Source organism: Phaenicophaeus curvirostris, chromosome 2, assembly GCF_032191515.1.
Source record: "Phaenicophaeus curvirostris isolate KB17595 chromosome 2, BPBGC_Pcur_1.0, whole genome shotgun sequence".
NCBI classification, from domain to species: domain Eukaryota; kingdom Metazoa; phylum Chordata; class Aves; order Cuculiformes; family Cuculidae; genus Phaenicophaeus; species Phaenicophaeus curvirostris.
In genome coordinates, this window is record NC_091393.1 from 66873243 (window position 1) to 67103558 (window position 230316).

The 230316-nt window shown below is 40.7% G+C and overlaps 6 protein-coding genes and 1 non-coding gene across 15 annotated transcripts; 2 read left to right on the forward strand and 5 right to left on the reverse strand.

Moving 5' to 3' along the window:
• Positions 1–20032: 20032 nt before the first annotated feature.
• On the reverse strand, positions 20033–27814 carry TOMM20 (translocase of outer mitochondrial membrane 20). Its single transcript, XM_069852400.1, has 5 exons — positions 27572–27814; positions 22771–22817; positions 21969–22050; positions 21540–21682; positions 20033–20537 (listed from the first exon to the last, which is right to left on the reverse strand). The coding sequence occupies exons 1-5, from the start codon at positions 27693–27695 to the stop codon at positions 20493–20495; spliced, it is 441 nt and encodes a 146-aa protein (XP_069708501.1). The 5' UTR covers positions 27696–27814; the 3' UTR covers positions 20033–20492.
• Positions 26818–26952, reverse strand: LOC138718451 (small nucleolar RNA SNORA14). Its single transcript, XR_011337090.1, has one exon. It is a non-coding gene; the product is annotated as a small nucleolar RNA SNORA14 (small nucleolar RNA).
• A 1315-nt stretch (positions 27815–29129) lies between the features above and the next one.
• On the reverse strand, positions 29130–39052 carry RBM34 (RNA binding motif protein 34). The gene is made up of 10 exons (XM_069852383.1): positions 38917–39052; positions 38374–38516; positions 34518–34734; positions 33914–33973; positions 33294–33337; positions 32737–32820; positions 32467–32530; positions 32322–32364; positions 30767–30885; positions 29130–30080 (listed from the first exon to the last, which is right to left on the reverse strand). Exons 1-10 carry the CDS (start codon positions 39037–39039, stop codon positions 29802–29804), a joined length of 1176 nt encoding a protein of 391 aa, XP_069708484.1. The 5' UTR covers positions 39040–39052; the 3' UTR covers positions 29130–29801.
• A 3368-nt stretch (positions 39053–42420) lies between these two features.
• Positions 42421–133968, reverse strand: ARID4B (AT-rich interaction domain 4B). 5 transcript variants are annotated; one of them, XM_069852339.1, is made up of 24 exons: positions 133708–133968; positions 131824–131885; positions 99179–99289; positions 95421–95486; positions 94710–94800; positions 90363–90442; positions 88956–89047; positions 86584–86722; positions 82789–82868; positions 81402–81475; positions 80422–80571; positions 76057–76125; positions 74875–74969; positions 73700–73797; positions 73222–73489; positions 72174–72346; positions 63455–63703; positions 57443–57527; positions 56409–56601; positions 52421–53632; positions 50408–50518; positions 47495–47710; positions 45153–45299; positions 42421–44203 (listed from the first exon to the last, which is right to left on the reverse strand). In XM_069852339.1, the coding sequence occupies exons 2-24, from the start codon at positions 131827–131829 to the stop codon at positions 44073–44075; spliced, it is 3936 nt and encodes a 1311-aa protein (XP_069708440.1). In that variant the 5' UTR covers positions 131830–131885; positions 133708–133968; the 3' UTR covers positions 42421–44072. The 5 variants fall into 5 exon arrangements, with proteins under 5 accessions (XP_069708440.1, XP_069708437.1, XP_069708436.1 ...); XM_069852336.1 differs by having other exon boundaries at positions 86584–86692; positions 133708–133765; XM_069852335.1 differs by having other exon boundaries at positions 76057–76129; positions 80426–80571; positions 133708–133765.
• Positions 133969–134368: 400 nt separating this feature from the next.
• Positions 134369–158840, forward strand: GGPS1 (geranylgeranyl diphosphate synthase 1). 4 transcript variants are annotated; one of them, XR_011337013.1, is made up of 5 exons: positions 134369–134510; positions 139082–139174; positions 148098–148168; positions 151320–157048; positions 158077–158840. XR_011337013.1 is itself a non-coding variant. In XM_069852393.1 (4 exons), the coding sequence occupies exons 2-4, from the start codon at positions 139108–139110 to the stop codon at positions 152079–152081; spliced, it is 900 nt and encodes a 299-aa protein (XP_069708494.1). In that variant the 5' UTR covers positions 134369–134510; positions 139082–139107; the 3' UTR covers positions 152082–158840. The 4 variants fall into 4 exon arrangements, 3 of the variants coding, with proteins under 3 accessions (XP_069708494.1, XP_069708496.1, XP_069708495.1); XM_069852393.1 differs by having other exon boundaries at positions 151320–158840; XM_069852394.1 differs by lacking the exons at positions 134369–134510; positions 139082–139174 and adding an exon at positions 150765–150932 and having other exon boundaries at positions 148122–148168; positions 151320–158840.
• TBCE (tubulin folding cofactor E) lies at positions 147099–183931 on the forward strand. The gene is made up of 17 exons (XM_069852367.1): positions 147099–147104; positions 161388–161515; positions 163405–163489; positions 171971–172156; positions 173130–173218; positions 173913–174012; positions 175216–175318; positions 176583–176659; positions 176912–177007; positions 178393–178457; positions 178548–178612; positions 179090–179242; positions 179911–180064; positions 180641–180709; positions 181802–181861; positions 183124–183215; positions 183464–183931. The coding sequence occupies exons 2-17, from the start codon at positions 161413–161415 to the stop codon at positions 183554–183556; spliced, it is 1590 nt and encodes a 529-aa protein (XP_069708468.1). The 5' UTR covers positions 147099–147104; positions 161388–161412; the 3' UTR covers positions 183557–183931.
• B3GALNT2 (beta-1,3-N-acetylgalactosaminyltransferase 2) lies at positions 183110–217423 on the reverse strand. Of its 2 annotated transcripts, none has more exons than XM_069852381.1 (12): positions 217277–217423; positions 204125–204272; positions 202699–202799; positions 201421–201614; positions 199996–200091; positions 194091–194201; positions 193353–193431; positions 191913–192093; positions 189721–189846; positions 185813–185972; positions 185331–185387; positions 183110–184959 (listed from the first exon to the last, which is right to left on the reverse strand). In XM_069852381.1, the coding sequence occupies exons 1-12, from the start codon at positions 217368–217370 to the stop codon at positions 184825–184827; spliced, it is 1482 nt and encodes a 493-aa protein (XP_069708482.1). In that variant the 5' UTR covers positions 217371–217423; the 3' UTR covers positions 183110–184824. The 2 variants fall into 2 exon arrangements, with proteins under 2 accessions (XP_069708482.1, XP_069708481.1); XM_069852380.1 differs by having other exon boundaries at positions 191913–192096.
• Positions 217424–230316: the final 12893 nt, after the last annotated feature.

The following is a 230316-nucleotide window of genomic DNA, read 5'->3' on the forward strand; positions in this document are numbered from 1 at the left end:
GTCCCCTGACCAGGAGAAGACAAGCACCACACCAGAGGCAGCAGCTGAAAGGTTCAGTGAGAAGGTGGCAGCTAAAGGTGCAAATATCACTTCCTCATTGCAGTCTCTGCGAATGGACCTGCCTGTGCAATACAGAGGATGTTTTGAATGGCAGAGCAACAGGCGGTGAATCACCTTATAATCACTGCTGGTGTGTCCCAGCCTTAGTGCACCATCAAGCCTTCCTTTGGGTCAAGTAACCATTTGAGTGTGAATCACTGCCGCGCAGGTTTCTCCTAGTACAGGCTGGCATGGTCGGTGAGCAGAGCTAATTGAATGTGCTCTCACCATTTCACTCATGATCTGGAAGGGCCTGAAAGGCTGGTGCTTGCACCTTTGCCACACAGACCCTGCCAGCACAGAGCGTTGCCACAGATCATGGGGTCTGTTGGACCCTACACAAAAGTCAGGCAGCAAATTGTTAACCACGTTAAGTTACTACTGTTTCCTTAAAAACTCCTCATGGCTCAAAGGGTTAGCACTTTTCTGGGCTAGAACAATGTCAGAAGTGAGCCAGGGCCTCCAGATCACAGAACAATTGAGTCTGGAAGGGACCTCAGGAGCTTATCTGGTCTGAGACTCTTCTCAAAGCCAGGTTGGAATGTGCCCCCTCTTTGTCCTCAGAGTCTGAGCTGCCAGCACAGCAGAAATGGAAATTCCATGGAAACCAAAGGAGTGCTTGTGCTGGTGGGGCCAAGCTGAGGTCAAACAGGTAAGGGGAAAGCATGAAGGGAAAAAGCAGCAATATCGGGTAGCACCAGAAGGCCACAGCAGAGACAGAATAAACTGAGGAAAAGACCATAAAAACCAGAGGGGAACAGAGAGAGAAACAGTGTGCTTGCTTCCTCTGCAGCCAAGATGGAGGCAGAAAGGGTAGAAAGGGGGTGTTTCTCCTTTCTCCCAATTTGCTGCACATGCACCAAAGTTCCTGCTGTGCAAAGGAGCCACCTCCTGACATCGCTGAGGCAAATTAAGAGCCAAGGTTGCCGCATCCAGAAGAGGGAGAGGAGCCCTAGGTCCACCCTGCCTGCACAACCCTTCCTTCCGAGGCCTTGAGAGGGGTGGAGGGAAGGGGGCAACCCTCATTCCTCTCTTGGCCAGATGGGAGGAAGGACACAACCAGGTCTCGCCCCCACCCTGTCACTAATATCAAATAATAATAGTATTTAGCACTTCTATAATTACCTTTGCACACTGGTATCACAGACACAGCTGAATTGGAAGTCATTAAGATCATTATAATGAGCTTCAGTGGATCCTTTCTGTCAGAGGCATTATTTAGGCAGCCCTTATTTTTGTGGTTGCTTCTGAGTAAGCGCTCTGCATTGAGGTGAGATTCATCAATGAGACACTTTGGCACAAAGGCAGTCTACTGCTTGCAAAGGCAGAGTAAATGTCATTATGCCTCATGTTTCACCAGGCTTCAAAATGCCAAGGAAGGTAAGTCACGTTACAGCTGACTCCACCTTCAACTTGTAAGAGCTGCAAAACTCTTCCCATGGACTGGCACTTGGGGAAGGTCAGCCAAGACTTCCTACATACAAGAGCCATTTCTCGACAGCTGCCATTCTGGAGGCCTTCAACAGTCAATACAAGCAGCTACCACAAGTCCTCATTGCAGACGTCAGTTCAGCAATAGTTCTTATTAAAGCAGAGGGGCAGAAAGCCAGCAGCTCTGGGAGCACCTTGCACTGGGAACAGGAGAACCACGCTGACCTAGTGAAGGTGCTGGCAAAGACCTGGGCCGCTGGCCTGAGCTCAGGTGCGGGTCACATGGATGTCTGGCTGTGCTGGAAGGGGCACTGTGGGGCTGGTTGGCAGAACTATGTTCAGAGCCATCTGCAGAACAGAAACCTGCCAGTCCTGAATCTATTTTTAGCCTTACTGAAGACTTCTTTGTTTGGCCTCTCAATGAGAAAGAATTAGGAGCCCTTTTAAGTGTGGTTACCTCGGTTCCCTGTTCATAAATGCAAATAAAGGCACCTAATTTCTCCCATTTTTGTTTTTCCTTTATGTTTGGGCTGTGAATCCCTTGGGAAAACATCAAGGGCTTCTAGGTGTACCTGTCTTATTAATAATAAAAGTAATGTGCTGATTTGTCATTGAAGTAGGAGGAAATGTAGGCACACGAAAAAAAACACTCATATTGTAATTTCTTCTATTTAAAAAAAGAACAAAAAGATAATAGAGTGTAATACTTTGACCAAGAGCAAAGGTAAAATCACAGCAGCTAACTCAGCGGAACAGAAAGGACTTAATAGAGTTGGCAACGTTTCAGCCAACCTTCTCAGGAACTTGAACATAGGAATATGTTAAAGAGTAGCACAACGTATCTAAAACACTGCCAGAATAAAAAAAAAAATAATAAAATAAAGAGTTATTGTTGGACAGAAGCATTATTTTCAAGAGCAAGGAAGTTCTTCTAGCAAAGCAGGAGAACAAACTTGTGTTTATTTCTCAGAGTTCAGCTACTATCAATATTACAAATAAACCAAATCGAGGCAAATAATCTAACCCTGCACTGCTGGCCTCACACACAGCTGAAACACTCTTTGCATGTGTTTGTGACCTTAATCATTCAGTCCAACCTCTAGAAACAGGTAAACACAAGACTTGGATGAGACCCAAACAAGCTTCAGTTCAGTTTAGAAATACAGTAAAACCACTGCTTCTCTACTTCAAGACAAACTGGCTGTCATAAAAAATATTGATGAGCAATGATATTTCCTGAGCTCTGGCTGTATCTGCAGTGGAAAGGAGTTTCTCATGCTGTTTCCTTAATTAGCACAAATATGCTGACAACTTTCTCCATGCTGAAATCAAGCCATAGGCCACTAAAAAGTTGATCTATCTATGCATCCAAATCTACCATGTGCTGAGACAATGTGTTCCGATGCCATAATCAGTACCTAGATAATAACATGGCTTTGTCATGCATCCAGTTGCTGAAACAGTCTTCGATGTCCCAATATGAAACCTATTTGTCCTGCAGTCAGCAAACAGGAAAAGTGCCAATATATCTATTTGATGTTTTGCAAGTGCTAGTCTTGCGTGTTGGCATTTATGAGATGGTATTGACCACTACATGAATTTATTAATATGATCCAGTTGAATTAGAGAAATAACATGATCTGAAGGCCAGCTTCTGAAGCTGAAGGCCAGCTTCCAAACTTGTTTAATCTGAAATAAACAGAGAATAACTCATTTGGCATCCAGTAATTTACTCTGGTTTCACCATGGAGCAATCAAGGCCACAGTTATCTCTTTACGCAGTTCGATCTGAGTTCAGCCCTTGTCAACAGGACGTGTTATAATATGACCATGCAGCAGTCAAACAGAAAAGACAGCATGCCGATATAGTAAATATTGTAGTACCAGCCCTAGGGAGAACTTTAGCAACCTTGTGACAAGGTAGGTTTTAAGTGTGTGAACCCAAGCCTTGTTCCCGGGACAATTTTTGCTTTGTTGGTAATGCAGCTGGCAGGACAAACTCTAAAAGCAATTTGTGCCTGGCCAGCTCGTAGCTAATTCTGAGTGAAAGCTGTGACAGCTAAGCTGTTTCCTCCCAGCCAAAGCAGCCAATTTTCTGTGACTGGTCCAGTAAGGTTGCTGCCTGCTGTGCAGACAGGACACTGCAGCGCGCCAGTGGGACCAGTGGCCAGTCTGACCCCTCCTCCCATGTTTCAGTTGTCCCTACAGTAGCGCATCCCCCAGTATGTCACACCATGGGCTGCTGCTCTTGGTAGGCGTCTTCCAGGAATTCACCTCTGTCGTTACTGGCCTGTGGCGTCACTGCTCGCATTTTCCCAGAATTGCTTGGCACCGACATGGCCGGACAGCACGGCCGGTAGCCCTGCCAGCATAGCTGCTGCTTGGAAAATCTGCCCTGTGGACGTAAGTTGAGCACCTCACTGGTTACCCTCCATAAATCTTTTAGCTGGATACAAGGTCACAGTTGTGAGAGTAACAAGAATGTGTCTTTGATGACATTGACATAAATTACCCACAGTTTCTTGCCAGGAAAAAAAAAAATGGCAGAAAGTGACGCCCCATGAAGAACAAATTAGATCCCTTCTTGTGCCCCTTCACCTGCACAGAAAGGTTTGAATGTCACTGAGTTCTGCGCCTACAACTGTCACCCGGCCCAAAATGAACAAAACCAGGCTGACAACTACATTCATAACTTTCCCATTGAGTTGTTTTCTTGTCCGAATTTTATTTCAGTTCATTTATTTATTCATTTCAATAGTTGTTCATGAGTACCACAGAGCAGCTTTAAGACACAAACAGGCTGTCATCAGACACCTCAAATTTTCCCAAGGCACTGTCAGTAAAATCATGGCCACCAAATCTATCACAACTGCATTCAGCTCCTCCTGAGCTAGAGGGGCCAGAGGGAAAACTAAGCCAAGGGCTGATCCTGGGAGGTCCCAAGCACTTGCAATTGGCCTTGGCCCCGATTCAAGGTGCAGGCAGCCAAATCCTTGTAGGGGCAGTTGGACACTTCAGTGGTTACATGGGGAAAGCAGACAGCTGTCCCAGCCAGCTTGCAGGAGGACAAGAAACAGCAAAGGTACTTCCTCCTGCTCAGATTGCACCCTGAACCCTTGTTGCTGTTAAACAGTGTTACTCTGCCAGGGAGAAGGGGAGGGATGGAGTGAAAGTAAGTCTGACCTTCTTGGAAGAATGGACTTATTGATGCTGGGCTGGGCTGAAACCTGAAACCACTGAAAATCTGGGCCTAGAGAGAGGGAATTACCAAACCAAGCCCAGCATGATTCAGTAATGCAAACTTAAGCCTCACATAACTTCCTCTTCCTAAGCCTATTCTTCCATTCTGAAAGACACTTTGCACATTTTAAACAAATGGAAGCATCAACCTAGACATCAAGAAAGCTCGCTGACGCCAGGCTATGCATCAGCACAAGCCAGAGTGACGTAAATCAGACAAGGAGCAGATAGTTAACTTGTTCAGGAAGGCTTCCGAGAGGTTCCCCATTGAGCTCAAGCACCATCAAAAATAAACACCCATCCAAAGACCGACACACCTTTGTCTCTCACAGACCTCAGTATAAAACTCATATGGTGGAGAACACAAACACAAGTGCCTGGCCTCATTCACAGCCATTTTACACAGTTGCCTCTGTGGAGAATACCCCATCTTTAGACAGGGTAAAAACCAAAACCAAAGCTGGCTCAGCCAGCGCCTCTGAGCACCACTAACATCTAGATCATTCTCCACCAACAAAAAGCCAGCCTCAAAACAGTTAGAAGGCTGCTTTTCCTTCCCCACCAATATTTTCCATTGAAGATAAAGCTTAAGAAGCTTACAACAGCTAGGCACAGGCAGCTTGGAGCAAGCATCATGTAAACTTGCCCTGAAGTCCCACAGCTGCCGGACCCTGACCAGGAGGTGCAACCAACACAAGGGAGAGTTTCCACAATCACCTTTCTCTGGAGGGTTTCTGCTGCACTGCCGTGACTGAGCTGCTGGTTTAGAGTGTCAAAGTCCTCCCTGCTGGAAATGAGAGCACCACTCTCAACATACACTGCACCTGAGCTGGCACTGGTTTCTTTCCAACTTTCTAGCCCTTGCCATGACAGCTTCAAAGAAGTGTTGGTCTGTGCCTTGTTTACAAACTCGGCTCAGAAAAAATCCACAGGTTTTAGTTTGCTGACCAAAGGACAACAGGCCTGACCGCAGCCTTTAGCTGTCCAGGCCATTCACTGAAGAATCAGAGTGCTAAAACCTAAAATGCCCAGGACTGATGCCTTGAGAGAAGCCTTCCCAGTTCCTCACCCCACACACAACATTGTGACCAGTGAACATACCACAGCACATTACACAGAAGAAATCTTCTGCATCCCAGACGCAGTATTGTAAAACACCGTACTGTGGTACAAGCTGGAGCAAGGTTGTGGTGCAGAAGTCTCAGACAGCCTTGGAGGCGGGATTACTCATTTATTTATCACAAAACTCAAGTGAAATTATACTACTTAGGTTGCTATAAGGCAAGGAGGGGAAAGAGACAGACTTTTTATGTTTCCAGGAGACTTGTTTTATCAGCTGAAGACATATGGGGAGAGGATTCTGCAAATTTTCTTTAGCTCAAGAATAGAAATTCTATTTCCCCATATATCGTTAGTTTGCTAGCCACCTAATCAGGTGCTATTTAAAGCCCTAGGCTTTAAACTCTTCTTGGCTGGTTCTCCACATTGTCTTCTGCCCTGACATGGGGAACAAGATCCTCACTTTGGGAAATCATTTTCAATCACAGTTGGCTGATCTGGCTCTGCCCTTCCCCAGAGATTAGGTGTGTCTACAGCCAGGGTCTTGAATTGACAAGATCCCAAAGAAATAAGTGGCTTACACAAATGGAATTAGGTAGAGATAATGGAAATAAACACTAGCTCGATATCTGAGGAATTTCTGTGCACTGTTTCACTTGTGTCTACTATCCCACAGGTGCCCTACAAGCTAAAGTACTTCATCTGACTCATTTCTTCATGCCACCCTCATGCGTTTCTAAAAGCATCTCTCCTTTTGATCACGTGGCAGCAGATACTGACGTGCTTACACACACGTTAGTAGTGACTGTGCTAAGCACATGCAGCACAGGTGAGCTCTGCAATGCCTATAGAACTGTCACCTCACCCACGCCATTACTTTGCTCTTCATGTAACCCCAGGTACAGCCCTACACAATGCCTGGCCGCTTTCAGATGCAAGCTTGCTCTTCCTCTCCTCCACCCCTCTGAGCTCAGCAACTGGGAATACCAAGGAAAATTGGCCATTTGTGCTTGGGATGAGCAAACATACAGCCCACACTCTGTCCGTCAGGTTACATGAGGACGTGCCAGCAGAGCCCACATTCCACTGCTGGGTTCTGAGCACTTCAGATCCAAGTGACTCTGCCCAGGAGACTGAAATACAAACAGCGCTCTTCTGGGAGGAGTGGCTCCCATTCAAATACTCCCCCATCTTAGTCACAGGTTAAAATAAATAAATAAACAAAGTTGTATTAATCTCCCCGTTGCCCTGCTCGCAGCCATGTGACTGGCATCAGCCTTCGCCCTGAGGTGAAATATGGACCTAAAGGCTGTGTCCCGTCTTCACGCTGCTCCAATGGCACACATGGGACAGGCAGCAGCCCCTAACCGGGATGGCACAGATTTAGGCTTGCAGGCTAAGGGAACACCCACCTGGCAGACAGCAGAGCCCAGCTGCACAGCACCTGCTCCTGACTACATCACTCTTACATAAGGGAAATACTGAGGGGGCCAGGACACATTTAAACCAGAAATCCTCACGTGACCACGTCAATCCAAAGCAAAGCAGAGCAGATCTGGGTCTGCTTTCCACCCCATGCAGAGCCACATCTGGGATGCAAAGCAAACAGAGGCCCCTGCACAGCAGGGGCTCAAGAAGGCTGGGGAACAGAAGGCCTAAGGCAGTAGTTGCCTGTTCCCCATACTTTGGTGAGCGAGAATAGCTGTGCTAGGAGCCAAGAGAGCACACTGGTGCAGAAGCAGTCTAAACTTGCTCTGTTTCTTGCCCTCCTTCCCACAGCATCCTGTCAGAGGTGGGATAAAGAGCTAAGTGGACCTTGCATCTGGTGCAGCACAGCCATTTGTACTCTCCTGCCTTGCCCAGACTGGGTAAAGCTCCTGTGTATACATGAAAGAAAATCCCAGTACCAAACATATTTCTCCCCTTTATCCAGACTGAAAACGGCTCCTTAGCCTACAACATCACCAGGCTATGTTAAAACATCCAAGTATAATCAGGAATGCAGCTGGAGGTCTAAGCATGGGGTGAGCAACCACAAGCATACGTTTTAACAGGAACTATCCCAATGGGCTCCAAGAGCTGCATACAGTATATCTGCCTGTTGCTAATTATATTTACTGGTGGTGGTTGGTTTTTTTTTCAAGCTGAAGATGAGTCAGAAAAAGAAAAAAGTCCTTTATTGTTGTGGAAGCAGAAGGATGTCTCCTGAGGGTGTATGTAATGCACTACTGTCACGGCATGACAATGGAAAAACTGACTGCTGAGCCAACCAAACCCCCATAAATACCTAATGATATCTCTCCTGGCCCAGATTTTCTACAAGTCGGTGCCTGAACTGCATACAAAATGACAACTGACATGAAAGGACCTCTCTTCTCCACAGAGCCAGAATTCAAGAGCCCAGCTGAGCGTTATGTTCCAGTTCATACAAAGAGATCCTTTTAAAGGTCTGTCACAATAACTTAAAGGTGGTGATCCAGCAAAAACCTACTAGGCCTCTCCTCGCCCTTTCCCCCACGCCTTCCACACAAAGAACAGCTGGCTTCAGCAAGCATGCATCGTTAGTAATTACAATATGGTGACACAAACAATGCTTGCTTAGGGACATTATCAGGTCTGAATTTGCGTGGGACAAGACCAAAGTTTTCTTCCTATTCTTCTCCTCCTCCTCCTGGCTTGGGTTGGCTCCACCACCTCATGTACTCAGCTGGGGAGGTGGCCGCGCCAAGCACCTGGCTCAGTTACAGGTATGCACAGAGGGACAGGGAGCCCGTTGTGAGAAAACCCGGCCTTGGCAAATTTCTCTGGCCGCCAGCCAGGCTCCGTGCGTTGGGCAAGCGCCTCTCCCCGGCCGCGGTTACATCAGTCACCACCACCTCCCTCAGTGCCATGGCACGGGAAGCGGCTGCCAGGGGAGAAAGAAAGAGAAGGAGGCAGTCCCTGGTTTTTTAAACTGGCTGTCCAAAAAAACATTACAACATCCTCACGGGTTTCCAGTGGGTTTGCTCAGTTCCTCCCTTCCAATGGAGACCACACAGGCTTCACGAGGGCGTTTCGCCCTGCCGCAGAAAGGCGGTCTCTGGGGCCCGCTGCTCCTGGCAGCAGCTCTGCTGCTGTGTGATTCCCCCAGCTTCCTCCGGACGCTTTCCCAGTTTACGCCGAAGGTCAGAACCAAATTCAAAAGCTGATATTTAGGGGGAAAAAACCATACATATTTTATTATTTTTATATTTTTTTTCCAGAGGGAGATTCTCACAGGGCAGAGCGCAAGGGACCCGAGCAGGCGAAAGAGAGGAGGGGAGGAGTGGATCTGTGAGGGGCTCCTCTGTACGCTCACCCTTCCAGCCCTGCTGTTCTGGGGACAGAGCAGATCCTGGACAAGGGATGGCACTCGAAACAACCATCTGGAGCCCAATGTAAGCACAATCACCTTGTAAAAGAGAGCAAAACTGGCAAACAAAAATATTGCTCCTGGCACACAAGTACTTCCATATTGATTCAAAGCTTAAAAATGCACTGAAGAGAGGATGCCCTTTCTTCAAACTCTTCAGCAAACTCACTCACGCTCTTGGCAACCTGCTGTCTCCTTACCCCTCAGCTCCTTCACACTGACAGCAGCAGCACCTTCCTACAATGGCATCTCAGCCCTTCATTGCCAGACCCCACTAGCCTTTGCTTCGCCTGCTGCTTGAAGTCCTTCTGGAGGAGGAGCTGACAATTCTGCAATGACCATCCTGCAACATAACCCACCACGGGCCTGACTACCCCAGCAAAAGCAGGGAGAAATGCTTGCTGAAGTCCACGGGGAAGCCTTCTCCAGGGAGGGTGGCACAGCTGCAAAGCTGCCCCTCAGCTCTGCCTCTCCTGGGACAGGAGCCCACGGTGGTTCACAGGCTGGCCAGATCAGGGTAGCTTTTCTCCAGTCAGAGGCTCTGGAAGGATTATTTGGCTGCAACATATCATATGACTTTGTTCTTAGAGTTACATTTTAACTGAGAAAGTACAAGTATGACTTATGGGCTTCTAAAATTGGCAGCAGAAAAATGAGCCGAGGAAGTCATGGAAAAAAACCACAAGCGAGGCCATTCCATGTTATGCACAATTTCTGGGCTCTTTTTCCAATCTTCTGTTTTTTTGGATGGTGGAAAATATTTTCCAGCTACATAGGCCTGGCCTCACTGAGTACATATTTATGCCAAGTTTATAAAAAGCAGCTGCAGACAGGGTTGAATGAAAGGATTACACTGCTGTCTGTCTTCCAGAAGGTGCTTCGGTTCACACCCTGTCCCACAGAGCAAGGCTCGTTGATCAGATCTCCATGAATTCATGTAAAGATGGACAAAATTTGAACCGCACAATACAAACAGGTATGGTTGTGCTTGTGAATGGGCATGCACACGTGTACATCCAACTAGCTGGCCAGCTAGCTGTGGCTCCTACACACTGCTAATGCTGGTTTCTAGAGCCTGAAGTTTACCATCATTCTTCCAACCTCTCCCCACCCAACAGCCCAGTCTGTCTTCTATGAATACAGCAATGGGGAGAGGGCTTACAGGGTCAAGACCCTGGTTTCAGAGTAGCCTGCCTCACGTATACGGCTCCCCTTGAAATTCAGGCTTCACCAACCTCACGTTCTCTCAGGTTTTAAGGCTAGAAGAGATCACTGCAAGCTTGCAGCCTGACCTCCTCCGCAGCACACTGCCACTGAATTTCAATCAGAAACCTGGGCAGCAGAGGCATAACCTTAATTTTCAGCCATGTCTTGTCACAGCCTTGGCCTGATACACTAGAGGAGAGTCACAAATAATTCTTCACTCTCCTAAACAGTATAGCTACAGCAGGTGCAGAGAGGACACATACTGAAAGTAAATGGATATAAAAAGGTAAGGTAGGTGGTAAGCTACAGATCGTACATTACAGATCTGCACCCTGCTGTTTTTGCAGTCGAGTATCTTAGAATAACAGTACTGAGAATGACAGTGTTACATCAGAAATATCGGTCAAGACAATATTTCCTGGCAATTGTTTGAGAAATGCTTTTCTCACAGCTAATTGCTCCCAAGAGGCTGTGTTTTCTCTGTTTTTAGAAGAAGAGCGATTAAGAAAGGTTTTTAAACCTCTGCACCCTGCTGTGGGACAAAGAACTCGGGGGGGGGGGGGGGGGGGGGGAGAGAAGGGAGAAGGGAAAAAGAAAGAAAAGAAAAAGGCACAACAGCTGTAATGTTCTATGAAATGATTTTGTTCTGTTCGCTTGCAGGGTGGTGGGTGCAATCATCAGTTTGGCAGAGATAAATACAGAAAAAGGAAGAAATTTTACAGGAAAGCCAAGAGGAGCCCCAGCTGCAGGAGTGCCACATTGCCATCTAGTGGCACCGGCTCTGAGAAGCCAAAACACAAGGAGGGGGCTCTGCAGGCTCCCCGTGCCTCCCCTGGCCCCCGCCTCCGGGCAGCAGGCACGCCACTGGAACATGGGGCTCTGTTTCCTTTTGCTGCTTTACAACTGTAAAATTGCATAGTTTATAACAGACAGGTGCAGGAAGGCAAGAGGAAAAGGGAAAAAATACACCAAAAGGAAGTTTAAGACAAACTTGGCTTTACTGGGAAAAGCTGGTGTTTACACTGAGACCTGCAGATTCCCATCTTTCACTGCTGCTACGCACAAAGCTACAGCAGCCTCGGCACGTTCTGCGGTTGTCATATGGACATTTACAGCAAAACGATGGGCTGGCAGGAACAGCGAGGGCTACCTTATCCCAGGGAGACAGGCCTGAATCTAGAGCTGATGCCCTTTTCCCAGTCATGTCAGTACAGCCCAAATGCCTCAGCGTCTGGGCTCACAGGTACTATCTGCAGTGCAACCCCTGAAAATTTAACTCCACTATGTGCCTGCCTCTGCAATGACACATTCTCTTTGTACTCTGAGAAGGTTATAAATGGTAACCTTTCAACACTGCAAAAAAAAAAGAAAAGCCAAAATGCTAAGCCCCTTAGATAGCAAAAGGCAGGCATTCGACCTTGGAAGACACCCAGCAAAGGGCAGCAAATGAATTATTCCATATGACCTTCACACAGCAAGTTAAAAAGAAAAAAAAAGAGCTTTGGTGTATGTGAATCCCAACGTTCACTTAAAAATGTTAAATTGGAAGGTCCTGGCTGCAGCAGACTTCTGTTTAGCCAGAAAATAAAAATACTCCCTGTGCATGAACTCTGACAGCAAAGACCATAATTTTGGGAAGCAATGGAAGCAGCTTTGCATCAAGTATCCAAGATTGCCCACAAAGCTCTGCCTCGTGGCAAAGTACTTTCTGTTCTTGCACTTCCCACTGGAAATAAATGACCACCCTCACCACCTTATGGGCAATGAAAGGTGATTAGCAGCAGACTGCATTTGGCCCTGGTGCAAAGGACAGTATGTCTAGCTAATCATTAGCTCTGTGTCTTTGGTCTTGGAGTCCTGTGCAGATTCACGAGAGCACAGCTATACTGCATGTGCCCTAAACAGCCATGTCAACAAGGGTGATATTCTTTGATATTAGCCAAAATAATGTGGTCTTCCAAGAAGAAAGGAAAATGCAATAAATTTCCTAAAAATGAAGGTAATATACGCTGCTCCAGAGAATCAGTCCTATGGCAGCATTTCTTCAAAAGGCCAGAGTGATGACCTCTACAAATAACTTTGGTGACTACTAATACCATGGTGACCTACAAACGCTTGGAATTTGCAAAATCCTTGCTGCATCAATCAACAGCAATGCTTGTGTTGTCACCCTCTGAGACCAAGCACACAACACCTGCAACACTGGGGAGTTGAGGAGGCAGAATTTGAACAGTATGATTTAAAAAAAGGAAGGGCCATGAAGGATCCAGAGTCTGAGCCATTGCTAGTTCTGTCAGACTGCCATCTGTTTCTTAATTTTTTTCTTTAGAATCAGGTCGAGATCACTGTTTTTATGGAAAATGTGTTGTTCAAGGTAGAAGACATCCATCTGTGAAAAGATCTACAGTCTAATGATAAATATTTATCAGGCCTGTTGAAAAATTTTGAGGGCAACCCAGCATAGAAAACACTGCTCCCTACCTTGGCAGTCTCCTAATAAGCATCATCCTAGAAACAACCAAAATAAAGGGAGGGATTTCTACACAGGAGACTGTTGTTTCCTCTGCTTGACATTTTATGACAAAAAGCACAGGTGAACACACCAGCTTGATCATCTGACCTTCTGGATATATGGCTACCCCCTATAGCCATCTCCTTCCAGGTATATCCTCCTCTACTTTCCAGATACCAGCTCCAAAGCAGGAAAAGGAGACTACAGCCATCCTGGTCAACAGGTAACATCTGCTGTAACCATGAGGACTTTTGAGTGTCAGAAGCAAGCTTTAGTAGCCTGCATTGTTTTTAAGGATGGGTCAGCTGTCTGAAACTGGGCTACAACTTTCTGTCAGTAAAATACCTCTCCAGTTTCCAACCATTTTATCAGATTGTCAAGTATTCACAGTTCGCAATCCAACATCTAGGATGGACGCTGACTCACTGCATTGTGTTCTAAGCTGTTTGCCTTACTTATGCCTGCTTAATGCCTATGTCCCAGCTTTCCTATTTGCATGATGGTGTCACTGAATTTCAGACACTATGGCGCAGGATGATTACTCAGTGTTGACAGAACAGTCAGAGTTCCTTTTAAAGTTGCTGTTAAACAGCAAGCCAGATTTCTGAAAGATTTGCTTACATTTACAATGCAGAAGCCACTTATGAACTGCTGGACTGCCAGCAGAGTAATTAACCCAGTGCTCAACAGTTTGTGTTATTTGATTTCAGTCTGGGGGGAGTTGTGCTTCAAACCTTTTCAATTAGAGAGAGCGTCTTTAATACTTCTTTTTCTTTTGGTGAGTTTCATGATTTATATGCAGGTGTATGGTATTTTGAGATCTGATTTTTCCTGATGATACTAGTATCTAGTACTGATTAGCTAGCCAATCTAAAAATAATGTGAAGCAGAAAAAGAGTGAGCTTTTGAGTTTCATACGTAACTCAGATAAACAAAACACCCACCCAATAACTTCCAAAAAAAATCACACTATCCTAAACCTTACCTTCTCCCTTCCTGCGTCACTGTCCCAATGTCCTGCTCTTGACTGCTTAGGTTTCCATGAGGGAAGGACCATGCAGAGTAAATTACAGGATCAGGACCACAGGCTGTGAGTTTGCAGAAGCAGAGGCTTCATCTTGACAGATTCTTCAGAGTGCCACACACATCTCTGCTGATACAGAAGTAATAATAATAATTTCATGCTAAGAATTCTTCCAGTGCCATTGGCCAGTAGATAACATTGTTACAGAGAAGTAAAAAAGGGCCCATAATTCTGTCAGACAACTTCTAACAAAAGCCATGGGTGGGGGAGGAGGAGGGCAGGCTAATGTTAAAGCTCAAAACTTCAGATGGAGAAATAAAAGCAAATGAAATGTAAATCAAACAGCAACTCCTCATGGTTATGCAAATTCAGCTGAGCGTCATTACAGCAAACACCTGAACTAGAACTCCTCAATAAAGATGGAGGCTGCAACCTGGGGTCAGATGGGGCGGGGCTTCTCTTCTTTATATAGGCAAGAACTTCCACCTCCATCACTCTAGGATTTGGTAGTCTTCATTGCAACTTACATGACCAAGCAATTACATTACATCACGTCAATGTGTGGTGAAAGTAGATTTCCATCAAAACCAGACTGATCCCACCAATAATGAGATACTGCTATGAATTGATTAGGCTCGTACTAGCAATTAAAAACACCAGAGGAGAGTTTCTCAAAGAACATGCTTGCTCAATAATCCCTTTTCTCCGTTTAATTAGTCATTTCATAATTAACAAATTCATGCAATAATCGTCATTTTAATCATTAAAGCTGAATGTACATTCCTTCTCATCAAATAATATTAAATACAACAAAAGATGTTAACCGGGTTGTTTCAGAGCTCCAGGAAATGCTCGTTTACATACAAGCCAAAACAGGCAAAGATTGGTTTGTTACAGCAAATTTCTGTATCTTCTAGGCTATATTACAGGTTGCAACAAAGATTGACCTATAGAAGAAGGAGTAGCATGGGTTGCAGAGACAGTATCTTTTATTAAACAGCTCTCTTTCTCTAGACACTTGCCTTGTTTTCAGTAGAATTTCAATTATTTCTTACTAACAAGTTGAATATGGAAAAAGGCTGATCAATAAAAGGGCTGAAAACTTCCATTTACTTGTATGGTGTAAACATGCACTTTGCCCTGCAAACACGGCATATGAAGCAGAGAAGAACCATTCCTGAGGTGCAGTAGTTAAGATTTGGTTTCAAGCCACGGTGCCGCTGTGATACAAACAGCTGCTTCCAGGGCACGAGACAGACCCCATCAGCTCACTTCATGACAGCTACAGGATCGTGGCAAGGTGAGCAGATTTTGCCACCTTAAGCTGAAATTCAGACAGCAACAGACTTGCATCCTGTCACCAACCTGTAACATCTTGCCCTTTTGGTTTTTTTCGGCTGGCCCTCCTCACCAGGGCCATCACAGCCAGAGCCCAGCTCCAGGCAGAGTCTCAAGACACAGATTCCTCTTCTACCCCTACTGCAGTTAACAGGTGCTCCCCTTTCACTCCATCTGAGTTCATCAAGAAAAATCACAGCTGGGCAAGGGAAAATTCTTCTCTTGCATGCCTGGGAATGAGATTCTGTTGCATTTTCTTGCAGAGTTTAAGTTGTACAATGCAGCTGGCTTATCTACATACCTGGTTTGTGTTGAGAGGGAATTCCTCCTAATCACATCATCACAACAAACCAAACACACAGGACTTAAGAAGCCCAAATTAGGTGCCAGTAGAAACATGTGCTACTGCTGCCCCACTGATCCCGTCTTATACACCGTACCAAGTTTGTCTGCATAAAATGCTGCATTGCATCAACCCAGGCAAGAAGATTCTAAAACTCAGGATTTTGCAGGATGAGCTCGCACAGAACGTGTGGGCAAAACTGCCCTCTGCTGTTTAGATTAAGACATGCTCAAATAAACGACTGACCAAATCAGTTTTTAGTCATAAGGGTCCAAGTTGTGTTGTGAAGAGGCAGAATTACCTGACTTCAGCTGTTTTCTGCCTCCGTGCAGTGTAGAAATTTCATACTTGAAAGCCACTCAAAGCTGTCTTGCAACATAGACCATCCAGACACATCTGTGGGCTGCAGCAACATTGTGCCAGCTGCAACACTCTGTCCAGTAACTATCACACAGTGGGTGAGCACCAACAGACATCGTCTCATCCCAAAGACCAGTCAAGAACATCCTCAGGGTGTAAGGGGAATGCTGGTAAATGAAAGCGAGCACTGCAGGAGGACATGTATCTGTCAACCCATTACATCAAGGCCTGACCTTTACAAAACAGGAACTGGGACTGTATTTCTGGAGTCAAAAGCCTAAAGCAGAGGCCTTTAAGAGTTCGTCATTGTTAGGCTGCACCAGTGATGGGAAAGCAGGGTAGTGATCTCATCAAAGGATGCCCAGTAATATTCTGAAAAACTAGCACCTGCAAGGCCCTACTGCAGGGAAAGAAATAAGAACCTGGATTTTCTTTTCAACATACAGAAACCACTGTACTTTGAAAATGCTGCCTATTATCCAGCACACTGGACTGTTCGGTACAGAAACACCACAGAAGAGCCAGCTCTTTTCTATGGTTTCACTCACACATTCATACATGGAACGTGGCAAATTCTGCCCTCCAAGAACAGCATCAGATGTCCACATCTTCTTCTTCGGGAAGCTCTGTTTTGGTACAAATACAGATGAGAAGTACCGTTACCCACATCAGAAGCTCAGTTTCTGGAGTGCCTCTGATGAAACATAGCTCAGTCCTCACAAATGAGGCACAAGTACCTTAGCAATACACTTTTGGACAGATTTAAATGCTGTGCCAGCAAACTTTTTTTGGTCACTACATAAAGAGGACCATGAACTATACTGGTCAGTGTAAACACACAAATAAAAAAACAAACCAAGAATTGAGTGCAACACAAACCTTGAAGAATTTTTTTTTTCAGATCAGTCCTTTTCATATCCATATGCTTAAAAATACAGAAGCATGGGTGTACAGTACATGCCTTTGAAATGCTCACTAAAAGCACTTAGTGACCACTTCAAAGATTCCCTTGAAGTTTAACTCATGTTAATTTTAACACAACGGCCATGTAGGGCCACTGTTCAGCCTAAGGGACTTTAAACATACCATCCACAGATGTACAAATGAAACTTTAGAAGGAGTCTTCTGGGTGCATAAATAGCTGGAGCTTTACTTTGATGATGGCTGGCTGGCCTCCTACACAGCAGGGCTGGGACTTTTCCATTTTTCAAGTTAAGGGCAACAATAATATTCCATCATCCCCCAGGGAAAGGAAATTAGTGCCAGATGATTCAGTGTGTGCTTGATCACTTCGGGTTTGGATTCGATTCCACTATCTAGAAAGCTTTATGGTGAGACATCAAAGGTAGTCCTGCATGATCAGGAAACTAGCTGGGTTTTTTCTATAAAAGCTGCCTGAAAAGCTCATAACTGATGATAAGAGACTTCCCAACATAAAACTAACAGACCTCTTATTTCCTTTATGAGAAATCCTTAGTGCTGAAAACAAGTGTCTTGTTCTTGGAGCGCCACAGAAATGAAGATGGCCCTTTTGGGGGGAAAGATTAGTAGTTTTTACCAGCAGTAAAATAAGATTTCAGGTCTTATTCACCAACAGCTGTTAGCTCAGCAGCAACAAATCCACAACTGGAATGCCTGACTTCCACTTTTTTTTTCAAATTTGCATGGGGGAAAAGAAATATGGTACCATGTACAGAGCTAATGCAATGACATTACTGCTACTGATGCAATAGCATCCACCGTTACCCCTGCACTTCCGGTGATCTCCACTTTGCTATGTCTGAAACTAGTTCTAAATTGCAGCCTCCTACATCTGTGGGCTCTGCATGCTTGCTACGCCAGTGCCAGCCTGCCATTGCTGGAGTAACAGCAAATTCCCAACCTAGACAATATCTTCAAGTCTTTACAGTTTGTAAGCTATTAGCTTCATCAGGAGAATTGGAGAAAAAAAAATAATCTTAAACCTTGTTGAAAGGATTCATCATTTCCATCCTATTAGCCAAGGCACTCAAAATAGGCATCAGAGCTTATTCTAGCATACTAACTAGGTACTTCTGGGGTTATCAAATATAACATATTTGTACTTAAGGCTTCATTTAAACCTATACCATCTAAAATTTTGTTTGCATCTAACTTTGCAGGATCAAGAAAATTAAAAAGGGCTAGAGTAATATGTGTCTAGGGCATTTATTAAAGTAATGACCATTTGTAGACATAATCTGACTAGCATCAAGTCTTCCATTAAAGTCAGAAAAACTGACACCCAGGTTTGCCAAGACATACTTAATTCAGGAGAGCTTTCCTGTAAGCTGAGCTGTGAATTCAAATTCTCATCATTATACCTCAGAGCACAGAAAATTGGAAGGAAGGGTGTCACCTTTGTCTTATGCCTTTTGGTTCTGTTTTTCAAGACAAGGTGGAAGAATTTAATTTACCTTAAGATGGCGTTAAAAGCAGAAAAAAAAAGATACTACACTTAAGTAACTACAGCAGCAATAAATATGCTAATAGTTCCATCAGCATAACCTATGAATTCTTACTTCTTTGTTTTAAGGGCTAGAAAGGAAAAGAAAAACTCTTCCAAAAGACTCACTGCACTCATTAAAACTAGCACCTTCTGCAATTTCACAGTATTTTTATCAACTATTCTAGGTGCATAACAACTTTGTCCCTCTATAATAAATTAAAAGGAAAAGAGCAAACCAGCCACAGCTACCCAAAGATTATGGCTACTAAGTTTTACCTCATGCTACCTGAGCAATTCAAGCACAACAAGAAGAACAAACTTCAGCCATCTGGTCAAGAAAGTTTTTGTTCATACTAGCCATTAAATTCAGAATTTGTCATGTTACAGAAAGGCTCGATAGCACCTCAAATCTCAGGAAACTGTTTTCAAAGTGTTAAGGGAAAAACACCTCTTCTATGGCAAATCATCTGAGCAGACTGACTCAGTAAGAGCCACTTCTATTCCCAAACTCAGATAATTTGACTGCTAGGTGACCATGAACTATCCATTAAACCTCTCAAAAATTCTGTGCAAGGCAATTTCTGAAATGTTGAGACTAATACTTTGGAATAATCTACCTTTACAGAAACTCAAACCAGGCTGAAATGAGATAGAGACAGATGGGAACGCTGACTAAAGTTCTCTCAGAGCATCTCACTTCTACTCAGACTAGGCCACCTAGTACATTATTATATTAATGTATCGGCATCATTAGCACAAACTATCAGCTGGTCTGAAAGACAGACACCTTGAAGCATTCTCCTCCTTTCTTCTCCTTAAGTTAAAACAAGTCACCATGCCAAAAATATAAAGCTATATTTTAAATTGTTTCTCTTGCCATCCAAGTAGTGATAATATAAAACCAGAGAATAGTAGACGCCAATCTATTTTGATATTTACAACATACTATCTGCGGAAAACTTGCTTTCAGAAGTATGCTTCTGCTACTCAATTGAGTCTGTGTATCGTTTGCCTCCTTTTCACTGGCAAAGGAAAGCTTACCCAAATTCAAGTTTACAGCACCACACCATGCTGAAATTTTACATCATTCTAATTCAACTAGCTTTATCTAGCTTAGCCTCAGGATATCCTCACCTTACGGTAATTAGTGCTATTTTTTCAAGGCAAATACCAAAGACTCTTAACAACCATCTTCTATGGTCTTGAAGACTAGCAACTGAAATGTCAACTGCCTATCTTGCAAAAACGTTTCAAGCTTTCCAAACCAACAACCTTTGTACTCTTACAAACAGCTCCAGGTTCTATTCTAAACAGCTTTATTTCAGACACCTGCATTAAGAGAGCTTTCATGTTTGCCAGATAGTTTTGACTTGCATCAATCTAGATGTTATTGTTCCTGACTGAAATGGATTTGTCATTCTTTCTGCAGCCAGTCATCTATTACCATTCTGATTTGCATCTCCTTCTAAGGTGATCAGTTACTGTTTCAATGATCACGTCTCTGTCCTCAGGAAATGACACAAGGTTTTAAACATAATTAAAAATCAGTGGAAGACCAGCCATAACATTAAAAATAAGTTTTAATGTTAAGTCATTTTTAGATCATTTGTTCTGACATCCAGATCTTCTGAAATTTAAAGTAGTACTTTAGGGACACACAAGTGCAGATAAATCTTTATTGCCATAACTTTGCTTTTTCAAAAATGAGCATTGGGTTTTTAATATGTCGTAATTTTATGTCTTTATATGTACAACATTACAACTGCGTAGTTCAATAATAATGAAGTCAGTGATACTTTGATAACACAGTGTATTTATAAAATGAATCCTTATCAAAATACACTTTTCACTGGGATAATAAATAAAATCCTGTGAAACCCACCTACACAAAGTTAAAATTAACTCTGGTAGAACCCGATGTGGTACACAGTCCATTAACTACTATGTTTGCCCGTTTATACCCCTACTGATGCTCATCTTCTGGGGTAAGAAAACAATTTTTCCCCCTGTTGTGGTGTGACCTCATTCAACATCATCTTCAGCCAAGCACTGTGCACTTACAATTCTCTGTAAGAAGGAGAAAAACTCATTCACAATTGCATAAAATTGACAACAGTAGGCAACTGATTATCAAGCAATGTAACTTTACACTGAACACTAAGCAGTGCAGTTATTGAGCAAACTAATGTTAAAACTGGTAATTTTTTGACATAAGGTTTTGAAGTCAGTTCCACAGAAATTATGTACTGTGCAACGCCTAACAAAGCCTAAGTCAGATAAACAATATCCCATCTGCCTCAAAGGATGTGCCTCTGTGTGGTTTTCGGCACTGTTCTCCAAGGAAACTCTTTTGCACAGGACTGAGTCTCTGCTTTATATGAGGTAACACCATTAGGGAGTACTCTTGCATTTCCAAGAACGTAAAACATGTTTTACAACAGACTCACCTGCTAGCATATTACCAATGTTACCTGCACAGTACTCAGGCTAAAAAAAGGAGGGTATTTTACACACAGATCTACGAAGACATTTTTCATCAGGGAAACCCCCAAGCTTCCAAAACTATCATGTGTTCTGGTGTTAGTTAACATTCTGTGTTTATAGCCAGCCCAGAGCCAACAGGCTAGGAAAAGCAAGAAATTAATTCTGATGGACTTCCTGACAGCACCTACCAACATTTGTAAAAGTATAGCTTTTAGAAAAAAAAAAATTAAACTCAAGACCCAGTGCAAGAAAGTTACCACTTATCTCCTCCAACTTGTATTTGCAAAACAGTGGATCTGCTTACAGTATCAGAGCTGTCAGATGTCTCTACTTTAGAGAAGCTTACTTAGCATACCCTATGCATGAGAGGTATTCCTATTTTATCCTGTTTGCCAGTAATGCTAAATGATATTTTTCATAAACACTTTTTAATGCTTCAGCTGGAAAAAAAAAAAACAACAACCTTCTTTTAATCTAACTGAACATATACAAAAAATATATTAGAAAACACTCTAGACTCATGTAGGGGATGACAGAAGTACTTTAATTAGTTTCAAACCAAAACAAGATGAACACTTCACATACCTGGCTTATTGTGGGGAGCTTAGTTAGAAGCATTTGAAACACTGGTGGTGGAAGAGTCTGCTGTAGGACTTGTAGTAGCTGCTGCGGCTGTCCACAGACAGCAATGGCATTGGTCAAGTGATCAACACCTTTCTCATATTCACCTGTATGACAAATCATAATATTTTGAAATCAACCTGTTCTCACACTGTAAAGTATTTACATAAAACATGCATCAACAGTGGATTAAATCACTGAGAACCAATCCACACCTTTCCTTTCTCCTCCCTCGCTGGATCTTCCGAGCACAGGAGGTTGGAAACAAGCATACAGATTTTCCTAGATGAATTTCACTCCCCCAAAAATCTTAGTACATAAAAATCATCTTCTAGCAAAGGTAAAGAAAAACTATTTTACAACCTGACCCTTCAAGAACAATTATGCTATTACCTTGAGCTAGTAGTTCCTCACCAAGCTGGATCTCCTCAAGGAAAAACTTCTGAACCGCTTCAGCATCTTTCAGATCGGGCAACTGTAACACACAGAGTAAAACTAAAGTTGGCCCTTAGACATCAGTTAATAAACAAGTTAGCAAAAATCATTCTCAACTGAAATCAAAACACATACACACAACCCTACGGTTACACTGAAACTGGCAAAAGAAAATTACAAGTGTCACCACTAAGTTAAAGTGCCACCACTAAGTTACGTGTACTGTACTGCTTCTGAAAACCAGACTTGGGTCTCATATAATTGTGTCACAAATCTATGGAGAGACAGAGCCTGAAATGCCTCTACTCAGTTTATTAAGTACACAGTTTTGTAGCAAATACACACTCTAAGATGTGTTACATTTATCACAACTATATCTCTCACAACTGGTCAAGATAAATCTATCTTTTCATCCAGAATCTATCGGCAATAAAGAATGAGAAATCAAATACTTATAGTGAAAAACTATCAAGTTCAGTTACAGGTGCATCTCATCGATGATTTTTAAGTTTGAAAAGTCCTTGCACATACTACAAAGAGGAAAACACCATCACACACTTACACTTTCTAGTGCAAGGCCTCTATCTGACATGAAAAAGGAACAACCATTTGGTTATTTGTGAGTATTAAAAAACTAAAGAGAGCATATCATCAGAAGTGTTTGCAATGCTGGAGTCAAACCAAACTTTAAACAAATCTTACAAATCATACAAATGAAAGAAGTTTCAAAACAGCACTGCATTACTGAACACAGCATTACCTTGGAAAGCCCTGCTCTCTCTTTGGCAAGCTTCTGTTTCCTCCTTCCTGTAAAAATAAAAACATCTTACATTTTAATTTGCTATTAAAAAAAAGCCTTTAGATTACAGTTCAAAACCATTATTTTCAAAATAAGAAACTAGTAATATATTCCAAATATTGAAGACTGAACACAAGACTGCAACCCACTCTCTGCAACAGAATAACATTTAGAGGACTAATGAGGGCTGGCTCACCAACCCAAAATTGCAATTCTTCTCCTGCTGGCTACAGTAAACACCAGCTGCGCAGGGCCTCATGCACCACAGGCACGAAGAAGGAAAGAGAATTAGAGTAACACAAGAGTTCTCTAAATGATTTCTAACAATAATAAGACACAGAAGAACTGCCTACAGGTCAAGGCTATCTAATCCTGAACTATATGGTGCACAACCAAGACAAACTAAGGCAGGTCACAGTATATGTGATTGTACCTTCCCAGTTACTTTATAGCAAAGACTTGGGAGCTAGTTAAATAGGTGGCAGTATCTCATCATCCCACAGAAAGAGTGATAGTAAAGCACTCATTTCTGACATCTCAAGAAAGTGAACAGTTACAGATGGAACAAACATTTACAGATTTAACTGCCCAACCTAAATGTATAGAGTTGGTCTGCAACATAAAGCTGTACCTCTCCAGCAAAACTAGTGTGATAAAAATTATACATAGATTGCTTTTAATGCAATTAGACAGGTATAAAGATATTTTATAGTATCAGCTACTCCTACAAGAAAGAATAATTATAGTAATATTGGTGATTTCCTTGGAACAATCATTTTTCTAAGTCATCAGTTCATCAACTGAAATAGTTAGACCAGTATAACTTTTAAATACAACCTACGGTTAAACAACTGTACCCTTACGATTTGTCCTCACTGTCTGCTCAGTGAACATCTATGTTGACAAAGACCAAGCGTCACACAGCCCTGATTTTTATTTTGAGACAATTTTAGAACTGGAAATACTTCCAGATATGACTAGTGGTTTTAATGGTAATGAGTTAGAACTTTGGAATTGTCCACATGATGAAGATATGCAGAAATACTAACTTCTAGCAGTGATAATGTAACATGTGAAGTTTACAGACAAGATCAAGTGTTCTTTATATACAGGGAGTTCAAATTCTATCTACAGGGCTAACCTTTTAACCTTTTACAAAATCTTAATAACCAGTTTTGCTAATACACAAAAATCTTAAATATGAAATAAAAATTAAATTCAAAAAAGGTAGTATCTGACATGTTTCACTATCAAAACAAGCCACGTTGCAACTGTAATGCATTCAGTGAAAACATCAATGAAAAGTATAACGAGTAACAGCCTAATATTTTTATATATTTTTCTCCTGAAAGTTATGTTTTCTTGTCATGACTATGACATTTTCTAAAATACTACAACAGGCATCACTCACCAGGCTAAGTACTCAGAGATAAAGAAAAAAAAGACAAGCTGGTAACTAGCTATTTCACAAAAGCTTTTGACCACTGATCACGCACATATGGAATCATACACTTTAACCTGAAACTGGTAAAGGAATGTGAAGAATCATGAAGATTACAAAACTGAACACTGATCTACAGAATCTATCAAGTCTGACCACTATGCAATTTTTCTTCCTCTTCTTAGTAAATTTTTATGGCTCTTTTTAGAAGTCCACTAGCTAAAACAACTGCAAAAACCAAATAGCTCTAAAGGATATTTAGGAATTCTTCTCATACCAGTTGGTAACACTAGTTTTAAATATCTTTGCAACAACAGCCAAAAGTTACATACATTTACAATAAGACAAGAAAAAAAGGAATGTCTTTGGGAGAAAAAAAAAAAACAACAAACCACAAACCAATACCTAAATAAACCCCAAAATTCTTTGTTTTCCCTCAGGGGGAGAACAAACATTTCCCTCCAAGAAAATGAAAAAATTCCCTCTTTTCTGAAGTCATTATCACGTTTAAAAAAGAGGAAGGGCAATCTTTCTTTCATAGAAGGAATCTCAGTTAACACAGAAATGCACATGCATCCATCCAAAACAGAAAGCTAAACTGCAGCTCTCAAACTGCACGCAAACTGTGACTAACTGTGACTCGTGTCCCTCAGGCACAGCTCCTGTACGCGGGCACTAGGTTTCAGATGTGAACCAAAGGACAACCAGCCGTGCTAGTGCAGGCTTCAAAGATCCCCGAGTTGCCCCAGCAGCTTCACAACCAGTCTCGCAAAGGTGAACAACCAAAAAGCTATTTGCACCTTGAGCTCCCGCCCCAACCTGTGAGGTGTGCCTGCTGCTCTCCCCTCACCCAGCAGTTCAGGCAGGAAATGCTCTGAGGCAAAGTTCAGCATGGTCAGAAACTCTGTCTGCCTCTGAACAAAGAGACCAGCGTCTGTATTTAAATATGGAACAGTTCTGGTTTATACATTCAAGAACACAAATAGCACAGTTAAAATGTTTTAATCTTAAAATATAGTTGCAGAAGTTAAGCAGCTCCAGATGTTTATAGCTTTGCCATCTTTCAGTCCCAAGATTACATATGGAGATGCTCCCAGACTAGCAACACCAAAACCCAAAAAACCCCATAAAACATGCTAAATAAATAAGATTAAGACACCTGGAAAACTCAAGTCTGGCAGTTCTTCAAGCCTCCCAAGAAATAACTTTCTTGTGTCACAAAACCTAAATCTGGCCACCTCATTTTTACAATGGGCCCTTTGTAATGCAAACTTGGGTCCTAATACAGCCCAAAGAGATGTACAATGTGACCTGGACAGCAAACAAAATATGGGTTCTTCATTTGTCGGCATGTTCTTTGCTAAATACGACAGGCAACCCACTGACATGTCAGATGTCCTGTCCTTTCCAAATTTTGGTGACATTGAATCATAAAGGCTGTAAAACAATCTTATCCTACGAACATTAGCAGAAAATATCTGCTGAAAGGTGGTTTCTACCAGTTTTTCATCAAATTCCCTGACTATCGCCTAAGAAACAGAGTATCTTCATCTAAAGAACTGCAACTGGCTGCTGCATTGGACCTTTTTTGGTCAAATACTTCACAGCTCAAGTCTTACCAGTAAAAATGTTGTAATAAAAATTAAAAATAAAACCATATTCCTTATCTAAATCTTTACAACTAAAAGCAGCCCAGCGTATCATGTCCAAGGATCATTAGTCATACAGTGATGACCTTCAAATGACAACAGCCATCCCCTATCAAACCACAATGGATTTTGTCCACTTCAAAGAAAGTATCGATTCTTAATCATGACAAGTCTAAGGGTTATTCTGAGCATCATTACACAGAAGCTCAGATAACAAAAATAATGGCAGTTAAAAATCAGTTGTAGGGCTTCTGCAAAAATCTAACATAATGCAGTATTTTCTCTACTACATATTAAACACCATAAAAACCCGTAGTTGGTTACACTGCCAAAAATCACGTTTGCTTGTGCAAGATAAGCACATAATCAGTTTACTACACTAAAAACTCCCAATGTATAACTTGCACTGCAAGGCAAGAAGAAAGTACTTGTTAGACACACAAAAAGTATGTGTCTAGGTTCCTACGTACATGAGCAAGGGCACAGAGATGGAACACTCCTAAGACAATGGGCTGTGGGAGAGCTTACAGAAAGAGGAATTAACATGCAGTTCATCATCAACACTGGTGAATCAACAAATCCAATCCATTAAGACAAGAGTCAAAGCATTTATGTTATGTTTAAACATCACTGTCTAAGCATTCATTTTTAATCCACCTAATTATTGACTCTTCCATGCACAAAACTGCCGATAAACTTTATGTTTACTGGCCAGGAATGTCTAACTTAATGGTAGCTTCCTATCTGGAGATTAGTTACCAAAGGAATACGAAACTTATTCCCATGATGGAAACAACCCAGTACAACAAATATCAGCTTATTTCCTCATGATTCATTCAAGCTCTCTGGATAAATTCGAGTGCCTTGAGGACTCATAGCCACGTGTAAAGCCTTCAATAACTATTAAAGCATTTAAATAAATGTTGAAGACGTGAAATAATGAAGAGCCACGGGAGAAGAGCTCTGCATTTTGGATTAATCAACAGTTTTCTCTGGCATTCATCCTTATCCTGAAAGCTAACGACAGAGCTGCCAGGAGGGTTAAGAATGCAACTGATTAAATACCTGCGGGCCGCCACCCGCTCCCGCCTCACCACGGCGATAAGCGACGGCGTTACTTTATCTGATCCTCTTCCACAAGCGAAAAAAACCAACGCTGCCGCATTAACGAGGCGGCGACAAGAGCATGGCCGCTGGATAACGCGATGGAAGACAAAGCGGGAGGCGCGTTATTTCCCAGCCCCGTCTCCCACGCGGCGGCGTCTCCGCGACTCGGTCGGGCGAGGGGGAACCAAGGGGCGCCGAGACCCGGGGAGGGGGCGAAGCACCGGGAGGCCTCTCACCCTGCGGGGAGAGAGACCGAGACCCCACTGGGACCAGGCGCCAAGGGGTACCGGAGGCCGAGGGGCCGGAGGAAGGAACCGGGAGCCGCCGAGTGGGGCCTCGGTCGGGGGCAGGGGAGTCCGGGAGCGGCTTTAGGCCTCGGAAAGAGGGTTGAGGGGGGACCGGGAGCCGCTGAAGGCCTCGGGAAGGGGGTGTGGAGCGAGTCGGGAGCCGCTGGAGACCTCAGTGAGGAGAGGGCGGAGGGGGAAGTGGGCTCGCGCACGCGGGAGCCGCCGCAGCCCTCAGCGAGGGAGGGCGAGGGAAAAGGGAAGCAAGCGCGGACACTCACGTTCCCGCAGCCGGTTCTTGAAATTCGGGTCGCTCCGCCTCTTGCGGTCGAAATAGATGCAGTAGCCGATGAAAAGGGCCCCGCAGAGCCCCGCCGCGATGGCGCTGGTCTTGCCCACCATCATCGTGCCCGGCGCCGAGGGAAGGGAAGGGGAGGGTCCCGCCGCCCCCCTGCGCGCGGCCGGCGCCGAGCTCCGCAGGCACCTTGGGGCGAGCGGGCGGGCAGAAAGGACCCCGCCTCGCTTCCGCTGACGTCATCGGCCGGCGCCGGCGGGGGGTGCCCGCGACAGTGCCTGCGCCCAGGCCTCGCGCCACCCCCGGGGCGCCTGCGCGGGCAGCACCGCGGCGGGAAACGGGCCGGGAAAGGGGGGCGGGAGGCGGGACCGGGGGGGCGGCAGAGAGCGGGCTGGTGCCGAATGACACTAGTCAGGGGGGAAGCGTGGACCTGCTGGAGGGTAGGGAGGCTCTGCAAAGGGATCTGAACAGGCTGGACCGCTGGGCGGAGTCCAATGGCATGAGGTTTAACAAGGCCAGATGCCGGGTCCTGCACTTGGGGCACAACAACCCTGTGCAGTGCTACAGACTCAGAGAAGTCTGTCTAGAAAGCTGCCTGGAGGAGAGGGACCTGGGGGTGTTGGTTGACAGCGACTGAACATGAGCCAGCAGTGTGCCCAGGTGGCCAAGAAGGCCAATGGCATCTTGGCTTGTATCAGAAACGGCGTGACCAGCAGGTCCAGGGAGGTTATTCTCCCTCTGTACTCGGCGCTGGTGAGACCGCTCCTCGAATACTGTGTTCAGTTCTGGGCCCCTCACCACAAGAAGGATGTTGAGGCTCTGGAACGAGTCTAGAGAAGAGCAACAAAGCTGGTGAAGGGGCTGGAGAACAGGCCTTATGAGGAACGGCTGAGAGAGCTGGGGGTGTTTAGCCTGGAGAAGAGGAAGCTGAGGGGAGACCTTATTGTTCTCTACAACTACCTGAAAGGAGGTTGCAGAGACATGGGTGTTGGCCTCTTCTCCCAAGTGACAGGGGACAGGATGAGGGAATGGCCTCAAGCTGCATCAGGGGAAGTTTGGATCAGATAGTAGGAAAAATTTCTTCACAGAAAGGGTTATCAAGCACTGGTCCTTGGGGACATGATGTAGTAGTGGACAGATACGGTTGGACTTGATGATGTCCCAGGTCTTTTTCAACCTAATGATTCTATGAAAAATGGCATGGCCAGTAGCAGCAGGGAACTGATTGTGCCCCTGTACTCGGCACTGGTGAGGCCACATCTCAAATACTGTGTTCAATTCTGGGTCCCTCAGTAGAAGGACACTGATGTGGTTGACCCTGAACCAGAGAAGAGCGATGAGGCTGGTGAAGTCTCTGGAGTGCAAGTCTTAGGAGGAGTGTCTGAGGGAACTGGGGTTGGTTAGCCTGGAGGATGCGGCAGGGAGACCTTATCACTGACTATAACTGCCTGAAAGGAGGTTGTAGCGAGGTGGGTGCTGGTCGCTTCTCCCAAGTAACAAATGATAGGACGAGAGGAAATGGCCTCAAGTTGTGCCAGGGGAGGTTTAAATTGGATATTAGGAAAAATTTATTTACCAAAAGAGAGGTGAAGCATTGGCACAGGCTGCCCAGGGAAGTGGTAGAGTCTCCATCCCTGGAGGTGTTGAAAAAACGTGTAGATGTGGCACTTTGTGACACGGTTTACTAGGCACAGTGGTACTGGGCTGACAGTGGGACTGGATGAAGTTGGAGGTCTTTTCCAACCTTAATGGTTCTCCGGTTCTGTGACTCTAAGAATGCCGCTCTCTTGGGTGCTGCCTCAGCATAACCTTTTGTCACCCAAAAGGCCAAATTCCTGTGAACTGAAGCTTAACAGTTAAAATAAAACCATCTTGTCCGGGTGATGACATGCGTATCACCACAGGCATGGTCTGCACACAAGGCTCCTCTCTTCTCGTCCCACTCTGAGTAATCCTGCACAACTCCAAAAGAAATAATCTCACTCACAACTACAGGAAAAGCTCAGCTGAAGTTCCTGCGACACAGCAATAAAACCAGGTGGTGTCCATGTGGTAGACTAGGGTACAGACGCACACCTTGTGCTGCCTTCCAGGAGAAGCCAAAGGTTCCGGGGTTAACAGGAACAACAGCCAGAGCAGTATTAGCAAAAAACTTCTATGATGGAATATATCAACCTTCATAGCAATAATTAACACTTTTATACTTTAGATTTTTATCAGAAGACTCTGTTTTTCCCAGCTTTACTTCTAGGAATAGTTTTTACTCTTTTTGATTTAGTGCTCTTCTTTAGCGGGATCGCTTTTTCACCCACAAATGAATCATTAGAGCTCTTCCTGTTTTTTGACGTGGTATCATCTCTGTCCTTAGGAGCACGAGACCGATTTGGACCTTTCTGTGGTGCTTTCCACTTCTCTCCACACCGCTTCACTCGTATCTTTCTCCCCAGCAGAACAGAGTCGTTGAGTTTCAGAGCAAGATGTACAGCATCTGTATTCTACAAGAACAGAGATTCACTTTAAAAGCAGTATCACTTCCAGTTGATTGCTTTCAAATAAGTAGTTGCCTTTCTTTAATTTTTGTAAGCAAGATTTTACAATAAAAAGCACTCAAACTGCTCTATTTATTGAATGACAAAACATCTCTGCTCTGCTCAGAGGCACGAGCACAATGATGCAGCCCATGCATCAAAGCACAGATACTTGGAAATGGGCTGTAAATCAGCTTACATGAGACACAGAAGACAGAAAAATGAAAGAGAATGTGGGGGAAAAAGGTATTGGGCTGCAGGAAATAGCTAAGGAAGATGAGGCTGGGAGACTGCCACGAGAAAGCAGGCTGTACTGAGTCCATATTGGAAAGCCAGGAAGCAGGGAAGAATTCCACCCATATTCTGACACTTAAGAAATGGAAGAACACTGCACTTACATCAAGCAAACTCATCTGTCCCTCCTTTAAGTCTTTCCCTTAATGTGTTCCACCCCTATGTTTTACAACTGTTCTCCGTACACAACCTAAACAGTTTGCTTTGTGTCTGCATCCACAGAACTGGTCTACCATTTAATGTCATACACAAATCCCAAAAAAAGACTAAAATTAAAAAAAAAAATTAAAAGGCTAAAAAGGCAAATCCAAATTCAGATTTTGAAGAACTCCCAGTGTCTTGAAGCCATTAATACGTACCTCAAAGAGAACATAGCCAAAGCCTTTACCCAAGCCAGTCTTTCTGTCTCTCACAATTCGCACGGCTACAACAGCTCCGCAGTCAGAGAAGTGTTCTCGCACAGCATCATCGCTGATGTCTGCAGGCAAGCACAAAGGAACAGACGCCTCTTCAGTCAGACACACAGCTTTAGAAGCCTGGTTCAAATCCAAGTATTTTATATTTACCAATTCAGGTACACAAACATATGTATTATCTTAATATGTGAATACATATAGGCCCCCAATTTACAGTGATTTACAGTTACCAGTTCTCTCACTCTGAAGAGCACAACACAAATCACAAAGAAGAATGAAGGTGAAGACCAAAATAAACTTTTCAAATAATTTCATTTATGATTTGAACATAGTGAACATGCTACATTTTTGTAGTTCGTTCTTATGCCAGAGACTCTTTCTAAGAAGTAGTGCTGATGATAACAAGCTCGAGCTGGCAGTTATTGAAGTCTAACGCTCACTGATTCCTTGATGAATTTTACCTGAATGGGGGAGAAGGGATCTACAGTTTCCAACCAGAGTTGCTATGTCATTATTCTGATAATGGCTGTGACAAACAGACAGGTGTGATGTACCAATACAAAAATACAGGTTATTCTCTTTTCTGTATAGGTACACAATGGTAAAACCCCTTTACACAGATGTAATTGTATCTCTGCAAAGGGGAGGGACTGAATTTCCAAACTGTTTTTTCTGCACGATGCACAGATAAACATACGGTACTGTAGCAAACTCTACACAACAGGCATTAGCTATGTTACCACAATCAGATTTGTCACCTATCCAGATTTTCAGATCGGTCAAGTTTTAGTCTAAAGCCTGTAAAGCCTGTGATCCGGGCTCTGCATCAGGCACAGCGCATGCCTTCCTCCTGTGTTTTCACACATCCACACCACCCCCAAGTGAGATGTTCCTCCCAAGTGTCCTGACTCCGTGAATAGCCTCATATGGACCACACCTGTCAGCGATTACACCCTCTGCTCTCCAGTCTACTCAGAAGAAGCGGAATATTCATCAAACACTGACCTCAGCAATACAGTAATTGCCTCTGTACAGGTAACAACTGACTGCCAATAGCTGCCTGGACAGAATCACTCGCCCTGTGCCTCACAGTCAGCATCAAGATGAAAAGCCATCACTCTGTATTGTTCAGAAGTAGTTCACCGGTGGGTACCAGTACACATTTAACCGTTTAGAAAGTGACAGTATCTGCAGTTCAGTAAGCAATTGTCTATGCAGTTTAGTTACCTTTATTTGAAAAACATCAAGCAACAAGGAGCACTAAAAGTGCTTGCGGTTCCAGTCACAGTAAAGAAAACACTAAACCTGCAGAACTTCACAGAAACAACCCCTTCAGGTGTTGCAGTTAAAAAATAAAACTGCTGTTTAAAAAACAATTCCAACAAAAGCTATTGTGCTACATAAACATGCTACCCTAACTACCAATAAACAACCCCTTGTTGTCAGCATATTCCATAAATGTTAAGTAACAATGCCTAACAATCCACTTTAGACTTACCATATGAGAGATTTCCCAAGAATACAGATCGTTTATTGTCATGCTAAAAAAAAGAAGAGAGACAAGACAAAGTTATTTGTTACAGAAAAAAAAACCAAACCAAAGCTACCAGAAAAGGAGTTTTCTAGTCACACATATTACTCACCGAACTCGTTTTCGATGCAATGTCAACTCTGATATGAAATCCACTGGCGATTTCTGTTCCATTTCTTTTGGAGTCAAAAGCAAAGAGATTTTAAAAATCAAATGAGTACTCATTACTTAATTTACAATGTCACTGCAGAGCATCATTGCAAAAGCAAATTTAAATTTGAAAATCTATTTTATTCTGATTCAAGCAAAAGAGAGGAGTTATTTAAATTTATCTGTAAATCTACCTCTTCAACAAGGAACGAGGAACAAAACCGAGACTTACTCCTTTAGGGCCTTAATGGCATCACATTCTTCCTTAAATACAACATAAGCATTAATGAACTTCGCATTAGGGTGCACCTTACGCCTGGAACATAAAAAAGATGCATATTGTTTAAATAATTCTGATGGTGCACAAGCACTTATTGTTAAACACATTTATGCCTCTTGTTTCGTGCACAGTAACAACTTCATTTCTCTTCAAGGTCAAGCTAGCCCCTTAGGTCCAAGGGAGTCTGTCTCACTCTACATCTTAAACAGCCTACGTGTGTACCCTGATCAAGCTTCCTCAGCTCACAAGTATATCCAAAGGAATTAAAGACTAACAGCACCTTCCTCCTTCGTAAAATATAAGAAATGCAACCTAAGATAACAAATTACTAGTATACCGGTCACATAATTCTCCATGTGTCAGGAAAACTTTCATACATACAAAGGTAATTACAAAAGTCAAAGAAATGCAAAAGGAAAAAATTAATATAGCCAAACACGCAACAAACAACACTTTAGAATTATTTTTGACTTGAAAAATAAAGCGCAAAAGTTACAAGAGGAACCTACTTTATTCCTGCTAACTTTTTGGATAAAGTATCTTCTGCTGGAACCTTTAAGATAAAAAGAGCTTTAGTTAAGTGGGGCTAGTGTCAATTTATCACAAATATTTGTTCTTGAAGACAAAGAAGAATTCAAACGGGTACCACTCCCACCCAAAGCAAGGCAGCCAGTACAGGGAGCAAACGATGGAAGTGGCTATTCCTAGAGACGATCTAGAAAGACTTCAGAATTAGGCAGCTTGCTTTGACTTCATCTGTTATGTTTCTTGAGTTTTGAGACTGTTATCTTCAACTGTGTTAGAGGGTACACTGATTTACAATCAACGTGTCTTTGCTACTAAGATTTAAAATCAGGTAATACTTTAGCTAAACAAGCAATAATAAAGACATTTTTCTTCCAGAGAAAATACAGCTCTGATACTACCAACTGCTGCTACAGGAAGAGTAAAATGAAATGAAAGGGAAGTTGCATCTGTGGTGCCTCTCTGGTAAAATCTCCAAGGCTTCTTCTAATGCAAAAAATACCCACCCAAACCCACTTCTGAACTACTAAAGATATGAGTCTTATGTATCAAAAACTAAACTTTAAGATCAAAAACTAATTTAGTTATAGAGGAGATAACGTACCAAAGACCGGAATCGAATGGATTTTATTTGTCCATAGGCTTTAAAACGAGATTTCAGTTCCTAAACAAAAGGTATTACAAATATTCAATAAATTTTTGCATCCTAGTAACAAGAATTATTGTTACATATTTATCAGTAAGACTGTTGTTACACTATTTTCATTTTACCTACACAAGGTCCATCTAAAAACAGGCAAGTAATTTGTATCCAGTTTTGTTTCTTGTGGCAGCTCCTTATTCTACAAGTTGCCAAAACTGAGTTTGTAGCCCTTATTATGGAAGAAAGTATAAACTTATTTTATGCAACAATCTGAAGTATTGCTTGTATTCAAAATTAGAAGCAGACTAACTTTGTAATTGTAGGTCTCATCTACTAAGTAATATTTCACTGAAAAAAAACCAGAACTATCCAATTCTACTGAAGAGCAACTGCATCCACTGCTGTAAAAAGCCTAACTCTAGTAAAATAAGAGAGAATGCCCTTAACGACTTCTGATAATAAGCATTATTTCCTATGTGTGGCTTCTCAGCTAGAAACATCCCCTCAAACTACAGAGTGTTGCCATTATTTTCATTCCTTTAGCTGACAGAATCCACTCACGTACCTGAAGAGTACAGCTTACAGGCAAGTTTCCAACAAACACGGTTCTTCTGTTTACTGTTTCATCAGCCAACTTTTTTTCCTTCTGTTGTTTTACAGTAGTGCCTGTATCCAAATTAACACTTTTGATGACGGCATGAGAAGCCCCTTTTTTTTGCTTCACTTTGTTCTGAACCAGTTTTTGCTCCTCCTCTTCGTCCGCCTGCTCCAAAGCGCTCTCTCTTATCAGAAAAAGACGAGTAAAGTATTAATTGATGGGGAAAAAAGAGGGCTCTTGAGGTCAAAGAACCGAAGCCTCGAGGACAAGTATTTTAATTTTTATTTTAAATTATGTTCAACATAAAATTCCCAACATTATTTTCCTTATTATGCATTAAGCACGCACACATGACCATTTTGTAACATGGAAAATGATTTGCTGTCCCCAGGACACTGCATTCACTATTTAGTAGGTGCAACAAAGAAAGAACTCAAATTAAATCACTTGATACCCTCTAACATGAAAGGGAGGGGAATATTCATTTTTGCATTGCTAGAACTTAGGAGAGATTTAACTCTTCCCTGTATCCAGGGCACTCACTACAAACAATCCTGGGGGATCTGTCTGTCCACTAACAAATTTCTGTCTGTCCAAACTTGTCATAATAGCATGAACAGCAAGCAGACCTGAAGAAGCCTCTGGAAGGATACGACAAGTTTCATGGACATGGAAGATGCAACAACACACGGTGTCGGAGAGAGGACACGTGTTAGCCTTAAGCTACAATCAAGTCAAAAGTCATTATCCAAACTTAATTGCACACAGATCGCTTTCCTGCCTGCACTGACAGTGTCCTGGTTCAACACTGCGTATTGAAGGGTACGCACAGCGTAAAGAGCAATTCAGTGTCACAGCAGCGGACAAGTGCACTAAGCACAACTAAACCTGCCCAGTACCTTGCTCCTGCTCAAACTGCTCTGCTCCTTTGACTGCAGGGCTGTCGGATAAAGCCAACTACGGTTAGAAAGCATCACCTCGTGCCACAGAGAACTTTTCATCCAAATCTGCAACCTCCAGACCTTGTAGCTCTCTAAAAGGGGATTCATGGACCTAAAACTTCGACAAGATGGAAGTATTCACTACCTTCTGGGGCAAACTGCAGAAAGTTTTCACTATCTAATAATAATCTTAAAATAATAACAAATACAATAACGTTCTTAAACATAAGATTCAAGACAAACTTTATTGTTTCACTGAACTCACAATGTCATGATTAACCACAGAATCACAGGATGCTCTGGGTTGGAAGGAACCTTAAAGATCATCTAGTTCCAACACCCCTGCCATGGGCAGGGACACCTCCCACTAGATCAGGCTGCTCAAGGCCCCATCCAGCCTGGCCTTGAACAACCTGGGCAATCTGTGCCAGTGCCACACCATCCTCAAAGTGAAGAAGTTCTTCCTTATGTCTAGCCTAATCCACCCCTCCCCAGTTTATACCCATTACCCCTAGTCCTATCACTACAAGCCTTTGTAAAAAGTCCCTCCCCAGCTTTCTTGTAGCCCCTTTCAGGTACTGGAAGGCTACCATAAGTTCTCATAAGTGAAGAGGGTGGTTAGTAGGACAGTAGCATTAAATTTCCAGAGGGCAGACTTTGAACTGTTCAGAAGGCTGGTTGGCAAAGTCTCACGGGAGACAGTACTTAAGGGCAAGGGAGTCCATGAGGGCTGGGAGCTCTTCAAAAAGGAAATCCTAGCAGCTCAGGAGAAAGCCATCCCCATGTTCTGGAAAAAAAGCCGGCAGGGGAGAAAGCCAGCTTGGTTGAACAGAGAGATCTTGAGTGATATCAAGAAGAAGAGAAATGTTTGTGGGCTCTGGAAGAGGGGACAGGCCTCTTGGGTGGACTACAGGAGGGAAGTGAGATTGTGTAGAGAAAAAATCAGGAGGGCTAAGACTCAGCTAGAAATCAGATTGGCAAAGTCTGTGAAAGATAACAAAAAATCCTTCTATAAATATATAAATAATAAAAGGAGGACTAGGGAGACCATACAGTCCCTATTGGACGAAGAAGGAACAACAGTAACAGGGGATGAGGAAAAGGCTGAGGTACTTAATGCCTTCTTTGCCTCAGTCTTTAATTGTAAAGAAAGTCGTTCCGTCTGTGTACAAACCCAGGAGCTAGAGGAGCATAATGAGGCTCCCGTGATCCAAGAGGAGGTGGTCAGAGCCTTGCTTGCCCAACTAGACACCCACAAGTCTATGGGGCTGGATGGGATTCATCCAAGGGTACTGAAGGAGCTGGCGGATGTGCTGGCCAAACCCCTTTCCATCACCTTCCAACAGTCCTGGAAGACTGGGAAAGTCCCACTGGACTGGAGGCTGGCTGATGTTGTGCCCATCTACAAAAAGGGCCGCAGGGAGGACCCAGAAAACTATGGGCCTGTCAGTCTGACCTCAGTGCCAGGGAAAGTCATGGAGCAGGTGATCTTGAGTGCTATCATGAAGCACATGCAAGAGAACCGGGTGATCAGGCCCAGTCAACATGGGTTCACAAAAGGCAGGTCTTGCCAAACTAACCTGATCGCCTTCTATGACAAAGTGACTCGGCTGCTGGGTGAGGGAAAGGCTGTGGATGTGGTCTTCCTGGACTTCAGTAAAGCCTTTGACACAGTTTCTCACAGCATTCTGCTTGAGAAACTGTCAGCCTCTGGCCTGGACAGGCGCACACTCTCCTAGGTGGAAAACTGGTTGGCTGGCCGGGCCCAGAGAGTGGTGGTAAATGGTGCAAAATCCAGCTGGAGGCCAGTGACAAGTGGGTTTCCCCAGGGCTCAGTGCTGGATCCAGCCCTGTTCAATGTCTTTATCAATGACCTGGATGAAGGCATCGAGTGCACCCTTAGCAAGTTTGCGGATGACACTAAGCTGGGTGGAAGTGTGGATCTGCTGGAGGGTAGGGAGGCTCTGCAAAAGGATCTGAATGGGCTGGACCTCTGGGCTGAGACCAATGGCATGAGGTTTAACAAGGCCAAATGCCGGGTCCTGCACTTGGGGCACAACAACCCTATGCAGTGCTACAGACTAGGAGAAGTCTGGCTAGAAAGCTGCCTGGAGGAGAGGGACCTGGGGGTGTTGGTTTACAGCCGACTGAACATGAGCCAGCAGTGTGCCCAGGTGGCCAAGAAGGCCAGTGGTATCTTAGCTTGTATCAGAAACGGCGTGACCAGCAGGTCTAGGGAGGTTATTCTCCCTCTGTACTCGGCACTGGTGAGACCGCTCCTTGAATCCTGTGTTCAGTTCTGGGCCCCTCACCACAAGAAGGATGTTGAGGCTCTGGAACGAGTCCAGAGAAGAGCAACAAAGCTGGTGAAGGGGCTGGAGAACAGGCCTTATGAGGAACGGCTGAGAGAGCTGGGGTTGTTTAGCCTGGAGAAGAGGAGGCTGAGGGGAGACCTCATTGCTCTCTATAACTACCTGAAAGGAGGTTGTAGAGAGGAAGGAGCTGGCCTCTTCTCCCAGGTGACAGGGGACAGGATAAGAGGGAATGGCCTCAAGCTCCGGCAGGGGAGGTTTAGGCTGGACATTAGGAAAAAATTCTTCACAGAAAGGGTCATTGGGCACTGGAACAGGCTGCCCAGGGAGGTGGTTGAGTCACCTTCCCTGGAGGGGTTTAAGGCACAGGTGGATGAGGTGCTAAGGGACATGGTTTAGGGTTTGATAGGAATGGTTGGACTCGATGATCCGGTGGGTCTCTTCCAATCTGGTTATTCTATGATTCTATTATTCCAGTGATGGGGCCTCCACTGCCTCCCTGGCCAACCTATCCCAGTGTTTCACCACTGAGTTTTTTAATCTAAACAGAAAAAGGTATCATGTGCTCACCTGTTTGCCAATTTCTTCTCTGCTTCTGAAAGTTCCTTCTTCTTAGCTTTCTTTGGTTTTACAGGAGGTTTCTGTGTGACAGATGAGCTCGGGTCTGCTGATACTTTCTCTGTTTCTTCTGTGAGCTTTCTTTTCTTATTTCCCTTAAAGAAGAAATTAAAATAAGAGAACTTGAAAAAACTGTAAATTTCTAGAGACAGCCTAGACCTCCTTTATTGCCTGTGCGCAGTACCTGAAGGGGCTACAGGGAAGCTGGTGAGGGACTGTTTACAAAAGGCTTATAGTGATAGGATGAAGGGAATGGGTATAAACTGGAGAGAGGCAGATTTAGACTAAGCATAAGGAGGAAACTCTTCACAGTGGGGGTGGTGAGGCCCTGGCACAGGTTGCCCAGGGAAGCTGTGGCTGCCCCATCCCTGGAGGTGTTCAAGGCCGGGTTGGATGGGGCCTTGGGCAGCCCGGTCTGGCGGGAGGCGTCCCTGCCCGTGGCGGGGGGCTGGGACGGGATGATCTTTAAGGCCCCCGGTCGGTGCGGGCACTCACCGCGGGCAGCAGCACGGGGGGCCCGGCGGCCTGGCGGAACAGGCCCGCGAGCGGCGCGGAGCGCGCCCCGAGGCTGCCCGACACCTGCCCCACCACGTACGGACCCTCGGCGCGCGACCCCATGGCGCCGACCCGACCCGAGCCGCGACGCGTCACTTCCGGCGCGCCGCCGGCCGGCCCCGCGACTCTCGCGCGGCAGGGAGCGGGGCTGCCCCGGGGAAGGGGGGTGCTGACAGGCACCCTGCGGTGTCTGGAGGGGGCGGGCGGTGATGGGGTTAGGCTGAAAGAGGAGAGCTTTAGATTAGATATTAGACGGGTTTATCTTTGAGAGCGGTGAGGCACAAGGTTGCCCAGGGAAGCTGTGGCTGCCCCATCCCTGGGGGTGTTCAAGGCCGGGTTGGATGGGGCCTTGGGCAGCCTGGGCTGGCGGGATGTGTCCCTGCCCCTCGCAGCGGGGCTGGAACTGGGTGATCTTTAATATCCCTTCCAACCCAAACCACTCTTCAAGACCACAGGATGATATTTAAAAACACAAAAACAAACGAGCAACCATCCAAACAACCCCCACCCCCCCAAGCATCGAGGCTGTAGAAGACATCCTCAGTGTTCTCAAGCGCGGGTTAAGTGGAAACAGGAGAAGCCAGGTCTGTGCCCAGCTCCCTCCAGCTCGGGCAGCACCACTGTTAAGAGGCAGAGCTCTCCCCTGTGGTAAAGGGCTGACTCAAACTATTCCATGAGGGCGCGGGGTTGCCAGAGTGGGAGACGTCCATGTTTCATTTGGTTCATGGACAGAATGTGTCCTTCTGGTGCTCAAGGTTATAGCACCTCACCTTGAGACACACCTGGAAAAGGATCAGAAAATGCAAAGGGGAGGGGAGTAGAAAGCACCCAACACTGAAGGATTTCCCTGACTTGTTGGTCTGAAACAGCCTTGGTACTCACTGCAAACCCTGGGCTGTGGGAAGAGCAGAGCCACAAGTGATGGAGGAGTTACTGCTCAGTCTCAGAAGTTACTAGACCACAGCAGAGATCATCCCAAAGCATCACTTTGGCAGCCAGGTTCCTTCTGGATTGTTCAATCTGTACCTAGGATCTGCAACAGGCTTTTAAAGCATGTAAGGATCTTTCTGATGAAAAATCCCTGAACCCCAGTACCTCTCAGGGCATTCGAGGACTGCAGCCTAGGGGACAGGAAAAGGAACCAGTAGTACCTCTGCCCCCTCACCTTGTGTTGTAGCCAGGAGAGGTCGGTGCCCTGGATCATCTTGCTGCTGCAGCTCTGTGGATACGACTGGGTAACTGATCCAACTGGCAAAGACCCTTTTTTGATAGGTTAATTCTCAATCAGATCATTTTCCAGCCCAGCCCACAGTGCAGCTGATGCATAAGGAATTTCATCATGTTACCAATTCTCTGAAATTAGGCACCTAACTGGGATCTCCTTTTAGACCTGCCTCCCCAGCACGTAATTTTAAATGCTAGATGATGTGATAATAATTGGGAAAACACAGAAAATAACCATGTACTCGAAGGCTGAAGCAAATACAAACAGCTTTTCTGTTGTAACATTTAATGCACTTTTGGAACTGCCTGTATTAGCAGTTGTGTTGCACCAGTGTCCAACTGAAGGCAGATCAAGTAATCCAGCTATGGGATAAAGGTGATGCATTAGTCTTCACATGCACCAGCCATCCCGTGTCTGGCCTCCTGGATGTTAGGAAAGGCAGGGACCCTCAAGGATGGGGTCAATCCAAGAGAACACACTAATTCTTAGAACTGCCAGGTGGAAGCTGCACTACCCGCACTGGCTCTTCCTTCACCCAACAGAGCAGCTTTGTGAGTGACAAGAGGAGGAGCAGAACAGGCTGAACCACCAAATGCATTGAAACTACATTGGACAAGTGTCCAGCTGGCTGATTCCAGAGACTTGTAATTACTGAAGCTCAACAAAAGGCACACAGCCTCCAGGAACTGCTGGAGAACAAGTTTGATCCCTGTGGCAACAGGAAACAGGAAAATTTCATGGTGTGATGGAAACTACACGGTTACAAGTATGTGCAAGCATCGGTGGAGACTGTAAATAAAGGGAGTCAGGAACAATGCAGACAGCCAAGCAAGGCACGCTTTCTCTCAGCATATACAGTCTACACTCTCAGCTATCTTCAACACGATCAAACACGTGAGACCCAAAGTGATTGTGTTGCTCAGCCAGCGTGTAAAGGATAACTAAGAGGTAGCTTGTCTCACTTTGCCCTTTCAGCTCACGGTCTGAGCAGGCACTCACGAGCGTGGGCACAGCCCAGCAGTCACTGCTACTGGGAAGCTTTCTCAGCCATGAACACAGTGTGCCTGCCAAGCAGGGAGCACGCCCATGGCTAAAGCTGCATTACAATAACCTGAAGAGCAGCTCAGAAATCGACTTACTGGAATATGGGATAAAATTGCTTGGCTAAGAGCTTGCCCAGGGTACCTTCCTTTGTAATCACTGGAACACAAGTAACACGAACCTGGAAAGTCCCATTTACAGACAAGCTTCGCAGGAGAAGTGCAGTATTTAAGATCCAGGAGAGAGTCACTAAAACACATGAGCAGTGCAACTAACATGAAAAAATCTCTGCATTAAAGAACAGTAAAAATCCTATTTATGCAAAAACTCAATTTGGGAGCAGGGAGATGACTAACAATATCTGTTTTAAACAAGTAAGCAAGCAAATCCTCTCATAAAACACGAGAGTCAAGAATTGTCACATTAAAGCAAAAACGATGGCATGAAAACAGAGCTGCTCAAGAACTCCCAGGTGGTAAGGGGAAAGCTGAATTTGCTTTTGCTTGCCCAGATACAGTTCCCAGTTAAATCAATACCGGTTATGCCTACTGTGACTGAAAGGCAGAACTGAACTATTATATGACCCTGATTCTGTTAAACATTAAACATACGTGAATACTATCCTCCAAGTACCCCCACTGAAATTATTAAAATTACTCCTGTCAGTCTCAAATCACTGGTAATTATTAACAAAATCACTGCTTCCAAAGCTTATCATCATTTGTTATTTACCAGTCTCATCAGTAACTGTTGATTTCACAGGTGTAACAGTTTTTTGGTCAACTGAACTGCAGGCAGACATGATGTAAACAGGTAACACTAAAAGTTTTATTTCAGTTTCTCTTCCACTGAAACTTGAAGTGGAGGCTGTCAATATCAGAAGTCAGCAAATATCTTCAGGAGCTGCTTTTGCATTTTCAAACTACCTGACTTAACATAAACCACAGCACATCTTTTTTTTCTTTTTTCTCAAAGGTTGCTGCCTTAATGCTGTACACGAGCCACGCTTTCTGCTGAAAAAGAGGAGGAATTTGAATCAGTCACCAATTTACCTGCTCTAGCTTACCTTTACATGCCCATTACACCATATCTAAGAGCATTTGCTTAATTAATTCTGCAGCTTGATGTCATGTTAATTAACACATTATGGTTGCTTAATTAAACTGTTAGAAACAAAATCAGAGATTCACAAACTATGGCATTTTATTTCAGAGGCCTTTGCTTACATTTGTACAATATATTACATAATTCTCCATTTTCTGCAGAACCTAATATATATTTTATAGCTTTTTTCTATAAGCTTTTCCTTCAATGTTTGTCAACAAATTTTTACAGTCCTGTACAATTCTGAATACTTTGAAACCATTTTCAATAAAATCAGTTAACCTTAAGCACACACTACGAAGACTGAAAATGCTTTTCTTAGAAAAGTCAAATGTAAAGGATTCTGACACTCTAGCATCTACAAACAAAATGCTTTGAATTCTTACATGTTGTATTGCCAGAAAACAAAGGAAAACATGCCAGCCCCTATTTCCCCAGGCAAAAGAAGTACACAGAACTACAATTAAAACAGTAAAACAATCTGTACAATAAAGTACTGTGTATTAACAGTGCCAGGTATTAAATAGCTTGAATGAACACTTCCGCAATATACAAATGTCTTACAAAGGTATATAATTAACAGGAGAGAGCTCAGGATCCATACAACATAAAATCAATACAAGTGAAAACAGTTTGAAGTTGGTTTTGGAATTTGTACAAGGCATTTAAAAAATTAAATGTCCACCACTCAGCTAGCTACTTCTTTTAAAAACAACTACCCTTTTGTGGCAGTGTTCATATCAGCAATCACAAATTATAACCTCACACTTTACTCCATCTTGAAGTCCTCTCCTTGAAGCTCGTAATAAAATAAGCATTACAAATGAAATATTTGTTGCTTTAAGGGAAAAGAAACATTTACAAGAAAACACAAAAATATAACTGTTATAATCCATTATGAATAAATATACACTTTAAACTGGCTAAATACAATCTTTATACATTAAGATTTAATACAGTTTGTTAGCCATTTTCTTCCTTTTTCATAATGTATTTTATCAAAATTAAAAAAAATACTGTTTTATAGAAAAATGGCAAAGTACAGTAGTTTCATTCCAATTAATGGGTTCTTATAACCCAGAGAAACCTATTTAAGCCTAATTCAAACCTGTAAACATTAGTCAGTCTTTTTTTGTTTCTGTTTCTTTTGAAAGGAATCCTTGTATTTGGTTAACAGGACTGATGTTAAACATCCTAACTGCAGGTTTGGAATCGAATACATGTGCTTGACATATACAATTAAAGCCACTATAAGGTGACTTAGCAGTTAAAAAACAATTAGCTTGTACAAATGAAAATAGGTTCAATATTTGTCATAAATAAATGGAAAAATATCAAATGTTCCAGCTTTAACAAAATACCAGGGAATACAGTAAGCCTTACCACATTTGTTTAGATCAACCCCACAACTATATGCTTTTTGAACTGTCTCTACAGGCAGTGAACAGCCTCCATTTGCCACAGTGGAAGGCCTCCGAGTCACTAGACTTACAATTCCCAGACAAGTTGGAAACAATTATTGCTTGAGGAAAAGCAGTTTGTTGTACTTTTTCTTCATAAAAGTGCACTTAAGTGCAAAGTTAGCTTGTCAAGAAACAACTTTAAATACAAAATAGTGCTTGTCTGAACTTTGTGCCACTGTGCAGTATAAAAAAAAAAAATAAAAGAAAGAAAAGAGTGGCCCTCAGCAGCCATTAAGTGCAAAGTGCTTTGGCAAGTCCTGCTGTCACCTGCACTCAACTGACATTCCGTTCTGTGATGAACTTGACATAGACGGTTCTGCTAAAGTTAACATAACTGCAGCCGTAATGGAACTAGACGAAGGTGATGAGGAGGAAGATGATGTAGTAGCAGCACCTGCACAGGAGGGGAAAACACAGGTTATACGAATTTACAAAGTGATTTACAAAACTGTTTCCCCATTCAACAAGCATTGGTATGGACTGCAATTAATACCTAGGAATTGAAAAGAAAAAAAGCTGCCATTCCCCTGCCCTTTGCTGGAAATGGTTTGAGAAACAAGCTTTGGCTTTGGTGTTGCTCCCTGCAGCCTTGCTTCACCAACCACCCTGATCAAGGGTCCAGCCAGGGACATCGGGGCTCACTCCTGACCCACAAAGCACAGCCAGCTGTTCCCTTTCTAAATACTCACATAAAACCTGCTCTAGCAACCAAGAACATGGTTGCAGCCATAAAAATCTTACTCTACACGGCATTTCAGCCTTTCCTTGTATAGTCAGTGTGCTCTCAAATGTGCACATAAACAAGGCGAGAAAATAATCCTCTTAATGCCACTAGAAGCAGGCACACTAGAATGCTGCCTACAGCAACAGGTAAAGCAGCTTCAGGAAAATGAGATGTAATTAGTTTTGTCCCTTAAACTCCTAAAATAAATCACTTCTGCTAAAGGGAAAGCATTAACTGCACACAGAGGCAACGCTAGAGTAAATTATTGTATAACTTGAAGAAAAGTTATGTTTATTAATCTTAGGTACTTTGTTCACTGCTTAGGAAAGTTTATTTTTCTGTATACTTTTTTTTTGTATAAAATAGTTCTGCCTACACAGAATTAAATAGATAGTAAGTCTCTTCCGTGTTTTTCCCCTTAAGTGGGGTTGAGTCACTGGATACCTGAACCATGCCTTCTAAAGATTGCAAAGTACCTGTATACAGTGTTTTTCAAAAACAAACAGAAACACATCCAATGGCACACATCACCTTAAAAATTAAAAATTCTTGTTCACAACTGAATAACATGACATGCAATGTAGCCCTCTACAAGCAGAACTTAGTTCCCAGCACTTACTTTCCCGCTCTTTTTTCTTTAAGCGCTTTCTTCTTCGGTCAATGGAAGCCACCTCAGATTTCAAGGACAGGTAATGTTTCCTGATTTCCTGCAGTTTTTCTTGGAGAATTGTTATGCGCTCAGCACTAGTCAAATTTTCCAAGTCAGCTGCAAGTTAAAAAAATGTCTGTTATTTACTGTCCTGCAGCACTTCAAGAACTTCTGAATTCCATGAGAAGCACTCAAATCTCAGGGAGGCACTTTGAGGTAGCAGAGAGCAAAGTCAAGAAACACAGCAACAGCAGCTGACACTTGTTATCACAAGCCTTGTTTAGTTTGTTGTTTTTTTTTTAAAATACTACTATAAATACACTTTGTTTATTTTTTTTTTGAGAAAGTGGGAGAGGAAGAAAACGTATGGCTTTCCCTTCCCCAGGAGAAGGGAAACAAACACCTGGAAAACAGAAGGGCCAAAACTAGCTCTAAGTCTGTTGGTTTGAGTCCTTACTAGAGCTCACTTTGGCTCAGTACACCAGGCAAGGTCACTCTTGCCTGACTTGTCTTGGTTGTTGCAAAACAAGACGGTTTCCACAAGAACCTGCATACCTGTGGGGGGGTTCTAATCAAGTCCTTGGCAAAAGGCCCAAAAGGTGTAACTTAAGACAGGATCTTCTCCCCGGCATCCCACATAGGAATGTCAGTAGACACAGGCAGCACAGGAGCTGCCCCTCTGGCTCCTTCCAGCTGGGAGCTCTCCACAGCACAGCACACAGCTGCCAGAGGCACAGGCAGGAGGAACCCTTTAGGCCACAGGTGAGCCACACTCCATATAAAGACATTTAAGAATAGTTTTAACTACTGTGGAGGGCACAATGTGCTTCATCAACCTATGGTAAAGCTAGCACCAAAGGACCAAACCCCACAACTATATCAGGCTGCCGGAAGATGAGGGAAGCTTAGAGACACTTCAAGTGTCTTAGACCCCTGCAACAGCAGGAGATGTATTAAACAGCACTCCAAAGTCCAACTTCTGCCAAGCAGATCTGCATATGCAATGCAGCCAAGGTAGAAAGAAAGGAAGGAGCAAATGCTCCTCAAATGCGCTGCACAGGAAATCTGCCCAATGAATCTCAGCAGGCTGATAAGAGACAATAAAGACATACTACATTATACAGTCACAAAAAGAAGAATGTAACTTGACTGTGAAGAAGGACAAGGAGAAAAATACATTTACTGTACAGTAACACTAAGATTCAGGGCTGGAGAAAAAAATGCAGGTCAGATACTCCCTGGGCATGAAAGAATGCCGCTCACCTAAAATTCAGCAGATGTATTTGCACAGTGTGCTGTGTCAGCTTTTACCTGTTCCCACTTAACGTGAGGAACAGCAGCCTTCATACAGCCTGGGACGGAGTACAGAAAAGCACAGAGCGTACTTCGCCAAGAACCTCATAACTTGACAAATACTAAGGTCATCTGTGAACATCGAATGAGATACTATGGACTACTTGAAGACGTAATTTACATCAGTCACACCACACAGTTTCAATTTGACATTTAAAAGCAAAGAGACAGCAAGTCATACAATGCTATACATCCATGGTTGGTACTAAGGACAATTTATTACTGGCTAGACAATTAAACACCCAAATGCTGCAAGAGAGGGATAAAAATTTGCAAGTTTTTAGTTTTAAATCATTAGTTTTCAATTGTTTGCTTAGTGTTATATTAAGGAAGAGAACGCTTCAATCACCTGATATCTTATCTTACTCCTCTTTCCTTCCTGCTGCAAATAACATTGCAACAGCACACACGCAAAGACACAATTAAGGAGTTGCATTACTAAGCTACTGCACTGTTTTGCAGACAGGCAAATGCACAGTTTCTTTCAGCACTGCTCATTGCTTGCTGTACTGGTACCTGAAGCTGGCTGACATAAACACATTGAAAGTTATTACTAGAAGTAGTAAACGTGTCCTGGTTCACTAAGTTAAAGTGGAAGGGGAAAACATTACAAATAAATCATGCAAGTGTCTGAACAAAAATGAGAGAATGGGGAATAAAACAGCAAGAAAATATCAACAAAAATAGCACATAAAGTGGATAACTTTCATGCCAGAATGCCAGGTCTGCACAGGATGGCAAGTGCAGGAGCCATAGCTAAGAACAGTGCTGGAAGAGTGTGATTTATGCAATTTCCTATACTGGACTGCAAAAAAAAGTTTCTTTATTGAAATCATGATTTATCACAAATTCAAGCAAATAGAGGGTGGGAAAAAAAGACCAAAATACACAAAATTCAAAAAGCCTTCTTATACTATACTGCAAGACCACACCAGGCACGTTTTAAAGAAAATACTTACACATTTGAAAACTCCATTTGTAAACTTTGGGCAAACGATTATTCTGCTCTTTGAGATCAGAATCCTTCTCTCCATTTTTCCCACATTTTCCTGGGGATTGTGTTCTTGCGGGTGATTTGTTTTGGTGAGATTTCATGCCAGTAGAAACAGACTTTGCTGACTGAGACTTGGATACACTTTCACCAGCAGAGAGCTCCTCACTGTCACTGCTGTTAGCTGAAGGAACAAGAAGATATAACTGTTAAGAAACAAAGCAACCTTCCTGTCCTAATCAAAGCTTATCAGAAGCTACCCCCATGCTGATTTTCAAGTAACAGGAGTTTCTTTGACCAAAATCCTTTTATTCTAATATTATATAATCCATCCTAGCACAGAAGCTTGGCACACAGCATGATAACATCTATAAAAATAATCAGACATGATGATCAAATTCTTTAATTGTAGAAAAACATCTTCAGCTGACCCAAAACAAAAGAACTTCACCTAGCACTGAAATAACTTCAAAGCAACAGGCTGAACTGAACACAGTTTTCTAATCAAACCACCCAAAGGGGAGTAACAAAAATATGTCTAAAAGACATGATTTATGAGTGCTAATCAAAAGGATGAATCTTCTTTAACATTACAAAAAAAAACACCCAAAAACTGGGGTGGAAGCAGGGGCAACAGATAATAATTGAGCAGAAGTCTAGTGAAGCACTAGAATAAAATGCTTCGGAAAGTTGCAGAATCTCCGTCATTAGAATTGTTTTTAAAAACATGTTCAGTTAAAGTTTACTGAGAGAAACTTATGCCTCAGTTGCCCCTGCAATAGGAATTGATAAAATGAACTCAGTAAGTATTTTGGTCCTAGTCTCTATAATCTGGCTAGCTACACTGCAGAAACCAAAGACCAAGATGTATTTGGTACGAAAGAACTGAGCTGGCTGCAGAGCTGCCATTGTCTGCTGCCTCAATCCTAAGGCAAGAGCTGAAGCTGCTACAAAACCAGCCTTAACTGGTATACTTGAATTTTGTAAAAAGCATTTTTTGCTCACAAATGACTCCACATTTTATCTATTTATTGCCCTTATTACATTCAGCAGTGCCTGAACTCTAACAAAAAGAGTGCATGCACACCAGGGACTGTACACAGTACAAGAAAACAAGTCTAGCTTTGAAGTGCTTGCGTCCTCACTAAGACACAAGATGAGAAAAGGGGAGCAACAGCAAGGCTGAAAATGGTGAATTAGTTCTGCAAATTCAGTTTGTTTTGTTACTTTAATTCCTGGAGTGAGGGAAGGAATAAGGATTATGGAAGGAGGAGATTTAGTGAAATGGAATGAAAAAGGATGAGACAATGTGCAGAAGAGATCAATGAATATGAAGGACAGGTGAGGTGAAAGCAAGTACCAGACCAGAAAGTACAGACTTTTACCAAAAGCTGTTAAAAGAAAGAAAGGAGGAGGGGGAGAAAGAAAACAAAAAAGCAAAACATGCTTTCTACCCCTCCTTTAGCTGCGGTTTTTTTACACCTATTCTCCTGGCTTCACTCTCAAGCTGACTGTTCCCTGATATTTTTTATTAACAGTGAGATGAAGTAGTAATTGATCTTGCTGTCTCCTGAACACGTCTGCATATTGCTCTTTAATACATCTCTGCTTTTATGAAGCTTCTCTTCCCCACTACTGTGGTTTGTATTCCAATTAGCTTCTCCAGCTACAAAAAAGCTGCGTTATTTACTGAAGATGTAACATGATGTAGAAAGAAAATAGAGCCTATATTTTTCTGGAACTAATTCTCGTATTTGCTGCTGGAAGAGATATTAACCTCTACAACCTCATCTCACAGAAAATACTAAGTATAATTTCATCCACATTCCCACTAAAACACACAGCTATCATGCCAGAGATTCCTGTCCTAGTTCCACCACGCATGAAATACCTGCTCTTCTTAAGTCTTTCTGAATTACATGCTACTAAGGGCTTTTTAAAAATAGGCACAGAAATACTAGGTTGGTGCAAAAATAACTGCCAGTTTTGTCATTGGATTAAACTTTTATTCAATTGTGTTCACATAGCATACCATTTTAAAGCACGAAAATCACTCTACTTATTTATGTTAATGGTTTTTAGTTTCACTCTTTATTCTTTTTTATATTACACTGTCAAATTAAAGAAGTAAAAAAAAGAAAATACAAGTGATTTTTTTGTATGAGTTCAAAAGGGGACATAAACCAGAGGCAACTGTTGCAACATCAACCACGCATTTAGGCAGGGAACTGTCAACGAACATACAGCTCAACACTGGTTCTAAAGGTTGCGTAACAGAAACTTGAAGATATGGAGGGTCACAGATGTCCTTCTGTGACAGACAACCAAGGGTCGGTACTGAAGCAGACCCACACGAAACAACTGAAGAGGTTGCAGAAGAACTAAATGCTGACCATTCCAGCTGTTTGACATTTACACCAAACTGGAAAAATCAAAAAAAGCTTGATAAATAGGTGCCGTGTGAGGTCAATGAAAATTTAAAAAAAAAAATTTAAAAAAATCACTGTTATAAAGTTCACTCTACACTTCTTTTGAGCAACAAAAATAATCAATTTCTTGATCATGTTGGAATAAGTGAGGAAAAATAGATTCTGCATGACAACCGATGGCATTCTGCACAGTGACTAGACTGAGGCAAAGCACCAAAACACTTCCTCAAACTGAAGCTGCCTCAAAAGAAGGTTATGGTCACTGGCGGTTATTTTTGCACAAACTATTTAAAAACAGAGTACTCCCTTCATTTAAATAGTATTAAGAATTATCTGATGAGAACATTTTGTCCTAATACATTTTTATTTCCAGACTTCATCTCCTACAATCATTCCAACAAATGACATACTACTTTCACACATTTCATTTTACATCGAGCTGCTGTACTTACTAGCTTTACTCTTCTTTTTGTTGTTCACAGATGTTTTGTGGCTTCTTTTCTGCTTTTTTGAGGAGCTGCCTCCTCCCTGAGAATCTTTAAGTCTTTTTTGGCCTGTACAGACTACAAGTGGGGGAGAAACAAAACAAAACAAACAAAAATTCAATAAATACTTGAACTTTTGTGTGATTTTCTAAGAGTCTAAAAAAAACCCAAAACACTTCAGAGCCTAAGTTTGTAGGCAACAATGCGACTGTCCCTGCCTATCCTTACTATGACTCAACTTTCTACTTATATTGAGAAGAGGAGGTGGAGGAGGATGGAAGGCAGACAAAGTTTGCTGGTTAGAGTGCACACATGATTGCAAGTAACCTTCCTGTATGCATCATCAAAATTTCTCCTGAACCACAGGGATTTTTATGTTTTTGACACTGATTTAAAGAAGAATACATTTACTTGAAAAACTTATCAAGAACTACTTGAACCGACAAATGTTTGAAAAAGCCTCCTCCACTCAGAAACTGTGAGGGGGAAAAAAAAAAGAAAATAGCACTTGTGATCAGTAATCAAGTTAGCTGGAAGTATTAAAAAAGTCTTAAATAATGTTAAAAAATGAGGCAACAAAAAAAAGAAGGAAAAAAAACCCGAAGGAAAAAGTCTACTGGTATTTGTGACTACAAGGGGAAAAAGTAGAAAAGAAAGATAAAGTAATTCTAGTATGTCTGTTAAAAGAGCAAATTTTAGAAGTTTTTCAAACACTGTTCCACAATCATCTGACTTAGATTAAAAATAACTCCTGTAACAAAACCATTAAAATTAAGAAACCAATTTTTCCAAAACATGCTGACAAAATCAGAGAGGAAGTTAAAGTCTAATGTATGTAAAAGTAATGCTGTGCAAGTGCATAAAACTTACTGCATGTGGCAATAATTTCCTTTTATATTAAAAAAAGCAAACAAATTAAATTCAAAACCTAAAAACCTATAATTAAGCAACGCGGACATATTTATTGAGGGCTACAAATTCAACTCTTCCAAACTATCTTCTTTGTTTAAGGGAACACATTTTGTTGCACTCTTTCAAAAGAGCAATTCAAACGGAATGATGAAGGCAACACACCATTTTGAGAAAATTCAGTTAATTATTAACTGAAATCTGTTAAGACAAATACATGTCACGGAGTTTAACTCTAACTGGGAACTAAACATCATGCAGCTGTTCACTGACTCCCCTCCTCCTAGTATCACCTCAGGATTATATTCAGAGATGTATTTTTTTTAACACAGTGAAAGTAGCTGTACTTTTGATGAAACTGTAAAAAAGCCAGTGACTTTCACGTAATAGCTTTTGGACCCAGCCTTGCAAATAGGTAAATAGCAGGCAGCAGTACACTGACACCACGAGCACAAGTGCTGGCAGCGTTTATTACCCCCTATTCACTAGAGGCCTCAGGATAGGAACTTCAATCTGCAAAATCACATCTGAAAGAGAAACACAGCTAATAAGTTCAGTGTTTGTAATTGGCTTGACTTGTATTTTTTTAAAACACTGATTTCCTAAGATGCAAGTTTGAAATGGTTGCCTAAGTATGCAATAACTGGCATTTTCTCCTCCTAAGCAAAGAGCTTAGAGAGAACCAAAATTTTATGTTAAGAAACAGTATCTTCTACTTGTGAGAAAGGTACTCAAAAATCTATCTGCATTGCAAAAATAAATATTCCTTGTACAATGTATTACAGTTTGCTCTGGGCTTTTCTTCCAGTTTAAACTTTGTTCTTATGTACTTTATTCCTCATTGAAACCATCATAATTCCTAATGAAAGGCCAGGAAACTTCCTGGCAGATTTATATTTTATTCACTAGATGATCATGCCATTTCCACCCATTTGAAGTAGACTGTGGGCTACTATTTCCTCTAACAACTAACTTTCCAGCAGCGTAATCATAACAGAATGAAAATACATCAGCAATGCTTAAAGCAGAGCTGGTTAGATTAAAGAAAGCTCTATTTACCCTTTCCTTTACCTTTCTCAGTATGCTCTGGCTCTGGTTGATTACTACTACTGGAGCTGACACTGGCATCAAAACCTGTTGGAGAAATGTTTCCCTCAGACTGGAGGTCTTGCAGCTCCCCAGCAACACTGTCCACCTCTATTGTGCTATCTGTTTCACTTTTAATGCTTCGTATCTCTTCTTGGTTTGGTGGCAGCATCTCAGAGACAGTGACACTTGGCTGATGTCTACTGGACTCCGTGACAGTTACGGACGAAGGTGATTCAGGAGTTGTAGGAGGAGTATTTAGCACTGAATTACTCCCACTACTTGGAAATTCAACTTTCTTTTCACCCACTTCAGTTGGTTTCTCCTCAACAGGTTTAATGTCCACACTAGCTGGCAAAGATTTTTCAAGTTCAGAGCTAGGCAAAGAAATGTCTTCTTCTGCAAGAGTCTGAAGCTGCTCCTCTGCTGCAGCATCCTCCGGAGCAGCGTGTGGAGGGGAGGCAGCAGCTTCAGTGTCAGAATCTGAGAACAGTTCCTTCAGCGTTTTCTTAGGCCACTGTCCCTGAATACTTGACCAGACATCTTTTCGGTCCTTTGCTCTGGTGTTCTGAACTCTTTCATCAGAGTTATTTAGAAGTTTTATTCTTTTCTCTCCCACTTCAGAAAATCCTGAGTAGAAAGTACTTGTCCGTAAAGACTTCCTTTTCTCCTCTAGTCCATTATACTTTTTAGTTGGAGTGATTTTCAGTTTAGATTTGTCTTCCTCATCTTCATCTGAGGAGCTGTTACTGCTGTTTTCTAAACTAAGGGAGTCTTTGTTTTTGGACTTCTCATCCTTTCTGTTAGGCGACACAGTCTTTAAAGATTCCTCAGCCACGCAGTATCTTCTTTTACCACGTTTTACCTGTGGTTTTGCAGTTTTATCCACTACTTCCTTTTTCACATCCTTTCTCTTCTTTGTGGCTTCATCTTCTCCATCAGAATCGGTATCTTCAGATAACTCTTCTGTCTCTTTTCCCAGCCTTTCAGGAGACTTGGATCCTGCCTTGGGCACTACTACATCTGTCAGAGCTTTTGTTTCTTCTGGGAGGGATGAAACACTCTGCTCTTCTTTTAGACAGAGTTCAGTTTTATCTTGGCTTACAGCTTCGGGTTGAGATTCCTCTTTGACGTCAGCATGCACATTCAGGGCACTTTGGTCATCCTCCTGCTCACTATCATCAGAACTTTCAGAAGCTAATTAAAAATAAGTAAAATAATAAAACAAAAACAAAACACAACAAGAAAAGTTTGTCTTTATTCTGGTTATAACGAATTCTTAAAGAAAACAGCTAGAAAAAACTGTACAGGTATGAACACATGCTACAGGGATCTCCAGTAGTAGACATTTTAAATGGTATGTCCTGAAGACTTAAAAAAATTATTTCCTGTTCTATTAGAAGTTAAAATGGCTAGATTAGGAACTAGGAAAACTTTTGCATTATACAGTACACCTCCAGGAATTTCTGAAGAGGTGCAGAACGCAGAGAGTGCATCAATCAAGAAAATAAAAAATTCTGCATAATTACCCAAAACAGAAATTGAAAGGTGTTGCTTATCATAAAAACTCTATAAATATTTCTTACAGTTACAAATACTACCATTATCTGTCCTTTTTCCAAAGACCAGAACAGAGGCAATATTTTCCCTGGAAAATCTACAGTCTAAAAGGACAGACCAACAAAGACACTGGATGATTTCTAGCAAACCAACCTGATGATCAACCTAGAAAATGAAGTGAAAACAATAATGAAAAGCACTTAGAGAAATATATGAACAATAAAAGTATTGGATAACAGTAAGAAAATTCAGGGTCAAGAAACAGATAGAAGAAGAACAAAGATACAATGAAGAAGGAATCAACAACAAGCACAGTCAATGGAAAGATATATGGTAACTCTAGATTTGTAACTCATCTTTTTTTTTTTTGGCATAGTTCTCCTCATCCTACTTCACATCTCTCCTTCTCAATTCCTCACTAAGATTCACCATCTCATTAAAGATGATAATATAACCAATGACAAAGAAGAAAAGCAATACTGGCCACAACATTCACTCAAATCATCAAAGTTGAACTAAGTTTTTTTAGAAGAGGTTTACTGAAATACAATGAACCTGGAGAGGAGCACACGAACAGAGAGGAGAGGTGTACAAGACAAAATACCCTGAGACACGTTACCTCAGCTGTTTTTCTTGGTTTATTTGTTTTAAGATAGGCAGAATCTTAAATTCTACTCTAACACGACTCAATCTGAAAGCAAGCTTTACACAAACCTTTCAGTGTTGTTTGCTTTTTTCCAATGAAACATTTATGGTAAACATTTTGGCCTATAAGAACTCTATCACTTAAAAATGGACCTCTAACACTTGTCTTTCCCCTACCTTTGAGAATCAAAACTACACTACTATTACAATATAAGAGGCATCAAAATTTGCTATCTGAACTAGACGCCAAGAACACCATATTTAAAAAAACAACCAAAAATCAGGTCCATCAAGTTTTCCTCTCAACCCATTTACTTTGCTGTACCCTTCAAAGGAAAGTTGAATAAAACAGCATTAATCATTCAAGTTTAGGAAAAAGAAAAAGATTTGTAAAAAGTTTTCAGGAAGCACCTCTAAAATTGGAGGAAAAAACAGTAAAACACAAGAGCTTTTCAGACTTAAAAAACAAACTCACAAGTAATAAAAAAATGAATCCCCAGCAGGAATCTATGCGGACTTAGACAATAAAAAACCTGCATACAACTAAAAGCATTTCTGGAAATTAATTACTTAATATGGAAAACATTTAGCTTTCCAAAATATTAGAGAGTCTATGTCAAATTGCGCTTTTGTAATCAGAAGTTAATTACAGATTAATTATAGCACTAATAATAGCATTATAATCACTGTTAATTGCTTTTTTTGTTTCTCATTTCCTAAGGAAACGAAGCTTCATAGATTATGTTGATTCATTCTCTACCTATAAATTTGCAACCCAGTGGCCAATGTCATCCAAGTTCAAGTAAGTCTGAAAGATTATTACATTCATCCAATTTTTACAAAAATTGGTGGATAACCAAACCATCAATATCATCCATGATTTCTTCTTATGGGGGTCCATGTTAAACTAAGAATGAAGAGAAGGAACTAGTCATTATAAATTTGCTGTAAATGTGTGGGAAGGGGGAAAAACAATGCTATGAACAACAGACATGCTGATATGAAACCCAGCTTTATTAATTCTGTTTTCAAAGGCAGGAGGGGAATTCACACGTTGTAAAAGTTACATAAAAACATTTAGAAATTTAGGAACAAAACTGGAAGCAAAAATGTTTTGCTGTGTATCAAACAAAAAAGGGATCACAGAATACTTCAGGTTGGAAGGGAACTTAAAAATCATCTCATTTCAGTCCCCCTGCCATGGGCAGGGACATCCCCCACTAACGAGATCAGGTTGCTTGAAGCCTCATCTAATCTGGCCTTGAACATCTCCAGGGATGGGGCATCTACAATTTCTTTGGGCAACCTCTTCCAGTGCCTCACCATCCATAGTAAAAAATGTCTTCCTAATACCCAATCTCTCATCGTCCAGCTTAAAACCATTACCCTTTATCCCATCACTGCACTCCCTGATCAAGAGCCCCCTCCCCAGCTTTCCTGTAGGCCTCCTTTAAGTACTAGAAGGCTTCTATAAAAGTCTCCCCAAAGCCTTCCCTTCTCTGAGCTGAACAATCCCAACTCCCTCAGCCTGTCCTCACACCAGAGGTGCTCCAGCTCTCTCTGATCAAGGATGTGATTCTTAAGATTAACATATGCTGAATCCACAATACTTCTTTTCAGAAACTGCAAATATTGGGTTTTTTTCAAGGGTATTTCTCAAGATGATGTTACAATTAGCCAAACAGACTCAAGTGTACAGTTGTATCAGCTGTCCTACATTATCACTTAGCACTGTTTAAAGAATCAGAAAAAAATTTAAGTACAATACCTTGTAGCCCATTAATGATAGAATTAAGTTCCATTGCTTTAACTGGAGCTTGTTCAGTATTTTTGGCTTCAGTGCTGTCAAGTTTGGACCCAGTCTCTGGTGACGTGCTGGTGTGAAAGGGTGGTTTTGACGAACGTCGCAATTTACAGTTTTTAGGAGAATACTTCTCTTCCTTCTCCTTGTCAGTTTTATTCTATTTGAAAGAAAAGATTAAAAACTCTTCTCATTTGAGCATACATCTTAATACAGATTACAACTCGGCAATTCTTAGAGTGCTTATCTTAAACATTCAACCTGTAAACGAAAGCTTTCTTTTATGTCTAAAGGATTGCAAATACCTTTCTACGACCCACGCCAACACGTTTATACCAAAGACAAGAACTTTTGTCAACACTAAACCAAATGGAAAGCAAACAGAGCGAGCACTGCTGCCAGAGTGGTACTGCGGGCTGCCAGGCTCAGCAGCCGCAGGGCGGGACTGTGACATCGTACTATGTCACAGTGAGCAGGGAGCTTCAGAACAAAACTCAGGTTCCAGAAGGTGCCCTGGAGCACAGGGGGGCAGGAGGAGCACTGACATCTGTGGCAGAAGGAAAAGATATGATAACCTAAGCCTAAATATCAAGGCATGACTTTTAAAAGACATGTTATGAAATAAAATGAGAGAGTTACACAGACATGGACAAGTCAAAGGCTTGCTCTCCAGATTCATCTGAGGGAGGTACCAAATTTCACCCCCCCAAGAGCCGGCTCCCACAACTACTGATAAAATGGATCCTTCTAATTTGTTTTCTATAAATGCATGCAAATTTAATTAAAAAATCTAGGAAAAAGGGAAAAAGAAGCTTCCCCATCCCGAATTAAAAAACAAAGCCTTGATGAAAAAAATTTTCATTTTTAAAAGGCCAAGAAGTTGCTTTTACTTGTCAAACATTTGCAGGACAATCAAAAGGTTAGGAAGGGGGAAGGGTGTACTTAAGAATATATTAAACCGAAGTTGGAGGGAGCAAGGCAGAAAAAGGGAGAGAAACTACCTTTATTTTCTTTCGATGCTTAATTTTTGGTACATTTTTATCAGCTGGTCTCACTATCTTGTCTGCCTTTATCCATTCATCATACCTAAAAGCAAAAAAAAAATTGAACACATTTATGGTTTAAAGCAGATAAACATGACACCATAAGAGAAATGAACAGAGGAAAAAGAAAATTATTAGCCACATAAAAACTGAATTGGAATTCGAATAAAGAAGTAGTTTGTGTTCTTTGTAGCATGTCAAGTTTCAGCTAACGTTCAGTTCTTCATATGCTGGGATGTACAGGACAAAGGTTTGGATTTTTTTTTAACACTGATGGGCAAGAGTGAAAGCTGTATTTTTTTCAGTCTGCACTAAACAGCAGAAAATCCACATATACTAGTAAAACTCCTGCCAGAATGATAATCCTGTATGGATCTCCAAGAGGTATACTTTCTATATACACTGTAAAATCTTAACAATAGAATACATTCTTACAACTACATAAAATGTGAGCAGTTAACAAAAATAAACTCTTTCCAGCCTGAGTGTCTGCAAAGTGATATCTGGAGTGCTTAACACTTAATAGTCACTAACTTTCGAGTCACCAACTTAACACTAACACTTCTCAATTTGTTTTAAGTTAGAAGTTTGTATTTTTTATCAGAATGATACTAGAAAAATACATACTAAGTAGCACATGTGTCTTAAATACAAATCTACGATCAAAGTAATACATTCTTGGTAAGAATATACTGTAACTATGGTCCTGTACTTGCCGGTTTCATTGTGCCTTTCTGGAGAACCCCAAGAATCAATTCAAACTTTTTTTTTTTTTCACCCAGTAAGAATAACACACTTACTTCAACTGTGAATTGAAGAACCACATTGATAAGAAACAGTTAAAAATTAATATGTATTAATTTCTGCCTCTACAAAAGGCAGAAAAATTCATATGTATTAATTTCTGCCTACACCCACAGAAATTCTGATTCCCTAGGTAAATGTGAAAACAGAGGGGAAGAAAACAACTTAAAAAACAACAAGACAAGTTAAAAAACCACAAACCACACACACTCAGAGAATCAAAACAAGACAGAGACGAGCACAATGCACTCATGACCATGGTGGCTTTCCAGCTGGGCTGGCTTGGACACCATTTTGATGCAGATACCAGGACTGCTGATACAGTCCCAAGTCAGCTTCTTCACAACTACCAAAGGTATCTACAGCACTGACCTATAAATTTAAAGTTTAGAGAAAAATATGCATGTTTCCAACTTGCTTCCTCGTATACTCCAAGTTAATACTTATGTCAGAGATTCCAGAAACTAAATACTGTATTCTATTAACTCAGATTTCACACAATAATACAGCAAAAAATGAAGTAGCAGTAGTCTCTGAAAAACAGTTCCCTAAAACAATTTCTTGGGGTTTTTTCCCCTCTGTATGTTAACAATAAAAATAAAAAAATCCAGCAGCAAGCAACATACCAAGATTACATATACTGCTGCTAATACAGCTGTAATTGTACTACTACCAGGTGACATGTAGGTGAACAGGCTCAGATTTCTCTCCAAAAACGAAATACAACTCTGCAGAGTACTTTCCAGTATGGAAAAAATGCCATATTATATGAGATTGCAGGAAATCCTATTTGCAGTAATCTTCCTTTAAGTCAAAGACATGCTTTCCAGTAGGAATACCACTAAGTAGACTGCCAAATGGACTTTTCAACCCACATAAATTTAGGAGTATTTCATTAGGCCTAAATGCATGCAGGAAAGCAGCACTAGGACTGGACAAATACACAGTGAAAACCAATTATTCTGACAGCGTCCCTTCTGCCTCAACCACATTGTTATAACACAGAATTTGTATTCATTCATTCTATGCATTGCCAGTAAGAAAACAGCCTTGCCCCTGTGCAAAGTCTGTGCGCTGCACAACTGCTTGGGATTCAAGGTACATGTAGTGCCGGCTGGGGCAACAGCTGACAGGCTGAGGGCGGACGGAGGCGAAGGAGACGGCAAGTACAGAATCTTCAGACAAAAGCTGGAGATACCACAGAGTCTCAAGTGTTACATGCTAGAAGCAATGATCACAACTCCTCATCTCAAGGAGCACAAATTGAAAACCTGCACGAGACAGCCATGGTTCTGGCCAGAGCATGTCCTGCTCTCCTCCTGACTGCACTTGAAACAGCAGTCAGACCCTATAAGGAGGCCCAACATCACAGAAATATTGAGTCTTCTCTGGAGAATCAGATGCCAACACTTCACACCTTTGCACAGCACAGCTCCTTTCACTACTCACACATCAGATGCATGTGGTTTGCCTAAACCTGTGACAACTGGACCCTAGGCTGAAACAGATCCTGCAAAAGAGACACATGCCAAGCCACAGCTGACAACCTGACCCTAAAATACATTCTCCTCTGCTGCATGAGAGAAGCACCCTGAAAGCTTTACAGCACACCAGATGCCAAGCTACATCCGAAGGGTTCGCACACCTTTTTTCATAGAACTGCACCTTACTGACACAGGAAAACTTACTACATCACTACTTTTGCTTTAGACAGCAAAACCAAAAGAAAGCTAAAAACGTTATGGAAGAAGCTCTTCAGCTCCCGTTACAAGTATATGCTTCCAGAAGACCTGGGTCTTACTGCAGTGCTGCCTTCCACACTTGCTTACCTCAACTCCCAAGAGCAAGCAGCTGGGTGTGGAGAAGAAGGAGGTAAGACTGGGAAGTGTTCCTGAAAGAGTTTGCACAGACTAGGTTGAGAAGCAAGAGGAGGGATTAATAAAGAATTATTATTTACTTATTTTTTAAATGAGGTTTCATGTGAAACTGTGGAATGCCTTTTGAAGAAACATCCCCTTTGCCTCATCAAAATGAAGACAAAAACGAGCCAGTAAGGAGAGAAGCTTACCAGTTAAAATGAATGCCAGCCAGAAAGGTGGATTTGAAAAGGAAGGAAGGAGAAAATAAAATAAAAAAGGAAGAATGAAATGAACAGCTACACAGCAGGAACAGTAACTGGCACTTGGCATAAGAGTATGTACTGATCCTGTTATGTTCAGATGTACTGACTGCAAGCTAAAATAAACCAGATTTTCTCAGAAATCACATGGTCAGTCCTCTACAGAAGAACTAGAGGGGAAACAAGGAAGAGAGTGCACTTTTCCAACCTCTAGATTTCTACTAGCAAACGTATCACTTTCTCAGGAAGACAGGTGACCTAAAGGAACTAGAAAGCCTTGGCAAATCCACTGAAAAGCTCCAGTATTACGTCTGCATCTGTTAACAAGGAGGAATCAAATGTTTCCTTTGGCTGTGATCAAAGAAAGGAGGAGATTCAGCCTTATAATCAAATACTGGAATATCAGATGAGGACTCTGACTTTTTTATTTTATCTATTTTTAAATAACTACCCTCCCCTGCCATGACAAACACTACTGTCAAGAACCTGAAATTGGGCTACACACGTTCCTTTAATTTCAGCGGTTGACTAAGAAAAAATTTGTAAACTGCTAACACTTCAACAAACCAAGAGTGCAGCGCAGCTGTATAATGCCGTTAAGCCACATTCCATTTATCATATTTTAAAACAAAGTTCCACAGTGGATAGTGTCACTGGTTCCAGAGCATGGAAAAAAACCCACAAACTAATGAAGATGACTACCAAGTTTACCTAATTCCATTCCAAGAACCCTAAAGCACGTACCTGTACATGCACACAACACACTATTATTCCAAATCCCAGACCAATACTGAAGCTACCTTTTGGTAAGAAACATTAAGGGCATGTTCACCAAAAGGGGAAATACAAAAGTCAATTTTAAGGGGTGGAATGACAGAATTAAAAAAATCCTGGATGATGAAAGAATCCTACTTCAGTACATCCCATGACATAATATTATAGCACTTGTCCCTGCTAAACACTATAAGTAAGCAACAATGAATAAGGAGATAAAGGAATTGCTTCCTATTGAAGCAAAGCAGTTACATTTCCAGGTTGTATCTGACTAAATGCCAAATCAAGTTATTACATTGTACAAGACTTGTCTTCACAATACTGAAGTTTCCAAGTATTTAGCTGCTGCCTTAAGCTCAGACTTAGGCATTCTTAGTGTCAAATCAAAAAACTGAAGTAATTTTACTTAAATTAAAAAATTACCCATATTTAGCAGAGTCCACACACAGAGTCCCATAGCTACATGGGAATCACCAATATCTTTTCTGGTGAGGAATCCTACTCTCCCAGCCTCTTTCAGAGGGCTCTTTTGAAACACAGATAATGTAAATACAAGTCCTGCTGCTAGAAAGATCAAATGACTCCCTTCACCTCTCAGACGAGTTGCAGGTTTACTAAAAATGTTTTTCCTATTAAATACATCACAAACATTGCCTCTGATATCAATCCATATATTTGTTTAAAACGCAGATTTCAAAAAATGGAATCTTGATGTCCCCCTCAAGAACCAGGGTGCTGGCATCTCTGAGATGAAGGCTTATTTTTCACTTCTCATTTCTTCAGATTTAACACAGTACTGCTCAAACAAAACTCGGACTATCTCACCTCTTTGCATGTATAACAGCATAACATTTACTCAAAAGGAAAATAACTTCTACATTTACACATGAACTCCAAAACAAGAGTTTAAAAGCAAGAAAACTCTTGGAATGGTACACAGTAATCCTCAGTAAGATGTAAATTTCTGCAACTGAAATTCCTAAGGAAGTCCTCCCCAATAATGACCAAAACAGTAGTCATATTCCAAATCCCACCTTGAACAGGCTGCATTTCCCCTTGTATCTCGACTTCATAGACCATCAGGCTTAAAAATACTGCCTGAAGACAGTATATGTGAAAGATCGTGTTCTTGTGGATCAATATATATGTAAATCAAAAATCTACAAGAGACAGATATCAAAACTCATACTATCGAGACGTTCCGTCTCAGCAGTGGCTTAGGTTGTCCTAGAAATCACCAGACCTAGACGCAAAGAGGTATATTCCAGCGAGGGAGAGAAGTAACATGCATCTGTAATTTGACCTTTGCTAGCAGATCCTGCTAGCACTGAATAAACAAGATCTCTCCTGCCCTTTTGGTCAGGGGTAGGATGCTAACCAAGGTCCAGATGACAGAAGAAGGTCACAAGAGCCTCAGGTTTTCCAGAAAAGGAAAAAGCAATGTAGTACAGCAGATTTGCCTCAGACTTGTTTTTCGGTTTTGACATCTGAGGACAATGACCAGATACCCTGAAACTAAGGAAAAAAGCAGGGAACTTGGCTTAAAAGCCACTCAGAAGCTTTAGTTTACCCTACTGTTTTGGAAGTTGCTTCAAGTTTTAAATGGAAAAAAGCTGAAAAAGACGTCTGAAATTGCAAAAAAAATATATTAATACTTCAACTTATTTCTATTAATGCTGTATCCATGACAATAAAAAGCATATACTCCTGCATAAGGAGCCACTAGGCTAAGAGAAGTCTTGCTTGGAAGCTTGAGCCAGACAGGAGGGGAAGAGGGGTGGGGAGAGGTGGAAATCAGATCTGAATGAAATGCATTATTTGCTACACACTAATGTGCCACTAAGGATCTTGTACTTGTCTTGCTAAAGACCATACTGCTAGTGTACTCTGCTTCGCTGAGAGAAGTGTGCGTACAGACCAGGCTAAGTGCACTGTTCAAATAGTGTACAAGATAAAATTGGTTTAAGAGAGCCAGAGGAGGAATTTGTGAGAAAGTGAACTGTCACATGTTGTACAGAGAGATCTATAAGTAAGATGGGGAATGAAGGAAGCCTTCTTTGAACAAGTTGTTTTTAGATGAGTTTCTAAACAACTGAAGTACTGCATTTATATAGTGTTACAAAATCTAATAGTTTCATACAGTACAATGACCTTGACAGAACACCAGCGCTGAAAGGTTAGGACTCCAGATGTCTACTCATTTAATTTTTAAAATATAGAAGTGTATTTTAGACGTAATTCAAGAAGTAATCTCTAACTAAAACTCTATTTACCTCACGTTCCATCCACAGTAGTGCACCAAGTAAAGGACTTCTCCACCTTCGATGTCAGAATCTTTAATACTAGCTTCATACATTTTTTGATTTTTCCCTCTTCCATACCGCACTTGGACTTTCATGCCTGGTGGATAGCATTCAAACTCTTCTTCCTCATTGTTATTGTTGTCATCTTCCTCCTCCTCCTCCTCTTCCTCCTCCTCTGCTTCTTCTTCATCTTCATCTTCTTCCTTATTCGTGTCATCTCTTGAAAGGTTTAAAAAATTGTAGAGTTAATATTTGATAAGCTTTTCAGTTCCAAACCACATATATTGATAAATATTGTGGATGCAATAGAGACTGGGAAACAGCAGGTTCCAAATATGTGAAGCTGCACTACAGCAGAGTAATATCAGCAAAATAGGATATAGCAACACACACAAAATCCAGGGACTGTAAGTTTCAAGAATGACTTGAGTAAAAGAAAAAAAATAATTCATCAAAATCTGTATGAGCAGAAGTTGTTCAAATTCATCTTTATGATTCTTTCATGCAGTCCCTTTGTTTAAATATAGTTCGTTCAGCTCAAGTTCATCCTTCTTAATATCAAAAGTTCCCTACATTCCATTTTTCAACCTACAAGTTTTACAACTGCTTCTTGAAACCTGCTTCCTCAAAAGCTCCCTGCTTCACTATAATAAATACTCTCTATCCTTGAAGTGACTGCATCCAAACCCAGAATTTAGGCAAATAAAAACATCTTATGTGAGATTACTTAGGAAATCAAGCAACCTGTACTAATTTATGACCTTGACACTCCTTGACAATTATGCTAGAAGTCTTTAAAATACAAGTCAAACTTGCATTTAATTATTTTATAAATACATAAGCAGATGTTCACTGTTTTCAAAAGCAACCTGATTTTGAATACATTTTTAGATATTTGGACCAATATTCAGGAGCAGTAAGAACCCACAAATCTTGCTAGTCTCAACGAATGGCAGCTATGGCCTGCTCAGTGCTCCAAAAATTATCCCTCCAACCAGCTGAAAAAGGCTGACTACATTGCAAAACTTAATGGGGAAAATGTATCTTTTACTTTTAAAAAGCTTTACAAAAAAGTATTATTGGCCCTCGCAACCGCTATTTACATATTCTGCATAACACAGAACAGATTAGGGCCCCTTACTGAATTCACAACAACCACAGACCACTAATAATTTAAAAACCCACAACATGGAACAGATACGTTTGGATTTATTACCGACTGGGTAAGAAGATGTAAGTGTTGCTCCAAGTCCATGTCACACCTATATTTAAGTTAACCTCACTAAAGTCTGTACTAATAATCTATATCTCCCCGCAAAGTTTTCAGTAGAAAAAACTCAGATAAAGAAAGCTACTTTCTCTCTGCAAAAGGATCAAACAGCATTCTAATTATTCCAATGTTGCTTTGTAGAAGCAAAGCTGCAGTATCATTATCTAATTAGCTGGCAAAACAGAATTTGGAACAATAAGCTAAATTCAGCTGCAGTGTAACCACACTGATTTAATGAAATTACTTCAGAAATTAATGTTGCTACACATATATGCATACACACAAATAAATATATATATACACACACACACACACCATGAGACAAATGCTATAAATTCCCCCTGTTGGTGTATTAACCCAATCAAATCACAGAAGATGCATCTATTCAGGTACACATGCCATGGATCACACTGTTTTGTTCCAGAAGGCCAAGATTTTCCATTTATGACATACTTTCAGTGGGATATTTTGCTAGTAAAGTTAAACCCACCAGAGTTAAAAACGCAACATAAATGAATGGGTTTTGAAAGTTCACCTCATCTCCACTACACATCACATGGCAAAATTCACTTGCCAGAGACATCAGAAATAAAGGTCCCCAAAGACTCAGATGCAAAATTTCTGAATAGAACTCTACAACAAACAAATGAAAGAACCAACCAGTAATCTAAACGCCTTTAAATTACCCTCTCTGCTGCATTAGATTAAAACTTCTGAGCGCACAATCCTTGAATGCTGTCCTGCCAAGAGAAGCATGCCTATGAGGAAGATATTCAAGATTTGCCAGGCATTGGCAATTATGGTACCAGTGGCTCTTTAGAAGCTGAACAAGTTAGGAGTCTTCTCTCTCCATCACCCTACGGCCTTCCTGGTGTCCCCACATATGTTCTACAAAGACTTGGTAACAATACCAGAGCTTCTTCGGAAGAGATGTGTGAAAGCCTTATAGTGAGGTTGAGGAACTTGGGTGGTCAAGTAGGCGGAGGGAGTGTCAAAAAGCAAAAGCAAAACGGAAGGAGTCGATGGCTGCAATTAAAACATGTTCTAAGGAGTCATTTGGTTAGCAATCATAAGCTGAAGATTTTAGGAAACCAAACAAAAAGCAAAGAACATTTTTCATTTTGGAACAGAAAAGAAGGTGTACTCTTAAAGCTCCTGGAACGAAAAAAAAAAAATGAACCCAAACATACCCCAATGGCAAGGAAGAAAAGATTATTACAAGGCCACAAAAGGCTGAAATCTGGCAGTGCAGATGAAGAAGAAGCCACAACTGCCATGAAACAGAGGTTTGTAAGAGGAAATCATGATTGCAGCCATCCAGCACGCACAGTCATAATCTTATTTGTTCATCTTTGTATGCATGAAAACATCAGATTTCCATTAATGCTGTTTAGTCAAAATCCCATGGAGGGGTAGGGGGGGTTAGAAAGAAACAAACAAGCTTCCTGGCAGCAGATAATAACTATCAACTTAAGACTAGCATCAAGCAATATCTGCCACAAAGCTAGAAGAATTCGAACAACCCAAGCAGCAGCTGATGAATCAAGGCAGCAGCAGATGTGCATGTACATTGTACAAGAGATAAAGCAATACAAATGTAACTGTGTACCAGAAACCAAAGTCCCACCTGAAAGCTTATCAGGAGGACTCGAAGCCACTTCCAATTACAGCTGCAGAAGACCCCCACCCCATCTCCCATGGAATGGGAACAAACGTTCAGAGGCAGGAAATTAATGAATTAAAATGCAAAGCTATTTTGTTAATAAAGTAAAACTGCTAACATTTTTAGATCATATGACTACTGCTTATCATTAGATCCAAAGGACATTGTGAAGTCATTAAAAGGCTAAAAATACTGCAATTACTCAAAAATACACACATGGCAGGCAACTCTCAGTAAGTATCAAGACTTAACATGAACAAGCCATAATAAGGATAAACATATCAACAAATGGATGGTGTTAGTTGATGGAATAGCACATGATATTATACCACTAAGGAATTGCAGTATCAAGGAAACGTCTTTCAACCCACAATCTCTGGCATTAAACACAGCATTGTCACACAGCCTAGATGAAATCTATGAGACAGCGTGTGATTTACAGCATTAGATCCGTCTCCTAGAATCTCCTTAGCTTTTCCAGCAAACCTAACACTACTCCAATCACACTCCAGTCACTTCCGCCGACACACCATGCTGGCAGACACAGCAGGCAAGATGGCAAATGCAGGATTTTCTTTTTTTTCCAGGGGTTATTCTAAAACTTGAGGAAGCAAGACTATTTCAATTATTGGTACAATTAAGTCATTACAGTTAATTGAACCACTAGCAGAAATAAACTCCAGTGTAATTGACACTTCAAGTTTAGCAATTAGCTTCTATTTTTATTTCCCTGCTGTTTCCTTTTCTCCCATCCTTCAGCATTACTTAGCCTTTACTTCACCTGATACACAGCTGGAAGATGTCAAGCGTCCTTCATACTCTACTTTATCAATCACTGCTGTGTTAAAATGCCATCAAGTTTTAAGGCAGAGGCACCACTGAGACCTGTACTTATGCCACAAAACGAGAATCTCATCTCCAATTAAACAGAATAACAAAACCCCACAAAACCACCAGTTTTTGCCTTCCCTCTCAAGTTGCAAAAAAACCCCTAAAAATAAAAGCTCTGAGGATTTCTGTCCAAGCATACAGAAAATCTGAATAAATGCATGGTTATGATGCATCATTAGGGGGACGGGGAAGAGCACTAACTTGATTTGAATCACAACTGAGAGTAGTACAATACACTTCAACCATGCAAGTATGTACTCTGTAACCAGTATTGTCCTCTGATGCTTTTCATTCCCTTGAAAAGATAATGGATGGCTCAGAAGTCTGGCTGAGGAGTACAGCACTTTTCATTTTTATGGCACTAGTTCACACTCAGCTTCAAAGCACCTAGTATTTGACAAATTTTTAAGGGCTCACCCACACACTTAAGTCTCAGCGACAGCTGTCATGGTTAATAACCTCCACAGTGACCATAAGCTATGTAAAATGTGATGACAGAATCACTTTATCCACATCAAAGATGCCTCCCTTCTATTCAATGAGGCACACACACGACTGGTACATTTACACTGCCTTCCTACAGTTTATTATTGTGTCATTAGCAGTTTATTGCTGTTTCAAAAGCAAACCTTACGTGTATGTATACATCAGAGCATACTCTATATCAGGAAAAATAGTCAATTAGATTCTGTTTCTGAAAACTTGACTATACAAAAACTTCCTTCAACACAAAGGCAGCTGTAATACACAAATAGAACAGACAATACAAGTAAGAGCATAGAAATATGTTCCTATAAACGCAACTACCTAAGCACACCTCTTAAAAATTTATTCTTTTGTATACACACCAACAGCCCAAGATTCACAGCAGATGTTCATACCAACTGCACAATGAACAACACATTTCTCTCCCTTCTCCCTAGCTAATTAATTCCATATAAACCTAAATCAGGCTGGAGAAAGCTACCTTGGTATATAGTTCTCAACACTAACCCAGAAGCTAGATGTGCCTTCTGTATCAACTCTCCCTTCACCTCAAAACACTGTAACCTTCCTGGTACCATTTTAGATTCACTGCCAGTGATTTTCATAGTCATTTGAACAGACAAGGAACTGAAGAAAACACTGTCTCTACCTGTTACCTTCCATATGTACAATCGGAACTTCTGACTATTACATAATCTCATTGAAAATTGCCTTCAGAAAATCCCCATCATGTGTTTCCAGAAAATTTAACTCTTCCACAAATGGAAGCCAACAACTGCACAGGAACAACAGGCAGTCACCTACTCCACAAGGGTAATAAACCCTAGTAAAACCCTTCACATGAAACAATGCCCATCTTAACCTAGTTCTCAACTACTGCTTTTATTATGCCTAACTCCCTCTTACTGCTTATAGGAGGGGAAATGCTATTACTGGGCCTAACAATGTATGTAACAGCCTCAAGATTAAGATTCTTCCCTCACATGTGAATTAATGATTTAACTCCATTCAACATTATTAGTCAAAGAGGTTTAAGCACTTTCTCCATTTGATACTCTCAAAATGACAGTACCAATTCTGAGAAAACCATTCCATGAAGACCTGAAGGGCGGTACGAGAAAACCAGAAGTATTTAAGTTTCTAAAGTATTCTTTAAGAACATTTGTTCATGCTTTCCTTGTAGGAAATAATAAAAAGCAGGCAGCTTTCAAGAAGTAAAAAGAAATGAACACAAGAAGCTTCCCAAGATCAGAACTATTTGTGAGTACTGAAAACAACAGCTTGGTGAGAAAGAGTGGGGTGAGGATCCAGAGATGGCAGCCCCTACCGGCATCAGGGTTAAGGCAGTACCGCAGCCAACAGAAGGAAAACACAATAACAAAGCTTCTTGCTACCTTTGTGTACTGTAACTGGGATTATTTCTAACAATTTTGCCTGGTCACCTCAAAAATCCAAGTAGTACCAACACACAAGTCTGATACAAATTTTTGCTGGAAAGCAAAAATTATTCTCTGGATTCCGAGCACTTAATTTTTCAGTTCAGTATAAAGCTCTTGACAGTGGCCTGTCCACCAGCTTTAGAGCAAGTGCCCAACAATAAAACCATGGAGTTCAAGTGGTATCAATCTCTAAGACTGAGACAAATGGGATTGCACAGAGAAACAAAATATGTGGAAAATAATCCTGGCGGCTTACAATAGCACTTTCTGAGATCTGGAAGCTGGGAATTATTTTCAGGCCACTCATCAGAAATTCAGCAACAAGAAACGCAGAAGTTTTTCTGCCCACTTGGTTCCTTGAGTCTATAAACAAATTACAGGAAGATGCCCGAAGTCCTACAGATATAAACTCAAATAGCAAACTCTACAAGTCTGCCTTCTATAACATTAGATCTCATTTGTTTAGCTTTTCGGTTCTGACCATGAAAGATATATGATCCATAGCTTAAAAAAGGTCCCAGGAATATATTTTAAATACAGTGAGAATTCAATCCACAGTGATCTATTTTGATCGTATTTTGGGTATTTTGTATGCATGCGATTATTTGTCCGCTTACAAAAAAGCACTTTTCATTTCACATTTCAGTTCAACAAAGAACTCAAACCACAGCATCCCCCCTCCAGTATAACCTTTGCCACTTCTAACCCATGAAGTTGGGGATAAGGGGAGTACAAGTAGTACAACATCCCTACCAGTATACCTGGCTCACAAAACTTTTCTGTCTTTATGGAATACACACTAAAAACATTGTTTAGCATTTAGGATGACAGGGACACTTTAAAAACTCTTTAAAGCTGGTACAAATACATTTTGTACTTCCTATCAATCCCTGAGTGAAGAAAGGAAAAGGTTGATAGCACTACTGTAGTATCACTGCTTCAAACTGCTTACAGACTATTAACTGCTACAAATGTTTCACTTTTATAAATTTAGATTATTCCTTCCTAAATTATCCCCAGAAGGACCACATCACCACCTACATCTGTTTTTAGAGCTAGGCTTTCTATTCTAAGCAACTCATTACAATCTTTCATGAATCACAATAGCAAAATACTAGCTAGAAGAGTTTTTACTGGATGAGTAGAGAGGAGCAGGGAGAAGAGAACTCACTTAATTACAATCATATGAATTGGGGAAAATTAAGAGGAAATACTGCCTTCTATAGTTTCTTGTTGTTTTCATAAATAAAAAAACAAGAGAACTCACAATATTTTTAACATTGTAAATAACCGAAATGGGAGAGAAAAGAAATAAAGAACTACTGAAAAGCAAATGCAGCTTTTACGTACCATTTACTAGAGCAGCACGCTAAATATTAAGCCACTGTACTTTCCAAGTATACACAAACACACACGTACTAATTTACAATTTAGGGAACTTGAAAAACTGCTGTTCTCTGAGCAGTGCAAAGGTTGCCATCTACCTAGTTACATATTTTGAAAGTAGCATTGTAAAATCAGTCTTTAAGAATTCTGAAAAAGCAAGCAAACCTGTTACAATAGAACTCATCCAGTTCACCTTAGAAAAGGCAAATGTAACAAATTCCAGTAACTGTCTTTTTGTAAAATAAAAATTCACATCGGATACTAATTAAATCATAGCCATAGAGAAAAGGGATTTCTAACTTGATTTCAGGTTCACTTGATTTTACTGTATTTCACATTTCTGAATTATAGAAATTGCCAATGCAATCTCACTGAAAACATTTAGGAAGGCAAAAACATTTTACAGAAAGATCCTTCCAGAATCTGTTCTATAGCAACCAAAACCCTTAACAAAATAAAAAACCCGAACTATTCAACAATTAATCAGAAACTACTATAGTGAACTACATCATTCTGTCACAACTCTTAATGGGCCAGAAAAGGTGTTGGGAGTTACTGATATTTAGACATAAGATTAATACAGCTGATCTGCTAAATAGCAAAGATTGCTGGAATGAACAAGGGAATTAGTGGTCAGGCAACAGCTGGTATCAAGCACAAAATAACCATCCCTGATATATAGGTTGATGTGAACGTATAAGGAGGTGTCATTATCTACTTTTGGTCTTGTAAAAGGTTCTCCCTTAAGCATCTGTTACTGTTTTTTTGTTGAAGATACCATATTAAAAGAGACCTTTCATCTGACCTGTAACAGCCATTTTTGTGTTCTTACCACTTCAAATCATACTGTATGGGGGTTCTAATTGCAAGAGTATTAAACTGTTAACACACAGGGGAGTAGTGATGACAACTATCTTTTAAGCTTTGTATTTTTTTGTGTAGCTGTTGTAAATCAATTGTGGGTTGCTTATTTTATTAAAAAAAATTTTTTTTTGGCACCGTAACAGGAAAACCTGCCTGTTCCATTAAGGAAAAGGAAGATCATCTGTACACATCTATTGATTATATAGCAATGAGCGTCCCCACTTCCAAAACTCTTTTCTCAAGGACTGCACAAGAGACTCCTGCTAGCACCTTGCCTACTTAATAGCAAAACTGTCACCACTTAACATCTTTCCCCGTGTTACCTATAACACAACACTGTCATCTGCAACAGCCAGAAACTGCAAGACTGTGATGTGCTTGTACCAAAGTTAAGTAGATAAATACTACTGGCAATGCCTGCAACACTTCTGTCTTAAACCAAACAGTTGCCTATGCTTTTACACACTATTTTCTCACTCAGTTTATAAATATTTAGGCCTGGACTCTGTAAAAACTTTGATCGGATCCATCAATGGCCCTAATCATGACAAAGTTAGGAACACACAGGTCTCTGGAAGATACAAGTCTAATTCATAACAGAGATGTATGACTTGAAATTCAAATTACAAGTGTAAAATTTAATGAACACACATCAGATGCCTTAAGCTGACTATAAACAGTGTAACTTACCCTGATTTTTCTTTTTCTTCAATGTCTGCATTTACAGTAGCATTTTCCATTTCCTTAATCTTTTCCTCCTCTTTATCTTCTAGTTTTGTTTCATCCTCTGTTTTGATTACATTTAAGTCCTTTTCTTGATCAGGCTGAGTATAAGCAGAATCTGGCAATTTTTGTTTGTTTCCCTAGGATAATAAAATCTTCAGTTAACTTATGAGGTGAAACAAAAACCAAAGTATTTAAAAAAGCCAAACAAAAATACACTTAAGGTATATGAGCAAAAAAAACAAAAAATGTGGGGTCTAAGGCTTACTCTAAAATTACAGCACCTCTGCTGCTTTTTCTTCTGAAAACGTCAAACTAAACACAACAGACTTAAGTTGCAATCAGTGTCCCGGTTAGTTTTGTCACAATGATGTAGGCGTACTGCTCTTAGACCTGAACTGCAAAGCAATTCCCAAGATGAACACTTCACGGTGTTACGTTTTCACTTAGGATACAGAGATATCAGTACTGGCCCATCAGATATTCACCCCGGAGTTAGCACCAGCAGACAGGCCAGGGCACACAGAAGCATTACAGTCATGTTGTACACTGACTTGAGGAACTACACTGCTTCTAGAGCAAACTGCTAAGGTCTGCACAGCGCAGCACTTCAGCTTACAGCCATGGACTTTGCTAAAACCAGAGTCAACACTGGATTTTGAAACACTATGTTTGTCTCTGAACCAGTGAACTACATTAGACCACTGTGTAAAGTCATAGGGTTGCTGCAGAGTTCTGTTGAAGTGGAGAAGTAAATGCAAGATTTATGAGGGCTTAAAAGCATGGCTAAATACAAAATAGAAGTATCAGTACTGTAGTTAGCTGTGAGCATGTATAAAACAGGCACCTATGGATAAATACAGCTCAAATGTGTTGTTCTGAATTAGATTTACAGCACATTTTTGTCTTATTTTAAATCCATTACGGAGATTTCAAACTTGGCACGAATTCATGGTTATCAACACACCACCTGACTTTATAAACAGGGTATAAGATGAACATTAAAATATTTTACCAGCACAGAGGGCTTATCATTTTCTTTACATTCATTATCATTCTCAGCTAACTTTTTTTCTTCTTGTTGTACTACTGCTACTTCCTCCTGCTTGCGCTCCTCCTTATCCGCTTTTATTTCTTTTAACTCCTGCTCTGGTTCTTCACACGTCTTCAGTTCTTTTTCTTTTTCACAATCTTTACAAGGCTTGCTCGTCACTTTCTCTGGCAAGGCCATTTGAAATTCAATGTTAGCAGAAGTACAATACTCTTCAAAACCATAGAGATACCTAAAGGAAAAAAATTGCTTCCCATAAACAAGTTTGTTTCAAGAAAGAACATGCTACATAACAGAAGCTAAACATGAAGAGTGCGTTTGAAGTCTAACAAATTGTATTAGAACCAAAGAATTACGGACTTCATGTATGTTACCACTATCATGGGGTAACAATTTCATTCCAGTTCTGTTTCAGCACAAACTTCATAGCTTTATAACTTACTTTTTGTATGCACATTTAACATTATATCCTGCAGCTGAGTTCAATACAGGGATTCCAAGATCCTGATAAACTTGCTTCCACACTGCTCCACTTTCAATCTGTTAAAGAAAATGAAGCCATGTTTTTTTAATTAGCTCACCAATACCAAACACACTAAGTCAACAAAGTTTAATTACAATTGTTTTCCAAAGTTGTAATTTCCTCTGATCTATATAACTACTATCTGTCACACACAGTGTTTCACTGTAATGCAAACTGCACTGTAATGCAACTACTTTAAGCAATTTAGCATTTCTGTATTTCATTAAGCCACAGCAGGCTTTCCTCTCCAGGTGGTAATAAACAAAGGAAACAAAATACAAGGAACAGAGAAATCATTACATCATTTTAGTTTTATAGTTAAAGTAATTCTTAACTATGAGAGCTAGAATTCTAATTAAATTTAAAAAAAAAAATAAATTTCAAAGCACTAACAATACTCAGCCTTGGCAGTTCTGTACAAGATACAGTGGCTACTGATCTTTCGTCATGTCCTTAATATGCCCTTCAGAGTCAGAGTTTTGTGACAGTGTGATATGCTCATTTCTAACCATGTGTGAAAGTAAAGCAGATGTACTGCAAGTACAAGATCCTCTCTTGTATATCATAAAGCACAAACATACCTCCTCAACCAACAGGCTAAATTCAGGGCAAGCGGTCCAAAGCAGTAACAGAATCTGCTTGGCCATGAATTCCGTATGTGTCAATTACATCTCCAAAATTAATCCCACTAATCTCAGCCAGCGCATTCTTCTATATACTGCCCAGAATAGGCAGGCTTCACATCAAACCTTATACTTGACTTTGAGATTTTATTCAGCAGTTACTCTTTTCACTTTCTGAGGCAACAACTTTCATCCAACACTTCTTGAAATATCACAAAAAGAAAACCCTGGCAGATTTTATGCGGCAATAATTAAACACACAGAGTAGACATTTAATTTATTTAGAATATATTAGTTTCTGGTTCCTGCTAAAGCACATTTTTCAGATCTACAGGGTGTCTTACATAGGTGTAGTTAATTTTCATACCTCTAAAGCTCTCGTATAAGATTCTTCTTTATAACTACTTAAACAAAATTAAACAGCATCCTCATATTTTACAGGTCTGGAATACTCATCACGCTAATACTCACACTATCAAATCCTCCAAGCTTGTGTACAAGTCTGAATAATTTGAAGAGATTCAAATTTCTATATCCTAATACAGGTCGCTTGTTAATAGGAGTCCCTGTGAACAAAGACAATTATTACAGAGATTTGAAATTCTTTTTTTCAGAATAACATGAAAACTACATCATATGCCCTACTACACTTGTAAATACAGTACTGTAAAACCTTCCCTCTGACCACCTCATGCATCTGGCATTTTCTCTTCATGAAACTAAACAGGCTCAAGAGTCTTAATAACCCATTTTGCCTGTAGTTCAGTAATGTAATATAATTCATATATATGCATTCTTCTGTATACAACTGAATATGCACAAATGATACATCTTTCTTCACGCCTACATTATATATAGCTTTATTTCACTCCCTGAAACAATTACATCTAAAAATACCAGCACAGACTTTTCACTACAATCAAAAAAATACCTCCCCGGAATCAAATCCCACAACGCTTCAAAGAGCTGAAACTTCCCATGCTAGCAGTGACTCACACATTGTCATCTCTTGTAAACAGTTCCTCGATTCATCTTCACATGTAATTACAAAGTTAACTAGTTATCACACTAATTTAAATACAAACACTTCCATCCACGCCTCCTCAGACATTGTACTTCCCTTGCAGTGTATAAATACCTGGTAAAGATTTAATGTAGTAAACAGCATTTGCTTTTAAAAACATTTCTATCTACCTTACTGATAAGGCTTACGCATTTAACTGATCAGTACTCACACAAGAAAATCAGCATAAAGTAAAACCATTTTCCCATGATCCTAAAAAGTGGGAGGTGGGGGGTAAATTTTATTTTATTTATGTACTTTAAAGTTACTAAACTGAGCATATACATTAATATTATTGAGAATATTAAATGCTTAGTTATACACACTGTAAGTACAGAGTAGAAAAAACACTAGGATATATAAGGTACTATCTGTTTATTTCTGAAAGCAAGAATAAATGATTGTACTTTAGAAGAAGAATCAAGTGATAAACTTATCTCCTAAATAACAAGGAATTCAGAAGTGGCAAAACTCATTGTTTCCAAAACCAAATTGTAAAGCGCTAAGAGTTAACAAACTCAATTCCTTAAACTACTGCTAAGCTATACATTCACCTTCAGCTTCTACAAGTCAAACATTAAAACGCCTACCTCTGTCTTCCATGAACTTGTATAATTGCTGAAGAAAACTCTCCCGTTCTTCAGGAAATGGCTCTATTTCTTCCTGTTCAAAGCAATGCACACAAGAAAATTAGCACTATTTTGAGTTACAGTCCTTCATTAAAAAATACATGGCAGTGACAATTTCAGTTCAAAAGATCAAGTTATTTTTTTACTCTGTTTAGAATCCTGTTGCTGACTAAAGAGACCCATGCTCTCAGAGCTATGCCACATGGAACTATGCTTCATAAGCTACAAATAGTTTTTCAAAATGTACAAAACAAAACCTGTAAAGACGTATCAAAACTAGATTTTTGATCGATCATTGAAGAATCGTAAGTGGTATCATAGATCAAGATGTATGTGGTCTCCATTTTGTCCACTTACAACGAAAGTCTGGAGACATCATGAGATTATATTAGAAATCTTACGTCTATTTCTGCTGCAGTTAAGCAACTGCCTGGATACACTATGTCATTTTCAGGGATGAAGTGGAAGAGAATATGCCAGTTGTGCTTTCTTGGGAGTTCTAATCCGCAGTACTGGCAAACTGAAGCCACCAGCAGCACATGCATGCCAGCTGAACACGTCGCAAACAGGATCAATCCTAGAACTGAAGTATCAATGGGTATTTTGGACATTAAGTTTACCGTACTAATAACCTTTGTATTAGATTTACTTACATTAATAAACAATGGAGTTTCATAACAAAGCACTACAGCTTATTTGACAACATCTCATAATTTCCTTAAGAAATGCAACTTGCCACAACCAGTAGCAACAAGATAGTAACATAATCGGAAATCTTAAACTCTAAGAACTAAGCTGCCTCAAAACAATATGCCAAATATAAGTTAATTAATTTCTGGCATTTCGGCATACTTTTTTCTTAATACTACCTGTAATGTTTCTAAAAATAGCCAACAAAAAACTAAAATAAATTATTTTTCTTTAGCACATTTTCATTCCATGTTTGTATTTTCCATTTTTCAACAGTCTCCTTCTACTAAATATTAAAGATTCGCTCACCCTGAAGCAAGGGGACAAAACATATTGTCTTTAAAGTTACTGCAAGACGACTGAGAAAACAAAAGGCACTGAAAATCATTACTGAATACAACAGAGGAAAAGAATAAAAGATACCCCCAAACATAATCTGTTGAAGCTATTTAATAAAGAAATAGAAAATAAGGTCAAGAAAGACTGTAACTACTCCTGGTGAGCAGATTTTTATTCTATATTTCCTCTTCTCCACTAAATGCACTTGGAGGCCATACCAGAGCAAACAGGTGAAAAAGGAAGAACCAGTAACTCAGAATATGCTGAAGAAGCTGTCATTTAGGTATTATCATCAACAGAAATGCAATGAAAATATTCCACAGTCTTGCAAAGGCAATGCAAAAAGAAAGCCTGTGATGGGCTTTACATGATATACCCGGTATACCAGCAGAGCTCAGAGCAGGTTACTGCCACCAGCAAGGACAGGCTGGATAGAGGACTGCAACCAGTACATAACTAGGTACATCCTCAGATGGCAGGGGCATCAGAAAACAGGTATTATCTAGCAGTTCTTCAACAATAGGTATAAGGTGATGATGCAGCCCTGCATACAGTACGAACACCTGCTAAAAGAACGTTCACAGGCAAAGCTGGTAAAGGTAACATTGCCAGCAAGCGAAGGATTCAACTTGCAATCACGAAACATGAATATGAACATAGAGAACAAATGAATCAAAAATAATCAATATAGTTTAGGGGTTGCATCTGTTTGTTTTAATCTCACATCACAAGTACTTAGAAAATACTTTTACCAGCATATGCTGGATCAAGGCAAAGAAAGCATGAGCACCTATTTGAGTTTCATGTTTTTCAACAATAAAAGAACACTTGCCTTAAGAAAATGGTCCCACAGAGTATTTAGAAGTTGGAGGATCATCAAAGTAAACCTTCAGGAAACCCAGAGTTTTTAAGAAGGAATGTATGCTTTTTAAATATTAAGGGAACTAAAAAAAAGGTGATAAAGAGGCTGAATAAAATACTGCCACACCTTTCTCAGCTTAAGATCCAATGCCTGAAGTGTACTTACTCATGTCTCAAACATGATAATCCACAGAGGTGCCAGAATGGCAAGTGGATACTCAACAGAGACCAAAACAACTTCTTAAGAAAGTGTGCTAAGGAGGAAAATTTAAGGCCCTCCATGCCTCTGAAAAGTATTTTCACTTTCTGAGAACCTCTGCAAAATCAGCACCTTATATTATGATAATAATGTCTGTCACTGACCTCCGAACATTTACGGAGTCTCTTAAATAACAAAGAAGTTAGACAACAAGGCATCCTAGATAACGGCTTGAAGCAGGCATGTCATTCTGTGATCTTTGCATACTTGCAAGCTAGACAACCACAGTGCTAGCAGGTCACTGCAGGCTCTAATCTATCTGTACATGTTATAAAGATAAAACAAAGTGGCTTATGGTAAATGAAATACAGAAAAGCAGCAACATGTTTTTTGCAACGCATACAAGGCACACAGTATTACAGCCTAGCACTACAAAAAGGGGTCTTTTTCAAATCTTTTTACCTATTATCAAGTATAGTAAAGGAAAGAAAGGCTGTTTTCCAGAAAAAGAAAAAAAAAAAACAAAAAAGGCAACTTCTCTTTGAAAGAATCTGCAGGTCAACTCCTATCTAGTTGGACAGAAGCATCTAAGTATCTATATTGATACTTGATATTCATAGGAGCACCCATATATATAGGAGTGTGTCTGAAGATACAGATGCTCCTATCCTGTATACATATGACGACTGCAGTGACATATGCAAGAGCTTTTGTTGTTGTGGTCGCTGCTGTTCACAGTACAAGGACCACATGGATGGCCTAAGGGCCACTAGTCAGATTTTTTCACATCCTGGAAAGCACTACAAGAATCTGCATGTGGATCAGATCCACAGGTCCCAATGGAAAACAGATGCTGCTTGACAGCTACGAGGTTAAAGGTGCAAACTAATGGAATAAAAAAAAAAGACACGAGGTTGCAGAAACTGCTCAGAGACAGGTGAGTGGAGGGAGAGAAGGCCCACATGCCATTTACCACTGAGAAGAGAGAAGTGAAAAAAGATACGTTTTGCCTGTTTTAGAAAACTCCTAGTTCAGCACATGATTGAAACACTGGATACTGGAGAGGAAACTATCACAAGAGATGTCACAGTAAATTCCAAAGTATTTGGACAAGATGAGACCTTCTCATCTAGCACATAAAAAGACTAGTTCATACAACACATCACAGGCAACTAAGGAGACCTGGAGAGAAGGTGTACAAAGGGCACAAGGTCAAATATTTACTATCAATGTAGCTAAAGACTGTGACTTTTTCAGCTAAAAGTAGTGAAAGAATGATCACTACATAAAGATTTTGTGTCTACCTGAGAGGTACAAACCTATCTGTACTTATCATGCCCATGGGCTACACATGAATCTGCTCTGAAAGTCCAGGAATTGTGGTGAGCCCAAGTAAGAGTTTCTTGCTTATGAAACACCAGGCAGAGCATAGCCCCTTGCAAGCTTTATTTTTGTTATAAAGCCTTGCAAAGGCTTTATTACATTTCATCAGAGCTGGATGGTCTCCTGTGAGCTTAAAGAAGAGTAAGAATAAATTCACAAGCATGGAAAGGTGCAAAGTTTTTACTTCACTTCTTCACAGTCTCCCAACAAATTTTAAAAATAACGAAATGAATGAATAAAAGATGGAACACCATCTTCTGGTATGCCAGAGCCAAAATCTCCAAGGAGGATGTATTGAGAGAAGGACTGTAATAACCACTTACAATCCAAACCAGTTAAGTTCCTCCACTATTGGCGGGAATTTCAGTCTACTGCATTACTGGCAGCTGCTCTCAAAACCTAGTGAGGGCAAAACTGATAATGGGCAGATACAGATTTTAAGTATCACAAGAAGGTACAATACACACATTACAGCAGACAGTGTTATCTACCCCTCTCATCCTGCTCAGTCCCTAGCAGGTACTGCAACCCCTTCTGCCACTGCGCTGAGATTACCATGGGAAAGATTCTAAACCAGGATCTTCCTTTCAGTTTTTATTTCTGCTTTTCTTTAGTTCCTAATGACTTCATCTTTGACTCAATGTTTTTTGCTTAGTGACTCAAAGATATTTGCTAGATTTTCAAGTTGCTATTTTCAGGTTAATTGATCTTCGTTGAATAAAGATTTTGAAAGCTGAGGGGAACGTTGCCTACATTAACTCCTTATATGTTCCCAAATATTAAAAAGATCACCTTAAGTATTAATCTTGCTAATTTTTATCAGCTGTGTATCTATGCCCTTTTACTAACTTCACTTGCCTCTTCCTCACTGCTGTTATCCTCTTTTTCTTTCTCATCCTCTTCTTCTTCTTCAGCTTCACTACTGGAGCTGTCTTCTTTTAATTCTGTTTTCCAGTTACTAGGAACAGTTCTGTTTTTATGGAATTCAAGGGCTTGGTCAAAAGCTGTAAAAGGATCAGCATTTGTTAGCACTGCAGGAAGTATCAGTTTGACCAAATGTTTTAATTAAAACAAAATAGTTGGGGGCAGAGGGGTGGGGTGAGGAGAAGGAAAGACTGCTAATTAATAATTCCAGCCCCAAATTCAAAGAATCTCAACCCTGTGCTGTCCATCCTCATTTGTCTTACTCGGCCAAATTTGCCTTGTGTTCTCTATGCAACGCATTATTCAGAGCTACTGTTAGTGTCTACAGACAGAAATAAGGATCTTCTGTATTAAACAACACACGAAAATTTAATTGAGAGAACCCCTATTCCAACAGTTTTACACCATGGCTTACGTATATTGAACAAGGAGGGAAGGATCAAGAAACAAGCACTCTGAAAGTCTGACCAGAAACACTCAGGCTTCCAAATGAATCCACAACTGCAGTTTCTTGAGAGTGTATAACAGCGACTTACTTGTAACTATCACAGACATTACAGTGAATAACCCTAGGAAGATCTAATGCAGGGGCAAATACTAAATAACCTATAAAGCCAGTGTGTGCTGTATGGTCCTATCCCTTGCTTGGCATGTCTACATTTAAAACAAAGGGGAGGGTGAGGAGGTTGTTAGGGGTTCTTTATTGGCTGGGTTTTGTTCGCTGTTTTTTTTTTTAAAAAAGGTTTCTCTAGACTTTCAGAAGTGTTTTCCATCAACATATTACACTATAGGAAGAGATTTCGGTTTTTAGCATTTTTAAGACATGAACCAATCTACCATAAGTTCAGTCTGATTTATGCAACAAAGTAAATACATAGACATGTGTTGTCTCAAGGAAAGTTATTTTTACCTTGCTTTAACAAAGCGTCAGGCTTCGGTGAAGTTTCACTAATCTCCCGAACATCTTTCCTTGGCACAGAAAAGCTAGATAATTTAGAAAGTGTTTAAAAAATAATATTTTAAAATATTTTGAAGCTAAATTAACAGTTCAATGCAAAGTTATCATTAAGACTATAACACATTGCTAAACAGAGAAGAAGCATATGAAGTATATATTGATAATTCTATAGTGTTAGTCTGGTACAGTAAGTGGATTAAAAACAAAACTTAAAAACCAACTTGGTTAGACTATCCAATATACATTCACTGCATATTAAAGCAAGCATTTTTCTTCCACTACTAGATAGTTATCTCCCAAGTACACATTACTGTAAAAAAACTCATAGTAATTTAACAAGTAACTGTTCACCTACAAATAACAAAACCCTACCTTGCTTAAAACATAAAGGGGTGCTAGTATAAATTGTCAGTATGAACTGAGACTTCCAAGTTGAAAAAAACCAAAGCTCCTCTTCATTTCTACAGTGGTGCAATCCAAGAAAGAAACTCTGAAATGCAGCTTTGTGGAGTGGGAGTATGTGCTTGTGAGTGCACAGGCTTATGTGTGTTTCTCCAGTGATGTGCACTGATGCATGAAGAACTATCAAGTGGTAAAACAATAGCCTAGACTTAGTAAGTAATTAAACCACAATGAAACTGTTAAATATCTCTATATCCTTTCTGTAAAAGCTTTCTGTTAAACTGAACCAAGCACAATGAACAGCTGCAGCTTTTTAAATAAAAACTACTACCTAGAAAAAATAATGGTATTGTCAAGTTCCTTATTCTACTGTAAATACCACACAGTGCTTTTCTAGGTTTCTCTATTTTCTTTCCTACTTTGAGTAGTATTAAGCTCCTTATAAAGAATGTGATAATATGCGGCTGTAGCCTAGACTGAGATAAACACATGCCTTACTACCTCCAAAAAAGAAAGAGAAACTCTGTGTGTGCACATGGTGATGCATATGCATGCACACCCCGCGTGCATCCCCTTCTGCAGCTGGGTAAAAGCTTACGGCCACCCATCCAAAAAGCAGTGCTCTATTCCAACAAAAGCAGGAAAGAGCCTCAGGCCATTCTCTAAGTCACGAAACATGAAACATGGCTACACTCACCAACATTGTAAAAATGAAATTAAAACCAAGACAGATAGATTTATGCTTCTCATTATTAATAATGACAAAGTTCAAGATTAAATTCATCACAAACTAGCCTGTTAACAGTTTTCTAAACATTAGAAAAATCTTCGCAGAAACTTACTGATATTATTAATACCTTACCAACGTATCTCATATTGCATTTCACTTGACTAGTATAGATTTTATTTCATCATTGACCTCTACTTTCCTACTCACAATTTGCCATCCTTGAAGGAGCGAACAAGAATATTGTCTTTCTTCACTGCAATATCATCACTGCAATCTGGACAAACCACCTGTAAAGATAATACAAATGCAAAGTTTAGAGAGAAAAGGTAAAAACAAGGCAGTCACAGTATATACAGATGGAACTAAATGAGATCCCTCAAAGCACAGGAGTGATGACCTGAAATAACTGGATGCATGAGTTTATGCTTGCTTCCTGAAGGGAACTGACAGCTGCTGCCAGAGACTACATTGTCTCTAAGAAAGAACAACATTCTGACAAAAGTTAAGTACCTGTAGTGCCACTACAGCTTATTCTACCCCTCATACATCCTAAAAGGACAAAGCTTCCACCAAGTGCTGCCACCTGAGTTGAGATCTCTTCTGAAAAACTTACAGAAATTGCAAGAATGTAATCACACGGTGTTTCAAAACCAAAAAATATACAGGATTTACAAAGTAGAATTCTATAATGGAGGATTCATCATTCATACCTAAGAGAGACGACTGTCTCAAGTACAAGTATTACAACAGGTTCTTTAATTCAAGAAGTAATGAAGTCTAACATTGAGAAAACATACTAATTATTTGTTGCAATTTTAAAAGCTATTTTAAAGTTTTGTTAAACCAGGATACAAGTTTCTAATTAAAAAGATTCAGGAATTTCATAAAAAAATATATACTGAATTTCCAGAGTTAGAGAACAGAAAAACAATGCTCTCCATCACTCATCTCTTCTCTGGAAACGTGTAGTTCCCTGAAAGTTAAGAAAATTCTAGCTGCTACAAAACCCCACGAAGCAGCAAATTACTGCAGCCCTAATTTAGTCCTGGTACTACTTCTTCAATCTTACACCAACTGCTTCCAGTCCCACTTTTTCCAAACACACAAAGATAGTGCATGACGAAATGTCGTTTTTCCTCCTTACATAGTCATATAGCTTTTTGGAAGGTAAAGTCAAAAACTCCAACACTCCAACAGATTTGGAAATAGAACTGTGTATCACAGAGCACAGGCTAAAGATGCTTCAAGAAAAATTAAACTTAACAGCCAAAGTCTCCAAATTCAATACATTCTACCGTCTCCACGTTACAAAACTACAATTTACTAATTTAAATGGAGTTTGAGATACAGTTTGCAACTGTGTTTTAATCCCAAGGTAAAAGACAGCAATTATCATCCCCCACGTGAAAGACAAGTGGAAACCCCCCTCTCTCTAAAGATGGAGAAAGGCTCTTCTGACTTTAGCTACTGGTTTCCTAGAAGCATCAAGATCTTAGTAGTCAGAAATCCACTCAGAGGCTGGAAAACAGCTTATCACAATACAGTGCCTTTACATGAAGCAACTTCACCTCAAATTTGCCTGAATCAAGTTTTCTCTACTTCCTTGCAAAATAAACTCCACTGGAGTCACAGAAGGATGACAGAGATGATCCTTTGTAAACTCCATTTTCTGAAAACGTTGTAAGCAGATTTCCTCACTGCACCTTCCAAAAGCCTTTAAGTACACATTAAAACTAAGCTATGATATGAGGCTCACTAAATCACACTCTTTGACCTATGGAGCAACTACCAGGCCTTTTTACAACTCCCAATCCACCCACCCCATCCTGCACTTCTCCCCCTCCTCAAACAACAAACAGACAACAAAGCCCCAGCAAACCCAAAAGACACCATGCAGGCAGGATTAATCTATCACTGAGTCCTCAGAATAATTTTTACCAAATTTAGACCTCCTCCACAGTTTTACATTTCCAAGCAACAGGCTACTTAGTTACAGCACTGACATCCAAAGTAATCAGTTTCCATTGCTAATCTTAACTGTTATTTGCTGTAAAGGTTTAGACTAATCCCTGAACTTCTTTTCACATAATCAACTTGCAGAATGTTCTCTGTGCTCATACACAAAGTCTACCTGTATGCAGTATCATTAATAATGAAGTAATTCAGGGATACATATTCTTCAGCATAATAAATCTGAATTTTCATTTCATTATTCATATAATTACAATTAGCATAATATACAGTTAAAGCAAAAATTTATCAGTAACAAGATAAAACTACTTGTAGATATAGTAAAGGTAACCTGCTTACAAGGTAAATGAATGGAGGGGAACAGTGACATGGGAAGAGATTACAAAAAAGAGGCTACTTGGAACATAAATCTATTCTTTGACACAACCTTTCACATTAAATGCAATACGATGTTTATTTGCAGAGCTATAAACCTGATTACTAACGTAACAGTTAATCTAGGATAAGCCACTTCAGAGTTAATGAGCTCCACCTTCAAACTTTATCCCCCTACTGCCTATCATTCACTGAGGGAAGGTTTCTGTGAAGAAACAGCTATTACAACCTCCAAACAAAATCCAAAGAAATAACAGCATGTATCTTAAGTACACCTTGGGAGCAGAGGCAACAACAACTCAGTTAATCTTTCAGGTCTGACCCAGAGCTATCCTGAGCACCACTACATTAATCACATGCGAGCGCAACACCTACCAGAGAGTCTGTCATCATGGAAACTGCTGTCTATCACACCTGTGACCAGAAGGACTAACCCAACAGTGTGACAGAAAACCGCTCAAGCCAGTCCAACTGACAGCCCCTCAAGCCAGTCCAACTGACAGCCCCGCAAGCCAGTCCAACTGACAGCCCCGCAAGCCAGTCCAACTGACAGCCCCTCAGTGCAACTGTCAGTCAGGCGATATTGCTGTAATCTTGACAACAGCTTTCGGTGAAGAAACAGCTCAATTTTCTTGTCTCTTAAAAGTATCTGTCGTTAACACAATACCTCCTTGAAGTATATTCTACCCTCTCCCTTGCTGTAAAAAAAGACTTCAATATGACTCATTCTCTCCCACCAACTTTTCCAAAAGAAGTCCTGCTGAAAAGCCTCTGGACTCCATTAGGACACACAGGAGGTGACAAGCAGAATGTTGCAACTGAGAGCTATTGCACACACTGAGAAGAGCTAAATGTTACTGTATGGAATCTATTTAAAAGCAAAGCACATACACATTACATACACATTCTAAGCTTTTACTGCCAGGGAGAAATTCAAATAGTTACACTTAATAATAAAATAAAAACTAAAAAGCGTGGCACTAGAAGGTACCACACACGGAAATGCATTGATTTCCAAATATATCAGTCAGTTCATACACAATCTAACTAACAGTGATGCTTTCTAAGTTTATTTGTTAAAATAAAACACCAAAAAACAGCCTTTAACCAGACTAAAGAAAACCAAAATATTTTGTACTAGAAGACTATAATGTTATTTTCAAAGAAAATTTATTGGCCAATTCTATACTACCTACCATAGCAACAAAGAAAATGTTTTTGATTTTATTACCAAATGTATTTATAGTGAACCTAGAAAAGAATACCTAGCAAAGCACTACTTCTCCCTTTGCATTTCATTATATTTTCTACCTCGATAAGAGTTGGTAGCTCACAAAAATGACATTCAATAGCCTAGGAAAGAAGCCTTGAAATTTTAGTTCAAAAGTACCAAACACACTGTTAAACTGGAATTAGAACAACAAGCTCTGGAGTTCTGGAAAAACTAAAGCCAAGTTAGCAATCACTTTTTGTAGACAAACATTTACATATCTAATATTTCCTTTTGCTATTATGATATATTCAAAGTTGAAGAAACATACTGAGTTCTAATAAAATACAGACTAATCTATCAAAAATAAAAAAAAACCCTCCTTTGTTTGGTGTCTAAAAAACAAAACAAACTTTACAAAATTAAAATAAATATTAAATTCTTACCAAGGCTGGAAATGACAGAGTTTTCTTTTTATCCACACTGAGACAGTCCACACACACGACTTTTCCTAATAATTCATCACTTTGTTTCCTATCATCCTCATCTTCATCGCTGGAAGAGGATGAAGATTCTTCTTCAGGACTAAACAACAAAAAAAGACTTAAAACTCAACTATTCAAATCTTGCCTATTATAATTACCAAAGATTCAAAGCTATTTGTCAGAAAGGCATAAATAACAGTGACTTGAATTGCCTATTACACGTTTTAGGATGAAAATGAACAGAAGTATTTATAAGGATATTATAAGAACAAAATATTATAAGAATATTACTAATACAGAAAGTCACATATACATGTAATATATGCAAAACCCAAACAAAATATCACAATGCATTGACATGGAGGAACAGAAACACACTGCCAGGACACTGTCAGAGTAAGAATTCCGCCCTGGTGAAGCATAGCTCAGAAATACTGTTGCAGTTGCAGTTTTGGACCAACATTAAACTAAACTATTTTGGTTTTGCTCTTAATCTCCCTACACTCTTACTTTAACAGCCATATAGAATAAAAAGTTATTTTGGGAAGTCTCTGAAGAAAGCACATCAGCTATAAAGATGAATAGCAAAAAGAAAAACAAGTTCTGAAATAGTCCCTTAAAGACATGCAGTGAAGCACTTTAGTAACTTTGAATTTCACATTGAATGAAGTGTTAGAATGTAGTAGATGGGCAAAGGTGCAAATACATTTTGATTAAAAATGGTTCTGGCTCATCATGTTGAATGTTCCAGTACAAAGTTGCACCTGGTTTTAACCATACGTAGAATCTAAATGTACGAAACTGCTTCAACTAAAATTACCTGCAACTGATTAAAAAAATAATAAAAGAAATTCCCCAGTACTCCTGTCTCTCTCTAGGTATTTTTTTACTGGCAACTTTGAAAGTTAATTCTTAGAAAATACACACCTTTTTCAACAATCACAACAAGCACAATTTTAAGAGCTATCTTCCATTTTTCATGTAACTACTTTTGAGTACAAAGTTCACTATTAACAAAAGAATCACAGCATTTATGTAACAGAAGACAACAGGGTTACAATCTCTGGGGAATTACTACGTTTCATTTTCCCCACCCTAGTTTTATGTCATCATTTGCAGTGCTGATACACCATTGCATTTTCTTCCCCTCACCATCCCTTTTTCAAGTAGCGACCTCTGAGTACAATCTTTCAGGTGGTTTTTCACGGTTTGTGAATCTCTTGTGGGAGGAGAAAGAAGTCAAGGACTAGAAAGAAAGCCAGGACTATTCTAGAGAGGCTACAACCTAGCTCAGTTGTACCAGTATCTGTGCAATTTGTCTTTTTACTTAATTCAGTCGGTATCTTTAATTTATAATTAATAATAATAAGTGTGCTGTTCCTGCCATAATAATGTCCTGCACAGTTTGAGAAACAGAGAAGACCACAACTCAGTAACAGAAACCAAGGATGCTGCAATCATATTCTCTGTGGTATGTGCCAGCTTCTTCCATCTTTTTCCTTCAATACATCACAAATTAGTAAATCAATAATTGAGTAAATTTATAGTACCTCTGCATATACAGGGTAGTATTTATTCCAAGCTATCAAAAAGACAGGGAGTGAAAGGGTAATCCAAGCAAGAAAACCTGCTTCCCACCCCAGCCAGTATCACCTCAAAACTTTAAAAACAGAACCAAAAACACCCTCCCCAAACCACAAAAAATCCTGAACCACAAATAACAACAACAGTTACTGGAGTATTTAACACTGTTTTTTCAAGATCAAACCTACCAAGAATTTTGGCACCTAGGAAATCAAGTCACTACTCTCAAGCTTTGTTTTTCTATCAATAAGCTTTGCTGCAAACCGTAACACTGTTCATTTACTCCTAAAATTCCTTCAGAGACCTCATAATAAAAAACCAAAGGTTTACACGAAGATTTTAGGACCTTCTACAAAGACTTCGCATCAGCTGGACAAAGACCACATTGTAATGGTTTCAGTTTTGAGCTGAACAAATTATTAATATTAATATTCTACTACAGAGGAGTTTCTGAGTAGAGTTTAACCACTTTATTTTTCACTTAAACAACAAAGTTAAATAACAGAAACAAGAAAAAAAAAACCTTTGCCTATACCCAGCACTATTTCAGATAACTATTACATGAAGACTTGCAATTCCTGCATGCAACAACACACATAAAGCTGACTCTCAATCTTCGCACTAAGCAACACTTTGCATATAGCTTCCTGGTTTTTGAATAAGAGAAGCCTGAGCGTACAACTAATAAAACTCCACACACACTTCAGAATTTAATACAGACAGCTTTGATATAAAGATGTTAAACTTACATATGATTGGATCTCCTTCCTCTGTTTGTTTTCTTTCCTATAACAGGAGTCCCAAAGTGTTCAGGATTAGTGAGTGGAAGCTGATCTAATGTCTGTTGAAATGAAAAAATACATATACACATAAACTTGCCGTAAGTTGTTTTCCATAAATTTGTATAATCTGGTTAAAGCAATTCTTGTCAACAGAGACTTTCTCATTACAAAGAAAATACAGAGGTACAGCAGAGATGTCACTGCTTTAATTTTAAAAGGTTACAGGTCTTCTTTGAGTTTTTTTCCACAACACTTTCTTCCCATCTCTGAATAATTAACTTTTGTTTAACACACAGATAATTTTCCCAAAACCCTGCCTTTGGACCATTTAAAGACTTAATTCTCTGCATTGGGTATTCTGCTGATTTGGGATACTCCACCTTGACAGAATGGAGTTTTTGCCTGTGCTATCATCAGGCTAAACACATAATCACCTACTTGTAAATGAACAAAGGTCTGCTACGAGAGGGAACTGCAATATACATAGACCAGAATTTTCAACCTGCTTACTATAAAGTAATAGTTCTGAAACTATGTTAGATGTTAATTAGGCCCTCTTCCTTGCATACGTTTAATCCTGCATCTGGAGTCTAGAAGGTATCTAAACCTTCACAAGAGGGCAGTAAGCAGGCAACAAGCTCAGCTGACTACAAAACCAAAGCATATTTACATAGATCAAACAAACTCCTGTCTTAAGTAGGTTTGTAATAAGCTAACGTGTTTACATAAATCTGCCCATCCGTCCAAACAGTCTTGCACAGTAAGAACAAACAACCTTCATTCTGAATTTTTGACTATTTGAAATTTGCTAGAAATGTCTGCGGACTTCAATATGCAAGTTGCCTTTAAGATATTAACCAGCTTCAAAATACTGATAACTGCCTTCAAATTGACAGGTAACAGCATCTTTTAGAAGAAAAGGTACTGGTCCTTCAAACTTATCAGCTATTACAAATAAGACTTGATCTACCTAAAATCCAGAACTTTATTATGTCCAAAGACGTACATTAATTTTTCTCATGTACCATATCTGGATTTTTTCCCAATGAATACTTACAGATAGTTTTTCTTATGTAAAGCAAGGTAGTCGTTTGATCGCAGGTTTTTGTGTGGTCTACGATCCATGAACCATTAATAAAATCAAAATGAAAAAAATGAAATGCTGACTTTGTTTCTTAACTTACTCAGTTCGGTGAAATTTAATCCTATTTCTCAATATAAAAAAAGAATAAGCCAGACCCTGAAGACTTTATTTTACAAAATCCCCATTTTTAGTAGCATGGATGTACGTAACTTACTGAAGACTGAGGTACTAAAATACCGCTTTTATTTTTTTCTAAATAAAAAGTTGTCGTATAAAAATTGTTCAATTACCTCACTTTCAGCAAAATGTCTTTCTCCTTTTAAACACAGGGAAGAGCGTCTAAGAGTCTTCTCATCGCCATCATCAAATACTGTACCAGATAAGAAATGAGGCAAAGGGGGAAAAAAATTATTATTACTTTTTAAAAATCAGGATATCGGTAAGTGATTGACTTGTGTGTCAGAAAGAGATTATACATATTCCTGTAGCCAGTCCTTAAAACAAAGCTGTACCAAGATACTGAACAGATAGTCCAAATAAGCTTCTGTCTCATCATAGCTACCTGTGCTTGCATATGTTAAAATAAATCTTAAGCAATCATGGTTCAGAACACAGAATTAAAAATCAACACAGGCTAGAATTGAAAAACTATTCTTAAAACCCTTTCAATTTTTACAGAACTTTATTACATAACCTGAACTACCACAGGATCTAAATGGAAGCCATGCTTACTATTGAGAAACAGAAAAGGATATTTTGAGAAAAAAGTTAGCTTAACGTTATATGGAAGTTCAACATATTTCCCTACTGACTTCTCTCAATTGCACTATAGGGCAGTGCTATCAGCCTAAGGAAGATGACAATTGTCAAAATGCAGACAATCATAAAAAACAGTTGTAGTGAAAGAATTGTGGAGCTCCTGGTTTCCAGATGTTCTGCTGCCTTTGCTATCATCAGGTCAACTGGAAACAAGCTCATAACACAGTTGGCTTCAGCTACGTACTTTATACTTTTGAAACCTGTAATGCACTGCACACATACAAGGTGGGATCTTCAGAGGCTGATAAACTGGTCAGTTTTTGTCAAGTCTTCTACAGGTACTTAAGGGATGACCACTTGGTAACAAGTTCTAACTCTTGGGCTGTGCTTACACTGACTGTTCAGCCCGTGAGATAAAAGCCAACCTCCTCTACTCTCCCCAGTGGTGACAACAATTCTATTGTTGTCCCCACAGTGCAGTGACCTTGAAAATTTTTGTAGGCATGGAAACACCACCTAGAGTAGACTAAAATATTACATTAAAAGTTTCAGCAATTTCTTAACATGACTCTTCCACCCTTACTCAAATTGTTTCTTCTGTCCATCAACGGTACTGTTGAGCTAAATCCTGTCAGTGTAACTAGAATTCAATCATGTGGTAGAAAACTAAAAATAAGCCAACACTTTCACAAACAAAGTCAAAATAACAGTGTTTGGAAAACGGCTGTCAGCTGGCAAAACATGCCCAGTAAGATTACAATTTTCAGCCATGTCTCCCTTTCAGATAATGAGTGCACTACTCTGTTCTCAACATTTACTAACATAACTAAAAAAATACAGAAAGCAACAAGGTACCTGAAAATTCTGGACTAGCATTTATTTGACATGAAAGTAACTTTTACCTAGTTCTGAGAATTTTTAACTCCAATATAAAATTCAGAACCATTGACAAACGTCCCCTTGTGACCACCATCCCCCAAGTGTGCATTTTATACCACAGTAATTGCCAAACACTGTTTAGTGACAAAATACCAGATACAGATGCACTACTCTCACTTCAAAATTTGTTGAAAAGTCTCAAGAGCAAGAACTACACAAGGAAACACAGAGATTCGGAGCTGCATCTCAAATGGTCAACACATGATTTAAGACCTCCCCTTGGTTAAGTGAAGTTGAAGGCAGCAGGTTCCTAATTCAGTTTGTGTTAATTAACGAAACAATCTCCTTACATAATGAGAGGTTAAAGAAAAAAAAAAACAAAACTCCCCACTTCAAGGGATAAGCTGACTACAACAGAGGTAAACCTATTCAGAGCTAGGTATGTAGCCACATCATGTATCCTACATGGTAATCTCCTTGTGGTCTCTTCCCTGCCAGAAGGATCCTTAATCTTGTTCCGTAACATCAATATATTTCCAAGGAAAAGCTTCACCTCCCTGAACGACACTTACACGGCCAGCATAGCACGTGTAACTGTAACGCACACGACATTCTAATCTAATGGAACATCTTCAAAACAATCTACTGAGCAGACACAGAGAAGTGTAATGCATTTAAAAACAACTATTCTGAAACTGCAAAGAAAATGGGAAAAAAGGCAACTTAATGCAAATAAAAGTACTCTAAATGCTGAGAAAAAGCAATGTAATGACAAAAAAGTACAGGAGGGGATAATACTACTTTTGAACACGCACACATCTGCATTTTAAGTAAAGCAAGTAATCTTATATTTCTTTTCCTCATAGTAAACTCAGAGATAAATGCTAAGAACATCAAACTTTCTAGGGACACATTTATAGTGTAGACATACATAGTGTATAGACAAAATAGTACCTAGTTACTAGGACTGGAATATCTTGAGCTTTTTGAGGAGTTTTTATAGGACAGGCAAATAAATTAAGGACAATTCACGTATTTTTATAAGTGTGCTACACTAATTTTAAAAGGCTGTACCAGTTGGGGGTTTTAATTTCATTTAGTTCCTATCTTCCTTAGTCAGGAAAGTAGTAGCACCAAAAAAAAAGAAACAAACTCATGTAATACTTCTATTCAGACTATATCTTATGAATGTAAAACAGGCAGGGATGCTCTTAAAGAAACCTTGCCTATGCTTTAGTGTCAAGAGTTCTCAAGCAACCCCAAAATGGTTATTCCTCTAAATTCTACATCCAACTGCTGCAGTGGATTAACAATCTTACAAAACAACTTCTGGATAAGTACTACTTCGGATCCTTCACAAAGTTTTTGAACACATCATAGTAATTTTATTTACAAAATCATTAACTACGCAAGTAATTAGATGGTTCGCAAGTGCTAGGACAATATTAGATAACTGCTAGTTAAGATGTGTGCTAAATATGAAACCTAGTAAATGGCAATTCTACCTTGAAGTAGGACTTTCATTCAGACTTGCAAAGTCATCACTATCTGCAAAGATAATTTCAGTTTCTTTCCACTCAGCCTCCTTAAAAAGATTATTCTAATGATCCACTGCTAGAGTCACTTCTCTCTCAAAGTGCATTACACAGCCAGCAGCTGTACTACTTTTACTGATTCTGCAAGGTCAAGATGCTTTTGTCTACTTTTGTCTGGAAAATATGGCTTTCAGTCTCAACTCTTCCTATTTCCCAAGTTCATAATCTACTTTGACTTTCAGACTGCAACTCCATGACATTTACCTTCAAAATGTACTATGCATGGACTCCTATCTTATTCTTCTTGCTGCACTGCTAACTTCATACCTTCTCAGAAGCCTAAACGTATACACGACATAGTTCTAATACTAAATATACCATTTTGTTCTTAAAAGCTCTTGTATCTGATTCACCTCCAAACTAATCACCAAAATGTCTCTTCCAACCTGGTTATTCTATGATTCTATGATAAAGTTAATTCTTGGTTTTATACCTCATGTTTCACCCCATCCTAACCTGGTCACTCCTTTACTCATACGTTCTACTTCTTCAATAAGAAAGCAGATAAATTTTCTGTAACACTTATCTGGAAGGTTTTATCTAAACTTACACCTCTATGCCTTTCTAAAAGCATCTGACCAGAGAAAGTTAGTCCTTCCCTAGCTGTTCCACAGCTCAAAAACACCTAGGTCTTGCTAAGGATCTTTTACGACCTGATCTTTAAGACCCAAATCTTCCACTTACCTGCCAAGCAGAGGAATATGTAGTTTCTCAAGAATCAATGTCTCCTGTAGTACCTTTAAGACTATCAGTGCACAGATGGGATACGTTATCATTCTACAGTTGACCAGTCTGCCTAAGACAGATTCATCTACTCATACATAGCATTAAAGAGTAAACCCATGCATATAAAGCCTTTAAAACAATTAAAAAAAAAAAAAGCTATATTTGCTTGAGGGCATGTAACTTCATCTGAAGTCTGAAATGTCGTATTTGACATTAGGAGGAGAAAAAAAAAAAACACGAAAAGACTTTTTTACAACACAAGCCATGCCTGTTTTTACAGCAGCCATTATCATGGCTAAGTCGGAGAGCAGGGAAAAATAAACATTGTAACTTGAGTTTTAAAAGCACTTCTTTTTTTATGAAGTATGACAGCATACTTGGTTTCAAAATATTTAACAATAGTATATTAAATATCTAAGAAGCAGTTACAGAGCAATTCACATGGTCTTTATTTGAGGTCTAAATTTCACACTGTGAGGGGTACACTTTCTTATTAAAAAAAAAAATTCAGATGTTTAGGTGTTTGGTTTTGTTTTTATTTCTTTGCTTGTTTTACACAAATTTGGAACACCTAAGCATATCCAAAAAAATCCCTCTCACTATGCTTAACACATGTTCAGGTCACAGGCTTACTTTCATGTCATTTATTTTATTCAAATACAAAACTATTTCTCTTACCTACAGTGTACCAACTTGCATCTGTTAGCTTGTTGATAACTGCTTCCTGGTATGTTCCATCTGGATTCTTCACTTCCACAACAGTTCCTACCTAAAATACAAAAACCACTCAGCACTGGAGAGGATCTAAAACAGGCAATGAAGTTAACATTTTTTGTATTTAGCAAACTGACTTAATTTCTGTACTACTTCTATGTTACATACACCATACTCTTCATACCATACTTTTCCAGTTTGCCTTGAATACATTTGTACCCTTCACAACTTCATTCTTTCGCTCCTCTAATATGAGCCAACTAACTGAGCTGATTATTTCCTGCCAGCAGGTGGGGAACAAGAACCAATCTGAGTGATGTCATTCCCTTGTATAAAAGCATACCCATCAAATTCTCCAGCTGAGTTTTCCAAAGCAACAGTGACTGAAAATCAGCTCCAGCCAAAACTTCTCTTAGCTTTAAGGCAAAAAAGAACAAAGGCGCTTGCATCAGCCTGTATGCTGCATCCTCTTTAACTACAAAGGAAAAAGTTAATGTGAAGAGTACACTAACTCTAGCTTTGCAGCATTTCCTCTTATGCTTTGTGATCCTATCCAACCTGTGTAATAAATTGAATTTTCTACTTTCAACTCATACTGAATATACACATCTGTGTCAAATACTGAAAAATAATGCTTTTGAAAGAGTTAGCAGAACATAAAAAAGAAATTATTACCTTTAAAGGACCTTTTATGTGGTCATCCTGCACTTCCACTGTTGAAGAATCATGTCTAAAAGTTACCTAAAAAATATAATTCAACTGACAATCACTTGATACAATTGAGCAGCAGAAGCACATGCAGATGCCAATAGCTTTTCTTTTATTCACATCTTACAGTTAGTCAACATAATCATTCCCCTTGCTGAAAAATGTGTTTCATCCATATATTTTAGAAAAACGAGGAACTAGTTTCTTAGTTGCCAAAACTTTAAAATAAGGTTTACCTTTCAAAATAGAACCATTACCTCTAAAGGAACTGACAAACAACAGTTCACCAACAACATTTAAGAGCTCAAAACTACCTCCGCAGTTAATGATCTGAATTGCACTGCTCTAAATCACACCATGAAAGGAGAGTATCAAGAGTTCTGAACATAAACATTTTTTTTAGAAGTACTTATATTTACCAGACAAATAAAATCATACCTTGTAACCTGAAAGCCAGACAAAAATTCAGGCTAGGAACTACATGAGCAAAGACTACCCCTTCTGAACCCTCAGCCTGATAGACACAGGTATATTCCTCTCTTTTGGGGGATTTACCTAGAAATCAAAAGTTCAGTTTGGATACAAGTAATCTGAAACCTGTAGTCAATATTACCTCATCTGAAATATCCAGTACATCAATTCTGATTTAAAGGCATCTGGTTTTATATACTTTCTGTAATCATCTTAAATGCATTTTACAGTAAAAAGGAAATCTGTTCAAAACCATAAGCCAGCCACAATGCACTATGAAGAAAGGTAAACAAAGCCAATTGCTACATGTATTCCAGAATGGTTTTTATTTTAAAAAAATAGCCTTGGAGCTTTGACTCCTTTTGGTGAGAATTCTTATACCACCAGTTTCCAGTTTTTGCTTCTTGAGATCTTAATAGGTACTCAAAAAAAACAAAACACCAAATTAAAAAAAAACAATGAGAAACCATGGGCCTTTCTTGAAGCTGAGAAAAGCGATGGCAGTATTTGTTAGTGTGGGTTTTAATTCTCATGGTTATTGTTCCTTTCTGTTTCAAGCAAAATATTAAGACATTCAGCACATCATAAACCTGTTTAGACTCAGCTGCAATTTCCCTTTTCTTCACCATCCTAAAAAGATTGTTCTGGTAGGTTTTATACAGCAGAAGCTTCACTAGTTTCTGCTTAATAAAGACCTGCACAGAAAAGTTTTCTCTGAAACTTCCAAGGAGGGTGATGGTGTTTAAGTGTTTTAGGAGACTCTGTCAAAATCAACAGCTCTCTAAGCAAAGCTGTAACAGATCCTATGAAGGTGAAGTTGCCTGCCAGTCTAAGACAGCAAGTCTTGCCTTTTGGTCAAATCCGTGCTGCCATTAACACTTCTCATAAGTCCAGGCAAATCTTAAGCTCTACTGCTTTCAATGACCAAGTGTGTAATGCAGTTACAACACCAATGCCAAATTCTGCACCATGTACTGAACCTGACAGACTGCTAAATTGTGAAATACAGTGCTACTGATACCAAAATGATAATACATAGCACTTTCAGTGAATTTTGAATAAAGTTATTAAACTGCTGATGGAGAAGTTACTATGAAGGTATCCCTCAAAATATTCTAGGAAGCAGAATCCTACAGAAGAAGAAAGCATGTAGGAGACAAAACTAGATGTATTTATTTTACTTGCCTGAAGATTACATATTCCATACTGAAAAAGTTTTGTTGCCATCCTCCTTTCTCAACAGCACATCTAACCTAAATGAGAGCTTCAAACTAAAACTGATGTTATGAAGTTGCCTTTCCCTCTAGTGGCTCTAGGAGACTAGGGCATAAAATACATTGGGGCCACAAGAAATTGTTAAATGTGGAAAGTAAATGCAGCAGGTAAACTACTAACATTCCAAACGAAGTACACCTGATAATAAGAATCTTGGTTAGAGCTAATACTGGGGAAAGTCTGCATGTGCCAGAAAGAGCCAAAAAGGTTCTTAAAGAAAATAAAGGGGTCACTGTTCAGTTCAGGAAATACACATTCCTGGTGGAAGACAGACAATGTAAACAGATATTGTTACTGCACACCCAAACCCCTCAACTACAAATCACATTACTCTACAAAGCAACAACAGCACTGGGGCTTAACCGCCCTAAGCTCTACAGTAAAAGCAAAAACACACACACAAACTTGAACCCATGGGTCTTTAGAAACAGCCTCTACAAACAACTTATAGTATAAGTTCTATTCCATTTTATTTCAAGATCTTTCTGCAAAACACTGCAGTGACAAAACTGGAAGTAATAAATTAATGAGAAAATATTTATCAGTAAAAAACAATCTACAGTACAAGTGGCCATGTAAGAAGGTGGGCTGAAAGCCATTTAAATAGCTGAAAGGAGTTAAGATTTCACTGATCTAGGCACAACACAATTCCTGTATTTAAAACACTGACGCTTAACAGTTTAAATTCCAATACTTAGTCACTTTAAGTAAAATTCTAAGATTTAAAACTTAGTCTTACTCAATGGTAAACTCAATTACTATGCCGTAAAGCACAGACCAGCTGATACTATTAGGAGTCATGACTAATGAACTGAAAAGACCACTAATTTGCTCTAAAAGCTTTTTAAAGATGTCAGATTTAACACTAATATTTTCTGCTTATAGTTTATAGTAATAACAAGTGACAATACCAATAGCCCTTCCCCCTCAGGGCTCTTGGAGATCGCCTACTCTCTTCTTTATACATAACATAAGCAAAAATCAGCCATAGCATGAGGGCAGATTCGAGCAATGCATGACATCATTCATAACAGAGCCTCTTCTAGAACAGGTTATCATCACTCACAATTCACACATTTTCACTTATATTTTCAGTACATATAAGAAAAATATTCTGACATTATAACTCTGTTGCAAAGCAACAACCTAATTTCTTTTTCCTAAGTGCTTTTGTTCCTTGCTCTGTTGTATATCTGTACGAGGTTAAGAGCCAGAGCAGCAAAATAGTACCTGCTCCCAGATTCTAAGTTTTTTAGGGCAACGTTATTGAAGCAGAAATAAGGCCATTTTGCAGCGTAGACTTCTATATAATAAAAACAAGCACAAACATTGTTCTCTTTATTTCTAGAAATGATACTTTAAATTTTCAAGGGTTGTTAAAAGGTATCTCCTGTATTCCCTCTCCACAATTTTCATTTGTGCTGCACGCAGCTTATATTGATTCAGTCAGTCATTAACTAGTCATCATAAAGATTAGGTGAGATCCCCTGCATGCTGTTTTGTAGGAGTCAATACAACAAGCTTTTGTTAGAATCCAGCAGGGTTTCATCTTATTCCTGAAGCGTTATCTAGTCACCACTGCTAAAAGGCAGTGAAGTAAAGAAACATATTAAGCCTACTTTGAGAAGTTTTAGCTATTTTCTCATAACGTTCTCCCATACAAAAGCCTACAGTTGTCATATTTTGATCAATTACCTTAAGGTCAGCCTAGGGCACTGAAGGCCACAAATACCAGACAGAAGCAGACAACAAAGCAGTGAAAGAAACAGAACCTGCTTAACTGCATGGGGCTGGGTGAGGGGGCCCTCCCCTCCCAACAAAAATAAGCTTACTGTCATTTCAAAGACTGCACTGCCAGCCTCCAAGGAAAGGACAGCCTCTTAGCTGCCTTGGGACTATGAAGAAGTTTCATGCTGTGTTATTTTGAACATCGATGGCACGTTTCCCCAAAAAAAATCGTTTGCAGGAAAACCACATACCTTGACTTTGACAAGTCTTTTTGCTGTCTTGATCTTGGCTTCACAGAAGGCTCCTCTGTATTTTGCACTCACATCAGTGCCCACTGTGAGATAGGGAGGCTCATCTATGGCCTGGAACAGAAAAAAACCCCCATTTATTTTAATTACTAAGCACTGACAATATTGCTGTCACTGTCTCTAGCTTTTGTGGACGGAGCATTACAAAACAGCTCCATGAAACTTAACTTGACGGCATATGTATACCACAGCAGTAGAAACACAGAACGCAACACTGAACTGATACAATGACTAACAAAAATACAGAATTGATACCACAGTTGTCTGCAACAAGCACTACGTAAGCCTCCAACCCCTGCACCATCTGAAGACACGGTGGATAGCCAGTTCTGCTACAACAGTGAAGGGCAATCAAGTATTTTAGCTTCTCCTTTAATTCCCTCAAGACCTGATAAGCCTCACAAAGACAACGCTCTTTATTTCCCTCAAATGTTGAAGACTCATTTTTCATTAGTAAGTAGAACAACTGCGAAGAGGAGATTTTTTCACTTTTGAAGAAGTCAGACATTCACCAGGAGAGTACAGTAGGATAACTGCACAATGAAGGTGTGCAGTTCCCCCTTCATAGGTCTCAGAGCTACTATGCGATGCTGAGGTTCCTGCAACTCAGCACCAGGTAAATCCCACTGACTGTTACCAGCTCCAATAAATGAGAAGCAAAGGCATGCTTCAATTCAGAAATTTAAGTTTTACAAAACTTGAAATTGGGAGACATGAGATGCTACAGTGCTAAACTCCACATTAACTACATTTTTGCCCTTGTTCAATTCTACTTCTAATTTTCAGGTAACAATATAATTCAGAGTACCAGAAAACTGTTATCAATACGCACTTGTTAAGATCATCAGAAACATGAATGCTGTAACGAATCTCTCCCTTTTTCTCTTTTTTTATACATGGTGCGTGACTACAGGCAGAGTAGTAGGATATACTACGACCAGGGTAGTAGAGAACACATGTTCATATTCCAGACTTGATAACAATGAAACTCAACTGAGATTAAGGAGGTATCTGTTAAGAGTGCTTCTAAAATTCATTCCCTCCTTGCCTGTCTAAGTGTAAACTTAGTTGCCTTCCAGGCAGGCTGCAATACTTTTCTCTTACTGCACTTGGAAAGATGCTGAAATAGGGACTCAGATGTTGATGAACTTGGCTTTTCCTAATATTCTCAGTAGAGCGTACTAAATAGTGGCTGCTTCAAACAATGTAAACCTGCATAGGGAAAAACAGCAATGCATTCTCTTGCAAAGTCAGTAAAGCTTTTAGAGGGTAGCATCCCTCCTGCTCTCCCCCACACCTTAGTGAAGAAACTCAGCACTACAATGTTAATAGTCTTTCATGCCAAACTTAAAAGTGCAGAGTATTGACATAACTTTTAACAAGAGAGGCAGATGCCAGATGGGTCTACACAGATGCACATAACTAGAATTCTCCTATAAGCAAATACTCCAAGAGTTGGCTGTTTCAGTTATCAGTCTGCGTGTCACACAGTCAAACAAATTACCTCAAAGACCAACTCATAATGTTAAGTTACAGAAAATAAAGAACACTTCCTTCACCGCTACTGAACATTAAATTAAAAAAGGTCTACATTACTGGGAACCAAGGAAATCTGAAGCTCTGGTCTTTCACTGTTTGGAAGTTTATGGCAGAGGAACAGGCGAGTCAATAATCAAACTTCTAAATACAATTTTAAAATCTCAATATGAGTATAATTACAAATATCAGTGTTCACTCTAATACTATTCTGCTTTGCTTTCAAAAGTTTTCCAAAAAGAATACTCATTTGAAGAACATCTGTAAGAACAGATTGCTGTTCCTACAAGAGAAAGTTAATTTCAATCTCTAGCCTCAATCTCCACAAGTAACTTATACAATAGCTAACTCTTTTCACTGGAATTAGTTAATATTTACCATTGTAAACGGAGTAACTTCAAATAGCAAACATATGGACCATTTGCTTACCACTGTAGGTATGTTGACTAAAAATGCAGTGCTGGAGTCATTTTTGAAAGGAAAATTTATGAAATGTGTTTCATGTAACCACCATTATGAATTTTAAAATAACAATGTGAAATCTGCAGTGGATACATGTAGCATTTTTTTCTGTATTATTATGTATATTATTCCATTGAAGGACAAATTACATGGGCTTTTTTCTCCCAAATCACTTAACTGAAATTTTCAAAATACCTCCCCCTCGTTCTGATTGACAGCATCAGCTGAAAGGGATAAATAAAAACAACTAGCAAGATTTGATGCATCATTGAGAAAGCAAACTAGAAAAGTAAACTGTAATCAAAGACTGAAGTCCAGCATTCATTTCAGATAATCCTTACCACAACTTTGTCATTTTCACCAACTCTAAATGAGTCACCTGTTTGCAAGCAGACTTCATTCAATCCCACCAAAATTACACGCACATTAAAAAGAACTATACAGCTGTTTTTACCTGTTACCCCTTCTCTGCTTCGTGCATACATCATTTAATAGACACCCTTACACTTGTGAATGTATCTTGGCCTATTTAATTTTGACCTGCTTTGGAAGGATTTGATTTTATTCTTTCTTTGCTTTTCAGTGCAGATTATCAGAAAAAAATAGTATGGTAAAAATGCAGTTAAAGTCTGAGAACATGATTCAGCAATCTTGGAAAAGGCATCACAAGCACACTGAAGTTATCTTAACAAGAAGCACAGCAATAATGTTTAAGGGAAAGGTGGAGACATAACACTGGACTATCCTACAATAAAAAGCTCTAAGCTTCGCACAATCATTAAACACTTCATTCTGAGATAACTCCACTAGTTTCATACATCCCTGTCATCAAATCTCTGGGCTGCAGTCTCAACGTTCATTTTATTTTAAGACACATGGTAAACTGAATTTGCATTTACATTTTATATCTCAACATTGTCTTGTGCACTTCATAATTTGTAGGTAAGAATCATCGTTTCAGCAGCCTATCACAGAACCATCAATAAGCTAATGCTCAGCAGAACAACTGAAAGGTACATTCAGCACCCACCATCACTTATTTATGAGACCATGAACTTTGCTCATTCAGAGCATTTTCAATATACACCCCAGGTTTCCTCTCTCTCAATGCTTCAGTGGCTCTACAGTCTCTTGAAACATCTTTCAGTTCACACAAGAAGGAAGAAGAAAGGCAAAAGCGAAGCCAGTGACAGTCTCTAGATTTGCCTTCTTTCTTAAACTGTTGGCAGAAGCCTGGAATCCACCCCCCAGCCAGCCGCTTACATGCAGGATCACTATTTTGTTTGCATTAATGACTGAGGCCAGGCTAGCAGAAGGGGAACAGGCTCTGCCTGCCCCGGACATCCTTCTCCACAGGGAAACCGATGGAGGGCTGCATCAGGGGCCTCGCTCCCTGCAGACAGGCTGGGAGGCACAGATGGGCTCTTGCAGACAGAGTGGGGTGAGCCCCCGATACGAGTAGTTACTATTACAAAAAGTGCAATAACTTCGATTTAGGGTCAAATAGAGTGAAGTTTTGTTTTACCTAAGTACTCATATTTTTTGAAAGTTAGACAGAACGTTCCCCTGAGAGTATGTTTTCTTTAAAACAGTATTTTTCCAGCTGCTGTTCATTCTTTGGAGATGATAACGGCTTGTGTTCAGATCTGTGCTGAACAGACACGTCCTCTATAATCACCTCTGCTTGCAGCCCCTCCCTATCTCCATCGCAAGGTCAGGCAGCGCTGGAGCCAGCTCCAAATCAGTAAGAGCTTCCACTGTTGTGAAGTCCGTAACAACATTAAAATCAGACCTTGGAAAGCAATGAAATATGCATAAGATTTCTGGGAAAACTGATCCATGTGCATGTTAAGTGGGAAATGCATCTTGCCCCAGCTGCTGTCCGGCTGCCTCGCGTTTCCCGGCCCCGAGGAAGGATGCCGCTTTCCAGAGGTAGCCCTGGAGAGCTCGGTGCCGGCAGCCCCGGGGGCTCCGCGGGCGCTTTAAGGGGAGGCGCCGCGCCCGCGAAGCTGCCAGAAGTTTCTGGCTCCGGATCCAGCGCTGCCCGCGGGCGCCCGGCAGATTAAGCGCGGATCGCCGCGAAACTAAATTTGTCCCCTTAAGGCGATTGCCGGGCAAAGCCGCACGCAGGGCTGAGGGAGCCGAGGCTCCAGCCGCAGCAGAAACCCGCCGCAGCGACCCCCGGGCTCCTCGCAGCGAGAGGGAACAGAAAGGAAAGGGCTGCCTGCGCCTCTGCGCCTTCTCTTAGGAGAGACAAACTCGCGGGCACCCGCAGTCACAGAATCGGGGAATAGCTGGGGTTGAAAGGGGCCTTAAAGGTCATCCAGTTCCAACCCCGCTGCCATGGGCAGGGACACCTCCCACCAGCCCAGGCTGCCCAAGGCCCCATCCAACCCAGCCTTGAACACCCCCAGGGATGGGGCAGCCACAGCTTCCCTGGGCAACCTGTGCCAGTGCCTCACCACCCCTACAGTGAAGAATTCCCTCCTTATGCCTAGTCTAAATCTACCCCTCTCCAATTTATAGCCATTCTCCCTCATCCTATCACTACAAACCTTTGTAAACAGTCCCTCCCCAGCTTTCCTGTAGCCCTTTTCAGGTACTGGAAGATCACTGTAAGGTCTCCTCGGAGCCTTCTCTTCTCCAGGCTGAACAACCGCAACTCTTTCAGCCTGTCCTCATATTGGAGGTGCTCCAGCCCTCTGATCATCTTTGTAGCCCTCCTCTGGACCCGTTCCAACAGTTCCATATCCTTGTCACGTTGAGGATTCCAGAACTGGACACAATACCGCAAATGAGGTTTCACAAGAGAGGAATAGAGGGACAGAATCCCCTCCCTCACCCTGCTAGCCACACTTCTTCTGACACATCATTGGCCTTCTGGGCTGCAAGCGCACATAGCAGGCTCATGTCGAGCTTCTCATCGACCAGCACCCCCAAGTCCTTCTCCACAGGGCTGTTCTCATTCACATCACCCCACATCCTGCATTGAAACCACAGGCTGCCCTGAGCCAGGTGTAGGACCTTGCACTTGGCCTTGTTGAACCTCATGAGGTTCTCACAGGCCCACTTCTCCAGCCTGTCCAGGTGTGTCTGGATGACATCCAATCGTTCTGGTGTGGCAACTGCACCACTCAGCTTGGTGTCATCAGTACTACTACTACTGCTTAATTTTCATTCATTAATGGCAATGGGATATGTAGATTTGATACGAGAAGTACTTACTATTAGAAAAAGTGGAATATTTTGGTTGAAGCTAAACTAGAGTTAAGTTTCATCTAAGTTACACAGAATGTCCCCTCTGACAGCCTGTTTTCTTTCTCTGATAGCATGCTTTCTTCACTATCTCGACTCACAACTGCTGTGCACGGACAGGGCTTCCTATATGCAGCTGAAAAGCTGGTTTACCACTCAAAGAAGGAGCGGTCTCCAGGTGACCAGTCAGCGACTGCCACCAATTCAGGGGCTGGATTTTCTTTGGCAAGCAAAGCGAGCGGCTGGCAGAGTTCCACTCCAGCCTTTGAGTCAATTATACTTGGAGGACTGATAAATGGCTAGATGCCCACATCATAAAACAACCTGCACATCTTCTGAATTTCGACATTTACATTGGTATTAATAGTTCTCATCTTCCAAGTGCGGGGAGGAAACACACAGAACCCTCCAGCACAATTTGGAATAAACATTTTAACGTTTCCATCTAAAATGGTAGCATGACACTTTTACATACCTTTTAAGGCTGTTAAAGAGGTCCATGTTCGAGTTTTTCTAGACATTTAGATATTTTCCATCTATGTGGGATTAAATCATCCTCACACCTCCTCTTTCAACTGTGCTGCATTACTATATTCAATTTCCTTTGTAAAGTCTGTCATGCCATACCACAGCTGATAAAATTGCTTTACATTGCTCTTTGGGTATGAGCATGCCTAATACAGTGTGTGAATATATTTCTATCTCCTAATCTGTATTCCTCTGCACCACACACAGGATGTTCCAAGTAAACCACATGAAAACAAGATTAAGCATTCAATCTAGAAACATAGCAGAGATGCTCAGTAGGAAAGCCTGCAGGACCGCTTTCAGATTAATATGCAAAGAGAAAACTGGGCTGCACCTTCCTTTTGTCTCTCATACATACCAAGTTTGAAAAGCCAGGAATTCAGCTTGCATTAAACATTCAAAATTCAGTGTTTATCTACTCTACAAGACTCTTTAGTAAAGAAACTAGTGAAACGTTTTCAAGAAGCCCCCCAAAAGCCACCCCAACACCACAACTATTGAAAGGAAAGTCTGGTTTTAGTTTCTAAATGGAAATTTAACATCTGTTTATTTTTAATACCCAAGGTTCAGAAAAAGCTTATTAAAGATTCAAGACCCTCTCCCACACACACACTACCAGGAATCCAATGTAATTACTAAGTTTTAAACATCGTAAGGCTCAACGGTGGCAAAACTTGCTTCTATCATGTACAGTAATTTGAAGTTATCTTTCCAAAGGAAGTGTTTTCTCATGGTTTCAACATCTGTAATTTTAAGATGGAAGCTCCCACTTTGCAAGCAGAATCGTAAGATATACACTTGACTGTTCCAATTATTCATCCTTAGTCCCACAAATTAGTGGAAATACCACCAATGATACCCCACCACTAAAACCCAAGACCCAGCCAGATCCTGAAGTCTTCTAATGAAAGGCAAAAGTTTCATATAGCCAGTTAACTTAAACTCACTTGAGGATGAAATGGATCAGCAGCCACCCCCCAAAACCATTCAGCAGGGTTTTGGAAACTTTTGGGGCAATGAAGGCTTGACAAGACTCAGTTTTCAAAACCAGCATCATGTTTTGGAAAACAACGGTAAATTCAGCATCTCCTAGACAAGTTCTGAAAAACTGTTTCCCAGAAAGCAGGTGAAAGCAAACAAACAAAAAAGATTAAAAAAAACCCTTCTCCCCAATTATTACAATATTTAACTGAAATAAAGATTGTCACCTTAAATATTTTCAAACTGCAGTAAGATCCACAGAATAGCAGGGATCTTCCCAGACACTGTAGAATCAATCTCTTAATAAAAAAAAATTACAGAGTCTATCCAAGAGTGCAAGATTTTGCATACAGCTCAACCTGCCGTGGTTAGGACACACTACAGTAATAGCAGACATCTTCAGAAAATAAATACTTCTTTAGCACATTTAATGTACTCAGTCTGGCAGATAATATATTCATAGTTATTTCAAATACATTCCTTATGTATTATATTTTCACAGTGACAATCAGGAGAAACTTCTAAAACCTTTCTACAAACCTTATGTTACTGAGGCACCACGTAACTCCTCAGAGAGAAATGCAACATTAGAAACGAAGATTGAAGCCCAGCAGATAAAGAACTCCTTTAAAAAAGTAAATCCATTGCCCTACCTTCTAGCTCCCCCCAAAAAACACTGCAACAGGAGGAATTTTTCTGGAAAGTGCAATTGCAAACTACAACAGAGAATGAAGGGCAGTGATGTTTTTCATATGAAAAGGCTATTACATGAAAGCCTAAGAGCAATACTGTGCTTTGGGCACATTTTCTCATGGCTGAAAAATCAGATTTGATTTCTTTTGTTTTAATACAGCTGCACATTTCAGAGAAAGGCAAAACAAATAATTCTGAAACTTCTGAAGGGAAGTGGTTTAACGTTACCAATATTTTTCCCACAAATAAAAATTACAGGAGGAACATCATGATCAAACTGAAAATTTTGAAATAAAAAGGGAGGGAGCCTTCTTGTAATACAGCCTATTTCAAGTTTCAATTTAAAATCTACATAATGTTTCAAGTAACACCTCACCAGTCTTAAAGACAAACATTATGCAGCATATAATGGTGGCAAAAAGGGGTTTTTCCCTTCTGTCTCTCTCTCTTGCCCTCACCACTCCGAAGGTGGAAGTTACCAGAATCTAGTGGACAGAAGTATGGAAGTAGTGAACCAACATCTGACAGCTTTAGTGTTCTCTTCAGGTGCAAAGGGGATATTTTCTTTATTACAGAAGACTTGGATCACTTCAGTGCCTTACTTATTTAAAGTTCTTAAGGACTTTAAAAGGTGCAAAAGCCAATTTCCCTCTCTGAATAAAAATGAGCTAGGTGGAAAAGATTTACAGGTTCTAAGATCATGAAGGACCAAGTGACGCAAAACAAGAGGTTCAATTCTGTAGCCACAAGTAATACTTCCTTTATTTAATGTACCTGTTTTAAGTGCAAAATGGATTTTCATTTCTTTTACTTGTCTGTGTAAAGCTGAATTTTTATAGAACCTGTAACCCCATTACTTTTTCTCTAATTTTTGGTTTTGGAACTATGCTAAATTGATGGATACAGAATTACAAAAATATTTCAACCCTACTTTACTCAGAAAATGACAGAGATTTCCAAGAAAGAGATTTAAAAGTCTATCCAAATCACTGTCAAAAACCAACTTGATTCTCCATCAGAAGTTTGCTGAGTAGTGTCATTTCCAAACATGCAAACTGTAATTATCTAATTTCCTACTCAAAACAGCAAATCCAGAAAGGCTACTATGCTTAAAAAAAATTACAGTATTCAGATATGTTTTCATCTTACCACAATGAATAGAAAAAACTGAATTCTGTTCCTAATTTGGTCACAGATTTCCTGCAGAATGATGCAACCCACAGGCAAGTACTAACTTTCAAGTCTGCAGAATGGGGCTAATGCAGATCTTAAGCTAAAGCAAGTAGGTATTTGATGTTTCTCTAGTACTTAATACCTAAAGGATGGAAATATGTATTCTTTCTATCAGAACAGCATTATCATGCTATATTTTTTTTTCCATCAAACACTCCAGAACCACCGACCAGTCTCTCTAAAAATAATGCCAGTTCTCTACAGTTCTTTCCGTAGGTCGCTTCTTTTGTTCTGCATTGCTGAAAGACCATGTGAAGGACATACATTTTGAATGAATCCTCTTGCTTTTTATCCCAGTGAATATAAAATGTTTTTTGAATTCAACCATTGCCATGGCTATTGCCAATTTTTCTATGAGGTTTAACCAAAGAGTCGAATTGTTTAGCTTTACAGTTTAGTACACAGTACAGTTTGCACATGGTGCAAACTTTATTAATTTTGGTCAATCTTTTTCTGTGTGTTCCAAGCGAAGTCTGAATATTACGTTTCTACATGTTTACAGATAAAAGAAAGGAATACTTAATTTGAAATAAGGAGCTTCTCAATGAAGACTTCCCTTTTTTGTCACAGATATTTGAAAGACTTCCTTCAGATCTCATGTGTTTAGTGCAAGAACCAAAACGTGTTCAAGTACGAAGAATTTCAAGTCAAAAAAAAGGAAGCGATCAATAATGTGCTTTTTAGATGAGAAAATAACTTAGTAAAAAGGATGTCCTTGACACCTGTTTTGCACTTGAAAATAAGTTAGATTAAATGCTTGCCTTGATAAACACTTTTTTTTTAAAAAAAAAAAAAAACTAAAAGCTTGAGGTACTGCTTAGGAGCATTATTTAAATTACTAGGTCTGGATAACTTGCCTTAGTTATTAAAACGTGCCACAATTCTGTCTAGATTTGCTGCTTACACTATGAAAGACTTGGGATGTTTCGAAGGACTGAAAAGAATGATATGATAATGATATGCTTGTGTTCCAAATGGACTGGAACAAAGATTATTTGATAGTTTAATCAAACAAACCAGTCCAGGCTGTTCCTGAGCAAAATAATGAAGTTACTAATAAAGGACTATGTAAGTCTGAAAAATCAACAACGAAATCTCAAGAGAAAAAAAACAACCCACTGTTTCTAAACAATTTGATAATTTTGTGGCAACATTTCTCATTCCAGTCAAAGATAATTTAATGATTGTTTTCTTTTTAACAAGTTAGTTTTAAAAAAAATAATCAATGCAACAGTACACAGAACAGGAAAATTTATATATGTGAAAGGAATCATTTGTATTCTATGGCAAACCTCTTCTAGATAACTAATAAAAATAATGTCATTTTGGTTGACAGAAAAAATTAACTATATTTTTAGATATTAAAACTGATAGCAAGAACAGGAATGGTGAACAGTAATTAAAACCAGATCATTATCTAAGAATGTTGGGTATTCTTCACTCTTAACCATAGCATACTAAGATTCTGTTTATTATAATCTATTTTTAAAAACTATTTTCTATTGCGTAAACTTAAGAAGCAAATTCATACCAAGCTGAGACACTGAACCTTAAACCAAAACTGAAACCAAAACCAACCATAAACCATGGCTGCCTTTTCCACAAAAAAACCCCCAAAAACCAAAAAAAACCACAAAAAAAGCCCCCAAAAAACAAAAGAAAACTTCTTGCTTTGGTTTACTTCCATACTTAGTACAACACTTTCTAAACTAATTATTGGAAAGGAAAAGGAGAGGATTTATTTTTATTCCTAAACTAGAAGAGAAATGGGAAGCTGAAGGGATGACCTAGTAATTCAGCATGCCTCCAGCAGAACGATATTTATCAAACACTGACCCAAGTCAATTCACTAATTACAACTATGATAGTCTTATAATGCTTAACTATATATTGATAAAATTATATTCTGAAATTCTAAGTACTTACTTTAAGATGTTATCCTGTATATTTGTATGAAATCATGACTGTAGCTGATCTGTATTTTAATGTGATGGACTTGAATATCACATAAAAATATAACAGAATAACACATGAAATTATGTAATTACTCTGGTTTTTTAAAAAAAAGAAAATCATGTGTAGCCTTTGGATTTGCTTTTTTGCTGCTGTTGCTAACTAGAGGAACAATGGGGGAGTACCAAAAGAAATGAATGTCAAAGCAAAGCTACATGCAATTGTCAACCAATATGAAACAAAAGAATGTAAATACAAAACAAAGTAAAAATAAAGCATTTTCCTTATTGACTACGAATTAATCCCTATTGAAGACAGATTATTGTAACTACACATCAAAACCACGTACAAATCCAAGCATTCAGGAAATAAGAAAATGTGCACTGTGGTTCTAGAGACAGTGTGTTTATGGCAGACAGCCAACTGTACACAAGAGTCTAACGAAAGCACGGTAGTATGGAATGGCTAATGCCATACAGCAAACAAGGAAATTTTAGATGGGGGGGTGCATTATAAACTCTGCCATGCTCCCTCAACTACTGCCTAGTCATTCAGTGTAAAATTGCTGGCCAGGGACAAGACATTCAGAAAGAACTATGAACACGAGTTTAGAAAATATCTACAAAAAGACTGAAATAACTTAACTAAGCACTTTATCAAAGATTCAATTAGGATGAATAAGATTCCTGGGAAAAACAAAAACTTAATTACACATAAAAGGTTATCAAGGCCATTCCTCTTGGTTGGATCATTTTAGCTGCATTATTCATAACAGATGCTTGTCATCTATTCTTAAATTCAGGAGTGAATATTACACACAATCTGCACGCAACGTATTCTAGTGCTTACAACATATTCCATAATATCTCCTATAAATATTCCTTGCTGCTCTTATTTCTGGCCTTATCAATATTGCACATGAAGACTGTGCTTCTCCTTTGCCACCTTCAAGACATGCAGTCTTTAAGAGTAATCTCATCTCTAAAACGGGGAAAAACCCGAACTCCAAAATAAGTTATTACCTAGAGGCCATATTTTTAAGACACCCTATATTTCTAATTGTTTTTCCCTTGAGTTTGATTTCATTACCTCACATATTTCTTCAAACCGGTGCCCCAAAATGGGCACAAGTACAGCCTTATTGACTGCAAGAGAACCAAACAGATTATTTCACGTAATTTTCAAATAATACTTTAGCACTCCAGCACAACATTTGCCTTCTGGCACAACTATGACATTGCCTCGTGTTCCATTTATTTTTTGGCTATTTTTCCCTACTAACTGCCCCCCAGAGGAGAAGGAAATAGCAGGCAACATGTTCCAGTTTCAATAGTAGTGAACTGTTAATGTGGCACATACCATACCATGAAAATCTAGCACGTGTGCTGACTGCTGATGGCTCCCCAGCTTAGCCTGCTGGCTGTCTTCAATCTCAGATGCTAAAACCTTAGATTAAAAGGCAGCTTGTGCACAGTTCTTGATTCTATGTCCTGGCAATCTTGACTTACTGAATAAAGCACCCAGCTCAGTCCCCTAGAAGATCTACTGCAAGTCCATGACACGAACAACTTGAAGGGAAATGGAATGCCTGAACAAGTCCTAGATGCTTGCAGATAGGTCCTGGGCTGACCATCCAACAGATTCTACCCTACTTTGTAAAGCACTCTTACTTGACTAATTCTATTTCTGCCTGACCAACGTACAGAGTATCCTGTGCCACACACCTGCAGATTCATAATACAAAGCAGATTTCTGAAGTGCTCTCACTTGTACTGATAAGTATCACGAACACCTGCAGGTTAGCTAGCTACAATCCTTCACTGGATTTGGCCTACAGTGTCAGACACAAGTGCTCTTTCATTGTATAGGAAAGAAGCAATATTGCAAGATTCTTTAATCATGGAGTCTAGAGCATTAAAAAAATCCCATGGCTTCGGGATGAACAGAGATTTTAGGTGGAAGAAAGGAAGTTAATATTCTCTGTAACTAGTTACTTGAAGAGATCATAAGGGATGAAATAAGTATTCCATCTCTTTGAGGCTTTAAATCAACAGTCTTACTAAACACATATTTAAAGGAATGATCAAGCAAAATTTGAAGCAGTAGTTCAGACTAAGCCTAATCTGCTGTAGGCATTCACACTCAGATTCTAAATTAACACAGAAGTCCCACAACTAAAACAAAATATTGTGATAGAGGCAGCTACAGAACAGGAGAGACTTTGGAAGGGTCATCTTTTGTTTTTCAAGATTCTGTCAATTACCTCATATATTAAATAGCCAATCAAAGTGATCAGGAAACAACTCTGTGCTTTTTCAGCAAAAGAAGTACCAGCTTTACTACTTTTGGTATGTGCTGATGTATGTCAAAACTCATTCTTCCACCCCCAGGAAGGCACTTGTGTGATGTCTCAGACAGGAAGCATGCACATAGCTTCATCTCTGGTTAGAGCTCAATTTACTTATCATAACACTAATTTTAAAAATACACTGTACACAACTTCGCTCAGCAACAATCTGTTCAATTCTTTAGTTTTAAAAGCTCAACTGTTGCAGCCAGTCCTCACTTCCTCTCAATAAATTATCTAGGCCAAAGCTGCCTGCCTTGTCCTCATATTCATTGCTCTGAAATCCTGCAATCTTGTGGCTATTACAGCTGTGGTTTTTTTAGCCTCAAAGGCATCCCATTATAATGGATTAGAATTTCATAATGCGTTTTTCTTAGTACTTACAAAAAAACTGGTAACGTAGCTTGTAGTTAATACAGTTGCTTATTAGATTTCTGAAATGGCAATATTCATAATGCTTTATCTGTTAAAAGGAACAGATGGAATAGGCCCTTTAGTTAAATTCAGGAGGGGAAGAAAAAATGGGGGCTATTTAAAGAAAAAGGACTCTGATTTAACTGAGAAATGGCTAACATACACAGTTTCTGTTCTTGTCACAACACAAAATACACAACTACTTGTATAAGAATCAAAATATGAATTTGTCTTGTGTAGAACTTTATCCACTGACAAAATAAATAACAAAAAGCAAATAATCCCAACAGTCCCGAATTCCACAGAACCAACAGGAAACTTCTAAAAACTTAAGTGCTTTAAGACTGAACTGATACAAAAATAAGTATTTGGCTTCCTTATGCTATAAATCTATTCCAACAGAACTGTTCTGAATGCAAGTAACATTAATTTGCTTATTTGTTCCTGGTAACTTTGAATGATAATCAGGATGCAGTCTTGATCATTATGCAAAGTTAGAAAACCAGTCTAGTAAAAATAGTTGAACCAATTCAGTCCTTTAAAAAGAAAGTCACAAATGCTAGGATAAATATTCTGCTCTCTCAGTCTACCCGCAGAAAACAAAAAAAATTAGACATCAAAAATAAAAAACAAATAAAACGGCTGTGAATAGTCCGAGCTGGTGACAGACACTACCTACCACAACATCAGTTCTTCATTTCTGAAACTCGGGGTGGGAGTGGTGTGTGTTTGCTGATGTAGGATCACTACCAACAGTCAGAGAGGTAGTATATTCTCTTGTATTTCTTTTGAGTTAAATTAACAACTCATGAACTTAAAAGAAGGCAGCATTCACCCTCCAACCTCAGATCTACGTGAATAAGGACTCCCTCTATCCATCCTCCCTTTTGCATCAGTTGATCAAAGGCTAAAGTGATTCAACTCAACAACTCACAAATTGCTATTTGTTTCTGTTACTTTTGTTAAACTAGTTTTCTTTCACTTTAATGAGTTGAATCATCTTACTTGAAGATCACACACTAGAGTTAACAAAGGAGAAGAGGAAAAATCAATGGGTAAACTGGCAGTCTGCCTCTAAATACTTGAAGTAGCACATAGTAATCACTCTTTAGAATTTGCAAGGTTCTTGCAAAAAATACAGAAATTTCAAGAACTAGAAAATATTATTCTGCTTGTCTCCCCCATTTCACGTGTGTATGCAATAGCATTTGCTTTATTTATTTTTTAATTGAACACTCTACATTTCTAACTCGTGTTTGTTTGAGCTTTTTTAGTTTCTAAAAATTAAAAGAAAACCCTAGCTAGATAAGGAAGATTACGTTTACCACGGTACTTGATTTAAGGGGTTTTTTTTAGTTACAAGATAATCAAACTAACTGTCTCTTCTTCAAATGATCCTCTAAACAGGGTTTTATCCCTGAATGCAAGTCAGAAATCTAGTTGTCTAACAGTTTTCAGTCCAACATCTCCACTAAATCCCTGAAATGGCTTTAAACTGGGTGAAAGCACTTCAGTACTGGAGTATAGGCAAGGTGAAACACAACTTTGTATTTGAAGTGTAATCTGCTTGGATAGCACTCAAAAAACAGTTTATGTTAAGCTTTCCATCCACTGTGCATTATTTGCAAACAAAGCAGCTTTTCCAGTGAAATATTTTTTTTTCAGGTGAAAAAAATATTGATTAACCGAGCATTCTCCAGGAATAGTTGGAATAACAATTTTTATAGGAAGCTAGTAGAGCGCCATTACTACTACACTACAGAACCAAACTAAATAGGGGATTTTATTTATCTGGTTTTGTGAAATGGCATGTCCCATCTTAAACTAATTTCAAGATGATTTTTTTTTAATTTCAGAATTTCAATTTATAAACGGGATCAGTCCTGTCAAAAATAACAATATGTTTTGTTTAACATTCCAAGAAGTGTGATATTTGATGAATGGATTACAGAGAACTTGTACCAAGATGACGACCTAGTGTTGAGACAGTGTTTAAAAGGCATTCAAGAAGCAGAGATCTACAGTAGAACTAGAAAAAAACAAACCTCTCCAGAACCATGCAGCTAGACAAGCAAAATTCCTCAGAACAAGTCACTGCCTTGCACAGGGAAGAGTAAACCTTAACTCCATTCAGTTTAACAACAATGGCAGACACTAAAGCACACAGGATCCAGAAAACCTGAGTTTCAGCTTACACCCATAATGCCAAAGAGATCAAAATATGAGAAAACATTCTTTCAGGAGTCTCAAGAGGTTTGTGTGGATTTAACGGGGTGGAGGGGATGGACACAGGACAGGACGCCCATTAGCATTTTCTGACACAGCACATGCATTCAAAGACACACTACAGTTACAGGAAATACAGCTATGCAGACTTTCTCCCACCTTCCCAAAGCCTGACATTGCTATTAAAAACGTATCAAATAAAGGGAGGCTAAACAGCACTACAAAGATAATTTCAGTCAACTACACATCTTGCATCTGGCTTCTTCTGGAAGACTCAGACTTAGTGGAGACATGGGTATCTAATTCCCATTTCAGATATTAAATCGAAAGTATACAGCACAAAGATCAGGAAAAACTCTATTCTCGCCACCAAATTGCCTTTTGCTTTTCTCCTGTTTTTCCAAACAACTTGTTTTCATCTCAGGCAAAGTGTAAGGCTCACATTCTCTGAGATCCAAACACAAGTAACAGAACCTGAAGATGCACTTCAGAATACTCAAATCGGGCTCTGCTTCACTTTCCAGTGACTTGCTTCACAGAACTGTCCTCAAATTTCTGCAATGGCTTCAGCAGATTTAGCATACACAGACCAGCTGCCTTTCTTTTGTGCTAGCTCAGTGCCAGCAATAACTTTTAAGATTCTTATTTTGCAAACCAGCCAAACTCAAACATTTTTTATTTGTTTTGGGTTTTGGAAGATCTTTAAATTCACCTAGACCACAGAATCACAGAATAGCTTGGGTTGGAAGGAACCTTAAAAGATCATCTTGCTCCAACCCCCTGCCATGGGCAGGGACACCTCCCACCAGACCAGGCTGCCCAAGGCCCCATCCAACCTGGCCTTGAACAGCTCCAGGGATGGGGCAGCCACAGCTTCCCTGGGCAACCTGTGCCAGGGCCTCACCACCCTCATGGTGAAGAAATTCTTCCTTATGTCTAGTCTAAATCTGACCCTTTCCAATTTACAGCCATTCTCCCTCGCCCTATCACTACAAGTCTTTTTAAACAGTCCCTCCCCAGCTTCCCTGTAGGCCCCTTTCAGGTACTGGAAGGTCACTGTAAGGTCTCCTTAGAGCCTTCTCTTCTCCGGGTTGAACAAGCCCAACTCTCTCAGCTTGTCCTCATATGGGAGGTGCTCCAGCCCTCTGATCATGTTTGTAGCCCTCCTCTGGACCTGTTCCAACAGTTCCATATCCTTGTCATGTTGAGGATTCCAGAACTGGACACAGTACTCCAGATGAGGTCTCACAAGAGAGGAATCACCTCCTTCCTCCTGCTGGCCACACTTCCTTTGATGCAGCCCAGGACATGGTTGGCCTTCTGGGCTGCAAGCGCACATTGCCAGCTCATGTCAAGCTTCTCATCACTGAGGACCCCCTAGTCCTTCTCCACAGGGCTGCTCTCAATCACATCAACCCCCCCCATCCTGCATTGAAGCCACACATTGCCCTGACCCAGGTGTAGGATCTTGCACTTAGCCTTGTTGAAACTCATGAGGTTCTCACAGGCACACTTCTCCAGATCCCTCTGGATGACATCCCATCCTTACAGTGTGCCAACAGCACTGGTCCCAGTATGGAACCCTGAGAGACGCCACTTATCACACGTCTCCATCTGGACATCGAGCCGTTGACCCCCTCCTCTCTGAATAAGACCATCCAACTGATTTCTTATCCACCAAACAGTCCACCCACCAAATCCATATATCTCCAGTTTAGAGAAGGATGTTGTGGGGAACAGAGTCAAAGGCTTTACGGAAGGCTAGATAGATCACATCCATTGATTTACCTGTGTCCACTGCTGCGGTTACCCCATCATAGAAGGCTACTAAGATGGTCATACAGGACTTGCCCTTGGTGAAGCTGTGCTGGCTGCCATTAATCACCTCCATGCCCTCCATGTGCTTTAGCATGGCTTCCAGGAGGATCTGTTCCACGATCTTCCCAGGCACAGAGGTGAGGCTGACAGGTCAGTAGTTCCCAGGGTCATCTTTTCAACCCTTTTTAAAATGGGCCCAACGTTACCCTTCCTCCAGTCACCAGAGACGTCTCCTGATTGCCATGACTTTTCAAATATCATGGAGAGTAGCTTGGCAACCACATTGGCCAAATCCCTCAGGACTCTGGGATGCATCTCATCAGGTCCCACACACTTACATACGTTCAGGTTCCTCATGTGGTCACAAACTCGATCCTCCTCTGCAGTAGGAGGGGGTTTACTCCCCCTGGTCACCATCTTGCTGTTCCATGACCCAAGAGGGAATGAAGAGAGCGACTGTCAGTGAAGACTGAGGCAAAATTTGAGTACCTCAGCCTTCTCCTCATCTGTGGACACGAGGTCACCATTTTCATCCATCAGTGGGGGTACATTCTCTTTAACCCTCCTTTTCTGACTGACTTACCTGTAAAGCCCTTCCTGTTGGTCTTCACTTCCCTTGACAAGTTCAGCTCCAGCTGCACCTCAGGCTTTTTGATCCCATCCCTACACAACTGGACAGTGTCCCAATACACATCCCAGGTTCCCTGTCCCTGCTTGCACTGCCTGTGCAGTTCCCTCTTGCTCTTCAGTCTGACCAGCAGGTCTCGACTCAGCCATGCGGGTCTCTTCCCTCTCCTGCCTGATTTCCTACATCTGGGGACTGAGCGCTCTTGTGCTTTATGGAAAGCATGCTTAAATATTTGCCAGCTCTGTTCTGCTCCCTTGTCCCCAAGGACTGTGTCCCCGGGGGTCCTATTGAGTAACTCCTTGAAGAGCTGGAAGTCTGCTTTCCCAAAATTCAGGGTCCTGACTATACTCCTCACCTGTCCCATATCCCTCTGGGCCTTGAACTCCACCAGAGCTTGGTGATCACTGCAGTCCAAACCGATGAGCTCACTTGTATTGGTGACCATCAGATCCAGTATTGCATCCCCGCAGGTGGGGGTCTCTATTAGCTGGATTAAGAAATTCTCCTCAATGCACTCCTGGATCGCCTACAGCTTGCCGGGCTACTTTGCCAGCATATGTCAGGTTGGTTGAAGTCCCCCAGCAAGATGAGAGCTTGTAAGCGTGAAGCCTCCAGTAGCTGAAGAGAGAAGGCTTCATCGGTTGGCTCTCCTTGATCAAATGGTCTGTAGTATAAACCAACCACAAGGTTCCTTTTGCTGCCTTGGTCTTTTATTCTGACCCACAAGCTTTCAAGTTTGCGGCTACTCTTCAATGACAGCTCTTCACACTCTATCCCCTTTCGGAGATAAAGGGCAATGCCTCCACCCCTCCTTCCCAGTCTGTCCCTTCTGAACAGCCTGTAGCCATCAACAGCCACACTCCAGTCATGGTATTCGTCCCACCAAGTTTCAGTGATACACATTAATTTCTAGACTTTTTCATAGGTTTTAGTGTAAGCAAATCCTTATTTGGAATATTCTGGCAGGTCCTCCTTCATTGTCTAAATTAGCCTTTTGTTCCCAGTCAGTAACATGCCATTCTTTACTCTCTACAGAAAAATGTTACACAAGAGCTAACAAAATACGTCTCATTGGGATAAAACAACTAATACAATAAGAGGGCAATATTCTGGTTTAAAAATAGTTAGCCCTTATACTTAGCTTTCCTGGAATTTTCTATGTCATAATTATGCATTTGAAATAGCTAATATAGCAAATAAAACTGGAGTGAAAGGTAAGCTAGCCAACAACCCAAACCTTTTAAAGAACTGCAGGTAATTTCTAGATATTAAAATACATACATATGTATTTGGGGTGTGTGTATATAAATAAATGCCACGCTGACCATAAACTTCGGAAAGTAGAGATTAGAGCTATTATGCTTTATAGGTATATCTATACAGGTGTCTTTGCAATGTATTTGGCATGGTACATTCTAGGCATATTTTACAGCATCCTGCTGATTATCCTTTCCAGTGCTTTTTCCCTTTACACTTAGCAAATACTGATTTTTCTCTCTAAGAGTCCTATAAAGATGATTCTTTTTTTCAAACAAACAAATAATTTAATATGACAGTCATTAAGATACAAATAGGGTAGAATAACTATACACATGCAAAATATCAGTAGTGTGTTAGGCTTAATGCAGCAGAGGCTATATTTTTATGATGTCTAGATATAGTCTTATCATCCTTGAACTGCCTGTAAGTCCCACTACAAATAACTAGGTATCTGCATGTTACAGCTTTCAAAACAGTCAAATAATTCTTCACTTTCCTCCCCCAGTAAAAAAGGCGAAGGAAAAAAAGCCATAGGCATTTAAGGTACCTACTATCATGCATGCAAAGAAAGAGGGGAGTATACATGTAAATAAACATAACGACAAAAGAAGTTGCATTAAACATTTGTTTTCAAAACTTTTCAATGTACTGGTTTTCTCGCACAATTCCAGTGGAGCTATGGGCCCCTGAATAACAAACAGAGCTATGAACAACAAGCTTCTTAGTTGTATCTTCAGATCTCCTTAGAAGCAGGCTACAGAACCCACAGCACCTGCAGATCACTGGTTCAAACACACCCCATTAAAGACACTCAGAAGTCAGGCACAAGCAAGGCTAAACAGAAGTATTAGCATGACTACAGACAGAGTTGCACTATACAGAAGCATCCACGCAGCACTGAAACAGATTCAAATTAAGTTTAGTCTGCCACTACTATAAAATGGTTGGTTAAGACTAGAGAAAGCTCCCAGTCAAGGAGAGCAGACAGTAAATTGGTTAAGACTGTAGCTATATAACCCACATAACCAATTATCTGAGCTTGGCAGACAAAAGAAAGAACATTATTTACTGTTACATCTACTCATGTTTTCTTACCAGCACTTATTGGGTCACTGTTGGCATACGATTTCTACATCCTCACAGAACACAGGTGCCTTAACTAAGCTACAGACTGGACAGCTAGGGCAGCACAGAAATTAGTACAGTAAGTTAGCTGAAAAAATCTGTGGTAAATTGTAGCTCATGCTGAGCTTTGTACTCTGACAAGCAGACTACTTCCGTATTGGCACTGGTATGCGCACAACACCGCATTGTAAACATTGCAAGAGAAACTGCAAGTAAGTGAACCTGAAGTCATCCCAACAGAAATCCTAATGCTTCTTTCCCAAATCGCAGGATTAGGCAACTCGTACTTCAAATGAACTTCTTGTTGAACTACTATGGGTTATGTTAATGTTAAAGAGCCTTGCTGAATATTCTCTTGAATAAATGTTTTTCCCAATAATGTAATCTTCTGCCAGAAAAAATACAATTATTTTTTTACAATGCATTTTTCTTTCAGACAGACAGCTCCTCAAACTGTTAGGTAAATTGTAACTCCTTTCCCTACCTCCTAAGTTGTGAAAAGCCATACAACTTCTTTGCATATCCCACTTTTCCCAGATAAACAGAAAGAAATGGTCAGGACTGTGTCTTCTGAAGGATCATACAATTTTACATGAGTGAAAAAAAAATTCATGACTGAAATCTTAAGTCCATCACGCGGGGGGAGGAGGGAGAGGAAGGCGCGGGGTTCCCCTCATAAGAACTACATTGTTCCTTTAAGAATATCCTTCTACAAGCTAGTCTTTACAAGTTTGCTAACTTGCAGGAACACAATTCACAACTCGTTGAGATCTAACAAATAAGCCCACATACAAACTCCACTCCCATCTCAACGCATTTTCCAAGAATACTACTGACCGAATATTCCTACGTGGCCAGCAGCAAGGGTATTACAAGAAGAGTGATCACTTCCCTTTTTGTCTCTCTCCATAACAGCATTTGTCTGCAACAGTTCTCATCTACAGAAATGTAGGAGTTCAGTATTTAAACTTGATGTTCATGAAAGGAGGTTTTGGGGAAGAAGTTCATATAATCAACATGGAAGTTATCCAAAGCGGAGATGTAATCTTTTCCTGTTCAGCTAAGTTCTACTATTTCAAAACCCTTTCAAGAATTTTCCATCAGAAAATACCCGTAGCAATACAATCATTAAAAGTAACACAGATATTAAGAAAAGAGAAATGACCAGTTGAGTAAGAGTTTAAGAGAAGATTTGTCAAGTTTGTCAAGTGCTGCATAACTATGAATAGTTTTAACATATTTTACATGCATGTGACACACAGTAAAAATGCCACTGTAGTACCATAGGGAATAAGAATAATATACAAGCGGCTAGCATTCAGCTAGGTGACCTTTCCAAAGTTTGGAAATTAAAAGATCTAAACTGCATGTTTCATATCTTTTATCCAATTTACCTACCCAGAATGCCTCAGTTTCTTTGGCTACTCATTGCTGCACCTGTTTCCAAAACATCTTCAGCTGGCTGTGACTAATGGCAGCCATTTCCAGGGAGTGGCTATTTAAGGAAAGAACATTGCTCTGATTCAACAAAACTCTTCAGCACATCAGAGAGTAAAATTTTTGAAGTTGCATGGGTGATACAAAACTCTGTTCACTGCTTCAAGTGTGCTGAAGCTATTTTTAAAGCCAGGTTTTTTCTTAAAAGTCTTTAAGCCTCTTTCACTAAAACTTTCATTTATTTAGCCTTTTTTCAAAAAGTAATATTTAGGATTACTAAAGTGAAAGAGAAAAATTCTACCCAAGTTTTACTTGACAGACTTCTGTATGTCAATCTCACTGTTACCACCTGAAACCTCATTCCATTCTCAAAAGTTCAACAAGGTGCTTCCCAACAGGTCTTTGGTACCCAGGACAACACAGCATTTTTACAGTGCCTATTAATTAAATATCAGTGTCTCCGTCAAATAAGCAGGTTGCAGTATCAACTGTATATGTCAATGAAATCCAAATTAATTACAGTTTTATGATCAACATTTTTTCCCTAACCTTAAGATAACCGAAGAGACATTCTGAAATACACAGCTTGAAGAATAATCCTATTCCTCCAATAACTGCTGTGTGACTGCTCAGCACGCTGTAAGATTTGCTTTTACAGAAATATTGTGCATCACCACTGCTAGGAGCAGAATACCCAGCTACAAAGTTCACACTGGCCCTTATAAGCAACTGATGTGCACCCACACGCTTGTTTGTGTACTTGGCTGGAATGTTGTTTCAGTGGACACAAAAGCCCTATTAAGAGAAACTGCCAGACAAATGAAAAGATGTTGCAGTTCGTTTAAGACTAAGGAGTTTTCTTGTAAACACAAGGTAGTCCCATTTGCAGATGGCATTCAAGTATTGCGGTGCTATTTTTTAATTCATAAGCTTAATTCTGAGCACGCATAGTAAGGCTATCCAGCTACACAATACGATTGCAAAGTTCTGGAACTTATCTGGATACTTCTGGAATCAAGAACATGAAGTTTACCATTTTCTCTCCTTATTTATCTCCTATAAAAATCATAAAAACTTATTTGCTTCCTCAAAATTCCAACTAAGTAAATATAATATACATAACTAGAGAAACATGATCAGGCCAACTTAAGTTTCGTGAACAATTTTTATTCCACATAATAGATGCTATGTTTGATATTCACTGTGAGACCATTATTAAGATTTTACTACACCGTTTCAGATGTTCAATTAAGTGCTGTTGCACAACAAGTTATTCCAGTCAGAAACAGGTAGGATTGTTCTCTATTTTAATGCAAAATAGAGTAAGAATAATGTTTCTGAGCTGAAATCAGTGCAACTGAAGAGATACAAATAAGAATATTCCACTCCTTTAAAGCTGACCTACCACCACTTGAGTTGCTATCTAGATGCTACCAATGCTATGTAAATTACCAGTGAAAAAGTCTGTCACAGGAGGACATACATCTGTGTCTCTATCATTGATACACTATCATGCTGTCACTGAGATGCTTTTTGTTACTATGTAGAATGCCACAAAAGCAACTTATTCACTTTACGTGCCTCTAAAAACCAGAATCACACTACACTATTACTTGTAAATATTTACTCTGTACTTTCCAAGAAAAGACAATGTACAAATTAAGAGATTTATTTCAATATAGTGAAATACCTTTAACTTAGCAATCTAAATAGTTTGGCTACCAACAGGCAAAGTACACTGAAATCGGAATATTAGCTCAACAGCCACAGAATTACCAACAAAGAAAAACTGAATTATTGCAGACAGACATCTAAATACACATACTATTACTTCCTGCAACTTAGTATTATATTATTCCACAGAACATAGTTCAAACAGCAGCCTCAGCAGCCCAGTTCCAAAATGGATCAAGAACAGTAGAATCTATTAGAAATGCAGCTCTTCCCAGGTTCCAGCCTGTGTATCCAATACTGTCCATCATCAAGGGACATTCATCTTGATTTTTAGGAATGTAAAAGCTGCACTAGTAGTCTGCAAGTAAATGAATGTCTTTTACATCATCCAACATCAGAGGAAAACAGGCAAGAAATTTCCAGAAAGACAACAAAAAAAACCCGTGCAGTTACCCAAATCATGTTTTACAAGTAAATGTACATGGACTTAAAACTTCTGGAAGAACACCTCTGAATAAATCTGTATTCACAAAGTGCAAATGACTTCACTTGAATCATTGTCTTCATTTTTGTCTCTATTCCAGGTAGCAAGGTAATGGTACACAGCATACTCTAATTTTTAAACTATAGTGCAGTCTTACTTATGCTTAAGTACTCCGCTATCTCCCTTGATGCACATCTAGCATGAAAACCTTCTGAAGAAATTGAAGTGGAAATTTATACAATTTTTACTATGTTTTCAAAAATGCTTTTATAGTTTTGGAAGCACAAAGATTAATGATTATATATATTTCATTTCAGTTTTACAATTTAATTTGAGGTAACATTCATTTAATATTACAACAGCATCTATCTTTCAATAAGCAGTGCAGCAAAGGAAGTTAAAAATTGTAAACATACATTCCATTAGAAATTCCTGAATTCTGAAATGCTGGTATAACATGTACTCATTTCCAAAACATCTCAACCTCCTACTATTTCTCCCAGGAAAAGAAATTAGATTAAGTTAAGTGTCACAGCATTAAAAAAAAAGATTAAGCTAACATTCTTTCACTTATACACGCATACAGGATATTGGAAATTCTATCTTCCACCATTATAAATTATTTTAAAGCATTCTTTGTGACCTTAGGAGAACGTATTCTACATCTATCTTTAAGAAAACATGAAGGGGACGATTTTAAATGTACAAATAAGAGATTTAGCACATACAGTCTGCAGTTGAGAGGACAACAGAAAAGCTGAAGGAAAAACATTTTCACAGTGGATCAGGTTGCCCTGCCACAAATGGAACACTTCTTCAGATCAGAAGAGAACATGAAAAAACAAACAAACAAAAAATTACTCCCGACTACATTATTTATAACCAGCTGAAACCTTGCACCACATACAGTTGGTTATGAATTTTCCCAAAGTGAAATCCCACTTCCCTGTCCATAGGACAATGTAAACAATGAACAATAGTAAGTTAGAAGGGCATCTGAGACGGGAAAAAGGAAAGGTTCCCAGACAAAACCTCAATAAGAAACACAGTTCTTGGAGGGGAAAGTAACAAATGTCGTCCACATTTTTGCATTAATTTCCTAATAATTAGCAGAGAGTACAGTACACCTTACCCTACCATCTCCAACTGGCATGACTCCTGACTGTCACCAAGTCTCCAGTATCTGTCCATAAATATAAGGGCCTTCTCAACATAGGAAGAATTAAAAGCTTGACTTCTGTTTCCTTCAATTTCCCTATTGAAGTAAGTGATGTCATTTCTTCCCAAATTATCATCTCTGACTGTTTTGATTTGGAGTAAATGTAGCACAATCGCTTAATTCTTCCATCCAATGGAAAAAATACCTATTGTCAGAATGCATCAACACACTAATAGTTACATGAAGATTACAAACTTTACAGGATAGGAATTATATCCTTTACAGGATAAAGAATATTTGTAAGTATTTTTCTGCAGAAAACTATAATACCAACTGTTTATCTAGTTTGGAGGGAAAAAGACATCATTATTATTACTACTACTATTATTATTATTATTATTGATATTCTTTCCAAGTATTGAATAAGAACTTGGAGGAAGTGAGGGAAGCAAAGCTTATGTCGGTCTCCCTAAAAAATACATGAATATTTTTTTTTGTGCCTAATACCATCTCTTCTATCTCCATCTTTTGAATTTGAAATCAATGTTTATCACACCAAAAGTAAGTTTTATTTGTCACCTTCAAGGTCTATCATCAATTCCATTTAACCTCTTCACTCAACACCACCTAGAAGACATGGATTTCAAAGCTATGCAAAAATAAGGTGTTCTAGATAGCAAGCAAGCTTAGAAAAAACCCTATGATAATTTCAAACGTAGACAGTTTACAGAATATTCAGCCTAATAACTGCAAACTGCTAACTTGGCAGAGGGATGGGGAAGAAAGTGTGTTCACAAGTGGCTTAAACCAAACTAAAGCCTTGCTTTCCCCTCCTTCCAATGGTAGGGATCAGCCAGTTCAGGGACTGGCTGCAACCAAGGAGGATATACATCTGATTATTGTTGAGTAATTTCAGTTTGATTCAGTGCACCCTGGGATCACACAAACAGACTGCTGGTACAAAAGACAAGAATAAACATCCAGGAGTGAAACAAGTGGACAGGACTGCATTCTTCCATGACCATACAAGCTTAATGAGACAGACTACCTACGAAACCAAATCCTTTCCTGTAGGTTGTTGGGGCACAAACCAATAGATTGAAAAATCAACAGCAAGCTCTTCTGCCCAAGAACAGTGCTATTCACCAGTTAGTCCAGGCTGGGCTATATGCTGTGCAACACTTGGCTTCAATGACAACTGATGAATGTTCCAGCCAGTGTACCCCTTAAGGTGTTATGCTGATGTCATCATCCAGAACTACGTAATTTGGGAGTTCTGGATGCTTAGAGATCTTTTCTGTGGCGTATTGACCATGCTCTTCACTCCAGAGCATGTACAAGCTCAAAGACAACAGCAATGGGATCAAGTAGCTGCAGGTTAACTAGACACGACTACTGCTTTTGCTCACATTTCAGAAAGTGCCTTCTCATAGTTAGGAACTATAATGTTTCTGCTTAGCTCATAAGAAAAATCTTCATAGCGCTTTCCCACAGGTTCAGGAAACCCCAAAATGGTACTCCACATTCAATTAATTAATATACATGTTCACTCAGGAAGTCACTGTCACACAGTGGTCACACATAATGCACGAGGGTCCCCTCAGCCCTGGATTACTACAGGTAACTCAGCAACACCTGCCACCACCCAGCTCTGACAGTCTCCCGCAGCTGCCTTTCCAGAGCTTGCTTGCAAATACTTCCTGTTAAAACAGGTCATGACTACTTTATGTGCTGCCTTCCAAGCTAAAAAAAAAAACCACAGACAATAGCACTTTATTGAATTTCTTCCCTGGTTCAAACTAATCTTCGGAGGGAAAACAGATGTCAAGTATAGAGTACCAAAGTGGCTTGCCATCTTTTCCATACTCCGATCTCCTGACTTATCCTCTCATCTGGTCACCTTATATTAATTAAAAAAAAAAGAACAAAATAAAAACACAACCACCCAGATTCATGATCTCCCAACAAAACCTTTTAAAATGATTATTCTAACACTTATTAAATCACTAATATTTGGTTTATGCATAGAGCTAAACAATTTTCTTAGCTCCCTAGAGGCCTTTTGAAATCTTCTAGAAGTCTTCAAAAACCCATTCCATGCATACACAACAGTGAGTGGTAGTAAGCACAGTAACCGGAATACGCTGGAAGTGCTAAATAGCAAAGGCAGAAAAGAAGTATTTGTTACTGAAGCATGTCAGCTACAATACAAGCCCTGACTTACCAACATTTCTCGACTGTGACCTAAATCATATTTAAGGCAAAACCAGTTCAATATCCGTATTTATTCTAGCTTCCACATTTCTCTAAAAACAGCTTTAGTGCCTATTATAGTAAATAGAACAGCAGAGAGCCTACTACTGCATTTCACAACAGGTTAATCACTTTCAAGTAAGTACGAACTGATAAATAATCCATCATTTGGATGGCTCTGTATCACACTAGGGTGCCAAGTAAATTGAAGCTCTAGGTTTTTCTATCAGATTTGTTACCTTTTTCAAACAAGGAAATCTCCAACTCCCTTTATTTTTAGCCTTCATCATATTATAAAAGTATATATTTTTAAAGAAAACGTGTGTATTTGCAGGAGATAACAAAAAATTTGAAACTAATTTGCAACAACAGTATAATTCCCATCTTTCTTGAAGTTAAACCCTTCTTTCCAGTTTACATGGCCAGTGAATCGTTCAGATTAAGTATTTGACAGGGACTGTAAAGCTTAGTACCCCAAACCCTTGCATTTTGTTTAAAGATTTCTCAAATACAATGCAGAATTTCTTTGAAAACAGACACAATGTGTATCAGTATGCTTCTGCACTGCATGCATACAATACTTGTTTCAGATTACAAAGTGACCTGAATAACCATCTCAAAGCATTCTAGTGCAGACACGCATATTCATTACTCCATCTACTAACATTTTTCTTTGGCATTATCCTGATTCAAGAGTCTTGCTGCTGTGAGAGAATTGATCAAAAACTCCTTCACCAGCCTTGAAAACAATACAAGCAACATAACTTTTGTACTTGCTCATCATTTATTACAACTTTAGTGTCCTCAGTCTAACACAGCCTTTTTTCCACTAGGTGGTCTAATTAACTTAGAGTCCTTATCAACACACGTAACTACCAAATAGTCACATACTAAACATGTAGATTTAAGTTCAAGACTTGCAGATTGTTTAGCCACTGTAAAACATACTAAGATTGGCACTTTGAAAGTGCAAATAACCAATTTCAAAATAACATACATTATTCCAACACAACTTCTAATTGCTTGGTGCAAGTCGTGTTTGTTTTCCTTTCTACATAATTATGCAATCACGAGGAAGTCCATAACTGCCTCTGATCGCTTGTTCACACTGGAGCATCAGGACAGAATTTAAGAAAATAATTTTTCATAATTAAAAAACAAATTATAGGGGAAAACCACCTCTTAAGACTTACTAGCTGCTCAACCTCCAGCACAAAAACTACTCTGATAGTACTCTTCCTTTATAAATCTCCATTTCTGCTGTAATTAAAATAGTTAACCAGAAAGTGAAAGGTCACTACATTCCATGACTGGTTTCCAGCCTGCATAAAAGCAATAGAGCTTTTAGCTGACTTGCGCTTAAAGTTGGAAATTAGGGACTGAAAAGTTTACTAGATATTTCACTTTTGTTCTCTGCTATACAGAGAATACAAGCAACAGACTGACCAGTTTTAAAGGAGAGCAGTTGGAGCATCAGTGGGCACTGGTGATCTCCGTGGACAGCTAAAGAGGTCGCTAGGAAGAACTACTGAAACCAAAATGCAAATTCAGGATGAGAGAAAACCAGAACAGAAATCCACCACACACATCCTGCCTTAACTTGTGCCTTGAGCAAGCCAATATCTACAATCATTAAATGTCTCATATTTTACAGAATGAAAAACATTATCATGCAAATGGCATCAGAACTTTTAAACAATCATTTCAGATCACTTAATTCATAGTGCATTGCTCTAGCTTCTGGGATATCCACTATTTTTATCTCCAGTCAGCAGTGAACTTCTTAACTATGGTGGGTATGTTACCTTCGTTCACATATTTCAACATCAAGCAAGTGCCATAGTACATATTAAAAATCTAAGGAGCATTTACAATAGTTCTTAGTAACAATCATTGGTGAAACCAAGCTTGTGTTTCTTTATTTAAAAGCATAGATTCTGCTTTCCTCGAATTTATTTCCTGACTTTGGGGAAAAATAAAAACAAATTATAACGATGTTTTTATATATACTGCTACCTACTTAGTAGGTAGTAATTTGATGGCACACAATTAGTTTTTAAATAATCAAACAAATTCTACAGGCTTCCGAAGAACATTTAATGCAAGAAGACCTTATGCAGAAGGTGCCCAAGTTAAACAAAAAAACCCCAGCTTCGTTACAACATACACATCATCCTAGCCATTATCTGTACAACTGTATTAACTACTGTCAGAGGTCATTCAACATAGGAAAAGCCTGATCCAGAAGAACATCACAGTAATGAGCTCAACTACATCAAGACTTGAATACTTCTTGTAAGACGTATTTCAAGATATTTCAAGATTGGTTTCAAGAGGTCTTTGCAGTCCATGGGAGGACTACTTAATAGGCTAAGGGAACTAGTTTATACAAAGGACTTTATTTACTTGGATTAAGTTGGGTTATTGCAGGGAGAACAATTATGCCAACAGCTTTGAAGGCAAGTAATTTCTTAGCAGGCAGAAATCTCTCTTGTCTCTGAGGGTTCCCAAATGCAAGAGCATTTGCAAGAGACTGACAGCTTTCTATCAATAAAATTTGATGCTGTTCCTAAATATACCTCACTGTGTTTAACAAAGAATGATAAACATTCTGTCCATACTATATAGATGGGAAAAACAAGTCAGTAAAGCTAAATGACTTGTTGAAGTTCACCCAAGGAGACACAAACACACCAACAAGGAATCTAGCTTTAATACTCTGCACTGAAACACACAACCTTCTGCACATAGAAGAATGACCAATGCATAAATCAAAACAGAGGCTTCACTCGTGCAGTTAGCAGCAAGTCTGCAGTCATCAGACTCAAAGTAAGACTAGGCCTTACAACATTAAATCCTCTACATGCTGAAACGTCCTTGAGGCATACTCTTTCAATAACTTACAAATTAAATGCATGCAAATATTCCATAATATTTAAACAGTATCTTGATCAGTATGATAGTCAATGTTACTTTGTGGTGATACCAAGAGAATGCTACTGTTTTTCTTAAGCGCTGTCCCTTACTTCTTTTTATTGGACTAACTTGTATCCTTGTAAGCTTAAAAAATAAATTACAAACTTAGGTGGGACAGAAAGACTGATGCACTGTACTAGTCCCAAAATCTTTAAAAAAAAATAAAGTCTTGATTAGACTGTTGAATCTTATAAATTTTGTTTGAGCTACAATTCTGTTAAGTTTCACTGTAATAACTAAAGCTTCAATGTAATGACTTAGAGATTAACCTCACATAACATTACAGGGCATGGTAAATAAAGCACTTGGAGTTATCGCAAGTTTATATATATATATATACATATATATAAGCATAAGACTACACACAATTACAAACTCAACATTTTAAACACTCTGGCAGAATCAATCTACATTTAAAAAAATAAAGAAAAATACAACAGTAGCTAAACTTTATTCAAGAATAAGTAAGCTGATAGATTTTTTTTAAAATATAGTTCTATTAACAGGTATCTGTGTTTGCTACTTCAAATTCAAGCATTTGTTAAACATTCAATTCAGTCTGAAGTGGGTCTCTATCATTTTTTCACAGAACACTTTGCACTCCTCTTGTGATCCGACCTCCTCATCTTCCCAACTGTCTATCTACACACAGTTATACAGCTCTCTAACCACAGTGTCTGAACCTAATCTCTATGGTAACTGTAAGATTTGTTTACATGGAAAGAGAGTATTAGAAAGCATGTAAATTTAGCTGTCATTTAAATAAGTGTTCTTCCGTTGGGAAAGAAAGAGCCCTGTACTGCCTCCTATTTCCCTTGCTTCCATCTCCTGCATCCCCACCAGGCAACAAGCCATGAAAGCTCTGTAACACACCACTTTCAACAGCCTGTTGTTGTAAATTTATATATAGTTGACTTTTAATGGGAAAGACGTCTGCAGTATTTCAGATCTTAATACTTATTAAAAAAAGACCATAGGGAGGGCAATAAAAACATGATTTTTTTAAAAGATACTGTCATTAAGTCACCAAAGTGAAAAAAAAACCAACAAAAAACACCTGCCAAACACTTAAGAGCTATACAAAAAGACTTAGTTTGCTGCTCAGCAACTCAGATCAATCTAGAAATTAAAACAGTCACCATCATTTACCAGTTCCTGCAGTAAATACAGCACTAGGTACACGTTTTACATAATACTCATTTACAGATAGTCAGCACAACTCTGATAGGGAGAGAACTCATATACAGACTGCGCTTTTGTATTAATAAATACCAAAGAGACAATGGTTGACAGGTTTGTAATAGCTATTTTTTTCTACATCGTTTTGAAATGAGATGTATTTCAGCCCAGCAGGACCAGGAGATGAATTACATGAGGTTCATGGTAACATAAACAGCACTTTGAGCAAGACATCATCAGCAAAGAGGTAAAAAAAAGTCTAACAAATGCAGTTAAAAACTACTTTCAAGTACCCAGATCTTTGCCATACACAAAAGAAATCGTTCTATTCCATTGATGCTATTTTTTTCTAGAAGACTTGCATAATATTTTGCAAAGAAATAGCCTAGAAAGGCCTAAGAGAAGAGAAGTGAGGGACGATGAGGTACACGGATACTACACAGCACTGAGAAAAAAAACGGAACCTGTTTGAAAATCTTTCTGCACCTCAGAGCAACGATTGCACTGCAGGGAAGCTCTTACACGCACCCTCCCCGACGGTATCGAGATTATTCATCCAACAAAAGTCTTAACGAGTAGAAAAGTAAGTAAATCTACCCTCCGTTGAAGTAAACACGGTCGCAGAGGCAGCGTTTCCCTCCCCCCCACCCCGGCAAGGTTACTTTCTCGAGCAGGGCGACCGTCCCCGCTCCTCCATGAGCCGAGCTCAGCCCAGGCAGCCATGTCCTCATTCTCCCACAAACAATGTTTCTGAAGGAGAACAACCCCGGCTCGGCGAACTCGGGTTTCCCCCTCCTCATCACGCTCCCCGCCAGCGCCAGGAATGAGCGAAGCAGCCCGGACCCGCACGGGGCTCGGGACGGACTGACGCATGGACGGACAGACAGACGCCGTTTCTTCACGCAGCACCCCCCTCCCTCTCTCTCTCCCTCCTCCTCCCTCCCGGGCACGCGAGCCAGCGTTTTACCTTCATGATGAGCTCAGGCTGCGGTAAAAGCCTCGCCGGGGGCTGAGCGGCCGAGGCCCGACCTGGAATCGAAAACAAAGCGCTGAGGGGCGCGGGTCGGGGGCGCGGGGCCGGGCCCCCAACTCCCCCCCGGGGCGCCCCCCGCCTCCCCCGCCGCTCGCCGCCGCCATTTCTGCCAGAGGAGGAGAAACTTGCCACAACAGCCACCACCCCCGGGCCGGGGCCCTCCCGCCGGGAACAGGGAACCGGGGCCCAGAGCGGCACCCCGGCACACGCACACGGGACAGACCGACGCACAAACACAGGACAGAGAGACACACACAGGACAGACGGACAGGCGCACACACACAGGACAGGCAGACAGACGGACAGCGGCACACACAAGACAGACGGACGGGCGCACGCACACACAAGACAGACAGGCACACACAGAGACACAGATAGGACAGACAGGCACACAGAGACACACACAGGACAGACAGACAGGCACACAGAGACACAGATAGGACAGACAGACAGGCACACACACATAGAGACACACACAGGACAGACAGACAGGCACACACACATAGAGACACACACAGGACAGACAGACAGGCACACACACACAGAGACACACAGGACAGACAGACAGGCACACACAGAGACACAGATAGGACAGACAGGCACACAGAGACACACACAGGACAGACAGACAGGCACACACAGAGACACAGATAGGACAGACAGACAGGCACACAGAGACACAGACAGGCACACACACACACAGACACACACAGGACAGACAGACAGGCACACACAGAGACACACACAGGACAGACAGGCACACACACAGAGAAACACACACAGGACAGACAGACAGGCACACACAGAGACACACACAGAACAGACAGACAGACGAACACGCACACGCCCCCCCCCAACATACACACACAGAACCGCACGCAACCCCCGAACACGCACACCCTTTTGTAGGGGCTGCAGCTCCGGATGGCGGCGGCTCCTCCCTCCCTTCCCCCCCACCTCAAATAAAGGAAAGCGCTGACTCCGCGGCAGGAGTTTCACCAGCAACAGCCGCAACTCCCCGGCTCGGCGCAGCGGGGCCGGGCGGGGGGAGGGAGGGAGGCGGAGGGGAAGAAAAGGAAAAAGAAAAGAGGAGAGCGAGGACGGGGGGAGAGAGAGAGAGAGAGAGAAGGAGGAGGCGGGGAGAAAGGGGCCCGACCTGCTCGGCGGGGACAGGGAGAGCGGTGTGTGAGGAGGGGAAAAGCAAAGCGTGTGTGTGTGTCTGCTGGGGGGGCACAGAAAGCCTGTGTTTGTGTGCGTGTGAGGACACGGAAAAGGTCTGTGCGGGGGCACGGAGAGCGTGTGTGTCTGCGTGTAAGTGGGGGGGACACCGAGAGCGAGTGTGAGAGACATGGAGAATGTGTCTGGGTGAGTGGGGGGGACGCGGAGAGTGTGTCTGTCTCTGTGTACGTGAGGAGGGGAGCATGGAGAGCGTGTGTGCCCCTGCGTGAGCGTGTGTGAGACACGGGGAGCGAGTGTGCGTGTGACTGTGTAAGGTGGGGGGGAGAGCGTGTGTACGTGTGTGTGAGTGTGTGCCTGTGTGTGTGCGGGCGGAGCAGGCGGCTCCGTCCCCTCCCGGCCGAGGGGCTGAGAAGCCGCGGGTCCCTCCGCACGCAGGCGGCACCAGCCGCCCCCCTCTCCGGTCCCCCCCGCCGCCGGGTGTTCGACAGGAGGAGGCGGCGGAGGCTCGGCGAGTCCCGCCGCAGTCTCGCTACGAGGAGAAAAACAACCGCCCCCCTCCCCCCGCCGCGCCGCGCCCGGCCCCGCGCCGCCTCCCCGCCCGCCGCTCCCGGGGCTCCGCGCTCGCCTCGGCGCCGGTACCTTTGTTCCGCTGCGCCCGCCCGCCCGCTGCCGCCCCGGCCCGAGGCGGGGGGCAGGAAAGGGAGCGGGGCGAAGCCTCTTCGTCCTCGTCCTCCTCTTCCCGGCTCCGTGCGCTCCGCGCCGGCTCCGTACCTCGCTCAGCGCTCCGGTAGTGGCTCGGCCGTGCGGCGGCTCCGTGCGGCAGGGCCGATCCGTCCCGCGCGGACCCGACGGCGACGGCGGCGGCGGCTGTTCGGCTCGGAGCCGCTCGGTCCCCCTCCCCCTCCCGCACCGACCGACGGACGCGCCGGCCCCGCCCCGGCCCCGCCCCCCGCGCTGGGCCCCGGCCCGCAGCGCCCGCCCCCCCCCGGCCCCATTGGTCGCCGCGTCGGAAATACTGACATCATCCTTCTCCACTTTTATGGAAACTGAGACTCGGCGTCGCGGGGCCTCATGGGTGACGCTGTTCTCGCGGCCCCTCCCGGGCCACGGCTCGCGAAGCCGCCGGGGACGGCGGGCGGACTACATTTCCCAGAGGACTCCGCGCGCGGGCGCGGCGAGGGGGCGGGGCCTCGGCCGAGCGCTACCGAGCCGGGGGGGGGGGGTGGGGCCGGGCCGGCGCGTGCGCGGTGGGGCGCCGGTGGCGCATTTTCCCCCAGGAGGGGGAAGGTGGCGCCCGGCAGAGCGGAAGGGGGCGGCGCCTCCGCATCCTCCTGCCGAGCGCCCTCGCCGACGGCGGCGCTGCCGTCGTTCGCTCTTGGGGCGGAGGCTGCTCGGGGTTGAGGAGAAGGAGGAGGAGCGGCTCCAGCTGTGGCGGCAGCGAGGTGAGCGGTGGCTGCCTGGGGTGAGGCCGGTGCTGGTGGGAGGCGCTGTCGCCGCCGGGCGAGGGAGGAAGGGAGGGAGGGAGGAACCGGTCCCTCGGCTCCGCGCGGGGAGGTGGGGGGGCGGGGGGGGGGAAGGGGGAGCGGGGAGCAGTGAGGGGGAGGTGGGGGGGCGGAGCGAGGGCGCGGGGGCTGAGGGGCGGGGCGCGCGCGCCTGTGGGCCGAGCCGGTCCCTCCGCCCCGCGCGGGGCGGGGGGGTGGGGGGGCGCGCGCGCGCTCCGAGGCCGGGGCCGCGCGTCCCGCTCTTGCCCGGCGGCGGGTCCCGGCTGCCCCATCAGAAAATGGGGGCGGGAAGGGGAGGGGGGGAAGATGGAGCGAGGAGCTCTCGCCCTCGCTTTCTCTAAAATGGCGCTGGCGCGGCGGAGGCGGCTCGGGACTCGGCTCTGGCACGCCAGCTCGGCGCTGCCGGCGCGGGTGTTGGAGCTGGGGCTGTCGCGTTACCTGAGTGCATCTTCGGGGAAGGCTGCTTGCGAGAAAGCTGGGGAGGGGCTGTTCACAAAGGCTTGGAGTGATAGGGCTAAGGGGGTGGCTATAACTGCAGAGGGGCAGATTTAGACTATGTGTAAGGAGGAATTTCTTCACTGTGAGAGCGGTGAGGCACTGGCACAGGTTGCCCAGGGAAGCTGTGGCTGCCCCATCCCTGGGGGTGTTCAAGGCCAGGTTGGATGGGGCCTTGGGCAGCCTGGTCTGGTGGGAGGTGTCCCTGCCCATGGTGGGGGGGTTTGGGACCAGATCATCTTTAAGGTCCCTTCCAACCCAAACTATTTTATGATTCTACAATCTGTCCATCCTCGCGCCTGTGGGGAGTTGTCTGCCCTTCAGTTGTTTTTCTTTGGGACCTGTCTGGTGGAGCTGTAAGATGACCGTGCTAATTAGAGTGAGAACGTAGAATGACAAGCATGAGAACGTAGAATGACAAGCATCTTATCTAAATAACCTTTAAATTAACAGCCTTGATAGCCTCTGAGAAACAATACGCATTCATGTCAGTTTCTCTGTATTCCTTCTGAAACAGACCTTCTCACACCTATATCCCTCTGTTTGGTTCCCCCCCCACCCCTGCTCTGTACTCACAATGAAACCTGTGTCTGGGTGCGCCGAGTTCTGTGATGGAGCAGACCTAAGAGCTTTCTGGATGGTTCTTTTGCACTATAGCTCTCTGCTCTCTGCATAACTAACTGTGCTGTGACTGGAGCCACTGAGAGGATGATGCTGTTTAAAGTACCATCTGTATATTAAACCCAGACTATTTCAGTGCCTTAATTTGGAGGACAGGGAGATTATTCTCCAGAATGGAATGAGTGGAATGGGCACAAAACTGTTTTATGGAGTTCCAAAGTGAAGATTTTTCTTGTTGTGTAGCCTAGAATTAGCGTTACTCGCATCCTCTCTGCAAAGCTGCTAGACGCAGATCACAGCTTCAAGTATAGTTTTAGAGTACTTTCAATTTACGGAAGCCCATGCCACCATCTAATCTGAGCGTATTGTGTGTTTTCAAACAGATCATTAGAGAGAAAGTTTATTGAAGTCCAAAAGACAGTTCTGTTGCCTTCTGTTGTGACTGCACGGCCTGTGCTTGTAACGGCCTTTCTGTATGCTTATATGGGGATACTGAGGAATAACTGGAAAAATTAGTCATGCATAAATTGAAATGCATTAAGTCTGTGTAGTGGTTTTAAATGAAGGCAAAATGGCCTTAACTACTTTAATCTTTGTAATAAGCATATGGGCAGTCAATTCTTGCACTTTTACTAACAGAAGGCTTTACACTCCCTTTCATTTGTTGTTTAAACTGGCAAATTTACTTTTTATTAGGAGTTGCTGACTGTGATCTTGCCTCTAAATGTCTTCATTGAAAAAACTTTCTGCAACAGTGTTAACTTCTGTAATAAACTGGTCAGTTGCTGAGGCAGGAAATCCTTGGTATCAAGCATTTCCCAAGTGTGTCAAATGTGATAGCTTTGTGCAAAATACAGTTATGTCACAATTCTGTCGGTATACCTTCTTGGTTACAGGCCTTTCTAAGCAACTTCATTTACGTATTTCTTTATCAACTGTTCCTTTTTTTTTTGTATAGGTTCAAGGGAGGTTCTGCACACTCTTCTGACTTCAGTGTGTGTTAGACATGTGGCTGTCTGATGAGTAATCAGACTGTTTTCTTTTTTCCGTAGTGGAGGTTACCTATTATTTAATTTAAAGATAGTGTAGCAGCCTGGAAAAGTTTAGTGATCTAAGCTAAGTTACCATCCACTCTTTGTCTGGTAGAGCTTCTTTTCCTCCTTATTATTAAAAAAAACAATAATCTTGGCATTTGTGGGGAAAAGTGCCTGACTGATTTTCTGCCAAAAGAAAGCATTTCAGGTAGACTCCGATTAGTTTGGTGCCAAAAGATGTAAATACTTAGTTCAATGCTGTGTAGCACTAGCAGATTTAAGTTAGTTGGGGATTTTGAATATTGTCTTCATATCCTTTAGATAGGCAAGAAACCTCCCAATTCTGTGACAGGAGAGGAAGGACTTAATGTTTACTTCTAAAAAAAAACTTTTAGGATAAGAAGTTCCAACCCTAACATCTCTTCCCAGCTCTGTTGGATAGCTAGGTACTTTCAATTCTAAGCCATCTGTGTGGCTTTTTGACAAAGTCACAGGAGAGCTGTTGATAGTGTCTCCTTGTATCCATCTCCACCAGTTTCTGCTCAGAACATCTGGGGATGGATTGTGATAACCTTTTTGATTTCACTTCCTCACTCAAGTCCTTGATATGTAAAAATATAGTTTGACTTTTGATGGCAGCGCTGTCTTAAAAGCAGTTCTGATGCCTTAAGTTATACCAACAAGCTGAAGGCAAAACGGGAAGGTGAGGGTGTCAGGTCTGATTTAGATTACTGTGTGGCCTGGCCGCTAGATGTGCTGACACACCATGGGATACAATGGAAAGGCTGTACTGATAAGAAACTTTGCAAAGCTTTCCCAAAAGGTGCTGTCTTACAAGCTTTTTATTGGTAACTGATTGCTTAAATAGCTTTCTTGCCTCTGAAGTGTGGAGACGTTTGATTAGCATATGCAGTGAAGCAAATAAAGGAATTGATCCAGACTTAAGCTTAGAAAGTAGTTATTAGTGCAGATCAGTTCCCAGGTTTGGAGTGCTACAAGTATGGATGTGGAGGGTGGGAAAGGGAGTAGATGAGAATTAATTGAGCTGTACTGAAAAGAAAAGATCATAAATGTTGATGAATGCCAGCTTGTCCAGGTAGCTTAACAACGCTGGACATTAGGAAAATTTTTTTCACAGAAAGGGTCATTGGGCACTGGCACAGGCTGTCCAGGGAGGTGGTTGAGTCATCATCCCTGGAGGTGTTTGAGGCACGGGTGGATGAGGTGCTGAGGGGCATGGTTTAGTGTTTGATAGGAATGGTTGGACTTGATGATCCGGTGGGTCTCTTCCAACCTGGTTATTCTAAGAGAAGAAGCAGTGTTCTTTTCAGCTTTTGATGGGAAGGTATTGCTGGCTTATTTACAGCAAGTGCAGAACATAGTTATTTTCACTGGTGTTAACCACTACCCTTAATGTACCTCCATTAAAAATGCATCAGTCCATACTTCTAAATATCCCTTTAAAACAGCCTTTTTTATGCATAACTTTTATAACTATTCAGTTGCTCTAGGAGCAAAAAGTACATCCTTTCCAGGATGCTAGCTAAGTAGCTGAGAAATGATGCTGAAGTAGCATGAGAGTTTATGCTACTGCTGCAGTTCCTGTCTTAAAATTACATTAGAAGAATTGTTTTCATCTGCTGTATCTGCAGTGCAGCAAAGAAGGCTAGAGTTAAAAGGACAGAAAATCTATTCTAGAAAACAGTCTGAAAAAAAATGCAGATATAGATGAACAGAAGTATGTGAACTGAAGCATAAAAAATAGGAAGTTGTTGAGCTATGTAGGGAATAAAGCTTTAAAAGAGGTAAGAAGATGATGTATTTGTGTTCTGCCTTCTAAAACAGGGATGAAGATTTCTATCAGAAAGCTGAAGTTAGTGTTCAGCTTGTTCAGATTGTCTTCGTGTAAGGTGTATTTTCTGCTCCTGGGCATCTCCACTTTTGTGTAGGGAAAGCCTTTAGGGAGGTCTCATCAGGTTAGTCGTTTGATGTTTCGTGTGTGCTGAGTGTCCTTAAGCACTTACACTGAAGCTTCATTCAATGCTAATGTTTTAAATACTTCTCTATCACCTAAATCCTCTAATACAAATAAAACAGCAAAGTCTAGGAGTTTGGTCTCTTCATTTAATTACTAAAGAAAACTAATAAATACATATGCTTGCTTATTTTCAAAATGACACCTGGAAAATGTTTTTATGTAGAGAAGGTGGTATCGACTGAAGATGTTATGTTCAAAATTAGAGTATTTGCACCTAGCCTTGAAATCAGTTTATTTTTTTATTAACTGCATGCATCTATTTTTTTTTTTTTTACTTCCCTAAGTTTTGGTCTGAATAGTGTTAATAACACTTTCTTTAACAGTGAACTACCTCTTATGAAATAAAGAAATGGACGGGATGGATGAAACATCTAAAAGAATTCTAGAGCCATACCAGTATTTACTTCAACTACCAGGCAAGTTTTGTTGTATTGTGTTTTTTTAAATTTTCAGAATTGTTTTTATAGCAACTTTTGTCTCAGCATGTATAAGCCAAGAAGTTTATCCATTCTTGATTTGTGGGTTTACAAGTAATTAAAAGTAATGCTTTTTGATATTTTTTTTTCTTCCTCTTATAGGACCACTCTTGTTGGTGAGATTGGTGCAATAGCTCTTTAATGTCTTTTGCCCTGTAAGTAGTATTTCAGTTACTCTGCACTCCATTCAGGGTAGCTGACTTACTACTTTTTAACACCGATGAAGGCAAGTAGTGAAGATTTGATTCTGTACTTAGAGAACAAGACATGATCAGCCCTGAGTTTATCTGCTTGCTGGACTCAAGGGGTTGTGTTTGTTTTGGTTTTTAAATAGACTTTCTTTTATGTAATTTCTTCTCTCTAGTATGCGTAGAACCAGATGTTCTTATGGCCAGTTTCTTCTGTCCCTGGATTGCTTTACTTGCAAGAGCATCAGTCTGTCCTTGTGTGGCATCAGGTCACTAGGAATGCGTTCAAATGAAGCTTTCAGCCTTGAACAGTTCGTATTTTAAAAGAATTCAGGAGTCAGTTTGATAGAGAACTATATGGATACACCTCTCAGAAGCCTCACATTGTTTGCTGTGGCTTTCAGTTGTACACCTGAAGTGTAGAAAAGACCATACAAGCTATCAAAGTGACTGACTTTGTGAAAATAGTGGCAGAACTACTTTGTCCTTGCAACTATTGCATGATTGCCTTCTGTCTAGCTTATGTTGCATTCTGGTGGGGTCAAGGAAGATAAAAAAATGTGATAAATATTAAGAAAAATAATGCTGACCAAAACTATATCTGAGTGGGATAGAAGACCATCTGTCTAGACAAGTAGAGTAGTGAATCACAGGCACAGTACTAAGTGGCTTTTGCACATCTGCAACAAAACCTGTATATCAACATGGTAGGTCCTGTGGGTTCTAATTCTTTTTACCTGTGTATAATGAATTTCATTATTAGTCTGTACAAATATCCAGGATTGTATCTATATTAGTAGTTTCATTTGACTTGGCAGTTAGCACTAAGCAAGTTTAAAAAATAAGAAAATTAAAGAATTTCGCAGTAACTTGCCTTTTTAATGCCAGAAAGTTAATTTCATGTTTCTTCACAGTGTATTCTAGTGTAGAACATTGAACTGGGTGGTGGTTTTGATGGAGAGCTACCTTGAGAAATGAGTCTGTGGTACTCCAGAGAGCTTTCTAAGAGCTGTTCCTGAAGAAATTTCCTCCAGTATCATCTTTAAGTGTGCTTTTTGTTTGGATAGATTATCCTATATAACCAAAGTATACTGCAACACTTCAGCATCTTTAGCTGCTGATTATTTTTTTTTTTAAGGTGGTGTAGATACCAGAAAAAAAAGCTCAATTTCCTAGTAGGAAGTAAACAACACGTCAAGTTCCCCGAAGAGCAAAAGTGCTTGACCAGAGCCTTTTCAGTTAGCTTTCATTTTAAGTTATACATCTAGGATATACACTTAACCTGCCTACCTTGACTCCTGCAGCTAAATTCTTGTATTCACTGAGAGTTCAACCCTGATCACTCTATACACATTTTATATATTTTACTTATTGACAGTGCAAGCATTTTTGTATGTTATCCTGCTAAAGTATCACAAATCTAATTGTCTACTTTAACATGTTGCTCTCTTGTTAATTTAGTTTGTTTTGGACAAGTCAAGAGACAAGATCACTGTTTCTATATACTGAGAAGTGTATGTAATTCAAAAGGGAAGACTTATCTTAAACTAGGCGAGTAAAAGTGGTGTAACTATGGAAAGCCTGTACTGAGTAACAGGTGAAGCGATTAGGATTTCCAGTTGTATGGCTGGATATTGGCTGCTTTTGAAACACCAGCTATGCAAAGTATAGATCAGTAGGACCTTGGAACCTGTATGAGCACCAGTGCCTGGTGAGAGGGTGAAAATTGGGCACATGCTAGCTGTTCATAATTAGGGTGGAGACCAAATGAGATGCCTGAGCTAATCTGACAAGCTCTTGCTGAAAGAGGCAGTTCCTTTCCATCCCCTATGCTTCTGGCAGTTTTCTCCTCCTGTTTAACTTGTGCCAGTTCTTAGCTTGTTGAGCAAGTGATTAGGTAGTATCAATCACCTGACCTGTTAAAAACTTGCCTGGTTAATCTTCTTGTCTTATTGGTGAGATATCACAAGGGTGGAGACAAGGAGCTGTTTCTGTGTTGGATCAGCTTGAGCTCTGAGGGGCTTTTGCAGGTAGCTTGGCTGAGTGTCAGCTATGTACACTTGTGGTCCTACAATAGTTCAGTTGCTTATCTTTTAAGACTCGTTGAAAAACAAACTTTTCAAACCGTTTAGTAACCTGCGAGAGCTTGAATGAATTTAGATGCATATCAGACTTTGTTTATATAAAAAGGGATTGTGTAACAGTATTAAGGTGGGGGGGTGGGGTGGAGGAAGGTACCTGCTAATGTTGTCTGTAGTGTAAGAACACAGATTTTTATAACTAAGGATCAATCCCTCCGTACAAGAGAAAGTTGATTACTCTGCTTCCCATTAATAAAATAAAACTACAGGTAATAATGATACTTAAAATAAGCTTATCTATTTCTTTGACTTCAACAGGACTAGGATAGTCCACTGAAGTTATGGGTTTTTTTTACTATGTTGCTATTTTAACTGCTAGTATAGTAATTAATATTCCTTCACTAGCAGAATTTGGGAGCAGTACTAGCGAACATACATTCTGGAGCAGAAACTTGTCTTGTGAAATCTCATTGTAGTAGAACATTACTAGTTTGTAGCAGTGTTCTGCTTCATCTAGTATTCTGCCCTTTAGTCTCATAAATGAAGTGCAATAAACAGGCTTAACTTTCACAAATTACAATAGTTTATCTTAAATAGTCTATTTCACGCAGACGATGAATCTTTTATCTCTGAGTGGCTGAGTTAACAGCAGTAACTGCTTTTCCAGCGCTAAGGAGTATCTGGAGTTCTGTTTGCAGTAAAACCAATATAGTCAACAGCTTGCTATCAAAAGGGTTAGATTCTGATCCCATACATGGCTGTGCATCTTCTTTCATGTGCATTACTCTGGTCTTGGCTACAGTATTTTATGGGCTTGCTTAGCAAGTTAAACAATCAAGACTGGCTTTTGCTTTTCAGCCTTTTCTCCTGAGTTAATGAACTTGACCAGCTTAGTGAAGGAGTTAAGTGCCAGAGGGCATGGTCCCTTCCGGTGATACAACTAAGCTTGGCACATTAGAGGCCTCAGCCTGGGCTAAGTTCCACGAGGAGGCTGCAGTTCTCTGGATTCTGAGCTGCAGGATTGCCTGGGGGCACCCAGTGGGCTAGAAGTAAGTGATGTCCCTCCCCCTAAAAGGTGTGCAGTGGTGGAAAATATGTTGTCACCAAGCAAAGGAGCAGTGGAAGGGGGTCAGCAACCTGGACAGCATCAGAAATAACAAAAAAGGACAAGAGCCTGCAGGTTCAAGAGCCTGAAACGTCTAAGTATATTGAAGGAGGGTCCCAAACAGTCTGGATATACCGAGTTTGGAAGTGGATTCTCCAGCAATGGTGAAGGCTGGGAGCTGATGGCTTCTGGCACTAGGAGAAAGGTTCCTGTTCCTCAAGCACATGTGCAGTTGCCAGATAGGTTCAGTGCACTGGAAGAAGCCGCATGGCTGGATGCTTTGTAATACAGCAAAGCATCAAACTGGCACCTGGTGGCAGCAGCAAGTGACGGTAGTGGGGAGACTGCCTCCTGTGGGGAACAGAGACCTCCATCCAAGCTGCTGCTTAGGGAACTTTGCTACTTCTGGGTAGCTCTGATGAAGGGTGTTACACAGGGACTGCCAAACTATGTTTAACCCTCGGCTATGTAACCCTGCAGCTCATCCATTTGAGTACTAATGGATATAGCAAGGGGTGCCTGGAACTTATCAAGCATGGCTGTGTAGCTTTTGGAATGAGGGCCAGGGGCATAGGAAGCCAGGTGGCTTTTCTCTGTGATCCTCAACCCCTTTCACCTCACCGTCAAGAGGTTAGTTGCACAGCTGATATTGATAGCAGCAACTTGGGTTTTATGATTGTAGGACTCCCTTTATAGATTTAAGGACTACCAGGAGGCAATAGCACCTGTCTACCCAAGTCTGTGCAAAAGTCTCTGCCAACATCCTGAACAACCTGGTGAGAGGGGACTTCAACTAGAAATTATGATAGAAGGATGACTGTCCACAATCAAGTAAGAAAATGATGAACTTGCAAACAAAGGATGAGACCTTGAAATCAGCTGAGCAGTTTTATTGAGGTATCTGGTGTGGGATGGCTCTCACAGCTGGAGTGATGTGATGGTGGACTGCCTAGGAAAGTAGTCTGGGATAGCAAGGAGTGGGAGTTGCCTTTTAAGTGAAAGAGCAGCTGAATGGCATAGAGCTGTGCCTTCAGTCACATACTCCTGTTGAGAGCTTATGGGTCAATATTAGAGGGCAGATCAATAGAAGTGACATTATAGTGGGTCTCATCTGCAGGGCACCTGAGCAGGAAGAAGCAGATGAAGGCCTTCAGACAACTGGAAGATGCCTCATATTTACAGGCCATGGTCCTCGTAAGAGACTTTAGCTACCTTGGCATCTGGTAGAAGCGGCAATGGAGTGGGGCATAGAAAGTTTCTGGAATGCGTTAGTGACTACTTGCTAACACAGGAGATCGAGGAAGGTGTTATGGTGGACATCACACTTAAAAACAATGAAGAATTGGTTAGGACATAAAGGCTGGGAGCAACTTTGGCTGCAGTGACCATGGTGGCATTCAGTATTCAGAGGCGAGGGAACAAAGCAAAAATCAGGATCATAACCCTGGACTTGTTAACCCTAATTTGAATGGTGGAGGTAAACTAGACAAATGTACAGTGACCTTAATCTGTCACAAGTGACTGCCCAGGTTTGAAAGTGTATGGGCCCACTGCACTTCTGTTTCTGCCGTTCACTTATGCTGGCTGTAGTGTTCTAGTATCTGAGTGGGGAGGTCTGCCTGGGGAATTTATCGGTTTAGCCCTGATCCGTCACATTAGGATTTATTCACCTCCATCAGATGACACATTAAATGTGAAAGTGTACAATACATTTGAAGTAACAGAGTAGCTTGCTTCTTCCAGAAGGGCAATATTTCCTTCCCCTGGCTCTTGGCATCTGCTGCTCACTATGTACTAACTCTGGCAGACCTACTTCATAGGCTGACTTGGTACATAAAGCCCCAGAAAGCTAACTTAGCAAAAAGCAGCCAGTTTTCTGCTGGGCTGATGAGTTGAATTAGCTTAACGAGGCTCTAATGAGGGCTAGGTTGATAGTGCCTCAGCTCTTTCCCATGCTGTTCTAGCCCTTTTTATGTACCCTTACTGTAAGTGGGGCACTGCTCTAAGGGCGTGGTTTGTGGTCACTTTAATGCAGCAAGAGTGAAGAAATACTGATCAGAAGCCTGTCCAAAGCTGACAGTCTGTGGGTTTTGGGTCTTTATGCTGTCACAAGAACAATTGTGTATGTAGACAACAGTAAGTTAGGCTGATAAATTTTATTTTTGTTTTAGAGAAGTATCTTGTCTGTCTAAAAAGGTGGGAGGGATTGTCCTCAGTACATCTTTAATCTAAGTTGATCTTTGTTTCAAGGATAAGGGGTTTACATTCTTATCTATAGAAGGAATTTCATCAGAGTGAATCTGTTATGTTCTGAGTATTTTTTTTCTCACCTTTTCCACTCAACTTTACTAAGGAGAAAAGCTTTCCATAATTGCTATTTGATTTGGGTAATATTTGGATCTTGGGCATATTAAGTCAAATGTATTTAGCATAACTTTGATACAAGCTTGGTGTAGTAATGTCTGTTATTACAGCTGTATACAGTAGGTACAGTTTCTGCTTTTGGAATTTAGACCTCTATCTTCTTCAGTTTTACAGTAGCTTGCTTAGAATAAGTAGCAGAGCAGTGACACGTAACAGCGAAGAAACTAGATAGTTCTGCCAATGTTAAGGTTTACTCCTTTTAATTTTGTCATCGTGTCCCTGGCCTGTTTTCTGTTCTGGTTTGGGGAGAGGTGAGATGTGGCAAAGAATGGAGGCTTCTGCATCTGAGGTTTTGAAACAAGTGTTAGAGGGGTTTGATCTTTTGCCATGACAGCATGGCTGTAGGCATGAAACATGCACACAGAAAATTGCTGTGATATCATGTGGACAGGGTAGGATTGACTTCAGAACAAGATAAAATAGCATTTATATAGTGATGATGTTTCATTAAAGGGACTCATGCAAGCAAATCTCCACCTTTAAAAGGAAAGGTAGATGTTTTGCTATACAGAAAATGGGTTTTTTTTGGTTAGTCAGTATCTGGACAGCGTTGTTAGACTTGTCTATTTTGACTAGCAACTCAAATGCTGTCTGTACTAAGGAACTGAAGTGGCTAAATCCACTGTGCATATTAATAATCCGTCAAGAGTGCATGCTAGTAGTTGTGTTCCTCATGATGTGATAACGCTTGTTGCTGAACATCTAGCATTCCATAAACATATTTTCTAGGAAACTGAGAATTTTAAAAAAAACAGAATTGGCTGCCTAATGTAAAAAAGTAGGTTTTGTCTGTATCAATGTAACTTACTGAATAAACAGCTGTAGATCAGGTAAACATCCTTAGTTTGATATTATCCTTGAGTCATTTTCTTTATGGATGTAATATTTATTAATACTTCACTGGCAAACCATACAGTTTGGCAGATATTTGTAACAGTTATTCTCAATGCTTTTTAGCAGTCTTTTCTCCTCAGTACACTTATGCAATTATTTCAAAATTAAGTATTAAAACCCTCATGCAGGACCTTGCGGCCCTCCCTTATTCACTGTTGGTGGGCACAAGTGTATAGTGAATCAGGGAACCAGTCCAGCCAAAATCTGGTCTAACCACATGGGGAAAAGGTGATGCTTAGTGAACATGAGATGGTTTAAAACTCTTCAGCGCTACTCTAATTTTCTATTTAACTTTGAGCTCTGGTTACTTATGTTAAAGCAAGCAAATTATTGATTCAAGTAGACAGAATTTTTAAAAAATTAGAACTAGACATGCACTTTCCTGATAGCGCACAAGCCTGATGTGGGAAACTTAAAATATCTGTTCTACTATTTGAGAGATAAAACAATTCCTCCCTCCTGCAGAGAGCTATCATATTTTAGAACTAAGCACAGAAAGCAAAAACAGAGAGCACAAGCCAATTACAGTGTATGTCCAGGCAGGAGTGCCCTTTCATACAGAACAGAGCTGGAGGGCAAAGCTGTTGGAGGGGAAAAGAAGCACCTTTTCATTAGTCTCTTCTAGTGCAAACCGAAAGATAGTGGTGATGGGAAGAAGTGGAAATCTTTAAGAACTGAGACAAAAAATTGAAACCCTGTGAGCCAAGGAGAAAAGTTATCACCCTTGCTACAGAGCTCAAACCACAAAGCTATTGCTGACTTGGTAGGGACTTAATTAAAAATTGGGCTGAAGATTTTTCCTTTTCTCCAGGGTGTATCACTGCAAGTGAATCTACCCATTTTTATTATTCTGCGCTGTACGTGGTCTCACAGCAATAGAGAAGCCTTAGGGAGAGATTCAAATGTTGACATTTCTTCAGGGCTGTGGGCAAGATCAACGTGAGGACTAATATTGCAGAGTCATTAAGTTATGTCTCTTAGTAGATCTTGAGATGAGTAATACGGAACCCCCTGTCTGCCTTGCGCTGCTTCAGAGTTTGTTTAAAACTTTTTCCAAAGACCTTGTTCATGGGACTTACATATGCAGAGCTGTTTGTCTAAACCTGTCTTGCAGTTCTTCAAAGATCTTCTACGTAGCTGAGCTTCTCAAAGTTCAGAGCAGCATTGTCTCGGTGTGGGTAGGGGGTGACTTTTTCATAGTGATCATTAGTAGACACTGAACATATATTTATACATGACTCCAAGCAATTTATTAAAGAAAGCTGGCCTCAAAATTTATAGGCACGTAGATTAAATTCTATGAAAATTAACTCCGTTGTGTAAAATGTACCTGCAATGAACAGTAATGCTTGTTTTAACGCTCACCTTGGACTTTTGATCTTTCATCACTATGAAATGGGGGAGCTGCTTGGCTCCACCCAGCTAGATTTACCTAAAGCAGAACTAATCCTGTAATTCATAGGTAGACTTCTCTGGAATAAGATAAATGTCTAAATTCCTGGAAAGTTCTGTTCCATTCATAATGTTCTGCAGATTTTGAAGAGCTATTTAGTGTGCATGTGAAATGTTGATTTCCTGTTTTACAAATTGTCGATAGCAAGTGAAGAGTACTACAGGAGAAAGACCTAAGAATGGAGAGAAATATGTATTCAATAAATAGTCATATCTTCAACTAATAATGAATCGTGATTAAAACTTTTTAATCTGTTACACACACAAAATCAACATGCCTGGCATACTAGGGCTTATTTTCAGAAGTAGTAACCTAACATGTACAGGTTACCAGCAAAATCAGGATTTCTTACTAATTAAACAGCGAAGTCTAAATACAGTAACCTGTAAATGTGTTTTGCACGTTACCGTGAAATGTTTAAAACCGAAGTTGTGGACAATTGTGGCGTTTATACAATGATGAAACAAGCTACACAGTTACCACCCTCTGCCTTGACAGCGGGGTTGGAACTAGGCGATCTTTAAGGTCCCTTCCAGCCGAAGCCATTCTGTGATTCTGCTATGGTATTTTCTGCTTTCAAGTGATCACACTGATCAGCTTACTGCTCTCAAATCGCCTATAGTTGTTAAGACACACTATTGTTCCTGATAATGAAGCTTGTGTGTGGTGTGGGTTTTTTTTGTTTTTTTTATAAATGCCTATAATATTTTTATTGTAGGTAAGCAAGTAAGAACCAAACTGTCACAGGCCTTTAATCACTGGCTGAATGTTCCAGAAGATAAAATACAGGTACTGACTAATTATTTTTACTTTTCTTCCAATACTACTGCTAACAGATTATTGTCTTGCATAGCATAAATGATCAGAAGTCTTAAATACATAATTTCTGGATATATTGAAGTAAACTTTCAGGAAATCAATTTAAATGCAGAGCTTTGACTGTGATGTAACACTAAAGAAATTACTTCTGTGACTTGTCTTGTAGTTACTTCTTTCCAAGTGTGCTTAACCTTTTAAATTGTAGACAAGCAGCTAACATAGTTACCCACTTCACATAACTCAGTTAACATAGCTAATTTAGGCTTCTGAGGTGCTTGCTGAGTTTTAAAATCTGAAAATGCAGATTCTACAGCCTCTCTGGGCCTGTCTTCTTGTGTTGAACCCCTTCCATGAGAACAAACTCTTCCATTTTCAGTGTGGTGTCAGGCAAGTACTTGAGATGCAGTAGGTGGGGGAAGGCCAGGCTGTATGGGGCCTTGGGTAACCTGATTTAGTGGGATGTCCCTGCCCATGGCAGGGGAGTTGGAACTACATGATCTTTAAGGTCCCTTCCAACCCAAACTATTCTATGATTTTGTCCAGTTGGGTTTTCTTATACTACAGTGTGACTGTTGCCTTTACCCTTTTGATGAGCACCTGTAACAATACGGGTCCATCTTCTCTCATGTACCACAGCAAACTAAAGCTGCAGTGCCTCTCTGGTAACAGAAGTTACCAGTTCTACCTGCTACTTTTAAACTGATAATCGTGAAACCGTTACTGAAAAGGAGACTGTTTGTTCTAGTTATCTTTATGAAGAAAACCGATGCTTTAATGTTTCCTTTACTACTTAAGCTGTTTGTGATAGAACTTCAGTATTTTTATTTTTGAGGTCATTTGAGGGCAAAAGCGAGATCTTTTAATCTGCATCATGTCACAATTATTACTGCTTTTGTGCACACTTGTACTAATCTTAATAACTTAAAGTTGTTGAGTTCTACAGGACCACCTTTAGTCATCTTTTTCACATGTTTTAATCTTAAGACGCCCCAGTTGTGTAGCAGCCTGATTCCCTTCCAGCTATTTGTATTCTTCCTATTAAAAATCTGAGTTCTGGCACTCCTTTACTTCTTCTGTTTCTCTTTACCTTAGATTCTTTGTCTTCATGTAGTTTATTTAGATGAATACAGTTGCGAAAGCTTTTCCTTGATTTTTTTACTATTGGCTGCCACCATGTCACACTTTTCCCAGCCAAGTGGTCTCTTTTTTTTTTTTTTTTTTCTTCTCCTCCCACTTACTGCATCTCAAGTACTCATCTGACACTGCACTGATAGGCTTCAGCTTGTTGAATTGGAGAACACTGATTTTGTCAGAACTTTCCTCTAGGGAGGCACTTTCCTCTAGGGAGGCACAAGCAAATTTCAAAGCCATTGCAGGTAAGGAGGTAGAAATCCATGTGTTGGAGTGATAGGGCAGCAACCCCTGATTACCTATGCTTAGGCTGTAAGAAATCATAACACTCTGTAGTGGTTCTTCAACTTTCGTTTTGAAGAGCAGTCTCAATTTCCTCAAGCTACTTACTGGTGCCTTCTAAAATAAGCTTTTGCTACTGCCTGAACTTGTTCATGCCTTACTTTCAACTTAGAAACATTTTTTTACGCTGTCTTAATTTCACAAAGTTCAAGCACATTCATCAAGCACTATTTCACTTAAATGTTAAATATCTAGAAGCTGCAAAAGTTCATGAAACTGACAGGGATGTGAAATAGTTTAGGAAGAGAAGTGCTAGAATAGGCTTATCCAAGGAATTCACAGAATGTAGGGAAACTTCCCTGGTACTACTGAGAATGACATCATGGACTTGAAAGACTATTCAGACAAATAAGAATGCGAAGTTGCTTTCAGTAGCTCTTCCATGCTCTGATTTCAAGTCAGTGTGCAACAATGTATCTTCACAGGTCAAAGAGAGGCTCACTTCTAACTAGAAGTTGAGTCCTTAGTGCTTCTTATATAGCTTGTTCCTGCAGTCATATGTCAATTAGAGTGTTGGGGGACAGTACTCACTGACCACTAGGTGACTTGCTGCTAATGAAAATGCTTGCAGTGAAGTCCCTCTTAGTTTCTTCTCACTCACCAATACAAGGTACTTGCTACTGTTTAATAGTGGTTTTAGTATATTTTGGAAGCAGTTGTTTTGATAATTGACTGAGAGCAGTGTTTGTAGCTAGCAAGTGTAATTGGATCATTAGCTTTAAAATCATGTCTTAATCAGATGTGTTCTGCAGTGAGTGTTTACAGTATGCAGTTTTACATGCTTAAATATATTTCCATTTAAGCAGATGCTGAATGTACCTGTTCCTTGCATAACGGCTGTGCCATAAAAAATAGTGTATACTGTTAAAACTCTTAATTTCTTGATTAATTGTCCTGCTTTGGAATTGTTAAAAGTTCACTTTTAGTCAAATGTAGTCAGCTGCAAGCTTGACGTATTGAACAGTTTATTGTGTACTTGGAGCGGTATATGATATTGATCTAATTAGTAGCAAGTAGTAATTGTGTAGGAAGCTTTCCAAAAGAAGTTGCAGCTGTTGCCTTTCTACCCCAAACTTTCCAAATGATATTTCAGAGGGAATATACTGTCCTTTAAGAGCTCAGTACTGAAGATAACCACACAAAGTGTGAGGAAAGAAAGATGAACTCTCTCCACTTATCAAAACAAGGCTTATGAGGCAAACATATTAATGCATGATATGATGACATCTAGTGCTCAAGAACTGACTTTGGGTGATCTCAGGTTAGTGATTCTAAACTTGTCACAACACTGTGTTGCTTTTCTTCTCTTCATGTTTCTAATAAAAGTTACTGCATGACTCCTAGGCAATAGTGTATTTTAGAATTGTAGAATGAAGAGGAACATGCAAGTGGAAATGCTTCAGGGATTAAGTTTAGTTTGAATCTGAAAATGTTATGCACAAGACAGACCACATGATCCAGGACTTAGAGCAAGCTGGCTAATGAAGAGAATCATGTATCTCTATTAACAGTAAAAGCAAGTGGCCTAGAGGGGGAACGTCAGTGATAGAGAATGTTGTTCTTTAAAACCTTATTCATTTAAAATAAGGTCTTGCAAAACTGGAGATGAAATTACAGTGGGAAACTTAATTTTCTCTTCTTGTAATAGGTTATCATTGAAGTGACAGAGATGTTGCACAATGCAAGCCTACTTGTGGATGATATCGAAGATAACTCAAAGCTACGACGGGGCTTTCCAGTGGCACACAGCATCTATGGAATTCCATCTGTAATCAACTGTGCTAATTACGTGTATTTCCTTGGCTTAGAGAAGGTTTTAACCCTTGATCATCCAGATGCTGTTAAAGTTTTCACCCGTCAACTTCTGGAGCTCCATAAAGGTCAAGGCTTGGATATTTATTGGAGAGATACTTACACATGTCCTACAGAAGCTGAATATAAAGCTATGGTACTGCAAAAGACAGGTGGTCTCTTTGGATTAGCTGTAGGCCTCATGCAGCTGTTCTCAAATTATAAAAAAGACTTAAAGCCACTTCTTAACACACTTGGCCTCTTCTTCCAAATAAGAGATGACTATGCCAACTTGCACTCCAAAGAATATAGTGAAAACAAGAGTTTTTGTGAAGACTTAACCGAGGGCAAGTTCTCATTCCCAACCATTCATGCAATTTGGTCAAGACCTGAAAGTACTCAGGTGCAAAACATTTTACGTCAAAGGACAGAGAACATAGATATAAAAAAATACTGTGTACATTACCTTGAAAATGTGGGTTCCTTTGAGTATACTCGGAATACATTGAAAGAGCTTGAATCTGAAGCCTACAGACAAATCGAGTCACTTGGGGGAAACCCTGAGCTTGTAGCACTAGTTGAACAGCTGAGCAAAATGTTCAAAGAAGCTGAAAATTAAGAATTTTAACTCCTGGGGGTGGAGTAAAACTTTAAATAGGATAGTAATCAGACTGAGTGGTGTGATAATCAGTCTTGTTTAAAACTTTCTCTTTTAGCCACATTACAGAAATTACTGTTAAAACAAATTTGTCACCGAATGTTGAAATATATACCCTGTATCTATACAGTCTTAATTGTAACTGCTTACAGATAGCTTTGTTTAAAGCAGATGTACAGGAGCTGAAACAAGTTCTGAGTCCAAATGTGATAATCTTTACACAGACATCAGGTCTGGTCTAAAACTCTCATCTTTAACCAGGCTACTGAAGGTTTCTGGCTGCAATTATGTTAGACGAAATCAGATTGGCGTAAGCGTATTCTGCATTTTCAAACAATGTTCCGGTAAATCAAAATGTACAGTGTTAAATAACAAGAGATACTTACAATCACAGTGCACGTAAGACTGTTGTGTGATCTTTCAATGCTAAACCTACGAAGATCAGCTTACTAAGTTCTAAAGTGAATATCCTATCCAGCTTCTGGGGTTGTTTTCAAGGGAAGGCAAATTATGAAAGATAGTATCGTATATGCAAAAAAGACTAATGTTTAGTCTGAAATTGTGGGTTTATAAAGACTTCTAAATACCTTAAAGAAAAGATTCCATTGCATCAGCACAGTATGAATTTGCTGATGATTCCAGTTTTGCAGTGAATAATTTTGATCACCTGGTTCTAGATTTTTAAACTGTCTAATATTTTGTGGCCAGGGACTTAAATTTGTGCATTAGAGTTCATAACTGTAACTGTAAATAGCAACACAGTAAGCTGATACTATAAATAGAATGGGATTCAGTCCAGGTAACTTGAGGGCACCCTAATTGGTGCAGTTCTCTTTAATCTCTGCTTATAATTGAGAGGGGTTTCTCTAGGAGTTGGTTCATAATTCATACCGCTTTCCTGTTCTGAATTGCTATCTGGAGGCGTTTTATAGGTCTCTCCAAAGACACAAGTTCTGTAATTTTTTGCTCAAGCAAAGTACAGCATCTTGTTCTACAAGCTGTAATACCACTTCAGTTTTGTTGATTGCTTAAATAGTGCTTTAAAATTATTTATACAGGCGTACCAAAATAGAACAGGAACTGAGGGCTAGGTTGAATGCGGGGGGGCGGGGGGAGGTGTGGTAAGTGACAGAACTATTTGCTTATCTATATATAAATATATATATAGGAGAACAAAAGCAGAGATGTTTATTTCTTCTTGGCTGGGCTGCCTTTAATCGGGTTCAGTTCCCTTAGTCTTTACAGACTGATAAAGCTTTGCTGTGGTGTAGGGAGGTAATAGTTTGGATCAAAGTTAGGACTGGTGCTATCAGCAGTGGTGTTAGCTCAAGCATACTTTCAAAAGAAATGTCCAGACGTACTTGACTTCTGTCAGCTGAAGGATAGTTTTATGCAAGTGTCCGTTTACTGTACCTGGAAAGCAGGAAAAGTCATGGTCTCAACCACTGAGAAAATGAACTGAAGCTGTTGTTAAGTCTTCACTGGACAGCCTTAAGATTCTTTTGAAAGTGTTCAAGCATGAAAAAGTCCAGGATGACTGCTTTGAGTCAAAGACGTTATGTAGTTATGGATGATAGCCTTTCCCTTTTATCTGCATGCTGAGGAGGAATCTTTGTCTGCTCTGTGATTAGGCACAGAATAATAGCCTTTTCACTGAATGGCCCTGGTTGCCAGGACTGAGTAGCTTAAAGTTATTGAAAGATGTCTTTTCTTTTCATGTTAATGATAGTGAATTGTAATTCCTTTTTTATAACTTGCAGTGCTTAGTAGTAACTGCGAATTTTTGAAGTTCTATGAGAAAACGCTATCTGCAGCAAAGCACAATGTTTGTGCTGTGTTTTGGGAGTTTCTAAGCACTGTTGCAGTTGATGTTGAATGAAGGAGAGCACTGGAAAAACTATTATTGTCAGGAGATTCCCCTGACAGTCTTACTGTAAAAGCTCTCCTTGTGCCTGCTAGGCTGTTGTAACTAATATATTCAATGCAAAGGGCACTTTGTGCTGTTTCATGTCTGCTGTGTTGCTGGATGTAAACAGTGTAATCAGACTTTCCTAAGGAGATGGCTTTTCTTATTTTTGTATAAAACTTCTTTACCATCTGAGACCTCTGCTATGTTGTCACTTCTTTGGTTAATTCTGTCAATTCACCTCAGTATTTATTTGGAAACCATATCTCATAGAGTGTGCTTCCATTAACTTAGGAAAAAGTAGATCAGAAGTTTTCCAGCTGCAGGCCCTTTAAACCACAAGAGTAAGAAGGGAAAAGTATCCTGGGAAAAGAAAGTTGGACCAGCCAGAAACTATACAACTGTTTCTTACTATTCTGTCTTCAAGGCTTTTGATGCTAGTGTTTAAAGCCTACCTTGAAGGCGTATCATTGATCTTCTCTTTGGTTAGGATGAGGCCTCAGAGTTTTTCTTGATGTGTTCAGGAGTGAAAAAAAAACAACATCTTTCCTCTTCATCTGTCAAGCAGTAGAGCATTTTAAGGCTTAAATGTCAGCAGTGATGATGCCTCATAGTCAATGTAGGTTTTGTATTTGGTGCCATAAGATGAGATGGTGCATCCTCATCAATATTCTGCAATATTGACTCAGGTACAAGCTTCTGGTCTTAGGCCATGTTAGGAAGATCACTTCTTTAAAGCAGCACGAGAGTTCTTGTGACTGCAGAGTTAGTTTAGTTCTTTAAGTGCCGCTTTTGTTGCCATGCCTCCCACATAGGGAGTAGGGTCTTTTTCAGTGATCTTGACAAGAGATGCATTGCTGTGGAATGGGAATCTGAGTTGCAAATAGAGATGCCCATAGTGAAGGAAAGGAGACACTGGTTTCAATGTCAGTCCCTCTGAGCCAGAACTCTTCCCCTTATCTTCCTACCATTGCCGACAAGTTCTAATTTGATCAGGTTACCAGCACATTTCTTGGGGTTTTAGCTTTTGCAGTGTGTATAAGGAGAAATGCAAATCCTCATCAGTCTCCAGCATTTCCCCTTATCGCAAGCTCTTTTCTGACTGTGTGCTTGCTTGTAAATAAATGCTGTCACCTGTCTTTGAGTGGCCAGTCATAGGGTGAGAGTCTGCCTCAACATCTTCAAAGGCTGATGTTGTCACTATCAATTACAGTGAAAATTGCGTGATTTCAGGATCTTTCTGAGGAGATTGTTTGTCTTCCACCTCTGCCTTTGAGCTCAGGGTGTTCAGGTACTCACTAGGAGCAACTTTGTATGTATCTGCCAGTTGTTGATGCAGCCAGCCTAAAAATATTGATGGCATTGGGAAGGTAGCCTTCAATTTTGAGGGTTGGACTTGATGATCTTAGAGGTCTTCTCCAACCTTAATGATTCCATGAACTGTATGGTTGATTTTGCTAATTATGAAATACTATACCATGTGGTATGGAAATTTCCTGTATTATGGCTTCTTTCCTCCGTTCAAATGCTAAAATAGCACAAAAAACATGATTTTTGTATTTTTTTTCACCTTCTTATCTAAAACTCATTTGAACTGCAATGTGTCTCCAGCACTGAACTGGACCAGGCTTTTATTAATGTGCAACAGCTATGCAAGTGTCTACTGCTCTTCTTCCTTAATCTTATCATTTTACATTTCTATTTATTACATTCTTTGTATCATTTGCTCAGTACTATCATTGCAGTTCTTTTTTCTTGGCTATTTTTGTTCTGCTACTAACACCGTAGCACGCTCAATGCCATCAAACCCGTTGTTGAACCAAGACAAACAAAGTAGTCTGGCTCTGCTTTTGAAACATGAAATCTTGCCTCATCATATGCCTTAAAAAAAACCTAATCCAAGATTTTCTGCGGTCTTGAAATGCCATAAGCCTTTTTTCCAAGAAGCCTACAACATATTTTGTATTGCCATACGTTATTTTTATCCCACGTAGCTTGAGCTCCTTCTGCTACCCATTTGCTTTCAACACCTATTTTGGTTTGGTCGTAATGCTTATTAAGCCTTTCTGTGAAACAACTTAACTCACTAGCCCTGGGGGAGAGGAGTTATTTTTTTGTCTGGGTGAATGAATTATCCCACTTGGAAAGAGCCTGATAAATGTTAGAGTGGACAGAGACAAGAGCAGAGCTGGGGAAAGGCTTTGAGAGAAAAAGAAAACCCATTTTAGGCTCCGAGACTGTCTCATGTAATTTCACATTGTTTTGCAGCATCTCATTCACTTTGGATAAGCTAAAGAGCGTGATTAGTTTCCCTGAGCTTCCCTTCTTGCTTTCCAGATAGAATGTAACAGATATTAAAGTTAAAAAATATTTATTCTGATAGTTCTTTATATAAGTCGCTTACATAAGGTTTTGATCAAACAAAGATTACATTTTCATGATTGTATCCTCCTTTTATCAATTTTTCTATTCTTGAAGCCAGGGAAAAATAATCTGCTATGTGCCTGCTTGACTTGATTGTTACCTCACATTAACATCTTTCCTGAATAACTTTTATGATAGCAGTGATGCTCAGCTTACTCTTTCCTTGGCATTTTTTTTTAAATTACTTCAGAATGCACCTTTGTCAGGTGTGTCTAGAAGTAATTCAAGATGCATTAATTCACTTTCATTCAAGCATATTACCTACAAGATTTGTATTGAAAGTGTAGGTTAAACCACATGAATCCTGACAGCATTCCTCACCTGTGTACCTTGTGGAACAAATAAGTTCTCACCTAACTTGTTGAGAAGGCATTTACTAAGCATCTCTGTTTTCTTCAGCATAGAGAACCATGGGAGTTATCCAAAGAAGTCCTAACAGGACACTTCCAGGGAGAACACTGCAAAATCTGACATGAATTTGTGTGGAAGACTAACTCTGATGTGAAGGGAAATCATGTGTCATTTTCTGCTTTTGAACTCTACAACAACCCATGAAAATACTCCCCTGCTCTGTCAGTATATGAATTATATGCTGTTGGTAAGCAATTGTGTCTTTTCTTGAGTGCAGTAAATTATTTTCACTCATTTAATGATGTTTCAATTGTTATTTCTGGAGCATAATGGTATAAGTTACTTAATCACTCAGCAAAGTAATTATAAAGTCTATAAAAAGTAAAAATAGTGAATGCATAGCTTTTGGTTATGCTGTTCAGAAATATGCATAAAAACTGGTCTGTTCTCTGGCTGTAATCCAGTATCTGTTACACTCCCCTCGGATAATAAATTCACTGCAGAATAACAACTTTTTTATTAAAATTGGGCTGACACAAGGGCCATGTGAACAAATTAAGAGGAAAAAAACCAGCAAGTTCTTTAAAAATAGAATTTTAGATAATTGCAGAGTTAATATATCAAACATGGAACTAACTCCTACAGGTTTTCTTTGTGGCTTTGACAGAAAAACCTAGTGGCTACTTATGCTGTCTTCTTTTTGGGGCTAGGATTTGGTGTACAGGTCAAAGTAAAAAACATACAGAGGAATCGTCATCCCTAATCCCAGAAATGTAAAAACTGTGCTATGAATCTAATCCCAGTGTTCAATAAACTGAAATTAAATCCTTTTCCACTTAAGCTTATACTATGCACAAGTTGCAATTCTATGTATCAAGGTTAAAATGTTGAATTGGTTTTGTTTTATTGGTACTGGGACTGTCCTGTTTCTTGTCAAGTACATTGGATGAGCCATAGCTATTTGACTGCAGTGCTAAAACAGAAGAAACAAGAAATGCAAAGAAATAGACTAATCAGTAAACTTTGCTATTCTCAATAGAGAAATCCTAAATGCATAAATTCAGTAACATGCATATAGATTCTTAGAATGGCTGAATTGCCTGTAAAACATGCTGCTGGGGTAAGAAAAATAGCAAAACAGTATTTTGTTGTTTTCAACACCTTTCCTGATGTGCAGTGATAGTGGAGCGTTCTCTCGCAGTTGTACTTGAGAACAGTGAATGAATCTGAAAAGGAGAGCAAGAGGGGTTGCTGACATCGTTTCTGCTCTCATAGTTGTACTGCAACTATAGCTTCGGCACGGTTCAAAACTGGAACGGATCATTCAAAGGGTGCCCTCTGCAGGAGACGAATGGGCTCAGGAACCCAGATGAGAGGGCGGCGCCGCCAGAGATGGAGGACTAGGGTATCTGTTTTTTTCAAAAGGCATTAGTTGGCTTGAGAAAACACGTTGCCTTTGGGAAAGAAAGAGTCTGAGGTAAAAGAACAAAGGTCTTTCCTGGAATGCTCTGTTGGTAGTAGCTGCTTCATGCCAAGCAGTATAACGTGCCCTCAAAGCCTATTGCTTGAAAATGCAAGCCATCAGTGTGCCAAAGAATTTATGTATTTTTCCATATTACTTTGATTGGAACATACTAGCGTTGCCAAATACATGTGTTTTATTTCTGTAATCAATATCCCAGCATCAGAGCAAAGAGCACTAATACGCTGCCTGCTAAGAGAGTGTACAGTTATTTAATGTAGAAGCAGAGGCACAGCACTGAAATAGCTTCTTGATTGCTTACCATCACTATTGTTTCTATGATATTGTTTTAATTAAGTTGTTATGAGACTTTGAAATATGAAGCACATCAGTGATGAACAAATGTGGAAAATGTGAGCTAAGATACTTCGATTTTCTAACTGTAGAGCTGTGTGAAAGCTATTACACCTTGTCATACTTGCCTGTGAAACTGAAGAGCACTTACTAAATTTCTGTCCCCAGCAATGGCTGCTTAAAGAATACAGTGACGTCTTTCAGGTTTTGCTGTTAATCTACATGCATTGAGCATCTTGACTTTTTTTTTATAAGTTGTGTTCTTTAATTGTTATGGCTCTTCTCTAGATCCTCCAGTTAATTGACGTTTTTCTTAAGTAGTGAATATTGAAATAAATGTCTTGAGTTGCACCAGGGAAGGTTCAGATTAGACATCAGGAAAAATTTCTTCACCAAAGGGGTTATCAGGCACTGGCAGAGGCTGCCCAAGGAGATGGTTGAGTCACCATCCCTGGAGGGATTTAGAAGATGGGTGGGTGGGATGCTCAGATATATGATTTAGTAGTGGACAGGTACGGCTGGACTCAGTCTCAAAGGTCTTTTCCAACCAAATGATTCTATGGTTCTAAATGCATCAGCAAATGCAGCAGTGCCAGATATTGAGGTGAGGTGCTTTCTGGGCTCTGTGCGTTTGCTACGGGAAACCAAGCAGCACACGAGTTCCTCTGGCCAGGTGGTGCTCAGGAACTTTTTGCTGATCACTGAGGTGCCCGTATTCTCGGCTGCTGTCTCCTAGCAGAGTGTTCCAGCCTTTAATTATGGTCTCGCTGCCTTTGTTCAATACATAACTTGTATTCAGGCAGAAAAATGTGTGTTGCTTGCTTGCATCTGAATGTTGGATGACACCAAGCTGAGCGGTGCAGTTGCCACACCAGAAGGATGGGGTGTCATCCACAGTGACCTAGACAAGCTGGAGAAGTGTGCCTGTGAGAACCTCGGGAGATTCACAAGGCCAAGTGCAAGATCCTACAACCTGAGTCAGGGCAATCCATGTTTTCAATGCAGAATGGGGGGTGATGTGATTGAGAGCAGCCCTGTGGAGTAGAACTAGGGGGTGCTGATTGATGAGAAGCTCGACATGAGCTGGAAATGTGCGCTCACAGCCCAGAAGGCCAAACGTATCCTGGGCTGCATCAAAAGAAGTGTGGCAAGCAGAGTGAGGGTGGTGATTCTGCTACTCTATTCCTCTCTTGTGAGACCTCAGCTGGAGTAACATGTCCAGTTCGGGAATCTTCAACATGAGAAGGATATGGAGCTGTTGGAACAGGTCCAGAGGAGGGCTGGAGCCCCCCCCATACAAGGACAGGCTGAGAGAGTTGGGCTTGTTCAGCCTGGAGAAGAGAAGGCTCCAAGGAGACCATATAGCAGCCTTCCAGTACCTGAAAGGGGCTATAAGAAAGCTGGAGAGGGACTTTATACAAGAGCATGTGGTAACAGGACTAGGAGTAATGGGTATAAACTGGAGAGGGGCGGATTGAGGCTAGACACGAGGAATTTCTTCACCATGAGATTGGTGAGGCAGTGGCACAGGTTGCCCAGGGAAGCTGTGGCTGCCCCATCCCTGGAGGTGTTCAAGGCCAGGTTGGATGGGGCCTTGGGCAGCCTGGGCTGGTGGGAGGTGTCCCTGCCCATGGAGGGGGGGTGGGACCAGATCATCTTTAAGGTCCCTTCCAACCCAAACTATTCTATGATTCTATATCACAAACCAGTGGTCTCATCCCGAAGAGGCCTGGCCAGCATAGCCCGACAGTACCAGGTCCCGTGAACCCGTCCTCCTCGACGCTGAATCCACCGCTTTCTTTTAATTACTACTTAGCCCACGTGCCGAATCTGCTACAACAACATCTCGCTCGGTACCAGGCGGTGGTGGAGGGTCAGCCACGCGCTGCTCAAAACATCAACGCGGCAGCAGTTTCCTTCCCGGGGGAGCTTCCCTGCGGCTGCTCCGCGGCTCCCCGGCCCCGGCGCCCTCCCGCGGAGCCCCGGCGGCGCCCCCTCCGCCAACACCCGGGACAGCGGCACCTCTCGCCCCAAGGCATGCTGGGAGCTGTAGTCCAGGGGCGATAGAATAAGCGCGGCGGGGCCGGCTCGGCAAACTACGCTACCCAGAACGCTTGGCGGCGGCGGTGACTGGAGCCGGGTGGAAGACGGGGTGGGCCAATAGCAGCCAGGCTAGGGCAGTGCTGGGGGCTCGGGGCCAATCGGAGGGGCCGGAGGGGGCGGGGCTGCGGCTGTCAGACCGCGCGGGGCGGAAGTGAGGCGGGGGGCCGCGCGGAGCGGTGGCCGCGAGGCGGGGGCTGCGGCGGGGCCTGGCTGGCGAGGGGCGAGGTGGGGGTGTCTGTGTGTGTCTCTGTTTGTTTATCTCTGTGTGTGTGTGTGTGTGCGTCTCTCTGTATGTTTGTATGTTTATCTGTGTGTCTGTGTCTCTCTGTGTGCTTATCTCTGTGTCCGTGTCTATGTCTCTGTATGTTTGTGTGTGTGTCTGTGTGTGTTTATCTCTGTGTCCATGTCTAAGTGTGTGTCTGTGTGTGTTTATGTTCATATCTCTGTGTCTATGTCTCTGTGCGTGCTTATCTGTATGTGTGTGTGTCTGTGTCTCTGTATGTTTGTGTCTGTGCGTGCTTATCTCTGTATCTATGCCTCTGTGTGTTTGTCTGTATTTTTTATGTGTCTCTATGTGTCTGTCTGTGAGTTCACAGGTCTGTTTCTTGTGTCTGTGCGCTTGTGCATTTGTACCTGTGTGTTAAGAGCATCTCTCCTGTCTCCACAGGTGTGTGAGCGGCTCAGGCTTCCCCATGATAACTGCCATGGTGCCACCTGATGCAGTGGGTCGGAGAGTCCTGTGTGGCACACATTATGCGACCGTACGCTATGTTGGCAGCGTTGCCTCTACAGCAGGTAAGCATCACGACAGCAAATAGCCTTTACATTGTATGGGTGCTTCCACAATTCTAATTATGTTCTTCTTGATTAAAGGAAAGAGTTGTCTTTTGCTCGTTGCTGTTGTGTAAGTATGGCAATTTATAGTCTAGATAAGCTGTTGGCTTTTTTTTGAGAAGTCAGAGTTGTCAAAAGGAGTGCGAGAATTACTTTTGGTAGAAATTGGTTGTGGTTTTTTCTTACAGCAGAAAGATCTTACTGCCTTCCTTTTCCCATTGGTTTTCATGAACAGTCTGTTGTCTGGTCTGTATGTACTGGCAGAGTGGGAAGGAGAGACACTGGCAGCAGCAGCAGATCAACAGTCTAGGTGCTCCTTTCATAATGTATTTAAATGGGGGCAAAGTGGCAAATAAGGCTCAGCGCAGCTTGCTGAAAGATCTGACTAGTCTGATTGTAAAAGCGGTATGTGTCGTTTTTGAAAAATCGTGGTGATGGGATGGGGAGATTCCTGATTCCTGGAAGGAGACTAGCCTTGCATGTGGTTCTAGAGGAGGCAGGATGGATGACTAAGGAACTGTAGACTCACCAGCCTCACTTCAGTTCCGTGGAAGATCATGCAGCATGTTCCCTTAGAGTCCTTTCCCAGCCTATGAAGAACAAGATGGTAGTTGGGAATACTTGATACTTGTAATGGAGAACAAGTTGTGCTGGGCAAACCTAATTATCCTCTGCGATGGTACGACTGGGAACGTGGACAAAGGGAGAACAAGGGTTGCAATGTTTCTTGACTTCAGGAAGTCTGTTAAGAGTGTCTCTGCAAAGAATCTTATTTGGAATCTGGGGAAATACAAGCCAGATGAATGGACTGTTAAGTGGATTGGAAGTCTGCAGGTATGTCAAGTGGAAAAGTGGTAATCAATAGTTTTGTATCGGGTAATAACCAAGTGCTGTGGAAATGAGTGCTGGGGTCTGTATTGTTGAACGTGTATCAGTGTCTCAGATAATGAACAGCATTCACCCCGATTTGACAAAAGGAAGAATTGCAATCCAGAGCAAGCTTTATGAAGTCTAAGGTTTGGGTCTAAGAGATTCAAGGAGGATCTGCCACCTGTAGCGTGAAATAAACTTGTGGTTATGTACAGACTGGGAAGCACTAGCAGCCCACAGCGTCTGTTGTAAAGGGCTTGGGAGGTAAGGAGAATGTTGTCATGAATATGAGCCAACAGCAAACTCTTGTCACAAGCAAATTATGTGTTGTACTTGAGTTACCCTAGAAAAATGAACATGGCCAACAAATCAAAGGAAGCTGTTATCCTCCTTTGGGAGCAGTGGTTCTTGATAGGGTTGCATGTGGAATAACGTTCCTGGTTTGGAACCATCCCAGTTCAAGAGGGGTATGAATAAACTTGAGAGGATCCAGTGGAGGGCTACCAAAATTGTCAAGGGCATAGAACACATACATGTGTTGTGAAGAGAGGTTTAGGGATACGGGATTGGCAAGTGTGGTGAAGAGCAGATTAAGTGACATCTAGTAGCTACCTGCAGCCGTTTGACAAATGGTTTCAAAGCTGACAGACCCGTATTCTTCTTACTGGTATTAGATTATATAATAAGGGACAGTGGCTGCAAATTGTGGCTGGAAAGGTTCAAAATGGACAACATGAAAATCTTTTCCTCTACAAAAGTAATGGAAGAGGCTGCCTAGACCAATTGGAACCTTTCTGTCCTTGGAGGTTTTCAAGATTGGCTAGGTAAAGACTTACCTGGCTGATTTGTTTTAGTGTTGGTGATAATCTCCTGCTTTGAGAAAGAAGGTTAGGCTAGGTGAGCTTCAGAGGTTCCTTCCAACCATGGCTTCTGTGGCTATGATGCCATAAATTTGAAAGTGTATCTACTGTATTTTTCAGGAATTTGGCTTGGTGTGGAATGGGATGACCCTCAGAGAGGAAAGCATGATGGTACCTATGAAGGAAAACGATATTTTGAGTGCAGGTGAGTTGTTTCACAGTGTTGCCATGTCATGTGCGCTGACAAGATGGTCACAGGAAAATGCTCTTTTGCAATTTTTAGGACAAACCTATTTTATTTTTTTTTTTTTTATCAGTTAGCTGATGTTAAAAAGACAATAAATCTGAATGCTGTGACTAGATATGCCATAAAGGCTGTTGTGTTGTTATTAATCCAGTTACAGAGGTTAGAATATGGCAAATAATTGGAAGATACACTTTCAGAGGTATGTGACTTTTGGATGTTATTAATATTGCCTTTAGTAAGTTGAGACCTTCTACTTTAATAAGGAAATCGGTATGTCCTACCTACCTTCCTCAGGTGATTCTAAAGTGAAGTATTGGTCTGTATTAACTGTCTCAAATATAATTTAGATTTGGATTTAGAGTGACTCGTGTATATCTTGTTAAGGGAAAATACCAAGTTCCTGATAATGATGTTCAACTATGTTTTTATCACTGAGGAATTGTTAAGTATATTCATTTGCATTTAATACTTGCAAACCACAGTGGATAAACTGGACAACTTAGAAGAAAAATCATCAATAATGATCCTAAATTCTAAGTGCTGCTAGCTCAGTAAGGTCCTGAACGTTGAAGTGGTGAAGGATGAGAGAATATTCTGTGGCCGTATAATTAAAATACTTGTCCTCTTGTCATATTTTTCCCAACCTTTTTCTATTGCCAGCTTTTGGAGAAAGGATGTGGTGTTACATGGGTATTTGTTTTGACCACTGGATCACAGCCAGTCTTATGTTAATGTAATAAAAGTGGGAGATTTCTAGGTCTTTCTCCACTTCCTACCTTCTGGGGCTGCTAATACTGCAAAAGAACGGTTTGATTACAGTTTGTTCCTAACTGTTCAAGTGCTTATTCAGCTGGAATCGATCTAAGTCAAATCCTGTGACAGTAAGAACTCTGAATTAATAGAAGGCTTTTGAAAATATGAAAGAAAATGATAAACCAATTACAAAAATGAAAAGTTTTCTGTGGTCTTGCATTTGGATGTGTTTTTGCTTTGGTTTGTGGGAAAACAGAAGAAGACTTTTCTCCAAAATTAATTCCTCGTGTTAATTTTCTTGAAAAAGATAAAGAGAGATGAGAGAATAAGGAAATAATCTTTTATTCAACTTGAAGGTAACTGAAAGTTGTAAGAATAGCTAGATAAAGTCAGTCCAAAAATGTCTTGCTTAGTTTCCTCTCTCTGACATTGACTAATAGCAGATGACTGGAGGAGTGTGAAAGAACAAGGAAAGCAGTAGTGACAGTTTTTCAGTGTCTCAGTAGCTTTAGGGAGTCATAGGTCAAAGGTTTTTCCAGAGCCAGAGCTGGTGTGTTTGCGCATGCACTTTGTTTTGCTCTCAATGGATGATTCAACAGAGGAGATTTATGAGAGTTTCCTCCAAACGAATCATTAAAAGCATGTAATAACAGCGCATGTGTTTGCTAACATTTGAGCAGCTTGTGAAAAGTGTGATCGTTCCCATTTTTGTGAGTAGATGAGTCTTGTCACTTTCTCCTATCTAAATATAGGAGTATGATATGGAAGGGGCTTTGAACTGTTGCTGTCAAGTGTCACATAGAAGGAAAAAAAAAAGGAGATAATAAAATTATTATTTCTGTATTGTGGGGAAAGTAGCTTTAATTTTGTACCTGCCAAAGGGTCTTTTGGAGACAACTGGAATGCGCCAAGGTAGCGAGGGAGGCTGCTGTATTTATGTTGAGAGCTGACAACAGTTCAGGGCTTGTTAAAGAATATATTTCATTATCAGTTCAGATCACAGTTGTTCTCAAGTCAGCAAATAGAGCCATTTGGTCTTGCACTGATTTGGCAGAAGAATTTATCTATTAAATAATTCAAAATTTTAAAGTACCTATTTTGAAATATTTTCTGGGATTACTATCTCTTACCTGTAGCCAAACAGGCATAAACAGGGAAGGGGTAGATTACGTTCAGTAGTGCAAATCAGAATTCTTAGTCTGTGTCTTCTTAACTTCTACATTTGTGCAAGGTGAAAATCCTAGAGACCTCGGTATCAGAAGATAAGAAGATAAACCAAAATCTTTTCTTTAGAAAAATAAATAAAAAACCCACACACCTGTAAGGACTGGATATTTTTTCCCTTGTATCTAATAATAGTAATAATAAAGCAAGTCTAAAGCAAGGCCTAAGGAGGATAAGTACACTTAATGTAAGAAAAAACTTCAACGTTGTCAGATTTTTCTTAGCTAAAGAACTGGAAATTGTGGTCTCAGAGCAACTCTGTCTTTTGAATGAATGTATTAGCAGAAGTTGCTTAAATGCTTTGAATTTAACTAAAGCAGTTTCCAAGTTGAAGCTAGTTTTATTCTGCTGTAGGGGAAATAACTGGCCAACCATTCTGAATCTCTCTGGACAGAAGGAGTAATTGAAAATATTGTGGATGTTTTTCACCGACCTAACTTTCTGTGTGCACACTAGCTCATAATTCATGTACCAATTGTGAAGATGCATGCAAACTTACGTAAAAAATTGTTGCCTTATTTAATTAAAAAGATGCTAAAAAGACCCCACCACTTAAAATGTCACCTCTTTACTACTACTGCTAGAGGGATGGGGAGCAAAATTATGTTTGTTTATATAATGTATATACATATGTAAAAATAAATGCAATTTCTATTTATCTATATAAATATATAAATATTTATGTATATATAGAGAGAGCTCCTACTTTGCTCACTCTCTGAACTCTGATAAGTAGAAGCAGTTGCAGGAGTAGCTTGTACTGTCAACAAATGCTGTTAAAGGACTTTTTTCTTTTAAACCTTCTTGAGGTAATTTTCAAGAGAATGTTTTTTAAAAAAATAATATATCATTCAGAGTGACATTTCAAAATGAGACCATAAGAGGAAAAATCAAACTGATTTTGACATTCTTATTACCAGAGGTGGTTCGTTGTAGTCCTTATTTGGGTAAATCAGTAGGCCTGCTTACAGCTCTATGTGGTCTTTGTAGGAAGTTTTTTGGAACTATGACCTAACCTTTTGTTTCATGGCAGTACATTTATCTGGGTCATGTATTATGTGATGCTAATTAAACTTCTTAAGGCAATGAGAACCAAAGAACAAAACAGCTATACTTCAAAATTTGCTGGCATCGTGAGCGCATTCATCAACTCTGGATTAGTTGGGAATGGCAATGCATGCTCTACTGACATTTTTGTGATTTCTTTTTTTCCTAATAACTGAGGAAGCTATTATTTTGGCTGTCAGTTGCTGTAGTGTATCATGTAATTAAAATAAGCAGTGTTCTACAGCCCTTCAAGAGAAATGAGGAGTAATCAAGCCTTAAAATGTTGTTAAAACTTACATACCGCTTTTGAAACGTGAGTATGCTTTCAAATAAGTTTTTTTCCCACAGAACCCTTAACACAGTTATATGAATGCTCTCCCCTGGGAGGTGTGGATTACAAGCACACATACCTCCCGTGGGTGACATGAATCCTCCAGCTTCTGTGTCCCTGCACCCCTGAGGTTACCATGTGCACACTGAGATGTGGGGTGTATATGTTGCTCCCCACTATGTCTGTCCATGCTGGGCAGAGGCTCACATTGGCATCTGCAGGCAAGGCAGACTGCAGGCAAGGCATCTGACGGCGAGGCAGCTCTTTGTGGCCCAGGCAGAGATGTGCTGCTGGTGAGGGGGCTTCAAACCAGTTTTCACTGCTGCGCTGGTATCCTCTTTTCTCTCCCCATGGTTGAATATGTTCAAGCTTCTTTTATGCTTCCCATCAAATGAACTTCTCCCCCTGATGCCCCAGTTTAATGTGGCAGAGACAGATCTTCCTTCTTCACCCGTCTCTCAGTCAGTTTTGGATATTCCTTTCACACATAGTGTTTACACAAGCATTTCTGTTCTAGTTTTTATTTTTCCCATTTTGTTGGGTGAGATGAGTGGATTCTCCAGCAGTAGATGACATTCTTCTCTGCTTATGTCATAAGATGGGAGTAACATTCTGGTGTATCACATAGAGTCATAATTGAAAGGAGTACATCCCCCCGATTTGTTCTTCCCAGATCACTTTCCAGAGGAATCCTGATATTTCAGCAGATTATGTTGCTAAAAGTATTGACCATATTGAATTGTAATCAGTTTCCTCAGGTTTGACTTTCACAGCAAGCTAGAGAAATAGAGAGTAAAGCTTGTTTCTGTCGTGTTTTCAGCCTGACAGAGTTGTAATTGCTTCTCAGATGCCCCCCCACGCCGCTCATGTTATTAAGTTTTCTCCTGGTGGAAACTTTTACTTTTGTATATTTGTGTAGTCCTGAAATGCCGAGTGTTCCTGGCAAAGGCAGTACATGTTTTCAGTTTTTCCTTCTTCAGTAAGTTTTATCAGTTATGTATGGACATAGTTTTTTGATTTGCAGGCAGCAGTTGTCACCAGATGTTACTGTTTGCATGAAATTTATGTTCATGCTTAAAAGAAGATTTAAATTAGACTCTCCTTCAGGAATGACAGATTCACCTCCAGGAAAATCTGTCTAGAGCACAAACAAACTCTTCAAATACAGGAAGATGTCAATATCATTTTAGTGTCCATGAGGAAAAAGTGATTGCTGTTTAGTGAGGGGAGAATGCAAGATTCCTTTTAGCCTCTGAAGGTCTCAAGAAATTTTGGTCTTTTTCACTGTGTCACTGTACTCATCAGAGACTTCTGCTCTCTGCTGTCAATAGAACTGTGTTGAAAGAAAACTGAAGCCTAATTACCGTGCAAATGTGTCCTGTGCACCAGCAGAACCCTAAGATAGTATCTGGAACTGCAGATGTCTCTCTCCTTATTTTATGAAAGCTCAGACTCTGCTCCCGTGTCGGTTTGGCCAAGGTAAACTTGCAAGAACTTCAAGTACTTGCTGATGTTTGCAAGGCTTCTGCTGTGCAGTCAGGAATTTGAAATACCATAGCAGATTAGTGTTAGGTGTCACTTACAAGCATTGTTTGATGCCACAACTACCACAGGCTGTTCTAAAACTTGAGGGATTTTCTTTAGTGCATAGATTCTTCTAAAAGAAGTCTGATCTGTAGAGCGAATTCCCCTAAAATGAAGAGATCTGTTCAGAGCCTATGTAGATAAGACATGAATGAATTTGACTGGCTGTATTTTATGACAACTTATGAGGTTTTTATTGTGTGTGCTCCAGTCATGACAGTAATTGCCTTGCGTTAATCATTGCAAACAGCCAGTGCTGTTCAAAGAAGCACTTCCATCCACCTTTACTATCTAGACTGATAAAGCTGAGATATCTCCTTGGCTCAGAAGCTTGCTTCTGCAGCCAGACAGCTCAAGTGTGTCACTGTTGGCAGAACACAGTTTATGTATTATTGAATTTTCTTCATGTACTGAGAAGTGTATGTGTGTGACACTTCTCTAGCATATGAAGAGCCCACACGTATCTGTAATGCTGAGCAGTGGCTCCACTTTGTTTTACATTAGCGAAGAAGAATGATGCCAAATTTCCTCTTTATTTAGGGAAATGGTTAACCACTGATAGCTAATCTAAATTTTAATGAATATCTTTCAGGGGCCTTAGGCGTGTTGGCAGATGGGCTTCAGGCTCCTGAATTGTGAATAGAAAATGTCCTACAAGCTGTCTTCTGAGACTGGGGTCAGCCTCAGTGATTTTTAAGTCAATAAGAAGTGTTAGTATTAACCAGAGCCAGCAGGTTGTCAGAGCCCCATTTGGGCATATTCCAGGTTTTCTGCTTAAGGAAATTGGGACATACCTTCTACCACTTCATTTCTGCACAGTGTATTGTCCTGGCTGCAGGACATTTTACGCACAGGGGAGCAAAATCCCTGTTCTCAGACTTCTGAATGTTCAGCTTAAGTCAGATTGATGAGCAGTCCACAAGGTCTTCCATCTCATGATAGGCATGCTGGATGACTCTTTGGGTTAGGATTTATCTGTTTAGTGCCCATTTATGAAAACTGATTGCTAAGAGGTGTGCTTTTTCGTGAGTACTGTATGTTAGTTGTTTGATATGTTCATACTGCTTCTACAGTTTGTATTCCCTGGTGTAAAAATTGATACAGGCAGTGTATTTTAGGGAAGATGAGTTACCAGTAAGTGACCTCTCTCCTTGAACACACAATCATTTTGCCTGAAAATAGGTTCCTATTGCAGTCTCCTTTTCTGTCCTTCTCTGTGACAGTTCTTGAAAAAGCAGATCAAATTCATAGGATGGAACTGAAAAAGAAACTTAGGCAGTAGAATGGATTTGTGTATACAATAGATAGGATAGCATTCGTGGTACTTGGAAGGGATTGGAACAGGGGAGAGAAACCTTATGATCTTGTTATGATCGAAATAATACTAGAAAGGTCTTGAGAGAAAAGCACGCTGTACTTTTTCTGTAGCTTCAAATGACAAGGTAGCTAGTTTCCTTTGTGTTTTTTCCTATTGATAGAACTGACTCCTGCAAAGATGATAAAGGAGGAGATGACAATAGAAGTGGTGACCAGAGGACAGAAATGGACCTAGGAGTGGGTATAGTGATGGAGAGACTCAAAGGGCATGGCTACACTGGGGATAAATGTCATGACAAGAGGGATGCGAACGTGGAGATCTTGTTTAGTTCTGGTGATGAGGGCTGGGGAGAGCAAAGGAAGAAAAATAACGGAACTGTTGATTGCAGAGGGATAACAGTGACCAAATGGGGAGTGATAGGAAAAAGTACAGGAGATGTCAGAATAACTGTGCAGCAGGATCTCGGGTGCATTACAGATAGGCAAGAGCTCAGGTTTTCTTTCCCAAGCCGCACGTAGAATCCTGCACTATCTGCCATCTATGAAGCTGTTTGACTTAATTAAATGCAAAAGTGGTATAGTTCACAGATAAAAGATGTCATAGTTAAGATAGTGAAAATGTAATTTACTGTTTTAAGAAGTGATGTTAAGAAAGATTCACATAGTTTTTGCAGTTGAGGAAATTTAACATCTAAACTAGACAAGTGTTTGCACACTATGAAGAACTTAAAAGGAATGGGAAAAAAGACTTAAGAGAAGGTTATTACTGGTTTAAAAATGTAGACAGTGGAAAATGCTTATTGAACATGAAAGTACACACTGGATTTACATTCTCCAAGAGTATACATTTCTGTCTGCTTCTTTTGTAATCATTGCACTCTAAATGTAGTCACTACAAAACTAGACTGAAAATATTTTTTAAATAAATAATATCTAGTTTCTACCCGGATCATTATTTAGGATATGAGAGTGCTTAGATAAGTATTAGAAATGTTGATGAATGAAACTGGCACAGGCAATTTCGAGTACTGATTCTTTAAGGAAAATGTGAGTATATGGTGCCCAAGCTATTCCATCTACTTGTAATGGGTCTGTAGGATTCAGGGTCTCTAGGTACTGTTTTTCTGAGGGAATTTTGAGCTCTGTAGCATTGGTGGCTCATATTGTGGTTTGCTAATTAGCTGCTTGAAGTTTACATGCTGTTTTGAAAAGAGGAGGTTTATTTACATAAATGATTTCTTCCTTCTGGGTACTTTCCAACCAAAGCCTGCACTCTTCTCAGCTGGAAGGCAGACATAACTACCAATTTTCTTCCTGCTGTTTTCTGCCGATCATCCTATCGGATCCTTCATCTGCTCTGTGATACCTTTCCCACAACTTGTCTCTGCCATTTCTTCCCAGATACCGTGTTTCCTAAGTTTGATAGAAATTGTCAAAGCAATTGCATGGCAAGAAATTGTTATACAAACAAGTTCTTTTGGTGTTAAAGAAAAACTAAGAAAATTCATATGACTGCATAGAACGTACATTAAGTGGATAATTCGGTTGAATATTCAGTTTCAAAATTGTTACCAAGTTAGTAGTGGAATTTTTAGAAGTTTGAGTCTATATAGAGTTCTAACTGCTCCAATTTGCATCTTTTATCATTTGTGTGAATGGAAGGGAAAGGCTACATTCTCTTAGAATTACAAGTGAATTACTCAAGTCAAATATAATAAGACAACAACGATTCTGAGTATTTGTAGGGGCCTTAGACTGTGGTGAGGCTCCTGACGTGTTTGTTGTATGATTTAGGTAATTCTGTGTCTATCCATAGGTAAAACCTTGATTTTCTGGAAAAACTGAGTTCATAATGAGTTCGGAAACAGCAGAGCAGTTATTTCTAATAATGGCACTGACACTGTAATTCTGATGTGTAAGTACATTTGGAGATCTGCTGCTTCAGTTTTAGTGGCATCTCACAATGTGAATTTGTTGGGTCAAATACTGTCAAAGGTACTTTGTAAGTCTGCCTGGTCTCGTTAAGAGGGAACAGTGAGATCTAGAATTAGCCTGTAGAATTGCCTTTTGACTGCTTTGGTTGCCAGTATTTTTTTTTAAAAAAGTAATAGTAGTACTTTTGAGACTAGTCACTCTTATGATAACTTTTTATATTTCACCTTTTCCTGGCTGGTCCCTTCTAGGCATCCAAAAGGAGGATCGTTTATTCGGCCAAACAAGGCAAATTTTGGAGTAGATTTTCTTACTGCAGTAAGAGATCGGTATGGATTGAATAATGAGCAAGATGTTCAACATGGGACAGAGGATGTAACGGTATCTGGAAAGACTGTGGAATTTGTTGGCATGGATTCTCTTGCAGAACGGCAAAGGCAAGTGTAATATATGAAAATGTAAGATACACTCTTCCTATTGTGTCTAATTTACCTGTTGTACAGATAGGAACTGGGGTTATGTCGTGTTTGAGTGCTTGTAATCCTAATTTTGATTTCACAAAGTAGGAGGTGATGATATTTGGGGAGGAATGAGTGAGATAAATTGTCATAACATTGGCAATCATTATACGTGTGCATGGTCGTTTTTAAACAGATGGGGTTTAATATTTTCATAAGACTGTACAATATTATTTCATCTTAGTTACAAAGTCATTACTGATGTAAGTAAACAAAGAGAGGGAGCTAAAAGAACTGTACTACTAGAGAGGAAGTCTTTCAGTCAGTTTATGTTGTGTTCATTTCTCTGAAAGGGTAAGAAGGGAAGTAAATTAATAATGTGTAGATTGCAGCTTTAATGACCACCAGCAGTAGAGAGGTACTGAGTTCAGCAGGTGACAGTCTCCTTCTGAGCTGATATTCCACCACTAAACTTCCTTTGTCTCCTAGAACATTCTAAGCAGTCTTTTTGGGTTGTTTTTGGTTTTGTTTTGGTTTTTTTTTTGGATAAATGATATAAAGAATGCCCAAATAACTTTTAACCTCTTGGAAGAAGTATTACAAGAAACGTGTTTAACTTGGAACCTCTAATTAAATTCCAGTTTGCATGGCTATTTTTTGTCTGGTTAACTACTTTTTTTTCAGTTATGAGGTTTTTGGGGTTTTTTGGTGGGGTGGGGAGTTGTGGTTCAGCCAGACCTATTTTGTAGTGGCAATGTAAAGGCAAAAAATACAGGCAATGTGTCTAGTTTTGAGTAAGAAAGACACTGTGATGTAGTGATTTGCACACTGCTAATTCTAAAGGAAACCATATGTGTGAAAAGGATATTATTTAGTTGTAACAACCAGATATTTATATAAGGTACCTGTTCCTGTTTGAAGATTGCTTGACAGAATGCTCTTTATCATTTAGCCGACTGAACCAACTGGTAGATATCTCAGTGCGTGAGTGTGCAGTGAGCCACGCTGGTCTGAAAGAAGAAATCAGCAGAACATGTGCTAGTATCCTTTTTTTTGCTATGTTGCGTGACACCACGAATCAAGTATGTATTTTAAAATTCCAAATGTTTTCTTCAATGAATGGCATTTTTATGCTTTTATTAAAAAAATGTTTAAAGCTGCAGTTTATATTTAGAAGCTTAATGCAATATTTACAGATGTAAAACGTAGATGCCTACGATTTTTTAGAAGGAATGCAAATTGTGGATTAAAAAATATTACCATAAGTTGCTACTGTGACTGCCATTTGAGAAAGCTCTAAAAATGTTTGGGTTTTTTTTAAATTTAAGTGTAGAATAGGTAATGCCATAAAACCACAACTAATATGTTCTGTAAGCACCAGAGGTTTCCTATATGTAATAAATAATGTATTCAATATACTGCATGTTGTAGCAATATTACAGAAATACAAATTGGGTATCTTTTGTTTGTTTATAAGGACTAGTAAGAGTTCCTGTCAATACAGAAATTAATCCACTTCGGGATTAGTAAAGTTAAGCTCTTTTATAAAACTATAAGCCATTTCTATACTTGAAAACAAAATAAAATTTGCTGTAACTGAGCAGTTGTATCTCATGGCACAAAGAAGTGTAGCCTGTTTCTCTTTATGTGATTCAAAACAAAATCCTATTTCTAATTTCTGAAAGCAGAAGTTCAGATTTGAGATAAATTTCTTTTTCTTAATGTGAAATTTCAGATATCAGATATATAAATCTATCAAAAAATCTGATCTCATCTTGGGAGACAGTAACAGCTATTGCTTCTGAAGTTCAGAATCTGGAAACACTTGATATCAGGTATAAATATTCATATTTGGATTTCTTTTCCATTTAGGGTAGGAATGAAAAAGAAGCAGCCCCTTTAGATACAGGGTCAGTTTTCTAAAGGTAACCATGTTTCTTGGTACCTATTTCAATGGGAGCTAAGTTTTTAAATACTTTTTTTTTCCCCTTGATCTTGTCCTTAAACAACTCGCCCGTGTGCTGTACTGGTAAGACATCCCTTTTAAAGGAAAGACTAGAGCCATATAGGTGTTTAGGATTTGTGTAAAACCAAATTCTGGAGAAGTGCTTGGGACAGATGGATGATTCCTGGAGTTTTGTAAATCATAAAAAACACAGTTGTCTGGAAAATAGAATACAGATTTCAGCCATTAAACATTTTCAGGAGTGTAGGCATTTGGCAGTGTGTGTTCTACATAGCATATTTCATCATTTTTATGCATACTGGCCTGTTGGCTAGGGAGACTGGATTAAAATGCGTTCTGGATTTTTACAGGATGCTGTAAACTCTATTAAGCCATTAGACTGAAGGTAAAAAAGAAAAATTACTCAGAGTACTGTTACAGAAATGAGGAAACAGGGACTATAGAAACATAAATTTACAGTGTCAAGAGATGCCCTTATACAATTCTGTGACATCCGAGACAATTAATTCTCTTGATTTAAAGCTTAGTTTGCCCCATGGCAGAACTGACTTAAGATGTGTATGCATCCACATGGCATGTGTGAAGTGAGTCTGGTTTGCAGCAAGGAGGCTGGCTCCAGAGCAGATACAGCCAAACTGGCTGTGTGCGTGTGCAGCAGGTCAGATTCTTTGGATACTTGTGTGTAGGGTCTGCCTGGCACTGGCTGAGCATTGAGCCTCCACTGGCAGATGGGCTCCTCGGAAGAGAGCAAGACCGTGAGGTGGCACCTGCTGCAGGAGTTTGCAGCCTGGCTGCGAAAGCACTAGTGACACATCCTTGTCACTTAAAAATCTCACTTAACGATTTTTAGCTAGCTTCAGCAGTAGCTCTCTGCCTTCTGGGTTTGCAAACCTGCATACCTTTGAATATAACTAGAAGGATATTTTATAATATTTTAAAATATGTGACACCTTGGCAGTGACATTTTAATTTTTTTTGTGTGAATTCATTTTGTCTTTAATATGTCATTCCAAATTAGTGACTTAAATAAAAGCAGTTATTAATTATGCTAATAATTATTCCTTTTACACAGTGAAAACAAAATGAAATTTCCATCTACGTCAACTTCTGTATCCAGCGTATTTTCAAAACTGAGGATTCTGGCACTTAATAAAACTGAGATAACGTGGACAGAGGTAATAACCTTTCCTGGTTTTGGTTTTTTTTGTGTTTAGGTTTTTGAGGCAAGGAAGGCACGATAAACACTTACGCTTCCTAGTATTCTATTGGAACATAATCATCCTTAGAAAAGGTGCTGTGGCATAACTGTATTGGTTACGTGGTAACTGGCGTAGCTCCTACATAATCTAAGAAGTTATATTGGCACAGGAGTCTAATAAGAATCATTTCACTTCACCTGTGATTACCAAGTCAAGATAAAACAGTTGGAGTGTAATATAACTTCATGTCCCAAAGCTTTGTGTGAATGAAAACTTTTTGTTGCCTTGTAATTACTAAAGGTTTATCTGTATTTTTATGCATGTAATAGAACAGATGCAAATCGAAAGAACATGCACTGTTGTGACACAAAGTACAAAGCTTTGGCATCACTTTGCCTCAGCAGGAGATTGGCTTAGTTTCTTTGCATGTACTGAAAATTGAATGAGAAGCAGAAAAGGCCTTGACTCTGTAAGCACTGCTCAGCAATAACTAAAATGTCCCTGTATTATCCGCACTGTTTCCAGCAAAAATCCAAAACACAGCCCCACACCAGCTACTGTGAAGAAAATCAGCTCCATCCCAGCCAAAACTAGTGCATATGCGTATATCTAAATAAATCTGAGCTTTCTGGTAATACATCAGTAAAAGAACTTATTACCGAGATGCATCTTTGTAGTCTTTTTTGAACTAATTTGTTTTCTTTAGAGTACTTGAAAACTTCAGGATAGGAGCTGACATAATGCAGTTCTTGGTTTTCAGTGGTATCATATGCTGGCACAGTCCCATGACAGAGAAGCCTCCAAGCTCAGACAAATTAAGACATTTAAAAGTCTATTGGACCTAATGAGATGAGCAGAAGTTTCAGAACCGTTAGCAGTCAGGTATATACTGCCATTTCCTCACCACATCATATGGATAATCCCATCACTCCAACTTTATTGAATAAAATAAACTATTTCCAGGTCACAGTCTGAGGCAGGGCAGCTGCTAGTCTCAAGCTAGAACTGTCAGTCCTGTGACTGTGCAGAACCCATTTGATGTAATCCATGCTGGTAGATCCAGACACAGGAAAGAGCCAGCTGGAAGAAAGGGAAAGCTAGGCAATCCATAATACTTGTTTCTCAGGTTTTTAGGAGCTATGGTTTGTTCTAATCATGTTCTGAGGAAATCTGCATAAAGTATATTTTCTGGAATAATTTTTCTCAATTTCTGTTACATTAAATGAAGTTTTGCTCTTAGGTTCTTCTTTTAGCTCCAGTGTGGCCAGTGCTTGAAGAATTGCACATTTCTTCTAATAACATTACAGTTTTGGAAAGGTAAGATGAGTAACATCAGTCATTCATGACTAACATACATCAAAGTTGTATAGCAGATAAAGTTACATTCCTGTTACATTTACATCACTGTGACATATAAATGATGCAAACTTCACGTGATGTACTTCAAAACATTTATGAATGCATACAATTGCTTGCATGCAGTTATATGCTTAGAAAACTAGTGTTTTCATTAACAAATAACTTTAAATGTTCTGCATTTGTGTTTATTTATATTTTCCAATGTGGTAGGCCTGATAATGTCCTGCAGACTCTGAAGTTGTTAGACCTCTCGGGTAACCAGTTACTGGATGGAAATCAGCTGCATCTAATAGCACATCTTCCCAGGTAGCTGTTAAACAAATCTGCTGGAAATTCTTTGTCGTGGATAGTCATCTCCATAGCCTTTCTTGACTGAAATATGATGGTATTGATGTTGCATGGAAGATTTATGGAATCATGAGATAGAGGTATTTTGCCCTCTTGAGGAGAGTAACAGAATTATTTAATTGAGCTACTTTAACGTAATTGGTTTTTTGTTGTATAGTTAACACATTCTTAAGCTGTATGTTGATAGGTTTTCATTATCTATTTGTGGAACATAAGTGATTTATCACATTATTCAGCAATTTTTATGCACAGAGTTTCATCCAAGACGACAGGACTGTAGAGTTTGCGTGGAGTGGCAAAGCAAAGGAGCTATGGAAGTAGTTTCTGAGGAACAGCCTTTTGGCCATGACAGTGTAATGCAGGTTCATCATTAGCTGTGCAGCCATCTCAGGGGGGATTGAGCCTGCAGAAAGCCCTTGGTTTATTTTTTGGAAGGCATCACTCCCAAGGCTGGCTTGGTGATGAGCACTTTACGCCGTGCCTACTTATTTGCCCTTTGTAAAGGAAGTTAAACAAAAAGGAGCTGGAGGGAGGTAAAAAAAGCGTGGTGATAATTCTTCCCCCTTCTCTGTTATCTGCTCTTTTTAACCATGGGGAAATTACTATTGTTACTCGACTGGCCAAGGTGTGTGGCATGTCCTCTGCACAGGCACGCTCTTCTGCAAGTTTCACTGCTTTTTTGGGTAGCTTGAAGACTTTGAAAGAGACATGCTTCAAAATTGGAAAAAAACCCAAACAAAAACCAAAACAAAAAATCCAAACCAGTATAATTCCTATACTGTGTTGGGTAAATGTATTTCCACTTTCTCAAAAGCCTGTCTGTGGTACTACCCTTTAGACAGATTGTTCTGCTTTACTGTACTCTCAAGAGCAGTGTCTTTATGGTAGTTACAGGCTTGAGCTAGGATTCCTTGCTTTGTCGTTACCACTCAGGAAAAGTAGACGTGTGTTGCTTAAGCACTTCAATTACAGTGGCTGGAAAATTGTGGGAATAATACAATAGTTTTGCTAATTTGTGGAATCGTTATCTTGCACTGAACACCAGAATAGCAGCCATGATTTTAAATAGCCACAAGCTGTTTAAAATAATTTGGAAGATCATACCAATTAAATCCAGGATTCATTTTGAAAGACAAATTATTGCATTTATTCTCTGAAAAATTTGTTCTGTGAACACTCAGCTTGAGTCTAGGCTCTGTCTATGAGGCTGCTGTTCGCTTGTCAGTGGCTGTGCATTATGGCAGAAGTTTATTATCTCTGTTTCAAAAAATTTGCGGTAGTATTTCTTTATAAAAAATCTTCCTGAGCCCTGTACAGTGATCATCATATCTATTAAATTTCAGATTAGAACAGCTAATACTTAGCAACACTGGAATATCTTCTATACACTTTCCCGATGTTGGATCTGGTATGTAAAAGACGTAATTTATTTATAGCTTTATAATTATGTTTATTTGAAATTTTCACAGTTGTCTTGTAAATCTATTCTTTTTCCTAGGATGCAAGACTAAAATGTTTCCTTCACTAAAACACCTTGCAATAAATAACAATAAAATATCACAGGTAGGTTAGATTGTGATAGTTTCACATTTTATAAATATGTGTATCTTTGTTTAAGAGTACCTTGCAATTTTCTTTTTTAATATTTCTTTGATAGTGTGTTTAAGATCCCGAGGTAAATGTTTGCTTTGATCAACACAGAGACGTGTGAATAATTTAAAAGATTAAAATCACTTTTTAACATCTGAGTTAAACGTATTTATGGTAGCTGGTCATATCCCCCTGCTACCTCATCATTCCTTCTGCAGAATTCTAATGATCCATAATGCTGGGTAGTTCCTCGTTTGTTTGAGTTTTTTTTCCTACTTAATACAACATAATGCAGTTTTTTCTTTAACTGGGTGAACAGGATGACAGTACTTGGTTTTCCTGACCAAGGAATAGTTTCAGTCATGGTCGTAGTACAGGAAAGGTCAGTGTATTGCTCTGAAATGAATTGTGTTTTACGTTTCCTCTAAAGACTGTCCCCTTCCATTTCAGTGGTCAACTATCAATGAGCTTGACAAACTGCAAAGTTTGCAGTCACTACAGTGTAAAAATAACCCTGTCATGGACACAGAGAAGAACCCAGAGACCCTGAGACAGCTAATTATTGCCAAGATAAGTCAACTGGAGGTTTTGAACAAGTGTGAGGTACGTGATATTTCAACAAATTGCCTGAATCTGGGGAAAAACATTAAATCATTGCCTGAGGAACTATTTTCAGTTTCTTCTAAGATTACTGTTGGTTTGGGTGCGGAAAAAGTAAAGTGCCAACTATTCCGTCACCTAGTCAATGGGGCATCTGTAGGGCTGCAAGATCCAGCCCTGTTTGTGGTGGCTGCCAACTCAGTGGGGACTAGGAGAAGATGGAGGAATGGTGGTGGTTTTTTCCAAGTGCTTGAGTCGTGTTGAAGTTGCAGGACTGTTAAAAAAAACCATACTCTGGCCAAAAAAAAAAAAAAAAAAGAAAAAGCAGCATAGTTGAATCTGTTTCACTGACAGTAATGCAAGTGTTTACCTCCTGTAACAGGAAAATAGCATTAACTAAACCAAGTCAAACTTTCAGGAAATGTTTATCAAAAAAAGAAGCAACATCTGTTCCATAGCTACAAGAAGTATTCTTGTATCATCATATACAGTAACATCTTTGCTTAGATTTTCATTTATGGATCAGTCAGTAGTTGGAGACAGGATTTGTAAGATTCTTGGTAGCATTAAAACATCTTGAATGCCTAAGTAAGAGCAGGAGTCGGTGTCATTAATTAGAGTTTCTTCTCTGGAAAGTTGTATAATTATGTGCTATTCCTGTATCGGTACAGATCCTTCCTGCTGAAAGGAAAGGAGCAGAGCTTGATTATCGCAAAATTTTTGGAAATGACTGGTTAGCAGCTGGTGGGCATTGGGACCCAGAGAAAAACAAACCAAATGAAGAATTTCTTGCTGCCCATCCCAGATACCCATCGCTTTGTCTTAGTAAGTACAAGTACGGTAAAATGGTGTGGTCAGCAGGAGTAGGGAAGGGATTGGCCCCCTCCACTTGGCACTCAATGCTCTCAAATGCTGTGTTCAGTTTTGGGACCCTCAGTACGAGAAAGATATTGAGGCTCTGGAGCGAGTCCAGAGAAGGGCAATGAAGCTGGGGAGGGGGCTGGAGCACAATTCTTATGAGGAGCGGCTGAGGGGACTGGGATTGTTTGGTCTGGAGAAGAGGAAGCTGAGGGGAGACCTCTTTGCTCTCTACAGCTACCTGAAAGGAGGCTGTAGCAAGGTGGGTGCTGGTCTTCTCTTCCAAGTAACAAATTATAGGATGAAAGGAAATGGCCTCAATTTGCACCAGGGGAGGTTTAGATTGGATACTAGGAAAAATTTCTTTACTGAAAGAGTGGTGAAATGTTGACACAGGCTGCCCAGGGATGTGGTGGAGTCACCATCCCTGGAGATGTTTGAAAAGCATGTAGACATGGCATTCGGGACACGGTTTAATAGTCATGGTGGTGTTGAGTTCAGTCTTTGAAGAGTTTGCGTCTACGTGTATGTTCTTTCACACAGAATATGGTTCCCCTGAAGAAGGAGAACTGAAGAGACGACAGCCTTCCACTCTGAAAAGTCAGCTGCTGAGTAAGAGGCCAGAAATGGTCAAAATTTTTCTTTCTGCATTTAAAATATTTTACTATGAGCCTAATGTTTCCTGTGTGTATAAGAAAACAAATGGTTCAGAAGCCTTTGAGACATCACAGCATTCCAGCTTGTAATTCTCCTTCTCTGAACTGTTTGTATCAATTAGTGACCAGATACCTGCTTCTGTATACTGTCTCATTTCCCCCTCAACCCAAGCTGAACGACTTTCTTAATTAAGAGACTTAATGGAGAATAGAGGTAATAAATACTCCATTCTGACAGTGTGCATGGCTTCTCTTCAGAAGACATTTGAGATTTTAGTGCAGCAACTGAGGTTATTTTCTGATTATTTTTATTTGTTTTTAATATCTTCTGCACTTTAGGACACTCACGAAATTTGGTATTTGGAGCTGGCTACATATTTAAACTAGGTTACATCCCAGACTTACAAATTCCCTTAGCTTTGCTTCTCAGTTAATGGAAGAACTGAACCTTTTTTCACTCCGTGAGCAAAAAACTGTTTTAAGGCATTACATTCTAATGCTTTTAGGTGGAAGACTAAGTAGAACAATGAATCCAGTGGGCCAGACATAACACAGACCTCTTTTAAGGATGAGTCTTTTAATCTCTGTAAACAATTAGGCTAATAACATCCTTAAAAGCGTGCTTGTATGGTGCTTTTGAGATGCTGTGTGTCTAAAACCTGCTTTTAACTGAGCAAGCAGTTTCCATTCTACTGCAGGTTATCTATCTTAAAAAGTTAACTAAAAAGCAAACATTTTTAGGTAAATACTCCTTTTGACAAAAAAACGTTAAGTATTGGGGAGTCACTTTTCAAATATATTCCCTGACTTACCAAAGTTGAATAAAAACATGATTATTTTAATAAAATTACTTTTAATTTTTCAGAGAATGACTAAATGCTATCTTAGCTGCTCAGAGACAGGGTGCGTCTTTTTTCCTTTTTTTTGTTAGAAGATCAGGCTGAGCTAGGGGAAACAATTTGTAATAGAAACAGACTAGAAAGACTGTGCTCCTGACAGAACAGGCCTTAATGGTCATTCAACTAATGCCTCACTGTTCTTCCATAAGGTTTGACTATTAAATGTCCTGAGAAACCTGAACAGAAGCCAGTGGAGAAAAAGCTACCAGGTAAGAAGTCTTAGCTTGTGTTCACGCAGTTGATTTGTAGCTTCTTTTCAAATAACTCTTTTAAATGACAACTGCGTCTGGCTCTGTCAGCTCCTGAAGATTCTCCCCTGAAGACTGTCATTTAAAGAAACTATAAAGGTAGAAATTGTTTGAAAAAGTCATTATTTTTCTCCCCTTTCAGTCCAGCTTGAGGATCCAAAGTTGATGCTTGTCTTATGACCTCTGCTGTTGATTTCATGATTAATGTGTCTGGGGCAATTGAAGGCTAATTAACTGGTATGAAATCTGGTGGTTGTGTTAACCAAATAACAAGAGTATCCAATACATTAAGTTAGAAATCTAATTCTAGTGCCCATAGTGAGACTAGGATGAATAGACTTTGTTGTAAATCAAAGTGATGTTTTGGCAAGATGTGTCAGAGTGGAATCTAAGAGAAATGACGTACTCAAGCTTTATTCTAAAATAAAAATCACATTTATTATCACAAGTTGCATAAAATCAGATAGATACAGCTTTTACAAAAATTTCTGATAGAAAAATATTTGTCTAAGTACAATGTGTGGTAATACAGGAATAACTCACTATTGCTGTGCCTTTAGATAAAGCTTCAAAAAAGTGAAAATTCAACCAAAACATTGAGTGTATCTATTGCAAACACAGGTTCTCACCTCTGGAACAAACTACATTTACTCACTCAAGATCCATTACAAAAACTATCTCTGTGTAACTGACTTCATAATATAAACCACTTCCCAACTCTGCCAGCAATTTGTTTGGGACTAACTAACATAACAGTATTTCTAAGAATGGCGCTAGTTCCACAGTGACATTCTTTTATTTGTGCTGGGAAAGCCAATTCCTGGTAATGAAAACTTCAAGGAACAGTCACCAGCTGCGAGCAGTCAGAACCTGACTGGTCTGTGTCCCAAAGGTCACTTAGTTTAGTGTGTAGTAAATACAAACTCAAAGTCAAATTATGAAGCCGTAACACTTTAATTTGGTATATGGGCCCAAAGCACTTAAACCATAGTAGCATATCCTGTCCTATCCACCAGAGATTAAACCATTTTCAATTTGACACTAGCAGTTATGGTTTTGGGTACAAAAGACATTATTGCAGTGTTAGAACTGAAGCAGCAGTACAGCCTTTCACTGTTGCTACAAGCAAGTGCAGTGAAACACTAGTACTTTGCCACTAATCAGTGGCAGCAGCATTTTCCTAATAACTTCTCTTTCTTTCTTTCGCTCTTTCTTCTTGACAGAATCTATGACAGTTCAGAGGGTCAAAGGATTGCTGTATCGCCTACTTAAAATTCCTGGCTCAGAACTGAAACTGTCCTACGAAAGTTCTAAAGTAAGTTAAAAATGCATAATTCAACAATAAAATACTGCATGCTGCTAAAGGTCAATAGCATATCCTAAAGTCCTACCTAATGGAAGTGATTTCTCTTAAGGAGGGCGGTCTTCATGCTGTAATTTAGGACCTAATTTCATTCCTGTAATACGACAAATCCTCCCTGACTGCAACTGCCTGATCTATGTTTGGTTTACATGAAGAGATAGTTTAAGTCTGATAATTTTTTTTTTCCTTCCTTATTCTAGCTGGCAGGAAGAGAAGTTGAGCTCGACAATGACTTAAAGACTTTGCAGTTTTACTCAATAGAAGACGGAGACTGCATGTTAGTACGATGGTGAGAAGGGACTCTCCTGATAGACCGACAGAAAAAGCCACCACTGGAGCTGCAGAAGAGTGACAGACTGCCCACAGACAGCATGGACAGCCTGAGCCTGGGCACACGGATGGGAGAACATGGATTTCATACATGGCACAGGGAGCCATACAGTAATCTTCCAGCTCCTGAACTTAATTGTCAGTCTTCCTGAAAGCGTTTGCTTTTGGCTGAATGGTTGTACTTGAGAGATACCAAATAGTGCTTAAAAGCATCAATGAAATAAAACTCAAGGGAACCCTTTTGCCAAGATTTTATACTGCCTTCCCACTGCAGGGATAAGAATTTGTTTTACTGAACTGAGTACATGATTTAGTTGGGATCTCTTTGCACATGAAAGGACATCATTAGTGCTGTGCTGCAAAAGGCTACTTGATCTTTTTGATTTCACCTACTTCTAAAGACATTAAAGCAAACAAAAGTAAAATAGCACTAATTGTAGAAGTATCTACACAGCCTTAGACTATTTAAGGTCAAAATCTGATAGACCTTTCATTCCACCCCACAGCATCAACATACCACAGTATAAACAAAGTCTCAGCATACTGCAAGGCATTGCTATTTATTTCACATTCCTTAGCGTGCTGTTCCTCGGTCTTATTTTACTTTCACTCCTGTACCCTCAAATCCATATCTTAACAACACATCGAGCTATCAGAAATCTCTTCAAATCAGGCTAAGTTTGCAGTACTTCCAGATTTGGTATAAGCAAACTTTGATACTATTTTTATCTAAAATGACAACGGTATAAACAAACTAAACATAAATCCTATTCCCTAGCTGTCCCAGCCCCTGCACAGATAAGGGTCGTCCCTCAGCCAGCACGGAGCCTGCTGCAGCAAGACTTACCAGATGCTCTGGTGCTGAGCACAGCTCTCTGCTGGATCCTGGTACAGCTCTACACTGAGTTAAATCAGTAGGACTTTAATTTACAAAAGACAGGCTAGTTGGCATTCTTATGTGCATTTATTAATTACAAGTAGGACTTTGATTTTATATAAAAAGGAAAATTCTTATCTTAAACATTTTGGTTTTTGTCAGATCAACACCTATAGAAAAGGAGGAGTATCAGTCCACTCGTAATTATCAAAAGGGATGTGCAAATATTGTTATACTTTAGTCAAAACCCAACATTAAAAGACACCTTAATATTCCTTATTGTTCCAAGAATGAATCCAAATATACACTTTTCCAGGATCGTTATACGCTACCCTGTTTTCCAAGGCAAGTCCATCATCTTTCCTCACATCTACAAGGATCTCCACACCGTTCCTTTAATCTCCACAGCTCATTCAGTTCCTGTGGAGAATACTGGGGGGAAGACAGCATGCCACTCTCACACGTCTTCTCACACAGCCAGAGACTGTCCTGGTAGAGACAGAGCCATTTCAATAGTTTTTCTTTCAAAAGAATTTAGTCTTCAACAATCTTTACTTCCAAGAATCAGGTTTTCATTGTTTCTAGCAACAAACTTTGCACACAAAGGTCACCAGCTGGAGGTTTATGACCTCCTTTAGCTGGTAGGCCTAGTCAGAAAAGTTGCGGGGTGGGAAGAATTGGTTTGTTGGGGGGGGTTGTGATCTTTCTTCTAAATACATCTTAACAAATTTTCTCTAGATTTTGATCCAATGTCTGTTTCAAGTTTTTTTTTAAAGAAAAACCATTTCCCCTATTTTGCGCTACTTGGAGCAACAGACACATTATCTTACCATAAGATCAGAGAATTTCTTTGGACTTACTTGATATCGCTTGGGTCCTACAGCTGCCATCCAGATGCCCATACTCACATCTTCACCCTGAGACAAGACATTAAAATGAAAAATACAGATATTAGCACCAAGAAAGTATGAAGCGTGACTCTGTGAACTAGAATAAGTTGTATCATCTGCCAGCAGTAAAACAACGTGAACTGCAAAAACCTATGTCTAACTGTTTTACATGTGTTAAATTAATCATCCCAGATTTTCTGTGATAATACATTATTTTTAAAAGACGACAGTACAAAACCCAAGACTGCAGCTCCAGAGGTTCTCAGTCCAAAACAGCTGGGGTTTGACCTCAAATAGCCACTAAATGTAGCAACAAAAAGCACTGCAAAAAGCCAGCACTAACCAGGAGAACCCGACATCAGCACGTGAGCAATGTTCTTTCCAGCTCCTCCAGTACATGCTGTTCCCCAGACCAGTTTTAAGATAGAAAAACTGAACCAACGCTTTCCTACCTGGTATGTCTTTAATCTCTCAGAGTTGCTTGCCAGCCACTGAACAATGTCGTTGGAGATGACGTAGCCAGACCCACAAGCAAAGGCTGGATACGCAGGGCTTGGGTACTCCAGCTCTTGCCATTTCCCAGTTCGATCAACTGCCCAATTCAGTCTGAAACTGAAGACCAGGTTAGATGTGAGGTATTTATACAAAGCCCTCTGTGAAACCTAGGAACACTGCTAACAACCGAAGTAGCACATAGATAATAAGCTGTATTAAGAAGAACAAGTAGGAAGTGATCCCCTAGCCTTGTTTCTCAAGGGCACACATCTGATCAAACACACCAGCTGAAAGTAACTATCATTTGGTCTCAATCCTGGGTAAAAAGAGAAAGTTCTCAGAACAGAAACACTATGTTGACAGTAAGGTCTTCAGCGTGTCTACACCCACCGCTGCGTTTTGATGCAGGTAAGCGCAAGCATCCTTACCTGTGTTCTGTAAAAGGCACATCTGTGTCCAACCCCCTCTGGTTAATGAATATGACATGGAGTTGGTGCCTCCAGCAGGCGTGCAGTCACAGCACTGTTACACAACCCAGTTTCCTGATAAAACTAGGGGCTGCTTAAAAACGAGGAAGCACGGCAAAGTACTGGTTTTATCCTTCCTCTAAGCTGTTTTCCAAATTAAACTCAAAGTGGATGTTCAACAAAGGCTGCCACCACTGAATTACAAAAGAGCCTTCCTGGCAGTTCTCTTCTCTGAGGAAGATTGTACTTACTACTAGAGGCCTGCAGAAAGCCAGCAGCGCTCTGCCTGCATGGTCTCTCCACACCAAACCCCCTCCCCAGGCAGTAACAGAGCAGGGCTTTAACAAGCTGCCACACTACGTGGCACTACAGACCCCGTTAACCTCCTGTGTCAGGCCGTGAGAAGTGCCCTGCTTCTCCTGTTCAGGAGCAGGTTGGTGTTACACTCCTCTTGCCTTACAAGCACCTCGTGTGCTCACAGCTATGTGGCGTCACCGTGTCGATGCAGCAGGTTCTCTCCATAGTGGCAAACGGGTTCAAGCATTTGCCAAATTCAGCCATGAGCACAAGCAGCGAAAAACTTTAGTGAGCTACTAGGAACTATCACCTCAGACAACAGCCCCGTAAAGGAGGAATTACAGTTGAGTGGCAGGTCTGTTATCAGGCTCGATGCAGTCACAGCTGAAGCTGACATGTTAAAGCAGCCAGTAGATAAAAGTCACACTTGATACCTGAAGTCATTTTGGACTCGGTATCTTCCACTCCAGCAAGTCACAGCAGGAAAGGAACAACCTCTTCCAGATCGAGGGGCACCTGCTTTGCTAATCATCTTATACTTCTCTAATGATTTCAGCATCGTTCACTATACTTCACGCTTGCTTTACCTGAAAACTGTAATTATTAGAGAACTGACACTTGAGGATGTCGCCCCTACACAGAGCTCACCACAGACATGCAGAAAAGATGGCATTTTGCTCAACTCTTCTCCTTTTCTCAACAACCTAACAAAATTACTCGATATCTTAACACACCATTTCTACAGCAAGACTCAGCAAAAATCATTTTTCAGTCTGCAGAAGGAAGCATTATCAATCCTCGTTAGTTGATTCAATGGTGATTCTAAGGCAAGCCTAGGAGTACGTTGCTAGAACATAAATCATGTTGCATTCAACAGCATATCTCACACCTCAGGAATAGGGGAGGTTGATCTTACCAATTAAATGCGTCTTTATGGAAAACTTCAAGCATCTGAAGTTTCTTTTTGGCCTAATTAAGGCCAAGAAAAGGTGCCATTCTGAACTTCCACTGCATGGCAGGTGAGCCAACTTCAGTGATCTCCCTTTTTCACTCACAGCACTCACATCTGATTCAGTACTCCTCAGGGTACAATCTATCCCATCCTTAATTGGCTCATTTGCAGACATGATGAGTGACCCATCAAAACCACCTCTTCTGTGCTTGAGGGCGACTAATCTTTCGACTGCAGTTTTAAAAGAACAGAGTAGCAGTAACTTAAGTATGTTCTCTGCAAGAAGAGCTAAAGTTCTAAAGTAGGATACCTGGACAATTTGGGTTTCCAGCTTGCAGTCCTGAAATGCTCTAGATCTGCTAGGCAGGCTTTTTAAAATGGCAATTTAAAACTAATGAACAAAATCACTACACAATATGAAGTGAGAGACAGAAAAGACCTATTAAGTGACAGGACATGCAAGTGCTGCCCAATCCAAAGCATTCCCTTTCCCAGTTTCACTGGAATTTCATCCTTGGTTTTTCCCAGACTAAGTTGATAACTTCAGAATTCACAAGAACACTGACAAATTTCTCTAAGAATACAGGAATTAATTAACAGGTTATAAGGAACACTGGACAAAAACCAAACACTTGAGAATTTCTTTGGAGAGCTTAATAAGGTATAGATGAAGAATGCAAAGTTTGAATTCTCAGACACATGCTCAGAGGGGCAGAAGGAATGGACAGTCATCTCAAGGGCCAGAAATTTTAGCCTTCTGCTCAGGCAATTAAGGTCTCCACACACCAGAACCAGCTCTCAGAGAAGCTTAAAAGCATTTCATTTGCACTTTCACCAGCACTCGTCTAAATATACAAGATGTAACTGAGTTGAAAGGTAGGAGAGCTTAAAAGCATTCCCCAGACCCACTAAGACGACTCCTGTACACATAACCATAAAACTGTGGCCAAGGAACAGGCCCATGGTAGGCTGCAACACAAAGGCAGGGATACCAGGGAGGAGGGCAATCTCTTTGGTGTCACCTCCTCAGCTCTTACAGCCAAGAACATGCTCCAGAAGAGCTTTCCCTACAGCAGTTGGAAAGGCAGCCCAGGCAGCTTATACATTGTGCCATTTTTCCTTTTGCAAGTCGGTTTCCATCTTGTCATGAAGTTCCTGACCTTTTACATTGCTCGAATGAACCGATCCTACCTTCACCATTAGCCTCGCTTTGCAGTAAAGGTAGTTCTAAGAAAATTTAACAGGCACCAGGCAACTGGGGTTTTTGTACAGGCGAGACATCACACCCCCAGCATTAAGATCTTTGCGATCATCACAAGCAGCCAGACACTTTGAGACACACTCACACACACACTTCCACACACTTTATTAAATCACCTTATGAGTATGCAGCAGTCAGTACCAGATCTGTGACGCAAGACACCTCTAGCAACAAAGGGCAGCTTTTCTTCAGTAACCAGACAGCAACAGGAAGACACATCATGCTATATTGTGCGATACTGAATGTTATAACAGCGTGGAATTTTTGTTATATTGGATGTTATACCAGCGTGTAATGGTACAACATAGCATTCCATGGATGGAAGGGCAGAGATGGGCTATTTTGATCCTCCTTGTTACTCACAAGCAGGCTGGGGAACTTCACTCAAGATTTCATGAATCAGACCTACCCTTTCAGACAGCAGCAAAATGGATAGTGATGCCTGCCATTCATAGACTTCAAAATAAAGTACAGATTAGAAAGGCACTTTTGTTCCTCCTGTTTACCCCATTTCCTCAAGCCCACCAGAAAAATCACAGTAGATCAAAAAAAAGTAACATTTGCAGTTCTAGTAGGTATTTGCATTTTTACTTTACTGTGCTGCTGGAACACTTTTGTTTACTTAAGTTTCATGACAAAGCGCTATAGACAAGACATTTTAAAACTAGGTAAGATATTCACCAATTTCAGCTCATTGTTAAGGCACATTCTGGAGACCTACTGTAAAGAACCGATCTCTCTATTCTGAGATACAAAGTTCTACACATGCAGGAGCTCGGCTTTTTATAAGTAGTTTCCACAGGCAGGAGAGGGGAACCCACATGAAGGCAGTAAACCGTTCACTAAAAACATGGTATCTCTTAAAGACAAGTGAATAAAACAACTCACTTTCCCCACCAAATGTTTGGCTTGTCCAACTTTTTCTGCTTTATCCTGTTAAAAACAGCCTCCAAATCAATGTAACAGTCATCGTCTGTCTTCAGCAATAAATCAAAACTCGTTGATCCAACTGTCCTGTAGCCAAAAAGAACAGTGATGAGATGCTGAGCTGCAGCCCACAAACTACAGTTATGCAACAGAACACTCCAGAAGGGGTTTTGGGAAGCAGAGAGGGAAGGATTGTCTTTCCTATCCTTGACTTTTAAATGTTTTCCCCATTGACCGAGTCTGGCTGCTTGTCTTACAGAAAGGAGAGGCAGCTGCATCCTACAATGATCTTGCAACATGGATTTTTGCATGAGCTGAAGAAAGCAAACCTGAAGTTTTGTTCTCCAGGACAGATGGTGGATTTACTAACAAATCCATCTTAAAACGCATTGACCTCAGAAGGATATGAATTCCTGACAGTGATGGTAGCACAGCTGTTAAAAGCCAGTGGCTACACGTCAGGAGCCTACTATTCACGAGGAGACTGTGAGTTCAAGGGCAATATAACTGTAGGAGGTTGTAATAAAAATCTGTGGAAACAACTTGGTACTTTTCCTCAGTAACGCACCCTTCAAATATGAAAAAAGGAATCATTAACTGTCTGAAATAGTGGAATATGTCACTTGACATAGGGATTATTCCTGGGTTGACTGATAAACATTGGTTTTAAGGATATTTTCTCTTAACAAGAAAGGTGTTTTCCTTATGCCTTTTATTCCTAATCTTGAAAAAATTTGCTAACCTGTAAGAAATCATAGAATCATGTTTGGGTTGAAAGGGACCTTAAAGATCATCTGCCATGGGCAGGGACACCTCCCACCAGACCACGCTGTCCAAGGCCCCATCCAACTTGGCCTTGAACACCCCCAGGGATGGGGCAGCCATAACTTCCCTGGGCAACCAGTGCCAGTGTCTCACTGGCGAAGTGTCTCATGGTGGAGATGTTCTTCCTAATGCTTAGTCTAAATCTGCCCCTCTCCAGTTTATACCCGTTCCCCCTCGTCCTATCACTAGAAGCCTTTATGAACAGTCCCTCCCCAGCTTTCACGTAGGCTCCCTTCAGGTACTGGAAGGTTACTATAAGGTCTCCTCAGAGCCTTCTCTTCTCTAGGCTCAACAAGCCCAACTCTCTCAGCCTGTCCTCATATGGGAGATGCTCCAGCCTTAGATCATAAAGATCATAAAGATCTAAGTCTTGACATTTAAACTCCCTTTTTAGAACTGAAAGCATGGTTGAATTTTTCAGTTACATCCATAAGTTAAACAGGTGCATAAACCTGCAAACAACTGAAACCATCAGCTCTATTTCTTACTCCACAGCAACATCAATTAATTGAAACAGTTGCCTCAGAGTAATGGAAAGAACTGTACATTAGAGGTAATAAGTTATTAGATTCACTACAGACAGTGTAATGCACTATGAAAAGTCTCCCTCTCAACCTTCCATCCCTGCTGTACACAAGCTTCTTTTCCTTCCCCTCCACTCTGCACTGGTCACACCACATCCCGAGTGCAGAGTTCAGTCTTAGGCTCTTCAGTACAAGAGACACGGACACGCTGTATGGAGAGTCCAGCACGGGGCCACCAAGATGATTAAGAGACTGGAGCATCTTGCTTGTGAGGAAAGGCTGAGAGATCTAAGACTGTTGAGTTTGGAGAAGGAAAGGCTCAGGTGGGAGGTCATCACTGTATATAAATACCTGAAAGCGAGGGTGTGAAGACAGAGACAAGCTCTTTTCAGTAGTGCCTAGTGACAGGACAAGAGTCAATGGCCACCAACCAAAACACTAAGTTTACAAGCTGGCCAAAAGCCATCCTTTAAAAGACTAAAACTGATGGTTTTCCACCAGAAACAAATTAAAAGAAATTACAAGGAGACATGAAATTTTTCACACCTAGACTCTTGGAGCAGAAGCCTGTCTTGCCAGCTTGTGCTTATTTAAGGCATCAAGGGTCTGCATTCAATAAATATAGATCCTGTTAATTTTATTCACTACATGCCCCCAAAACCGTGCAAGAGAAATACAACTTAATGAAGTAAACCACATAAAAGCGTGTATTTCACGGAACCTGTCAGATAATGTAACATGCTGGATCATCTTGCACTACAGACAGCAACATTCTTAAGAGAAAATACTTCCTTTCCAACTTACCATCGGTAGAAGTTCAGCAGTTTGGCTGGAACATTTCTGTAAGTGTCAATAACATCTACAAAAACAATATCGTCGTAGGTACTGCTTTCTTCCTTCAATAAAGCATCTTCATTTTCAAGATTTTTTATGTGACTTGTAAACCTTTCTGGGCGAGTATGGAGGCTTTTTAGAAGAGCATCTCCTTCTGAAAGAAGCAGCACCCATCATTAAACAAAAGATTCATACCTACATACTATTTCACATGTTTCTCTTGGATCATAGACAACACACAAAATCTGAAGAAGCCTTCAACTCAATGGGGTTATGAAAATCCTAAATTAATTTAAAAATTTCTATGAAATGTTAAAACTTGCAGAACAACAAAGAGATATAATTTTGCGTAAGGTCTAATAAAGTTTAAGGGAAAAAAGCATTCTCTGCCTTTTCTGTAATAAAAAGGATTCAACTTTTTAAGGTTCTTTAATATAAAGAGCTGTCTGGGACTTCACTGTGATTCTTACTAGTAGAGTTAAAAGGCTACTGTTGTATCAATCACTCCTATGCATATATATCTAGCATAAAAAATAGACCCCAAACCAACCAAATAAGAATTCCTATGCTATTCCTAAACAGAATCAAACTGGCATTGCTTTGATGTGGCACGGGTGGTACCTGCTGAACCACATCACATAAATGACTGTAGGTAAAAGTTAAAAAAATATTGCGAGAATACTGGACTTCTTGCTAAGGAGAGAGTTTGTGGTACTGAATAACATTTTGACAAACAGGACAGAAGAGATTTAGCACATCTCGCTTTAGGCTCCTACGCAGATGACAAGACAACAGGACTGCGTAATTATATCTGCCAGGCCTAGCTATAAAAACACAGGAATAATGCTCTGAAAGTCACTGCTTATGTTGGCTATGATGGACCGATAAGAATACACCAACTCTAGTCCTACGTGGCCAAAATCTTAGACACTGGAGGTGGCTCCTATAGAGCCTCTGAACATCCTGATGAAACAAGTGTAAAGAGCAACAACAGGGACGGAAAAGCTGTGTTAGGCAGTCACTGTTTGTCAGTAGTTAATATTAAACATCATGACACAGCACTTCTAACAGTAACAGGACTAGAAAAAGGTGTGAAAATAGTCAGGGAACGACTTTATTGCACAACGTTTTTTTAACTTGGGTTTGGGCAGAGAAGAGAATTTAGATAAAAATGGTATTTCTGTTAATAGAAAGTCAATTGGAGTGGGTGACAAAGAGCAAGTAAAAGATCACATCAAGACATCGATATTGGGCATAAAAACTTTAAAAGGAATTGATTGTTTCTACTAAAAAAAAAAAAATTAAGGTGATCAAGTTTACAGAGATAGCGTGAATTTTACCTCAGAAATGTCATTTAAAGTTCCTGTTTAATCATAACATCAAATGTGATGGTACATTTTGCAGACTTACCTTGAATAGTGTAGATAAAACCACCTGCTATTCCCTCCACACCTTCTGTGAGCTCATGTGGCAGTGACCCTTCCCCTGTCTGCTAGAGACAGATTACCAGAAAGAAATAAATTATTTCATCTTACATTACTGATGTGTTTTTCTCTACAATTTTAAGATATGAAGATTTCTAGCAATTGAGAATTAAATTAATTTAAAGCTCTTCTTGTTTTGGTATCTGCATAATTAAAGACTAAGATTTTTGACTGTAAAATGACATTTTTTTAAATTTCACCTAAAACTAGCAGTACCACTGAAACTTTTAGAAAATTAATTTCAAAGTCGAGAGCAAAATGTAAAGTTGTTCTGGTTAAATTACAACAGCACAGCATGTTTAAGCAAGCAATGTTTTGACAGGAAAAGTAAAAAAAACCAGGTTTTATCCCATCGATCGGGGTTTCAGCACAGGATTTTTGACCCATATTTTGCCATTTCCGATATATCAATACTGCTCCACATCTCACAAAGACAACAGGTAAACTTCACTCCCTTTAAAATAAAAGAAAATGCTACTTACTAGCATCATTTATTGCAAGCCCTTGTCCTTTACCCCCACAACGCAAACTTCCCCGCCGAGACAACAGGAGAAGCCCAACTGAATTAACGTTTTACAGAGAAACACAGGAAAGCAGAATGCTAAATATCCATAACTTATAGGACAAAGAGAAACATGGTGGAACAGACAGTAACGTGACTCACTGTAATGATTCTGAAAACACCCCCTCCATCATTCACCATCACTTTATGAAGGTTTCTTGAAACAAGACCCTGAAGATCCTGACTTTCCCACACAATGGTACCTTCAAAACTCTGGGAAGAGAGCAAAACACTGTTATGCAAGTACTCAAAGACTTCAAAGGATGAAACTCAAACAGTTTGGGGTTTTTTTTTTAATTTTAAAATACTCCACATAATATATAGCTTGAACGCATGACATTAATGTTTTACTTACACTTCAATAAAAGTAAGTTACACATAAAAGAAATACATCTGTGAAGCTCATTAACACGTAATCATGCTTTTAAGACTAAACATGAATCTCTATATTAGGAACATTAAACTTTTAACAGAAGTCTAGTGTAAAGGGCTTTGGCTTTCTAACATCACTAGGATGACATTTACAGGTGACCTGAAGTAAATTTTTAAAAATCAACTATAAAATCCCGCATTACAAAGAGAATACGTTAAAACTGATTTGGAAATAAGTGCTGCTTTTTAGTTATCTGCCAAAACCAGAGATCAGAGACTCAATCCTGACATCAGCAAAATACAAAGGAAAATACAGCCCCCTTTATCCTGGCAAAGCTGTCACAAGCTACTGTGGGAGAGTCACAGAACTCTGACCTCTCAAAGGCTGGTAGAGAAAGGAAGAGAAAGAAAAGTGAATATCTTTAACGTTTTCTGGTTTCAGCTGCCAGTTTAAGTTACGTCGCTCCATGGCTTGTGTGTGTATATCACAGAATCACAGAACAACCAGGTTGGAAGAGACCCACCGGATCATCGAGTCCAACCATTCCTATCAAACACTAAACCATTCCCCATAGCACCTTGTCCACCCGTGCCTTAAACACCTCCAGGGAAGGTGAATCAACCACCTCCCCGGGCAGCCTGTCTCAGTGCCCAATGACCCTTTCTGTGAAGAATTTTTTCCTAATGTCTAGCCTAAACCTCCCCTGGTGGAGCTTGAGGCCATTCCCTCTTGTCCTGTCCCGTCACTTGGGAGAAGAGGCCAGCACCCTCCTCTCTACAACCTCCTTTCAGGTAGTTGTAGAGAGCAATGAGGTCTCCCCTCAGCCTTCTCTTCTCCAGGCTAAACAACCCCAGCTCTCTCAGCCGCTCCTCATAAGGCCTGTTCTGCAGCCCCCTCACCAGCTTTGTTGCTCTTCTCTGGACTCGTTCCAGAGCCTCAACATCCTTCTTGTGGTGAGGGGCCCAGAACTGAACACAGGATTCGAGGAGCGGTCTCACCAGTGCCGAGTACAGAGGGAGAATAACCTCCCTGGACCTGCTGGTCACGCCATTCCTGATACAAGCCAAGATGCCATTGGCCTTCTTGGCCACCTGGGCACACTGCTGGCTCATGTTCAGTCGCTGTCAACCAACACCCCCAGGTCCCTCTCCTCCAGGCAGCTTTCTAGACAGACTTCTCCTAGTCTGTAGTACTGCACAGGGTTGTTGTGCCCCAAGTGCAGGACCCGGCATTTGGCCTTGTTAAACCTCATGCCATTGGACTCTGCCCAGTGGTCCAGCCTGTTCAGATCCCTTTGCAGAGCCTCCCTGCCCTCCAGCAGATCGACACTTCCACCCAGCTTAGTGTCATCCGCAAACTTGCTAAGGGTGCACTCGATGCCTTCATCCAGGTCATTGATAAAGACATTGAACAGGGCTGGACCCAGCACTGAGCCCTGGGGAACCCCACTTGTCACTGGCCTCCAGCTGGATTTCACACCATTTCCCACCACTCTCTGGGCCCGGCCATCCAACCAGTTTTCCACCCAGAAGAGTGTGTGCCTGTCCAGGCCAGAGGCTGACAGTTTCTCAAGCAGAATGCTGTGAGAAATTGTGTCAAAGGCTTTACTGAAGTCCAGGAAGACCACATCCACAGCCTTTCCCTCACCCAGCAGCTGAGTCACTTTGTCATAGAAGGCGATCAGGTTAGTCTGGCAAGACCTGCCTTTTTTGAACCCATGTTGACTGGGCCTGATCACCCGGTTCTCTTGCATGTGCTTCATGATAGCACTCAAGATCACCTGCTCCATGACTTTCCCTGGCACTGAGGTCAGACTGACAGGCCCATAGTTTTCTGGGTCCTCCCTGCAACCCTTTTTGTAGATGGGCACAACATCAGCCAGCCTGCAGTCCAGTGGGACTTCCCCAGTCTTCCAGGACTGTTGGAAGATGATGGAAAGGGGTTTGGCCAGCACATCCGCCAGCTCCTTCAATACCCTTGGATGAATCCCATCCGGCCCCATAGACTTGTGGATGTCTAGTTGGGCAAGCAAGGCTCTGACCACCTCCTCTTGGATCACGGGAGCCTCATTATGCTCCTCTAGCTCCTGGGTTTGTACACAGACGGAACGACTTTCTTTACAATTAAAGACTGAGGCAAAGAAGGCATTAAGTACCTCAGCCTTTTCCTCATCCAAGGATGTGTGCATGTGTGTAAATTCTTGCATTTAAAAGCATTTAAACTCAACCTGAATCTAACCCACCTAACAGTCCACCTATTACTTGTTTTATATAAGACTTAACTGCAGACCCCCAAGAACATGCAAAGGGATAAGTGGTACGTTACACAGGTAAGAGTACTGGTAGTATTATATTTTTTAGCTTTATTAAAGCAATTTCACCCTTACGACAAGGTAGTACAGAGTAGTTGTAGGTCTATTATACTCCTGACTGCTAGATGAGTGCATTACATTTTGTTTCTCCCAATTCTATAGGAAAAACACTATGTGTGGACCTTGGAACAGAGAAACAACTTCTTTCAACTACTTGTAAGTGCAGCTTTGTTGCTGTAGAAAGTCTGCCTAGCTGTACTAAGCTCTCAGCTCTCCCCCATTTTAGCTTTCTTATACTCCAGAAGCCTTCTCCAGAAACTCTCCAGCTACTGACACACCATTAAGTCTAGCTTAAAGTTCAGCTCCATTCTTTGCTTTCCTGTAGAAACAGGTCTTAACATCTGCAGGAGACTTGGTATTTAATGACAACCATGTATTTCAGAAGCCTCCCATCTATTATTTATAATGCCAACTTTATAATCTATTAATGGAGCTAGTCAGTGTTTATTCAAGCCTCACTTTCATGTTCAATGCCTTCCTCTTTTCTTTGTTTAATCACGTCTCAGTTATCAAAACAAAACGACCAATACTAAGACTTTTTTTTTAGTGGCAGGACCCCCCAATACCCTGCACAGTAAAACCTACACACTCAATTTCTCTATTTGCAGAGAACCTTTGGCATGTTGTTTAGTGAGTCTGAGAGCCCTTTTACTGGCTGGCAACCAGAAACACTAAAATTCTCACACTGACTATTACTGATACTGACTTCAAACATGTACCAAGAGTCTTAATCAGTTATTACTAGTGAACTTCAGTGCAGGGTGTCCTAAAGGTGCAAATTACCATTACTTTCCAGGTTGAAAGACTTGTAAGCAAATTTTCTAATGACTCCAGCCTTCAGCCATTCTTACTCTAAGCTGCTTAATGAAAGCTGAGGCCTGAAAACGCTCAAAGTGAAACATAGTGGCACACCTGAGACTACATCATCTGTTTTTCCCCATTTAAATTCCAGCCTTGTTGCTGCCAGAGCGCAGTGGCATTTACAGTGAATACCGAACAGGTGTACTGACATAATGCAGCTCTGCCAAACCCCCTTCTTAATGTCAAACAGCGCTGTGCTTTTTGTTCCGCCAACTACTCCTCATTAGTAACACAGAGAATGCATAGTACGGAGTCCCATTTTCATGCAAGCGGCCCGTGGCTTTTTGACAAAATAAGTGAATTGCTAAGACTTGGCTGTAAGAGCCTCTGTGTGACTTTTAGATAGCTGGTAGTGGTTCTGCTCTTCTGCGCTTTCAGCCGTTCCAAAGCTGAATGATCGATTCTCTCTTTGACAATCTGGCTTGCCAGATGCTTATTCTAACGCTACTTTCCCCCCGCTTTTCCCCAAGACGAGCAGAAAGAGCAGCACTTCAGCTGTAAGATGAATGATGCTCTTCAGCAGCCTGTACAATCCATTACTTCTTGAAGGTGGAAAAGCAGAGAATAGATATTGTCTCAGAAACCATCTTGTGACAATTAAACAGTTCACTAAATTTACTGCTCTCAAACAGGCAGACAGGAACATGTGGGTGTTCTATCTCCTCTGAATCATCTCGTATGGTTCAGCATCCTAAGTATGACAGGAGACTACATGCTGTGCATAAGCCCTATTAATCTACATTAGAAACATCATGTTATCCTGTAAGCATTCAGCCCATGACACGTATCAGATTAAAGAAGCTCACACAAAGAAATATATGAATACTAATATCCCCTTTCTGAATCAAATACTTCCCATCTGCCTTACAGGAAAAATGCAACCATGTATAGCAAAGTTACAACTGCCTAGAATTTTAGTATCTCAGAACAAAGTCTTACAGGGAAAAGGCTTACATGCTATACCAAAAAATTACTGGGTAACCAATACTCCACTGAAAAAAATGAAAAAAAAAAAAAGAATAATTTTGATATCAAATTAAAACTGTCAAAAAATATGCACAAAATGCTGCAAGAGGTCTGCTGCGAACATAACAAACTTAAACAATACTTAATAAAAAGTGTTTAAGATTATAAATAAATTAATCCACTGCAGACTCCCCTTAAAAAGAACAGGTTTCCAAATACATTCAGTTTTATAGATCCAGCAGTTAAACTAACCCCAATTGTCTTCTCCTCCCGCTTCAGTCTTCTCTTGCCCCATTCTTTCATGATACGCTTGATTTCTTGTGTAACAAAACAACCCAGACCGAAAAACAACTTACAGAAATAGCAGCAAGTTTGAGTTATATAGGAGAATATTTAAATGAAAGGAAACAGCCTAAGATGGCAGCTGACACATCTAGTGAAAAACCACTGGTCCACTGGGAACAATTCCTTGTGCCTGCAGTGCCTGCTAAACTAGAATTCCCATTCTGACTCACCTTGTATTCGCTAAACCTTTGCTGTAACAATATCAGGGTTTTTCCTACCTCTATTCTGTTCCGTGTTCGATCTGTTTAATCCTTCTATGTTTCCTCCTAAGCAGCCACAAGTAGCTTCTATACCTCTATATAAAAACTCTACTCTTGGACTGCCCCTCAACCTCAAAGAGGATTAAAAAAACCCCAAAAGTTTAGACTCTGTCTCGTTAGCTTAGCTAATGGTATTTCTGGACAAGTAAGAACTCATTACTGCCCCAAAAGCAGCCACCTCCCAGATTTCTGTGCACCACATACTCCATCCAGATCCTACTAGAGATCTTCAAGTTCTAATTCTTGTTTCCTTGTGTGGTTCAATGAACAAAAAATTCCTCATGAGTGTTGCCAGAAAAGGAATAACCAAAATTTCGGTAGCCCTCAGTAAGAGATTCTCAATTACGACTATTCAACTAATACTGTCATTGCGAACATAACACACAGTATCTTGCTGTTGTGTCCAAGACATCAGAAACGGAAATCTCTTTTCCAGCTGTTTCCCAGAAACCTGTGCCATCCTCCCCTCGCTATCTTGTGTACTGATGTCTGAAATAGCAGGAGGGAGAAAGAAGTGTCCCATTTTTGTGGTAAACTCTCCCACAGAATCGAAGCAGGTGCAATTTTTACACAGAAACTGAAAGGGTTCCTGGAATTGCTACTATTTTGTCAATGTAACTTTTTGAGCAATTTGCATTTTTTCAGGCTTTTGCTTCATAACTACTGGTGATGAGATGGTGAAAAAGAAATTCTGGATTTCAGCATATGCCCTCAACTAACACTCTAGAGGTTTTCATTTGTCCTTTTCTGGCTCAAGCAAAGGTCAGTTTTATCCATCAGTCTCTCCAACTGACTTAGAAGAACTGCTGGCAGCTCCAATATTGCACCTACCTCTGGCAAAATGAACTGCTCGACTGGCTTGTACCACAATCTGTTCACTTGCACTCCACAGCTTGGTGGACTAAAGCGAGCACTGAAGAGAGCTTCCTGCAAACAGCAGAAAAGGAAAGAAAAAAAAACCAAAACCCACACATTAAAAGTACAGTAAGATTATGCAAATCTTGATCATCTCAACTAAATACAATGGAAAGAGGCTTATGGATCGTATATAACATAGTGAAAGTTTTATTCTCACAGACTCTCCAGAATTCAAGTGCTGGACTGACATGGTGGAAGCAAACAACAACAGAACAAGAGTACAAGTTCAACTTGAATCAAACCAACAGAGCACATCACCTGGAAGACTCAGGCTCTTCTCCCAGTTTAGTGATTCTACATTTTGTTTAAATAGCTGACTACTATTAATTGCAACAGATGATGCAAATCTCTAAAACCTAATTGCTCCTATATTATATAGGCCACCAAATGGCTCTTAGGTAATAACAAATGACAAAGATGCGGCATAGCCAGATTTCCAGTCTCCAAGCACTGCTATGATACTGTTTTTTCTCCTTACTGGAAGTAAAATAGCTAATACCGTTCAAGGTATTAGGCTCTCAACGTTTAGAATTCTACCTTTTTTCAAACATAAGCCTGAATACAATTTTTTTTTTTTTGCTATTATAAACCAAACTCATCAGAAGTTCGTCATAAAAGCAACATCAATATATTTTTCCATCTTGATTTTAATTATTAGATTAAATTTAAACTCTTTCTGCTGCAGGACAGCCTTGAAATTGGGCTATTGTGTTATTGGTAGAGGTAAATGCAATATACCAAATGCAACAATCACACTCAATGATTTTTTAGCTTCAGGATACCGCTAAGCTGTTCTATCAAACACATAATGGCTTGGGAGTCGGGGAAATTATCACTGAAGTTTTATTACTACCTGTAAATAATGCCAGTTTCTAGAAATGTCAAAATATTTTGCCAGAAAACAGATACAAAAAAATTACATCTGTCCTGCATCTCTCTGCTTGAAGGCACCAAATGTGTCTTGGTATATGTGTGTTTTTATTCAACAGTTTATTTTTTTATTCCTTAATACCTCTCAATACTTTAGAGCCTCAAGTGCAATGGAAACTGAGCCTTGGAATTAGATATAAGTGCTCTTTTGAAAGGTCTTTTAAATTAACTCGTATCACTTTGTGAATTTCATCTTTTCCTCATCTAGGAGGTATGTGTGTATACACATACATCTGTGAAATAAGAATTTGCATTGCAACAGAAGAAAAATATAATGTATATGCTTGTCAGTTAAGTACTTCTCTTCTAAATCACCAACACAGCACGGCCCTTTCTTTAAGAACTTAATCCACAATAAAGACCCAACATGCCTTAATCCACTTTCAAAAGATAACTACAATGCTTTACCTCATGTTCTGCCTGGTACAGTTTTACAGTGATGTTCCTCTGGAATCCCACCCCGTCAGCCTCATAAAATACCCCAAGACTGGTAATGACAATAGGGTAAAGTACACGGAAGTTCACACTGACAGTTCTGTCTTCAGACAGCACAGAAGGTTCATCCTCAGGGAGACTGAATGCTTCGATTTCCTGATTCAAAACTGTATGAAAAAGTAAGGACAGAGGTAATTTGAGAAGACTTCATAGTTCTTGAGCTGGACACACACTAAACAGACTGGATACATGAAAAGCATTCTGATTAATTAGCACAGCTTGCAAGTGCACAAGGATAATCAAATGCTAGAGGAGAAGAAAATACAACTGGCTGCAGACTGCAGCAAGTAGAAACTCAGAGCGGTACAGCAGTCTGCAGGCTACTAGCAATTGCAAGTCAATGCTTACACTGGGAAAAGACTAAAAACACAATAAATCCACATAATAAGGACAAAAACACTATTTGACTGCATGAGTATCTGTATATCGGCATATTAAAATAATTATTCACATATCAAAATGGCATATACTTCCACTTAATTCAGCTGCCTGTTTTTTGGCATTATCGCCTCCCTAAGGTATCATTTATTCTCGGGAGATTGGTTAAGCAGTTGATGTTGTCATTCAAAGAAAAAGTAACAGAAGTTTCATTTTATGGTAAATCATGGCTTAAGTGCCAAGCAGTCCTTAGCTGACTTGCAATTAGAGAGCAAAAATTAAGAAAAAGAATTACAGTTTTAGTTAGGAATTTTTGTATGGCAGTATTTCATTTTTTTCCTCATGGGACATTTCTTAATTGTTCTCTCTCTGGAGCAGAATCTGAGAAACCCATCAGTCAGACATGCTTAGAATTCACTTCATCACCAGAGAAGTACATCTGACACTCCAGACTCTGGTGTCTTGCTTCTTTCTTCACACATAACACTAGACAAGGTCATTCTGACTCCCTCCAACTTCTTTTTACACAGAGATCAAGTAAAAATTCATGTTATATGGGAGACACTGTTTCCTGATGCAAGGAAAATGCAAATCCATTAGAAGTCAATGGCCTCCCCTTCACATTCCCAATGATTTGTCCCTTTAATGCCTTCACATGGTGCTTACAGGAAGATTATGCAACTGTTAGACAGCGTAGGCAACATTTATTTTCAAGACTGGCTGTCTCAGTTAAGGACCCCAAACTACTCTCAGAAAAGACAATTAGTTCTATTTCAGATCACGGATTTTTTTTTTTAAAGTTAACTTCTATACCTGGGTTACTGATGTTCAGAAGTTTGCAGGAGTAGGGGTCTTCTCTGTCCTCCACCGGCACAGCACAACCATGCGCACCTATTATAAACTTCACAAGGACACTAAAATAATTTGGTTTTATTAACACCAGTTCTCTTCCCTCCTCCCTCCATCTTCAATAAGTTTATTTAATCACAATGGTGTGCCTTTCACAGGATTAAGATTCAACACCCTTTAAATATTAGCAATGAGAGTTTGTATGTAGAGCAACCACATGAATCCCCTCACAGGGTCTCAATTCCAAACCTACATTAATGTTTCACATTTCATAATGAAGATGCAAGAAGATTGGCAACTAGGAACGAGATTCAAGACAACCAGTAAACTAAACAAAAAAACCACCAAAGGATCCTAAAGACCTGCCTTTCCCTACCTAGTTTTGCTACTTAATTCAAGATTTTTTATATGTTCTGCATTCAAAATGCAAAGGAAAAAATATAAGAAGAAAAAGACACATAGCATCAAAGCAGGATCAAGAACTCCAGACTATCCATTGGAATGAAAAATCTCAATTACAGGTTGTAGCAAAACAACTGGTTGCTTTTTCCAGACTCAATCATGGCTGTACCACAGTCAGAAGACAACATATAGTATGTAAAAGCAAGAGGATCCACCTCAGCCTAGTCTTTTACCTAGTAGCTAAGTATCCTCCTGGAACCCCACATAAGCATGAAAGGTCACATTTTTAGATGACTGAAGTAGCTTTGCTTTCACTCCAAATTGCATGCAGACAACAAATTTGTCAACGGTAAGCAGCTTTCAGTGCAAGGCAGGTACCAAGATATTTACAGGAATGAACTGCAGCAGAACTTTCTCTGCAAGAACAGAGCTGTCTATATAGACCATCAGGTCTATGCAAGCAATCAGAAGGGTTCTGCTGGTCACTCACACTGCAGCAATTTGATGAACCTGGTTCAGTGGGAAACAAACCTGAATTACAACAGCTGAGGCTGTTGTAAAAGAGGGTTTTTTTGTTCTGTCACCAAATGCAATCCCACTTGCTTTCAAGTATCCTGGATTACTAAGTATTTCAAGTTGCACACCAGACAATGCATACATTGCAAAACAAAAAAAAGGGAAAGTCTTAAACATCACTAGCAAACAGAGGCAACTAATTGCAAAACCAAACAACAGTGAACGGTCAGACAATTACATTTATTCCTTGTATTAAAAAAACAGCTACAGCCCAGAACAAGAAGTATTCTTATATATTGCTAAGCAGATTAAAAAAAAAATTATCAGGGTACAAAAAGCTCACAAATAAAGCAAAAAAGAGAAATAACAACAACAGCAACAACAAAGGATTAAATAAAGGTATTTAAACATTATAATCTTCCGCCCGCCCCCCCCAAAAAGAAGCTCCAAATGACAAAACACTAGAGATTACCGTTGGCTCAGTGCAGGATGTTGTTTCAGGTGCTTGAACCAAGTGTTCCTTATAACACTGCGCAGTTCATGATTGTGTCGAGCTGACAAAACACCTACAATAACATCATAATGTTTCAGCTTCCACTGAGGGAAGAAGGCCAGTGGACCTAGAAATAGAAAGTGACAAAGATTCATTATATGCACGTATTACCACAAGCCTGAGTTGTAAGCAATAATTAAAACACATCTTAGAAGCAAGAGCACTGGGAACCTGAAACACTAAAACCAAGAAGCTGAGTTACTATTGTGTTCTTGGTTCACAGTCAAGGAAACATTTTCAACATTCCAAAACCTTCATTAGCAATCTAGGAAAACTTTATTGCAATGATCTAAGCAAGTCACCACGGGTAAACAAAACTAAGAAACTGGGATTCACAAAGCATGCAAGACCACAAGCCTTGCTTTTGACCAACAGAATCTTCTATTCTTTAAATATTTGCCTGCGTGCTTTGGGAGCAATCTACCCTCTGAGAACAAGCTCTTGCTGGGACTCTGCTTCCTATCAGTCATCAGAAACCTTGTGGGCAAGACAGAAGGTTCTACTGTTCCCTCTGCAACACTCTTGAGACAGCCTGGGCTTTCTGCTTGCCCACTGATACCTCCACCAGCATAATTTAAGCCTTGGGGCTTGTCATCGCCAGTGCCAAGCCTTCACTATTAGAATTCACCACTATTCTACCCAGGGGTGGAAAAAAAAAAAAGCATTTAAACAAGGCCTGCCAGATTCAGAAATATGCCCCTTTCCCCTCTTTTCAAAATTGCTGGATCACTGTTCTGCCTCACCATTTCAATCTCGTATGTTAAGGCCAATCATTTCTAACCTTTTGAAGTTGAACATCACTCTGCCTTCACGCAGGGTATTACATCCCTATGCTGGGGAATGCTTATTCACAGCTAGAAGTCACTGCCAATCCTTGTAATCCACAACTTACCTTGTGCTGTTTTAATTTAGGGATCATGAAAGCTGGACTTGATTTCAAGCAAGGTTATGACCAGATAGAGATCTGAGAAGCCCTGACCTAAAGCCTGCAAGCAGTCAGGCAAGTAGCTAAAGTGCATTTGTTTAGTTTAATTGATCAGACATTCTCAAGTTAAGAGAGATTTATATTTAGCTTTAGCATAGGATTGTTTTCCTCTCATCTCACTATTTTTTTTAATTAGGCTGCAGATAAATAAAATAAATGTAAGTATGAGTGCCCTCTAAACTACCGTGTACAACACAGACATGATTTTTTAAAATGTAATTTTAAAGAGACCAAAAATATCACCAAGTCTGTATTGTGTGCTCCTACTCAAAAGAGTTGAATTATAATCCAGATTTTACTTTCTGTACCAGCATGCTCTTTTTCCACTTTTGTCTTGTTACAACTGATGACCAACCTAGGACCTCACAGCACCTGCCACAAGGACTATGGTGCCAAATCTCACCCAGATATTCACCCAGCCTTATATTCCATCTTCAGCATGCAGTGGAGATGCCTTGGCGTTGCTCTGCTCTGCACTGAACCAACCTCAAGAGACCTTAGAACATTTTTGGTTTTGCTTTAGGGGTGTATTGGGTTTGCGAGGCAAGGGTTTGGTAGCAGGGAGGCTACAGGGGTGGTTTGCATGAGAAGCTCCTGGCAGGACCTGTGGGGAAAGAGGAGCCCATGCTAGAGCAGGTTTTCTGGGAGGACTCGTGGCCCCACAAAGGACCCACACGGAAGCACTGTGTTCCTGAAGGACTGCACCCATGGAAGTGAACCATTCAGTCCATGAAGAACAGCAGCCCACGGGAAGAACTCACATTAGAGAAGTTCATAGAGGAAAGCCTCCCGTGGGAGGAACCCCACACTGGAGCAGGGGAAGAGTGTGAGGAGTTCACCGCAGGGAGGAAGGAGCTGCAGAGGTAACATTTGATGAACTGACTGCAACTCCTATTCCCGTGAGAAAGTATAGATATTGGGAGTGAGGTCAAGCTTGGGAAGAAGAGGGGGCTAGGGGAAACTGCTTTAAGATATAGGTTTTATTTCTCATCATCCTAGTCTGATTTGATTGGTAATTATATTAATTCCCCCTAAGCTGAATCTGTTTTGTCCAGGACAAATCAAACAGTGCTCTGCAACTGCTTCTTAGAACAATACCAGATGTGATGTTTCATGGCCTAACTTTCCCCTGTCTATTTCCCATTAAATATTTCAGTTGTAAGCATGCAAACACTGATCTTCCCGAAAAAGGCTAAGTTTCACAGTTATTTAAAGTAATCTGTACTGACAGCAGCCACAAGCTTATCAATAACTTAAGGTGAGCATTAACCTATTAGGATAAGTTTACATCAATTCATGCTCAGTACAACTTAAAAACACAAGCAGCAAGCCACAAGTCCCATTCCTCAGTTTTTCACTGATGTTAACTGTTAATTTCTTATAACAACCATGCATCGAATTGGTGGCAAGATTCAGGAATACGGTTGGTTTGCTGACAGGGCAACAAGCCTATACAACATCCGCAGAAATTTGTAAATCAAACACATTGCTCAATCCAAATCCAATTTTAGTTTTCCTTTATGCTGGTAAACACTAACTATCCAGAGGCTCCATATGTCATCAGAGGTCATTGCATAGCCAAGACCCACCAGGTCTCCATGACAGCAGAGGTATGTGAGACACACACAATCAGACGACTACAGCATTATAGCAAATTCCTCTGTAGTCTCATAATTCTTTCTCACACATCCCTTCTCTTTCCTTATTCTTCCATCCTTTGATTATTCTTTAAAGAGCCTCCGCAGCCTCAACAACAGGCTTTCCATAATAAGTCTCACAGGAGGACTAACGTGTTTGTAGAATGCACAAAGTATTGTGTACACAGATTCAGTTTTTTAAGATATCCCTTTTAATTAGAAGCAGAACTGTTTCATTAAACCAAGATTAAAGAAGAATAAAACTAAAAGCAGAAATCTATGGGGTGGCTTGACTCAGAAAAGCATAAGTTGGCTTAAATCAATTTAAAAAAAACCCCTAAAAATAAGCTATTCAAATCAAATATACATACTTTAATTAGTTTATATTTTAAATGAGTTATGCTTTTCCTTATGAACTATTCACGTGGGAACAATGTTAATGTAACAGATGCTTCAGAATTAATATCCTACTGCTTTTAGAACAGACAACTCTTTTTTGTTTCAGTAAGATAACATTACAGTGCTCTATATTCAGAAGATTGTCTTCTCTGTCCCAAGAGTAATGCTATTTTACTTTAAAAACCACTCAAAAAATGGAAAAAAAGGAGAAAAACTACTTTCACAAAATCCTAATGAGTAAGCTCTCTGCTTGTTAGCAAAGGTTTCTACTTCCTATGGAACAGTAGGAATAACACTTGCTAAACTTTCAGAAAAAGAGATTCATATCTCTCTGAACTAGCACTATTAAGTGAGAGATAAAGTGAGAGGCACAGGGGAAAAAAGACTAAGGCATTCATTTATATGGATAATTCAGATATGTGTATGAATATGATCTGATGCAGCATAACTTAAGAGAAAACATTGCTGATCTCCAAGTCAATAATAATAATAATCAATAATAATAATGATAATAATTTACACAAGCAATCAATACTTGCCACTGCAGACCAAACTTATTGATCTTATGTTCTATTTTTGATATATTTAAGTGTTCATAATAGGCTTAAAAAATACATACTATATCACTGTTATACTGAACTGGTTGTGCCAGAAAATTAAGCTTTTACATTTTACAATTACAAAGACAAAAAAACTGTAAATTGGTAGGAGGGAAGCTACATTCCACAGTAAACCCTAAAAGTGTTGCTAATCAACGGGATGCAGGAGAGGAGGAAGCCTTCCCAATTCAAAGGTCACATTATCACTAGTTGTCTCTCTTTCAAATTCTTACCATCTTAAAGCTGTATTTCAATTGCATCACACAGCCCAAAACTTCTCAGTAGAACGTAAGTAGCTAGACATGCCATGCCTACCCTACACCCTTTTAGCATCAGGAACAAAATTGCTGTCACTTTGCTGTTTCGCTTGAGGCTGCTAACCCATAGGAAAAGGTACAAAACCACGGAAGAAAACAGCCCTCTCTCAGCTGCTGAGACCCATTTAATTCTGTACAGAAACTGCAAGATGTACTTCTGTCAGCTCTAAGACTGCCAAAGTCTGATCTGCCTGAGTCTTGTGCCACGCAGTTAATAACAAGCTCCTACTGAAGCTTTCTTGGGCTGGGATATTTGTAAGGACAGGCTCCCACACAATTCTCCGATGTTTGACCATACACAAAATTCTATTAGTACAGCTTTTCACTTCAGTATGAGCTGCAGTAAGCCTTCACAGGATTCTCAGTCACCAATTTTCATGAAACTTAGTGAAAACACTGGTCTTTTGAGATCTCCACCTTTCTGCCAAGCTTGACTGAGAACAGATCAAAGTTAGGGAGAGATGCAGGAAGAGGTAAACAAATGCATATTTAGAGCACAAAGCTGTGCCCTTAGAAGGCAAGGTTAAAGACACAGAGGGGCATCTCCTGGTGAGATGACCACAGAAAGAGATCAGCACTGGCAGGCAGTCTGCTGGCCCTGGTCAGATTTTAACCACCTCAGCAGCAGTCACTACCTCTTGAAGTTTTTCAAAATCCCCAGCTACAAAGATTAATATGCATCTCTTCTTCCTGTGAGACTGATTCTCAAGTAAAATGTCAAGTTAAGCTCTTAATTATATTTGCTGTCATTATAAGGAGATGAAAAGATTGAGAGATCATTTAGCTTGATTTTGTCAATAAACAAGGTAAACATAATCTTGCTGCACATCTCTCTATTGATGAGATAAACCAACAGCTAAATTTGTCAGTCATTTTCAGTAAAGTCTGACATAGTGTGTGGTCCCCAAAGCAATTAAGTCCACACATTTCCCTGCATTAAGAAACACAGCAGCATAGGCTTACCTGCACTATCAGGCACCAGACAACCTCAACTAGAGGCTGCTAGAATAAGTGAGCGCCACACAAGGCTGGGCTTTGTATCTGCTGCTACCCATGCAGCCACTTTCTTTTCTTTTTTTTTCTTTCTTTTCTTTTATTATTTCTTTTCAATGAATGGAACTAAGTAGGCCAGGCAGAAGTTATTAAGAATACTCACAACTAATCCACTTCATAACAGAAAACATAAAAGGAACAGCACTCCCTCCCCCAGAATAAAACCCACACATTCCAGGTTATCTCTGGCTATTCTTGTGACTTTGCAACCATATTCCTGCTTTTAAATGTCTTTCTCTTTCTTCTGTGCTTTGTGAAAGATCCAAACAAACATGCAGGAAGGAATTAACTGAATATAAAGAAGGTTTGTATTCCCAGAATGCTGACACACACAGGAAAAGAACAAACCAAAGAGCAAAAACAGCTCTTTCCCCCTCTCTAGTCTTCTTCACTTAAAGTAATCTGCTATAGCTCACCTGCATTACAGGTTTCTCTGCAAGCAGAGCCACACGACCCTCCTGCAGTACCTACTTTATACCAGAGCTAAAAATCACCAGAATGTGCATCCTTGGTTTCTGCAGGGGCACAGTATTCCTGGAGACAGAAAAGCCTTTAGACAAGCTTTTAAACCAGCTTTACAGATGCAAAGAGGAAAACCTCTGTAGGGAGATTTATTTATTTATTTACTTATTACAGCAACAGCATTCCATTCAAGAAACAGGACAGCAGGGTCGTTCTGAGTTGCAAACTAAGAGTACTAATACTGGTGGGATGGTGATGCAGCACTTAGACATTTCTAGACAAACCTGGGAACAACAGCCAAAGCATTAGAAGCACAGACACAAAAGGAATAAAGCATATCCTTTTTGCAACAATGAATCTGATTCCATCCTCCCTTTTTTTAGGGGGTGAAGGGCAGGGAGGGGGCACAGCACCTTTATCTTTGAAAAGTAGTCACCCAACCCTGATGCCATAAAACAAAAGGCTACTCCCAGGGAAGGCTATTTGCTCCTTTCTGGCTGATCCACTCAGTGGGCAATTTAGAAGACAACTGGTGAAGAGCTTCCTTCAGCTACAAGCCTTGCTTTCCACCTCTAGCAGAACTGGTACTTTTTGACCCCTAGTCCCAATGCCAAATCACAAAAATGCAGCCAGTGCTGCCTGTTAATAGTTGCCAAAGTCTCAGACATCAGTCCACAGAACAACTACAAACTCTAAAAAAAAAAAAAATCCAATTTAGCTTGAAAATACTGTAAGGTTTGTTGTGGATTATTTGTCAATTACTTCATACCCAGCAAAGGTGAGGGGGCTGGTTTTGCTGGGGACGGTCCATCCCTGGAAAACGTTATAGTAAGATCTCATAGATAAGACTAGGGAACAACTGGAATTTTAGGTAGAACTGCACAGCTACTGCCAATGCCAAACCTCACCTGTTGATGGAAGGTTTCGGTTTCCGAGGCCATCAACCTACTAGTCTTTATCTGCCAACAAAAGATGAAATAACTTTGTGACCGTGCATGCTACTCCCTGACAGACAGGCTTAACATATTTCATCTTTTCTTAGGAAAGTATCACCTTTTGGCAGGATTTCTCCTTACAGAGTATGGCATCACTCATCCTCAGAGGCCGCTTTTACATTTTGTTACTTCAGTATTGAAAAGCCAAAAGCAGATTAAGTTCTCTCTGCTGCTCTCTCACCTGTCACGCACACAGGCTAATTCGTGAAGGGGCACAGTCCTAATTCTGCAAGGCAGAATATTAAACGCCAGCCTGACCAACCTTCCATTAGGCCAGTGCCTGGAGAAGTACGTGCTGAACCACAAGACAACAGATGGCATACAAGCAGCTTCTAGAAAATGGTGGGGTTTAATCTGTTGCATAATTATTCACTAATAAATGCTCGACTCCAACAAAACCAAAAGGGCCAGCTCTTAGCTGCCACACTCCCCCATATATGTCACAGGAATAACGTCTAAAAGGGCATTAGTATCAGCAAAGAAGTAGCACATTACACTTGGTGTGTACAGCTTTCTGATCAGATACTGTAACTGAAGCCCTACAATGAATAATACGACTTGTGCCATTAATTAAAACACAAAATTAGCAATGAATCCACCTGGAGTGCTAATAGCAGGTCTGTCTGTTCTTTGTCAAGTTTCTGAGGTTAATTTATAATTAGCATTTATGTAAGATTTTTACAAAAAATAACTAACACTTCCTACCCACGAGCTTCCTTTGGATAGCATTTGTTTGTAACCGGTTAGACAAGGTTAGACAAGACCGGTTAGACAAGCTCTCATTCTACTAGGGCACTTCAACCACCCTGACATATGCTGGAAAAGCAGCCCAGCAAGCTGTAGGCAATCCAGAAGACTCCTGGAGTGCATTGAAAATAACTTCTTAACCCAGCTAATAGAGACCCCCACCCGAGGGAATGCAACACTGGACCTGAAGGTCACCAATACAAGTGAGCTCATCAGTGACAATAAAATTGGAGGCAGCCTGGGCTGCAGTGATCACATGCTGGTGGAGTTCAAGGTCCTGGGAGATATGGGACAGGCGAGGAGTATAGTCAGGATCCTAAATTTCAAGAAAGCAGACTTCCAGCTCTTCAAAGAGCTACTCAGTAGGACCCCCAGGGACACAGTCCTTGGGGACAAGGGAGCAGAACGGAGCTGGCAAATAGTTAAGGATGCTTTCCATGAGGCACAAGAGCGCTCAGTCCCCAGATGTAGGAAAACAGGCAGGAAAGGGAAGAGACCCGCATGGCTGAGTCGGGACCTGCTGGTCAGACAGAAGGAAAGGGAACTGCACAGGCAGTGACAGTAGCGACAGGGAACCTGCGAAGAGTATAGGGATGCTGTCTGGTTGTGTAGGGATGGGGTCAGGAAGGCCAAGGCGCAACTGTAGCTGAACTTGGCAAGGGAAGCGAAGACCAGCAAGAAGGGCTTCTACAGGTACGTCAATGAGAAAAAGAAGGTTAGAGAGAGTGTACACCCACTGATGGATGAAAATGGTGACCTCGTATCAGCAGATGAGGAGGAGGATGAGGTACTCAACAACAAGCTGGAGAAGCAGGCCTGTGCAAACGTCATGAGATTCAACAAGGCTAAGCGCACAGTCCTACACCTGGGTTGGTTGGGGCAATCTGCGGTTTCAATGTAGGATGGGGGATTATGTGATTGAGAGCTGCCCTGTAGAGAAGGACTAGGGGGTGCTCATTGATGAGAAGTTTGACATGAGCCAGCAATGTGCACTCACAGCCCCAAAGGCCAACTGTATCCTGGGCTGCATCAATAGAAGTGTGGCCAGCAGGGCAAGGGAGGTGATTTGTCCCTCTACTTTGCTCTTGTGAGACCCCATCTGGAGTATTGTGTCCAGTTCTGGAATCCTCAACATAAGAAGCATATGGAGCTGTTGCAATGGGTTCAGAGCAGGGCTACAAAGATGATCGGAGGGCTGGAGCACCGCCCATACGAGGACAGGCTGAGAGAGTTGGGGTTGTTCAGCCTGGAGAAGAGAAGGCTCCGAGCAGACCTTATAACGACTTCCCAGTACCTGAAAGGGGCTACAGGAAAGTTGGGGAGGGACTTTTTCTGAAGGCTTGTAGGGATAGGACAAGGGGCAATGGCTATAAACTGGAGAGGGGCAGATTTAGACTAGACATAAGGAGGAAATTTTTCACAGTGGGGGTGCTGAGGCCCTGGCACAGGTTGCCCAGGGAAGCTGTGGCTGCCCCATCCCTCGAGGTGTTTAGGGACAGGTTGGATGGGGCCTTGGGCAGCCTGGGCTGGTGGGAGGTGTCCCTGCCCATAGCAGGGGAGGTGGAGTTAGATGATCTTTAAGGTCCCTTCCAACTCAAACCATTCTATGATTCAATTAAACCTAAAAGCACATTCTTGCACAAGTCTTGATCAGAAGTGTGAGCTGCTGTCCCATTAACAGATGAACAAAAAGAAAGCAGGAAAACATCCAAGTCAGGACACCCAAACAAAGGCCAGTGCCTTTAGTCCCCAAGCCGATCTTATTTATTTTTCCAATTAATGAGTACTGCCTACTAGAAGTGCACTCCTGTGCCACCACAGTGAAAGTGATCACAGAGAAAGTCAGAATACTGCACAAAGAAAGACACAATTGAGGGCCAAAGCAGGCAGGCAGACTACAGACCTTTCACGTAGGGTAGTTAAGAAGAAGGCCTTATTAAAGGAGGCGCTTCCAACAGAGGAAGAGAAGTAGATGGAATGAGTGAAAACAGGAACGCTTGTTTATATTTAAAAGCATTTGACCTACAGACGACAAAAATTAACTGCCTTCCAGAAATTGAAAGCCTATTTTGCCAGCAGATATTAGAAGTACCTGGATTGCTCAGTTTAAGAAAACCAAGGTTTCAAACAGATGCCTTTGATCTCTATGGATACATGGTGGAGGTGTACTTGAGGAGGAGAAAGACTCTTTTAAATGAAAGCCTTAAGAACACAAGGGCATAAACCAGTTGCAAGTAAGTTCAGGCTAGAAATGAGGAAACATTTGTGATGAGGACAAGTTTCTGGAACAGCCAAGCAAACAAACAAAAAGCCACTCCCAACCCTTCACTAAATAAATGTAGGCTGCCCAGCTGCCATTTTAAGACAGAGATCAAGAGTTGCTTCTCAGAAAAAATAAGCAGAATTGATGGCCAGACATGTTTACCCCAGTCTTGGGTTAGCAAGTAAATGATATCAGGGTAAATAATCACTAAAACAGGTTATCAACTTTTAAACAAATTTGTGTGTGATGACTATTGAGAAGGGAATTAAAAGCCTCAAAATCTAGAATTGCTGTTCACTCTGCCTTTCAACGCCACTGGTACCTGATTTTGCAACTGTTGAGACATGCAGACACTACATAGAAATATCAAAGAATACACTCATAATGCATGTTTATGTCACAGCTATTCTAAAACACTGTCCCATGATCAGATTTAATCTTTATTCATACCAGTGATTACAGGTAGTAGGTAATAAAGAGCAACTGGAGCAGCATGTAAGAGAAAACCAAAGAGATTACTCAGTAATCAAATGAAATAAGGCTGGCTTTATCAGGCAGTACCAGATCCTCTTAAACAGCTTAAGATTCAAGAAGCATTTTAATACACAGGGACATTTCTTACTCTTATATGTGAATAATGTTCCTAAAACACCTGAATAATAAAAAAATATATAACACTGAAGGCCTCAGAAATAAAAGAGGTCTCTTAGCTCATGCTTCATTCCTCTGCCAAGGCAGCCATCCCTACAGCCTGCACATTTCACAGTACTTTGAGGGCTAAGAGGTAGACTCTTCCTTAAATTATCCAGCAAGGATCAGGCCTACAAAGGCACAGCACACGTACAGCATTGAGCTCTTTCCTATGGAAAATTTAAGTGCTCTTTTTATAAGAGGCATTAGTTTTCCTCTCCCTGGTGTGAATACATTACTCAATGCATTACAATTAAATAAACCTTACATAAACAAAACGTGTACTTACTCTTTCACTACTGAAAAAAAAACGTTTTTTCAACCCCTTATCCTAACATTACCCGATGTAACACAGTCTCACAGTAACAAACTCCAATAACTGCCTGTAATAGTGAATCTCTGAAGGGCAAAGTTTCTTCCTTCTCCCAAACTGAGAAACTTTGGCATTTTCTTTAGAAATGTTTGTTAGTGGAAAACACATTTCTCCAGGAAAGATTCCACACCGCCACTTCCAACTCTTAATTAATGCACTGAAGTTACAAAAGCAGCACAGTGAAGGAACAAAACCAATCAGACCATTCATTCAGACATTTCAGGCTAACAACTAGACCTCCTGTTCTTTTACAATTCAAGCGTGACCACTGCTCCTTTGATATGCAATGGACAGAATAGAGGCACAGCAGCTCGCCTACCACTCTGCAGCCTTCACACTGCCTCAATGCACTGACCTTGCTCCTTTCACACCTGCATTAGTAATCACCACAGGGCCACAAAAATTATCTGAGGGCTGGAGCACCTCTCCTGTGAGGCAGAGAGAGCTGGGGTTGTTCAGCCTAGAGAAGAGAAGGCTCTGAGGAGATGTTATAGAAGCCTTCCAGTACTTTAGGCCCCCCTTTTAGCCCCCCTTACAGGAAAGCTGAGGAAGGGATCACTATCAGAAAGTGTAGTGACAGGATAAAGTTTTAAACTAAGGGAGGGTAGATTTAGACTGGATATAAAGAAGAAATTTTTTACAACGAGGGGTGGTGAAACACTGGGACAGGCTGCCCAGGGAGGCAGTGGAGGCCCCATTCCTGGAAACATTCAAGATCGGGTTGGATGGGGCTCTGAGCAACCTGATCTGGTGACGGATGTCCTTGTTCGTGCAGGGGAGTTGGACTAGATGAGGTTTAAAGGTCCCTTCCAACCCAAAGCATTCTATGATTCTATGATCAGCAGCCTCTCATTTCCTCACAGTTGTGAGTTACGCACGCTCTGCACAGGGAACAGGTGCCGGTGACAGAGTGAGGCTTTGTTAGGGAACAGGCTACTGGGTCACTAAATAGAGAGGAAAGCAGATCTCAAGTGAAAAATAACCCACCATGTTTTCCTTATTTTTTTTTTTCAGATGCCCTGTAGAGTATTTCTTAGTGCTCTCAAACAGCACCTATGGGAAGCAGACAGAAGTTTCTCTTCCAAAGGTTACCCGTTTTCTACCATGCACACTTGGAGCCTAAAAACTACAACTTGGTTTATGCAGAGCACAGTGTAAGCCATCAGGGCTCTGATTTCACTTGTGTCAGATCATAGCTATGATCCTATGAATAGCTTTTTGCACCACAGGGGGGTTAAAGACTGCTAACGCAAACACGGCACCATGCAAAGCACTATTCCTAGGATGGGGAATGACCGGACACAAGTGAAATCGGTTGGAATTCCTTCTCCATGCGTGTCTCGGTGGGGGCAGAAGGGGAGCAGAGGTTTCTGAGGGAAACTGCTACCCAAAGAAAGCAGTGGCTGTGGTCACCACCTCCAGTTTAAGCCACCGAACCAGCCCTGCTCTCCCCAGCTCCACGTAAGGATCCATTACCAATGGCTCTGTGGGCATCTTTTCCCAGTGGGCTCTCTGTGAGCCTGCCAGCCAGCAGGCATTCCCGCTGGGAGAAGTGCTGCCTACAGCCACACCAACACCACCACATCCTCACCACCACCAGCATTGCCACTAGCACCACCAGCAGCAGCAGCATTGGCACCACCAGCAGTAGCACCAGCAGAGCAGCAACACCAGCACCAGCAGCATTAGCACCACCAGCATCACTAGTAGCACCACTACCAGCACCACCAGCAGTAGCACCACCAGCAGTAGCACCACCACCAGCAGTAGCACCACCACCAGCAGTAGCACCACCACCAGCAGTAGCACCACCACCAGCAGTAGCACCACCACCAGCAGTAGCACCACCACCAGCAGTAGCACCACCACCAGCAGTAGCACCACCACCAGCAGTAGCACCACCACCAGCAGTAGCAGCACCACCAGCAGCAGCACCACCAGCAGCAGCACCACCAGCATTAGCACCGGCAGCAGTAGCACCGGCAGCAGTAGCACCGGCAGCAGTAGCACCGGCAGCAGTAGCACCGGCAGCAGTAGCACCGGCAGCAGTAGCACCGGCAGCAGTAGCACCGGCAGCAGTAGCACCGGCAGCAGTAGCACCGGCAGCAGTAGCACCGGCAGCACCAGCAGAGCAGCAACACCAGCACCAGCAGCATTAGCACCACCACCAGCAGCAGCACTAACATCACCAGTAGCACCACTACCAGCACCAGTACCACTACCAGCACCACCACCAGCAGTAACACCAGCAGAGCAGAATTTAGCACCACCAGTAGTAGTACCAGTAGAGCAGCAATGCCAGCACCAGCAGCATTAGCACCACCAGCATCCCCAGAGCAGCACCACCACCAGCACCATCAGCAGCATTACCAGCAGCAGCACCGCAAGCACCAGCAGCATTAACACCACCAGCACCACCAGCATCACCACAGCAGCACCACCACCACCGGCACCTGCAGCAGCACCAGAGCAGCACTGCCAGCCCCAGCCCCCCCCAGCCCCGCTCCCCCCGCCCGAGGCGCCCCCCCCCCGCTCCCCCGGCTCCCCGCACCTGCCGGGTCCGTCCCGGTGCCGCCGAGCAGCAGCCAGAGGTGCAGCGCGACCCCGACCGCACAGGGGCACAGCAGCACCAGCCAGTTTCGCATCGGCCGCCGCAGCCCGGCCCTTCCCTTCCTCCCCTTCCCGTCCCTTCGCCGCCGCGCCGGGCCCGGCCCCGCCCCGCGGCCGCCGGGAGCCCCACAATGCCCGGGGGGCGGGGCCGCGCCGGGGGAGCGGCGCTCGGGGACTTGTGCGGCGCAGAATCCGAGGCCCTTCTGAATATGGCCCCGCTTCTTGGGGTAGCGGCGGGGAGAGATACCAGCTTCAGACAGAGAACCCCAGAAGTCCCCAAAGAATGTCTGTGTTTTAGGTTATCCAGCCAGGTGGACGCTCCCTTCAGGTTAACTCCTGACCCACGTCAGCTACATCTTACAAGGCAATTATGCAATTTGGGTCAGGGCAGCCTGCGGTTTCAATGCAGGATGGGGGGTGATGTGATTGAGAGCAGCCCTGTGGAGTAGGACTAGGGGGTGCCGATTGATGAGAAGCTCGACATGAGCTGGCAATGTGCGCTCACAGACCAGAAGGCCAAATGTATCCTGGGCTGCATCAGAAGAAGCGTGGCCAGGAGGTCGAGGGAGGGGATTCTGCCCCTCTGTTCCTCTCTTGGGAGACCTGATCTAGAGTACTGTGTCCAGTTGCGGAATCCTCAACATAATAAGCATATGGAGCTGTTGCAATGGGTTCAGAGCAGGGCTACAAAGATGATCAGAGGGCTGGGGCACCTCCCATACAAGGACAGGCTGAGAGAGTTGGGATTGTTCAGCCTGGAGAAGAGAAGGCTCCGAGGAGACCTTATAACGACTTCCCAGTACCTGAAGGGGCTACCAGAAAGCTGGGGAGGGACTTTTTCTGAAGGCTTGTAGGGATAGGACAAGGGGCAATGGCTATAAACTGGAGAGGGGCAGATTTAGACTAGACATAAGGAGGAAATTTTTCACAGTGGGGGTGCTGAGGCTCTGGCACAGGTTGCCCAGGGAAGCTGTGGCTGCCCCATCCCTCGAGGTGTTTAGGGACAGGTTGGATGGGGCCTCAGGCAGCCTGATCTAGTGAGAGGTGTCCCTGCCCATGGCAGGGGAGGTGGAGTTAGATGATCTTTAAGGTCCCTTCCTACCCAAACCATTCTATGATTCTTTGATTCAATAAAGAGAAGAATCATGGAATTATAGAATCATAGAATGGTTTGGGTTGGAAGGGACATTAAAAACAGAAGAAGTCATTTGCTTTGGCAAAAGAGCTGCAGCGGCGTTACAAGCTGTTACTGGAGAGTGTTGGTCTCTTCTCCCAAGCAACAAGGGGCAGGATGAGACGAAATATCCTCAAGTTGCATCAGGGAAGGTTCAGATTAGATACTAAAGAAAATTTCTTTAGTGAAAGGGCTATCAGGCACTGGAACAAGCTGCTTGGGGAAGTGGCTGAGTCACCATTCCTGGAGGTATTTAAAAGACAAGATGCACAGGGATATGGCTTAGTAGTGGACAGGTGTGTTTGGATTGGATGATCTCAAAGGCCTTTTCCAACTAATTGATTCTAAGATTCTATGAAGTATTTTATTCCAGCAAGGAACACATTACTCATCTGAAATTCTCAGGGAGGTTTCAGACAGTGTGTCCCTAACTGTGACTGGATCATGGCGAAGAACCGACAGAAGCATTCTCATTCCTACAGTAGCATGTTGGGCGATGTTAATGATCCAGGTTCAGCTTCAGTAGGTCTTACCTACTACAGCAACCACTTTGACCACCAACTGGGTGGATACAGACTGACCTGCTACAGGGACATCCGTCTGGAGAACACCCCTCTGGCCCAAAAGGTCTGCATGGGACTGAGTGGAGGAGAGTGTAAGATTGTCTCGAGACTTAACTTTTCTCTGTAGGGTGAACCTACTTGAAAAAAAGTGATGTGGATAAATGACCAGAGGCTGCTCAGAAGTTAATGTATAAACTAGAAGTTCATGTGTAACAGCTGTAAAGCTTTAATGAATGCTTGCTGATGTTATTCTGTCAGAAACATATTCTTTAGTAAAAGAACCTGATGTGTATAAAATATAATTGAAAGAAACTATTGAGTTTTCACAAAAAGAAGACTAAAATCTGCTTTTGAAAATCCCCAAGCCGTGAAAAGTGTTTGGAAAATGCTTAAAGTGCTTTCAAACAGCTTAATTAAGATTCATTTTTCATCCAACTGGAGTGAGATATTAGAAAGAAAACCAATTACTTAAACCTTTAAAAATTGGGCTTAAAGAGCAAAAGGAACATGTTTTGCAAATACATCAACTTTGGTTTATTTGCGTGCTTACCCATATTGAATATGCAATGCAGAGTGTACTTGTCAGCAAATAATAGTGCTAGGAAAAGTATTTACACAAAAATGCTGTTGTTACTAATCACTATTTACATTTCACTTGTCTTTCAGCAGGTTCAGCTGCAGAAATAAAATCTGGTGCAACTGCTGATATTATTCTATATTTGCCTGTATCCATTGTAGTCAATATGTTAAGTTCTCTCTCTAAGCCTCCCCCCAGGCCAGGTGAACTGACAGGCATCTTAGTTACAAACATATCTGGCAGTGATTACGTCTTTGCAGACAAAACAGGATCCAGTTCCTTAATACCTTCCTTTCTATACAGTGGTATACTTACCATCCTCAGGGATAAAGGAATATGTAATGTACAAAACAGGAGAAATCTGTTCCTACTTTTATCTTCCACATTAGAGAAACAGGGTATCCTGGTCTAAAGGGTAAGATATATGCATTTTTTTCGTTATTTATGCAGAAAATGATTAACAATGCAGTTCAGTTGCAGAAAACTGGAGTTTCTATCAGATTCTCTGTGAGATTTTTTAAAGCTAAAGATGTAATCTAAGCCTCCCAACTTCACAATCTGTAGAAGCAGCGAGCAGTGGTACTTCCCGTGTTGTGTATGACACTGGAAGGGTGCACCTGGCTATACATCATTAAATGATCAGCCCCAACCATCAACCTGATTTTCAGAAATTCCCATTACCAATGCAGTTTGCATTCCTGAGGGCTTTTATGAGGACCAGAATTTTGGGGAAGCAAGCTGATAGTGGAGTGTCTAGAAATGGATTCAAGGCACTGAGTTTTATCTCTGCTTTTTGAAAAGTCTTGGCCCATATGAAAATAAGATTTTTCCAGAGAATTTGAGAATCATGGATATATATAGCATGAAAAGACATATTAATCTGAAATATAACTTCTAGATAATGTCAAATTATTTTCCCACAAGATAGCAAATTTTGGGTTGGGTTATGCCAATTCTAGATACCATTTACCAAACTCCCACCATTTTCATTCTGTGCTTTCTGAGCAGATGTACTCTTCTGATGTTACTGAGTCGGGCTGTACCTCTGGCACACAAACTACAGTACAGGCACAGCATGTTGGTCACAAGAGCTGGAGACAGGAGAGACAGAAATTTTAGCCCCCAGGCTGGTTACAAACTTAAGGTGCTGCTGTTGAATTTGCATAATGTCTCTGGATGAGCATCTCCTCTCTGACAGGGAGGACACGTGTGCTTTGATGAGTACCATAGGCATAGCTTTGTATCACAGCTAGCCAGTTAGTAGCATTCAAATTTTTAATGTTTGTTTACCTAATTATTGCCCTGAGCTGGTGACTGGGATTTTTTTAGGACACTAGCAGCACATGAGAGGATTGAGAAGCAGGGTAGAGCTACATGGGTTTTAGCAAAGCTCATCCCCTGGGACTTACATTTTTTATTGATCTGTGTGTGCTCCCTCTGAAAGCAGAGGAAGGATTGGTGAGAGGTTCTGCTTTGAGGATTTGGAGCTTAACTTTCTCCACACCTTGCAGTAATGCTGATACATTACATTCCACAAAATCATTGTGCTTTCAGTTAAAAGAAAAAATATTGAAAGAGATTACAGAGCAGGGTGTGAAGGATTTTAAACTTTAAAGGTTTGTAAATGTGCATCCCAAGAGAATGTCTTTTTTTTTTTTCTGGTAATCATGACCTAAACAGATTCACAGCCTGTGTTGAGGAACTATCAATCCTTTCCTTACCTGCATTAGGATCTTTAGAAGAAACAGATTTTGTTTATTTTCCCAAGCAGAAAAGATATCCCCCTGCCTCCCTTTTCAGCTTTCTGATCCAGATGAAGTGAACATGCAGAGGAGTTCCCAGACTCCCCAGCTTGAGCTATTAATGCATTCAGTGTCACTGGGGTTCCCTGAGGACAGGCAAAGGAATCACGCAAAAACTGATCTTGGAAAACAGGCTGTCTTGCTGAAGGGCCTGCCAGCTCATATCATTAGCAGCAACAAAGAGAAGTCAATGGTATGTGACCAGCCAGCTCTACAGACTGTGATGGACAGGCATGAAGAGAGATGCTATTAGAAAGCTTTGAGCAGCACACAGCATGCAGCTGGTGTGGCGAGAGGCCTGTGTTCATTTGTACACTGAACGGAGGCAAGAATCCAATAAGATTTTGCCTGTGGCTATCTTCCTTAACAGTGTCTTAAGGGAGACTTGCTAGTTTCCCTTACAAAAATCCAAATATGGCATGACTACCAGTTCTACTCTATGTTCTTCTTTATTAAGAGATGCAAAGAATTCAAAAGGTCAAGGAGGCAGCATTTTCTTTAGAGAAACCACATGATATGACTCTTTCCATCACAGTTGTAAAACGCTTCAGGGCATGGTTGCAGTGGAACTTCATCTTGCAACTCCTTCATGCCAGCTGATCATACACTAGCCCGTGGTTGGAATCTGTGAGAGGATCTGAACCTAGAACACAATGGGGTGTCATAATTTACACTGATTTTTTGATAAGGCTGCCCAGTGCTTCCCAGTTGAAGAATGGACTCTCTTGAAGCCATTCCACACTTTAGACAACAGAGACAACAACCTGTTTCACACTGGGCAGTCTGGTAAGTTTCAGCTGAAATAATTCAATAATTTCTGAAAAGTTACAGAAGTTAACTAAGAACATTGAGGAAAAAAAAGGACTTGTTTTGTCTAAAATTATTTTCTATTATTTTGTTGACCCTTTTATTTTAATGAATGTCCTGATGTCCTTTTAGAGCACTGGCTTTAAATGTTGATTAATTAGTTCAGCAAAACAGCATTGTAACTTGCTCCTCTTCCTTCGTGTTTTCTGTGCAGAAGTTTTAACAGTTCTGGTACATGGCTCTGATTCTTGACAGAAGCCACAGAAGAGGAGGCTGAGGGGAGAGCACATTGCTCTCTACAACTACCTGAAAGGAGGTTGTAGAGAGGAGGGTGCTGGCCTCTTCTCCCAGGTGACAGGGGACAGGACAAGAGGGAATGGCCTCAAGCTCCACCAGGGAAGGTTCAGGCTGAACATTAGGAAACAATTGTTCCTGAAAGGGGTCATTGGGCACTGGAACAGGCTGCCCAGGGAGGTGGTTGAGTCCTCTTCCCTGGAGGTGTTTAAGGGACAGGTGGACAAGGCACTGAGGGGCATGGTTTAGTATTTGATAGGAATGGTTGGACTCAATGATCCAATGGGTCTTTTTCAGCCTGGTGATTCTATGATTCTGTGACTTTGCTAAGGACCAAGAATATCCTGCAGGATCTTCTTTTCAGTGGCATTGCAAGAACCTAGCAACCAAAATAGCTCTGACATTGTGTTCAGGCAAAGATAACCCAACTTTTCTCAGCTCACTTTTCTTTACAGAAAGGCAGAGCTTCAAGTTTAATCTCTCACAAAATGGTCACATGAGCATCCTGGTGGATGACCAAGTTGCCATCCCTTATTCCAGAGAGGGGTAGATTCCTCATTATCTTCTGGAAAGAAGGTGGTGATCAGTTGGATATTTTTTTTTTTTAATCAGACCCAGCCTAACCTGTGCAAGAGTTGATATAATTACCAAATAAAACTGGCTGGCAGGACATCACAGTTATCTAAACATACTAACTCAGCAATAATAAATTTCACACTCTTATCTGACTCTTTGTCATGTTCATGACAACCCAAAGTAGAAGTGGACTCCAAACCTGTATGGTAGCAGCTAAATCTTGACAGGTACATCTCAGAGAGTTGAACAGGGGGAGTGCCTTGCAAAGAGGTGGAACACCAGATGTCCAATAATCAGGGAACAAGCAGCATAAAATATGGTTACAAAATACAGTTACAATATGGTTACAAAAGAGAATAAGGTTTATTGGAAGTCCTGCTGGGACCTATGACAGCAAATATGCTTTATAATTACATGCCTAGTAGAGAGTTAAGTTGTTGGGGGAATTACAAAAGAAGATTGCCCACATATTATTTATTATTTTATTATAATCGATCATTGGATAGATGATATTCAGGCTTTATCTTTAAAAAAATATGTACGTGAGTTGACGACATTTTCCCTTCTTGGTGCTTACCCTGCTTAAGATGGATTTGCTTGGCTGGAGAACACACCAGATGGCTTCTTCATTTGTTGCAGAAGATGTGAGGTGATTGAGGTAGGACCACAAAAGATAGTTACAAGACAAAGGGTCATTGCTGCTTGGGAGAACTGGGTTCTGTCATTGCCTCGGTGCCATACCAGGAAAGACATGAAACTAAGCATTTCACATCACTTTTTTTCCTCCTTAGCTTCTGGGTGTTTGCCTTGCAAATGTCATTCCAGTTTGTAGAGCTGAGGATTCACAGCTGAGGCTTGATCAAATGGGAACATTGTTTGAGATGCTGAACGAGCTAACTGCTATGAAGAGGCATGTACTGACAATCTCACCCGCTCTGTTCAGCTTCCTACTGTAAGGTGAGAACAGTTCCATCTCACATTCCTTTGGGATACTATGGAGATACTTTGTGAAACAATCCGTGATGAGCACCACAGAGAAGCTCATCAGGGAATAGTTCTACATTGAAAGCAGAATTTGTGAGTAAATCAGGCCTGGGGCCACCCAATGAATAAAGACACCAAAATAGTATTGAGTAACTGCTCATTAACTGAGCATTGCCTACACTGTGCCTTGTGGGAATCCTTGCAATCTGGGATAGTGGTGCATACAAATGAGAGAGGCAAATGCAAGATGCATAAGCAAATTTAACTCTGACATTTCTTAAATGGGTGCTTAACTTACCTTCTTTAATGATCTTTGAATATATTTTTTTGCATTTATTCAGATTCTGTTTAATCATCCTCAAAGCGTTCACATCTTTGTTGCAAGTATTTGTTTAACTGGTATGGGCAGAATTGTAAAGAAATGTAATCACTTTTACAGCTTTCTAATTTTTAATGAATAGATATTCCATAGTTCCTCTCTACAGTTCTTTTCTAGAATCTGAAGCAAACTCCCAGACCAAAACATGCATGTGCTGGCTGAGAAAGAAGAAAAGACCTCAGAGAGACTATTATTCGTAACATTCTTTATATTATCAAAGTTTCTGTTCAGGCATTTTTTCATAAGAATCTCAACATTTGAAGTTTTTTCACTTGATCTTTTAAGGATATGACTCATATTCATATCAGCTCTGCAGATAAATATATTGGGAATCTGTGTGTTTTGTTCTGACGAGTAGGATAAAAGCCGACGTGCTCTCCAGCGGGAAACCTCTCAGACAAGAATCAGTACAAGAACCATAGCAGTGAGCAGTCTTTGCAACAAGAAAGCTAAGGTTAATTTTACAGCCAAAAGTCACGTGATCCACACTTGCCAGAGTGAGGCTGTTGCACTGTAAAGCTCTTTAAAGTCACTGCTACTTGAAAGTTTTCTTAAAAATCACAGTGGTTCTTTTCTATAAAGTTTGGCTCATTCCTTCCTTTCACTGAAAAAAAATTGTGCATTTCTACAAAGCACGCGATAGAAAGAATGAAGGGCTCAGGTACACAGCCTGAAGTTCAAAGGCACAACAGGATATAGTACAGCGGGAGGCCACACGACAAATAGATCTTGTGGAATGGGTGGTCTTCTGAAACATGTCCTTCTGCCATGCCTAGTGAATTTTCCATGAAATGCTATTCTAAGCATAAGCAGTGACCTAAGCTCTGTTCTGACTAAATGCTTAGGTTGTGGCGTGCAAGGGAGTATTTGGCTTAGACTCCCATACTTGGGGGAAAAAAACCCATCCTCAGATAAAAAAAAAACCCAGCACTCAGGAGCAAAGTTTGAGTGTGGAGGAACAGCACAGCTGTCAGTCACGTGAAAGCTGTCATAGGTCTGCAAGGAGAAGGCAAACGGGAAAGATCATAGGCAGTGAGATTGAGCGCACCCTCAGCAAGTTTGCACATGACACCAAGCTGAGCGGTGCAGTTGTCACACCAGAAGGACAGGATTGTCATCCAGAGGGACCTGGACAGGCTGGAGAAGTGGGGCTGTGAGGTCCTCATGGGGTTCAACAAGGCCAAGTGCAAGGTCCTACACCTGGGATGGGGCAACCCACAGTTTCTGTACAAGATGGGGATGATGTGATTGAGAACAGCCCTGCAGAGAAGGACTTGGTGGGGGCTGGTTGATGAGAATGATAAGTGGCAAATGTTTAAGCTTCTGTATCAATAGCAATTGTCTAAGTTTGTATATCTTATAGTGGTACGTGACTTGAGGAATGTTTTTCTGAAGGGGGACCCATTGTGCAAGGAACAGGCATCCCACAAGATAAGATAAGGAACCACACTGCTGTGCCAGCAGAAAAGGACAGTGTTTCTCAATGTTTGGCCTGCCCCCCCTTAAAGGTTGGAGGTTTAACAGCAAGGAAGAATTTGAGCTTTCATGTTTGGAACCCAAGAGGGGTCCTCATGACCACCCAAATGACCAACTGTGCATGCGAACTAGGCATGGAGATATGTTAATGATTTCTCAAAACCAAATGAATATGTAATACATTTTTGGGAGATGAAATGAATATGCATAGATCTGTAACATAAAAGACATGCAGTTTTCTTGCTTGGGGTGCGTGTTTTTGGAGGACCAATCCCCCACGCTCCCAGAACTGCAAATAAAGCGCACCTGCATAGTAACGACTACCCAATTGTTATTGAGTTATTATCTCGGAATCCTTGCCCAGCTACACCTGCCCTCCCACTTTGGTGAGGAGTGTTAGAAAGCAAGGGGGCTTGGAAAGTCTGTCCTTTGAATCAAGAACCTTGATGTGAGCTGTCAATGTGCGCTCACAGCCCACAAGGCCAGCCATATCCTGGGCTGCATCCAAAGAAGTGTGGCCAGCAGGGCGAGGGAGGGGATTCTGCCCCTCCATTCCTCCCTTGTGAGATCTCACCTGGAGTACTGTGTCCAGTTCTGGAATCATCAATGTAAGAAGGATACAGAGCTGTTGGAACGGGTCCAAAGCAGGACTACAAGAGTGATCAGAGGGCTGGAGTACCTTCCATACAAGGACAGGCTGAGAGAGTTGGGGTTGTTCAGCCTGGAGAAGAGAAGGCTCCGAGGAGATGTTATAACGACCTTCGAGTACCTGAAGGGGCTACATGAAAGCTGGGGAGGGACTTTTTACGAAGGCTTCTAGTGATAGGACAAGTGGTAATGGCTATAAACTGGAGAGGGGCAGATTTAGACTAGACATTAGGAAGAACGTCTTCACCACGAGGGTGGTGAGGCCCTGGCACAGGTTTCCCAGGGAAGCTGTGGCTGCCCCGTCTGGAAGTGTTCAAGGCCAGGCTGGATGGGGCCTTGGGCAGCCTGGGCTGGTGGGAGGTGTCCCCGCCTGTGGCAGGGGGTTTGGAACTAGATGATCTTTAAGATCCCTTCCAACCCTAATTATTCTATGATTATTAGCAGTTACTGCCCTAGGGGACCACTCAGCCCTGGAGCCAGGCCTCTCTGCTGTTTGCAGCCACATCACCTGCTCGAGGGAGTGAAAGACAAAAGTGTAGGTGGTGACACAACTGGTGGCAGTGAGAAACAAGTGCCTGTTACACCCAAAACTTCCACAGCTTTTAAAGTGTTATTTATCTACAAACCTGACCTATTTAACCAAATCATGTTTTTGACTTCTATCTTTTCCTGAACTGACAAGCCAGCACTGAAGTGTGAGGTTGAATCACACCCGAGCGGTACCGCAGCAACAGGCAACACCTTACACAATGCAGATGATGAAAACAGAAGGGCTGGTGCTCTGCTTTGGAAAGTGTGTGGATTAATTTAACCGCCCCCCTCTTTGAGGTCATTCCTAGTCGATGTCGATATTTCCTTGTTTCAGCCGGCTGTTTATCACTTTATCGGTAGGTGGCAGTAACAGATGATCCTGTGCTACTCCTAAGAGGAATTTTGGAAAGAAAAGACCCTATTTTAGGGTAAATCTGCTCGTTTTGTTTGTTCAGAAGTGTGAGTTGGTGTAAACGTACTTGACAAACTCAGACATACATCTTCGTCTAACAGATGACAAAGCTGTTCCCATACCAGTTGTGGTATTTATGGCTGTACTTAATAGTGCCGTAAAGCTAAATTCAGTTAGATAGAAATGTACAATATTTATTCCAGCAATCATTCTCCCTAAAGATTAAATATGCAGGTTCCTGTAACATTTTATATAGCGCTTATTCTGGTAATCTCGCCCACTATTTTTCACACACTACAGTACTATTTAAGTCAGTCTAATGACTTGAAGTATTATTAGTTTTCAGTACAAGAAACCTCTATTTCTTAGGAACCACTCCTCCTCCAAGTTTTCTTTAGTCTCCTTGAACAAACAAATCCAGATTCTGATGTGGCCTTAAAGGAAAGCCCTCCCTATGCCAGTTTATCAAATTATGTACACAAATTTTTACCCCTATACAATGAAGAGATAGGAAAAAAAATATATAATCGTGTCCTCCCAAATTACATCTTTTGTTACTCCTTTAATATCAGAAATCCAGCTGGATAAATGACTGCTATATTGCAGTTCCAGGCTTTAGCATGCACCTTTACAGACCATTGTTTTAAAGTGTTCTTTCCTTCTGTGGGAGCTGACCTTATTGTAAGTCACAGCAAAAATGCTTTTTCAAGACATCCTTCCAAATATGTTGGCAATACCCCCTCTATTTACCTTTGTGTCACTGTCAGCAAAGTTGTTATTTATTTCAATCTATGGTGTGACCTAGAACAGCTTAATTTAAACTTCCCTCCATTTTTTCCCCCCTTCTTCAACAGTAACTACAGGCTAGCTTAAAAAACTTGCCTGTCGGCAGGAGCCAAGCACCCTACTACTAATTTAATACACGGTGCGGAAAGCAAAGAGGGTGAATTTGGCACATATTAGAGAGGAGGGAAATGGCTTCTGGTATTGAAATTATAACATTCTAAATTCCAGGTAAACCAAGGATACTAACCTGAGGAATGTGAAACAACCAGCCCCACAAGCGCTACTGATACACTAGAATTTACCGTTCATCCACCACTGGGAAGCCTCATTTCATCAGGGTGGCAAGCGCTAGGATAGGAGGAAAGGATTGCTAATAATATGTCAAAAACTCCTTGAATCCAACTTCTGTTCTGAAGTCCTTGTTCTGTGAGATGACAGCTCCAACTCACGCTGTTAACAGGGAGCATGCATTATTTCCTGGACCTGAAATACAAAGTGACAAGCCTAATGGCGTATGAAATAAAACTGAGAGGACAACACTAGGATGGTAAAGGGCCCAGTCTTGTTCTTATTGAAGTTAGAGGATATCAAATAAGACTGTTTGGTAAAAATAAAAACTTATTGCTTCAGCCTACAGGAAACCTTGCTGTAAAACAAAGCTTCATTTTGGAGGGCTGGTTTCTTTTTAGTATACACATTTCTGAAGTCATGCCATGCTTCATGATACAATGTGTATTTATTTTAGAAAAAAAATCCAAGAATTTTCAGATATTTTTGTGTAGAGTTTGAGGCAAGATGTTTGAGAAAAAACTCAATTATCAATAGTAGATTATCTAAACCACCTCAAAGGTCAAAGCAGCAAAAGATATAACAATGACAAAGACATTTTATGGTTGGGAGGCAATGGAGGAAAAAGACATTCTTTTAAACGGTGATTTGTGGGTCAAGCTGGCATCAAAAAACACTCAGATGATGCCCTTCTGTTCAGACAGTCAATATTCTGATGGTGAATAGTCATGTGATCCAAAGCTGTTACAATTATTTGGAACTGCTTATCTTCCAGAGGTACTGTGCCCCACCCCCCTTTCAAATTAGCCATTTGCCAGGAGCGTGTATTCATTTAAGGAACTGGTAAATAAGGCCCAACGATGCTAGAGGAAACTGTCTGTCTCCCACTCAGGAGTTAAGCTTATATAGCTTAAACTCTTCAGACACATTATAGACACCTGCTAAAATAAACATGCAATTTCCACTACTCCATGTATTTCCTCTTTTAAAATTAGAACCATGAAATCATCAGCAACATTCCAGTACCTGAAGGGGCTACAGGAAAGCTGGGGAGGGGCTGCTCCCAAAGGCTTGTAGTGATAGGACGAGGGGCAACGGGTATAAATTGGAGAGGGGCAGATTTAGACTAGACATAAGGAGGAATTTCTTCACCATGAGGGTGGTGAGGCCGTGGCACAGGTTGCCCAGGGAAGCTGTGGCTGCCCCATCCCTGGAGCTGTTCAAGGCCAGGTTGGATGGGGCCTTGGGCAGCCTGGGCTGGTGGGAGGTGTCCCTGCCCATGGCAGGGGGGTTGGAACTGGATGATCGTTAAGGTCCCTTCCAACCCAAACCATTCTATGATTCTATGATCTTAACAGGTCCAAAAATTTTTACCTGAAAGTTATGAACTGATGAAAAAAGCCACAAACATGGAAACAGCTACCAAACATGAAAGAAGTCCAACACGTTCACAAATACTTGAAGAAAAACTCTTGGAGAAAAACCTTAAGTCCAAAACAATGGCATTCACCTCCTCTGAAAAATTATAACAATAGATTTTTGTATTATAAATGCTGCTCTTGTAACTAGTGATGTTCAAAACTACTGTGAAATGTTGCAATCTCAGGACCTCAGAGCTCAGGCTAATTGGAAACAGAAAGCGCTGTTTGCAATCCTGTAATAAGCTGTGGCAATTTTGTTATTC

Coding starts and splice junctions, on each gene's coding strand:
- ARID4B (XM_069852339.1), bottom strand. Junction 73,798..74,874: donor AGCTTGGAGGATTTGATAGT/GTGAGTATTAGC, acceptor TTTCTTTAACAG/ATTGAAAGTGGAGCAGTGTG. Junction 47,711..50,407: donor CAAAAAGAAGAGTAAAGCTA/GTAAGTACAGCA, acceptor TTGTTCCTTCAG/CTAACAGCAGTGACAGTGAG.
- TOMM20 (XM_069852400.1), bottom strand. CDS start 27,695: ATGATGGTGGGCAAGACCAGCGCCATCGCGGCGGGGCTCTGCGGGGCC. Junction 22,051..22,770: donor AGAGAGCAGGGCTTTCCAAG/GTAATGCTGTGT, acceptor TGTGTGTTACAG/TTGCCCGATCTGAAAGATGC. Junction 21,683..21,968: donor TGAGGAACTACTAGCTCAAG/GTAATAGCATAA, acceptor TTTGTCATACAG/GTGAATATGAGAAAGGTGTT.
- RBM34 (XM_069852383.1), bottom strand. CDS start 39,039: ATGGGGTCGCGCGCCGAGGGTCCGTACGTGGTGGGGCAGGTGTCGGGC. Junction 30,886..32,321: donor CTTGGGAAATCTCTCATATG/GTAAGTCTAAAG, acceptor GCTTGCCTGCAG/ACATCAGCGATGATGCTGTG. Junction 30,081..30,766: donor TTGGCTATGTTCTCTTTGAG/GTACGTATTAAT, acceptor CTGTTCTTGTAG/AATACAGATGCTGTACATCT.
- GGPS1 (XM_069852393.1), top strand. CDS start 139,108: ATGGACGGGATGGATGAAACATCTAAAAGAATTCTAGAGCCATACCAG. Junction 139,175..148,097: donor GTATTTACTTCAACTACCAG/GCAAGTTTTGTT, acceptor TTTTTATTGTAG/GTAAGCAAGTAAGAACCAAA. Junction 148,169..151,319: donor TTCCAGAAGATAAAATACAG/GTACTGACTAAT, acceptor TTCTTGTAATAG/GTTATCATTGAAGTGACAGA.
- TBCE (XM_069852367.1), top strand. CDS start 161,413: ATGATAACTGCCATGGTGCCACCTGATGCAGTGGGTCGGAGAGTCCTG. Junction 161,516..163,404: donor CAGCGTTGCCTCTACAGCAG/GTAAGCATCACG, acceptor TGTATTTTTCAG/GAATTTGGCTTGGTGTGGAA. Junction 179,243..179,910: donor AGGTTTTGAACAAGTGTGAG/GTACGTGATATT, acceptor GTATCGGTACAG/ATCCTTCCTGCTGAAAGGAA.
- B3GALNT2 (XM_069852380.1), bottom strand. CDS start 217,370: ATGCGAAACTGGCTGGTGCTGCTGTGCCCCTGTGCGGTCGGGGTCGCG. Junction 202,800..204,124: donor CATCCTGCACTGAGCCAACG/GTAATCTCTAGT, acceptor AAATTATTTTAG/TGTCCTTGTGAAGTTTATAA. Junction 194,202..199,995: donor AGCAGTTCATTTTGCCAGAG/GTAGGTGCAATA, acceptor CTCTCTTCCCAG/AGTTTTGAAGGTACCATTGT.